This window comes from Euleptes europaea, chromosome 14 (assembly GCF_029931775.1).
Source record: "Euleptes europaea isolate rEulEur1 chromosome 14, rEulEur1.hap1, whole genome shotgun sequence".
NCBI lineage: Eukaryota > Metazoa > Chordata > Lepidosauria > Squamata > Sphaerodactylidae > Euleptes > Euleptes europaea.
The window spans coordinates 26261898-26550255 of record NC_079325.1 but is presented as its reverse complement, the minus strand read 5'-3'; the positions used below and the strand labels follow the sequence as shown (position 1 = coordinate 26550255).

The following is a 288358-nucleotide window of genomic DNA, read 5'->3' as shown; positions in this document are numbered from 1 at the left end:
GCGGGGGCCAGCGGCAGGGGCGTCGGGGGGGCGTTGGGGGCGTTGGGCCCGGCGGCGGCGGCCCCCGCCTTGTCGGCCTTCTTCTCCTTCTGCTTGAGGTGGATCTTGGCGTGCCGCTTGCGCTCGTCGGAGCGGGCGAACTTGCGGCCGCAGAACTCGCAGGCGAAGGGCTTCTCGCCGGTGTGGGTGCGGATGTGGGTGGTGAGGTGGTCGCTGCGGCTGAAGCTGCGCATGCAGATGCGGCACTGGAAGGGCTTGTGGCCCGTGTGGATGCGCAGGTGGCGGGTGAGCTCGTCGGAGCGCGAGAAGCGGCGGTCGCAGCCCTCGGCGGGGCAGGCGTGCGGCCGCTCGTGCAGCGGCGTCTTGCTGGGCCGGTTGGGGTACTTGCGCGGGCGGATGGGCTTGAGGGCGAGCGGGGGCGGGTGCTGGTGGGGGGGCGCCAGGGCGGCGAAGGCCGGGTGGCCCTGCTTGTCCTTGAAGGCCTTGATGGTCTCCAGCGGGGTGATGGGCGGCGGGTTGACGCGGATGGGGTCCAGGCCCTGGAAGGGCTTGTGCTCGGGCAGGCCGCCCAGCTCGGCCGGGTGGTGGTACAGGTTGTAGTCCGGGATCATGGGGAAGAGGCTGCCGTCCAGGGCGCCGGCCGGCTTGCCGCCCCCGCCCTGGTAGTCCTGCGGCGAGTAGGGCAGGCCGGCGTTGCCCTGCGGGTCGTGGAAGGGCTCGCCGGCGTACAGGTCGCCGCAGGCCGAGTAGGGGGGCAGCGCCGGGTACATGCCCTCCGCCTCGCCCTGCCCCTGCCCCTGCCCCAGGCCGCCCGTCGAGGCCTGCGCGCCGCCGGCCAGGCCGCCCGACGAGGAGGGCGGCGGCACCCCCAGGATGCCGGCGCTCATCAGGCTGATGATGTTGTCCTGGCACCAGTTGGACGGCGAGTCGAAGGCGAACTTGCCCAGGTAGGTGACCGTCTTGTTGCCCCCGGCGGCCGCCTGGAAGGAGCCCGAGTACGACGACAGGTCCTGGCTGGGCTTGTCGCTGGCCAAGCCGAGATCCATCACATTGTCTGCGGGAGGGCGAGAGGAGAGAGGCAGCGGGTGAGCCGGAGCACGGGCCGGGGGACCGCCGACGGGGAGCCCGGGGTGGGGGTGGGGGGGGAGGAAGGAAGGGACGCGCCTCGGAGCCCTGGATCCCCACCCCGCAGCGACCGACGGCGAGACGACGCCCGCCTGGGCACCGACGCCGGCGATGCGCTCCTGCGCATGGACGCGCACGCCAGGGCGGCGGGCAGGAGCCCTGGGAACCGGGCCGCCAGCCGGGGAAAGCCAGAGACCACCCACCCGAGGGGACGGGGCGCACGGGCCTCCCTGGACATCTCCCCTCCCTCCTTCCCTCCGCGGCCGGTGGGACCCTAACTTCCGAGGAGCGCCCTGCCCGAGCCGCCCGCCGCCCAGAAGCCCGGCCGGGCAGCCACATGCCAGGTGCGCCCAGCCCAGCCCAGCCCTCGCCTCCCGTCTCTCTCGGCGCCCGAACCCACCCCGGCCCGGCAGGCACCCGCGGGCCAAGGGGCCAAGCGGCTCCAGGGCTGCCGCAGCCCCCCCCCCCGGGTTTTCCCGCGGACCGGAGCCGCCCCGCCGAGGCCCGAGGCCAGGTCCGGCAGGGAAAGCCCGGGGGGGGGAGGGAGGGAGCGGGGACCGAGGACGCGGGTACCTGGGGGCTCAGGTGGGCCGGGGCTGCCCAGGGCGCGCGGGGCTGGCTCCTCTCTGGCTACGCGTCTTCCCACCCCACCGACGCCGCCGGGGACTTCCAGCAGAGCTTTACAAACTTGCCGAGATCGCTGCGTCGAGCCCGGGGAGGAAAAATATAAGGGGGGAGGGGGGGAGTTTGGTTTTATAGAGAGAGATTTACACAAAAAATGGGAGCGGCGGCGGAGCTGGAGCTGGAGCCGGAGCCAGCCCGGAGGGGAGGCGGCGAGGAGAGAGCGGCTGGTTGGCGGCGGCCGGGAGGGTGCGCGGGGGGTGGGACGAGGCAAAGCCGCGCCGGGTCTGGGCTTCGGCTGCCAGCCCAGGGGTCCAGCCCCATCCACCCCCCACCCCCACCCCGAGAGCCTTCCCTAAGGAACCCGGGCAACTTCAGCCATAGCCAAGTCCTGGGGAGGGGAGGGGAGGGGAGGGGGGGAGGGAGGGGGGGAAACCGGGGGGGAGCTTCCCCTGCCCCGCCGGCTTCCTCCCCACCCCCCTGCAGGGACCCCCGCTCGCCTGCCCGGCTGGCCCGGGCAGAGCCCCCACCCACCCCCCATCCGTGCGCAGCCAGGGGCTCCCGCGCCCCCCGCGCTCCGAGGCGCCTGCCTGGATCCGTCGGGAGACGCCGAAGCCGAGCGAGGGCTCGCCGGGCCGGGAGCGCAGGGACGGCCGCCAGGGCCACGCACCAGCCGCGGCACACGGAGGAGCTCGCCCAGACACGCGCGCGCGCGCACCCACACGCCGCCGGGGGGCAGGCGGGCAGGGAAGGCAGACCCCCCCCCAGCACCCCCCAGAGCCCGGCCCGGGCAGCCGCCGGGGGCCCTTCTCTCGCCCAGCCTACCTTTTGCCCCCTTCCCTGCCCGCTCTCTCTCCTCCTGAGCCCGGCAGGGAGGGAGGGAGGGAGGCGGCCGGAGGGGGGCCACCGCGCAGCAGGCTCCTGCCCGGCCGCCTGGCCTTCCCCAGGAGAGCTCCCTCGTCCCCGACCCCCGCCGCCGCCGCGCTCCCCCTCCCCGCCCGCCTGCCTCTCCCCACTCCTCCCCCCCGGCCGCCCCTCCCTCACCTGCCGCCATCTGGCTATTGTAGTGCTGCACCGCCGCCTCGCCGTTGCCGGAGAAGAGGCTGAGAGAGCCGGGGATCTCCTCGGGGTACAGATTGTCAGGCAACTGGCTCATCAAAGTGCTCATGGTCCCCGGCAGCTTCTCCAAGAGTTTGCCTGTCATAGCACTGGCGGAAGAGGAGGAGGAGGAGGAAGGCGGCGGGAGGCTGCCGTCGCCGCCGCCGCTGCTGCTGCTGCCGCCGCGGGTTCAAAGCGGCTCCGAGCTCCCTTCCCGACGAGACGGCATCCGAATGGCAAATCCGTGCGAGGGAGATCATGCGAGAGAAAGTTGCGGGGGGGGGAGGAGGGGGCAAAGGGGGAGGGGGGAGGAAGGCGGCGTGTGGACGCGAGTGGGGTGGGGGGGCTGGTCGGCGGAGGAGGGGGGGCGCGATCCTCGGCGGATCCCTGGAGGTGTTTCCTGGAGGGAGGCGGAGGGAGACCCCCCGATCCGCCTTGCAGATGTTGCCGGTGGAAGCGGGCTGGGAGTATTTAAAAACCCCTCCCCGGCCACCACCCCCCTTCCCCTCTCCCCCCCGACCGCGCTCGGCTCCTCGTCCTTCCTTTCCTCGCTGGCTCCTCTCGCCCGTTAAGCAGGTTCACTCGCTGCAGCCCAAATGCTCCGCCAGGGAAACCCGCCAGCCTATTTATGTGAGCGACGGGAAAGCTCCGTGACGTAGCTGCCCATATATGGACAGACAAAGCCGAGCCGCTGCCGAGACGTCACAATGGAAGCTCCTCACAATGGAACGTTCGGAAAGCAGGAAGCCGCCAGCAGAGCAGAGCAGCGCCGCCGCCGGCCCGGGCTGCAGCAGCCGGGGAGACCCCCGAGCAGCAGGCAGGCGGGCGGACGCCCCTTCCCCGGCACGACGGCTCTCGCTACGCCGCAGCCTCGGGGCCACCTGCGCGCTGTCCGGGCCCGGCTTTCCAAGGATGCCCAGGTGTGGGCAGCGGGTGGAGACTCCCCCCCCCCACGCACCGGTGGAGACCCCCCCCCACGCACCGGGGTTTCTCCGGCATGGTTTGCTTTGCGCCCAGCTTGTGGGGGGGGGGGGAACAGCACCTCTGCGGCAGACGGACACGCACGCGTCGCTTTGCGGGGCGCCCACACGAATTACTTACTAAGCGTGGATTCAAACGCTCGCGCACCCACCCACCCACCCCCTTTTAAAAGTACGCGTGCCAAGGGACCCGATCCGGGCAGCCCTCCTCCTATCAGAAGACTGGAGGGACATGGACGAGAGCCGGAGGCGGCGGCAGAGAGCGCGTCGGTTGCCCTCCAAGCGAAAACGCCGCTTTCCAGAGCCCTGTTGCTGCCTCGGCAAACGTGATTTAACTTGCAAGTCGAAAAGAGCCTGCTGGCGTTGCACACGAAGCCCTGTGAAATCACATATTACCATAACCAGGTAATAACCCTAGAACAGAAGAGGCTTTCCCCCGGATTTGGAGAAGGGGGAGAGGTGAATGATGCCCTTCACTTTGAGGCTCAGCATACGTGCTGAAGAAACCGAAAGCCACGATTATTGTTCACCATTCGTGACCAGAATCACACCACACCTGGTCCTCCAAGTTCACGATGGTCTAAAGTTTCCTTTTAAGTTTCACCCGCACGACGAGCCCGTGAGGTCGATCATGCTGAGCGGCACTGAACCCATCCTCTGGTCGCGCAATTAGTATCACAGCTGAGCCGGGATTCGAACCCAACGCCTGGACCCCTGCGCCAGTCTCTAGCCGGCCAGCCACAGTTAGGAAGGATTAGTACAAGACCTTCCCTCCCCCTTCCCAAATACTCCCGAGTAGGCCTCCTGCTTCCAAGGGGATCGGGGCCAAATGATGCTGATAGGTGGAGGCAAAGCCTGGAGTTAGGAACCCAAACGGTTCGGTTGCTGAGATAAGGGAGGAAGAAATAGCACCGCTGCTGTAGCCGATGCTTTTAGTGGGGCTTCGAGGCGTCAGGATGCAGATCAGCAAGGGCCGGGAGGGACAACCCCCCCCCAAGTTATCATAAGAGGAACACTTATTCCGAGCGGTGCAGTCCTCCCCGCCCCCCCTTCCCCGGTACTGAAATCTCCTCTAGAAATCAAGCGCAGCAATATTTTGCATAATGTAAAGCAGGTAACACTTGTTGGCCGTCTGTGATTCCGAACCCGTCCCCTCCCCCCCCCACTTTAAAGTTTGGCACTTCTAAGGCGTCAGTAATTAGGTGGTTTCGTGCTAAGTGTGCCAACTGATGCTATCTTGAAATAAAGCCCTCCGAGTTATGTAGCAAATGTATGGAAAAAATTATATGTTGCAATCGCTCCGCTTACCCAATTCTTGCGCGGCCAGCTTTGCAATGCGAGTGAAATGCACGCTGAAGGAAACCTGGATTGGGAAAGGGAGGGGGGAGGGAGGGAGGTGAGCCAGGCAGAGGATCCAGCTGGCGTGCTCCGCGTGGGGCTGAGTCGCACCCCGGCAGGTGTGTGGGGAGGAGGCCCGAACGGGAGCTTTAGCCACCGCCGGATCCTGGGGATATAAGAAAGCAGCCACCGAGAGAGCGTGGCTCATGGTGAAAAAGCCTGGCTGTCACTTGGGAAGGCAGGGGAGGGTGGACAGGCGCCCAACAGGTCGGCCCGCGGCATGTTTACTCGGGAGGGGCCGTGGCTCAGTGGCAGAGCATCTGCTTGGCATCCAGAAGGTCCCAGGTTCGATCCCCGGCATCTCCAGTTAAAGGGACTAGGCAAGTAGGTGATGGGAAAGACCTCTGCCTGAGACCCTGGAGAGCCGCTGCCGGTCTGAGTAGATTCAGTATAAGGCAGCTTCATGTGTTCACGTGGAAGTAAGCCCCAGGGGAGTGCGCGTGCATAGAATCCCAGGCTAAGGTCAAGACAATGGATGCTTATTTGGAAAGAGGCCGCTGAAGTCAGTAACTCTGGAAAGGTGCGGGCTGCCTCTTGGAGGGGCGTGGGTTGGATATGGCCAGATCTTCTCTTGAAGGCCAGGAAGCTGAAACGAAACAAGGTGTAGTGGCACCTTCAGGACTAAACCTACTCCAGCCTCAACTGTCCCGCTGGAATGAATTTGCCCAATCTTTCAAGAGCCCCAGGATTTCGGTTCCATTCTCCTCCAACGGGATGGCTGCCCCTCTGGAAATGGCATTGGTTATTCCGGACAGGGATGACTGTGCCCCCACCCCTGTCGCACCCCCTTTAGCAGGCCAGACTGTTCCTCATCATGGGATAGTTTGGGGGGGGGCAAGACGCCGTTGAATCCGCACTTTGTGTTTCAGGCCTCCAACCATTCCTTGAGAACACCTTGGTTATTCTCATGTATTTAAAAACAGACACGAGAAATGCTCCTAAAGGTGAAAGGACTCTCTCTCTCTCTGTGTGTGTATATAATCTTAAACATATTCATCCAAAAAGATAAACCTCTGAACCTTGCTATGAACTTTGGTCCCCACCCCTTAACTAAACCTGAAAGATCATCCCCGGAATCTCTTTTTAAGAAGGGTGATGAGAAAAGATCAAATCCAGTCTAAACCCTCCCTGGAAAGCTAAAATGACTAAGCTGAGGCTATCCTACTGTGGTCATGTTATAAGGAGACAGGAGTCACTGGAAAAGACAATAATGCTAGGAAAAGTTGGAGGCAGCAGGAAAAGAGGAAGATCCAACATGAGATGGATGGACTCTATAAAGGAAGCCACAGCGATCACTTTGCAAGACCTGAGCAAGGCTGTTAAGGAGAGGACGTTTTGGAGGTTATTAATTCATAGGGTCGCTTAACACACATACACACGAGGAGAACAGAGGCAGTGTGACATTGAGTTAGTGTAGGGCAGCAATTCTTTTCGCCTCCCCCTCCAGAAGCCGGATTAATGTGGCCCAGTCATTTCTTCCCGTTTGCTGCAGTTTTAATATTGCCTTTCCTCCAAGGAGCTGGGTTCTTCTCTTTGCATTCTCGCAACAACCCTGTAAGGTAGGTTAGACTCCGAGAGAACGACCGCTCGTCCATGAAGCTCCACGCGGCTCTCCGCGGGCCTAAACCGCCGCAGCCCACCGGCATTGCGACCGGAAAGGACCAGAAGACCCCGCCACGAACGGAAAAAAGCCTGGAGGCGGGGTGAAGAATGGGCAGCCGCCGTCCCCCCCCCTTCCAGCCCCCTCGGGACTTAGGCCTGGGGTCAACCGCTCCTCCCTTTCTAGGCGGATGTGTCTCTCCCCCCCCCCCTCTCGGTGGGATTTGGGGAGGCGCAGGCGGACGAAGGGGGCGCGGAGGTCAGCCCCGCGACCGCAGGCCGGGCGAACGGGCCGTCTCCGCGGGGGTGGGCTTGCTCCGCTCGACCTCCCCGCAGGAGGCGAAGGAGCCGGAGCAGATGCCCAGCGAGGCGGGGGGCGGGCAGAAAGGGAGCAAGAGGCGCCCCCCCCCGGCCCGGATCTTGGCTGCTGCTGCTGCTGTGTGTGTGTGTGTGTGTTTGTGTGTGTGTGTGTGTGTTAAGTGCCGTCAAGCCGCTTCCGACTCATGGCGACCCTATGAATGAAAGCCCTCCAAAATGTCCCATCTTTGACAGCCCTGCTCAGATCTTGCCAATTGCAGGCTGTGGCTTCCTTTACTGAGTCCGTCCATCTCTTGTTGGGTCTTCCTCTTTTCCTCTTGGCTGCTGCTCCGGAAAAAAAGGCTGCTGGAAAGCGGCTCTTTGCACCTTCGCAGGAGGAGGAGGAGGAAGGGTGGTGGTGGTGGTGGGGGAGACAGGTGCCTGCAAGACGGGGGAGGCTGGCGGGGGAGCCCCGCTGCAGCCCCGGCCTCTCCTGGGCCTGCAGCCGAGGGGAAGCTCCATACAAGGGCAGGATCCGGCGCCGCCCCGGACTCCTTATTTGGCGGCGGGTTCCGGCTCCCGGGTGGCCTCGGCGCGGCCGCCCCCGACTCGCTGCAAGTGGAAAGAGAGACGGAGCGGAACCAGCGGCCTTTCAAGGCGCCGCCGCCGCCGCCGCCCCGGGGAGGGGACAGCGGCCGGCCGGGAGGGGAGGGAGCGCGCAGCCCCGCAGGGCCTTGGCACCGCCAGGCCAGGCTGGGCGAAGGCGTGGGCAACACACCCCCGGGGTGGAAATGCTCCCGGATGCCGCCCTGCAGCCAGGGTTTTGTTGCAAGGCCAGGCAGGCAGCCAGTCTCGCTTGAGCGGCCTGGAAAGGCGGGGGAAGCAACGTCCGCCCCGTCCGCCCCCCCTTTCTCGTGCAACTCCCCCCCCCAAAAAAAACCCCTTCTGTTGCTCGTTGCAATCAGTCGTATACTAGGGTTGCCAACTTGCAGGTAATGCTAAGGTAAACATACAGCACTGAGGCTCTCAACTAAATAATGTATTATTACTTACTTCATTCAGAAACACCATAAATTATACTATTTCAAACATTTGTTGTGTATTCTTTTATGCTATTTACTCTAATAAATTATATTAATTCAAAACGTAAGTTTGCACAATTTGTCATGGGGGGGTGGGGGTGGGAAGCAGCATTCTTACCTGTTAGAAATATTGTCGAAGGCTTTCACGGTCAGAGTTCATTGGTTCTTGTAGGTTATCCCGGCTCTGTGACCGTGGTCTTGGTATTTTCTTTCCTGACGTTTCGCCAGCAGCTGTGGCAGGCATCTTCAGAGGAGTAACACTGTCTCTTCAGTGTTACTCCTCTGAAGATGCCTGCCACAGCTGCTGGCGAAACGTCAGGAAAGAAAATACCAAGACCACGGTCACACCGCCCAGGTAACTTTACCTATTAGGGTTGCCAACTTCCAGGTGATAGCTGGAGATCTCCTGCTCATACAAATGATCTCCAGCCGATAGAGATCAGTTCACCTGGAGAAACTGCCCGCTTTGGCAATTGGACTCTATGGCACTGAAGTCCCTCCTCTCCCCAAACCCCGCCCTCCTCAGACTCGGCCCCAAAAACCTCCCACCGGTGGGGAAGAGGGACCTGGCAACCCTAACTCATACTGATAATCGGGCCAGCCAGGCCGCTGCCAAAGAAGGCCACGTTTGGCTAGTGGGGAGGAGGAGAAACATCCCTACTGTGTCTTCCCTGTGTTTCAGACCATACTGATTATTCCTTCGCATTTGTGGCCAGTTGGCCAGGCTAGTTGATGAGTTTTTATGTAAGAATGAAATGTGCCTATCTTTGCTTCATATTAAGTATATATTACAATGAATCCAGTAATTAAGCACGAACAATAGAACTGATAACTTTGCTATTTCTGTTTAACTACAATACTGCGAGAAATGCTCTTCCTTCCTTCCACCGGAATAAAGCAAGAAGTGGAATGTTCAGCTGACCGCCTGCCCCTGAAATCTCTGCCCGAAATCTACCACCGCCAAAATCTGGAAATGCTGTCCCAGCTTTTCCAGAGAGGAGAAGGAATCCGTGCCCATGCTCGCTGAAGGCAGAATGCCAGCAACTAGCCGGCCTGCTGGAAGCGGGCACTAGGCCTTCCTGTCGCGGGCAAACCTCCGAGGGTTTGGCTGGTCGGCTCACAGCTGTCGGGTCAGTAGGAGTCTGAGATCTCGATTAAAATAAACCTCCCTGCAAAAGTGAAACAACGTGGGATTTGGGCCATTTCACACCAAATAAGGGCTATTATACTTCCCTTCCTTCTCCTTCCTTTAGGTTGGAGGCAGGGCCAGCCCAGGACATTTTGAGTCTCTGAATGCAGGACATGCAAATGACACCCCACTCACATTTTAACATGGCATATACTTCAGTGGGGTTTGTGGGTTATGGCTCCAATACATAGGGTTGCCAACCTCCAAGTACTAGCTGGAGATCTCCTGCTATTACAACTGATCTCCAGCCGATAGAGATCAGTTCACCTGGAGAAAATGCCTGCTTGGGCAATTGGACTCTATGGCATTGAAGTCCCTCCCCTCCCCAAACCCCGCCCTCCTCAGGCTCTGCCCCAAAAATCTCCTGCTGGTGGCGAACAGGGACCTGGCAACCCTACCAATACTAGTTTGACTCAGATTTAGGCTATCATGTTTTGGAAGCAAACTCCACTGAGCACCCAAATTCTATTTATTTCCAGGCTGTTTTTCCGCTTTAAAAGACTCCAAATTGGAGTACAAAATACAGCAAAGTAAGCAAACTAAAGAAGCAGAGAGTTGGCGGTGGTGGTGGGGGGACCGTAATCCATGTCAGTTAAACACAAATTCAAACAGCAAGGGGTTTGAAAATAGCAAGCATAACTCACTTGTTAGATTTGCAGAAGAAAAGGGGCTTTAGTCTGGCGCAGGGATGATTTAATCTTTTTGGTGCATCTCCAATCTAATTGGGGAGGCACCATTCCAGAATTGGGGCACCACCACTGAAAAGGCCCTTCTGGCAGGGCAGCCCCTTGCAAGTCATCCTCTCCCAGTAAACAGCCCCTGACTTAGAATACTTCATGCAGTCTTCTGACAATAGCTGCGGTCTTATGAGCAGATCGAGAGCCAGTTTTATTCCTCAACAACTGGATAACACCCCACCCAACCCCCTGTATGAGGCAATGTACAGGCAGCTGGAAGGGACTTTCCTAGGAGTGCCTGGATGGAGATGTTTCTAGTGCTGAGAAAGAACAGATGGCAGAGAAAAGGCAAGAGGCCTGATATACTACTGAGAGTCAAGGAAAGGCTCCCTCTCTTCCTGCTTGCTGGGCATGGTCCGTTCCTTTTTGTCCCTACCCTTGTTAAATAATTGCCCATAGCTTGTCCCCATTCTTGCCTTTTTGATCATGCTTTTTATTAGTATCCTTATTGAATACATGATCACATTAAGCTGCCTTCTACTGAACCAGACCATCGATCCATTAAGTTTGGTATTGTCTACTCAGACTGGCAGTGGCTTTCCAGGGTCTCAGGTGGAGGTTTTTCACATCACCTGACTACATCATCTGACCCTTTTAACTGGTGATGCCAGGAATTGAACCTGGGACCTTCTGCATGCCAAGTAGAGGCTCTACCACTGAGCTGTAGCCCCTCCCCCATGTGGGTGTGGGTTGTTGGAGCTGGTGTTGCTCAGGGTTCAACTCCCTGCTGTAGAAACTCCATTTATGAAGGCAGGGATGAATCATGTCTCTAGGACCCATGCATGTATGATGAGTTCATATGCCATGTGGTGCATTTTGCATGCTGGCAAAGCTCTTTTTGAATAGCTGATAACTGACTGTGGGACTATTGGGTCTTTACCTGCATCTCTTTAACCTGTAGAAGCAGCGCCTTCTTTGCTTTTTTAACAGTTGCCAATAAGCTCTTGCAGGGTATAGGATTGCAGTGGAAGGAATGGAGCCTTTAGCAATGTCCTTTGGGGGAAGTCAGGCAGTAATCTTGACTCTGAGAATGGGGGGCAGTGTGTGTGTAAAGCATGCCCTTATTTCCAGCTGTAAAACACTGGAGGATGCAAAAGACAACCAAAGGCAAGGGATCCCCGGTGAAAATGGGAGGGGAGGCTGTAAGTCCCATGTGTCTTGTTGTGAGGCACGGGTGTATCTCTTGGGGAGGGGGGCGGTTTGTGGAAATAGTCTTTTTGAAAAGCACAAAGGATGAGTTGAAGACACCAAAAGGTGTAGCTGGCTGATTACAGAAATTATGGTTCTATTGTTCTGGCGGCAGAGGAAAAGAGGAGGGTACTATATTTTCCTCCTTTTATATTGCAGCAAGAAAATAACGAGGGGAAACCAATAGGAAACAATCTTGTTTTCTTTACTGCCTTGCAAACACACTCTATTTCAGGGGTCTCTAACCTTTTTGAGCCTATGGGGGCACCTTTGGAATTCTGACACAGGGCGGTGGGCACAATCACAAAACGGCTGCTGCAGAACATGGGGCCAGTCCCAAGATGTCAGGGAGTGCGGTTGTATATACCTCTAGTAGTGTGAGAGATCCCCCTCTCTGAGTTTGCTTCTCCAAATCAGTTGCTCAGACGTTGATACAGAAACAATAGATTTATTGAAGCCTTCAGGAGATGAGACAGGCACAGGTAGAAAGTTGCAAGTGAGGGGCTATACGGGTTTACAGAATATATTGACTCCAGGGCACTGGGGCACTGGGGTTCACACTTATTGTTATGGGAAGTTACAAGCTTGGCATAATACAAAACATCAGACGGATCCCAGGAAGTCTGGTGCGGCTATCACACTTCCAAGGCCGCACCGGCCTGAGGGAGTACTGGCAGGAAGAACAGCGGGGGGGAAGATACATGGGCCATCAGGCCTGGCGCCTGAGACCAGAAGGTGTGAACTGCTTTTACGAGTTCACTGATAACACCGCAGGTGATGGAAAGCAGAGACACAAAGACAGAGACCCTCACATTCTGCCCCCCTTAAGGCCCCCCTCCGAGAGGACGAGGCTTATCGGGATAAGCGAGGTGGAATTCTCGGACCAAGCGAGGAGCTGCCATGTGGGGTGCGGCCACCCATTCGTCATGAGCGGAGCCAAGGTTTTTCCAGCGAACAAAGTAAAACAGTTTCCCTTTCTTCCATTTGGAATCTAAAACCTTGGATATTTCCAAATGGGTATCCCCTCCTACTACGGTAGGAATCTCATGAGCGGGAGGGGGGTGGAACTGGGGAGCTGCTACATAAGGTTTGAGGAGGCTTATATGGAAGACTGGATGAACTCCCTTGAGAGTCTTAGGGAGACTCAGTTCCACGGTAACCTCGTTGATTACTCTGGTAATGGGGAAAGGTCCCACATAACGGTCGCTCAGTTTTTTGCAGGGGCGAAGAGAGCGGAGGTTTTTGGTGGACAGATAGACTTGCTCCCCCACCTTGAGTTCCCATCCCGGAGACCGGTGTTTGTCTGCTTGTTCCTTGTACTTGCTTTTTGCCCTTTCCAGATTTTTGAGCAACCATGGCCAGGTGGATTTAACCACCTGAATCCACTCCTGAAGATCAGGGGTAGACTGGAGCTCTGGCGAGACGGGGGCAGAACCGAAAGGGCCAAAATCCGTCCCGTATATAACTTGGAAGGGACTAAAGCCGGTAGAGGAATGAGGCGCATTGTTGTACGCATATTCGGCAAATGGCAGCAGGTCGACCCAGTCGTCCTGGTGGAAATTTACATAGCAACGCAAATAACATTCTACTACCGCATTTACTCGTTCCGTTTGACCATCCGTTTGGGGGTGATAGGCGGAAGAAAGGCCCTGTTCCTCCACTCCCATTAACTTTAGGAAAGCCCGCCAGAATTTGGCAACAAACTGGACCCCCCGGTCGGAGAGGACCTTCCTCGGGATCGAGTGTAGCCTGAGGACGTGCGTGACGAACAGTTTAGCTAAGCCCTGGGCTGAAGGAAGACCTGCACATGGAACGAAATGAACCTGTTTGGAAAAGAGGTCTGTGATAACCCAGAGAACCGTTTTCCCCCGACTTGGAGGTAGGTCGGTGATAAAATCCATGGCGATGACTTCCCAGGGACGGGAGGGGTTCTCAAGCGGTTTGAGAAGCCCCGGGGGTTTTCCCATCCGTTTCTTGGCTGTGGCGCAGGTGGGGCAGCTGCGCACATACAACTCTACATCAGATCTCATACCGGGCCACCAGAATTGCCTTCGAACCAGGTGAAGCGTTTTTATGAAACCAAAATGACCCGCTAGCCTGGCCCCATGTACAAGTCCCAATACTTCTTTGCGAAGGGAAGATGGGACATATAGTTTCCCCCCTTGCACCCACCAAGTGTTGGTTCGTTCCAAGCCAGTGGGGAGGAGATGGTGCTCCTCCTCCTGTAAGGAGGCGTCCCGGAGTCGCTGTTGGAATGCTTCCGGGATACCTTTGAGCGTAGGGGGGGTCTCCGGTTGGCGGGCTTGGGATCGGGTGGTGACGGCCAAGCCAGGGACTTCCCCTCGCTGTTCGGGAGTGAACAGGGAGTCGACGGGGCGATCGAAATCGTTGCGATACTGGGGAAGTCGTGACAAAGCATCAGCTAGGGCATTTTCTTTGCCAGGGACATGTTTGAGGGTGAACCGGAATTTTGCAAAAAATTGGGCCCACCGAATTTGTTTGGCATTGAGTTTTCTAGCTCCCTTGAGAGCCTCAAGATTCTTGTGATCTGTGCACACTTCGAACGGCAGCTCGGCCCCCTCTAAGAAGTGTCTCCATATGGTAAGGGCATGTTTGACCGCTGCTGCCTCCTTCTCCCAAATGGCCCAGTTGATTTCGGACTGGGAAAACTTCTTGGAGAAGTAGGCGCATGGCCTCAACCGTCCCCCCTCATCCCTCTGCAATAGGGCCCCGCCCATGGCTACATCCGAGGCATCCACCTGCACCACGAAGGGCTTGGTGCAATCCGGGTGAGCCAAAACGGGTTCGGATGAAAAAAGTAGCTTTAAACGTTCAAAAGCTTGCTGGCACTGGGGAGACCATTGCAAACGGGCTGAGGGGAGTGCGGCGCTAGCCCCCCTGTCCTTGGTACGCAACAGGGCAGTGAGGGGAAGCGCAACTTGGGCAAAGTTGGGAATGAAATTCCGGTAAAAGTTGGCAAACCCCAAAAACTGTTGAAGTTGGCGGCGGGTAGTGGGGGTTTCCCAGTCCCGCACCGCCTGGACCTTGGCGGGGTCCATTTCCAACCCTTGGTGGGAAATCACATACCCCAGAAATGTAATAGAAGGTTGGTGGAATTCACACTTGGACACCTTAGCATACAGTTTGTGCTCCCGCAACCGCTGGAGCACTTCTCGCACTAGGCGCACATGTTCTTCCATGGTCTCAGAGTAAATAAGAATGTCATCGAGAAATACCACCACCCCCCGAAACAGTAAATCATGCAAAACTTCATTAATTAATTGCATAAAGACACTCGGAGCCCCCGAAAGTCCGAACGGCATGACCAGGTACTCAAACATCCCAAAACAACTGGAAAAGGCCGTTTTGGGTTCGTCTCCTTCTTTGATGCGAATGCGGTGGTAGGCTTCTACCAAGTCCAGTTTGGTGAAGATTCGGCCCTCCTTTAATTGTGCTAGAAGGTCAGGAATAAGAGGGAGGGGGTAAGCATTAGACTGGGTGACTGCGTTCAGTCTGCGAAAGTCAATACACAGTCTTAAATCTCCCGTCTTTTTCTTTACAAAGAAAGCTGGGGCTGAATAAGGAGCCTTGGAGGGGCGTATGAAACCCCTCGCCAGATTGACATCCAGATAGTCTCGCAATACAGTCTTTTCACTAGGGCTCATGGGGTAAACCTTTCCCTTAGACAGTTTGCCTTCCCCTACAATCTCGATGGCACAGTCCGTTTCTCTGTGGGGAGGCAGTTCGTCGCACTCTCTAACATCGAAAACATCAGTAAACTGCGAGTACTCAGAGGGTAATTGAGGAGAGACTGGGGCGGGGGACCCTACCAGTGCGGCGGCTGGAGTTCTGAGTACCCGTTCCTTGTCATGCAACCCACAGGGGTTTTCGGGGAAGGAAAGCACCCGTTTAACCCAATCAATGGAGGGATTGTGTCCCCTTAACCAGTTCATCCCTAACACCACAGGGGTTACAATAGGGGCGATGGTGAAATACAACCGTTCCCAATGTTCCCCCACGGACATAATCACGGCTGCAGTTCTGTGGGTCACAGGGCCCCGTTTAAAGTCACTCCCGTCCATTTGGGAAAAACGGAGGGGTCCCGGAAGCCGCTTGCGCCGGACACCCAACTTCTTGGCAGTTTCCTCATTTATCATGGTGCGGGCACACCCCGAGTCGACCAACGCGGGGACCTCTAACGGGGGACCCCCTTTGGGTAGGGACAGATGAACACGCACAAATACATTGTCCTCTTGGGCGCTTACCATCGGTGGAGCTCCTTGCACAACGATAGGGACGGTCTGCTGCGGAGCCCCCTCTACAGCAGACCGACGGCGTTTTTTGCCGGCTGTTCCCACTCTTCCTCCTCGCTGGAAGAGGGGGACGGGGTGGTGGCTTCCGGGGAGCCGTCCGAATCAAAGACGGTATTTGTAATCCGGGACCCCGATGGGACCGTAGAGTCGGATGCCCCATCCTGGGGGCGCGCGTGGAGAGCGGAGGGTGCGCCGGAGCGCCGGCTCAGTGGTCCACTTCTGCGGCGAGGCTGGCTGTCGGCGGCCGGTTTCGTCGGCTCGGCCTGGGTTTGGCGGGGGGGGGTCGGACGGCCTGAGCGAGAGGGGCATTGCGATGCAAAGTGACCCTTTCCCCCGCAGATCAGGCAGACGCCGGCCTCGAACCGCTTGCGGCGTTCCGCGGCCGAGAGACCCCCGCCACCCCCTTGCCGGAGTTCCCGGCCACGGTCACCTCGGGGCCTGGGGTCTCGCCCAAGCCGTTGCTTGGACAAGTTCAGGAGTTGTTTGCGATTCTCGATGTCAGCAGCATGGCGAACCCAACCTTCCACATCCGGGGGGTTCCCTTGCATGAAGGCCCAATGTTGGAGGTCTGGGTTGAGACCCTCCCTGAAACATTGTACCAAGGTAGCTTCACTCCAGTCCAGAATTCGGCTAGCCAGTGACTGGAACTCACTTGCATACTGCGCCACCGACTTAGTCCCTTGGCGCAGTTGCATCAGGGAGGCTTTAGCCCGCTCACCCAGAGTCGGGTCCTCAAAACGGTTTCGGAGTGCTACCATGAACTCGTCCAGGGTTCGCAGCACCGGCGAGCGGAGTTCATACTGCAACACCATCCAGGCAGCCGCCTCCCCTTGCAGTAAGGAAGCCACGTACTGCACCCGGGACTCCTCAGAAACGAAGGTTCGGCCTTGTTCCCGCATAAAAATGTCTACTTGGACCATAAAAAAGGTCAACTGGTCTCCCGACCCGTCATACGTGACTTTCAGGTCCCGACGGGCCGGGGGGGCAGGGGTTGCGGGCGGAACTACCGGCGCCCCGTCTGGGGGAGCACCGGCTGGAGGTTGCAACTTCAGCGCATCTAGGGTCGTAGCCATCTCACCCATTACGCGTTGCATGCTCTCCATCTGCTCCTGCATAGCCCGGCGGTCTTCCTGCCACTGCTTTCGTTCTTCCTCCATGAGGGCCTCTTTGCGGGCCGGGTCCCCTTCGAGTCCCGTGCTGGGGAAGGCCAACCGGCGATCCTTCGCCGCAGTCCGCGAGAGCGACCAGCCCTTGGGAGAGTCCAGCCAATAAGTAAGCCCCCGGGGACGTCCGTCCTGATCTTGGTCGGGTGCGCGACCCTTCGGTTTCTTTGGCTTGGCTCCCTCCTCCTTCGGGTCCGGCTTCTCCGGCTCGTCCGGTTCCTTGGGGGCATCGGGGTTAGGGGTGGTGTCCTCGTCGGCTGACATTCTGTCCAAAGCGGTACAGCTGCAGTCCGAGAGGCAAGGACTTGCAACTTAATGTGAGAGATCCCCCTCTCTGAGTTTGCTTCTCCAAATCAGTTGCTCAGACGTTGATACAGAAACAATAGATTTATTGAAGCCTTCAGGAGATGAGACAGGCACAGGTAGAAAGTTGCAAGTGAGGGGCTATACGGGTTTACAGAATATATTGACTCCAGGGCACTGGGGCACTGGGGTTCACACTTATTGTTATGGGAAGTTACAAGCTTGGCATAATACAAAACATCAGACGGATCCCAGGAAGTCTGGTGCGGCTATCACACTTCCAAGGCCGCACCGGCCTGAGGGAGTACTGGCAGGAAGAACAGCGGGGGGGAAGATACATGGGCCATCAGGCCTGGCGCCTGAGACCAGAAGGTGTGAACTGCTTTTACGAGTTCACTGATAACACCGCAGGTGATGGAAAGCAGAGACACAAAGACAGAGACCCTCACAAGTAGTAACTGTGGTGAGATGAGGGGCAGAGGGGGACATGTATGGTGATGGAAAGTGGTCTAGGCATCTTTGCGGCTAGGAAGAAGGGGAAAAGAGCAATGGAAAGGCCAGGGGTGACCATTGAGGAGTGCTGCCCTGTGTCAGCTAGGCTCCCTGTCGGCCCCGGGTAAAAACAAGATGGTTCCCCACACAGACAAAATGGAGTTTTTGTGCACTCCGTCCCCCCCCCCCCCGTTTTGCACTCGGTCTCCCACCCGACATCTGCACCTCAATGGGACCTGCCCGAGTAATCGCTGATCTGATACCAGGTCCTGCGGAACAATGTCAGGAGCTCGGGAAGATCAGCCAGTTAATGCCCACGTTAATTTCCTGTATGCGTTGTCTTAAGTCCTTACCGGCAGTTAACTTCTTAATGTTTCTTTGTCTCTAAAACCTAACCAACCCCATTGTATTTACCCTATATATGTACCGAGTTTTCCCCATGCCTGTATTCTAGCCTTAAGTTTCTATGACTTGCTGAACTCGCTGACTTTCTGAATAAAACTTCTAACTTGCTGCAACGTCTGGAGTGGAGTCCCTTTACAAGAAACGCAACGTGTTGCTGAGGTCTGACACCCTGCAACCCACTTTCAGAGGCGTCACAATGCACTTTTGGGTCCCAAAGCATAGGTTGGGAAAAACTGTTTTAGAACACTTACAGAATATGCAAGGATTGGAGCCACTGGTCATGAATCTGTCATCCTATCTCCTGCATCTTTGCAAAGCGCTGGAGATCAGTTTGGCAGTCGCCAGCTGATATACAATTGTGGACATTCTGGGCACAGGGACAGGAGTGAAAGGAATGGCTCTGATCCATTCCATTTGATTTGGCGCATCAGCAATTGATGCCCCTTGTCCCCACTTTCTTGCAAGTCACCTTGGCTGGTGGAACAAGGACATCTTTGTTAGACCCATTTCCGGCCTTACAAAGAAGCTTTTAATAGGCACATTTTGTGGGTGTGCTTGGAAAGGGTCTAGTTGCAATGTGTGGCCTGTATTGTCTTAGGCACGGATCCCATTACCATAGTTATCACTGCATCTTTTTTTCCTTTTTTAAAAATTGTATTCATCCTTGCACATCTATAAAAGGAAGGTTTAGGGTTACTAACCCACAGTTTACAGGTGGAGAACTGAGGCTGAGAATTAGCTAGCAGACAGATTATCCGTCCCTCCAAAAGATCAGAACAGGGCTGACTGTTCCAACTGTCCCAGGGATTTCCTTTGGGGGAAAAAATCCACTCTGGTGCACAGCTTCAACCCAGATCCTTCAATCCAAGCTGCAAACAAGCTTTCAATCCAACAGGCACTCCTTCTCCGAGGCATGAGCTACCTGGGAACAGGGCTGTCAAAGGAAGGTTAATCTTCCCTGCCCCACACCCCAGCCTTGGGGGACGACGATTACACGCAAGTGAGGTGAGATGTGCGGATCAGGCCTGTTCCTCGGGCTCGAAAGGCCCAGGTGCCACCCCTTTCCCCACGGGCTAACCCCAAACGGCAGAACAATAACAATAAAGAAAAAAGTTGCTCCAGACTTTATAGTGGAGGGACTGTGTGTTTGCTGTCTTCTGCTGGCAAGCCCAGGTGAGAATTTCAGTCATAATTGCCGAGCAGGAGCAAGCAGGCACTGGCCCAAGCTGTCCTCACCCTCCGAGATGGTGAAAGGCAGGTTCCAGCCCTGCATCCGTTTGAGTGCCAGGGAGCCCAGCCCCAGCCTTGGCACCCTGCCACGTGGTACCAGCCGATATGAATGCAGAGCAATCTGCCTGCGGAGATGATGAGTGTGCGGTGGGTGGAGGGGCGAAAGTGCAGGCAGTGTGTGAATACATTGCTAGTTACACCCCTTTGCCTCAGACATCTTCTGCCACCAAGTTCAGGCAAAGAAAGGGGGAGGGGGGAGAGAGCTATTTCTCACCAATAATCCAAACAGATGGTTTAAAAGACACGCATCCACATTTTAATTAGAGGCTGATCTGTTTGATTGATAAAGTCCTTGCTTCTCAGGATGGCAGTTCTGTTCAAGGTGCAAAAGGAAAAGGAGCTAACGTTTTATATTGAGAGAGAGAAAAAGAGAGCGAGAGAGGGAAAAGGAAAGCTCAAACTCCTGAGCTGTTCCCAGGCAGCACCCAGCTTATCTGACTGTCAGCTGTTCCCTTCCTCTGAGGCAATTTTGTACTGTAAGAATGTCCTGGGGCTGAGGGATGGGGAGAAATGTTGGGGGGGATGCTGGTAAAAAGTGGTTTGATAGCTTTGTTTCAACCTTTCACTTAAGTCTTTCCCATGGCTTTAAAAAAACAACCACACATGTATGGACAACTTAAGGTTCAAAATGGTGAGGCCTTCGTTTTAGAATCATAGAATCATAGTTGGAAGGGACCACCAGGGTCATCAAGTCCAACCCCCTGCACAATGAAGGAAATTCACAACTACTTCCCCCCTCCAGAAGATGGCCAAGATGCCCTCCCTCTCATCATCTGCCTAAGGTCACAGAAGGGTTTTAAAACAACCCTTCAGAATTTGAACCCTGTCCTTCGGTAATGGCAGGACTGCCCTTGTAGACTGTTCATAACTTAAACAAGAAGGCAGATGCTCCTCTCCTACAGGTGATAGAAGGCAAGCGGCTCATATTGGCATCCCAGGGGTCCTGGCCCTGGCCCCCTTCTGCTTTTCTGTTGATATTTGAAGCTGTTGCTCTTGATTTGCAAAATCCTAAATACTTTTTACTGTACACTTAACACAGAGTACAATTATTATATTGATAATCAACAGAGAACAAATGTTCTTTGGACGATACCATCTCAGGTTCATATTTGTACAGGGCCCAGGCATGGGCAGGGGGATCGAACAGACAGGTATCTTTTGCTGAGGTATAGGAGATGGGGGGATGGACTGGCCCAGGCAACAATCCTATTACCATTTCAGAAGTAAAGGAGAACTTGTTCTTTCATGACTCCGAAAACTGTACTCATAGTATAGGATCAAGGGCAGGGAATGAGGATTGTATTATAAATTTGTACTAGAGAAATTAGAATCACACAATCGTAGGGTTGGAAGGGGCCATACAGGCCATCTAGTCTAACCTCCTGCTCAATGCAGGATCAGCCCAGAGCATCCCTGACAAGTGTTTTTCCAGCCTCTGCTTGAAGACTGCCAGAGAGGGGGAGCTCACCAACGCCCTAGGCAGCCAATTCCACTGCTGAACTACTCTTACTGTAAAATGTTTTTTTCCTAATGTTCAGCTGGTACCTTTCTGCCTGTAATTTATACCCATTATTGCGAGTCTTAGCCTCTGCTGCCAACAGGAACAACTCCCTGTCCTGTATAGCCCCCATTTTATTTATTTATACCCACTTTTCTCCCCAATGGGGACCCACAGTTGCTTACAGTATTGTTCTCCCCTTCTCCATTTTATCTTCACAACGACCGTTTGAGGCGAAGAGAGAGTGGCAACCCAGTCAGTTTTCATGACAGAGCAGGGATTTGAACCTGAATCTCCCAGATCCTAGTCCAACACTCTAACCACAACACCACACTGGTTTTCTGTACAAGAGGGTGTGTATCTAGTTAGTGCCCCACTATTATAGCTGTCTTTTTCTTCTGGAGATTTGTCAAAGCATGGAGGAGGAGGAGGAGGAGGAGGAGGAAAAGAAGAAGAAGAAGAGTTGGTTTTTATATGTCAGTTTTCTCTACCTTTGAAGGAGAATCAACCCGCCTTACAATCTCCTTCCCTTCCTCTCCCCACAACCAACACCTTGTGAGGTAGGTGAGGCTGAGAGAGCTTGAAGAGAACTGTGACTAGCCCAAGGTCACCCAGCTGGCTTCATGTGTAGGAGTGGGGAAACCAACCCGGTTCTCCAGATTAGAGTCCACTGCTCTTAGCCACTACACCACGCTGAACCTAAGCATTTTTCACTGATATTGAAAATTGTTTCTATTTCCCTGTCTTGTTAAATGACAGAAATATAGCAACCAGTTGACTGGTTTAGGTAATCTTATTGGGATATGATGGGTTTATAATTTGATACTTTATGCATGTTACAAGTTTACATTTATTATTTAATTTTAAATATAATTTGCCCAGAGCCCTATGAGGAATGTGGTATTTTTTAAAAAAACGAAACAAAAAATGGAACGTAATCCCACTACTTGCCCTGGAGACAGTGATACTAAATGTTTAAAGCATAGCTCCAATGTGGTGTGGTGGTTACAGTGTCAACCTAAGATCTGGGAGAGCAAGGTTCAAATCCGTACGCCACCATGGGTGATGTTGGAACTGTCACTCTTCTCCCAGCCTAATCTACCTCACAAGGTAGTTGTGAGGGTAAAGTGGAGGAGGAGAGACCAATGTATGCTGCGATAAGCTCCCTGAAGGATGGGAGGGATAAAAATGTACAAAATAAATAAATAAATACCTGGGATTAGGAAAGTTTTGTAATAATAATAATTGTAGCAGTACTATTGCTATTTTACACAGTCAATGCACACTTTTCATAGTAGGGGGATTTTGAGATGCTTTGGTGACAGGGGCAAGACTCAGGATTCAACCTGCTTGGTTCTACCCAAACCACACATTTTGAATATTAGTAGGCCTGCTTATCACAGCTGTGTGGATTTTTGATATCACCTGACATGTAAGTTTTTCCCCTCTAGGCTGCATCTTGTGACTTCTTTGGGGCTTGGTTGCCCTATAGTTGTAGACGAAGTGAATGTGGTCAGGAAGGTGATTCAGATTCAGTCAATAGTGCTCCGGTACTGAATAAGTTGTACAGGAGAGCAAAGGTGGTTTTCGAGGAAGGAAGCTAAAGGGGAACTATTTTCAAGTGGAGGAGGAGGGAAGAAGAAGAAGAGTTGGTTTTTATATGCCGACTTTCTCTACCACTTAAGGAAGAATCAAACTGGCTTACAATCACCTTCCCTTCCCCAAAACAGACACCCTGTGAGGTAGGTGGGGCTGAGAGTGTGTGACTAGCCCAAGGTCACCCAGCTGGCTTCATGTGTAGGAGTGGGCAAATAAATTCAGTTCACCAGATTAGCCTCCGCTGCTCATGTGGAGGAGTGGGGAATCAAACCCGGTTCTCCAGACCAGAGTCCACCGTTCCAGACCACCGCTCTTAATCCCAACACCATGCTGGCATATAGACATATAGAGATGGAGGAGCATCTACCCCTCAAATGTAGAATGTGGAGAGGGGACTCTTACCAGCAGTCATTCAAAGTGCAGAGTATATTGGCATCATAAATGAAGAGGCCATTGATTTGGGTACCTGTATACCTGCAGTGCACCCTGACCTGGACAGCCCCAGGCTAGCCTGACCTCGTCAGATCTCAGAAGCTAGCAGGGTCGGCCCTAGCTAGTTTTTGGATGGGAGTACTCCAAGGAATACAAGGGTTGTGATGTGGAGGCAGGCAGTGCCAAACGACCTTTGAATGTCTCTTGCCTTGAAAACCCCATGGAGTCGCCATAAGTCAGCTGTTACTTGACGGGGAAAAAAACAACAACAAACAAACAAAAAACCCTGCACTGCAGACTTCAGTCATTCCCTTGTTGCATGAAACTATACTCAACAAGTAATTAAAATCTGGAATTCACTGCCAGTAGTCAGTGAGGGCCACTAGCACAGATTATTTTAAAAGAGGGTTAAGGCAGAGTAACAGAGGAGAGTTCCATCAATGGCCACATACCTTGATGACTAAAGGGCATCTTTATACCCAGAAGCAGTAAACCTGGCCTCTACAATCTTTTTGTTGCCCCTCCAGGACAATTGATTGGTTAGTGTGTGAAACAGGATGCTGGACCAGATGGACTACTGGTCTGATCCTGCAGGGTACATCTTATGGTTTTGTGATGGGCGGTAGGGATTACTAAAGTAAGACTTCTCAGCATCCTTGACAAACTACAGTTTCTAGGATATTAGAAGAAAAGCCATAAGAGTTAAACAAATATAAAACAGGTATAGGTTTTAGTAGACATGTTCTGAGAGGTTTAAATTCACCTTCTATCTCTACAGAAAGGTGACCCCCCCTTTCTGGAGGAACTTGCACTGGAGTAATTTTGTGGAAAATATATGTGTAATTAATAGCTTATGGGCATAGATATTCCTCTAATAGGAAGAGACAACAGTGAAAGGAAGGCGCTCATATGATCTTTATGATGCATTTGAAGGATCAGAGAGATTCAAGGCTACAGGCGACTCTACCTCAACATAATTGCTAAACTGGGGATACTGAGCACATTTTGGACTATCCAAGTCAAAACCTGACATCTGGCAAACATAAGCAAGATGTGTCAACTTGAATTCTTGAAAAAACCTCTTTGTTGGGTCTACATTTTGCTCTGATTCACTAAAGTCATGTACCTAAGTCACAGACCTCATTCACAGGATGCCAAGGCTGCTGACTGCGTGCCATAAATGTAGGTGGCTGCTATTGGTACTTAATCTCTACACAAATTCTCTTTTCCAAGCTGTCTGGAGGATGGAGCAGAATTTGATTCTTGTAAGTAGCTGGAAAACACCATCTGGGCCAAAGCTAAATGCCCAGTCAGAAGCACTTATTTGCGGACTGGCCCAACTGTTTGGAAGCAGCAGAGCTTCATCAGCAGACTAGAATTAATCCACGGAGGTGGCTAGATCATTGCCACCAGTAAAGGACTGCCTGAACAAATAATGGCAGGGTCTGTTTTCGACTATAAATAACACAAAGAGCCACACAAACCCAGCTGATAACGGCAGAGCAGCCAGAGGTTTTTGGCTGTTCTGAACAACATGTCCTATCTTAAAGTTACCAACCTCTAGGTGGGGCCTGGAGATCCCCCATGTTTACAACTGGTCTCCAGACTACAGAGATCAGTTCGCCTGGAGAAAATGGCTGCTTTGGAGGGTGGACTCTATGACATTGTACCATGTTGAGGTTCCTCCCCAAACCCCACCCTCTCCAGGCTCCACCCCCCCCCAAAATCTCCAGGTATTTCCCAACCCAGAGCTAGCAACCCTAGTCCTATCTCTTTTCTGCTCTCCAACCTTTTGCAGAAGCCCACTGCTGTTGCAGCTGCTTCCCATCCAGATGTGGGGCTGTGGTTCATTGGTGGAGCATCTGCTTGGCATGCAGAAGGTCCCAGGTTCAATCCTTGGCATTTCCATTTAAAGGGACTAGGGAAGAAGGCAATGTGAAAGACCTCTGCATGAAACCCTGGAGATCCGCTGCCGGTCTGAGTAGACAATACTGACTTTGATGGAACAAGGGTCTGATTCAGTATAAGGCAGCCTCATGTGTTCATGTGTTCCTCAAAGAGTATGCAATCAGATAGTGCTGCATTTTGGAGCTATGCTAGATTCCCTCTGTATCTTACTGCACTTTAGGGCAGGTGCATTGTGTTGGAACACTGTCTTCTTCTGAGACCTCAGGCTTTGGTCAACAGGGATGGGTTGGAGTGTCTGAACCAGCGGCGTGTGCCAGCCTAGTGTACTCCACGTTCCTCTGAGTCATTTGTTGGCATAGCTGTGTGTGGCAACTCAAAGTCAAGATGTTTGGAAGCTCAGGGAACTTGTTAATGAATAAGGGAAGTCTATCCTGCCATTTCTAGAAAATCGCAAGTGTGCCAAATTTTAATCTAACAAGCAACCATTAGGATTTCTACTACCGTGGACTGTTGAGAAGTCTTACCCATCACAACCAACTACCTTCATGTAGCAGAATATTTTGCAGGTAATGCCTGTAAGTTAGTGGCTAGGCAGGTTACCAACAGCAGAAATGATGTTGAACCGTCAGCCACACCTTTTCCAAGGTGCCTAATCCAGATGAAATTGCTTTGAGTTAAACCATCAGATATCCTTGCTTAATAGTGTTTGCTCGGACTGGCAGCTGAGGTCCAAGGACTCAGGCAGAGGTCTTTCCCAGCCGTGCTTCCCAAAATTCTTTTAGTAGGAGATGCCAAGGGGTTGAACCCACCTCCTTCCACATGCAAAACATGTGCTCTACCACAGAGCTATGGCTGCTCCATAAAATACTTGTTAGGTACAGTTTGCATAATCTTATTACTTAGGCTTTGCTGGTCAAATGTCTAAATAAACGAAACTGAACTGAAAATGGAACTATTACTTAGGCTTAGGATGCAAGAAATAATTAAAACCCCCAATTAGGTTCAATCCACAGATTCAATGATCTTATGTTATTTCCATCAGAACAGGACCTGGCCCATCATGTATTCAATTGTTAGTACATCTTTAAAGATTTCTCTCAGAACTGTATGTTTTCTTTGTCATTCATGAGCAATACTCTTCCAGATGGCACCCTCCAGTCTGTCTGTAGTGGCTGCATCCTTAAGAATGTTACAATCCTGGGAAGTGAAACTGGATTGCAAGGACCACATGAGATGGTTTATTTATTTATTGTTTATTTTTTTCCTTCATCTGAATCCTGTCTTTCTTACTGGGACTCAAGGCAGACTGCAAATAGATACGAGCACAGGCAGATGCAGTTGGATAATGTTTTATATTTTCGCGGGGCACCAGGGGAAATTAAGGAAAACAACGGTTGGGGGAAAGCCAGTTTAAAAAATGGAGGCAAAAAGGGGACAAACAAAACCTGTGATTGTAATGCAGGGAAGGAGTTTTACAGCCCACAGGGAGGAGTGTGAGACACTTTGCTGAGAACTCAAAACTGATCAGGCGGCATAGCGGATCGACAGGAGATGTCTGGGTCACGCTCTGAACCTGCTGCCCAATCAGGGCTCACTTTCAGTCCCGTGGACTCAAATTTCTGGGAGAAGGGTGGAATCACACTCAGGGTGGCAATGGCCACCTAGCATATGGTGAGAGTAAAAGAGGCCTGGGAGCGAAGCACCAGAGCTCCCATGCTCAGAGGAGCCAGCTTCATCCCCATTTTGGAGCTGGACTGGATATCCTGATGAACAAAAAGTTCCATCTGCAGCTGAGAGGGCTGGACCCTGAAGGTGGCAGCACTAGCAGCTGGCTGGCAGCAGCAAAGAGAAGCTGCTTTTTTGCTGGAGAGAAAGCACAGGGAGAGAAGAGAGAACTGGGGAGAGCTGTGCAAACCCACTACATACGTTGCTACACATGTGCACACTCACAACACATATACTTGTACACACACAATGGATGCTTCCACACATGCTGAATAATGGGCTTCCAATCCATTTTCAATCCACTTCTGTGATCATTTCTAAGTGGATTTTGCTGCTTCGCACAGTAAAATCCAGTGCATTGAGAGTGGATTGAAAGTGCAGTAGTCCACATGCGTGAAAGTGCCCATAGAGTCACAGAATCATGCACACACACACACGCACACACATCATGACAATATGTATGTAGCCACATATTATATGCTGATGGCTTCACATGCACGTGCTCTGATACAGACTGAAATCAGCTCAAATACATATACACATGTACGCATCCGGCACTTAAAACCAGGGGGGGGGGGAAACCTTCTAGTTAGTCTTACATCCTTTTATCCTTCCTACAACTTGCAGCAGCTTGATAGTTAGTACCCTGTAATACCTGGATCAGAAGCACAAATTTCATAGACACAGGAGCTCATTTTACAGAACAGAGCAGATTTCTCGCGATTTGGAACAGAATAGCACTTCAAATATTTGCCAGTACACGCAGCAGGGCCACACAAATTGTGTTCCAGCCACTAGGCGCTCGACACCCTCCTCTCTTTTGCCATCCTGGGCAGGCAGCAAAAACAGAATGTTGGTTTGCCCTACACAGCTGGCAGACAGTATTCGGCATGGTGGTCGCAAGAACAAGCCTGACAGTGCCATCCTAAGCAAAGTTACACACTTCTAAGCCCATTGACTTCAACAGTGTTAAGTCTGGTTAGGGGTCCACTGTGAATGTTCTAGTGTAGTGTAGTGGCTAGAATGTTGGCCTAGGACCTGGGAGTCCCCGTTCAGCTACAGGAAGTCCCCTCTTTAATAAATGTCTGCAAGGAAAGGATGCTGCAGAAGAGCAAATGATCCACAAAAGTTTGCTTCTCAGTGCGCCAGTCCCTTGGGCTTACATATGTATGTATACGCTTTCAAGTCGCAAGTGACTTATGGCAACTCCAGCAAGGGGATTTCAAGGTAAGTGAGAAGCAGAAGTGGTTTGCCATTGCCTTCCTCTGTAGAGTGTTCCTTGGTGGTCCCCCATCTGAGTATTGACCTTGCTTAGCTTCCAAGATCTAATAAGATCAGCTATATCGAGCTGTTTCTGTTAAGGTCCCCATGGCATCCCTTTTGTGGCACACACCAAAAATCAAGGACCACTGCCTGCGTCTCGCACACAATGCCGAAGTCTTTCTCTCTACCTGCTGTATGCTGAAGTCGCTTACTCTGCAATCGCTTGTCATATGCTGATTTAAAGGCAATGAGAGTCTTTGTTCCTTTGGTCAAAGATATTCTAGAAACATATAATTGTCCTCTAATACATTATTAGCACTTCAAACCAATCTGAGAACTATGTGACATGGCGGCCTGGGCACTGCATAGTGTCTTACAGTTCACCCGCATGCATATTTGTGCATCAGAGAAAAATGCTTCTACCCCAGATATTTCACTTTTCAAACCTGGGCGAGGGCAGAAGCCTCAATGATGGCAACTATAACAATTCGCTGTAACACAGTTCTGAAAAGGAATGACCAAAATTTCTCCCAAGGACAAAATAAGGAAGCAACAGAGACAGTGAATTATAAAAGACTGGTGTCAGAAAATCAGGATTACCCCTTATATATAAGGACAGTAGGAGCATACACAGTATGATTTCCTCCCCAAACCTATACATCTATAAAATGCAGTGAGGAAATGCAAACTAAGGCAGAGAACATTATCTGTGTTGTAACTTATGTGAATTTCAGGTGTCACAGTGGGTTGTGCATAATGCTATGCAGGTCCAAATTACAGGGCATGGAAACCCCATGCTGAACTATATGCCTATTTTAGTACAGAATAAGCATTTCAGTAGATTTTTCATCTAAAAAGTTAATGCGTGAAACAGCCCTCAATGTCTGACTCTGGCTAGGCTACCAATAACATGATTTTCTACCAGGAGAGTTCATCTGTCCTGTAATAAGCGAACAAACGTTCTGTTTAGAGTTTCAGGATATCTGAAAGGAGCTAAGTCTAGAGACTAGGATGGCACACTCTTCATATTGGGAAACACCTAGCTAATTACACCACAACAGGACTATTTGACAGGAACACCACTCTGTAGGTTACTAAGCATAATAGTTAATCCAGCCCTGGTTCCATGGAATGGAGTGTTAACCGAATCACCGCATATGATGGTGCAACACCGTGTATGCTTGAGCTTCTTGACAAACAACTGTATCCATAGCACTGCTGTTTATTATTTCATTGCAACAAGCCATGGGGAGGGCCCATAACTCAGTGGCAGGGGCCATGCTTTGCATGCAAAAGGTCCCAGGTCCAATCCCTAGCATTGTCATGCACAAGACAGTATGTATTGGGAAAGTCCTTTCTCTATCTGAGATCCTGGAGAGCTGCTGCCAGTCCAAGTAGACAATACTGAGCTAGCTAGACCAATGGCCTGACTTGGTATATAGCAACTTCCTCTGCAAGCACTACATTACCGGGCTGGGAGCTGCTGTAAATTTTACACTGTATTAACCAACAGAGAAAACAAGCAGGCAGAGGCATGCATCAGCTGAAGTCCCACACACACACAGGCAGAAAGGCAAATGCAACTTCTGTTGGTGAGCAGGAATGAATAGCATCCTCTCTGTTGCTCAGCTACAACCCTCCCCCTCTACGCTTCCACAATGGCAGGATCCACATCAAGAGCCATAGGCAAGAGGGAAGATTGTTTAATTGAAACTGGCTAAGAAGAGGAAGCAGCAATGTAGGCACAGGAGGTAAGATCTGTTTCCATTTAAGAACTGAAGGATATGTGGGATGCCCCATGAAAGGCATTTTGGTCAGGATATAGTTCTTGGTTTGTCATGCCAGGAGGTCTGAGAGGGTTTCCTCAGGCTGATGTCTCTCCAAGGAAGCTTCCTGTGGTGTCCCCCCCCCCCCCTTCAGACATGATTATAGTTTTTGGGACTTTAGAGATTGCTGTTTGTCAGATACCTGTGCAGTACAGTCTTCCTTTCCCACCAGAACTGTGTAAACCCACCAAGGCTGAAGGAGATCAAAACAGATCAAGATCACAGCAGGAAGCTGCATCCTGTAGCTGCCCTGGTTGGCACCTCAAGGATTTGACCATCTCTGCACAGGTTGCGATGAATGCAGGATGGCAAAATGGATGCAAACGAGCAAGAGGTAGTTTCTTTTTGGAGGGTTCCCCCCCTAAAAACAGAGAAGCCTGTATTTCTCCCTCTGCTCATGGAGAACATGTCCAGATGGGGGAGAAAGAAAACAGAGGGTACATCTGCATTACACACTTAATGTGGTTTTCTACCTTCCCCTGAAGAAACTTGAGAATTATTGTTTGGTGAGGGTGCTGAAAGAGGGGCATTCAGATATTAACTAATCAAAAGTGCATAGCTCTCTGTTGCAGAGTTCACGGAGGTCAGAAGAAAGGGCATGGGAGACAAGATAACCACACTAGCATGCGAGCTTTCTCTCCCCCTCCCTTACTGTTTTGGCTGAGGCTGGGGCTGGTGCCAGGGTTGGGGCTGCTACTACTGCTGGCCAGCCAAGCTGGGTGGCAGAGGGTGATGGCTGGGGCTGGCAAGCAGAGAAACTCTCCTTCCTGCCTCCTCTGGGATCCCAGACATCGAGGTGGGTTGATATATGGTACCCAGATGTGTCAGAAAGAGCATCCAAGGTGCTGCAAGACAGAGATATGTGTGTGGGGGGTGGTGGCGGTGGCAGGAATTCTTGGTTCTTGCTGCCTGCCAACAGAATCAACTGCAGCTGCAGCCTAGCCTGCAGACTCAATCAAGAGAGAAGGAAGAAGAGAGGTGGGGGAGGAAAAAACAACAACCAAAAAACCAAACTCAATAAATAACAAGGAAAACAAACAAGATCCCATCAACAAAAATTGCGTTTTTAAAAAATTAAACAGTTGTATTTCGTGCACATCTCTACCTGACAGTTCTGCTAGAGATCTCCGTCATCTCCTGCCCCACCCAAGAATAACAGTTCCCCCGAGAAGAGGCAATGAGTATTAAATGGGCTATCATGCAAATAGGTCCAGACAGCCCTTGATTAAAGTGAATGAAGGCTTCAGTGGACTAGGGAAGCTGATCTGCTCAGCAAGAGGTATAAGACAAAAGGGAAGGGTGACATAGTGCAGATCAGTAGAGAAACTGCTCCAGAAAGTGGCTTTGGGAAGACCATTAGGAACAGCTCTGAGGACGACGTTCCAGTAGGATGAGATTCCTGGAAGCAACAAACCTCCATCCATAGGGATGATGACTGGCCCAACTAGTTCTGCTGCTGCTACGTCAGCCACAGGTGGAAGCAGGCAATGCATTGCTACAGATTTTATCATTTGGGTGAATTATTTTCAGGCACATGCAAAAGACTCTTTGTTTTTGCTTGCTGCAAGGCAATAAACCCTATAAATCCTGGATGAGATCTGAGCCCCAGCTCCATAAATCTCAGTCAGAAGGTGCTGGGACTCCATTCAGCATCTACACAGGCTTGGAAGAGCCAGAGTTGCTAAAGGAGATGAAGTGACTTGCCTAGGGTCAAAAAGCAGAGCGGTGGCATACATACCAAGAGCCTTAGTCTCTGGTAGGCCTTGCACTTGCAGCCTCTGGGTGGGGCATTAGGAAACTTCCCTAGTTCCCAATGGAATTTATCAGACGAAAAACTTAAAAAACTTTTCACATTAGTAAAAACTTATTTTCTCAGGGCAGTTTTTTATATGTTTTTTTTTAATTTAAAAAATATAGTTTCTCAGTGGTCTTGACCCCAACAAACATTCTATTTGGAAAGTCCTCCCAAAGAATCAACCAGAAGAGCTGTATTATGCACAAGTAAAATAAGCTACAGATTACAGTCTCACATTATGAGGGTTTTTAAAATTAAAATAAATAATAAAAAATACTACTGCATTGCCATTCTTTTGGTAATGCTACAGGGCCTCTTAAACTTGACATGGTTTATCGCCTCCGCATGTCTTAATCTGGCCCTGTAAGGCAACCATACATATCAGATAGTTTGAGGATAACCTACAGACTTGGAACCTAAAGCTTCTTTGGTTTTGCATGTCACATTTTTAAAACACAAGTGACTGGTCTGGTCCTCATTTTTTCAGATTAAAAAAAATGAAAACATCTGCTGAAAGCCTACAACCTACAGAGTTCTCTGGGCTGCCCTATGTAGTTCTGTTTATTTCTCCCTTACATACAACTGTTCCTCGTTCCTGCGTCCCTGGCTCATGTTTCTTATACTTTGCCATTTACCGCCTCAGAATATTGCCAAAGTACTTTTTTTTTTTCTGGGAAAAGCTCAAATATTGTACTCTGACAAATAATGTACAGTTTGATATTATTTATTCTGTTCCTTGGCTCTGGATTCATTTTGGCAGAGTCTGGCTGGCTTGAGAGTTAGCTAGTGTTCTCGACAATGCCGTTTTCATGCCTTAAAGTTATAGTGGAGCTGGGTGCCCTGAAAACATGTTGGTTATTCCCCCAACAGGCACCTGTGCGGCCTGAAAAGCACAGGTAGTTTACCAGGTGCTCCTAAGACTTGTTTCACCATTTTGCAAGTCTGAGCATCCTCATCTTGCCCCCGCCCCAGTCTCTTGGGGACAGGCAGGCAAAGGAGTCCCAGACACAGGGAAATCACAGTCGCGCAGGGGAGGAGAACAAACTGCCTTTGCTCATCAAAGGAAGGCATCTGAGGCTGCCCGCCTGCTTGCCCTGAAGCCATTTGTTCAGAGTTTCATTTTGGTAATTATTTTGGTAATTGTTGAAAAAGATAATTATTACTCTGCTGTTTCAGGCATCCCTTTTTGCACAGGCCTCTCCTGAACTATTGCCTAGTTCCAGAATGAAATGACTGCATTGGTTACAGTAGGAATATAACTTTAAAAAAATCTTCCCTTTAAAGTAAAATTTCTTTAAAAAACAAAATTATAACTATATTATTACCACATTATTATTTTTTTACTTTTAAATCTTTGTTTTAAGACCACTCGGTGAAATTAGAAATATGGTCAGCATGGTAAAGGTCCCCTGTGCAAGCACCGGATCATTCCTGACCCATGGGGTGATGCCATATCCTGACGTTTTCTAGGCAGACTTTGTTTATGGAGTGGTTTGCCACTGCCTTTCCCAGTCATCCTCCCTTTACCCCCAGCAAGCTGGGTACTCATTTTACCGACCTTGGAAGGATGGAAGGCAGAGTAAACCTTGAGATGGCTACCTGAAACCTACTTCCAGCGGGATCGAACTCAGGTCATGAGCAGGGCTTGGACTGCAGTACTGCAGCTTACCACTCTGCGCCACGGGGCTCCTATGGTCAGCATAATCAGGGTGCAAACGTCAAAACTTGTTAATTAGTTTTCCAAGGATCTCAGAGCCAACACAAATGACGGGTTTACCATAGCCCTTTTCAGACATTACAACAATGTGTACCAGGAGCCCATCAATGGGAGCGTGCATTACCAAGGATGCCCCCAATAAATATGGCCGCCATTTTGTGTGAATATGGTGACATGCTGATTTTCCATGCCTCTTGTTGGTGTGTACCGAAACTGTACATGTATGAAAAATCTGTGGATATGCCTTACCCAGACTGGTGGCCATGCATTTTGGGAACATTGTGCATAGTGTATGCTCCCATTGGTGGGCTCCCAATACGTATGGTTGTAATATGTGAAAAAGACAAATTTGATTTTCTACCATACGATTGCTCGGTCATCTGTATTACTAAAAACAGGTTATAATTTCTTTTCCATGAGTTCTTCTGCATGATAATGGTTGTGTTCTTTGCTTGTGGCAAGGCTTTGCCACATTTTCCATATAGTTGAATGGTTGCCTGTACCCATATAATGTGTGCCAGGCAGGTGACACCGAGTAGGCAAGGTATTCCCTTGAAATGTAGAATTTCATGGCCAAAGTTTTCATTCAGGGTTCTGTTTGTCTTAGCTGCTTTCTCTCCAAGGCTTTCAGATTTCACAATACCAAGTGTTGTTTACGTACTTTGGAAGATTTAAATAGCAGTTTTCGTGATGTATTTTTTAAAACAATTTTTTTACTTATGCGTTTTTTTTGTTGTTTTTTTGAGAAACTGAAAAACAGTACCCTGACATCTCTGAAGTTATGTTTGTTCATATGTTGTGCGATGCGGGGGTTGGGTGATACGTGTGTGTTTGTGTAAGCTCTAAATTCTGATTTTAATGTAAAAAGTAGAAACTTTGGGAAGGGATTTTTTTTTGGCTTAATTTCCCCCCATTTTACGGAGGATGTATTCATGTGCACACATGTGCAGTGTGCATAATAGATGCACTATTTAAAAACAAAACTTACTATAAGCGACAAAGCAGGAAGTAGTAAAAAACAACAACACTGCAGCAATGCATAGAGGAACAGCTGGAATTAACATCTTTACTCCAAACCAATTGAACAAGTCAGTAACTAGGAGTGGAGCAACAGCAACCATGGAATAATACAAAACCTGCCATGGTAGTCTGCAATGCAGTTTTTAGCACATATTTAAGAGGTGAGTGGACTTTTAATTTCTTGTGGGATAAGCTGATTGTGGGTGTGGAATGGTACAGTATAGCCTGATCTCGTCAGATCTCATAAGCTAAGCAGGGTCAGTACTTGGATGGGAGACCTCCAAGGAAGACCCTGCAGAGGAAGGCAATGGCAAACCACCTCTGCCTAATTGCCCTGAAAACCCTACCAGGGATCAATATAAGTCAGCTGCGACTTGACAGCACTTTACACATACATATAAGCTGACTGTCTATATTCACCTTCAGCTTTGTTAAAAAAGGAACAGTGTGGCCTTGTCAGCAATAGCTTTTGACCACTAGCCAATTCCTCTTTAGAGGCCCGTGCAACATCATGCCTTGCCTTGTGTTGCTGTCTGCGACCAACAGCTGTCTCATATTTTTTTCCCATGGAGGAGCATTCAAACATGTCAGTGCCCTCCTTTATTGCTTGAAGCAGTAAGGATTAGAAAAAGCTTTATCTCTGGATTCCAGGGAAGGTATAAACTGAGTAGGGTTGCCAACCTCCAGGTGGCGGCTGGAGATCTCCTGCTATTACATCTGAACTCCAGCCGATAGAAATTAGTTCACCTGGAGAAAATGATCACTTTGGCAATTGGACTCTATGGCATTGAAGTTCCTCTTCTCCCCAAACCCCTCCCTCCTCAGGCTCCGCCCCAAAAACCTCCCACTGCTAGCATAGAGGGACCTGGCAACCCTAAAACTGAGGCTTAGGGTGCTTGGTACTATCTGCAAAAAACTGTAAAATTCTGCACCCATGCAATCCAAATCTGGGCTATGATGAGCTGAATAATATCAAGACCAGTACTAATTATGTAATGTTAGTAATTGTGCATTATTTCACACCCTCCAAGATTACATAGCTGAAAACATTTGTCACACCCTATGTTTATAGTAAGGTTTATTGTGTGAACTCCCCACTGTACATCATAAAAGGCCCTACTTTGCCCAATGTACTTAATTATGCTGCAATAGTTTATCTGTATTGTTTTAAACTGCCAAGAAGGCATTTCTTCTTTTGTTCAAAGATGAAAAAAAAGAATTGTCCCAGAATCTATTATGGACCATTCAAAAAGAGCCTCACCAGTATATGAAATGGCAAGTTGAGCATGCATTTAGGCACATGTGGACTAGAGACAAGATGCACCCACCTGAGATTTATTTATGTATTTGAAATGTTTCACTGTTCAGCTTTTTAAAGAGCATTAAAGGTGGCTTACAGAGCCATCCTAAGCAGAGTTACACCCTTTTAAGTCTACTGGAGTCAGTGGGTTTAGAAGGATACAACTTTGCTTAGGATCACACTGTTGTAGTTTTAAAAAATAAAATATAGTCCTGTGACAGGGGACCTCAGTTCCCCATCCCAAATCTTCACTGGTGGTGGTGGCAGGCCGGCGCAGCTCTGTGGCTTCCTGGCACCAGTGTGGATGCCACCTGTGACTGTGTAAGTGCCCCTTATCCCGGGTTAAAGGAGCACTTAGGCCACCATGGGGTCAAATCGGCTCCTATGGAGTTTTGCCCCCCCCTTAGGATTGCATCCTATATAGTGCTATAGAAATTATATTTTTTTAAAAAAAAAATCTCAAAAAGCATCCCAGTGATGCAGGAGGAAAAAAAATGTTCGGAAAATGATGCTACTGTGAGGCTGGTGGTGGGGAAATAGTGGACAGGACCCACCTTTGCAACGTAGAAGAATGTACACCATCCCTTCCTGAAAGCACAATAACATACTTGGACTGTGTTTTTCCCCTCAAAGATTGGAGTAAAGCAGATTCGGGAATGAGTGCATTGAGGATGGGGAAAATCTGGAAACAGGATGATTACTTGTACAATGTAATGTGGAAGGTTTAAAAAAAAAAACAGTTTGGAAGCCATGGTGGAGAAAAACCTTGGAGTGATATCAGCTTGTACTAAACCATTTAGTAAGATTCTAATCCCCTTACTGTGAGTTTCCTCCTATTGACTGTAATATATTGTTGGACTTGTTGGCTGTTTTATTATTTTATGACTTTTTGTTTCTGGAAGCTGCCTGGAAAGCCTTATATTCAAAGGTAGGTCAAAGCTCCTTTTAATAATAAACAAATAAAACAGGGATTGCATCTGACAAATAAAGACAACTGGAGCAATGTCTAGTTTATTCTGTATTGCTTATTATTCTCTAGTTTATTCTGTAATTGATATCTCTATTTCTCAAGTGTGGCCCCCATCTGTGGACAGCTAAATCTGCAGATCAGAGCCACGCTGAAACGAAACAGATTTTCCTGCCAACTTGGGAACCCCCACCCCTGCGATTTGCTGAAAAATTTGACATCTTTTAAAAAAATACATGGGGATGGTGTTTAAATCCCCCCCAAATAAATTTTAAAAATCTGCATGTTGAATCTGGAGAGCTGGCAGCGTCAGATGCAGACAGCCACTGTGGAATTTGCTCTGGGCTCGGGCGCCGCAGTGACAGAGGCCAGGAGGCCTGGCGGCAGCGGTGGACAATGTTGGGAGACGCTCCGGGTTCAGAGTGGCTCCTAGACACCGCCACTTCTGGAGCTGGGCTCCAAGGTGTGTGGTGGGGCCTGAAGCCACGCCAGGCTCAGAGATGGGGGTGGGATGGGATCCCCCCCCACAAGTCTCACCCCCCCCTTGTGATTACTATTTTGCATAGTTTATTTTGGGTTTGAGTCATGGGAGAAGGCAAAGAGCTAGGCAGAGAACTGAATCACCACCACCGACCATTGGAAATGTTGTCCGGCCACCAATGAAATATCAGTAGACTTTGCCCGTATGCTTCCAAGCATATCCACAGCCACGTGCTAGAAACGTGACAATTTTTTAAAAATAACAAAACCTAGGTTCTTAGGTAGCTGCATTCACTCACAGTGCTTTTCCTGCACTCTGGTGGAACTGTAGCATGTAGAGCTGGGGTCAGCGCACTTTCTAGGGTTGCCAACTGCCAGGTAGTAGCAGGAGATCTCCTACTAATTCAACTGATCTCCAGCCGATAGAGATCAGATCACCTGAAGAAAAATGGCCACTTTGGCAATTGAACTCTATGGCATTGAAGTCCCTCCCCACCCCAAACCCCACCCTCCTCAGGCTACGCCCCAAAAATCTCCTGCCGGTGGCAAAGAGGGACCTGGCAACCCTAGCACCTTCCCTATAAGGACTGTTTCAAACGATAGCCATGTTGGTCTGCAGTAGAACAGCTAGATTTTAGTTCAGCAGCACCTTAGAGACCAGCAAGATTTCTGGGGTATAAGCTTTCGAGAGTCAACGCTCCCTTCGTCAGACAGCTAGCCTTCTATATGAACATCTTCCTGCTTTTTAAAGAATCTCTTGTGGGTGGGGTAGCCCTGGGCTTTTAAAAATCCTCACGGAAAAAAGGATCCTGCTGGGTGTGGGCAACAGAGGCGGTTGGATTCCCGGCCCAGGACTTCCCTTCCTGTACTCCTGCCTTCCCTGCTACCTTGCAGTGTCTCTGCTCTGGCCTACGAGGAGGGGGGGAGGATGCTGCTGGCCTCAGCGGTGGGATTGCTCACCAGCACAGCCCTGCCTCCTCTCTGTGCTGCCTGGAGGGCGCAGCCGGCATGGGGAGCATCCCTGCCAAGCTCCCCAGGTGCTGTGGCTCTCCCACCCCTTTCCTTGCCTGCTGTTGGGTGGGACTACCATTGGGGGCTTTCCATAGTTGCTCCAGCCATCGGTGGTGCCCTGCAGTGCCCACCTGGGAGCCTCCCCCAGCCCTCCTTCCCCCCCAGGCATTCTAGTTCACTCAATTATTTATTTATTAGTCCTTTTTTCTTGTGCTTCTGGTGAGGCACGCGGTCCTCTTGCCGTGCCACAACAGCTCATATAAGACTACATGAGATGTAAAATAACCTAAAGAATAAAAGCATGCTGTGAGAATTAAAGAAACCATTCCGAGGAACTGGTGTCTGGAATTGGAAGTATGGATGGAAAGCTGTGCAGATGTGTGCAGATGTATGAAAGCTGTGCAGATGTCGCAGCTCTCGGCACAGCAGAGATTAAAGCCCACCTGTTGAAGACAGACGTGTTTGCTTGTTCATGGGGTTCTTTCCCCATCACACACTCTGAAAGCTGCCTTACACTGTGACAGACCGTTGCTGTATCTAGCTCAGGAACATCCGATTTGCTCCGCAATGACTTGCCAGGATCTCAGACAAAGGTCTGTCCCAAGACCTGTTTGCTGAGATCCTTGAAGCAGAGATTGAACCAGGGAGCTTCTGCATGCCACCCACATGCTTTATTACCACTGAGCTATGGCTCCTCCCATTCTGAAACTGCCTTATATTGAGTCAAAGCATCACCACGTCTAGCTCAATATTGTTTTCTCTAGCCGGCAGCAGCTCTTCAGTGTCTCTGTTAGGGAAAGCTCTTTCCCAAAACCTGCTGCCTGATCTACTTTTAACTGGAGATGCCCAGGACTGAACCTGGGGTATTGACCCAGAAAGCAAGTATACTATCCACTGAACCATGGTTACTTGGCAAGGATGGGTGACAGGGCAGATCTATTGTTACTGACTGGGTTTGTATTTCTGACGCAACAAACCCTGTGGAATGGGGAAAGGAAGGCACGGGCTGGTGACTTTGGGGAAATTTGAGTGGTTTTTTTTTCTGTCTCTCTCTTTTTCTTTCCATAACTCAGTTATCAGCAGCCTTGTGAGCTGTGCCCTGCGGAAAGTTCTTGAAACCATCCCCTCTGACCACTTCCTTGCCCCAACAAAGTCAGGCAAGAGGAAGCTGGTTCTTTTAAAAAAATCTTTCCAATGAGGACAATTATTATTATCATTACGAGAGACCTCAGACGGAATCAGGAAGGGGCTGCGTTGCAGTGGTGAAACAAATACGTGCGATCAAATCCAGCCCCTCCTCCCCTCCCCTCCCAAGACCATAATGTTTTTTAAATGAAGCAAATAAAGTACTTGAAAACTGAAGAAGAAAATACTTATTTAAGTGCAGAGATGGAATTCGAGTCACCAACCACTGACTTATACCATATGTTCCAACTCTAATAGCAGCAGTAGTAGTGGGTATATTGTACGTGGCCATAGGCCTTTACAATCTAAAACGTTATTTCAACAAGTTAAAAATGAGAAAACTAATAAAATCCAGAAGATTATAAGATTCTCAAATAACGCTCTCTATTTAGCCCTATTTTAGGGTATTTGTCCTGGGTACATGACTGTCTCTAATTTGTCCCAACTTTACTCTGGGGTATGGTTTTGGGGATGCTTTTTTGAACTATTTTATTAGCATGCTCATTCATGCTTCCTTTCCTTCTTTATAGGTAAGGAACTTAAATGTCCGAGCAAGACAGACTCTACTGCACATGCACATGATTGCATACACAGGAACACTAAGATGCTGTGCACAGCTTTTTTTTACACGATTCAACTGGTGAGGCTCATTTTGAAATGTTAAATATGACAACATAATAAAGGACTTGATACTGCACAATAAATTCAATCGAGGTACGGCAGGTTCAGCATGATGTAGTGGTTAAAACAGGCGGACTCTAATTTGGAGAACCAGGTTCGATTCCCGCTCTTCCACATGAAGCCTGCTGGGTAACCTTGGGCCAGTCACAGTTCTCTCAGAACTCTCTCAGCCCATGCAGAGGCAGGCAATGGCAAACCATCTCCAAATGTTCTCTTGCCCTGAAAACCCTAGGGGGTCACCATGAGTCAACTTCCTAAGCCCCTCCAGCCCAGGAACACACCCTCCAACAACAGCGTTCCTGCGCCATGTTTTTCCTACTTTATGGGCCTTGTGGGGCATTTGGTTGGACACTGGAGGAAACAGGTTGCAGGACTACATGAAACACTAGCCTGACCCAGAAGGGGGTCTCTTCTGTACTTAAGAAGAAGAAAAAAAGGGAAAAAGTGCATTCAGTAGCTCTTACTTGTGATTCTAAGATCTCGTCTTCTTCCCAAAAATTAAGGATGCAATGTATCAAGTGCAGTGATCCTTCTGAGAACAGTAAGATTCAAACATGCACTAGATTTTTCCTGGAATTCCACGGAAGAGCATTATTTTGGATATTAAAGAAAACAAATTCCAGCCATATCAGGACCAAACATGGAGGTATGGCAGCTTAGAGAACATCCACAATGACTTTAGCAGGTAACAGGGTTCTGTTTATAAATTTCCTTTGCCTTTTTTCTTTTTGCAGTCATTAGCAGTATGATAAATATCAGTGCATCTAGACAAAACAAATGCCTTTTCTCAATACAGCATTATTAAATCAGCATAGGCAACATCCTCAGGCCCTGGAGGAATCGGAAGCTCTTGTTCCAAAGAGCTGACACCATCAATGAAAACATCTCTCTGAAGCATTTGATTGGTTCCAAAGTAACAGATAACATAGGTTTACTACATGCTGTCTTCTCATTCTTCTAGCACAAAACAGAAGAAAAATATATGCAATGGAAATTCAGACGACCAAATAGTAATCAGACTTCCTCTGGGTGCTAAAAATGATAATTGAACTGAAAGATAGAAGTCAAAATTCTGGAGGGAAGTAGTTGAAAGCTATTTAGGGGCTGGGCTGTTCCATTACAGCACCTTACGGAAGGCTTGTGAGCTGCAGTTTAGCTTCTTCCTCCAGGACGTGACGTATTTCCAGGACTGACTGATTTAGAAACAAAACTTTCTACATTTAGCCACAGAGAGAGTTAAGCTTCTCTTTTTTCCCCCTGTGATGGTGAGCAAATGAAAGAGTCACAAGGGGCTGGGCTAGAAGATGAATGTATGATACTTTTTTTTTTTTTAAGGAACTGTTTATTAAGTAAACTCCACAATTAATATTTTCCATACAATTCTGATCTTGCAAATATTGAAGTGAGAAGTTGTGGTTTAGATTCAGGTCAGTGTTTCTAGTATATAATGTGTGTGTGTGTGAAAATGTATGCTCATCCAAGTGCACATTATAAGTCTCTATATGATCATTATGTGGACATTAATATCTCTTTTCCCTCAATAGTTCCAGAAGCAAGATTATACACGAATTATGCACCTTTGAGCAATATTGATACCATAGGAAAAACTTGGCCAAAACTGAGTATTAGGAACAAAAAAAAAGATGCAAGGAAATGGAAGAACTGTCCTTACGCTGATGGGAGCTAGTATAGCATAATGGTTATGCCAGGAAGTTGCTGATTCAAATCTCACCTCATCAGTTTCCCCAGGTGGTTAGCATGGTGTAGTGGTTAGGAGCGATGTTTTATGAAGAATCTTAACAGATGACTACTTATTTCACCCTCCAGTTTATTTTGAACTCTACCATCTTCATGACTCGAGCTTCCAGGACATGGGTCTGTGTCCAAGGTATGTACTCTCCACACTTCCCTGTTGCCCAGAAGAAGAGTAGAACAGACACCAACTCTGGCATATTAAGAAGCATAAGCAAAGCATTAGACTGGGAAAATTTAGGGCTTTTCCAAAGAAGCTCATATAGTCAGATTGTTCTCCGTGGCTAAAATAGTCTGTTTTTCCCCTGAAGCTTGCACACTTGAAGGAATTTTTATCTTTAATGAATTCAAAATTCATATTTTTCAACTTGTAATGTTGTCAACATTTATTTATGGTGATTGATCTACTTATCTAGTCATCTGCCTAAGCTTCAGATGATGCAGGATAAAAGTAACTAGGATTTCAGTGGACTCTCTGATGTGTAGCAGGACCAAAACTCTCAATATTCAAATGACAAACAAATGGAGGATTACAAATGAACAAACTGCATATTATGAATTACAAATCACCAAAATAGTTAGACATTCCCTTTGTCAACATGGCATGTGGCAAAAAAATAACAACCAAGATTCAAAATTGTTCTTTACAGATTCATATTTCACTAATGTGAATATTCATTTCAATAATGTGAATATTCACTTGCCCTCTGAATGAAGTTTCCCAATGAACTCATTAGTCACTCAACATCTAATAGGCTTCCAGTAACCCCTCCTCGCCAGCTGTGGCCATTCTAGGTGGCAGAACATAGCAAGCGAAAATTATTCTATGGAATTCTCTGCCACCTGACGTGGAGATGGCCACTAACAATTCAGAGGCTCTGACAGCAATTAGTCATGATGATTAAATTGAATTTCCCTGTTTAGAAGCAGTTGCTGGGGAGAAACAATAGAAGGAGGCTTTTGCCTCTGTGCTGTGCTTGTCGGCTTAGAAGGAGCATCTGCTTGGTCACTGTGTTAAGGAGGATGCTGCACTGGGTGGCATTTTGGTCTGATACAGCATAGCTACACTTGTATTTCAGTCTAATGGGTCAGTGGTGCTAACAGCATTTGAGAATGTTAGCATTTTTGTATAAAAACCTGCCATGCCACTATCATTTACATTTGCACTCCAGCCTACATGTAGAGCAACCCCTCTTAGTATATTCTCTCTCTCCCCCCACCCCAATATCTCAATTAAAAGCAAAACAAGAAAGGAAAAAAAAGAATGGTGATAATTTCCTAGAAAGGTAAACATCCGATCCTCTCTCTCCCTTTCCCCCCAGAGTAAACACTCTTGCCACAAGGAATTAAAAGCAGAGAGGAAAGGATGACTACAGTCTGACGACAGGATGTCAACAAAATGTGACCTTTCATTTCTCCTGGCTCCTCGGCCTTAATCTGAAACACCAATTACACCCTCTGTGGACGATAAATATATAAAAAAGAAAGGTTCTTTTTCAGTTGACTTCCATGACATACTGAACTGTCATTTCCTCTTGCTTCTAATTTTAACTCGCACGGTAAAGTAGGGTTGTGTGTTTTAGACTTGCTTCTCTTTTGCCTGTGGTATGTTATAATCCAAAACTTCCTCTCCCCGTTTTCTCTCATCGCAACCAAGAATGGACAGGGACCAGTCCCTACAAAGCTTGCATCACTCTGGAAATGGAACCATGACAGACACTCATGAGACTTATAAATATAATGGGTAAAAAAATACACTGAATCGGTCAACTACAGCACTGCCCACTGTACCCTTTCCTTCCATAATGCCTCTCCTTAGAACCATGGTTGCCCACTAATTTTTAAAAGGAATCATGGTTTATAGTAAGCAAGGACTGAGCCAGCAACAATGGCAGGGCCAGAATCAGGGGTCTGCATAATGGGGAGTGGGTCAAGGCCCCAGGGGCTTTGGAAGGCCTCACTGCTGGGAAGCAGCAGTGATTGCAGCTTGTGCTCTCTCTTTCTCTTTGGGTGCTGGCAGAGGTGGCCTTGGTCCCTCCTGGAAGAATAGCTCCCTTGGGACGACTGGACCTAATAACCCCTCCTAGGGTTGCCATCCCCCAGAAATTACAGCTGATTGCCATACTACAAAGATCAGTTCCCCTGGAGAAAATTGTTCCTTTGGAGGGTGGGCTCTATGGCATTATATCCCACTGAGGTCCCTCCCCTCCCCAAATCCCTCCCTCCCTAGGCTCCACTCCCAACTCTCCAGGAATTTCTCAACCCAGAGATGGCAACCCAACTCCTCATCCATATTTATACTATTGTATATCTGCTTATTGTTTGCAGTCCTGAGCCCAGTTTGCAATGGGAGGGCAGGGTATAAACAACAACAATAATTAATTATTATTTATTAATGAATGATAATGATTAATGGTTGTCAATTATTATTGATTATTAATTAATAATATTTAATGATTAATAATAATTATTATTATTTCAGACGCAAGCTACATGACAGGTCAAGACACTGGTTCATCCTTTGCCTCTGCCAGAGGGGAAATGTTTGGAAGCCCACTGGATAGGCTCTTGCTGAGGGCCTCTAAACCTCATCTTGACCCTCCAACCGACTCTGGCTCAATTCCCATTTGCTTCTAGCTCCATGGGAACAACTCCCTTGTGGCATTTCCTCATGTTGCTTTAATACAAATGACAACACAGTGGTCGCATGGGCAGGGCAGTCAAACCAGGACAATGAGCTGATGGGAAGAAACTACGAAACCAGCCTCACTTTCATCGTTCCCGTATTCAAATGCCTGAAAGCTTTTGAGGTCCCCAGAAATCTTCTTCAGGATCGATCTTAAGGGACTCTTGTAAAAGACAGAGCAGGAAGCTACAAAAGAACCTTATAGCTTGTGTTCAGATGGAGTGCAGGAAGTATTAGACAACCTTAGTTGGACATTACAGGTGATACTGGATTTCATTATCAGAACTTGACACTTGTACTTTGACCCAAAAGAGCAGTTACCCTGACTTTGCCTCTCCATGCTGTTTCTGACATTCCACCTCCACCACTCCCAGAACAAAATGTCAGGAGTAGGGGCTAAACGGGCTGCCGCAGGAGGGGGGAACTGGAAGAAATCGCCACCCCCTCGTAAGAACCTAAGTGCCCTTAAGTCTTCCGAATGGCATGTTTGGATACAGGCCACTCAGTCAGTCTTTTGGTGGTGACAGGCTGCCTTATGGAACTGTCCCTAGAGACAAATCAAGTACACTCTGCCCTATTTGAAGGAACTGGTGGAGACCTTTTTACCGGTATTCCTGCAGGCTTCGGGAAGGGCAGTCACTGACACTTTTTTCTAACCCTGAGATGCGGCCCTTTGCAGCTGATAAGATTTTATGAGATACTACTGTTTTTAAGTGCTCTCTCTTTGTTTTGTTAACTTATTTTAGGAAATGTGTATTGTTTGATAGGGCTTTCTTAATGCCGCATGCTTCCCCGACAGCTCCGCAATATCATGTTGAAAATAATTCTCCAGATAAACAATAAATAAACACATATTGATAGCTGCAGTGATGTGAGTAATCCTGCCAGGTTCAGCAACAATGAGTTTATTTTCTAACCCTGTGGTATAAAAAAATGGAGGGAACAAGAGTGAAATGCTGTTGTTGCGGTTTTTTAATGGGATTGCTGCGATATATAGCAGGTGTTTATTTAAAGGAGGAAAACAAGCATGCACAAATAGAAAGAGCTACAGTATGTTCTGCTGCGAAAGGGCACGAGGAAGGGAAGAGCCCTGGGACAGAGCAGGGATGGGCAGTTTGGTGTCAATGGAATCTCAAAAACTCTCAGTCCTTGTGAGGCTCCTGGACAGCCAGGGACACAGCCCTGATGATGTCTCCGCCTTTTCAACAGGGCCAATGTATTAGATATGGAAGAATACATATATAGGCATGCTTGAAATTTTGGCTGTGGTTGATTTGGAAGACCTTCAAGTTTCTTCTTTCCCCCCTCATACTTTACTCCCCATGTCTACTGTGATATTCCACAGGTTGCTCTGGGGTTCCCCCCACTTCCTCATTTGACTCAATCAGTTCCACCAAGTCCAATTAGCACTATTTTATTATAATGAGGGTTAAACTACACATCATGTGGGAGATCTGTGACTGGCAGTGCAATCCTATGAAGGATACTTCAGTCTAAACCTACTAGTTTCAATGGGCTCAGACTAACCCTGCATAGGATTGCACTGTAGAGCTCTCAACTTTAAAAAAGACTAAAAAGATATGGGGAAAGAGTGAAGGGAGAGTCAATTGGATCAGGGCTGTGGTGTCAGTGGAGAGGAGGAAGCTTAACTCTTCCTTCCTTCCTCCATAGATCTACCATTGATATCACACATACCCATCCATACACAGACACATGCTTTTATTGAAGAAGGAATGTGTGGAGAAGGGTTAAACCTTTCTGTCCCTAGTGCTGTGGCCCTGATCTAGGTCACCCATTCCCCTGTCTCCCAAGGCTGCTTTTTCAGATTATACTATCATGGTTCTATGTAACATGTAGCTTGGCCCTGAGAAGAATATGTACCAATAGCAATTTTGAGATACACGGTCTTTGATGTGAGCAGCTTTACCACAGGAAAGAGGAAATTTTGCACTGAATTATAATTTTAGGAGAAGTCCCATCCCTTGCAACTTTGTTTGGTATAGAGTGTGCATGTTAGTATGCATGTTGCACTTGTATGGTGGGACTGTTGTGCATGCATCTGTGTTAACAGGAAAATAATCCAAGGCACCCATTTAGGCCCATGGGGCAATTATGAGCTGTTGAACTTCTGAAGATCTGCCGACACCATCTTCTTCACGCCACAGGGCAACTTTGTGGAAAGAAGCTGGAATCCTACAAACTGTACATCTAAGTGAGCACTATGCAGCTTTCTGAACTGGCAAGTTAGTGCTGAATGAAAAGAGTTGATTAAATCTCGTGCTCTGAAGGCAAGCCAAAGGGTTATATAGCAGAGGACTTTATTGCCACTGCTAGTCTCTGTAGTTAGCAGTGAGGAACTGGGTTGAAGCCACAGGTGCTCCCAGCCTAAACTGATACACAAAGTTCTCCATGTTCCAGGAACCTGAAAAGAGAGCAAGAGAGGAAACTGAAATCCTGGTTCTTAGGATTGATGTGGCCCATGATTTTGGCTACAACCTGAACAGCCCTTTCCTGGAAGTAAGCCCTACTGAACAAGATAAAACTTACTTCTGAATAACCCACTTAGGATGGCTCCCTGAGCTCAAAATGTATATGGTATATACATATGGCCCATATGTTTAAACCCAGCTGTGTCTGGATCACATGATAAAGGGAGAAATAAAGATTCAATATTTGGAACCAGAGGGGCACACATGTGAAGAGAGCTGGACCCTCCCCATATCGGACAATAAATTCCCTGTATCTTCTGGGCACTGGCTGAGAAGAGTCTTGACGACAGACTGAAGAGAGGCAAGTGGAGGGTGGAGGAGGGCTGGTTTAGCCCACATGCTTCTTTTACTCTAAAAATTGAGGGCGGGGGGACCCCCACACACTTTATATGTGATTGAAGCATGCCTGGACTTAAGTGATGGATAGACCACCATCACAGATAGATTGACCCTTAGGTTCACAGGGATTTGAAAATTTGCCAGTTCGCTAGTGACTGAACTAATTCAGTTTTGCCTTACCTGATAAGATTCCCTAAAAGCAGTCTGTACACGAAAAAAAATGGGGAAGCCCATGTCCAGCCAATACCTTGCTGATAGACTGAAATGCATATTGGGCCTTGGCAGAGGCAGAACTGGATAAATTGCTTTGGGAGAAGTTTTGACAATGGAGGTTAACAAGAGAGATGGCTGAAGGGTGAAAGAGAACTCCAGGAAGGAAAAGATTCGGAATTTTAGACAGAAAAGCTCATAGCTCCGCCAGGATATGCATGGATCCTCTCACAAACAAGCTTTTGTGAGAGAACCCATCCCTTTAAAGCTGGTTCATAGGCTGTGGTTCTGCATCCTTTGGGGTGTACCAGACCTCTGGGCTGACACAGCTATATGTTCACACTCTGAAAGGTATCTGGGGCATGCAAGGCTGAAGAGGATACCAGAGAGCCAGTCTAACATTTTGTTAGTGACTACCGACTTAGGATGTAGTGACTACAGACTTAGGCTGCATCCACAGGGTGATGATTCCCTTTTGTGGATTCATTTCTACTGTGAATGCAAGGGCATTCATAGCAGCAACAAAGCACCCTCACAGAAGTCCCCCCTGTACTTTCCTCCATCATCCCTTCACACCTGATATCCCCCTGCCCTGCATCACTGGCGGACATTTTGCTGGATTTGTTTAATAATCAGTAGTTGCTGTAATACTATAGTAATACAGCAATGACTGATTTTTTTAAATTAAAAAAGCTCTGGCAAAAAAGCCATCTAGTGGCACAACAGGGGGAAAGGATGGGTGCAAGGGGATGAGGGCAGTAAAATGAAACCGATGGGGGCAGGAAGTCTCAAAATGCGCACCTTCCCATCCACACAACATGAAAACCCACTTGGACCTCAGTCTTTCAGGAAAGCACAACTGGGAAAGAAAAGAGCAAACCAGGTGAAACTACTGAAAGTAAATAATTGGAGGATGTCATGCAGGTGCTCCGAAAGACACTGTCCCAGTTTGAGAGCCAAGGTAGACAAAAACAACTGTGTGGATGCAACCTTGAACTGTTTCCATAGTTGTTCCTTTGACCCATCAGTCAAAGACTGTAGTTCTGTTGGTGGGGCTGAAGAGGATCTTTGATAGAATTCGCAGTATCCATGCCAAATTACAATCCTCGGGATTCTTTGGGAGAACCCATGGGCAGTCGTGCTGAATTCAAGAGGGAATGCAGCCACTAAGAGGGAACCATTCAAGAGAGGATGAAACCATTAAGGGGTGGCAGTGGGTGCTGCGAAGCTGGAACAGAGTCCTGGTGTGGTGGGACCAGATCTTCTGAGAGTTGGGGCTGTCCGGTAATGCAGCCCAAGACCGGTAGTAGCCATCTACAGCTAAATACTGACACAGGACAGATAGTCAGGAAGTACTATAAGGGGAAACTGAAAATCTGACAGCTATATTGGTATGAACTCATAGTACGGATATGCCCACAGGGATCCTTGCAGTAAACCGGTTCTTATGAAGAAGTCTTAATAACAGAAGGTTTGTATACTCTGCATTCTCTACCTTAAAGAATCTCAAAGTGGTTTACAATCACATTTCTTTCCCCTCAGCACAACAGGTAGATGGGGCTGAGAGAGTTTGGAGAGATCTGTGACGGGCCCAAGGTCACCCAGCGGGCTTCAAACCCAGTTCTCCAGATTAGAATCCACTGCTCTTAACCACTATATCACACTGGCTCTGTCCATGCTGACAGAGCTATGTTCACCCACGATCAAGCCAAAGGGAATATTTTACAAAACAAAACTGGAAAGCATCAAGGCTGACATAATTAATATAGTAGGGGATGGGCATTGGCTCATCTCAGTGCCAATAGTCTTGATGAATTCATCATTTCAGAATCAAACACATTTTGGGTTTCAGAATATATGTTGTGTTGTTGTTTTTTGTTTAAAATCTAACTTGCTCATACATGCTTCTTGCTCCTTATGGCCTTTTGAAGACAAGCTTTTCACTGTTTCTCACCAGCCCACCCCAAGGGTTCCTGGAAATCCCCAGCCACCCGCACTGGTACACACTTGTGGGGAGAGTGACAGATCTCCTTGGGTCTCCTCCCTTCAATGATTTATGAAACAAGGAAGTGTTATTAACCCCTCGATGCTCACAGCTGCGCAGCCTATCGGGGAGCTGTCTTGTCTCTCCTTTTTGTTCATCCCTAACCCTGCTAAAAAGAGGCCCAGGTAAGTTTAACGTACCACCCACCTTGTCCCAGATGAAAACAGGGATGTGCTTGAAATTCTCATACTAGGACTCACTGTCAGCCCCCTCTCCCCATCAGCACTAACACATTGCTTGAAGGGTCTGTTCTGTCTGTTGTATACTGTACTTATTTGCTCTGTAATTTCCTGTCCTCTACTGATTTAAAAGCCAAAAGAACAACAAAACAAAACACCAATTTTTCTTTGGATACTGGAAAAAAATGGGGTAAAAACTGTACTTTAATGGGTAGCCAACTTCTCGAAACACCACAGCTGTTGCAGTCTGTGAAATGGCAGGCTGGGCATCGCACGGTGCCTTAGTGTTCATGCGTGCACATTTACATGGATGTTTGCTAGAGACACATGCAATCCCTCTTTTGTGAATTTAACTTCTAGAAACCCAATGGAAGGAGCTAAGCCCCAAAGAATGACAATTGTGGTAGCTCACATTCACAAACATTCAATAAGACATTTCCAAAAGACAAGAGTGGGGACAAAATAGGGACAGTGAATTACCACAGACCAGTAAATAGGAACTGTCCCTAGTAAACAGGGACAGCTGGAACATGTGGCTTAACTACAGTTCTAAAGCACTGATCAGGCCATACAACGGTTGCTTCTGTTTTCTCTGGAACTGATATTCATTCATTCGCTCAGTTATAGCAGAGAATCCATATGTCACTGCCAAATGGTTGCATTCCAGTGTATTCCCCTTGATCCTCCGTTCTTTTTAAAGACCAGGTTGTGATTTGTTCTGACTTTTCAGGGCGGAAATGAAGCAATACATTTCTGTGCGGTCTGGTGAAATGCTTACTGATTCACCTGGGTTTCACTCCCATCGTCATATGACTATACCCACACTGCAGTTTATATATATCGAATGTGTATGTGTGTACACACATACTATCTGTTGATGTATGTACTGACCTAATATGTAATTTCAGCATCATTCTGCATCATTTAAGATATCATGGTAACACCTATGCTTTGTTTCAGCTTTGTCTCAGGTTTCTGATGGGTTTCAGATTTCTGCAATCCTAATCCTATTACCTTGTTTATTGGATATCCTATCCGATTACACTGTGTAATCCAACTCAGTGAGAAAGGCGAACTATATAAATTGTCTGTCTGTCTGTCTGTCTGTCTGTCTGTTTATCTATCTATCTATCTATCTATCTATCTATCTATCTATCTATCTATCTATCTATCTATCTATCTATCTATCATCTATCTATCTATCTATCTATCTATCTATCTATCTATCTATCTATCTATCTATCTATCTATCTTTTCTGGTGAAACACTAAAATGAAGGGAGATCAGTGCCTTGATCCTGCCACACTGGGCTGTTCAGTGACTTGCAAAGCAGTGAGATGTCTTGCTGCTTTCCAAGTCCCTGTGGCTGAGCACAAACCAGAGAGCACGCTCTGCTCAAGCTACAGCAGAAATGCAGCCATAAAAAAGAACAAAAACGTAACTGGCAAATGTTCTCTTCCCCCATTATTTTTCAACTGCTGGCAAGGTCTTTCAGACTTTCACTATGAGGATGGGTGTTGTAGAGATCTTAATGGAAATATGTTTCTATTTTATGAACGCATAAGCCATTTCTTTTGGTTCCAAAATGGCTAACAGTACAACAGATACAACTACAACCCCAAGATTTAAAAACCAGAAAACAGAGCATTAACAGAGCTCTATTATTTGCTGTGTTGAGCCATAGCTGTACTGGTGCTGCCATATGATTGTGGAACACTAATGCCTCTGCAGTGTTGAAGGGGGGTACTGTGAAAAGGGCCCTCCACATTTACCCTGCCTGCTTTATCTGCACTAGAGTTCTCTGATACACCTTCAAGTTGCTACCTCAGTCTGGCTGTGTGGGAGGAAGAGGAAAAGGAATGCTTTCTAAATGTTAAAGCCACCCCCCAATCTCACAAGCTTCTGATCCCATGATCTGAGAATCATAAGCAAGTATAAAATTAACAAGAAACAAGAAGTGAAATTGTGTCTAGCCATAGAGAAGTTTCTTGTATGCTGATGAGCCTGCAAGTGGAAGCTCCAGCCCTTACCTGCCACATAAATTCACAGCGCCCTGAATGTATTGGAACAGTATTTATTGTGCTGTGTCTTAGCGCCGCAAAGGTGTCTAGTTTTAGCTCTGAAATGCATGGACTGGGCTCTGTTTCCTGTACATGTTAGATTCAAACTACGTATGACCTTCTCAACTACTGTTCTTTCTTTCTTAGAAGGCTTTGGGCTTCAACATGTACGTTTGCCTGAAATGAGTAGCTACGCAACGAGAGGGGACATAGCCTGCTCTCATCCTAGACACTATCATCCCAGAAGCAGAAGGCAAGGCTCTTACAGTGGTTTGAACAAGGAGCAGCCTGGGGGGATGTGGCACTGGTGGTGAGAGGTCTTACGAAAAGGAATGGAATTTTACTTCTCTCTTTCAAAGTAGTCATCATCATCATCATCCAATAATTTATTATTGAATTTCTGGAATTTCCCCCCCCCCCCTCCAAAGACTTTCAAAACAACTTTCCTCAACAAGCCATAGAATCTGTTTAGCAACTCAAGAGTGTTCAAAGGGCATAATTATCTCACTTATCACTACCCTGTAAAGTCAGTTATACTATACACATATCACTGCTGGGGAATGGGATGGAGCAAACACCGGTTTGCCTAAGTGCAGTGAGTTCATAGCAGATGCAAACCTTGCACCAGCTACTTCCTGGTTCACAGCTCAGGCTGGTTCCACACTGTGGGGTGGCACAAAAATGTGCTCCTGGTGCGCCAGCAGTAGTAAGTTGTGTGGATGCAGGTGGAAACAAGTGTCCATGTGCCCTGCCCCCATGCTGTGTACTGATGATGCTGCCCCATTTCTTCTGTAGCATTGGCTCAGAAGTGTATGTGTGTGGGGGAACGTAGTGCCTCTTCATACTGGCTACGGGCAGAGCGTCCACATGGATACTCTGTCTGCAGTCACCACAGTTCCTCTGTTGAGCCAGGTTAGAGGAAGCTGATCTGTCTCAAAGGGGAAAGGGGTGGCCCAGAAGTCATGCTCAGAATAAGCACAATGTCACACAGAAGCTCTCTTTAAATGTGGGGGCATGCTGCTCTCCATCTGGAGAAAAGAAAATCTGTGTGGAAGCAGCCTCAATCTCTGAGCTATTATAAGGTCTCATATCCTATCATATTGTTATTTCCTGGACTGGGGGTAGTGAAGAAATGCACTTTTGGAGCCAGGAGCATTAGTGAGGCATGCTGTGCAAATTACTAGTTTTGTCATGGCAGAATGTTCACTCCTGTGGCTTAGAGTGACTAACTACTCCAAGATCTGACCCATATTTTCTTTCCACCATGTCCATAAACCTCAGGGTAACTGGGCTGCCCAGGGGATACACGGACATGTCTGCTACTTTCCTGGATTGTCTTTTAAAAATCAATTAGGGGAAAAAAAGTTATTGTGCATTCTCTCCCTAAACAATTTCAAATAAGTATGAAATGATTTAGGCCAAATAGATATCTGAAGGCACATGATACAATTCTACTGCTACAGCTAAGTGTGAACCTGGCTCTGCAGACCACTAAACTGAGGGACTGTGGGGGGTGACATGTGGACACTCTGAGCCCATTGGAAGAAGAGCCAGGAACGATTGTGATACAGAAATAAAATCTAAATCCATGCCCTTGTGGGGGCACAGGTGTCCCCTTGTTAATTTACTTACTACCCAGATTTCTATACCACTTCTCATTGATCAAAGCAGTTTACAATAAGCAAATTAAAACTGACCCAATGCCCGGCAAATTAAAACATTAACACAGTTCAACACCATTTGCTCAAGACCTTTGGTCAGAGGAGAGTAATAATAAAAGGAAAGGAATTCAACGCCACTATCTTGCCTAAATCTGAGAGCCAGCATGGTGTAGTGGTTAAGGTGTTGGACTAGGATCTGGGAAAACCCAGGTTCTAATCCCCACTCCGCCAGGGAAACTTGCTGGGTGATTTTGGGCCAGTCACACGCTCTCAGCCCTGACTCTGGCTAGTATTTGGATAGGCTAGGAATACCAGGTTCTGACACGGAGGTAGGCAATGGCAAACCACCTCCCAGTGTCTCTTGCCTTGAAAACCCTACGGGGTCGCCATAAGGCAGTTGTGTCTTGACGGCTACCAAGATTGCACAAAGCTGTTCAGCACAATATCAAATTTTAAATGGCGTTAGATAAACTGGTGGGGCGGGTGGGGGGGAAGTTAGGGGACAGCAATGAAGAAGGACTGCCCTTTTAGTAGTGGTTGTCTGTTTTCTAAAAACATGGAGCCGATAGGTCCGCAGGTGCAGCCGGAAAGGGCCAATCTATTGCATACTAGGAACAAAGGAATCTGATAACACCATGATGCAGGATTTTGGGACTGACTTTGGTCAGAGCCTGAAGCTTGTCATGATCCCTTTCTTCTCTCCCTGGGCCCACCCATGCTGTCTTGTAACTCGGTGATAGTCACCGGGCCAGGAAGACCGCTTGCCGTATCTCTTTTCAGATCTCAGGGGTTTAACAAACACAACAAACCCATCCTGCGGCTCTTGCAAAATAATGAGCAGAGTGAGGTTGCTTCATCGTTTGCCTCCCAGCCAGCAGATCCAGCACTGGAACAAGTGAGGATGCAGCTGAGTTCAAGTTCTTTCTGTTTGCTGCTGCACAGTAAAAAAAAAGGAACCTGACAAAGAGCAAGCTTATACTTGCCGACTGGCTCCCCGTGGCTCAGTGTTGAAGTGTACGGAAGTGGAGTGCACCGCCGTTTTGCTACTGTGCAAGAGAGAAAAGCCCCGTCTCTAAACAAGCCTTGTGTCGTGTCCCCCCCACCCCTGTGACACTGTCCACTTTGGGTTTACCCCAAGGAAGTGTCATCATGGAACTTAAGCAGCTGCCCTGAGTGGGAAAACAGTCTTTTTGCAATGCATTTACTTTCTCCAAGAGGTCCACCATTTCTTTCAGTTAAGGGGTGGACTCCTACGGAAGGGGCAACTGATTCCACATTAGAAGTTCCAGCAATGCCAACCTGTATTGGACCCAGGCAGGAAGAAAGGCAACTTGCAAACTCTGTGCAGTGTGGTGTAGTGGTTAAGAGAGGTGGTTTGGAGCGGTGGAGTCTGATCTAGTGAACTGGGTTTGATTCCCCACTCCTCCACATGAGCGGCGGAGGCTAATCTGGTGAACTGGATTGGTTTCCCCACTCCTACACAGGAAGCCAACTGGGTGACCTTGGCCTAGTTATACTCTCTCAGCCTCACCTACCTCACAGGGTGTCTGTTGTGGGGAGGGGAAGGGAAGATGATTGTAAACTGGTTTGATTCTCCCTTAAGTGGCAGAGAAAGACGGCATATAAAAACCAACTCTTCTTCTTCTTCTTCTTCTTCTTCTGTCATTGGCACAGAGGGGATTCCTATGTGGTCTGTGTTTACACCCCTCCACGTTAAGTAAAGTTGCTATGCTCAGTGCACTCCCCACCCCCATTTGAAGAATCTGACTTCTAACCTCAAAATCTACTGTGGAGAAACAGAGTATTTGGAGGCTCGATGGATGACCCAATAAATGTAAAGCACTCGGTGTGCTGAAAAGACTTATACAATGATAAATAAGTATCAGGACCTCCGAATTCACTGTCCTCTAGGGGCACAGAATTTCAGAATAGGGGTTCCCAACACTGGGCAAGTTGCTTCCATCTCATTATAAGCCAAGGTTAAGAAACCTGGAGGTTGACAAAAGAGAATTTTCAACCAAAAATTAATAGCAACTTTATGGACTATAATCAATATTGAGGGCAAAGACAATTACAATCTAAGTGTAACTATGCTACTGAATTAGAAACTGCTACTAACACAGGTGTATATTTATTTTGAATAACTTCTAATTGCTGTAAATTTCCAAACCCCCAAATTGGAGCTCCATACAACAACTGAGGAAGACCCCTGGTTCTATACATTTTCAATATTGGGGACAGAAAACATCCTCCTCTTGTTCTATAAAATCTGGGCAAGTTGATTAGTTGATTGTGAACATGCTTGATTGGCTGGGCTTTGTATAAATTTTAGGAGTGTGACCTTCTCTTGCCTACTCCTGAGTGGTATCTTCTGCATGCTCCGTCTTATCCTCCTTCCTCTAGATCAAAGAAGCAGAAAACAAAGAACTTCAGTTGGAGAACACTTATTATGAATCTGGATCCGGCTAAGGCTGTTCATGGCTATGGAAGAGTTCATTCTATAGATGGACATATTTTGTGCAGTGGGAAAAACTACAGTGGCAACTAATTTTTTGGTGGGCATATGGGGTTTAACAAGGAACTAGACTGTTTCTTAAAAACAGATTATAGAAAATAAGATGAAAAGAAATAGAAAATGAAGATGAATACCATCGTTCTCTCATTTTTCCTTCCTTCCGGCTAGAAAAAGCCCCAATATGTGTGTGAACAGATTGCGAGAGAGAATTACACTGGGTGATGGTGAAAAAAAGTCTTAGAATAAATCCTGCACAATGACTTGGCCATAAAGCCAACCTGTGCCACTCGAGAGAGAAAAAAACCCGCCCTAGGTTTAGCTATGGTTACAGCATTTCCCAGTTTATGGACACAATGCCCCCCCCCCCCCCACAATTTCACATATCTATTGGAGTTAAATAAAGGGAAAGTTGCACCAGCCACTGCTAAATCCAGGATTTGGAAGTTATATTGTTTTTCCCCCCAGTCCCCAACAAAGGCTCCCAAGAGATGATTACGAAGGAGATGACACAGAGGCTGGTTGAGAGATGCTGTAGAAAATAATTATTATTTCAGGGAGAGGTTGGCTGTTCCTTTGGTTACATATTGGGCGAGGGCTCTAAAGATTTGCATTGCATTCCTGGCCTCTCTTATCACCATCTCTATGTGTCATTTAATCTCTGCTTATCATTCCCCCATCTGGATCACATGAGGTAATGGTAGTTAGACTACAGCCTCTTTGCATGTGTGTGAAATTCTGAGAGACTAATTTCTCTAACGTTTTTCATATACGATTTCCAACTGAATTTAGAGGTTCAAACTATGTCCCATTCGCTCACCAACCTACACAATACTCAAAGGCAACAGGAAACAAGGTGGAATTTTGGGGGCTCCTTACGGAATGTCTCCCATCCATGTATTGATCATAACCAGAACTATTTAGCTTCAGTTAGGTCACTGTATCATGTGTCCTGAACCATACCCTGGGATTGTTTTTCATACTATCAAATGAAAAATGTGGAGCAGATAATCCACCTTATTATGTAACCAAGTAAGTGCTTCTGCCTTCATAACTTACAGAGGCTTGTGATGGACATTTGCTTTCCTTCTTAGGTTACTGTAGGAAGGATGCATTGTTTTCTGCTCTCCTAAGAATGATCTCTTACAGGCAAAGTGGCACTGAATGAAATCTTAAGATATTTCCATTGATTCCTAGGGAATGCCTCATCACCTTTCTTCTGATGGAGGGTCTGGAATTTGAGCAGTTATATAACAGGCTGTAATTTTACGGGTGCCACATTCCCGATCACTCCTTTCTATGTCAGGAAACACTGCATTTGTTGAATTTCTGCATGCCCTACATTTATTAGATGCAAAGAAATAAAAAGGAGCAGTGCGACTCATGCTCTGTTTTGTTACTTTCTCCTGAGCTCTCCCCCATCCCGGAACTGAGGACACATTTCACAGCTGCTTAGTCCTGAGATAATTCTTAACTTGCTTTCAGCCTTATTTATTATTTTTGGGGAGGGATATTCTTAAAACAAATCATAACAAAACAGTTTTTAAAAGGCATATGTCAACAGATAAGGTTAAAGCCCTGATCAGACAAACGATAAAACAGCATCAACTCCTTATTCAGAAAAGACCTGAAAGGCCAGATACTTCTTTAAGGAAAACTCCCTTAAAGGTGACAGAGCCTTAGATCCCATGAGTCATGCAATAAAATGAGTTCCCAGTCTGGGAGCCATCCTTAAAAATGCCCACTTGATAGTGGCCACCAGCACTAGGTAGGTGGCCTTTGAAAAGATTTTACATGCAATTCAGCCGAGTGATATTCCTTATAAATATACCTTAAAAAGAAGGTAAAATCCTTTTAGTTCTTCCCGGGCATCTATAATGGACCCACAACAGGGTGAAACCATTCATGCAAAAATGAAGACCAGGGTAGGCAGCCTGTTTTAGTTAAAACATGTCCCCAAATGCAACATCTACCTGGGAAGATATTGGTTTGTCAGCTGGAGCGTGTGTGTGTGTGTGTGATGAGAAGCTTGGATTTGGTCAGACATGCTTGGAGCAAGCCAAGTCTCAACAGCACTGCCAGTATCACAGGGATTCACCTTGGACTTGGATGGCGGCTCTGCAGGTCTGGATGAACGATGGGCAAAAGCCAGGATTTTTGCCTTCTCCTGCACCACTAACCCCAGCAGCGTTGCTCGTGCCTCAACTGCTTGGGAGGAGTGCCAGGCACAATGCCAGGGGTTGCCTATCACTTGTATAGCCCAGTGTTTTAATAGCTACTTCAGGAGGGTGTGCTAAATAGCAGGAAAAGGCCGTAGCCTTTTCCCTGTCCAGCCACCCTCTGTTTACCCAAATAAACTTCCCAGCAGATTCTCTGCACCCAGCTCTTCTCCAGGCACTTGAGAAAGGGTTCTCGGGGCTGATGCTTCCAGGTTCTGGAACACTCTTACCATCTGAAGCACATTTGGCCCCATTCCCTCCTGGCCTTCTGATGACACGTTAAGATCCTATTGATCTGGAGTGCCTTTGATGTGGGATGAGTTATTATTTTGCGCTGGTGCTGTTTTATGATTTTACAATTGCCGCCTGCCATGACTCCTTTCTGTATGTTTTATGGATTTCATTGTTTTATTATGAATGTTTTTGCTAGGTTTATCATATATATCACTGTACACTGCCTCGGGCGCTTTGTAAATGCAGAAAGGCAAGAAAATAATCTCTTAAATAAATAATTGTGCATTTGCCTTTACGTGTCATGTATAGTTTGGCCCTACAGTGATTGTGTGAACAACATCATAAAAAGTAAGGTGGAGTTCAGATTTCTGTGCACTGGAGTTTAATCTCTGAGCCACTCTGAGCCAGACCTAGTCTGAAAGAGTGGCCTAAAAATCCAATTAATTAATCCATCAGTCTAAAAGATAGTTAGGTCCTCTGGTTGTATAACCCAAAACTACAAATAATTAACAAACTCTGCAACATTCTTATAATGTTAACAGGTTCCCTAATTTGTTTCCATTTAAGAAGAAAGCTATATTTCTAGGCCTCATGCTTACTCAGTAATGTCTGAAAATATGACAGCAACAATGCTAAAAGAGGCAATAAGCAAACTGATAAACGCAAACCAAACTCAATCAACTCATTACTTCAGGGCCCATAGATCTTTTTCAGGGTCCAGTTTATCTTTTTCATATTTGAGTTAAAGAACTGAGAATGAGAACATTTATAAAAGAACTGCCACATGTTTACCATCTTTGGTTTGGCATGTGCCATGTTCATCGACATGATATGCAAATTATGCAAAACTCATGGTATATGTTCAATGGACCCCCCGGTGTTCAACAAATTCTCTACTTCAGCTGCACAGTCCACATATATATTTTTAAATATTTTTTGCTACCTCAAGCTCCTTTGAAAATAGATCACAATGAGTAGCCATGTTAGTCTGTCTGTAGCAGTAGAAAAGCACAAGAGTCCAGTGGCACCTTAAAGACTAACACAATTTCTGGCAGGGTATGAGCTTTCGTGAGTCACAGCTCACTTCTTCAGATATATTAGAAAAGCGAGCTGTGACTCAAAAAAGTTCATACCCTGCCAGAAATTTTGTTAGTCTTTAAGGTGCTACTGGACTCTTTCTCTTTTCTACTCCTTTGGAAAGAGTGTATAAATGTTTTAACTAAATTAATTTTTTTTAAATCCAATGGATTCTTGCTTGGAAGTAAGTCCCACTGATTTCAATAGAATTTACACACTAATTAAGTTAGCACAGGTTGTAGCCTTGGACCTTTTAAGACAATGCTCATTATGACATCGTCATGAGAAGAACCAGTCCTCTTTGTTTCTCTCCCGGTTTACTTCCACAATTGAACTGCTACATGCCCATGCACCTATTAAAAGCACAGAGCCTCTATCAGGAGTGAGACAAAAACCTTTCTACTTGTCAAAATGGTTAGGTTGGGGCTAAAGAAGAGTTGCTGCCATAGACAGCAATATATCATGAAAAGGTGGCAGCCATAGTGGCAAGAAAGCACAGTTAAATACAGGCAGAGAGGGAAAGCTTGAAAATCTTACCAAATGCACCCATGGCTGAACATGATTACAGTATCCATGGAGGTGCATAAGGGACTTTCCCAAGACTTCATATCATTTCTGTGAATATTCAACCCTACAAAAGACTCAGAATGAGAGCTAAACTTTCTCAGCCTTCCTGGTCAAAGCCACATTTGCTGAGTGAATGAGAATCCAATGAACTCTTGCTCTCTTTTCCCCACCCCTCCTTCTAGAGAAGAGACTGATTCCCGACTCTCTTTGTGAATATGTAAGTCGCCGCTTAGATATGAAATGGCCAACTGATTCACTAATCTTGGATGCTGGTGACTCACCAGAACAATCAAGAAATAGGAAAGGAAGAGTGAGCCATGCGGGTCAGAAGGGCTGAAATCTATCCAGTGTCTGAACAATGAGGGACTTCACACTTGGTTTGGCCCATGATTGAAGTTTATTTCCTGTAGAATTATATCGTACTGTTTGGCCCTTATCTGAGCTCTTGCTTCAGCCTAAGAAGCTGAAGACATACAGCAAACATCTGTGCATTCCATTGCTAGCATTTTCAGTACACAGATGGTGATAGTGAACCATGTTTCAGAGAACACTGCCTTGGACAAACCATAGATTGCTGCTTTGCTAAGGTGTGATCAGAAGATAGATGATGCAGCAAATCTCCTGATGCTAAACAGCTCTGGTCTGGTCAGTACCGGGACAGAAGACTTACTGGGAAACCCATGTATGTTGCCTTGAGCTCCCTGGAGGAATGGTGGGGATATTGTGCAATAAATGAAAAATCAGAAGCTGAATAGTCAAAGGGCAAGAGACTAAACGTACCTGCTCAGTTTTTAATAGCTAGAATGGTGCCAGGCATCCATACCCTTAGATAGACAGGAACTGTTCCTCTCCACTGGGCTAGCATACAGCTGCTGTTAGCCAAGCCTCTGTCTCCTCCCTTTGTAGGCCCATGCTGGTACCAAACCCATTGCTACTCTTTCTCTTATTTTTACCAAATCAGTGCTGCATTCAACCGCAGAATTAAGCCACAATCAAGTTACTAATCTGAGATATTACAAAAAAGAAGCCCTGTTATCCACTCTGGGTTGGGTTTTTTTGCCGTCAAGTCACAGCTGACTTATGGCGACCTCGTGGGGTTTTCAAGGAAAGAGATGTTGGGAGGTGGTTCATGTGTTCATGTGACACCTCAACCACTACACCACTCTGGCTCTCATCCACTCTACTGAAACCCACTTATTGTCTGTGATACACCAGCCCTTTAACATACATCATGCTTCCATTAAACCCACTGCTTCCATCACAGCTGCATTGTTGTGAAGAAAAATACATGACTTTTCAAATATGAATTTGGTTGTGCAAATCCAAGCCTGTGCAGGCAGAAAAAGAATCAAGCCAACCACCGTCTAGAACACAGCCTGGAGGCTATATATTATCCTGTATGTTGACTTTAGCCACTGATAGAGTATCTCACACTATCAGAGTTCTGCTTTGCCCTGGTATCAGCAGAGTCTGCGTTTTATAATTTATCAGCTTCATCACTGGGATTCTTTTGGATGATAGGGGTCCTGATGCTTTCCTGCAAAGATTAATGATGTCCTGGTGGCAGTAGGCGGGAATCCTTTTCACCATTAAAAACCCTCAAAGTTCTGTGTACTTTTGATTATGTTCCTAAATAGACTCATGCTGTAGTTCTACCCATTTAACTTGAAGAGGGGACCCACCAACTGTCAACCCCTATGGTGAAGCCAGATGATGGGATTGGGCAATTCTTGTCTTTAGAGGATGGTTTGGGGATTCCTTGCTTTCCTCCTCTACCCCTAGGAATATTTCCTTTAAAATCCCTCAATCCTTAAATTGGACAGTCAGGAACATAGGGCTCCAAAAGAAGAGATCATGAAGGTTCAGAGAGATCAGGATGAAACTGCAGTCAGAGGATTCAGTTGCTGTTTGTGGCTAGGCTGAATATTTGCAGAAGAAACATAACTAATTAAAATGCACAATGTAAAACAGGAGTCCAAACACACCTTAAAGACTAGCAAAATTAATTATAGCATAAACGTCCAAGATTCAGAGCTTAATTCATCAAATGCATTGAAATGTACAAATCCGTTTTGCACAAACAGTGGTGGCTCTATAGCAAAAGACTGTGTGCATTATAAATATGTTTGTACAATGCCTAGCCCTTTTATATTATTGTTACTACAAGTAGGGGACCCACATAAACTTGTGGGGTAGGGGATATTCCATTGCCCTGGCCCCTGCTTACTCCCTCATGGTCATGCCCTACCCTTCTGCCACCTCTTTCTCCTTCCTCCCCATTGCCTCTTTCTCTTTAGCTTAGTTTTAATTGTTCCAAGAATGAGTTTTTGTTTGGTTTTAGTAATTCTTAAGATGTGTTTTTATTATGTGTGATTTCAACCCGTTAGCCACCTTGGTAGTCCTGATAAGGGCTGAAAGGTGTGATACAAATTTTGTAAATAAATAATTAATAAATAAACCAGATCCAAGTACAGCTCTGTACCCACTGGAGTGAACGGATTCAAACAAGGATCATGATTCTCATCTAACGGCTTATTTTTTAATTCTACTGCTAAATTATGGGTTGGATCCAGCCATATGGCAGTGGAAAGCACTGACAGTCACGGATTTCTCTACATCTGACAGCCATTTCTGACCTTGACAAAGTTGATTATTGGGGTTGTGGTTCCCACGTGGAGTAATCACCATGTGGGTCAGGCGGCTGTGAGGGGGAGAAATAGCTCCCTCCTTCCTCTTTGATCAGCAGGTCACACAACCCCAGGAATCAACTGTCCTAAGGACTGAAAGGGCTGCTGCAGGGAAGGGACTGTGGGGGAGATCTGCAATCCTCGTGTGAGTAGATTGCTGGATTCAGCCCTGTGTCTGCATTTGTATCTTGCTAAGTTATCTGCTGTTAAGTGCTTTTAAATATTACCCGTTGCTGTTTTTAATGTTGATGCTGGTTTTACTATTCTTTTTTACTGGCAGTGATTTGTTTATTGATGGTTTTTATTTTATTCTTATACATGGTTGTGAGAACCTTGGGGATATTAGGTGATACATAAATACTCCATTAGCCACAGCAACCATGCCATCCATTGGTTACAGCGGTCAGATCCCTTCTCTCTGAAAGGAATTACTCGGCACTAAGGCCTTCTTATTTTGCAAACACAGGCAGTAACTTGGAAACAGATGGGTATGTGGGGAACCAGTAAATAAAATAGTGAACATGTGATACAGCATTATCTCAATCTACCTGAAACTGAAGAGAAGCAACTGTGAAGAACATATGGAGCAAAATGCAAAACACCAGGGGGATGATCAACCATGCCACTGAAGCTTGTTGCAGACACCCTTCCTCAATGCTTCAAGAGAAAACAGATAATCCCTTCCATAATTCAATGGTCACTTGGGGTGTTGACCTCCAATGTTGCCAAGCCCATTCATGAGATGTAAAATACAGAGTGGTCAGAGTGGCTGAATCTTTCCATCCTCTGTTATCAACTGGTGTCACATCATCTTCTCATTTCCTTTACTTTGCTTTTAGCTTCTGAGGGTGTCAGTTCACATTACCCAAGTAATGTACATCAACTTGTACAGATGCACCCCCTCCAGAAAGAACTTCACACATCTCCCTAACGCGACAAGGGCCTATCAAAGATAATCACTGCAATTCTGCTAAGATTTCTTTGTCTTTAACTTCCCTTAGTGTCACTTTCCTCCTTCTCTTTCCCCACTGACTTAATAAAGTATTCAAATTGAACGCCAACACAGGCCAGAATATAGTGCCCTCTTCTGGACACTGGGCTAATTGGGGAAACCACACCACTCCAGACTACATTTTGTAAAATGTGGCATCAGAATAATATAACTACAAACAAAATATTTTAGGAGGAATTTAATTGGTAATACACAAATGTCAATGACATCTAGAAAAAGAGCATGCTGGATTGATTCCAACTGTTCACCATCGGTAGAAACAACAAAATAGGAAAGTCATCACTGCCGTTATCAGAATGGAATGAGAACTGCTTTCATTGTATAGCCAACAAGTTATCCTACGAATATACAATTGACTTTCATGGCCAGACTGTGTTGGTAGACAGAAGAAAGACTCCATCTGTAGCCTATCCATGGCTCTGTGGGCCCCCCAGAAAAAAGCCATGACAACAATAGCGCCTAAATAATTTTAATTTATATATTTTTGCCATATGCTTGATATGGCAAAACTCCCTCTTTAATAGTGCTAACATGAGAATCGTTTTGACTACAGTTTCTTCCATGGCTGGGATGAAAGAAGTGTGGATATCAATTTGTTTCATGTTCCTGGCGAATCAGATAAGTGACTCCCTTCGTGCAGTTTTCTGTATGATCAGATGCAGCCTGCAGTGGGAGGCTCTTTGATTTGGTGTCCCACCCATCTCATAATTCTGACAGCAACGAACAGATGGAATATATTGGGGATTCATGTTTATTCAACAGAAACATGAGGGTCTATTAAATCAACAAAAATACTAGGTTAAAACGACAGGAAGGATCTAGTGTAAAGCAGTGTCAGATGGAAATATGCTAAGTTAAGGTTGCCAGCTCAACTCCCACATTGTTTTTGGGTCTCACAATCGAGTCACAGCAATGGACGATTTTATATGCCAAGTATACACACCACAGAATGAGTGAGCTACCCATTATCCTCCAACTGAATTTCCTGGACTCGACTGTATTTTGCACCTTTCTTATTGCAATGTAAAAACCAGACTAGGGATTTCATCTACCCACTGCCTTTGATGATGTAGAAATAGGAGATAGTGTCAGGTGCATTGCTTCTTTAAAGTTTGCGTGGAGTGAAACAACATACAATCCATGAGATCAGCCATACGGTGAATGATCAGGTCATGTGTTTCAACAAATGTGGTGACTTGTAGAAAACAACCAGCTCTCATAAACAGACTCTGTGGATTCAGAAGAAAATCCTGAGCACGGCTGTATGATTCAGCAGTGAAAAGGCTAAAAATAATTTCCTATCAAGTGTTTTAGTAGCACAGCCTCTCTTGTGAGAGTCAACATCCTAGAACAAATGTTTGATAACTCATAATATTCATATACTAGGTTATACTAGACACAGTCAGGATCTAGAGATGTCAAGCTTAATAGCCTACAATGTGATATAATACTTTACTTGGTAATACATACTCCAGGAGTGATATGATTAATATTATGTTTCACAGGTTTGCATTTTTTTTAAGTGTGATGCAGAACCTTGTGGTATTTGTGATTTGCAATTGACCTTGTGCACAGTGTATTGGTATTTACTGATATCTGAGGTGCTCTATAGTGCTAAAGAGAATAAGCAAGGAAGGGAGGCCTAAGAGAAAAGTGATAAATAAATAGTAATAATAAATAAATAGATAGGTAGTAATATAATTTAGGAGTCTCAAAGATATCGAGACAGTTGCAATCTTTTTAGCTTGGAAGCCGAAAGGTAGAGCCTCTTTAAAGAGCTGATACAACAGTTACAGGGGAGATAAAGGGGGATAGAAATGTTGAAGAAGAGTTGTTTTTATATGCCGACTTTCTCTACCACTTAAGGCAGAATCAAACCGGCTTACAATCACCTTCCCTTCCCCTCCCCACAACAGACACCCTGTGAGGTAGGTGGGGCTGAGAGACTAGCCCAAGGTCACCCAGCTGGCGTCATGTGTAGGAGTGGGGAAACAAATCCAAATCACCAGATTAGCGTCCGCCACTCATGTGTAGGAGTGGGGAATCAGACCCGGTTCTCCAGATCAGAGGCCACCACTCCAAACCACCGCTCTTAACCACTACACCATGCTTAAATTAAATAGAAAGCCACTAGAGCTCCTTTCCTTTCCCTGTCATCTGCTTGGTCCTTGGCCCCAAGTCAAGATCAGCCAACTTCCAAATGGAGTTGTTGGTTTTGTTTTGCTTTAGTGAGCCTTGCAAAGTCTGAAAAGCGTAGAGAGCCTTGTTGGGCAGTTTGGGTACTCTTACTCTTGAGCACTGGCTGCTTGCTCTAAGTTGCATACAACTGAATCCATACGTGCCCTGATTTTTGGGGTTGCTGAGCCCTTGCAATGACTATTGAAATAATAAGATCATTTCTCGGCATGCAGCCTTTCATCTGATCAGGAAGCTGTCTGGGATGGAAAACTCTTTGATTAAGGCATCTCAACTGTGCTCATTGCTGAGACACAGGTGCTCAGCACCTCCCTAAATAAGGACACACATGGAGGTGATACTGTGTGATGTACCATACTTTTGTGCACCTCTACAAAGCAATTTCTCTTGAATAATCCTGCCCATATTTCAACAAAGTGGAGCGTGCTTAGAGTAAACTGTCTCTATAGTATAAGTGGCCAATTATCTTAAAGACTAACAACTCAGCTAAAGTTTCCTGATCCATCTAGGAGAAAATAAGTGAGTGTCGTAAACAGCTGAATTTAGCTGCCAAGGAGTCGGGAGGAGCAAAATAACTGCAGATGGAATAATTAAAAAACAATTGTGGCATAATTACAGGACAGCATTGTCGGCCAGCACGGGTTTCAAGCTTTCCTCTTCATTAATTAGAGTGGCTCTAGGATTAGCATATTTAATGACTTCCAGAGATTCAACGTATCCTTCATGTCTAAAAGACAACAGTGATTGAGGCATGCAAAGTATCTTCTGCTCCATCTCTTCAGCATCTCAATAGCAGGTTCATAGGTACACAGTATACAAGTATATCACAGACGTTTTAAAAATACACAGATTTTGAATCTAATAAAGGCCCAATTATGCTAGCCAAAAGAGAACTCCAGATCTAATACCCAATGATTAGTTGGGGTCTAGGTGAAGGTGGAGGCCAGATTTAATTTCTATTACAAAAGAAAATTTTCAGCTACAATTTAAAATAGATGGTTAATTGTGTCCATATTAAAAAAAAAAGAGGAATAAGAATTAAGAATTACTGCAAAATATGAAGGTCAACAGTTATACAGCGGAATCTGGGATGTAACTGATGGACATATGCCTATTTATTTATCCATCTTTTTTCTTCTCTAAATGTCACTCATACACTTGTGTGTGTGTGTGTGTGTGTGTGTGTGTGTGTGTGTGTGAGAGAGAGAGAGAGAGAGAGAGAGAGAGAGAGAGAGAAGGGGAGAGAGAGAGAGAGATGACAGATGATTAGTGTTCTCTTGCTGGCACAGAAAAAAAATTATAATAAAATGTTACTCCCCAACCAAAATTGTTGACCATAAATACCAATGTACATATAAAGTTGAGGGCACAGTGGTAGGAGACTTGATAGTAGTCACTATAGTAGACACTCACTTTTGAAATCAAGGGGAATACACCAGCTTAAATCTAGTGCTTCAATTTAACCAGATTGCTGGTTCATATGCAATTAAAAAAAAGGTGGGGGGAGGGAACTCTGTTGCAATGTGAAGTCATGCTATAGAAAACATCCAGTCTCCTCTCATTAATACAGAGGGAAGCAGTCGGAACCAAGATATTTAGTTCAGTATTGCAATCCGGATGCACTTGGTTCCCAATTCCCATTATTTTACAGAAACTACAGAATTAGTCCACTGATTCATTTCAAAGTGCTGGCTTTAACCTTTAGAGAACTTCTTGCCATGGATTTTGGATACCAGAAAATGCATCTTTCCATATGCCACACACTCCTTACCCACTAAGATAAGCAGGTGAAGTCCACCCTTATATCCTACCCCTGATAAAATCTGTGGCTGCTGGTTACTGGAGCAAGGCCTTGGTAAGAGTGGTCCTAGTATTATGGAATGAATGTCCATTCATCTGTTTTGTACCTGCAGGCATTCAGAAAGGCTCATAAATCCTTCCCGTTTCAACAGGCCTTCTGTTTACGCTACTGTTGCTTACAAGGGTTGCTTATTTTGGCCTCTTCAGTTGTTTTTACAAGTAATGTTTAAATTGGTGATTACTTTTAAATGTAATTTATTTTTATGATTTGTTTAAATATAACACTGCCAGCTGCTTTGAACTAAATGATCAAACAGGATATGCTTAAAAAAAGAAACACTGGACAGGACAAGGTGCTTCTGGTTATTGTGGAGCTAATGGCTGTATTCTGAATGCTACCTTACAAGTAGCCCTGGAATTCATGCGTAGCTTCTCGCGGTCATTGGATTTAAACTGGAATTAATTCAAATGAGAACAAAAGGGAACAACAACAACAAAAAAAATACAGCCCATTACTGAGCCTCCAGGACAAAAGTCCTTAGGAGGCCAGGAAGGGGCTGCACCGGCTTTCGTGTCCCCTGAGCCGGCGCCCGTGCCACTTACGCCGTCCAGGGTGGCACAGATGCTGGCAGGGGGACCCGGATGCCATTCTCCTGGCACTGCTGCAGCAGCGTTGCCCAGGGACGCCAGCTGGGCCTTCTGCTGGCATTCCACCAGTGCAAAGCCCCATGCTGGCATCCCAGGGGGCATTCCTGGGGTGTGCTGGGGAGGCGGAGCTGCCAGTAGGCTGCTTCCCGACCCTTTTGCCCCGGTACGCCGACAGCGAGAACAGTGTTGCTGCACCAGCTTTTTTTAAAGGGTTCTTAGCATGCACATTGGCCCCTACGTATATGGTATCTGCTTCTCATCCAAGCCGAAGACCAGTGAACACAGTATGCATAGGAGCCTATTTACGAGTAAAAGGTGATGCTGGGTCACTTAAACCATGAAGCAGGAAAATGCCATTTGTGCACTTGAACTGCCACCCTAGGCAAAGTTATACCCTTTTAAGTCCATTGAATGGGCTTAGAAGGTTGTAACTCTACTTAGGATTGTACTGTTAGTATCTCAAGTAAGTTGTCTCCTACTGTGATCACACCGTTGTGAGGTTGCTGTCCCAGAACAGTGAACTGGTCTGCTCCTTATGAGTGCAGATGTTCCCTCAATGAGTGCTATCAAGGTATTTTATTTATTTATTTGTTTTTTTAAACCTGCCCTTTCCTAACCAATCTCGGACTCAGGGCGGCTTACATCAGTTAAAATACAGCGACCCATCATAAATATTCTCCCTTAATGACATCAGGGCCCTATGGGACCTTACTGGCTATCCATCCCTTTCCCCCCACTTTGTCATCTGTTGGGGTGACTCTGCTGTCTGGTCCACAGTGGTTATTACCATTCTGAATAATATGTACTTCTGCAGAACGTTTTGCTTATGTTAGAAGCCACTGATGGATATACCCCTCCCCAACAATTTACTCTATGGAGTTGTGCCCACATGGGGTTGTATTTCAAGCATCCACCCATGTTGGATGTTGCATGCATAATGTTGATGTCTGGGGGACCCATGATCAAATGCTGAAGTCGGACAAAGAACTTGAAATGATAACAACCTTCTTTTCCCATATTGATAAATGGAGGATCCTGGCCAGCTATCACTCCATCTGTTCTTCGCCCTGTCAATGTACATATATTACTAACTGCATCTTGCTTTTGTACTTCCACTATGAGCATACTGCATTCTCTGGGCACAAAAGGTATACAATTTTGTACCTAAGAAAATGTAACATTTCTCCCAGATAACTCATCCATTGTTGTAATTACCGTACTGATAGCTATGTGGAATGCTGTTGAATTAGTCTCACAACAATCTACAAGATATTTCCTGTGATGCAACCGCTAAAAAGTGACAACTCCTGTCTATATGCACATAGTGTTTTGTGAAATTCTTATTCATAGTTGTATTTAATTGTTTTGATTTTTTTTTCTGAGGCCTGGGGTCTCCTTCTTTTTGTACTCCAATGTTAACTCCTACTGGAGCACCAATCTACCTAAATATATAATATTAAGCATTTATACAACACTTTAAAGGTTCATGTATATTATAACAGTAACTCTTACAATGCTATAAAGTAGGCTATTACAATTATTTTTATTATACTATATTTACATATATACATATATACATACATACATACATACACCTTTATTGGCATAATAACTATAGTTATTTATGCTCTGATTACATTCAGGTGAGACTACTGCAATACACTATATGTGGGGCTGCCTTTGAAGACTGTTCAAAAGCTTCAATTGGTGCAAAATTCTGCAAGTAAGCTGCTCTTGGGTGTGAGTTATATGGACTCTTCAGTGGTTGCCAAAACATTTCTAGGCAAAATTTAAAGTGCTATTTATTATCTATGAAGCCCTGCATGACCTGGGACAATGGTATGTGAAGTTCATTTGAACTTGCCTGCTGGCTCTGAGGCTCTGTGTGCCCCTAGTATCAGAAACAAAGTGGATGAGCACCAGAGACAAGGCCTTTTTCACTGTGGTACTGAAGTTCAGTGATTCTCTCTCTGCAGAAACCTGTCTGGCGTTAAATTCACCTGTTCACCCAAGTTTTTTTTTAAATTATGTCACTGTGACCATTTATTGATGATTTTCCCATTCTGTGTTTGTTGTTATGGGTTTTATGATTCCCTTCCTTTAATTTTTATCTGCTGCTTTCAACGACTCTTATATCCTTTTTATCTTAAAAGTAAAGGTCCCCTGTGCAAACATTCCTGACCCATGGGGTGACATCACATCCCAACGTTTCCAAGGCAGACTTTGTTTGCGGGGTGGTTTGCCAGTGCCTTCCCCCAGCAAGCTGGGTGATCATTTCACCAACCTGAGAAGGATGGAAGGCAGAGTCAACCTTGAGCCGGCTACCTGAAACCGACTTCTGTCGGGATCGAACTCAGGTCGTGAGCAGAGCTTTTGACTGCAGTACTGCAGCTTAACACTCTGCGCCACAGGGCTCCTATCCTTTTTGTCTACCACTTTTAAAATAATCTTAATTTACTCTCCTGGTTTTAGCTTCCAGTTGCCCTGATGCTTGTTTATTTTACTGATATTTACAGTAAATATATTGTTTTTATGATGTATTGTTCTATTGTTTTATTGTTTTTAATTATTGTTTTAAATTAATTATTGTAAGTTGCCTTGATTATTTAATATGGAGAAACAGGATACAAATATTTTAAATGAATAAATGAATTCTCTAGATTTCAGGCATATGCCATGTGTGTGTGTGTATGTATGGAAAAATAATGCAATTTATTAATGCACACATAACTCTGGGAAATTTGCCTATTTTATAGGAAAACTGTAGTGCAAATAAACAAAGTGGCATGAAAACAGAATCTCAGATTCCATTTGCACATTGCACAAGCGAGAAATGAAACCGGAATGGGGATTCTTGGATTAAACAACAGAGATGCAGGATGCTTCAGTTCAACTCCGTAGCCTGGCTAAGACCAGGGTAGGTTGTAATATTTGGTTAAGAGGTAGGAAAAGAAGTGCAAAATTGTTTGGTAAATTGCTCTGCTCTGTTCTCCTACTGCTTGCAAAAGACTTTCTTTGACTACAGTTGACTAACGCTTCTTATGGCATAGTGCTTTGCACCTGCTGTTCCTCTGGATCCAAAAATGGATTTCATGTGCGGCTGGTGCTTCTCGCGTGCCGCTGCATCACCATGGGTGAGGCATCCACATTTCTTTATCTCTTCTTTCATCTCCCTCCTGAAATTCTGCTTGTGCAAAAATTCGCAATGCCAGTGTTTTGTTTTGGGAGCCTAGCTGTCCCTCTGCTCCGAGGATGTGCCTGGCTCAGCAGAGCTGTTATTTTATGAGCACTGTTTCAAGACTGTTTGTGCAACCTCCGTTGCCAAATCTCATTATTCATGATTTTATCTGAGATGTTGCTGATGAAACTCCTGCAGCTCTTGGGGTGTACAGGCAAGGACTTGCTTCAGTTTCTCAGTCTCTGTGACCCTTCCTCACTTTCACATCTCCTTCCCAAGTAACTATTCAGACGGGAAAGGGCCTTTCAAAACTGGCTGTCCACTTTCAAACCCAGGATGACTAGCCATCTGAACCAGTTTGTGATGCCTCCCAATTCTTCACTTTGTACTTTTTCTCACATAGCCCACTGTTGGGCGCAAGGCAAACCAACTCATGTGACCAATCGTTATGTGCTAATTAAAGCTGGGTTGCTAAAAAGAATGTCAACTAGGTATGAAATAAACCCCTTAAGAATCACATCAACTGGCCCTTCAGGGACCAGGGGTTGGGATAAGTCTGTCATGCTTCCTATATGCAGAACTAGACCTGGGGTGATTTAAAATGCGTAAGAGTAGGATCACAATAATCAGATTTAGCATTGGTGATTAATCCCAGGATAAACCCTGTGGCGCAGAGTGTTAAGCTGCAGTACTGCAGTCAAAAGCTCTGCTCACGACCTGAGTTCGATCCCGACGGAAGTTGGTTTCAGGTAGCTGGCTCAAGGTTGACTCAGCCTTCCATCCTTCCAAGGTCGGTAAAATGAGGACCCAGCTTGCTGGGGGTAAAGGGAAGATGACTGGGGAAGGCACTGGCAAACCACCCCGCAAACAAAGTCTGCCTTGGAAATGTCAGGATGTGACATCACCCCATGGGTCAGGAATGACCCAGTGCTTGCACAGGGGACCTTTACCTTTACCTTATAACTGCCATCACATTACAGCATGTTTATCCTCAAGTACATACCTGGTTAACATGAATAGGAGAATCTGGAAGAGGTGCAAAGTCTATATACCCCCTTTTGTAATAGAAGGCGTTTCTAACTTCTCACCATTCTTAATGAACTCTACTAAATCTCATTTAAACATGTTGCTGGTGGGACAAAATTCCTTAATTTTGGAACTGCACTCATACAGTGTTTCATTTAAATTGGATCGCTACCCATGCAAAACTACTATGCATGCCAGAGATGCATAGCCTGAGTAGGTGATACCCTGGCATGCTAATTAGGTGTGTATAGTTGTTTTTTATGGATAGCAGTGCACTGTAAATGAGTACAAAGTGTGAGTGCAAAGCCCCATGTGTAAGCAGTTTTCAGCACAATCCTAAACAGAGTTCGCCATTCTAAGTCCATTGAAGTGAACTGTGCTTAGGACTGCCCTGCTTGTCCTCCCAGAATAACATGATTGAGGTTACTGAATAACTCAGCGACAAACTATAGAATGTGCTAAAAAAACCAAAAAGTTTGCTCGGGAAAAACAAGAGAAAAAACCCTAATAAAATCAGCTATCCAGGAAAATAAGCCAAACAGCATGCTAACGTAAGTAGTTGCTGTCTAAGCTTTTGATGCTAATGGCTAACGGAACAGGATACAAGACTTGTATAGCATCAACTACTTAGTTACCTTCTTAGCTTCAGACTGCAAAATAACAAGACTGTGCTCCCTGTGATCACATCTTTCCACTCATGCTGTTTCCCCATTAGAAATCACTTACACTCTTGAGGAAGCTACTGTTAGTCACCTTCACTGCACATGCATGTACCCCATAACCTGTAGTCTGGGCTCTCATGTATCTCAGTGACTTCATCAACAGGTGGTTTTTTCTGGTATCAACCAGGCAGTCCACTTACATTTCAGCCTTTAGCAGAGACACCCAGATCTGAGTCAGGTGGACAAAGCAGAATAAGGACTCTGGAGAGCTTATGAAGTCCAAATCTGTGGGAAGGTTGTCTCAGACTGCAATGAAGGACAATAGTGGGGTAGATTCTATCCCTACCACTCCACTGAGCAAAGTTTATTTATTAATTAAAATATTTATAACCCATTTGTCCTTTTGGCTCAAGTTTGAAGCTTTCATCTAATCAAAGATGACTTCCTTCAAAATAAGTGCCTCTTTCACTGAAGGAAAAGCCACTGAAGTTGGAGGAAGGCTACTTGGAGGATGATTGGATCCACTTTAGCTGGAGAAAGGCTCCTTGAAGGATGGCTAGATCCACCCCAGTATTGGTGCAAGCATGTGTAAGCAGACTGAATAGGTCACTTATCTCTTAGCTCAAAGAAATGTCTTATACTAAAATGGAATTTCCATACACACTTTACAAATCAATGCAAACCACAATACAATACCTAACACAGCTAGCTCTCTCTCTTTCAGGCTTTAAACTTAATGAATACAATTTTAATAGATTCTTACATTTCCCAAGTTTTAGTCTTTGTGAGGACACTGCAGCATGACATCTTACAATTTAATACACTGAAACTGCTACTTATTGTGATAAATAGGATGGGGCCAGACAAAAGGCCAAGAAAAGCAAGAGGCATAGCTGAGTCTGTAAAGCTGGCAACAATTACCTGTGTGGCCAGCATGATGTTTATGTTTGGGTATTTCTAATTATTATCTGTGAGACAATTTACAATGTTAGTGCCCATTCAACAAATAATGTGGATGTAAATGTTCATAAACCAGTGTGGTGTAGTGGTTAAGAGCAGTGGACTCTAATCTGAAAAAACGGGTTTGATTCCCCACTCGGGGTTCAATTCCCCACTCCCCACATGAGCAGCGGACTCTAATCTGGTGAACCGGGTTGGTTTCCCCACTCCTACACATGAAGCCTGCTGGATGACCTTGAGCTAGTTACAGTTCTCTCCGAACTCTCTTAGCCCCACCTACCTCACAAGGTGTCTGCTGTGGGGAGAGGAAGGCAATTGTAGGCTGGTTTGAGTCTCCTTAAAAAGGTAGAGAAATTGGGGTAAAAAACCAACTCTTTTTCTTCTCAAGGAGCCCATGGCACCATGTGGTAAGCTGCAGTACTATAGTCAAAGCTCTGCTCTCAACGTGAGCTCGATCCCAACAGAAGTCAGTTTCAGGTAGCCAACTCAAGGTTGACTCAGCCTTCTATCCTTCCGAGGTTCGTAAAATGAGTACTCAGCTTGCTGGGGGTAAAGTGTTGACGAATGGGAAAGGCAATGGCAAGCCACCCCATAAACACAGTCTTCCTAGCAAACGTCATGATGTGATGTCACCCCATCGGTCAGTAATGACTCGGTGCTTGCACAGGGCACTACCTTTACGTGTTCATAAAATCATCGTTTATCATAAAATGATTGAACATCATAATATCAGTATGCATCAATTGTTGTCTTATGGGATGGGGATAAATCATGCATACAAATTGCGCCCTAAAGTCATGAAAAGGTCTAAAATGCTCAATTTTTAAAAAAATGTATTGAAAAACAGGACAAATGGGGAGGCACTGAAACAGCTCCTTGCTTAGGGCACCATTTGATTTAGGTCTGGCCCTGCAAGCACATGGTTAGCCTTATCCAATGAACACCGGTGATACCAGCTGCAACAGGAGATTCCCATGTCTTAAGTAATTATTCCTGTATATAATACAGATTTTTCTGCTGGGGCATTTTTAATTATCTCCACAAGCATTCCATACGCAAATTTCTACAGCACCAGAATCAGAGACAGAGAGATCAATATGAAGAAGATAGTATACTGATGCGGTTCCTGGAACTAAGGTAACAAAAGAGCAATGTGAATTTGGAAATTTGTTTTGATGGAACAAAAATCTTTGACTTCTAGAGCACAAACTAAATTAATCTCTTACCTGAAAATGCTTTTTCTTCTGTGCTTAAGGATATGGCTTCATATTCTGGCTGTTCATAGATCTGAAACTGGTAGCGGTGGTATCCACTACGAGATGGTGGAGTAGGTGGTATGTAGTCTGGATACAGGAAACAATAAAATTTAGAGGACTTCTGTATTTCTTCTCTTTAATACTGATACCAGCACCCTGCCTGACAATTCAAGATATGGTATCTTTGTAACTGGAATCAGCCAAAGAGACTCTGTCTCAAAACCATTAGAACAGTTTTTATGTCTTGACTAACCATTTATCTATGCCAGGAACTGTATACCAAGTCACCTCCTAACTTCAGTTTTCCTGGGAATTTTTGGTCCGTTTAATTAGGTATCATTGGCTAATGTATGGGTATATCCTCTTTTTACCCCCTCCCCACCCTCCAAGGATTTAACAGAATTTTTAAATGCTATAGTGGTCCATATAAATTTGTGTTACAGCGTATTACATCACACTATAAATTCAGATTACTTATTTTTTGTCCAGCTTAAACATAGACCAAGCTCTGATTCCTATCCATAGGTACAAGGAAACAAGAAACAAAGGGATGAACCAATCACCGCGAAAATATGGACAAAAAACCAAAAGTGAAAAAGAGAATATTCATGGGGGGCTTTTGTGCTTTCCTTATCAAACTGAACTCATATTTGCCCCATAGAGCATACCATATATATGTGTAAGCTCTGAATGCTTTCCCCACCCTACCCTTCCTTGTTGTCTGGCTCTTTGCCATCTTCTTACAAGCATGCTCTTGTTGCTTGTTCCTCAGAAAACCTTGTTTTAATTTTACCTACTTTTCCCAGCAACTTGAGCTTCAAGTCAGACTTTTTCTTTCCAGACTCCTCCTCTTTTTACCTCTCTTAACCTGCATCCCAATGGATGAAGTCCAAGCCCTACAGCTGTCCCTAAAGGGAATCATTTAGACTTGCCTCAATCTCTGTCTGCTTCTGATTAATGTTTATGCACAATCTATTATATTGTTCTACATTCAACAAGAGCCAGTGTGTTGTAGTGGCTAGATTATCAGAGTAGGATGTTGGAGATCTGGGTTCAAATCCCACTCTGCCATGGAAGCTCATGGGGTCACCTTGGGCCAGTCACTCTCTCAACCTAACCTACCTCCCAGGACTTTTGTTGTGCAGATAAAATCGAGGCTGAAGAATGATGTTGTGAGCTGCTTTGGGTATTTAAGGAGGGGTATAAATATGTAAGCCCTGACCTGGATGGCCCAGGCTAGCCTGATCTTGTCAGATCTCAGAAGCTAAGCAGGGTCAGCCCTGGTTAGTATTTGGATGGGAGACCACCAAGGAATACCAGGGTTGCTGTGCAGAGGAAGGCACTGGCAAACCACCTCTGTTCGTCTCTTGCCATGAAAACTCCAAAAAGGGGTCGCCATAAGTCGGCTGCGACTTGACGGCACATAACACACACACATAAATATGTAAATAAATATCTAAACATTCTGCCCCCCAAAACAACCTTTTTTCCTTAGATCTTTGACCACATCTGCTAGCTTCCTACCTTTTATCACAGTTTACTCCTGAGGGGTAGCCATGTTAATCTATTATATTAAAATAAACCAGAAGTCCAGTGCCACTGGACTTCTGTTTTATTTTACCATACATATTTCTTCCTCCAAGGAACTCAGAACAGTCTACATGGTCTTCTCTTCCCCCACTTTTTATCTTTATAAGTATTCTAACTAATGAGGCATGGAGAGCTGCAAGTTAGCCCTTCTCCCTTCCCTCCCCTTCCATAAAAGGGCTGCTGGATACATAACCACACACAAGAGGCATCTTGGCTTCCTGCTCCCCCAGGGCAACCAGGCTCCTTTTGTTTCCCCAATCCAGGTTTCAACTAGAGATGTGAAGGCCTGGGAGGGGGGGGGGAATTCTGGAAATAAACCACTTGGGTTTCATTATTCTTTCATATTATATTCATTATTTTATTGCTAGTCTTTTATTTTACAATATTGTTTTCTTGTTTTAGTCATGTACATAGCTGCCTGAAGAGCTGATGTAGGCTGCTTCTTCCCCATTAGGGTTGCCAGGGCCCTCTTTGCAACCGGCAGGAGATTTTGGGGGTGGAGCCTGAAGAGGGCGGGGTTTGGGGAGGGGAGGGACTTCAATGCTATAGAGTCCAATGGCCAAAGTGGCCATTTTCCTCCAGGTGATCTGATCTCTATCGGCTGGAGATCAGTTGAATTAGCAGGAGATCTCCTGCTGCTACCTGGCAGTTGGCAACCCTATTCCCCATGGAAATTTTTCCTCACATGAAGATAGGGTTGCCAATCTCCAGGTACTTCAAAACAAAACAAATCACAGCCCTCTCAATATTTAAACATGCACAGTTTATAGAAAATGAATCATACTATAGAACGTGACTAACTAACCAATATGATAACATGCAAAGATATGACTGAACACACAAGAGGTACTGAACAGCAACTATGTACAATATATACAAAAGACAACGTGGCCAAATTAGCCAAAATGGTCAAGATGGTCAAAATGGTCCCACAATGTACTGATAGTGATCATAGGTACACACAGTCCAAAGCCAAAAGCCACAAAACCGGCTTGAACAATCTCACGAATGCGAAGGTTGTATTCCGTTTTGCTAGTGGTACCAAGGTCAAAAAAATCCCTTGAAAAGGGTAACTTCTTATTCCTCGTGGGACCCACAAGCCGGATGTTCAGGACCGTGTAGAAAAGGACGCAAATCCCAGGTAATTATTTGCGTTTCACCAAAAGAGGCTTCATCAGCCTTGCATGTCTCAAGAAGATTCCCAATTGCCTTAAAAAAGGTCCAGTGCTCTCAGGAAGAAGAGAATTTTTACTTATGCCATTAAAGGTTTTTCATTCATTCAAGAAGAGAATTTTGGGGAGGGGAGGGACTTCAATGCCATAGAGTCCAATTGCCAAAGCGGCCATTTTCCTCCAGGTGACCTGATCTCTATCGGCTGGAGATCAGTTGAATTAGCACGACATCTCCTGCTGCTACCTGGCAGTTGGCAACCCTATTCCCCATGGAAAATTTTCCTCACATGAAGATAGGGTTGCCAACCTCCAGGTACTAGCTGGAGATCTCCTGCTATTACAACTGATCTCCAGCTGATAGAAATCAGTTCATGTGGGGAAAATGGCCACTTTGGCAATTGGACTCTATGGCACTGAAGTCCCTCCCCTCCCCAAACCCCACCCTCCTCAGGCTCTGCCCCCAAAACCTCCCACCAGTGGCAAAGAGGGACCACCAACAGATTTTGATCTGCAGAGCGCAACGCTCTTTAGGGGGGTGTACCAGGAGACACCCCGTGGCGCAGAGTGGTAAGCTGCAGTACTGCAGTCCAAAGCTCTGCTCACGACCTGAGTTCGATCCCGACGGAAGTTGGTTTCAGGTAGCCGGCTCAAGGTTGACTCAGCCTTCCATCCTTCCGAGGTCGGTCAAATGAGAATCCAGCTTGCTTCTGGGGGTAAAGGGAAGATGACTGGGGAAGGCACTGGCAAACCACCCCGCAAACAAAGTCTGCCTTGGAAACGTCGGGATGTGACGTCACCCCATGGGTCAGGAATGACCCAGTGCTTGCACAGAGGACCTTTACCTTACTTACCTTACTTCATAATGAGCTTATGAAATTACTTGCACCTTTCTGAGACTGCAGCTGGGACAATCCCTCATCTTTTAATACCCTCGCTGGAAACAACGTGAAAAGCATGAACTTATTCCACATGACTGTTATTTTCCTTTGTGTGATCCACCTTCAAACCTTAAAGCGCCATGATCTAAATGGAATTTCAGGTTTTTATTTGTTTTGCCAGTTTTACTTTGTTATCGAAAGACAGATAAGATAAATGTATCTGCTTTTTTTAACATTCAGGGAAGAATACTTGTACTGGAATTTGACAGACAAGCCGTACACAGTAGGTGGGAGATTCCTAGATCTCCCAACACATTATTTCATTTTATTGTTAAAAAACATTTGGGTTAGGAACATAGTGCAAGGAAAGAGGGTTTCACCATTTCTTTCTGCATCGTTGTCTTGAAGGAAAAAGACAGATACAATATGGACACCTTTCCCCCTAACAGCACACTATTTCAGGAAAACAGCGTGGGAGAGCAAGGGTTAATTTACCCTTCCATGGTAGCAATAATTTCTCCCCTCTGACAGCTGATTTTAAATTTTAAAAATATATGTAGGAACGGGAGTTGATCATTAATCCCTCATATAACATCTAGTTCAGAGGACAGGAAAATGTCTATGAGGCATTTCCGTGCTGGGTGGAGGAAGCTTTGTAAAATTTGTGGCGCTGCTTTTGTTTGTTTAAAGGGACTTGGGTTGAATGGTGTGGGGAATGCTGAGCACCTAAAAATAAATCAGAATAATTTAGTATTTCTCCCCATCTGTGATGTTACAGGGACTTCCCAAGTGATACCTATGACTTCTGTGTAAGCAGATTCCATGCAGTGTCCAGAGATGCAGTGGATATTCTCCCAGAAATAAAATATTACAGTTCCAATTTCTGGGAAAAGTGATCCTGTCTCAAAGAAAGCTGTCTGTATCCTCGTAGCAGTTGTGGTAATTTGAGGAAAACATTTGGATCTCCCCACAACAGAGTAAGAATTGCACACACATCCAAAAACCAGGCATTAGGTGAAAAGGTTTTGACTCCTTTTAATTTTCTCAAAAGACTTTTCTCTTCGGAGCAGCATATGAAATTTCAAGGAAGGATCAGCAAGGATCTCAGACATTTACCACTTTCACAGGAAAAAAAAATTAACCAATGTCCTCCATATTGACACGATTAAATCATAAACATTAATGTTTGTAAAATGTCGCTTAGCACTTCAGACCCAGAAAAAAATTAGCCTGGTGATAAAACAAGTAACAAGTGGTTGAAAACTGGTTAAGTATCAAACCAGTGATCTAGGCCCTGCTGATAGACTACAGGGAAAAGGCAGTGCAGAATGAGGGTTGTGCTGTTAGTCCTATGTTTAAAATTCTGAACAGATATCACAATTATGATTTACTTATTTATGTATAACACTTTTACCCTGCTTTTCCTCCATGGAGCTCAAGTGGCACAGCCCCAACCCCATTTTACATGTTAGAGACTGTCCCAAGGCCACCCAGCATGCTTCAAGGAAGAGTAGGGATTTGAACTTGAGTCTCCCCATCCCAGTCTGACACTCTAAGCACTATGGTACAGTATACTGACTCTCTATTCGCATCCCTCCGTCAGCCTCCTCTTGAGGATTTTCTTCATAATGAGCTTATGAAGCTACACTTCTTGAATGATGCTATTTCAGGAACTCCTTGAAGATATCAATCTCCCATCAGATTGCTGGTCCATTGAGACCAGCATTGTCCACTGGGAATGGTAGTGGCTCTCCAAGGCTATTCCAAGCCCTGTTAACTGAGATCATTTTAACTGGAGCAGTTGGGTATGACCATCTGTATGCAAGTAGAGATCACTAAGCTGGGACCCCTCTCTTAAATAATATTACTCCTGAACAACTCTAAAGATCCATGTGTCACCAGTTTCATAATTCTTGATGGTATAAACCCCACTTTCACGAGGTTTTCTATCTTTCTAGTCAAAGAGAGCTCCAGAAAAGTGTATTTTTGGGGTTACTGGTCAAGGAAATGAGCTGTTGAGTAACACTAGGGGTACCTCTTGCTGCTTTTATAAGGGTTTGGGCCTTATTTATCCCAGGAAGCAAGATAACAAAAGCATAAATAAGAATCCAGAACTCTGGCACAGCAACAGAAGCCTATGCTGTGAGCCTTTGCTGCTATGTTTTCTGGCCAGTGCCAAGAGCCATTGGTAAATTGAGGTTCCAGGTCAAGTATCACTGGGAGAGTGTGTGTGCAACTGCAGCTTACCTGATAAAACATGGCCTTGCACCCTCCCAGTTTTCAGATCAGCCCCCTGAAACGAGAGAAATAACATTGCAGCTTACTTGTGTGCACTGCAATATGAAAAGAATTCAGTCCCCATTTTTCATTATTCTGAATAGTACACAGACTCCACTTAGAAGGACATAAAGAGCCAGGCACAGAAGGCAAGCAAGGATGGGGATGCATATCTGTCAACGCCTGAAACAAATAATTGAAATGAGGATAATTTTGTGTTTGTGCAAACGGCCCAGTATTCTATCCTCCACCAATCACGGTAAGACTCCTGGATAGTATTACTGGCCACTACACCTGGAAAGCATGAAAAACAAGGCTGCAATATTACGCTTGCATGGCTGCCACATCGCCCCATTTCTTTTCTCTGCTCTCAGTGGCAGCCTGATTACTTTCCGCTGTCAGCTGCAGCAATGACAAGCAACCGGAAGTTTTCCTAGAGGAATAAATAATACTTTTCAGCCGCCCCCTTTGGAAAAAAAAATCATTATAACGTCTTGCTTGTCTTCAGTAAAAAGAAAAGTTTCCCCAGGTTTACTTAGATTCCTTTAACTTTACTTTTTTCAATGCCCTTCTTGACACACTGTTTGGTGCCTAATATGAGCAAGAGAGCACGGGGAGGGCAAATGTGCTGGTGGGAGCTGTAGTTTGTTTGCTAATTTATATTTAAAGTGTCACTGCTTTGTACTTGGCAGCCCGGCGCATTGTAGAGTGCCCCTGAATCACAGGCTGGGCTGTCACTGCTGCACAGAAGGACTGACAGACTGATCACACCGGACCTGTTATCTGGGCAACAGGTTGCTGGGAAGGTTACAAAAAGCCTGCTCTAAAAGCCCCGACACCATTGTGTGCATAGGTATTCAAGGCAGTGGCTAATTAATATCTTTGCCGTGGCAAAAAGGTCACTATGGTTTCAGAAAAGCGCATAAGCTGGCTCACGGGGATGGTAGATGAGATGTCGGAAAGATGTAGGAGCAAAGCTAGCAGGAGCGGTTTGCATATTTCCGTGAAGTGTTCGTCAACAACGTTGTAGCCAGCAGTACGATCGCAGAGTGTTTCATACGTGCTGCTAAAAAGCATATCTGACCTTCTCTTGTGCTTTTTGTGACATGCATGAATACTGCTAATGTGGGACAAAACTCAAAAGAGGGGTTGAATGTACAACGCAGCCAATGCCAGATTTATGTTTACAGATTTAAATCTCCTCAACCAATGTTTTTGTTACTATTCTTATTTTGGGGTCAAATAAGCTCCAATATAATTTTTTAAAAATGGGGGCCTTATACAGAGACAACACCTGGGGTGTATAACCAACATGTCTCACCGATCCTGATACAACAATCCCTTTAGTGTAGAATATATGGACTATGAAACAATAACAAAGACTATTTCCTTCATTTATACCCTGCCTTTTCTCCCCAAAGCAACTTGCGTTGTTCTCCTTTCCTCCATTTTATTCTCACAACAACCCTGCGAGGTAGGTTAGGCCCAAAGTGTGTGACTGGTCCAAGGTTAGCTTCCATGGCAGAGTGGGGATTCAAACCCGAGTCTCTCAGATCCTAGTCCTACACTCTAAGCACTATACCATGCTAGCTCTCTATTACAGCACCTCTGTAAGAAAAAAAGAATGAAACAAAAAGGGTTTCCCTAAAAGATTAAAGGAAAAAGCTTTACATAAAATGTTCTGAAGTCTGTTACGACTTCAAATGCACAGGGCTACTAACACACAGGGCTATTTCACAAATTGTGTAGCAGCAAACCCAGCCCTGCCACGAGGTGTATGCTCAACAAGACTGGGGGTCAATCCCAACTCCCTGATGGGGGTATCTGTAGGACACATGCATTTGCAATCAGGTCTTTGGTGATTTACACTTTTGGCTGTCAGACGTATTCCTAAAACGTTTTAAACATGCATAACGTGTGAAACAATTCAAAACTGACTTAGCCTCATACCCACACTTAAACCAACTTACTTCAGGTATGACAAGGGATGTCTGTTAATGGGAAAATAGGGTTGAGTTGCCCATTGCTATTTAAGCAGGTATTTGGGGGGAGTTCAGAGTCTGAGTGAAGAAGAAAAAAAACCCTGTGTTCCCTTTGAAGTTAGTGTGGGTGCAAAACATATCCTATTGATATCCAATGGCAGATCTCCAACTGATTTCAGCAGACTTGGGTTGTACTGTTAAGCAATAGTTTACTACATTCCTCTGCTGGGCTGGAAACAACCCAAGCACCTAAACACTTGATGCAAGCATGTAAAGACTGATGACATTTTTCCAGCCCTGCACAAGGATAATGCCTCAAAATAGGATGCTGGCCCCTCTAGCTTCCCCAAATATAGTTGAAAGCACATACAGTAAGGCCTGAATACAAAATACATAAACTAGCAAATGTTTAATTAGTAGGGTTGCCAACCTCCAGGAACTAGCTGGAGATCTCCTGCTATTACAACTGACCTCCAGCCGATAGAGATCACCTGGAGACAGGGTTTGCCAAGCTCCAGGTAGTGGCTGGAGATCTCCCGCTATTACAACTGATCTCCAGGTGGTATAGATCAGTTCACCCGGAGAAAATGGCCGCTTTGGCAATGGGACTCTATGGCATTGAAGTCTTTCCCCTCTCCAAACTCCGCCCCCTCAGGCTCCACCCCCAAAATCTCCAGGTATTTCCCAACCTGGACCTGGCAACCCTACCTGGAGAAAATGGTCGCTTTGGCAATTGGAGTCTATGGCATTGAAGTCCCTCCCCTTCCCAAACCCTCCCTTCCTCCGGCTCTGCCCCAAAAATCTCCTGCCGGTGCCAAAGAGGGACCTGGCAACCCTATTAATCTTTTTTGGATCCACATTCTTAGGACATTTGTTCAGAATTCGATATATGATGTTCTACTGATACAATGCATCCCTTCTCCACTCAGAGGTTTCACTTTAAGAGATCCCAGGGAGGAAGGTGAACTCTGATGGAAGACAACTCTATTTTCTGATTCTAATAAATGTTTTGAAAGGCATCTGCAAATGACAGCAGTTGAAGCCAAAGCAGTGACATGTGCAAGGGCCAATACCAGAAAAAAATTATTCAGCTGAACCATTAAGAAGAAAAATCAGAGCAGAAAGCATTGAAGAAGGATGATAAAGTGTTAAAGAATAAGGCACTAATAAGACAGCTAACATCAGATACAAGACATGCATATGTTACGTCAAACGCACCTGTATTATTTCCTGCAGCACCTGTTGTTACAGTATTTATTTCCACCCCACCCCCAATCAGCTCTGACAATATATATATCAGTTATGATCTGCAACATCCCCTGTTAATCCAGTACTACCCACACACTCCAGATCTACTAATATACTTCAGGTCTGACCTGCTCCAGCAGTAGTAGATTTCCAGTAGAAGCAGCAGATTGATAACTGTTACAGATAAATAAAAATTTCCAAGTTCCAAGGATTTCTAATGAAAGCACCTTGCCATTAAAAAATAGAAGACACAGGAATGACAGGTGTTGAACTAAGGGCCATCTTTACTGGCATGGCTTGTTTCCATGACAAAGAGAAGTTCAACAGGTGAAGTGCCCCATGATTGTCTCCTCCTTCAGAAAAAAGATTGTTGTGCTTAATTCCTACGCATTGTCCAATGTTTAAGGACCAAGTGAACAGAAAGAAAAGGTGGCAATCCTATAGCTATAGGACAAACCAGGTGCAGAGTAGAGCTTTAGTAGCTAAATGAAATGTTGCTTTGTCTGTGTTCCAGGTCCATGTTTGGTGAACCCCTATAACAATGCATACATAGCAGATAATTTTTTCAACAGTAACGTCTAATGCACTGCTAGGACCTTCCACCCATTAAACCATTTCCTCAACGATAAACAGGCTTTTTTCTTTTTTTAAATGACAAGTGGCTAAGTAGTTCTCCATACAATAGTTCATACTTTCCACAAACACAAAGATAACGAATACCGGTAACACAATTCTATCCTTGTGTTTGGGGATTCACACCAGCTCAACACCCAACCAAGACGGTGGGCAGCCACTAGGACACGGAAAAGTAGCTCACTATGTCCTATCTCTTTCACATTTTTGATCTGGCATCCTTTCTGTGAGTTTAGCTGTCACTTCCCAAGATGTCAGAACTTTTGAACGTTTAGTTCTCTTGTGGGGTGAAGCTGGTCAGGTTCCATTACGATCTGTCTGTTGCCTGCTGTCATGGGTGGGTGCTTACTGTAACTACAGGGCCAAATCCAAAGGCAACATAAGTGAGGAGGACGACTACCTGGAGCATGGCACTACCAGACCAGGGGCTTCCTTTATTTTTTTAGGATATTTATTTATTTATTGCATTTCTATCCCGCCCTCATTCCCAGCAAGCTGGGCTCAGAGCAGGTCACAACAGGATAAAAACATAGGTTAAAAATATATTTAAAAATACTATAAAATCATTTTTCATTATACATTAAAACAATGGAACAAGATGGCATTCTCTTTCGTTTGCGCCACTAGACCCTAAACAGGCCTGGAGAACAGTGGACCCCCAGATCTAGTTGGGGGAGGATATTTTTGTGCCTTCAGAGTCCTGCCTCACTGGTCCCACAGTAGTGATTATAAAGCTACACAAACTCTGTTTTGTTTTAGGAGTAGTACCAGGCACTACATATATGACTGTCAAATTCAATTTGGACCAACTGAGAAGGCAACAGTGTGCTACATGACATTAAATTTCACATGACTTCTATGACTCCTATAACTAACAATTTTGATTACCCAATTTTCAGATTTTCATATCTTCCTGATTTTCAGAGGGTGGGCGCAATGCACATTTCGACTATCACCTCCTTTTGAGAAGTCAATGCCCAACACCACAGTTTTTAGGGCTACTAACAACACGATGCATGTCTCCTTAGAAAGCCATAGCCTAAGGGTCAGTTCAAATTTATGGATCTCAGAAGCTAAGCAGGGTCAGCCCTAATTAGTATTTGGATGGGAGACCACCAAGGAATACCAGGGTTGCTGTGCAGAAGAAGGCACTGGCAAACCACCTCTGTTAGTCTCTTGCCATGAAAACCCCAAAAAGGGGTCGCCATAAGTCAGCTGCGACTTGACAGCACTTTACACACACAAATGGAAGATGCTGATCAATATGGCAACAGGCCTGTCATGTGGTGGCTGCTCCATAGTGGGTCCATGCTGGGAATTCAGTGATCATGTGGACTGGCCTGATTGTGTGGAGAGATTTTGTATCAATAACACACATCACTGGCAAGCACTGGTGCTGGTCTGGAGACACAGATCAAAACAACAGCCTCTGTTACTTCATCATAATGGTACAGTATGGCCAGGCCAAGCCACTTAAAAACCAGTTAAGCGGCAACCTTGGTTCTTATTGTGTCATTCTAGGCTTGTAGCTCATTTTTGTTTGGGAATAATGGAGCGGCATGAGCAATCTTCAGAGAGAAAGGCTGTTTGCCCTATTCATAACTGGGGTTCACACCAGTGACTACTGGGGGCTTTTGATTAGCCAGACAACCTTTGTCTGAATGCTGGGTCAGCTGGAGTCTAGGATGCCTTCCCTCCCCCACTTCCAGTAAGGGAGCTAAGGGGATCACCTTCATGCTCTTTTACTGAAAAAAAAGCAGGTGTTTCCCCATCCCCTCAATTTCTGGACAGACAGGGTCCCGGCAATGGCACAGGGTGTTTCCTCATTCCACTTCAATTACTAGCTGCAAACTGCCCGCCCACTGTGGAGCTTTCAAGCCCCTGGTTGCAAACTGCTCCTGACCCTTGCCAGAGCATGGGGTCAGCAGCACATTTCTGTAACAGCAGGAAGAGATGATTTAATCTTTTCATCCACTTCTTCCCATTTATCAGGAGGAATAAATCACTTTCCTTTGCCTGCTGAGCACATGGGCCAGTGAACGACCAAGTCAGGCTTTCGGTCCTTCTTTGGAATATTTCGCATTTGAAAACAGATTCCTGTTGTTCATGGCTGGTTTTGGCACGGGAGCTGTCACTTGGGAGCTGCCTGGTTTCACTAATGGGCTGAAGAATGTCCGATGTACAATATAATAGCTCTACCTAAATACAGGAGTAAATCAGTTTATTTTTTCTGCAAAGCTTAATCATGAATCTACATTAGAAAAAAACTGTCGGTCCATTAACAAAACTGTTGGTCCATTAACAAAAAAAAAATTCTGCAGGACTTCTACTGCACTATTCATTTCTACATACTTTTTATAATAATTGTTTTATTTTCATTGTAAGCCGCCTTGAGTTTTGCAAAACAGCTGATAAATGTTTAAAATAAATAAATAAAAATACTATAACAGTTGGACCTAATAAAAAGTAATCTCTTCTAGGAGTTCTATGACTCCTATAACAATTTTGATTACTTAATTTTCAGATTTTCATATCTTCCTGATTTTCAGAGGCTTTCTGCTCCAGTTCATGATTATGAGGGTTGCTATAACACCGAACCTCCAGTATGGGGACCCCAAAAGGAAATAAAAACAACAGGTCTAACTGACTGCCAGGGCCCTGTTGAACCTACAGCCCAACCGTGCAGGATTTTCTACCTGACGTCAGATCCCCAGAGAGAGAGAGGGATCTTGTGCTTCACCTTCAGCCTTTAAAATTGCAGTTCCTTTCACACAGTCTCTCAAGTCCTGCTGTTATCCCTGTACATGCCATTCAGGAAACGCCCACAACCATTCATGATTTCCAAGGCTTGTTTACCTAACGGCACTTACGCCCTTATCTCAGAGATCCTTACAAAAACCTTGAAGGCACTATTGCCAATTCTTATATTATCATCAATATTATCATCATATTGTGCGTGTGTGTTTGAATGAGGAAATAAACCAAGGGCTCAGATGCTAGTGCGTTTATATATGATTTGAACTGGGCAATTCCTAGCTCAGTTTCTTCCACTACATTAGAGCAGCTGTATTCATCACAATTGCTGAACTACACCATTGAGTTCCAAAGGCCTATTTTGTAACATGAGGCAGGGATTTTTATTTGCCTCTATCGTACACACCCAAAGCCTTCTGCCTTCTGTTTTTTAAAGTGATAGGCCCTAACATCTTTAGTTTCTCTTTGAATAAGAGGCCTGTTCATATCCCTGATATATTTTGATGTCTTTTATTCTGTGGCAATGTGATGGTCTGGAATTGGAAATACTCTTTATAATAAGGTATGGGTAATTTTTTAAAAGGTTATCTGGCAGTCCTAGTGCAAAGAGAATGCAAACAGTAAAATGTTATGTAGATAACTTGTATTCTACACCTATTTTTGCACTGGCACATCACACTGAGCCCATTTACTTAATATGTTAAGCTTCTGTGAAAAAGCAGCCAAAGATTGAAAAACTGGGCTCTTTTGGATGTGCAACTTTTTTTGGGAAATCTGGTGATACACTCGTAAAGGGTTCTCGCCTCTTCCAAAAACCTGGATGTATATAATGCAAAACAACAGAGGAACACTACATTATCTTTGGTGCATAGGTGTATATAGGAAATGCTAGGCTTTCAGCCTAAATCAGGGTTGAGACCTGTTGAAACTGGAGTTGTAAAGATGGTTATCCCACCGATTTTGTCCACCTGGGTGAGGAGTGAAATGAAGAAGCATCCCCATGCAACCAGCTCTCTCAGCAATTCCACTTATGATTCCGGAGTTCTCTCTCAGTATATTCAAGGAGCTGCCCAAACTCCCTGTATGGCTTCATTGGCCCTGGAAGTGGCATCATCCATCTCACTAATAATTTTGGTTCCATAGTTCTCCAGAAGAATCTGAAGCCTGCCTTTTGGTCATCCAGATATGCCTCAAGCAGTGGTGTTTTTGCTGTATCCCCACTCTGGGAACAGGGGCCCACTACATTTTACTTTTAGTTCATTTAAAAAGCCCCCCTCTCTCTTTTCCAACCTTCTTGAAGGGGAGAACAATGCAGGGGCAGAGGGGCTCTTTAACTCTCTCCTCTTCCTCCGGATTCACATTGAAAAAACCTTCTCAAAATGATCAGGGGGAAGAGAGGGTTAAAGAGCCCCTCCCTGCACTATTCTCCACTAAAAAGCAGACCCAGCAGCTGCTTTTGGAAAAGGCATGTTTGTCTTTCTGCTTGTGAGGCTACTGCTCATGGAAATAAGTTAACACACAACTTTTTTCAGAGTTATATATTTTTTTAAAAAGCCTACTCTTGGCCAAATGTTGTTCCATGCATGACCCTGTCTCCAAAATCAGACCATGAGTGTAATTCCCATAACTGCAGGCATGTTTCCCTACAATTCAACAGTTTTCTGTTTGCTTAAGAACTGTCTTCTGGACCAAATATTTATTTTATTTTTTTAGAATATATATACACATATAGAATCATAGCATCATCGAATCATAGAGTTGGAAGGGACCACCAGGGTCATCTAATCCAACCCCCTGCACAATGCAGGAAACTCACAGCTACCTCCCCCTCCACACACCCAGTGACGCATACTTCATGCCCAGAAGATGGCCAAGGTGCCCTCCCTCTCATGATCTGCCTAAGGTCATAGAATCAGCATTGCTGACAGATGGCCACCTCCCGAGGAAGCCTGTTCCACTGAGGAACTGCTCTAAGTGTTAGAAAATTCTTCCTAATGTCTAGATGGAAACTCTTTTGATTTAATTTTAACCCGTTGGTTCTGGTCCAACCTTCTGGAGCAACAGAAAACAACTCGGCACCCTCTTCTATATGACAGCCCTTCAAGTACTTGAAGATGGTTATCATATCCCCTCTCAGTCTTCTCCTCTTCAGGCTAAACATACCCAGCTCCTTCAATCTTTCCTCATAGGACTTGGTCTCCTGACCCCTCACTATCTTTGTTGCCCTCCTCTGGACCAATTCCAGCTTGTCTACATCTTTCTTAAATTGCAGTGCCCAAAACTAAACACATATATATTCTCGTGCATATTCTGGTGTGAATTCAAATGGTTCCATTTGTGTACTCTCTTTGAACTGGCTGCTGTAAAAGTTATTACATAATGAGACCGAAAGAATCAGACTCCCCAAAGGGAGGTGTCAACATTTTTGAAGACTTCAAAAGCTGCTTTATTTTTCCCAGCACTCTAAAAAATGGCTAAATGCACAAGAGAGTCGGTGGCAGGGAGGTGGGTTGGGCTGTGACACATCAATGTCACCTAGGATGAACAAATTTTACTTTAATAGCCCTGTCGACATGTTGTCTGCTTGGAGGCTACTCAGCTGTAACTGCCCATAGAGATTCGCGAATCACCACATGGCCACTGCGCTCCCCTAACGTGAGTTAAGCTAATGGACACTGATGTGCTGCCATGCTTATTAATGCCTGTTGATGACAGCATTAATATTTCTTAATGACAACATTTGGGTTTAATGTGTCTCTTTCCCCCCCTCCTAAGAATGCAGTATGTGTCCAGTTCTAACGGAAAAGGTATAGCCATCCCTAGGGCTGTGGGCTAGGGGTGATCAGTAAATGCCACATTCTGCATACTAGTCATTATGCAATTATAGTGGGTGAATTCACAGCTGCATGTTCATCACCCAGTGACTGCGGCATTTGATGTGCATGCACAAAGCAGCTATTGAAGGCAAAGGGGTTTTTAATATGGGGGGTGCGGGGGCAGGGAGAAGGAAAGCTAGACAGAAACATAAGAAGCTGCCGTGATTAGTTCGGTTAGCCTGGTGTTTTGTCTACTCTTGTATGGCAATGGCTGTCCAAAGTGGAGAAGAGTCTCTCATTCAAAGCTGCTGTTTTAGCTCCTTTTAATTCATGATGCTAGAGATTGAATATGGACCCAGAGCAGCAGGCATGTCCAAAGTCTGGCCCGTGGGCCAATTGCGGCCCGTGGACCGGTTGAATCCGGCCCCCGGGGAGAAGGGCAAAGCTGCCGAGAGGCCCTGGGAGCCACAGCTGACCCCTGGCCGTGGCAGCCCAGTGCAGAGCCGGCGTGCCCCGGGAGCCGGCTAGGAAGCCGCCAGCCAGCTGGGGGGCAGGAGGCCCCTCCCAGCAGCTGCCCAGTGCAGCGGGAGCCAGGTGCGGAGCCGGAGTGCCAGGGGGGCCGGCTTTAAAGCCGCCAGCCAGCTGGGGGGTGGGGGCCCTCCCCCCCAGCCGTGGGAGCCCGGAGCGGAGCCGGCAGCCAGCTGGGGGGCGGGGCCTCCCCCTCCGCCGCCCAGCACCAGCCAGCCAGCTGGGGGTGGGAGGCCCCTCCCAGCAGCCGCCCAGCGCAGCGGGAGCCGGGCGTGGAGCCGGCGTGCCAGGGGAGCTGGCTTTAAAGCCGCCAGCCAGCTGGGGGGCGGGAGACCCCTACCTGCCACCGCCCAGCTCCATGGGAGCCCAGCGCGGAGCCCACGCGCCCCGGGAGCCGGCTGGGACGCCGCCAGCCAGCTGGTGGGCCGGAGGGAAGGAGGCCCCTCCCCGCCACCGCCCACGGGCCCCCAGCGCTCCTTCACTATTTTAGGAGCTGGGCCCTCGCCTTACTTCCAGTTTCCAGTAGGAAGCCGTTCTCTCCGGCACCTCTGTGATGCACCCCCAGTCTATTCCTTGCTGTGGTTGTCGAGCACGAGGATGGTTCCCGCCTCTTTTCCACCACTGGATTTGTGGAGGTCCGTTTTCTGTTGGGAGAAAAAAGCCTGGAGTGACGAGGCGAGCGAGGTAGGAAGATGCCTCAGCGAGGAAAGATGCTCCGAGGGCAGGAAGGTGGCGAAGGGAAGAATGTGGGAGGCAGAAGCCGGGGGTGGGTCGCTGGCAGCTGGGCCACAGGCAAGGGGACGGAGGGGGGTAAGCTGGGAGTGGATCTTCCTGCCTGTGTACAGATGCACTCTTCTGGCTATGGAGGAGGCTACACCTGGTGGGGGGAGCAGGGGCACATGGGTGTGCTACTCCAATAGTTTGTGACCCTCCCCATTGCTAAGAAAATGCTGAGCTTGTTTGGCTCAACATATTTGTGTGAGAAGACATTCTTTGCTATGAACTTTAACAAGAACCGCGTGAGGACAAGACTAAGTGACTCTCACCTGCGTGACATTTTGCGAATCAAAACCACTGCCTTTGAACCAGACTTAGCCTATGTGCTGCAGTCCAGATCTCAGTTTCACCCTTCACATTAGTGCAGGCAAGTTTTTTTTTTTTCAATTGAGATGAATACATTGTAAAATCTCAGTTAATGTCAGTTGGTCTAAATCAGGTATAAATATATTTGGACACAACATGCATACCTGGTGTTATGTTCCTGGTCATATTTTTTGAACTTAAAAGTTGACAGACAACCTTTATTATCAATAATATGTAATGTACTTTACAATGTTCCTGACATATATTTCAGCTTCATGGATTTTTTTTTCATCTGGCCTTCAGATATGAAAGGCAGAGTGATTTCACACCTGTTTAGATTTGTCATCCATGTGACGAAATGAAACGTATGCCGTTTGCAATAAACTTTGCATAAAATAGTTAATTTGCATTTAATTTTAATGGTTCAAAGAATGTCAGGCAAAATGGTCGGCCCTCACGCATTTTCACTTCATCAAATCTGGCCCTCTCTGAAAAAAGTTTGGACATCCCTATCGCATCACTCAGACCCAATCCAAATATTATATGGAAGCAAAGCAAAACTCAGAGTGACTACAGCTCAGAGTTTTGATCTTTCTCCTATCTTAGAAGCTCTTCCTGGGACCTTCAGCATTGCATCAAATAACAGCCTAATTCTTGCCACAAACATGTGTGCATTCATACACACACACAGGTGATGGCACCCAATGCAGACATGAAGTAGAATAACAGCGCATTCCTGAGAGGAATGGCTGCGCTGATCATAGGAGGCACCGCAGCTGCACTGCCTCCAAAGGAGGTTTTGCCCCCCCCCTGAAACCTCCCCGCAGCATAAAAAATCCATGCGACCCTTCATAGGGTTGCACGGGTGATACGCCACCAAAATAAGAGTCTCCTACTCTATTAGGAAGGGGTGACTGAACTAAGAAATAAGTATAAAGAGGGGAGGGTGGATGCCTCGAATAGTCAGCGTTGTTGGTCCCTCTTTGCAGAAATCATGATTTAGACAGTCATGGAAAAGGTGAGTGTGCATGAACTTGCTGAAAGGAGATTGCTGCTAGTTGTAGTGGTGCTTCTACCCCACCGCCACCTAGCACAAGGGTACTAACAATCTGCACACAGCTACAGCATCTGCCAATGTTTTTCCTGGTGCCTTTGGACAGCAACACCCCTGAACCCCAGTAGCCTCCAAAGTTACAACAGTGAGCCCAAATGGTCCCTACCCATCCATCAACTAAAGGCTTAGCTCAGCTGCCTAGTGCACCAGCTCAGCTTGCAGCCCTAGTCATTGTAAACCCCCAACAATCACTCCTAGCATATCTCCTATATTAGCAGGGGCTCTTGGAAAATATGAGGGGATAGAGCAAAGAACAACCCATTGAATATTGGACAGCAAGATGTGCGTGTGTGCGTTGGGGGGGGATCTTCCTTTCATACAGTGGAGTATTAGATATGATCCATATTACGCCTAGCATTACAGAAGTGGCTTGTAGCTTAGGCTGCTTCAGCCACTGGTGCAAAAGGGAGGGGACAAATAAAATAACATCCCATTAGTAGAACAGGTCTAACATTCTAGAACATTTCAGAAGAGAGGCAGAGGGGAGAGAAGGGAACGAGGATGCTAAAGGCTAAGAAAGGGTGAAGGAAAGTGGGTGTGGGAATTGACACAACAGCTGGCAGGAGCCCAGAACAAACAGATGACTGATTGGACTGTGAGGTCTGTGAATGAAAACAGATCTCATTTGCTATGCACTACCCCCTCCCTCTCAGCCATGCGGCCAACAGCTGGAACACCCAGAAAACAAGTAGCATATACTGCAAGACAGGATGAAGCACAACCTCGCACTCCTGGCGCCTGCAGCTACTCAACTCTGTCAGCTGGGCTTCCTTCCACTATGCAGTTGCATCACTAGGGTGCCGTTTTTTTTACAGTACACTGATATGATTAAATAACAATTAGTGACCTGGCAGAGTTAACCCTCAAACAAGCTGCCACCGCCTCCATCTCTTGTGCAGAGCACGCTAGCTGGGTAGAGGGAGGCATCATCATTTGCACAGTCAGGAAACAAAATACCTTATTTTTGTGCACCTTCTTGTATGTTTACCATGAGGCCAGGAGGTATGAAATGGCACTGATAAGCACAATGGGAAGGATGACATGCCAAACCAGCTGGAATGCAATAAAATACCCCCTGCAAGGGTTCTCCCACAAAATGCATTCTAGGGCTGGATAGCATTTAATAAAAGGCAATTATGCAGATGACAATAAAAAGGATATCTATCCATCGGATACACCCAATATTTTGCTGGCTTTGTTTTGTTTTGCCTTTTCTACCAAAGCTTTAGAGATTGTTAAAAATGAAAACATGGCTCAGTTCTTGAATTCAGTTCCTGAATTTAGGCTCAGGCATCAAATGATTAATATACATGGGACTAGATGGGTCAGATTTGCTATTGACTTAGTGGAACACTGGGCATCTTTTTCTCCGTTGAATGTGCTCAAGATCACCTCTAAAGTCTTTGGAGTATCTTACCACATACAGTGAGGGGGGAAAGTATTTGATCCCCTGCTGAATTTGCCCGTTTGCCCTCTGACGAAGAAATGACCAGTCCATAATTTTAATGGTAGGTTTACTGTAGCTGTGAGAGACAGAATAACAACAGGGAAACCCCCAGAAACCCAGAAGACAAAAGTCAGAGATTGATGTGCATTATAATGAGTGAAATAAGTATTTGATCCCTTTGTAAAAGATGACTTAGTACTTGGTGGCAAAACCCTTGTTGGCAATTACAGAGGTCAGACGTTTCTTGTAGGTGGCCACCAGGTTTGCACACATCTCAGGAGGTATTTTGTCCTACTCCTCTTTGCAGATCCTCTCCAAGTCAGTAAGATTTCGAGGCTGATGTGTAGCTACTCGAACCTTCAGCTCCCTCCACAGATTTTCGATGGGATTAAGGTCTGGAGACTGGCTAGGCCACTCCAGGACTTTAATGTGCTTCTTCTTGAGCCACTCCTTTGTTGCCTTGGCATGTGTTTTGGGTCATTGTCATGCTGGAATGCCCATCCTCGACCCATTTTCAATGCCCTGGCTGAGGGAAGGAGGTGCTCACCCAAGATTTGACGATACATGGTCCCGTCCATTGTCCCTTCGATGCGGTGAAGGTGTCCTGTCCCCTTAGCAGAAAAACACCCCCAAAGCATAATATGTCCCCCTCCATGTTTGACGGTGGGGATGGTGTTGACTTGGTGCCAAAGAGCTCGATTTTGGTCTCATCTGACCACAACACTTTCACCCAGTTCTCCTCTGGGTCATTCAGATGTGCATTGGCAAACTACAGACGGGCCTGTACATGTGCTGTCTTGAGCAAGGGGACCTTGCGGGATCGGCAAGATCTCAGTCCTTCACGGCGTAGTGTGTTACCAACTGTTTTCATGGTGACTATGGTCCCAGCTGCCCTGAGATCATTGACAAGTTCCCCCCGTGTAGTTCTGGGCTGCTTCATCACCGTTCTCATGATCATTGCAACTCCACGAGATGAGATCTTGCATGGAGCCCCAGACCGAGGGAGGTTGACAGTTAGGGTTAGGGTTGTCACCTTCTCACCAAGCTGCTTGGCAATAGTCTTGTAGCTCAGTCCAGCCTTGTGCAGGTCTACAATCTTGTCCCTGACACCCTTGGACAGTTCTTTGGTCTTGGTCATGGTGGCTAGTTTGGAATCTGATGGATTGATTGCTTCTGTCGACAGCAGAACCCTAACCCTAATCTGGCTGGTTGATAGGGGATCAAATACTTATTTCACTCATTATAATGCACATCAATCTCTGACTTTTGTCTTCTGGGTTTCTGGGGTTTTTCCTGTTGTTATTCTGTCTCTCACAGCTACAATAAACCTACCATTAAAATTATGGACTGGTCATTTCTTCGTCAGAGGGAAAACGGGCAAATTTAGCAGGGGATCAAATACTTTTTTCCCTCACTGTATACTACTTCGCTTTACAGACATCTGAGGTTTGGACGCAACTTGGTTTGTCCCTTGCTCTCTGTTGCGATGGTCTCATCACAGAAGATTATTTTGTTCCACTTAGGACAGCTTGTTGGGGATATTTATTCATTTATATCCTGCCTTTCTCTCCAAATTAAGACCCAAAGTGGGTCACAAGAAAAAAAATGAAATACCATAATGCAAAAACAAACAAACAGAAGGGAGGGGTAAGATTTTTAAATGCAGAACAGATCTTCCTCTCTCTCTCTGCCGCTAGATCTTCCTGCTGGCTCTAGACTACAATGCTCAGGCTAAAAGCCAATGGCCAAGAGTCTTTCGGTTTTTGCCCAACGCTTGCAGCCCTTAGATATGCCTAGGATTTAAGTACCTGCATAGGTAGGGTTGCCAATTCTGGGTTGGGATATTTCTGGACATTTGGGGGTGGAGCCTGGGGAAGGACCTCCACAGTGTGTAATGTCATAGCAGCCATTTCCCAAAGCAGCCATTTTCCAAAGGAGCCATTTTCTCCAGGGGAACTAATCTCTGTGGTCCAGAGATCAGTTGTAATTCCAGGAAATATCCAGGCCCTGCCTTGAGGTTGGCAACCACATGCATAGGAAAGACACAAACCGCCTGGATATTACAAACTGGCAGTATATCTGGAAGGATGGATGAGATTACTTTTTTTAAAAAAAGTTTTTTTTTATTTTCCAAACAGATATTCCGAAACATACAAACATACACATAAAATTCTTACATTATAATGGAACTTACTCTACAACTTCTATTCTATTATACCTTCTTTGGATATTATAATTGCATATTCGATGATGTGTCGATGAGATTACTTTTGAAGCACCATCACTAATTAAAAATACTAAAGTATATGTTTTGAGGACAAAAGAGAGGTTTTCCTTAAGAAAATGCAATGTGCTTGAAACTGACTTACAACCCTCATATAGACTTACAGTGTAATCTTGGGCAGGGGGGAGTGCACAGGGAGCTGACTAGATGCTATACTGGCATATATCCAAGAAGCCAGCAGGGCACCCCCGTGGCACTATGATCCCCACAAACCAGCACAAAGTTGCATCATCACAATGTAGCCCATAGAGGCCTATACAGTGGAAAAGGCCAATCACACCGCCCCCCCCCAGGAGTGGCCCTGCCCGAGAGCCCAGGCAAAGCACTGGATGCCAACTACAGACACAACCAATCACCACCCTCCCCAGCAGTTGCCGAACCCCTTCATCTGTGCCCAATCACAGTCCCCTCCAATAGTACATAAACCCCAGCCAGGATGCCCCATGGTTAGGGTTGCTATGTCCCTCATTGCCACCGGTGGGAGGTTTTTTTGGGGGAGCCTGAGAAGGGCGGGGTTTGGGGGAGGGGAGGGACTTCGATGCCATACAGTCCAATTGCCAAAGCGGCCATTTTCTCCAGGTGGACTGATCTCTATTGGCTGGAGATCAGTTGTAATAGAAGGAGATCTTATGCTATTACCTGGAGATTGGCAACCCTACCCATGGTTCAGTAGGCAGGGTGGACTCTGCTGTGAACATAAGAACATAAGAAAGGCCCTGCTGGATAAGACCCAGGCCCATCAAGTCCAGCAGTCTGTTCACACAGTGGCCAACCAGGTGCCTCTAGGAAGCCACAAACAAGACGAGTGCAGCAGCACCATCCTGCCTGTGTTCCACAGCACCCAAAATAATAGGCATGCTCCTCTGATACTAGAGAGAATAGGTATGCAGCATGACCAGTATCCATTTTAACTAATAGCCATGAATACCCCTTTCCTCCATGAATATGTCCACTCCCCTCTTAAAGCCTTCCAAGTTGGCAGCCATCACCACATCCTGGGGCAGGGAGTTCCACAATTTAACTATGCGTTGTGTGAAAAAATACTTCCTTTTATCTGTTTTGAATCTGACACCTTCCACCTTCAGCAGATGACCCCACATTCTAGTATTATGGGAGAGGGAGAAAAACTTTCTCCCTGTCCACTCTCTCCAAACCATGCATAATTTTCTAGATCTCTATCATGTCTCCCCTTAGCCACCACCTTTCCAAGCTAAACAGCCCTAAGCGTTTTAACCGCTCCCCATAGCACAGTTGCTCTAGTCCCCTAATCATTTTGGTTGCTCTTTTCTGCACCTTCTCAAGCACTGTAATATCCTTTTTTAGGTGTGGTGACCAGAACTGTACACAGTGACTTGTGGGCCGGGGGGGACGATGACATGTTATTTCCCTCTATGGAACGTCCACAGGGAATGGACCTGCAGTGCTGCTTCTGCATTGGCGGCAGCCTGACACTGCCACAGTGGCCCTCAGGATTGCACTACCCGCCGCTCATTGCCATAGATTATTTTCTCCATTTCCTCTGGTTAAGTTCTGTGACTGAGCCACCATGCAAACTAGAAGCACAAACAGCACCTGTAGAATTGATCTTCTGCTAAGTTCAGACCTCCCAAATATCTCAGATCTGTCCAAGCAACAAAAACCCTGAAGGGCCAATAACATTTCTGGCTCTTGCATGGCTCTAGCTACTGAAAGGAAATTACAAAGGGCTGTACAAACACCCGTTTGTTAAACTTCCCAACCCTTTTTATTTTACAGATGGAGAAACTGGAGCAGGGGCTTAACAAATGCTGAAATGCAACTGGGAAGATGGCTCCCAGCCTTTTCTGATGCTCTGCCAGCCCTCTCTGAAAAAAAGAAGAAGCCCTTACTGTAGGTACATCAAGAAATATTCTATCTATTTAGAGACAATAGCCTCTAAATATGGACCACAGATTTGCAGTGCCAGATCTTTGTCTCCTTACATCTACTATAAGGTAAAGGTAGCCCCCTGTGGAAGCCCCGGGTCATTCCTGACCCATGGGGTGATGTCACATCCTGACGTTTACTAGGCATACTATGTTTACGGGGTGGTTTGCCAGTGCCTTCCCCTTTCATCTACACTTTACCCCCAGCAATCTGGGTACTCATTTTACAGACCTCAGAAGGATGAAAGGCTGAGTCAACCTTGAGCCGGCTACCTGAACCTGACTTCCTTCGGGATCAAACTCACGTCGTGAGCAGAGCGTCGACTGCAGTACTGCAGCTTACCACTCTTCGCCACAGGGCTACTTTACAGGGATGTAAAATGCACATGAGGTTTTCAGGCAAGCAACTGTACTACTATCACAGTTAGTTTGGACTGGCTGGAGAAGGTTCCACTCAGCCCTGTTGCTTGTCTCCCCTCCCCTTTTTCTTGCTCAGTTCTCTCTTTCTCTCTCCCCCACTCTCTCCTCTGTTGCTTTGCTCTTCTTCACCCTCTGTCCTAAACCTCAGTAGAAAACAGGCAGTCAGACTGCTACTACAGCAGGACAGGGAAATCTGGTCAAACATCTCCCTGCAATAGTGTATTATGTAACAAAACCCCTCTGGAGTTTCTTAGCGGAAGAGATGGATAAAAATGGAATACATAGAAATAGATCGTTGATTGGGAGCCGGCAGCCATGCACTTGATCTATAAAGTACTGACTCACAACCGTCTTCCGATTTGCAATCCCTTTTAAAAATCTTGTATCAGTCATCTCTGAACTATGTGCCAATGAACACTGCTTATCAGAGGTCCCTCAATGAGTTGATAAGAAATAGAAGACACACTTCTGCAAGTAAGTGTGCCCATCGCTACTGGGATGGATCCTACTTCTAGCCTTCCACTCCACTGAGCAAAATTTGAAGCCTTCTTCCAACTTAAGTGGTTGTTCCTTCAATGGAAGAGCCACTTAAGATGCAGACTGGCTCCTTAGCCTGGAGGAAGGTTCCTCAGAGGATGGGTGTGCCACAGGGGAATATGGGGTGCATCCTGAGGAGCGCTCTCAGTTCACGTAAGGTGATGGTGTATCCCATCTGAACCAACAGTGTGGTCTAGAACACATCCGGAACCCTGTTATGTGCATGAGATTTGTGGCAGATGTGTATGTGGATTCCTTGACAAACAAGTCAGTGTGGAAAAGATTCTCTGAAGGCAAACAGTTTTGAAAACTGCTGCCCTAACCGATTATAGCACTAAACGTCAACCCACCCAGAACTGAATTTCTGAAGCACAGCAACAGCTCAACTTGACCATTTACTGCCTGGCTATATCAACACAGAACCAAGTATGCCCTTGTGTGAGATCCAAAGCCTGAGACCGCTTTACTGCCTGCTTCCCTCACACAATCTGTGGGGTCTGGACACATTTGATTACACTCAGAGAACAGATGCCAGATGGGAGGGACCAGGGGTTAGTTTCTCTCTCACACATGCAAACTGACTTGGCTTTGCAGTGTTCCTTTGGTAGCTCGACCTTTTTTAAAAATTAGTATTACTGTGAATTGCTAATTCTCCTATCTCTGACTGATGAAGACTGCTAGGATCACACACCCTGCCCATCTGAAGATCCCATTAAACGGGCCTGTCTGGAAAACATTGAGTTGTGGAATCTCACACAGATGGTCCCTGTCCTCAGGATGACTCAGATCTAGCTGGACTCTGAAATAGGGCAGGGAAATCACATGGAAAAGATGGGGGAGAGAAATAGAGAAGAAAATTTGTGGAGGTTGAGGCTACCCTAGAGACCCCCCCTTCAAGGGCTGAGGTAATCAAGCAACACCGATCATCTTCCTCTATTCCAAGGGAAGTCACAGTAGTTAAGAGTTTCCTGATGTTTACAATTTATCTCACCTGATATCCTCTGGGAACATACTAAGCAAATTTTTATCAGGCCACACTTCACTGCCAAACAAACAATGGTTACACACATAGATGCTGCATCAACTCACTCTCTCAAGGGATCAACTGATAGCTCTGAAGAACACAGAAAACTACCTTCCAAGTTACTGAATCCTATTTCCTGCTCTGATGTTTATCTTTAGTTACTTCATTTGTACAGCAATCTCTGGTTACTCTGCTGGACATTTGTAGCAAATCCTGGTTTATGCATAAACCACAGTTTTTCTACTTCCTGCCTCATTTACACCTTGCAGCAGGAATGACATAATGACAGACTGTTTATTCTGTGGCCAGCTGGTCGTGGTGGGGGCACAATTCAACAAACAGTGATGGCCACTCTCTTAGCAAATTAGGCAGATTCCTGAAGGATGGGTCCATCAATGGCTATCAGCAATGATTAATGGGACATTTATGTTCAGAGGTAGCAAACCTCTGAATGCCAGTGCTGGTAGAGACAACACAGGGGGACTTAGCCTCTATGCCCTGCTTGGGACCATCTGTCTGGCCACTGTGTGAAACAGGATTCTAGACTAGATGGACCATTGATCTTATCCAGTACAACTGGTCTTATGTTCTCATGGATTCTGGTCTTGCCTTTATAATAAAGTTTACTTATTGGAGTCAAAAAGGGCAAGAGTCCAGTAGCACCTTAAAGACTAACAAAAATATTTTCTGGTAGGGTATGAGCTTTCGTGAGCCACAGCTCACTTCTTCAGATACAGCTGGTTGAGGAGTCCTGGGTGCCATGGCATACTGGATGATCCCTTTGGCTTTAGCTGTGCTCTACTGCCTGCTCTCTCCTTGGCACCCCAGCTAGTCAATGTTCCTTCTGGCTCAGTCTTTGATATAGGGTTGGTAGCTTTCTCAACCCTGGTTATTATTTTGAGGTGGGTTCCTGTGTACAGCTGTCCTCTACCCTTTCACAACTGATTTCCCCCCTAGGACTACATCGTGTTGTCCAGGAAATTCTAGCTCATAGCTCTCTATTGTAGTAAATAAAACCCTAATCTTTCCTAAAGTGGAACACAGTCTAAGAATTTTCCTACATCCTATGGACACTAACTCAGAGAATAATAATATGTAATATATTTCCTCATCTAGAATATTTTTTAAAGGGAAAAGATATATGTTGATGCATCAGCAATGGGAAAAACCAGGATTAAAGAGTGGAAGATTCTTGGTGTTGGCATCCAATAATTCTCTTGTCAGTCCTGGGGTTGTATGATGCAAGATGTATTGATAGTAATCAGTGACTTCTCCCCATTAATATCTGAGTTACTATAACAAACAAAGGATTTTGCCTTGGCTCAGGAACAACTCTCACCCATTTGTGGCTTCTTTATGTTGGCTTTACTGATTAGAATGATGGGATAGTGTTGACTGTGGCTTACCTACATACAACACAAGGACTGTGTTGTAATAGGTCTTCATGTGTATGTATACACTTTCAGCAGCAGGAGGAAGGAAAAAACTGCCTCCTTTGTTAAACATCTAACATCTTTCAGAGCAGCTACAGGTCTTACTGTTTTATGCTGCTGTATATATTTTATAGCATTTTTATTGTTGACCTTTTTAGTATTTATTGCTGCTCTCCTTTTATCCTTTTAATATTAATAGTATTTTTAGTATGTCTATTGCTTGATGCTAGTTGTTTTAACTGTTTTACCGACTCTTATATGTTTTATCATTTTACAGTGAATACTGGAAGCCACCTCAGAAGCTGATTTGTCTGAGGGCAAGGGCTACATATGCCTTCATTAATTAATTACATTAACAAAATGGGACATAATCTACTCTTACAGGGTGTGTAGAAGAGGGCATCGCAGCAAGCCTGATTATTCTCAACCTGGTACAGATAGACATCTTGGACTGAAGGAGGGATGATCAGAACTAGTTTTGTCTTTGAGATGCCAGGAAATTTGAGATTGACTTTTTTGCCTGCAGCTAATTGCCCAGACACTTTGATCCATCTCAAGTGAATTGGCTTTAATGAACGTAAAATGACAGGAGATTAATCAGCTGCTTGAGAGCTGCTGCTCCTCTCTGCTGGGTATCGCTACACTTCATTCAGTGCAGCCAGACTGTTAACCCATTAACATCACAGTACATATACACTTAACGTTGGGAGTGGCTTGGATTTCTCAGCTGCCCTGCTGATACGGAATGTGGCTCTTTAGGTGGCGTTGCCATCTTTGCCCCTACTTGTTCGTAGGATCTTGCACAGCTCCTCAAAAACCAGTTGGCCTGGAACTACAGGTGCCTGCGAAGAGCTGCCAGCGAGCAGCAAGATCATCTGCTGATAACCATCAGGCAAATTAAACCATCCTTTTTTAAATGTGCGTAATAATAAAATGTTGTCGCTGGCCATGCGAGCTTGGTTTTATTTATTTAGTAAAAACTGTATACCCTGCAATTACTCTTGATCTAAAGGCTTTGAGGAAGCTTATGCACAGCATCGACAGTAAAACTGTAATAAAAACCAACAATATTACAACAGCTCACATTAGCACACAGTAGTTTATGATAGCAAGCAGGAAGAATTGGTGCCCATGACTTATAAATCAGGAGCCTACCAAGTAAATAGCAGAATGATTAAAAAAAAAAAAAAACTTCAATAGAAATCAACCCAAAAGTTATTTGCACTGGAGTTTTAAATGTGACATATGAGAACTCAGCTATCCTTAAAAGTGGGAGCTGTAAATGGTTATATAATCTTCATTTTAGGAGGGGAATAGATACTTTTCAGTAGTTCTACTTGTTTTCCTTTACTGCTTCAAAAATTGCGGTGCACGCAAACATTTTCCTTGGCAGCCCCATTACTTGTGGTAGCTGTGAGTGCGCTCAGGCAAGGCTGCTTTCTTTAATTGTAGAACAGTCACAGTACTCTTATTAATTTATCTACCACTTTTGATACTATTCACAGTTTTCTCCTTTATGTTTTGGTTCATGGCCTTCTTTCATCTTCTTTTCCCTCAGCATACCGGGGTTCCTTAGGGATCTGTACTGGATTCTCTGTTTTTTGTTCTTATCTACAATCCCTTTTTCCCCCTGTCAAGTCGCAGCCAACTTATGGCAACCCCCATATGGTTTTCAAGGCAAGAAATGTTCAGAGGTGGTTTGCCAGTGCCTTCCTCTGCACAGCAACCCTGGACTTCCTTGGTGGTCTCCCATCCAAATACTGACCAGGGCTGACCCTGCTTAGCTTCCAAGGTCTGACAAGATCTGGCTAGTTTGGGATATCCAGGTCAGGGCACCTATAACCTTTATGCTCTTTTATTCAATCTTTTGGTATTATCATATCTATGCTGATGCTTAGTTCTTTTTTACTACTTCTGATTTTTCTTCTTCACTTGTTGAATTCTCCTCTTGCCTTCTTGTTGCTTTCTCATAGAAACACTGCAGCTTTCAATGAAAGAATTTCTTATATTTCCTCTTGGTTCTTCAAATAGTCCTTTTGTCTCTTTGTCTATTACCATTTCCCCTCCCTTCTCAGATACTGGTATTAATTTTAATACCTCACTCTTTTTTGATTTTCTCAAATCCAGTGATTTCCTTCCTTCCTTCCTTCCTTCCTTCCTTCCTTCCTTCCTTCCTTCCTCCTTCCTTCCTTCCTTCCTTCCTTCCTTCCTTCCTTCCTTCCTTCCTTCCGTCGATTCTACCAATGCGTTGTTTCATTCTCTTATTTTATCTTATTTGGGTTACTGCAATACTCTTTTAGCCAGTATTTCCACCTAATCACTTTATTTTTGTTTTGCTTACTGCAACATCTTATTTTACCTGAATGCGAATATACTCATGTTTGCTGAAGGAGTCTTTGTTGAAGGAAAACTTGGTGGAAGGGAATCATATGATTTAATTCATATTGTGTATTTTAAAATTCTGCATCTCCTACTTATCTTTTATTTCTGAATTTTGCATACTTGCATTTTCATTCATTACATTTTGTTGGCTCTCTGTACTCATTAAACCTTATATTTTTAATGCTTTACATATTTATTCTTCCCCCCTTCCGCTCCTTATTTATGGAATTTAATGCTGTTCTTCACAGTCAATATTCAATTAACTAGTTCTCTTCTTATGATTAAAAAAAATTAAATGACACATCTATTTAAGTAAGTCTATGTCTAAATTGCTATGGTTTTAATTTGGGTATTCTCCTGTTTCTTCCTTCAGCTTTTAATTATTTGTATTTTTCATTTGTATTAAATTTTATGTGGGCAGATCCCATTTTCCTATGTGTTCAGCATGGCACCTAGGTTTTTATTATTTCTTGACTATATTTATAGACCACCTTTCAGTCATATAAAATCCCAAAGTAGTTTATAATAAAAACAAAGCAATTCACAATTCCAGTCCAGGAGGCAGTCCAGGATGGGTGGGTGTCACTCTCCTCAGCTAGCCATTTCTTTTTTCACTGGCCAAAAATACTGTACCCCCACCCCACCCCAGGATAGCAGAGCCTTGTACCACTGGGTGTTGATTTCTACAAATGAGAGGAGCCTCCCACCATTCTGCCATTAATGTGTGTGTATGTGCATTTAGTCCTTTCCCCCAGCCCCTTAGATATACTGGCTGCTGTTCTTTTCTTCCAAAGGGTGGGGCAGTTTTTGTTTTTAGGCATTTGATAAATAATTAGTATTATGGCACAGAAATGTAAGCATGAGTAATTTTAGGAGATGTTTAGTGATTATGGTTAGAGCTCTACTTTATTCTACATTAACTTCTATTTTCCGTGTCACACCACAACCTCTAAGACCACCCAGGAACGTCCATTGAATTATACAATAAATGTGCTTACTTCAAACAGCAAAGGAATGTAAAAGGTATTTTTCTGTGGTTGCTCCTAAGCTCTAAACTCCCTTTTCCTTGAGGTTTGCCAAACCCCAAATGTCTTCCAGACTTGATTGGGCAATTGTTTACAGCTTGGGGATAAGTAAAGATTTATTTTAGCAGTATATTTTAATAATATTTTGATTTGTATTTTATTGTTACAGTGTTAACATAATTAATGGCTAAAAAGCAAGGCTTTCCAATAGTATTTCTCTACAGCAAGACTTCTTGGCATGGGACCTCCAGAAACCTCACTACAACAAGACAAACAAAGCTAATTCTAAGTGAAGGCAATGCCAACTTGGGATATACTGGCCTCACCCATTTTGTTTGCCCTTAGTTACACCATCACGTAGCCAAATCTGATTGGCTATGTGATGTCATTACAGATACTAGGAAGGCAGCCATGAAGCCTCAGCTGATCATGGAGAAGCTCTCTATGGAATCTTGCTGCTGCTGACTATAGGCAAGGAGGGAGAACAGGATGCCTGGATATATATTGGGGGGAGTGTCTTCTCTCTGAAGCCACCTAACTCACCAAAAGTTGTTGCTCCTAGAATTGCCATAAAAGGGGTGTTTTTTGCAGGAGGGAATATATTTCACGAGAGGCACCTGCTTCTTTCCCTGCCCAACCCACCATTTCAGCTGCCTTTATATGGAACACCTTAGAATTCATGTCTGGATGCTTCTATCATACCTAGATCCAACACCAGCTAAGAGCTCCCTTTCTCCCTGCTACCAACTGGCAACACTGAGGCCAGAGAGAGAATGGGCAAAAGTCAAGTATGCTTCCATAATGCCTGATCAAAATAGCATGAAAACGCTATTTTACTTTATATTGGTAGTAGTTTTTATTGGCTACAGCCTTTTTTGTGGGTTTTTTTGTGGTTGAAGAGTACGGTAAAAATGGAACAAATAAACAAATATATATATGGAACTGTTTTCCAATATCTAGATTCTCATATACTTTTGGCAGCAACCAATACATTAAGAAACTGAAGCCCTTTTGATACAATAAAAAGGACTTTTAACCAAACTGGTAAAATATCCAGAGATATCCTGTATCTAAAGATCAAATACACAGAGTTTGATACAAATCATACCATTAGATTCAAAGGAGATCTTCCAATCAGGGAAAGAATCTTTCCAGGGATGGAAGGGTATCTTTGGATCCAGCCATGTATATCTGAAAAGCCTTGCCCATGTCATCGGGTTTTCACAACCCCACCAAGGTCAGAAACCAAATCTGCTATATTCCATTTGCACATTTCCAGCCATTAGGCGTAACAGGGCCACTGTTTAGTGGCTGGGCATAAGAGAGGGTAAATTTGAATAAAAAGTTAATAATAACTTAATGTCTTTTTAAACAGGTGTATTTTACCATTTGCATTTATTTCAAGAATCACATTAGAGTGATAATCAAATGGTGATGCCTTCCTTATGTTGAAATATTTTGTATTGTTATGTACTTTGAAAAGTGCAAAATAAATTGAAAAAACCCCAACGATAATTAGGGCAGAGAAATCTATACAAGGTCTTCAGGTAGGTTAGTTTGCGAGAGATTGACCAACTTAAGTCACACACACACACAGTGAGCTTCATGGCTGAGTGGAGAGTTGAACCCAGATGTCCATTGTCCTAGTTACTATAGCCATTAAGTCTAGCCACTTGTCATTCTAGCCACTAAAAGTTATTAGGATGGGGAAATAGCTGGGCTTTGGATTTGAAAAAAGGTTAAGACCACTGCTTTGCACTCATTTCACTTCTTACCTGGCACTGTTTAGATGTTTAAAAATAATAAAAGTTAAAAACATGTATTTGGCATGGAGGAACAGCCATAAGGGTAAGCCTCAGGCTGAAACACTGAGACATCCCTAAGGACTATTCAGACTTCGTCCTCTGGTACCTGCTTGAGGCTCATCTCAAATAAATATTTGGCTGTCTCTGGTCTCTACCTTTCCTCCCCTCCCCCTTTCACAAATTACAGTTGGGATTTATGCATGAAGCCAAGTCCAACAGTTTTGACTACAGTACTATCCAGTTTCCTATATTTAGTGAGAGGCCCCCACCACGGCAGCCTAAAGTAGAAACAGCCAAAAAAGAAGGCAGTAAAGATGATATTTGGGAAAACCTCACTTGAGTTTTGTCCTCTAAAGTAGGGATATTTCAATAACACAGAAACTCTGCATAAAAAAAAAAGACCCTTCTGGTTGCTAAATGAAGTACATTTACAATATAGGTGAGACAGTATACGGTTTACAAACAGCAATTTGCTATTCCAACAAACAGGGCTCTGATCTTGGGTTTCCTAGTATAGGAGCATATGCAAATTATTTAGAATTTTTCTACTGCAGGGAACTTGCCCGATGTGGCTTACAAATAAAAAATTATAAATGCAAAACATTAAAAGTTATTAATTAAAATCCAGCACTAAAAATCCAGCCATACAGAGCACTGAGCAGCTTAAAATAACAGTTTTCAGACAATACTATACTAAAATACTATACTAAAAGAACAGCCCCCTAATTAAAAGGTTGGGTGAACTGAAATGATTTGCCATCTTAGGCACTAAAGAGTGTCTTAGGTGCCAGGCGGGCCTCAATGGGAAGGGCACTCCATAAGCAAGGTGCCACTACTGAAAAAGCCCTGTGTCTAGTTACCATTTGACACACCTCTGAAGGTGGAGCACCAAGAGCTGGGCTTGTGAGGCAGATCTTTACTGGCAGGCTGGACTATATGGGAAGACGTGGTCCTTCAAGCACCCCAGCTCCAGTCTATTTAGGGCTTTAAAGGTAAGAAGCAGCATTTTGAGTACTGCCCTGAAACAAATGGGCAGGTGGTACAGATCTTTTAGCCCTGGGGTGACATGACCACTGTATCCCACTCCTGACAATAGCCTGGCTGTCGCATTTTGGACGAGATGAAGTGTCTGGACTGTTTTCAAAAGGAGCCCCACATAGAGCACATTGCAGTGATCTAACCTGGATGTAATCAGAGAATGGATCACCATGGCCAGATCACACTTTTAAAAGGAGAATCATAGCTGGCATATGAGCCAAAGTTGTCAAAAGGCACTATGTGCCACAGAGGAGACCTGGGCCTCCAACTGTAGGTCAGGATCCAGCAGCACCCCCAAGCTACAAACCTGTTCCTTCTGGGGGAGGGCAACTCACTCCAGGACAGTGTGCCTCTTCAATTTTTGAGCAGCTGTGTCACTGACCAATAGCATCCCAGTCTTGTCTGGAGTGAGCTTCAATTTACTGACCCTCATCTGATAATTCTGTCCAACTCTGCTGAACAGCATTTTAGTTTAGAAAAACAGTTGCCTTTAGGCTAAAGCCAGCGTGGAGAGCCAGCGTGGTGTAGTGGTTAAGAGCAAAGGACTCTAATCTGGAGAACTGGGTTTGTTTTCTCACACCCCCACATTCAGCCTGCTGGGTGACCTTGAGCTAGTCACAGTTCTCTCAGAACACTCTCGGCCTCGCCTACCTCACCAGGGCCCTATTGGGGGGGGGGAGGGAAGAGAAGCCGCTTTGAGATGCCTTTCAGTAGAGAAAAGTGGGGTATAAAAGCTTCCTTCTCCTCCTTCCAGGTGCCACTGGGCTTCTGCCTTATTAAGCTGTTGATGGTTGCATGCATTTTATCAGCCACATCTAACAGAATTTAAACATGAATAAAATGACCTGGAAATGATGCGTTTCCTCCAGAAGTGATGTAACAGCATTTAAAAAACTTTTTATCTCCCACTGGCTGCCAGAGAGGTGGGTGGAAACAGGAACCGGGGGAAGTGGATCCTCCACCTCAAGCAGGAACCTGTTCTTTACATATCTGGTTCTTAATATATTTCTGATTGTATTCCAATACACAACAAGCACTGCTAAGCTCCCAGCATCTCCAAACCTGAGACTTAAGGAGAGGGGCCCGATGTCACAGAGTGGGATTTAGATATTAATAGTGAGTAGCAGCACTAATAGCAGCGCTTTCACACACCACTAGGAATTGTACCACATCGTATATTATGTGTAGTCACAATTATGTAGCTTTGAAGAGATGGGCTATTTATCACACTAAAAACTGGAAAAAACATGGAAATTGACAATGTGCTAAATATAAAATGTATTTGGGATGTTAGTGACAGATTGTTGCCCCCATCTGTAATTTTCACATGCAATAGTTACTGCAAGCAGATGTATACCCAGAGGTTTCAGAAGAAGCCGTCAAATACAACATTCCTGAGATTTCAACAGGTCATCCTGAGAATTAGCCTGAAAACCTGAGATTTAAACCTGCCACCCTGAGGACCTAAGTATAAGCCCCAAAGCCTGAGTCTCAGGGCCAAAGCCTGGGACCTGGCAACCCTATGACTGTCCCTAATCTGCTCTCCTCTGCAAATCCACATTGCAATAGTTTCATGCACTACTCACACCAAATCGAGGTTTGTTGCTCAAAACATGTATTTGCAGACAGGTTTGCAAACAGTTGATGGGACAATTGACTTCCATCTCCATTGCAGAGCTGCTTTCTGCATGGCTCACCTCTCTGCTTGTATCATGGACCCTACTCCTGCAGGCAAGGACTAGCAAGGCAGGGGGGATCTCTCCTGAACCACCACAGCATTTTTTAGCAGTATACTTCCAAAAATCTAAGCTGTGTATCTGAAAAATAAAATGTATGAAGGAGACCCCATAAATTGCTTTTATTTGGTTGCAGCATCTCTCTATCCACAAACAAATGTGTACAAATACGGTATTTTATGTGGAACAGCAAATGTTGATGCTCCTATAATATCATGCCAGGTTCACAAACCACAAAGGCAGAACACAAGCATGTGCCCAACCAAAGAATATGCTATTTTTGTCCCAACCTTAACATTATTATAGACAGGTAACATTACAGATCATCTAGTACGATCATAAATAAGGTAGGGTCTGTGGCTCAGTGACAGAGCATGCAGCAGGTCCCAGAGTCAACGCTTAGCTTCAGTTAATGGATCTCAACTAGTAAGTGCTTGGAAAGACCCTTCTTTGCCTGAGACCTTGCATAGTTACTGCTGCTCAAAGTAGACAATGCTGAGTTTGATGGGCCAATGGTCTGGTTTTACACCAAGTCAGTGTCACCATGTGTTTGTGTAATTTTTCAAGTTACTGATCAGCAGTTTTGAATTTGATGAGTAATGCCATTTTTATGGTACGTTTATGGTACGTTAAGCAACCACCATAGGTAATTTCCTAACACTACTGAGCTTTGGGTGATTTTTTGTTTATTATGTGAATTATCCTAGATCCTAGCAACTCCTGGTCTTGTAGTGTCATCTGCTTAATTACAGAAGCAATTAATTCATACTATTTAGAACGATTGAATCTTAAAGCACTTTACATAGGCATGCAAACCTGTGGATGGCCCTTTGAAGTAAGGAAGGGCTCCCTCCCTTCATAGAGGGGAGTTAGAGACTTTCTGACCATAGACTAATGTGATGGGATGAAGACCGTAGACTAATGTGATGGGATGTAAGAATTTCATTTGTAACTAAGCTCTGCAAACTAACCAGAATTCTACAGGCTTGGCCAAAATGGTCCCTTAGTTTCAACTAGATGAAACTGTGGAAATCTTTGACTGGCTATACTGACATCTTTAAAATCAGCCCTCATGGGGAAGAGCGACTGGATTGGGGACATAGCATTGGGATAGAGTTTGTTTAGCCCTTACCTCTTGGAGGAAAAAAAAAGTCAACTTGCCGGTGCTTTCCCCCTACCAGAGCCAACAGCCATGTGGGAAAGGGAGGTATTGTTTTTATTTGGGAAATAGCACAGGAACCCTCCCTACCTTGGCATCATGGCCTTGATCCAAACCCCTTTCCCCACAGCTGCTTTTAAAGAAAGCAGAAGATGCCAGGAGATTTGATCACTGATTACTTCTGGCAAAGCCAGAAAAAAACTTCCAGCTCATCTACTCTTCAAGAGTATGCATGAATTCTCAAAATGCACACTAGGGTTGCCAACCTCCAGGTACTAGCTGGAGATCTCCTGCTATTAAAACTGATCTCCAGCTGATAGAGATCAGTTCACCTGGATAAAATGGCCGCTTTGGGAATTGGACTCTATGGTATTGAAGTCCCTCCCCTCCCCAAACCCCGCCCTTCTCAGGCTCCTACGCAGAATCCTCCCGTTGGTGGCGAAGAGGGACCTGGCAACCCTAATGCACACTGAATGTGCATTATGTGGGGGGATGTGTAGTGTAATTCTGTTAATGCCTATTCATGTATATTTTTGCTTTCTCTTGATAAGATATATTGCAACTCTGTATTCATTGCGACTTGCACATAACCGTTGAGCTCTCAGCTGGTACTACAAAGGATAAGCTAACCAGCCCCAAAAAGCTTCCCCTGATCAGCTGAATGACAGTTCGCCATCTCATCCCAGACAATCTCTCACTGTGTAGCTTCTTTAAAGATGCTGCCACCCAATGTAGGAAGGTCAAGGCTCACAGTACAAAACCACACAGCATACATTTGTCTACAAAGCAAAGGCACTTTGTATATACTCAGGGGACATTTACTGTAATATGCCAGAATATTTTTTGGGGGGAGGGGGAATCAGACACAATGGCCGCCTTCAGACAAAGTGCTATGGTTTATAATGTCCTTCTCTCATGTGCAGCTCATAGATTGAAGACATCTTGGTTTGTAACAAACCCCAATTTATTGTAATATCTGAACTGGTTTTGTTTTGTTTTTTGCCTACAGGCCAGGATTAAAGCATGGTTTAGGAACCCCATTTTATAAGGCTGACTGTTTAATGGCAGATTTGTGCCATAAAATTTTAATAATCACTATCTTCATTTTTACAGTGCTTTTTATGCTGCAGGATGCCAGGGTGATATATCATCAACCAAACACAATCACAACAATAAAGATAATTAGCACTGCTAGGGCTTGTCGTTTGTAAACAGTCTTGCATAAATATTAATCCATCATTTTCTGCAGCATCCCTGAACAACGAGGATCACCTGAGGAGCATTCACCAGATCTCAGAGTTTATTCTGGATTAATTATTCCAGAATGAAATAATCATCCACTGGTTCCATGCTTACAGGCAACAACATAAATTTGGAATCACTTCTCTTTAACATAAAAGGTGACTGAAAGAGCATTAAAGAAAGCCACTCTTCCATCATTCTCTAATAATCTGGATCGTGTTGATAAAGCAGTGCTTAAAGAGCACTGAGGGATAAATAATATTAATTAAAGGATCTTGCGAACACTACTAAGGTACAGCTACCTCCGACCGCTAATTAGCACCCTCCCACAACAGTTGCTCAGGGGGTTGGATAATAAGGAATGCTGCATCATTAGTGTGTGTATATGTGTGGTATCTGATGTCATTACTGTGTTGGAATTTGTCCCTAGACTGTGTATGAAAAGCAGAATGGGAAGTCTCTAAGTATGGCTGAGAAAGAACAGCAAAGGTAAAATCCCACAGTGCAGAGGAAAGCAATGGCAAACCACCTCTGTTAGTCTCTTGCCTTGAAAACCCTACATACATATGCTGTGACGTGATGGCTCTTTAGGCACACATTTTAGCCACACATTTTAGTTCTCTGAATAACTTGATGATGTCTCATTATTGGACATTACCTGGAATAAATTGTAGAAGTAGAATATGAATATGTCAAATTCAGAAATACAATTTTATGCAGTGAAGTCAACAGAAGTTATGGTTGTCAACACCCAGGTGGGGCCTGGAGATCTTCTGGAATTACAACTGATCTTCAGACTACAGAGCTCTTGGAGAAAATGATTGCTTTGGAAGATGGACTCTATGGCGTTATATCCTGCAAAGGTCCCTCTGCTCCCCAAACCCCACTCTCCCCAGGATCCAACCCCAAATCTTTAGGAACCCTAACAGAGGATGAGCATTCCAGTATATTTTAGGTCTTGTGCATAGTACTGGTTTGGGGTATTATGCTGTGGGATCAGCCGACTGAGTCTGGGAACTAGAAACAATATATTTACAAGCACAAAACTTAGATCGGTGCAATCAAACAACAAAACACTTATTGTATTGCATCATTTGGGCCTAATTCTTCCTGAGTCCTTCAGATAATTATATAGCAACAGCTGTCTGCCCGAAAGCAGTATGTATAAACTGAATCACAGTATTGCAGCTGGAACTCAAGGATGCTGTCATGATATCTTGCCTTAAAGCACTGCTGCTGCTTGAAACACACTAAAATTCAACAAAAAGAATGAGTCCTGAACTAGAAAGTCTCTAGCTCTTGACCTCCAAGTGTCTCTAATTACCAGGAACAGTCCCATTTCTCTTCATTCTGCCCTGGGTATTTCACTATTGGAAAATAAACATCCTGAAAGGTAGCGTGTGGAAGAGGGGGGTGGCAGCCTGGCAGATTTTTCTACTTTGACCATCAGCCAGTGTAGCAGCAGAAGGTGGTCTGTTTGGTAGGTTAAGCTGCACTCTCCACTCCTTCCTCTTCAACCTACCCTGGTTGCAGAATGTGGAGCTTCAGGGAGACAGCCAGGACTGGCTGGAAGGAGGTAGCGGTGCTTGGGCTCTGGGCTTAGCCAAGCTGATGGAAGAGGTCATTGCCTTTCCATTATTATGGACTGGTTTCCCTACTGCTGTGCCTCCACCTTGTGCCAGCCAGGAGCAACTGAATAGGTAGAACTTGGTGAGTCAAGGGAAGTAGGGGTGTATGGGCTGGCTCTGAGGATGAAAATGTGCAGTAAGGTGTAGAGCTATCTCTGCATGGATCTGCGTGTGCTACACCAAGGAGCTGGTTGTGTGCTTGTGTGACCCAGTTCTTGAATGTGAATGATGGTTGGTTCAGAGAACTTGCTACATCTATAGTTATAAAACAGTATATTTATATCATGATCTTCTACAGTTTTTTTTAATGGTAAAGTCTTGATGGCCCAGGGAAGGGTTTTTTTTGGTCACTTTGGGGGGATCGGGCCAGGTACAGTAAAGTGCAGGGAAATCTGCCCATATAGAAACCCCATTGTTCTTGCATTTTTATCTGCAACCACACCAGCAATGGTGAAACCACAGAGTCCCATCCTTGTGTAGGAGCCACCATGGTCTGTGTGTACACATGAACACATGAAGCTGCCTTATACTGAACCAGACCGCTGGTCCATCAAAGTCAGTATTGTCTACTCAGACCGGCAGCGGGTCTCCAGTGTCTCAGGTAGAGGACATTCACATCACCTACTTGCGTGGTCCCTTTAACTGGAGATGCCGGGGATTGAACCTGGGACCTTCTGCATGCCAAGCAGAGGCTCTACCACTGAGCCACAGCCCTTCCCCAGAGCCTAAGAACTTACACAGCCAAATAGTTCTCTTCATACAGTTTATTATTTATTTATTTAAAACAGTTCTAGGCCACCTTTCCACCCAAATAGAGTCACCAAGGCAGTGAATTGTTGGGAATTCCAGGTCCCTTGTCATTTGGAGAGGGTGTATACATGTAAGAACACAAATTCTAAGAATGCACATCTGCATTCGTTTTTATAACCGGAATGTAGCCTACGTTCAAGCACAGTGTTTAACTTAATCCCAGCCAAGCAGAAATCATAACACAGAGTTGCTGGGCTATTGGCCAGAAGTGAACACAGAGTTTTAAGGCATTCACCTCTGCCTTTCCAGGGTCAGCACACCAGACAATATGCTTTGATTGCTGTGAAATTGTACCTTCTTAATACTGCTCTCTCTTTCCTCTGGATTGTTATAAATAGCAGAAAACACAATAACATGTATTAAAAATACTGCACAAATCGTAGCTCAAATTAATGTTTTCTTCTGACGCACCTTGGTACCCCACAGATGGACATGAAGTAGGTTATTAACTAAACCAAAGAAGTCTTAATCAAGCTTCAGTCTGGGATGAGTGACCACATTTTACAGCCTAGGGCACAGTGCAGATCAAATTCCATACTAAATAAGAAGCTGTAACTATAGCTTATAAAAGCCACCTTTTAAAAGGATGTGCCTATGTTCTATGTCACTGGACAAATCTTTGTAAAAACAGTTCAGATACTGAATATCTTAGAAGAATTTACTAGAGATGGGCCATCTAGTAGATCAAGTATTATTAATAATGGCCAGTATCTAATCATACAGTTGTGAAGACTTAAAGGCACTTAAGTCTTTGGAAGAGATGGTTTCTGATGATTCTCTCTTTCACTGCAGACACCCCATTTTGCCTCTTATTTTAAATAATGCGAATAAATAAAAATGAATAAACTGTTATTTTTGGAACAATATTTCAGGGTGCTCAGGGAAGTGAAACAGGAAAGCCCCACTCTGCAAAATTCATGGAAAGATGGATATGAGCCAATAGTATCTAGCATTTAATCAGCACTTTAGAGGTCTCAAAGCATCTCACACTCATTATCTTAGTGATACTTATAAGGTGGCTCAATGTTATTATCTCCACATCGCAAAGAGATACAGAGACAAGCCTAAGGCTACCTATTGAGTTTATGGAAGAGGCAAAATTCAGACTTGGGGTCTTCTTGGTTTTCATCTCACTTTATGAGCCATAATGCTGTAATAGATCTACAGTCTAAAATGTGCTGTGGGGTGGTGGTACATGTTCTTGAACAGGTGAGTATGCAGGTGGCCTGGGCCAAGCCAGAATCTTAGGAAATCTCAATTTAAAGTTCAGGCATGAACATAAATTGGTGACTGTGCCAACCAGCCAGAAAGTGGCATGATTCCCTCTTGTTCCTTTTCAGTACATCCCAACACAGAGTAAGTCAATTCAAGCTGCTTTTTTAGCATACTGGTTGCACATGAGTGCCAAGCCCACAATGAAACGTTTGCCCAATTGCTCACCATATAGACAAATCGCTGAATACTCACTCCCTTTCACAGCAAGTAGCCCAAGTACTGGAACAACTGACACGGTTGTGTGAACAAGTCTGCTGTGACCAGAAGAGGTATCCTACACTCTATTTTTAAAAGCAACTTTAGTGGTAGCTTTAATTCAAAGCAATTTAAGGGAAACACTCGTTCTGAAAGAGACAACTGCATCATATCATCAATTTGCCATCATCCGGGAACAACTTATTTGGCTGGCTCTGTTTAAAAGCCTTCATGATACTGTTATTGTGATCTAAAGTAAAGCACCATACATGGCTTTAAAGTGCTTTTAAAAAACCTAGTGAGCATGAATGGACCTAAGATGCAAGAAGCAATTTCATGAATGTATGAACGCATCCAAGTTAACAGCAAATGTTTAATATGTGAAACTTGGCTGGGCATATTTAGAAAGCTGCTTTAGCTCACTTAGTTCAGCATTTCCACCTTGGGGCTGTTTCCCATATTATATTTTTAAGCCATGGGAGTGTTCTTGCAACACAATGTGAAAAGCTGGTTTATATAAATGGCAGTGCCAAGGCAGTAAAGGGTACTGCCAAGAGCCTCTGAATTCTTGGCATATTCATAAGTTTCCTAGAGACAGACTCATCTTTCTACAAGATGCTTTTAGACATAGTTACAGCTTGTGGGAGCACTCCTGAAATTTTATACCGTAACAAGTTAACTCCTTTTCTCAGTGCCATTCACACATTAACCAAATTTGGGATTGCTGTTGAGGGTATACTCGGCTTTTAACAAGATGAACTACCAGGAGATCCATGAACAGAACTGCTTCAAGTAAACAACAGCTTCTGGGGCTCTTCAATTTGGACTGGAACTGTGGAACGGGGTGAGGCCAATGTCCTTTCCCTGACCTCGGGTGGCCTACTGAAGCAGCCATTTGCCCTGCAGATGAAACATACAGGGTGCCATATGTGGCTTCTATTTATCATTCAAAACACCCACGGGAAATCCATTGATGGATTCCTGTTGTCTGATCTAGTTTGACGTTCAACATAGAGGTATAGATGACTGTAGATCCCTGATAATGGTACTTTTTTGTGTGAGAACACTTATTTGTATATTACATTTTTGGCTGTGCACTTAAAGCACACTTAAGTGCACCCTTAAGAAACGTAACGTGTGATGTGACCCTTGATGACTGTTGGTGCTTCGGACACTTTGCCTAAGCGTCAAGTGTACCACTTCCTCTCAGAACGCAACCCTCTGGGCTTGCCCATCTTTTCTGCAAAGTGGGGATAATAATTTAATAATCAAGCTCCGTTTACACACAGAGGTCCTTGGCTGACTGCAGCAACGTAATGGCGTATGGTGCAATTTTAGAAAAGACGATTACTAAAGCTTTGCTCAGCATGAGTCATCATGACCCATTGGCCTCCTGTTCCCCCTCTGAGCAGTGAAATCCTTATGGAAAGGATTTGCTGTGTGGGATTCATCCAAGAAGCCTTGCCTTTGAACCCTTCCAGCTAAGTAGGATTCATGCCAAGGGTAAAGAGCTCGTAAAGTGTATTTGAGCCGGGTCCCATTCCCACCCCCCACCCCATGCAAAGGGTGTGGCAACGTAGGCAAAATTAATTATTGTTATTGCACTTATGTGTGTTTATAGGAAGATAAATGGCTGGGAATTGGGAGGACTCTGAGGCAGGAAGCAGCAGGAGGAAGGCCTTGGCATCCCCAGTGATCTAGAAGGAAGTTTAATGAATTTTCCCTGAAGATAAATCAACAAGACTGCATGAAGGAGAAAGGATTCAGAGAGGATTCAGAATAAGCCAGATTGGGGCAGAGAGAACTATATCATGCTGTTCTGGCACCAAGCCTCAACTATGTTGAATATGGGCAGGCGGTAACATGGGGAACATGTAGATGGAGAAAACTGGCACTTGGGAATGTCTGACATGAGTCTGCAGGAATACTCATTTGTGTGGGCAGACAAGTGGCTCCCAGAAGTGGGACAGTCAGCTCCTCCCAACTGGTATTTTTTTAAGTTGCTAAAAGTGGTGTGGACAGGAGGGGCCACTGAAGCCTCTTCTCTCGCCATGCTGGGCTGCAAAGCAGAATGGGGGCAGAAAGTACTTCTAATGGTAGTCCTTGGTCACACTTCCGACGCAAATCAGGTTGGGGGTTCTCCCAACCTGACTGGTGTCAGACATCTCATGCAAAGAGACACTCAGTCTTGGGTTTGCCAGCTCTCCTATGACTCTCTGCATTTCCTTCTGTTTGTTGTCCCTTCAGCTGAAGACCTCTCAAGCTTCCCCCCCCCCTTGAAAAACAATGTGTTAGTTTTTGTAATAGGGTTGCCAACCTCCAGGTAATAGCGGAAGATCTCCTGCTATTACAACTGACCTCCAGCCGATAGAGATCAGTTCTCCTGGAGAAAATGGCCACTTTGGCAATTGGACTCCATGGCATTGAAGTCCCCCCCTCCCCAAACCCCACCCTCCTTAGGCTCTGCCCCAAAGGATTTGATGGCGAAGAGGGACCTGGCAACCCTATTTTGTAATGAACAGCGCTCTGGAAAGCATTTGCATACAACAATCACATGGGAGGGTCCCATTGCCTGGTTGCCTATAATTTCCCTCTTTTCTGGCTGGTTCATTGGACTATGTTATTCTGGTGACTAGTCAACTTATTTATTTAGGTATTCATTTATATTTATTCATTTATAGCCCACCTTTTTCACTGAGACACAAGGCAGATTACACAGTGTAAAATAGTGCAATCCAACAGCATGAGCCATTTGATAAATAGTATTATTTATCATGCTTTAGCCTATAAGCATGTGCAGAGTGCCCTTCCCTCACCACAAAATCTTGACTGCCAGCGTTCAGACCTCTGGGATTCACCAGCAGGCTTGATTATTGCTCTCTTCAGAACTCAAAACAAGAACCAGCCCGGTGACCAAGTTGCAATTAGTTATATAATTAAAATCTCATATATGCAAGTAATGTACAAAATTACAAAAATCCACAAGGCGGATAATTTGCAAAATCTATAAGAAAGTAGTGTAGCAAACTGTGAATCCACAAATTGCATGGAGTGTTATATAGCCAAACAAGTCTAACATACAATATACATTATAACATGCTCCATGGTAGAAAATCCTACTTAGCACACATTGGACGAAAACGCACAGTCGCTTTAGCCTCCTTTATTCCCTGTTTCGGCCAGGATTCAGCCAGGATTGAACGCATGGATTTCGCCGAATGTGCATTCGATCCTGGCTGAAACAGGGAATAAAGGAGGCTAAAGCAACCGTGCATTTTAGACCTAAGTGTTTTGAACATTGACATTCTAGTGGCCTTGTGCAAGTTCCTTCCTGATTAGGAGAAACTTGGGGGGGGCAGTGTAGAGGAAGAAACCAGAACTGCCACTGGGACATGACCACCAAACAGGAAACGTCTGTAATTTGAGCAACATGATCCCATTCCCACCCATTCTGGATTTTTTTTTAATCGATGGGAACTTTTATATAAAAGTGAAAACTTTGCTTTGCTTAAAATGGTGTGAACTTAAACCTCCCAGCCCCTCCCTGGCTCTTTTTGCTTTCTTTGAGCTCAGTTTCAAGCTAACCGCTTCATTCTTCCAAGCTACTCCCACAATATCCTCATTCCTTTGCAGCCCAGCTTCAATTTCTGCCCACAGACAATGTAATGATCTCTAGAGGCATCGGAAAGGAAGATTAATCCACGAGCTGCTTAACCCTTGCTCTGATGATTCAGCTACACAATGAGGTCTGATCACAGGCGTAAATTAATGGAACCAAACCTCGACAGAGGAGGAAGACAAGTACTCTCACATTCACGGAAAGAGCCCAGATTACTGTGCAGCTTGCCAGTATGACCTCTCTTGCTGTGAAGTCACAGAGACTTGAGTCTTTTACTGCAGTGGAGAGGTTAATACTAAAAACTGTTATTACTGCCACACAGTTACAATCCTGGCAGAAAATGAGCCGCAGCTCCTGCCAAGGTTGCTCAGACAATGCCCCATACTTCCTCTTTTTCCTTAAAAGCCAATCGGAACATGATTCCTATGGGGCTCAGAGCTTTCTCAGTAGACAGAACATTTGGCTCACAGAACCAAAAAGATTTCCTCTGATCTTGGAGGGAGCGCAGAGAAATGCAATTGAGATTCCCTAGATAGGTTGAACATAGATTGCAGGACACATGCATTGTTAACAATTTTTTTTTTGAAGAAATTCAAATTTTACTGAATCCAGCCAAATGGTTAGGACTTGTCTCATGTTATTATTAACAGCAACAAAAACAATAATAACAATAAATGTATTAGCTTTCTTCTCCAACAAGGATCATATTAAACAATATATAAAACAGGATTTTAAAAAAGGTACAATAAAACACTAATGAAAATCTTGGCATGAAAAACATACTAAAACAACAAGAGTATTCACAAAGTTGGAATATCAGTGTATCAAAAAAGGGGGAAAGCCCCTGAGAATAAAAATAAAAGTCTTTACCTTCTGATGGAAGGAGAGGATGGAGACAGACCTGGTAATAGGAGTTCCAAACAGTTCTCCTCCCTGACAGAGAAACAATCCACAGACTCTCTCGGGACATAGGATTCCTGGCTTTTTTAAAAGCATTTGTATACTTACTGCATGGCTGCAGTGAACTCCTTTCCCTATTTTCCACAATGTAAAATAGGTGTGAAACCTGTGTATGTTTATACACAGGCTGTGAAACCATAATACAGAAAGGAGGATCATGATATTTATTTATTGATAGCTATATAAAATTATTAATGGTACTGAAATTTTTTAATAAGAATGGGGTTGCCAACCTCCAGGTGGGGCCTGGAGATATCTCAGAATTACAACTGATCTCCGGACGACAAAGATCAGGTCCTCTGAAGGAAATGTCTGCTTTGAAGGGTGGACTCTATGGTTAGGGTTGCCAGCTCTGGGTTGGGAAATTACTGGATATGTTGGGGGCTGGGTTTGGGGAGGGACTTTGGAGAGGTATAATACTATTGAGTCCACCTTCCAAAGCAGCCATTTTCTCTAGGGGAACTGATCTCTGTTGCCTTGAGATCAGTTGTAATCCCAGGAGATCTCCAGCCATCACTTGGATGCTGGCAACACCACCTATGGTATTTTACCCTGCTGAGGTCGGTAAAATGAGTACCCAGCTTGCTGGGGGTACAGGGAAGATGACTGGGGAAGGCACTGGCAAAACACCCCGTAAACAAAGTCTGCCTAGTAAACGTTGGGATGTGACGTCACCCCATGACCCGGTGCTTGCACAGGGGACCTTTACCTTTACCTTAATGGTCATTTCTGAGCTGCTGCAATTGTGCTAATTGCAATGGTTGCGTACACAACTCCTATGTACAGGTTCACAATACTGGCACCTCTGTCTGAGCTCCTCCTGGCTGTGTGCCCAGTGGCAGCTTCTCGTGCTCTCTCCAGGGGTCTTGCATGCGGACCTCCAGTCAGTGTTAAACAATGTTAAACAGTCCTCCATCCTATCAAGTACTGATAAGAGGAACAGGATGGATAGGTCACAGTGGGACAGCCTGATGTTCTCTCTCGTGTGCTCAGCTGTTGCAATGTAATTGCCACTTCACTGGTTCATTTTTGTTCTTTTTTTAAAAAAAAGAATGACGAAGGGAAAGGGGAGCTGACTGTAAAACGTTACACCAACTGTACTGTAACTGGGAAGCAAACAAGATGCCCACGCTCTAAAAGACAAGGTTTGCACTGAATGTATCTCAGAATGAAGAAAGCCACATTTTTACATTACCTTGAGCATGCGCGCACACTCAGTCACACAATGCCTCCGTAATTAACTTAATAGGTTTCTTACAGTATTCTGTGTGAGTGATGTTCAACATATTCAAGTGTTGACAAGACAGCACTGAACTTAACGCCCACATAATGGGCAAAATCAGGTGCTGAGCTCAGACACACCTTCATTGTCTGAAACTTGTAGTAAAACTACAGAGCTGCATTGTGAAATTCTACGGAATGAATAGGGCTATAGCTCAGAGGTTGCAGGCAGCTAGATTGTTAACCCTTCTGCTGTCAGTGTGTGGAGCCTACATGCTCTCCCGAGGAAGAATCAACACGCTATGAAGAAAGAAATACCTGTGTGATCACAACCTGAATCTTAGGACAGTTTCCAAGCAAGAGCTACAAAGGAATCAAAATCCCAAAGATGGGCAAGATTTTGAAGGGAAATCTTTTGTTATTTTGCCTACCTTTCCAGAACAAATTTCCTTTTCTTGTACTTTAAATAAATGACAGAGTTCCCACTAATCTCTTCAAGAACAGGATTGGAACACAAAACATTACACTTGTATATTCCAAAGTGTTAGTATGTTAGGCTGGGTTTGCATATGCCAGCCCTTAGCTACAACAACGAAGAATCTTATGGCACCTTAAAGATAGCTGTTTATTGTTTCGGAGTCATTATATTTTTGGCTCACACTTGCTACTAATTCTACATCATTAAAAATGTTAATAAAAGATCAGGAAATGGCTAACAGAACAATCCTAAGAAGGTCTACTCAGAATCCTACTCAGGTATATGCAGTGGTGCTTACTTCCAGGAAAGCATTCTTAGAATTGCAATATCAATGAAGAAAAACTCTGTATCTATTCTATGTCTCCAGGTCAGCTGTTATATTAAGATACATAAATTCTGCATTTCCAGTCCTTTATAATATACAATACATGAAATACATGAAACACATCTAAATGATAAATCCTCATTATCCAGATTACTGTGAGACATAATAATGAGGACAGTGCACCCTGACAGGTACATAGTGAGACTAATAGAGCTTTTTTCCCTTTTAATCCATACAACCCAAGCAAGTCGCAATGGTAAATGTGTTATTAATGTTTTCATTATAATATCTAGCACCTATAGTAATCTGAAACTCTTTTGCCTGATGTACTCACAACCCATGTGTAATACGCAGTTTCTGTCTGTAGCATGCATATTGTCTGCATTATTTGTTTAACAAGTTCCTAATGAGTTGTGCAATGTAATCGTCACAGAAGGGATGAATCATGACCTCAGAAATGTCAAATTACAGAAGTGCTCAAAAGTTTAGATGGACCCCCCCCCCCGGTTCTCATTTATGCACCCAAATGAGAGCCAGATCCCCCTACCAGCAGCTCATGTGGTGAAAAGTCCAAGCAAAACCCTTCTTGAAAATTCACCTTCCCCTCTTGATGTATTAAATGTTTAAACACACTCACTATATGATTCACATTGGACAAAGCCGCCTCAGGGGAAAATCAAAAGTAATCATATGTGATTTCATACCTGTGGAAAATCGTTGCTTCAGAGTCTTGACATATTATAATGTCATTATTTTAATGATCACGCATATTTGCGCTACTATGTTAAAACTCAAATACTACACTATACTACACTGACTCCTCCAGACAAACAGTAGGGCTAGCTTTGATGATATCCCAGAATATCGTGGCCACAGAATACATGTTGGGCTGGTTTGGATTGCTGGGACTGGGGATGTGAGATGGTAGTCTGTGCTACAGAAGAATTGTTCCATCCATCAGCCAGCATCTTGTTAGGAAGAATTTTAGCATCAGACTAAATATAACAATGAGAGGGAAGGCGGCATGGTGTAGCATGATCTCGTCAGATCTCAGAACTAGGGTTGCCAACTGCCAGGTAGTAGCAGGAGATCTCCTGCTAATTCAACTGATCTCCAGCCGATAGAGATCAGTTCGCCAGGAGAAAAATGGCCGCTTTGGCCATTGGACTCTATGGCATTGAACTCCCTCCCCTCCCCAAACCCCGCACTCCTCAGGCTCCGCCCCAAAAATCTCCAGCTGGTGGCGAAGAGGGACCTGGAAACCTTACTCAGAACCTAAGAAGGGTCAATACTTAGGAGACCACCAAGGAAGACTTTGCAGAGGAAAGAAATGGCAAACCACCTCTGTTTTTCACTTGCCTCGAAAGCCCTTTGCTGGGGTTGCTGTAGATTGGCTGTGACTTGATTGCATTTTACACACACAAATGTGACAATGAAGCCCCTCCCGCCCCATAAACCCCAAGGACTGGATCTAACACTAAGCTCTTGCAAACGGAGGAAGTTCTTGAAGGTAGGCCTTTTCTGCCTTTCCCTTCTCCAAGCAGCCGCCTGTAAAACTCCTACTGAGAGCTGGAAGATCCACACGGACAATAGTCCAGGCAAGGAGAGGGAATCAGAAGTCCCTCCCCCTCATCTTCCTGAGCAAGCAGAACAAGATCTGTGGCGAAAGCTCATGCAAGAGTGGTGGTGGGTGCAATTTTATCTAATTCCCTCCAATTGCTGTAGCCTAGGGTTGCCAGGGTCCCTCTTCGCCACCGGTGGGAGATTTTTGGGGTGGAGCCTGAGGAGGGCGGGGTTTGGGGAGGGGAGGGACTTCAATGCCATAGAGTTCAATTGCCAAAGCGGCCAATTTTCTCCAGGTGATCTGATCTCTATTGGTGTAATGCCCAGATGTAAGGGCTGGTTTAGAACACTATGTATTCATACGCACACACATGGAAGCTTTGGGAAGTTGGCATCCGGGAGCCATGAACCAACAAATCATGCTCTCTGTGCCTGGTACGGCCTCTCACCAGTAGAGAGCTCTGAATTACGTTCATCTTCAAGAATGTGGTTTCTGGTTACCGAGCTCACAAGATCAGGCACTCACTAAGTGACGCCTTCGGCCAATATCTATAGGTTATGCTAATTAGAGTGAAGTAGACACTTAATGCGCATTGGTGCTTTTGTGTATCAATCTGCTTGTCAGCAGCCATGGGCCTGCCCCATGCGAATGCATAAATGATACTGACTTTCCTTTGTTTCTCGGGTGAGTAACTCTGCACATCTTATTTGTGGGTTATTTCACCCCCAGGTCTGTGTTTAGCTAAATAAAGAACTGTTGCTCTTTTTAACCTCCTCCTAGTTGTCTTCATTGGACTCTATAAAACAACCAGGGCACTTCATAGCCTGGAGATCAGTTGTATTAGCGGGAGATCTCCTGCCACTACCTGGCACAGGTATTATTACTGGCACAGGTTTTCCATTTATTGTATCTTACTACCTGGCAGTTGGCAACCCTACTCTCCCATGATTCGGATTGCCACCTCCAGGTTGGGGAAATTCCTGGAGATTCTGAGGATGGAGCCTGGGATGGGTGGGGTTTGAGGAGGGGAGAGGCCTCAACAGGAAACAGCGCCATACAGTTCACTCTCATAAGCAGCTGTTTTATCCAGTGGAACTGATCTCTATGAGCTGGAGATCAGTTTTAATTCCAGGAGATCTTCAGCCCCCACCTGGAGGTTGGCAAATCTACCCATGATGCGCACTTCGTTATCCTGGAGGGTTTCCTGACCCTCAGCAATAACTTTGGAGGGAGGTACGTGGAGAAGAAGCAGAAGATCTGCTTCTGCAAACTTTCTCTATTTAGATCCAACCCTAAATGGATGAAATAGCTGACTTTACTGTTACCTTTTCTGTTATAATGTGATGGCCCTTGGTTATAAACAATAAAATTAAATTGTATAGGACTAGATTCAGAACAAATTCGTCTTTCATCACCAGCTTGGTGACAATGCACCAACAGTGAATGGGAATACTGAAAATACTTCAGAATAACTTCCATTTACAGTGGTAATCAAACATGACCTTTTGACTAAGTTAGACTTTAAGGTTTTCTAAGTTATTTGTCTCTTGGATTTAGTTCTCTGCACATGTGGAGTGTGGAGAAACAGTGGGGTGACATGAATTCCTCACAAATCTCTCACAGAAGATGACAAACTTGAGACCACGTAAAAGACAGATCAATGCCATACCTATAAGAGGAAGGCCGTTGCTTAGTGGCTGGTTGACAGCTTTTGTGTGTGTGAGAGAGAGAAAGAGAGAGCGCAGAATTGTAATCCTGCCTTTGCGGAAAGTGTGGAAAGATATGTCATCTTAGGAAAGTTGTTTTAAAATTGTTGTCTCCTATACAGGTTTCGCATTGAGAAAGCACCTCCAGTCATTTGGGGCCCACGTTATACAATCCATGAAGCAACCCAAGGTGAAGTAATCCTTATGCCAATGAACTCCGAAACCCGTCAGTTCACTGTGTCTGCCGCCCGCCTTACTCGTGCTCCCTTCTGAGGCTGCCACCACCCTGACTTGCTAGGACTGATGTCCTAACAGACACCAGTCCACTATGGCTGCCGGTTCCCTACGCAGCCGTATCCTTTTGCTAGTGCTCACAAATCATCTCCAATAAGGCTTCAAGGGAAAGGGGGTGGGGGAGAGACTCCTTCGGCGGAAGCTGCTGGCAAGCGCTTCGCTCATCTTGCAGTAATTCCAAAGCAGGCAGGCCGCCCATTCCAAACATGTCACATCAATTGGAAATCTCGAAAACCTTTGCGTTGTGTCTATCAGCCAAGGGAAGAAAAGAGGGCTCATCAGGCACTCTGGCCCTGGCAGGTTGAAGCATTTCTTTGCTTTGCTCCCAGGCAGATTTCCTCCTCCGTGTACACAACGGAGGAGCCGTGGTTAATTCCTTGAGACAACCCCCCTCGCAACAAACGCTTCACACTTCTCCTTAAAGTGCCATTCATCTAAGGAAGGCAGCAAAAGTATTTTTTGAAGCCGCAGTTAAATCTGGCGACACCCTCGAGAAGCCAGTCGGCCTTTGTTCCCTGACTTTACCAATGAGGAAAACGGAGCACAGAAAAGTGTGTGACAGCCAGGGGCAAGTTTTCTAGCCTAGCAGAACACAGACAGTTTGAGGTACAATGGTGGGGGGGGGGGGCTGTATCCCAATGCATTTCTGAATGTTTGGACACAGGGTAGAAGTGTTTGCAAACCAGGGACAGTAAGTTGTACCACAGGACTGGGCAAACATAAACTCTCTCTCCTTCTCTGAAAACAGTGCAGGCCTCACCTCAACGGAGGACTGTTTTGTGGGCAGGGGGGCCTAAGCCAGCATAGGGGGGGGGGCACGAGCGGGCAGCCAACGGCTCTCTGAGTAGCACCTTTGCCTCCTTGCCCCAGCCGGAGCTCCCGCCCCTATGCTACTCCAATGCCTAGAGCTGTAACCAATAAAGTTGTGGCCAGTTTCACCCAACAAAGACTCCGGGCGTCGTTTGAACTCGGGGATATGGGGGTCTATAGGTGTGCAGCGGGGGTGATTTCGTGCTTGGGTGAGTGGTTAATGCCCAGGCAAAAGGACCCCAGCCCTATGTTCACAAGCACTTCACCCTTTCTTATTAGCAGAGGGGTTATATTATGTTGATGACCACACCAACATTGCCTGTCCAAAATGTAGGTAACCATAGCAGTCCTCAGCGGAATCCAAAAACAAAAGGCATGTATTAACTTTTATCAAGATCAACCACAATAACTCAAGATGGTGGCGCAAGTTTCCATGTTCTCCAGAAGTCTTCATCAGGTTTTCAAAGAGGTGTGTGTGTATGGAGGGAGAGGTCTCTAAAGCCTTTGTCAGCATCTTGTGTATTGATGACTTCAGTTGGCACAGGGTGTGCAGCTACACAAGGTTTTGCCTTTGTTCTTGGCCTACTAAGGGACCTGTGTGAACTATCTGACACGGAGAGAATCTCTGTTGTTATGTTTTCAATTTGATGGCTTACATTTCCCCCTCGTTTTGTTTCCAGCATGCCAAGGGTACAACCTGATACTACCCACACCCAGGGCCCACTGACACCAGCAAAGTACGCTAGGATGCTGAAGAAGGCCTTAAGATCATGGCCTGAGAGATTTTCTTTCATCCCCACCCTGCCTTTTAAAAAAATCCATTCTGATTAAGAGTTTTGGAGAAAGTGAATGCTTGTACAACGTGTTACCTATCAAACTGCATCTATTCTTTGGAATTCTTTCCCTTGCGCTAGTTCTTCCACCGCTTAGCCTTTATACTTTTAGGTGTCGGATAAAAATGTTTGTTCAGGCTTTTTGTTGTTTTGAAATATCTTTTTGTGTGAACCAGCCCCTGCCCTTTCTTCTTCTTCTTTTATTTTTCTGCTACCAGTCAAACCTCCTCTGACTTCAGGCTCACTCTCCATTTAACAAACACTGCCTTCCACTCTTCAGCTTTCTTTGTTGCGTTGACGTTATTACCTGTAAATATTCTCACTTAGGGACCGTGTTGCTATTACACTCTCTAAATAAAATGTTACCACTAATAATAATTTTGTTAAAGTCACTTGCAAGCCTGCCAATAGGCTTGCAAGTCCATGCCCCAAAGAACTTACAGCCGAAGCCGGACTTGGCCTCTCAAAGAAAAAGCTGTTTATTTGTCAAGGAGGCTTACAAAGTGCCGAACGCACAGGGCTGTGGTGCACTGGAATTGTGGATTTAGCTGGGACTTAGCTCCGCATTGTTAGGGAATTAAAGGTTTACCTGAGCGTCGGCGCTCTAGGCTTGGAGGAGTCCTATATGCACGTTAGGTCAGAAGCTTGGAGATATTTCAACACAGCCGGATGTTCCTAGCCAAATGGGATTTCATCCCAGTCTCTTCTTGTTACTTCACCTGATGTGTGCGCAATTATAAATGACTCCAAACTGCTCCATCCCTCTGCCCATAATAGGGCCAGAGGCTTTTTAAAAAAATTCTTTTGATTTTTAATCTACCATTCAACTCAGGGAGACCTCAAGAAGGATCACAACATAAAACCACAAGCAAGAGATTCCACCAGGAAGGCTGCAGCTGTGCTGAAATACAAGGGTGATTTTTTGCAGTTCTGATGATAAATATATTTATTCGTTCATTTCTAGCAAAAGGTAATGCTGCCTTAGTCAGGATGATTCTATGAGATGGCAAAAAGCAACATTATATTGTGAAAAAACTGATTTATTTATTCATTCATTCAATTTTTACCTAACCTTCCTGCAAGAAGCTCAGAGCAGTGCACATAAATTAAATTGTCCCTGAAGAAGGTTTTAACCCCAAACATGATGCATTTTACCACTGCTTTATAATAAACTGTTTCCTCCTGGATACAGCCACTGCCATATTGAACTGTCTTATGCTGCTCCAGACCATTGGTGTTTATTTTGTTACTGGCAATGGCTCTCTAGGATCTTGGACAGAGAAAGATCTAACCCAGTACCTGCTGAAATCCTTTAACTGAAAGAGAAAGACTAAACCTGCGATATTCTACATGCAGAGCATGTGCCCGCTTGGCCACAGGCTATTATGTGAAATGTACATATGAACGTGCCTTATATCAAGCCTGACCATTGGTCCACTTAGCTCAAATAATGTCTTCTCTGACTGACAGCAGCTCTTCAAAGTTTCAGGCAAGGGCCTTTCCCAGATTGGCTCCCTGAAGACCTTTTTAACTGGAGGTTTTGCTGATTTTGCACAGAAAGTACGTTCTCTAGCACTAAGACACGGCTCCTCACCATACACACATTAGCATCTACACGAGGGTCAAAATGTTTAAATCAGAATTCAGTGCACTAAGCAGTGAGCCATAAAAGTTCTTCATCTTTCCCCGGCCATCACTACTTCCCTTTTGCATTAGCTGTCCTTTACACATTGGTGTCTTTGTAAGACACCCCGGTATAGCAAGGGAGCCACATGGATGAGCTTCTTCTGCATCATGAGTCGAAATAAAAGTCAGAAGGAAAAAAGAAGGGAATTATAAAACCTGAAGTTAGATAGCAAATGCTCTCAACGGCTAACTGTGCATAAGGTTATAAGACAGTAATATTTACAAAATCACTGACACAAGTAAGTACAATTCAACGTAATAACCCAGACAGGATAAGATTCAACATGCTCTGGAACATTAACTCCCCTTTTGTGTCGTACCAAAGGGTGTAAAAAGCTCCTGGTTGCAGTGGACTAAGCTACAGCATTCCAGAATGCTTCTCCGTTGAGATAGATGAAGAAAACTGTTGAAACAGACAGCTCAGACAAGTCTAAAAGCAACTTTTTCAGAGCCAACCAGCTTGCCCTCTACTGGCCATATTTAGCAAATACTTTCAGTCCTTACTGGAAAACTAATTTCCCAATTCCATGTATTTTGGGATTTCAAATAGTACGTCGTCGGGGGTCTTTGGATCGGATTACGTGGGCACCTTAGAACAACTGGATTCTGAGATTATGTTTCTCTCTCTTTCTCAGCTTCTTGGGTTTGGAACGATAATGGTCCGCCTCTGGTTTTTATAACTACTACTACCACCCTAGAACGAAAATATTTTAAGGCGTGATAAAAAGCCCCAAAGAAGATTTGCCTCCTGCTTACCACTTTGCCCTTTGTTTACTTGCTTCAAGTACTGAAATCAGCCTTAGGAGCTGATTCTATATCAGTTAAGTGCCACGAGTGTTAAATGTCTTCATAGGAAAGAAGGAAATGTAGGTGTGCTGGCACTGAAACATTCCTATGAATGGATGACTTATGCTTTACAGTCAGTGTGTTTGACTGCTGTTGAGTGGATTGACTCCACTGTCCAATTCCCTGGAGCTCATTTGCATTTGATGGTTACAGCCAGGTACTGACCTTGCTTCTGTTACTGCTAAACTGCCCCCAGTTCCTAGGGAAAAGTTGCACAGAGCCAGAGCTATTCTGCTTGATGCGCTTAATCCTTCTAATAGGGGAAGTATGGTTGAGCTATTTAATGGAAGCCAACATGATATTGACACTGAGTGTACATGGTTCAACAGAAGTATAGTGTTCAGATCACGCGAAGTGATGGTATTGCTTTACTCTGCTCTGGTTAGACCTCACCTAGAGTACTGTGTTCAGTTTTGGGTACCGCAATTTAAGAAAGATGTAGACAAGCTGGAACATGTCCAGAAGAGGGCAACAAAGATGGTGAGGGGTCTGGAGTCCAAGTCCTATGAGGAAGGGTTGAAGGAGCTGGGTAAGTTTAGCCTGAAGAAGAGAAGCCTGAGAGAGGATATGATAATCATCTTCAAGTACTTGAAGGGCTGTCATATAGAGGATGGTGCCAAGTTGTTTCTGTTGCCCCAGAGGGTTGGACCAGAACCAACGGGTTGAAATTAAAAGAGTTTCCATCTGGACATTAGGAAGAATTTTCTAACAGTTAGAGCAGTTCCTCAGTGGAACAGGCTTTCCCAGAAGGTGGTGAGCTCTCCTTCCCTGGAGGTTTCAAAGAGAAGGTTAGATGGCCATCTGTCAGCAATGCTGATTCTGTGACCTTAGGCAGATGATGAAAGGGAAGGCATCTTGGCCATCTTCTGATCACTGGGTGTATGGGAGGGGAGGTAGTTGTGAATTTCCTGCATTGTGCAGGGGGTTGGACTAGATGACCCTGATGGTCCCAACTCTATGATTCTACGGTAGGACAGCCAATCCTGGTTCCCCAAGCAATGTACCTGTATGATACTTATTTGCAAATGTGTTTTGTTCTGTTCACACTTTACATTGGCAGGTGACTACCGTGATAGGATATAACCCTCGAGTCAATGCTAAGGAGTTTTAAGACACTGTTACATGGAAGTTGGGATTTAATTGATGCAATGTGCCATCCAACATAGAAAATTCAACCAGGCTAGACAGAACATGACTGGAAGTGTTGCATTAAAATTCTTCTTCCACAAACAGCAAGGGTTGTTTGTAAATTTAGAAGAATCTTTAGGATTTAGAAGAATCTTTAGTTGATTAATCATATGTGCCCTATAACTCACTAATCAATTACATTTAAAGAAATTTGCTTATTATCAAAACCCGAGAATAGGTGTCTAAGGTACTGAATGAAGAGTATGACATATTACAATTAAATCAATTAATAATCTTTTAAAAAAGTGTTCCAATACAATGAAAATTGGTCCTACCAATTAATCAACTAAAACAGGGGTCCCAAACCTTTTTGAGCCAGTGGGCACCTTTGGACACAGGGTGGTGGGTGCAACCACAAAAATGGCTGCCACAGGAGGTGGGGCCCCCTCCCCCCAAACACTCACTGAGAAAATGGACAGGGTGAGAGAATAAAACCAACTTTGTGGTGGCAGCTGCCACTGAAATAACATTATTATAGCCTGCACATTTCATCAAATCTACAATGGCCAATCAGAAGCCCTGCTTGGCAGGAGCCCACCAGGCCCCACCCACTTTCTAAAAACACTTGGCAGGTGCCAGGAAATGTATTGGTGGGCACCATGGTGCCCACAGGTGCCACGTTCGGGGCCTCTGAATTAAAACTTTCATTGATTAATCTACTAGTTAAAGCTTGCAGTTTAACAACCATTTCAGTTTAATTCTGGTTGCAGAATGTTTATGTAACATCACCCATGCTAACATGTGAGCATGCACGTGGGTGCAAGCACAAGTACATGTTTTATAGCATGCACCTCCTTACACCACCATCTAGTATCTCTTACAGAATTGCGCTTAACTGGTTCTCAAGTTAGTTAAGACTACCGGCAATGGCTTATTCATCTAAGAACTTCCTTGTAGTTAAAAGACTACAAGACTCAATCAATCTCCTACCACAGAATGAATGAATGGCTCGGGAAGCTTTGCAGCTTGTGTGACCAGCTGTCCCGTCTTCTCCATTCAGATTCTCAGGCAGGGCTCCCCACTGTCCTTCCTCTCACAGACACACTGTGGCTCAGAAAAGATGAATGAAATGGGGGCTTGGAAAGATTACAGTAGCAGCACAAGTCCATATACTAACATAAAGTTGCTCAGAGGACACTGCAGGGCAGCTGGGGTCATTCTTGAGCCATGGGAGCTGGGCTGAAAGAGTGCCTGAAAGGACCTGTGGGAAAAGTGGCCCAAAGATGGCACTTGCCTTGGTTTTCTGCATCACAGCTTTCACAGAATGGGGATAATCAGACTTAACAGAAGTCACACTCTTAATAAGTTCAGAGTAAATACCGGAGGAAGGAAGGAAGGTGACTCCATCTGGTGCATTAGCTTAAGTCTTTGGTGTGAGGATGGATGACCCTCACATTCCTATCGGATTCTCAAGGTAGCATAATGTCGTGCTTATCTTAGTAGCCACCTACCTGCCAATCATCTGGACAAAAACCTCTCAAAGGAGTTTTTTTTTCTTCCTGGTTCATGTTGGTAGATGCAGAACAACCAAAATTGGGTTTTAATTGGGGCTCTCTGGGGAACAAATTCTAATCCTGATGGTTAGGATATCAAAGACACAGTTTCAATTTCTCATACCAATAGCAGCAATTCAGGCTCCTGTTGCCTCTTGAAATTCTGGCAGAGAGTTGGGAAGTTAATACGGGAATTGGTTCATACAGGATACTATGACTTGCTTGAGAACACTGTGAAATTGCTACATTGGTCTGATATCTGTAACATTATGGGTGGAACTACCTGCCATTTTTCCTAATTATTAAAAAAAGAAAGAGAACAGAATGCAGCTGAAATTTTAAAGTAGAGACCAGCACAGGAGGAGGGAGGAGATATTATTCAGCACTTTCACAAAACATACGAAGAACCTTGCTGGATCAGATCCACGGTTCATCTAGTCAAGCATCCAATTTCCCACAGCGGCCAACCAGATTTTTTTAAAAAATTATTTAGATATTTATACCCTGCTTTTCTCCCCAATGGGTACCCAAAGTGGTTTACAATATTACCCTCCCCTCTTTCATTTTATCATCACAACAGCAACACTATGAGGTAGGTTAGGCTGAGAGAGAGTGGGTTACCGTGGCAGAGTGGGAATTCAAACCTGGCTCTCCCTAGTCCAACATGCTGTCTCTTGGAAACCTCACAAAAGGGAAACAGAGGACAATGCTGCCTTGCTGTGGTTGCTCCCAGCACCTTGCAATCAGAAATATATTGCCCCTTAACGTCAAAGTACCATCTAGCCAACATGCATAACATAAATATGCTATACCATGAAAATTGTGTGACCCATGAAGTTATTTCATTTATTTTCAAAATCTCCTTGAATTCTCCTTATCTGGTGGCCAGTACAACGTCCTGTTTTTTTATTTATGTACATTTCTATAGTGTGAGCTAAAAAAAAAAAAAGATGCCCATAGTGGTTTCCAAATACATTAAAAGGTTAAAACAGTAAAACAACAATGCATTTTAATTAACACAGTAACACAGTAACACAGAGGAGACACTGTCCTTCAGTGTTACTCCTCTGAAGATGCCTGCCACAGCTGCTGGCGAAACGTCAGGAAAGAAAATACCAAGACCACGGTTACACAGCCCGGATAACCCACAAGAACCAAAGATAGGATTAATCACTGTTATACTGCTCCTTCTTATGTATGTAGTATATATTGGTACATACAAACATGGTAATAAGTGTACATACAAACATGGTAATAAGGGCAAAGACCTCATCAGCTTTTGACCTCTCCCCAGCAAAGGGTCTTCAGTGGCACACTGCTTCTGAACATAGTTGAAATTAGGATCTGAAAGGCCCATCTTCAAGTGCCCACTTTGCTATGGAAGCTTGCTAGGAGACCTTTGACCCATCTCTCGCTGCCTCAGCATAACCTATATCACAGGACAGTTGTAAGGATAAAATGGAAGGGAGAATGATTTTGTAAGCTGCTTTGGTCCCTTCTGGGGAAATAAGTGGAGTATAAATATCCAAATAAATAATGAAAGCTACTGTGGTAACAGCTGTTGGTAGATCTAAAGGTAAAAGGTAAAGGTCCCCTGTGGAAGCACCGGGTCATTCCTGACCCATGGGGTGACGTCACATCCCGACGTTTCCAAGGCAGACTTTGTTTGCGGGGTGGTTTGCCAGTGCCTTCCCCAGTCATCTTCCCTTTACCCCCAGCAAGCTGGGGACTCATTTGACCAACCTCGGAAGGATGGAAGTCTGGGTCAACCTTGAGCCGGCTACCTGAAACCGACTTCAGTCGGGATCAAACTCAGGTCGTGAGCAGAGCTTTTGACTGCAGTACTGAAGGTTAACACTCTGCTCCACGGGGCTCTTGTTGGCAGATCTACCCTCCATAAATCTCCTTTTAAACCCATCTGAGGCAGTGGGCCATAGCTACTAATTGATTAATCTTTTCAGGATTGTGTATTTAATTTTAACAATGTTTTTCCTGAGATACACAAGTAGGGATACAGTGATCCCCCCCCTAAATGTTCAGAAGACAATTCAGTAATCCTACTGAACAGATTTTTGGATGGGAGAACAGGATTGTCACAATCATCCTACTGCGGGTGAATAGGGAAAAGAAGATCCTGGATTTGACCCAAGACTTATGCTTTCCCTATCAGAGGAAGCCTTTGGTCCAACCCTGTAAGCTGAAACAGTCCATGCCTTTGTAGCTAGTTGCATCAAAATTTCTCACACTCTGTCCTAACACTAGAGTGTGAACCCGTGCTGTCTCCTCTCCCCAAATGAGAACAACAGTTTCTTTCTTCTATAATGAAAAGAATTTAGAGTCCTAGTCTTACTCCATCCCTTACGACTGCCATGCTTTCTAATCACTATTATTTGCATGCAGGTCTATTTAAAATTAACAGTATTAGGAGATGGTAAAAACTTTTAACCAGCTCAGACTCTAGTTAGGAATGGCTCTACTAGCCTTTTCAAAATGACAGCTCTTATAACCTGATTTACAATCTAACTATTACATTTATATACAGCCTATTAAAAATAGAGCTCAGCAACCCAATAACGATATTTAGGACAAAAAGTCCTTGCTCAAGAACAAAGTTTTACGAATCAAAATAGGATGCTGTCCTCTCTGACTATCATTGTCAGTGACGTTATTGTCTATTTTGCTTCCCAGCATGCCCTTAACCTCTCCTTTTCTTCTCAAATTTCTCCCACTTTATTTTTAACTTATTTTATTTATTTATTCAAATTTATAACCCGCCCTCATCCCCAGTGAGCCAGACTCAGGGTGGATAACAATAATTTAAAACAGATTACATCCAGAATACATCTAAAACATCCTTAAAACCATTAAAAACCCTACTCAGGTGGCCATAACTACCCTAGGTGCCACAGTGACAAATATTAGCTTCACCAGAACTTAATCTTTTCTTTCTGTTGACATATCTAAAGCTCTGATCCACCTCCAATTTTGACTACTATACTATTCTGTTTGCTCACCTTCCCCTCTCTCTCCTTGTAGCGTGTATTAATAATGATTTGTTAAGTATACCTTCAAACTCCTTTTTTCCCCTCTTCCCTGCTTTATGTTGGGATGCTGTAAATACTTGTATTTATTTTGATACAACAAAAAGAAATGTTACAATCCCCCTTTAACTTCTGCTTTGAATGCTCCTTCCTGTATTATCTTTCTTACTCATCATTTCATTCACATTTTCCCTCCTGTGAAGAGAAAGGGTCATGCAAAAGGGATCAGAACAAACTTTTGGCACCTTATTAACAGAAATATGTGGAACACTGGATGGGCATGCATCAGTTAGTATAAGGTTAATGAAATTTAAAGGTTGTAGCATTTCTGTGCAAAGTTAATCTTCCCCCAAATCTTACAGATGTGTGCGCGAGCACAAACAGAAGATACACTTCATGGATTTAATGAGATGTCTCTACACAATAAAAGCACATGCCACGATAAATCTGTTCGTCTTCAAGGGGGCCATGAGACCCCTTTTTGTTTTAGTTTCTACGAGTTACTTCAGTGCCAGGTTCACTTGTGGGACTTGAACACTATGTAACATGCTTGACCTAGGATCACTTACATGTACACCTACAACTGTAACATGTGAATATAACAAACACACTAATCAGGGTACAAGGTTTGGCCGCTGCTCCCTGCTGAGAGGACCTGGTGGCAAGTACTTGGGGATGAGGCCCACTGGCAGCCCAATAGCCATCTGGCATAATGGATCCACCATTAATCGGGTTTGCGGGCAGGAACTGAGCGTACGCAGATCTGAAGGCGCCTCTGTCAATCACATTTCTCATGCTAGGAAAGCAGCATCAGAACGAGGAAGGAAGAAATAAAACACCATTTTAAAATGTTCTACTAATGATAAGAAAGGAACCAGGAAGATCTACACACACAAACACATTTACACATACCCATGCACAATCCATGTGCCTGCAGCCTCCCCTATTCTATTGGGTGATAAAGCAATGAACATGCATAGAAATGCATTGCCCTGCGTGTCTTTGGCCCACTGGAGCCCCTTCTGCTCACCGCTCTGTTTATACATGATAGACAACTAATTAACATCCAAGCCTCTTGAAAGGTCTTTTCAGAGGTAATGTACTGACAGATTATGTCAGTAAGGAGCACTGATTTGTCTAAGCAGTGATCACATTGTTTCAGACTGAATGAGGTGAATATTAAACTGCTTTAAATGCACTCTTCATAAAGCACTAATTACATACTCCCAGGGGAGAACAGGCAAGGAATACTAAACAGCAGAAAAGTCAACAGAGTTCTTTTTATAGTATGTTGCTGGGTTCTGTGTTTTTCTTTCTCTTGCACTCTCTCTCTCTCCCTCTCTCTCTCTTACAGTAAAATCACAGCACGCTGAAGAATACACATTTATAGCACAATGGTTCACATCTAATTATATGGCAATCATTAGTTTTAAACTGGCTGTATTATATTTTCTTTGATATTCTGTGCCCCCCAGCATCACTCCGCATCAAACATTTCTAATAGCAGATTTTCTCCTCTTCTAACAAATGATTTTTTTTCACTAGAATTTGCTTATTGTCCTTGTGTGTTTTTTTTGTGTTTTTTTAAAAAAATCTGATTTAAATTGGCAGGAATAAAAAGGGCAAATGAGGCGGGGGGGAAACGTCTGTTTAAGCAAAATACAAATCTGCATGCTCCCTCCTGGAATAGTACATTTTATTAACAACCAGATACTGTATTCGTTTTTTAAAATTAAAAAGAAGCAGTAATCATCCTGCAGTACTTTCCCATGGAACTCGATGAACCCCTGGGTTCAACAGTAGAGCTATTCCAAAAGCATAAAAGACTCTGCTTTTTTTAGTTAAGTACAGCTAGGGAATTAAAGTAACCAAGAGCCAGATGCTAGCTGCAAATAAAATTCTGTAATTCTATTATTCTAAAGATATCAAAAGAAACAAGCAGAGGCAGTGCTACCCAGCTATACTTGTTCCAGCTTCTTTCAGAAATTTGACTAATGGGCTTATGGAATGCTGTAGTCAAAGCACAATGAATATGGTCACATAATCTACTTTCTCAAGCAAAAAAACAATGGACTGGTGACTTGCTGGCATCTCCAGTCACTAATACCATTTCATGTCAGTATATGACCATGCCTTATACTGACTCAGATCACAGGGCCACCTAATCCAGTAGTGTCTACTGTGACTGGCAGTGGCTCTCTAGGATTTTGGGGGATCCTCCCTTCCCCATAAATATTTCGGACTGGATCCAGACTAAATTTTCCATCAGTGCAATGGAACTTTCTCATTCTATTACTGGAGCCCACTGATCTCCACAAAATGCTACTCCTGGGGGACAGAGAACCCTGAGAAATGCCATGGGGGTGGGTCTGTGGTGAGAAGAAGAAAGGGCATACCTGGTAGGCAATGGAAAATGATTAAACAACTCCCACCACCATATATTTGATTGCATTTGTCAGTCTTTTCTGAAACGTGTCACCTAACCCCCCCCCCCAACAAAGCTTCTGGATAAGAGCCATGGGATGCTTGACATCCCTCTTCTGCTTACTCTGTAGCCAGGCTGAATGAAAATTCATTAAAAATTCTAAAGCGGCAATCCCTCTGATTTTCCGCATCCCAAATCAGGTGAGCCTTGGCAACTCTCTGGTTTCATGTTTGCTGCAGTTGTGGTGGGTGAACTGAAGAAACACTGTATCTATGGTTTGTGTAATGATCCGGTTCATAAAGTCTCAAGATCATCTTCAGTTTAGATCACCCATTACTGGAATAGGACCATTGGTCAAGTCAACAAAAATTGAGCTCTCCCTTGCCAACCATCACTGAAATGCTATAAAAATGGTTGCTACAGCATCCAAAATATGTAGACACAAATGCTGCTGATGGGTTTTCTGATTGTTAATTTTTGGTGGGTTTTGACAGTTTTATTTCATAATATCATTTATCCTACTTTTAACCATTTGTTATGATCTGAATTCCTTGCCCCAATTACTGAATCATGGGAAACAAAAATGTTGGCAGCAAAGCTCAAATGCTGCTGGTTCAATATTTTGGCCATTGCCTAGGGACCGAAGCTAATGAAGTATTGACCCTCATAGACCTAAACTCCTGGTGGGCCAGCAGTGACAAACCCCAGGTCCCCTCTAACCCTTAACGGCTCCAGTCTTTTAGGCATCAACAGATAACCAGTTTTCTCACCCATCATCAGCTCTTAATATTCATGAACATGGCTCGGGAAATACCTTTTGTGGTAATAAGGTCTAAAAGTAACCCTTGGAGATGTGATTTTGTGATATTAAGACAACACAGAACCAAGCTCCCATAATAATTATGAGACAGAAAAGTGTACTTATCCATGACAACAGAGAGGAGCAGAGGTTGTACAACAGACGGATGTGCTGCTGTCCCATTGAGTCGGCTGACTCGGGGTCTCATACTTGCCATCAACGCAACTCTTGGTGGGGAAAATAAAATTGTCTCATTGGAATGATGTCTAATGTTTTTTGCACTAGGGTTCTGTGGACAGGCTTTCCCAAGTTAAAAAGAAATAAAGGGGTAACAAGATGCCCATTACTTACTGACAGTCAACGAAAATTCAGTGTCTTAATGATACGTTTGCATTTTGAAAAGTGGAAGCCGTATTCTTCCTAAATTCACTAGCAGTAGCATGATAGCTGCTAGCCTTTGACTATGTAGATACGCTGCCTGCCCAGAGTTCTGAAGGGGAAGGATTTTTCACACAGGAATATGCTACTTGTCAAGGTCTTCTAAATCCCCGCTGAGTAATACGCAGCCACCTTATTAACAGAAACCATCACCTTAAGGCTCTCTAATTCTTTTTTTCAGCCAAGTTACAAAACCTGTCCTATGGGGATAGGGAAAGAGGAGGGCAGGAAAAAATACTGCCTAGAACATGGGTGGTCAAACATGGAGTGACAGGCAGCATAAATAACGGAAGACTGTGGCATGCCTAGGCAGGCGATGGGGGCTAATGAGCCTGGGTTTGGCATATAGTGCAGTTTACATTTCTGCATGGTCTTCCAACGCCACACTGCTGCCTTCTCCCAATTCGGCAGGAAAAAGGTAAAAAACAACAATGCCCCCATCCAGCCACGTGATGAATATACACTACAGTGTGCGCAAGGATGGACCTGTACTTTAGACCCGATTTGTGCAGCAGTCCTGCCAAAAAGATGGCTGGCATAAAGGAAAAGGTGACCTCTTTGGTTCTTCTACTTGTACTAGCAGCAGTTCAAAGCATTCCCGTGTCATGCTTCAAAAGCATACACTTTGGTTCCTGCTTCTGAAAGAAATATACCGGTAAGTAGGAACAATTAATGGAGCCTGCTCTGCTGCTGCTGGTGTCTTAGCCTCATTTAGGCTTCCTTTTCCCTTGTGAGAGAGCGGCCTTTATTATAGTGTATTTAAACAAGAGGGTGGCCAGTACAGGTCAAATGTTAGGACAGAGTTCTAGCATTTGAGGAAGATGCAGCAAAAAGGAAAGAGTAAGAATTTGAAAAGTTCAGCTGCCTAGGCTGGTTGTGAAATCATCTTGTTCATGTAAAGGCCAGTTAGGTATCTTTCTGAGATGCTTTAAAATGGGGTATATTGCCTTGAGACCACATAGCCTATCAGGGGTCTCTCCACCATATTATTCTGTGAAAGAACGGCTTCCACAGAGAAAGACACAGTAAGGGTTTCATACAGTAGGACAGAAAAATCCAAACAAAGAGATGTAAAGTGAACCAAATGTTATGCATAATGTGTGATGCTGCTATCATTCACTTTTAGTCATTCACCTCATTTTAATTGATTTATATGCTGTAAAAGTACCATTAAAACAATATTTCTACACTGATGCCATGTTTCTTATGAGTACAGTAAGAATAAAAATCTTATTTTGATATTCAACAAGACAATCTAAAAATAACCTTAACTAAAAGCTTCACTCATTATTACTAAAAGCTTAGCTAACATCAGTCCATCATCAAATTAAAACTCAGAAGACACATTTCAAGCCTTTCCAAACAGGATGTTTGACAATGTTAGGGATCTGTGGGTTTCACTGAGGAGCGAATTGCACAGAATTGGGGAAAGCTAAGAAATCCTCACTTTAATAGGTGACCTCTCAGTAGAGGGATCTTGAGCAGGGTAACTCTGCTCAACCTCATTGTATGGGAGGAATCGCCTGGAGAGGGGGTGCTTCCTAAGGTAGTTTTTAGATGCTTAAATAAACACTGTGAATTGTGTCTATTAGTTAATTGGTAGTTCATATAAAATTGGCGTTATATGATCCTGGCATCCTGACCTGCTCAGGAAATGAGATGCTAGATTTTGCACCAGCTGAAGTTTTTGGACACTTTTGTCAGACCCTGGTGTTGGGCTGGAGTCCAGGGTTGTCTCCTCCTCCAGGCGGGCAGAACCTCAGAAGAGAGCAGTCAGTGGGTTGGGTGTTACAGCATCCTCTTCCACTTCTGCCGGTAACCTCTCCCCGATTGCCCTAGGTGAGGTTTGACCCTTCCTCCCTGGTTCTCCCATGGTGCACCTTTTAAAGGGCTGCCTGGGGGTGGGACAAATCCAGTCTCACTGACTCCCTCTATCCTGTGGGATGGGCCTACAGGAGTGGCAGATCCTATGCCCAATGGACAGCTGCCTGCCAGAGGTCCCATTTCCTCTACCCCTCCCCCCTGGGAAGTGTTATAGGGCTTCTCCTCCAGCCCCTGCTAGCCTAAAGAGGTCATGGCAGCCTGTACCCTATCCTGCTCTTCCAAAGCAGCAGAGGAACAGACCATTGCCAGTGGTGAGTTTCGCTGCTCCTCTGCCACCCTCATGCCTCTGCTGCTGGCCCTTGGGGGTTGGCTGCTGGCCAGCCCCTAGCCTGCCTGGCCTCTCTGGGTGTTGTGGTGAGCTAGGAAGCTGCTCCTGAAGCCTAAGGTCAGACCTCTGCAGTCCTCCCAGGATGGCTCCTCCACATGAAGCCATCTGGGTGACCTTGGGCTAATCACAGCTCTTAGAGCTCTCTCAGCCCCACCTACCTCACAGGGTGTCTGTTGTGGGGAGGGGAAGGGAAGGTGATTGTAAGCCGGTTTGATTCTTCCTTAAGTGGTGGAGAAAGTCAGCATATAAAAACCAACTCTTCTTCTTCTTCTTCTTCTTCAAGGTGGACTAATACCATCAATTATCTGGAGTCTCACATCTAGACAACTGGGATTCTCGACCAACATCACTTGTGCTTTGTCAGGGTTATGTTTCAGTTTGTTTGAATAACCATAGAGGGGGTAAAACTGAGAATTCCAAAATATTTCTATTGGCACACCACACTCCTCATGAACACATAGCCAAGTAAATTATACATTTTAAAATCTGAATTAAAATCTGAATTAATCACTGCTATTAGGGTTCTACATACTGAGCACCCAAGGAGGGCCCTGCTGGATCAGGCCAATGGTCCATGTAATCCCATTCTTGTTTGCAACGGGAGCCAGCTAGATGCCTCTGGGGAAGCTCACAAGTTGGCATGGAGGCAAGCGCTCTCCCATGTAGCTTGTCTACAGCATCTGTGGTCAAAAAATGTAGGCCACTTCTGAACACAGAAATTCCATTCAGCTACCCTGGCTAATAGCCACCAATAGACTTTATGGGGTAGTGATGTCATTTCCCTTAATGAATGATCTAACCATCAACAGGAACTTGCAGCAAGCATAGGAGGTAGAGCCAAGCAAAAAAATGGGGCTGCTACCAGATCAGCAGGCACCATAGGGGCAGAGTCAGAGGACCACACAATGGGCTTCACCAGGACAATGCAATGGATTACAACTGGAGTTCAGCCTCAGAGGGAACAGCCCCAAGGGGGTGGGACAAAAAGAGTAGGATGCCAGTACTAGCCTATTTAAATGAGATCTTGCAGAAGGGCTGGATAGGGTCTGCCTGGAGGTGGAAGCTGGTTGTAGAGTCTGCCCCAGGTTAGGAGTAGCAGGGCTAAGGCTACAAATTAAACCTAACCTCCACTTTTTACCTGAAGCTCAAGCAGGATGTGGAAGGTCCTCAGATCTTCTGTGTTGGATCCTCTCTCCCCCAAGACACTCACACAGAGCTATTCATCGTGATAGTTACTGAATGTGGCTTCAGTATATAGCGAGGAGAACAGTGGTGTTCCAAACGCTTACTACTTTCTTCCTGTGTAATTTGTTCTTACTCTGTAAACAAAGGGAGCTCAACATGAATTAACTGACAGGGCAATCCTAAGGAGTGTTATGCCCTTCAAAGCTCATGGACTTCAATGGAGTTAGAAGGGTGTTAAGTCTGCTTAGAACTGTATGGGGGGGGGGGAAGCTCACATACTTTAGTAAGAACTTGACAGTTTTATCTCTTAAGCTTCCCCCAGATTCACTGGATAGTCTCTCAGGCTTCTCAAAGAATCCTGGATATCAGTTTTAAAACCATTGGCAGTGGTTAGTGTGCTGCAAACACTGTGCCATTGCCAGTGGGAATTTGTGAGTCACCTTGTGGGCCGGGTGCAGGCTGAAACACGGGATATTAATTAATTAATTGAATTAAAATAAGACACAATCCCAGTGGTTGATATGGCTGCGCACAGCTTTCCTCTGAGGTGCAGTGATTCCTTGGAAAGGAAGAGTCATCCAGTCTTTAAATTCTCTCTCTCTTCTCTCTCTCTCTCTCTCTCTCTCTCTCTCTCTCTCTCTCTCTCTCAAAAGAACATGAAAGAATCTGATAATTACTTCTATCTACCACTCAACTGTACTAATTACCAACCTATTTCTTCACAGTATGACAGATACAGGCTCTCCAAAACACATAGAGATAAATTAGCACTAATTGGTTTTCCTCTGGCTGTTTGAATTAGTATTTAAAGCTCCAATTACAAAGCAGAATAATTACTATTAATGTCCTGTCGCAGTACAAAAGGCAGATATCTCGAGAACAAAACCAGGTGTGTTATTACACTGATTACAGAATATTTAACCTGGCTCGTTAAGACAAAGGCAAAAGGAAATTTTTTTGGGTTTTGTTTAAGGGAAGATGGATTGAAGGCTCCTGCTGGGCCAGGAGCTCTTCAGGACCTGGGACAGTTGCAATTCGCTGGCACCATAGATGGCACAGGAGCGCAAAAAGAGGAGGAAAGCCACTAGCGAGTGCCTTTTTGGCAGAAGACAAACAGCATAGTTGGGGTGGGGGGGAGCTGAGTGAGCTCTACGACAGGAAGGTGTGTGAAACATCTTGGCACAATTCAGCTGGGAACAATGGGAGAAAACTTGCCTGTTCCTCAGGTGTGCTTTCCAGCTTCCACTTTCTTGACATTTCAATCACATTAAATTGAGAGACGTTGGGGAATACAAATAGCTGCCAACTCTGATAGAGCTCAGAAGCACAAAAGACAATGAGCCTTGGAACTTGAAAAATCTGTGGAGTTTTTTCCCCTCACCCCACCCCCAGCTCTCTCATTCGCCACTACTCTTGCTCTTTCTACTCCAAAAGTCTGTCTTTTTCTCTTCCCATATAGTCCTTTGCTGTGATGTTGGATGAGGAGTGGGTGGAAAAGCAGTCTGCCAGGATCTGCTCTCCTTAAGTTTCAGTGACCGTTCATATATTTGAATTATTTAAGTAAGGTAGTTCCCCCATATCCCTGACCTGGATAGTCCAGATTAGCCTGATCCCATCAGATCTCAGAAGCTAAGCAGGGTTGGCCCTGGCAAGCATTTGGATGGGAGACCTCTAAGGAATACCTATGTACATCTCTTGCCTTGAAAACCCCACCAGGGATTGCCATAGAATCATAGAATTGGAAGGGACCATCAGGGTCATCTAGTCCAACCCCCTGCACAAAGCAGGAAATTAACAACTACCTCCCCCCACATCCCCAGTGACCCCAACCCTCCCCCCACCATGCAGGATCCCACAATCAAAGCACTCCTGACAGATGGCCATCTAGCCTCTGCTTAAAGACCTCCAAAGACGGGGACTCCACCACCCTCCGAGGCAGCGCATTCCACCGTCGAACAGCCCTCACCATCAGAAAGTTCTTCCTAATGTTTAAGTGGAATCGCTTTTCTATTAGTTTAAATCTATTACTCCGTGTCCTAGTCTCTGGAGCAACACAGAACAAGCTAGTTCCCTCATCAACATGACATCCCTTAAAATATTTAAACATGGCTATCATGTCTCCCCTCAACCTTCTCTTCTCCAAACTAAACAAACCCAACTCCTTAAGTCTCTCCTCATAAGGCATGGATTCCAGACCTCTGATCATTCTGGTCTCCCTCTTCTGGACACGCTCCAACTTGTCAACATCCTTCTTAAATTGTGGAGCCCAAAACTGGACACAGTATTCCAAGTGAGGTCTGACCAATGCAGAATACAGTGGTAGCATTACTTCCATTGATCTAGACACAATACTCCTATTGATGCAGCCCAGAATTGCATTGGCCTTCTTGGCCGCCATATCTGTTGGCTCATGTTCAGTTTGTGGTCCACTAAGACTCCCAGATCTCTTTCACATGTACTGTTGTCAAGCCAACTCTCTCCCATCCTGTACCTGTGCCTTATGTTGTTTCTGCCTAGGTGAAGTACTTTACACTTCTCCCTATTGAAATCCATTTTATTGCTTATGGCCCAGCTCTCCAGTCTATCGAGGTCATTCTGAACAGATATGACTTGATGGCAAAAAAAAGAAAGTCCCTCCATATTTTACATACACTAGGTAATGGCCTATCATGTTTGACAAGCAGGGAGGCAGGATAGGAGCGATAGTTCATCCTTTTCCCAAGCCTACTCATCTCTAACCAATATCTCCCACCGATCCATTCACTACAACACAGGAGGAGAAACTAGCTGAACTATCTTGCTCCAGCCTGCCGCAGATCCCCATGAATTAGATGGTGATGAAGTCGGGATAGAGTCATTGACTGGGGCTCAATATGATCCCTGCCCGTTTGCAACTGCTATCAATAAGAATCATCAGCTCCTACCATTCCTTGGTCACACTAAAACTTTGCAGATTTTTGCAAACTAGCTCAGACAGACATCAACATTTACTAAAAGTTCAAATAATGAGGTCCACAAAATAAAAATGGGCATCTCATGTTTCCATTTAGCTCCTGATTCTCTAACTATTTGTGGGCTAACACTGCAGATATCATATTAACTTATTTATTTATATATTTATGCCCCACCTCTCCTCGTGGTGCAAGGCCATGTACACACAATCATTTCTCACATGAGTGTGTGCACACATCTGATTGTCCATCCACAGACCAACATCAGCATCAGTCACAGGGACATGATCCTAATGTGGGACACATCCATTCCATCTTCTTCAAATCAAAGATGCTTCAGAAACAGAATGGCTCTGCAATGTGTTTGGATCCTCTGTGGCAACATAATTCAGATGAACAACATGAACATGAAGTACAAACTACCCAGTACGGTATAGTGGTTAAGAGTGGTGGTTTGGAGCGGTGGACTCTAATCTGGAGAAGCGGGTTTGATTCCCCACTCCTCCACATGAGCGGCGGATGCTAATCTGGTGAACTGGGTTCGTTTCCCCACTCCTATACATGAAGCCAGCTGGGTGACCTTGGGCTAGTCACAGTTCTCTTAGAGTTCTCTCAATCCCATCTACCTCACAGGGTATCTGTTGTGGGGAAGGGAAGGTGATTGTAAGCCGGTTTGATTCTTCCTTAAGTGGTAGAGAAAGTCAGCATATAAAAGCCAACTCTTCTTCTTTTTTGTCCCTATTCTAGACAGAACACATGTCCTCATTCAAAATATTCAGGGATATTCATCTGGTGGTTTAAAACTGATACTAAAACATATTCCTGGGGAGGTAGATTTGGAAGGGGGAAATGCGACCATTTGATCAGGATCTTCCATTCTGCAAAAGGACACTAATTTAAATGATAAATTTCATTTGGCAGAACCTCATTAAGAACAAGATGATCAGAGAGAACTTCAGAAGAGATAGAACAACTGCAGATGTGGTAAGAAAGTGTCAGGCCTCAGCAAGTCGATGCGTTCCAGGCAATAACTTTCCTCCAGCAGGAGCAGCGAGTTAAAAGTTTATTTCAGAATAACAGCGATTTCAGCAGGTCAAAGACTTAAGGCTAGCATACAGGTATGGGGAATGCAGAGACATATATAGGGTGGATACAATGGGGTTGATTGGATTATTGGAAACAAAGGCACAATACCGAAGCAAACTACCGGTAACGACTTGAGCAAAAAGTATTCAGAGTAAAATGCGTGCGTTAAGTGGCTGATCTTCCCGGGCTCCCAGTATTGTTTTGCGGAACCTGGTATCAGATCAGCCATTACCCGGGCGGGTCTCCATTGAGCTGCAGATCTTGGGCAGGAGACCAGGTGCAAATGGAGAGGGACGGAGTGCAAAAGGACCTCATTTTGTCCGTGGGGGAAACCATCTTTTTCTCTCCGGGGCCGGCGGAGAGCCTATCTGACAGAAAGAATGGAATGATCTGGGGACCAAGTAGAGGGGGTATAGCTTGCTTAAATTGCCATTTCTGTTTGTTTATTGGAGGATAGTAGGCTGAAAGCCCAGATGCCCAGCGGCAATACTTGGAAGTGGTGTGCAACAAAATCTCATAGAAAATGTATGAGAAGTCACTAGACAAAGGACGATGGAAAATTAAACCAATCACTGCTGAAACTGGAACAGACAAACTTGAGTCCTGTTTTCTTAGCAAGGCTTCACTGAGACGTAAAGGAATTACTGATGCTGAACAAATCAGTCACCACCTGCGGCTTTTCAATGTACCTGCAGCATCGTCTGCTCCGTCCATTTTGCCAATGCACAATAATGGGCACAAAGTTGCCCCTACCGTGTGCAAGCCCACCAGAGGCCATACAGAGAGCCAGTGTCTACATTCAGCCCCCCAGGAGCAAAGGCAAATACGAGACACGTGAATTGCGGAGAATGTTCTGGTCTTTTCTAAAGTCATTCTTGTCATTTTCCACACCTTAAAACACCCCCCACTGCTATTTACCCTACTGTGGGAAACATAAAGGCAACACAAGAGGAATGAATAGATTTCCCCAAGGTCAAATCGCAGGTCTGGCAGATATTTGAGGGTGGGAAATGGGGCAGGTGTAATGGGATAAGTCCTGTTTCCCCTTTGCTTGGTAGGTAAAAAAGGTAAAGGTAAAGGTCACTTGTGCAAGCACCGGGTCTTTCCTGACCCAGGGGGTGACATCACATCCCAACGTTTTCTAGGCAGACTTTGTTTACGGGGTGGTTTGCCAGCGCCTTCCCCAGTCATCTTCCCTTTACCCCCAAGCAAGCTGGGTACTCATTTTACTGACCTCGGAAGGATGGAAGGCTGAGTCAACCTTGAGCCGGCTACCTGAAACCAACTTCCATTGGGATCGAACTCAGGTTGTGAGTAGAGCTTGGACTGCAGTACTGCAGCTTACCACTCCGCGCCACGGGGCTCTTAGACCCAACCTTAATCCCCCTGCATGGCTGCTGTTTACCAATATTTTTTTAAAAAAAAACCCTCTCAGGAGATCCATTCATGAATCTCTCAGCATCTCGGCTAACTTGGCCCCCTTAGCTCCAACATTAAAAGACACACATTTTCTATAATTTTCTGGCCACTTCCTTACATACATATTCAAAATTCAAGGAGAGAAACGTAGCATCAGTATGTTTAACAGCAACAGTTTGTTTAAACTGGCATCTGCTTCTGGGGCTAAGCAGGTAGGGGGCTATTTTTACTCATTATATTTGTTTTTAAAACATGCTGCTGCCTGCCCAGATCCTTTGGGATAACGTGGGATGCAAATTGAAACAAACAAATTGTACATACTTTTAATGGATCCGTGATGGATGCCAAGCTCGTAGTTGGACTTGTTACAACAATTTTTTTGTGAGATGCCACTGTGCAGTTTCAGCTTTCCCACACTAGAAAAGAAACCGGCCCCACCATATTCTAAACTCTGTGCAATTTCTGCTTGTCTCCCTTTACTTCTGAGAAGCAGGTATTATGTAATTTGTTTCTCCAAGCATCTTTAATGCAGCACTAGATTAATTGTAGGCTATGTCTAGGATCATTTCTATCAGTTTAAAAGTAATCTGTTTTCTACTATTATACAGTGGAATATTAATACTGGCATTGTAGGCACTGGAAGTGCACAAAGAGGAAGTAAGGAAACTCCAAAATAAACAAAACAAATGAGCCTCTTTGGGGAGATAGCGTCCCTTCCTTCAACTTATTTAGGGTGAGAGGTGTGAATAGCTGAGACGGCGGGGCTTCTTTTAGTGCAGAGTTTCTCATCCAGCTTGTGAAGGAGGGAGAGGGTGAACTGACTGCCTAGTCAAAGGTCTGCTATGAGGTGGGGGGAGCTCAATGAACTATTCCTGGGGCATGGCAAGTTGTCAAGCAAAGAATATAAATTAAGGGGGGGGCAGAGACACTCAAGAGATAAGAGTGTTCCAGCACTCAAGAAACACGGAGTTATGCTCATTTGTGTAGTCTGAGCAACTCAGGTTTTCTTGCTAGAAGACACATTTATAACAAGCACTCTAATGTGAAGATCATAAAACTGTGAATCAATTCTTCTCCTGCCATGATTTACTGTAAGATTGTGGATAGCTCTGCCTTATGACAAGACAATTTGTTTGCATTAATAATCTGAATAAACTCTTCCCTTTCACCTACTTGTAGCTCCTTGTGTTAGCTGCTATTCATTTACTTATTTAAAACATTTACATCTCACCTTATCTCCTCAGACTCAAGGGGGCTAACAATGCTACACCAGGTGGCAAAAACACAAAACGTAACAGTCCAATTAGCACGATTTTTAAAATTCTGGTTTTAAAACACACAGAATTCAAAAGCCAAGATTACATATATAAAAATGCACAGAATTAAAAATAACACACAATTAAAACAACAACAACAATAAACTCTGCCCAATATGCCAAAACACATTACCCATTGCCAAATGTCCTTGGGAATCAAACTGTCTTATATGCCTTTCTAAAATGCAGCATGCGGGGATGCCTTCTGCACCCACTCTGAAGAACTAGACCCACTATGGAAAAAGCCTGTCACCTGGCTACTGCTATATACACAGTCATAAGAGAGTGCACCATAAGAAGAACGCTAAGTGTATGCAACATCACAATCAGTTCTTGATTATTTTACCTAGAGATGAATAGTCACCCCATAAACAGATGGGGGGAAAAGAAGGTCTTTCAAATGCCAAGGTAACTGAGAGTAATTTTGTCTTTCCATGGCAAATGTATCTGTACAGATCCTTCCCAAAGCTGCACATCTTCATTATTTTTCTTTTAAAGTCTCTTGTCTCTTTAGCTTTAGACATTTTTATCACACTTACATTAAGTCTTCAAATGCCAATAGCACTTCATCATTAGCAAGCAAGTTGACAGCATATGCTGTCTAAACCTCAGGCTGGATGCTTAGAAACAGGCTAGCGTGGCTAACACATGTAAAGAAAAGACAAGTTGCTTAACTGTAAGTGATGTTCTTTGAATGGTCATCTGGGCAGCTGTGTAACTGGATCCTTGGCAGTTGTAAGCACAGGTTTAGTTACTCTTTAGACCATTTGTTTAGCTGCCAATCTGGACGTTTGATTAGATTTCACTGGAAGCTGATTTGTCACCATGACGGGATGAAGCAGTCGCTGGATGACAGAGAAGACATTGGAAAGCAGAAACCAGGGAAAGGCCCGCCACAGACTGATCACTGCTCTTCCCTGCTGAAGCCATGCCCCAGAAAGGATTCCCAATTGCATGAATTTCTGACAGTGGAAACAACAGTCCATGCTGTTTTCCTCCTTTAGGCAAACAAGACAAAGGTCATGGCTGTCCAATGCAGGGCTTACCTTCACGACTGCTGCACTTTTAAAACATGATCCATTGTGGCAAAAGGACCAGGAAAGGAAAGAGGGGGGGGGGAAACAAACAAACAGTCTTTCTATAATAACCAACTGGTGGGGCAGCAAATGGTGGTCTAGTGGTCTCTTCGATATTATGTTTGGTTTTCAAGGGCTGGAAACCCTTGGTTTTCAAAGGCTCCTTCAGTGGTGGAGAAAGTCAGCATATAAAAACCAACTCCTCCTCCTCCTCCTCCTCTTCTTCCTCTTCCTCCTCCTCCTCCAAAGTTAAAATAAAAATGCCCTAAGTAAAAGACAGTCTAAAATAAATGCCCCACCTATGCAAAGCTCACAGAATTAATCTCAGATACAGTTCTCAGCAATGCTGCTTCCCTGGTTGCCAGGAAATAACTGAATGGGATGGCACTTCTCCTACCCTTGGAGTATGTGCAGGAAAAAATCAGTCTTTCTGCCCAGGGGGCGTACCAGTTATGCCAACCCACTACAGTCCTAGACAGTTCCAGAGGTGCTTTGCACAGATCCAGTGCTCACTGCACAGAGACTAGGAAGAACGGTACTTTGTATTTCAGAGTGTTTTCAAAATCCAGTTATTGGACAGCCAGCTTTGCTACTGGCAAATGCTAAATCAGGGAACTTTAAGGTACAGAGAGTTCTTTGAGCGTACATGCACAAACGCACACATGCACAATTGGTCGCACAGCATCATCACTATGCTGCTCTGGAAAACCTGACAGAGGTCTCCTTCTGTTGTGACTTGTAGAGAAGACCTGGATCGGCACGGAGAGCAACCCTCCTGCCTGAGTTTATAGAACCTCTTCAAACTCAGAGTTGCATCGAGATGAATGTGCACAGACTTGTGGGTGTAGAGTGAGTGGGGGGAGGGAGGGAATTCTTTTTAAGAGACAAGGTGGGAGGAATGCGGGGATGCCAGCTGGCAATGGTCTATATTTCTACTGACAAGGCTCTACCCTGTAGGTGTGAGGAATTCCAATTAAATATGCAGCCTATTTGTCTGTGTGTGGGAGAAGGTTTGCTACGAAGGAGGGAAGCCTCACATTCAGCTACATAGCTAAACGCTAAAACAAAAATTAGCTCTGTACAACAAGGGAAGCCAGTGGAGGGCTTTCCTCAGTCTCATCTCTTGTTCCTTGTATCCACCTACTTTCCGGTTGTGCTTGGTCATGCATTCTGGCTTCCTAACCAGTCTGGTTCCTGCATCTGCGAAACATGACAAATGGATGCACAGCTTGAAGCAGCTGCAGAGGAGACTGTGACCAGTGCTGTTCTTCTAAGCAGCCCTGCAAGCAAGCAGCAGTCTTACACAGATAAGTTTAGATAGTGCCGAAGGCTAGATGTGAATAAAACCCCCTAGAATAAAAACGGGCCTTTTCTTAACAGCTTCTACACTAATGGCCATCCTTGAAGGGGGGGGGGACCGGCTCAAGAGCTGGCGTGACCCCTGTGCCAGCATAAGTGCCACTTGTGCCAGCTAAACTGGCACGGATGCCAGCGCAGGGCCGCTTATGCCGGCGCTGGGGAGTGATGCAGCAGTGCATGCCCTTGCACCAGGGAATTGCTGTGGTGGTGGTAGTGCCAGTTTAGCTGGCACAAGTGGCACTTATTCTAGGGGTTTTTATTTACATCTAGCCTTTGGGCATTCCCGGGGGCAATATACCAGCTTTCAGCCCATCCCAAAGACCTTTCGCCCTGGGGATGTCCCCTCTATGAGGAGTTTCACATTGGTTTTTACAAATAAAAATTTTAACTTTTATTCTGGGGCAGGCAAGCCACTTAGGAGGCGGTTCGGCTGCACCGGCCCTGGCCCAACTACCCCCCTCCCCACTCAGGATTGTGCTGGTCTACTGCATACCAAACAAGAGAAAGCCAGTAGTCAGACCTTAGGAATAACCATAAAGTATGGCCCCATAATCATGCACCACCAGTGTTGGATCCTATAATGTGGTATAGTATGGTGGGGCTATGGTTGCCAACTTCCAGGTGGAGCCTGGTGTTCTCCTGGAATTTACAAATCTTCACACTAAATAGATCAGTTCCCCTGGACAAAATGGCAGCTTCAGAGAATGGAGTCTATGGCAGGAGTCTCCAACGTCCACTGACACCTTTCTTGGCACCTGCCATGTGTTTTTAGAAAGCGGATTGGGCCAGGTGGGGCTAGTGCCCATCAGGGCTTGATTGGCCAGTGGAGATTGCCTGAACAGATTTTTTTAAAAGCTGCTTTGGCAGCAGCTGCTATTATGTGTGTGTGTGAGTGTGTGAAGTGCCGTCAAGTCGCAGCCGACTTATGGCGACGCCTTTTGGGGTGGTTTTCATGGCAAGAGACTAACAGAGGCGGTTTTGCCAGCGCCTTCCTCTGCACAGTCAACCCTGGCCTTCCTTGGTGGTCTCCCATCCAAATACTAACCAGGGCTGACCCTGCTTAGCTTCTGAGATCTGATGAGATCAGGCTAGCCTGGGCTATTATAGCACAAAGATTTTCACTGTATGACTGGAGTTAAGCTGTGTGTATACAAGAAAATACTCTTAAATAATATGTTCATTTTAAAAGGCTTCCTTTTAAACAGAGCTTCTTCAACTTTTCAGGTAGAATTATGTTCTTATGTTCTCAGTTACTATTCTAGCACTTCCTGACATGGTGTGGTTGGCTCCGCCTCCTGCAGCAGCCATTTTGTAGTTGTGCTTGTCACCTTGTGTCACAATTCCAAAAGCTGACAGAGCCAGGTCAAAACCTAGGTGCCAACTGAACATGCTCCTGTCGTCAGAATACTGAAGTGTGGACTGTCTTACATCCTGATTCCACAACTGGCCAATGAATGATGTACTATTGTCCACTAAGGATATCAAATGAAAAATAGCCTCTGATGATATATCAGCAATGCCAGAGAGAGAAGAGACCCAGACCTTGTTGAGACCTTGCTGAGATCCAGACCTTGTTGAGAATCCTCACCCTCTTTCATTATATTTTAATCAATCATTTAAATTTTAAAATGTTTGTATGACCCTTTAGAAGCTGATTTTAGGCTAAAAAGCAGGGTAAAAATACAAAACCAACCACTCAGACAACATACCTGCTTTCAGCCCCTCCATACTTGCTTTCAACAAGGCCTAGTATTACATCAGTGAAGCTACATCTTCTTGCTCAGCATAATAATAGCAGTTTCTTGCTGGCATATCCCTGGGCATCCAAGCCTTGAGGGAGAAGGGGTGGAACAGGGGCACTGCCCTAAGCATGCCAGCAGCACAGCAACGGGGCAGAAGGAGGTGCCCTGTGGGCCTGCAAGTGCATGGGAGGAGTAGGTAGGAGGAAAGACACCCAGTGCTAGAGAGGGCAAAAGTTGAGGGCAAACGTTTCTTTGGGAGAAAAGGCCTACTCAGGAGTAGGCACGGGGAAGTAAGAAATGGGTGTGTCCAGGAAAGGGAGGATAAAAAGGGCTCCAGATATTAGGGGCAAATCGCATCAATATGCTGATGACCGTCAGCTCTTATCAACATCTGTTGTTTGGGTTGCAGTGGAAGTGCGTTAGTAGTGCTTGGAATCAGTGATTGAGAGTGTGTGGGTAAACAAGCAGAAGCTTAATTCAGAGAAGATGAAGTTTCTGTTGTAGCTGACCCTGAAATAGGTATATAACCTGTGTCGGACAAGTTGAACATCCAGGTGCATAGTTTTGCTCATGAACCCATTCTGCTGCTGAATAGCTATTGTCAGAAGAACTTTTTCTCCCCAGCTAAAGCTGGTCTACAGACTGTGCCTGTGCTTGGAGAAGAAAGATCTGTCCACGGTCATTTATGCTCTGGTGACATCCAAATTAGACTACTGTACCATACTCAATGTTGGACTACTCTGAAAGGTGGTTGGAAGCTACAGTTGTCTAGAATGTGATTGTCAGAGTGGCCATGACCATATCATCCTGTATCATCCTGTTGAATAGGCTGTCATGACCATATCATCCTGTTTTTGAAACATCTACACTAGTTGGTTTCCCAATCTAATTCAAAGTGCTAGTTTTGACCTGTAATAGCCCTAAATGGTCTGGGACCAGGGTGCCTCAAAGGTAATCATCAGAGAGAAGCCTATTTCTGTATCTCTCTCTGCCATCAATTGGCAACATGGGATAAGGTTTTCTCAATGGTGGCATCAAAATAAAATAATTTACTCCAGATACTGGGAACTGGAGGATAAAAATATAATCACCAAGGGGATAGCAAATAAATGCAGCCTGATTCTCAAAGGTATGACATTCATCAAGAGAGAATGTTCCAATGAAAGGTATCTAATGTGAACTCTCTCTTTATCATTGACATCACCCTACAGCAAATCCCCAAGGCCATGATCAATGTAGAATGGTGGTCATACGCTAATAGACTGCACAGAATTAATTGCTCTTGTATATCCTGTCACTCTCATTAGCAAAATATTAATTAATCATGTTAAAATGATCTTTGTAATCCTATCAGCAGTACCCTCCAGCAGCAAAAACGATATTGATTTAAATTCTTTCCTTCAGTAATTCTGGCATTCACAAATCAGATCAATGGCAAATAATGATCTTTCTTTATATTTGTGTAGGGGGAAATCTCAAAAGAATGAATGTTGAAGTCTGTAGTAACTTGGAGCAGGAGCAAAGGTTTCAGTAGCATTAATTGTTATACACACTGAGACAAAATGCCAGCCAACCAGCCACTCCTGACTAGACAAATTCATGGCCTATTAATGGCTGTTAGGCACATGATAGTTAAACGCCCTTGCACAGGAGTCTAGTGGCAGCTCTCTAGGAAATGTGGCTGTTCTCAAGATACTTGAGTATGTCTCAATCTTCTGAAGCCCTCATAGTTGAGGGCAGCTGCAGGTATTATATCTGCTGGCCTCCTTATCCCCCCCCCTTCCTTTTTAGACTGCTATCAAGGGGTGAAACAGTTGCCATAATACACTGTAAATGAGAAATTATCTACTTGGAAATCAGGTGCTCTTTCATAGATCTGCCTCAACAGAACAAACATAATAACAATACTGTAACAAGAATCCTATCATGTTGTACAAATAACAGCTTTCACATAACTAATTGCTATAGATGTTTTACCGGCTGGTGGTTACTATCTGCTAGCATCCCCTCCGGCTATGCCATTTAACATTGCTATGTGATTGCCTTCAGAGCAATACTGCCATTTGAATGGAGAGGCCTGACCTCTGATTTGCAGGGCAAGGTACATGCCCAGTAATTTCATCCCCCCACCCCAGACTTGATAAAATTGAGCTTCTCTGTATGGTATTTCTGTATGCTACTGGGGAGGGAGCCCGATTCAAATATGGGGGAAAGGAGACTCTTGTGTTGGAAGCACTTTGGGAGGAAATGTGCGGCAGACGTGCAGGCTGTTGAAGCAGGGTAAGCTTACTGACAAGTGACAAATAAGACAAACTAAAAGCAGCTTACTGAAAGTTGCTCAGCAACCTACATTTGTGCAGCACAAGAATCTAAACTTTAGATTTGCATAAAGGTTGTGAGTGTGTTGGGGAAGGGGGGGTTAAGCAGAGACAGTGCCCTGGCAGCCAGTTGCTGGATGACTCAATGCATATTCTCCTCTCCCATATGCCAGTTTCCCCATCTGTAAGACATGAACGCTAAAGTTCATGAGCTGTAAGGTAGCCAGAAACACTGGTATTTAAAAATTATTAATATGCAGAACTGCAATAGTTAATTCCACAAACAGACATTAAAGCTTCCCGCAAACTCTACACTGAAAATCCCAGTGTTCCTGAAAGGCACTAGCATCCTCATATATAGGATCTGTGCATGGACTAGATGCTGATGGAACGGGGACAGATACACCAGCAGCCTTTGGCAGAACTGGAAGAGAACCTCAAGTTCCCCACCTGTTAGTCACCGGCTGTAACCTTTATATCTTGTTGCCTGCACACATGTTACAGAGAGACAGCCACCCAGCCAGGGTCCATTGCAAGGACAATGCCAGATTCCTATACGGCTGACAACCATCGGGTATCGGAGTCTGAAGAGAACCGTATCCTTTTTCTGTTTTCATGCGTACGCTACAACCCTCCGTGGTGCTTTCTTTCTTCGCATTTTTAAAAAAATATTCCGAAGCCAGAAGCTCCATAGCAACCTGCAGCTTCCAGGTTCCAGCTCTGGTGCTTTGATCACCCTGTCATTTCATTTAAGACTATACATCTTGAGGTGTGAGGAACTCCAATTAAGTATTCAGACTGTTTGCCTGTGTGGGGGGACAGGCTTTGCTATGGAGGAAAGAAGCCCCAGCTTTATTGTAGTGACTAATCGTTCAGACACCGATTGTCTGCTGCATTAGGGAGTGGGAGCACAGGAGAGGGCTTTCCTCCGAGGTACGGCTGCCTCTGCATCTCCTTTTCTGGAAATGGGCTATTCACTCTGCTTCCGGGACTCCTTACATTAAGTCAGGAGGACACACTCACCCTCCTGGTTGGGTTCTAACATCCCTTGCAAAACTACAAGCTCCTTATTAACTGGGACGAACCGTTCATCACCATCATATGCTACTGAACCAACCGATTCTCCTCTCCACGAAGTGTACAGCAGTTTCAAGAGGGATACATGGCTCTTGGCAGCTGTTATGGCAAGTGGCTCCCTACAGCCCGTGAAATCATAGCTCTACATGTGCATTACAAATGAGCGAACCCGGTGCTCCAACAGCAACCGAAAAATTCGAGTATAGTTTGCTCTGCAACCTTCACTTCTGCATGCTGTTTAGTGCAGCTAAACATATATCCTGGTTACATAAAAAGAGCTGGTGTTATCTCTACTTGCCTGGTCACAGTCATCACTCTTTATATCACATACAAATAACTTCCCATTCAGGAGGAGGGGGGGGGGAAAGGATAGAATGGGTGTGTTAGCTAATTCACATGCATGCAAATGTGACATTGCTCATTGCCTGGCAGCACATTGGATCTTATAGCAGTGCCAGAAGCTGAACCCATTCTTCAGAATGGCAAGTCAACCAAACCACATAATAGTCTTTGGCAGACATGCTAATCTATATGGTTCCAGGAAGATCCACTGTATTAAATACACCCTTGGTTCTTCCAAACAGACTCCAAGAAGGATTATAGGACCAGATAAGCCATTTCACTTGGATGAAACTCAAGAACCTCACTTTTTGTTTTTGATTTTTTTTTTAATTTCAGCTGAGGATACTGACCAGATCTTAAACTTCAGCGCAATCCTGTGAATGTATACTCAGAAGTAAATCCCACTGAGTTCAACGGAATTTACTCCCGGTTAGGTGTACATAAGACTACAGCCTTAGTTGTGTAGATCCCTGAAACGGAAGGGATTCAGTGGTGCTTTGGTATCCTGGTCTCATGCAAAATACTTTGGTATCCTGGTCTCAGTGCCTTTACCAGTGGCTTTATCAAATGACCGCTGACTCAATTTCTAACCAAGCAGAACCAAAGACATCACCAGCGGAATCTGTGCAACATCATGAGTCAAGATGACATTTCATACGTATACAATTTATATGTGCAGACTTTTCCATTTATGGCTTATGTGACAAAGGCAAGCCTATATGTACTCATAAGTCAGACAGGTAAACCTGAGAATTGCAGCAGCACTGTGAGAGGTGTGCTTTGTACCATACAGAGAGTTTTTTTGTTTTTGGTTTTTTTCACAAGTGGCCAAAATATCCTGACAATCATTCTGGAACCAACCTCTTTTGTTCCAAAGATCTCGGTGCCCATGTGCCATTTGAAATCTGAATGGTATGGCTCCATCCTTTCCTTAATTCATTGCTCAAGCCTTAAATGGCACTTAAAAGTAAGAGTGAGCATGCCAACGCTGAGCGCAAGCATGCGTTGCCATGGGGATGGATGTAGTGTCACACAAATTTCTTGCTAACACTTCCCTGAAAGCATCACAGAGGCAGAGTCGAGACCACAAATGTGTATAACAGTCTGCAAATCTGCTCAAAAAGTTAATGGTGGTTCTTTGCACTCCATTGTCCAAGAAAGCTATGGAGCAATTGTCTCCTGTAGTGAGAGATCATCCAGAAGGGATGGGATGGCAACAGAAGTGTCAATCTTGGACCTTGGTAATTCCCACTGCTTTCTTTATACTAGTATAACACACAGTATCGTTATTTGTTCCTGGGAGTCCAATTTAAACCTGATGCTGGGTGGACAAAAGGAATTAACCCAGCCCTCACTTCCTAGAACCTTGTTTATACCATGCCTTCAGCCCCTACATATGCAAAATCAGGGATTCAGATTCCTGAAGTACCAACAAGGCACATGTAGGGATGGTAACCAAGTTTAAACAAGGTAGCTGTTACATACCCCACAATGGGGGTAAATACTTGTCTGCCAAGCATCACTTTTGGTTCAAAAAAAGCATCAATAGGGAAAACAGCATGTGGAGAAGGCTTAAACTTCCTGTTTCCTCACATCATGGTCCACTCCAGATCCTAATATGAATAGATAATTTAATTTTTAAGTGCTGGGTGCTCACAGCATCTCATCTGGTTTGTCCTCAGAGATACCACCCCGTGTCTTGTCTCATATCTTTGGACCACTTTGGAAATGGATGGGTGTGTGGCCCATGGCAAATATCTGCCAGCACAAGAGTGTTTAGAGGGTAGTTCTCTCTCTCTCATTCACACACACACACATACACATTTTGTTGACCCACCCTTTTTCCAAGCACTTCAGAATCATGTATATGGTCTCCACTCCCACATTTTATCCTAACAACAACTTAGTACGGTAGAGTATGCTGAGAGAGTACGCTGATCTTCAGAGAAATAAAACACCACCACAATATGCCAACATTTTCCTGGCTAACCTGGAGCAGTGCTTCCTCAGCTCCCATCTGTTAACACCTCTCTTGTACCTGAGATTTATCGACGACATTTTCATTATATGGACACATGGAAAAGAAGCACTGGAGAAATTTCACCAGGCCTTCAGCAACTTCCAACCCACCATCAACCTGACCATGAACCAATCTACGCAAAAAATGCCCTTTGCAGACACCACTGTACAAATACATAAGGGAAGTATAAAAACCACCTTCTACTGGAAGCCTACTGGTCACCAAGCATATGTACATGCCTGCAGTTACTGGTCACCAATGCCTCCAGTTACCATACTAAACACACCAAACGATCCATTATCTACAGCCAAGTGCTACACTACAGCTGCACCTGCTCCAGTCTCTCAGACAGAGAGTCTCACCTGCAGAATCTACAACAAACATTCTTGGAATTGCTATACCCAAACCCACCTGATGTAGTAAGGAAACAGATCAACAAAGCCAGAATGATACCAAGGGACAACCTGCTACAAGATAGGCCCAAACGTAACAACAACAGACCACAGGTGGTCACATACAACTCTCAGCTCAAAACCATACAACACACCACTAATGACCTATGCTGGACAATGATACTCCCCCCTCACAGGCATTGGGAGGCAAACCTTTTCTTACCCATAGACAGCCTCCTAACCTTAAACAACATCTCACCCACAGCAATACCCTTCCTAACATGGACACGGACTCTGGGACCAGCCATACCATCTCAGGTTCATTCACTAATTCATCTTCCAACGTTAAATATGCCACCAAATATCAGCAATGCCCTTCTACTCGCTACATCAGACAAACACATCAGTCCCTATGCAAAAGAATGAATAGATACAAATCTGACATTAAAAACCGCAACACTCAAAAAACCAGTAGAAGAACATTTTAATCTTCCAGGTCATTCCATTGTTGACTGAAGAGTGACAGTCCTCAAACAAAGACACTTCAAGGAGAAATTACAACAGGAGATTGCTGAATCTGAGTTCATTCTCAAGTTCAATACATCGGAACCCCCACCCTGGGCTAAATTAGGGACATAGGATTTTTATCTCACCACAGATGCTAATTTTCTGCCCCAAGCATTTCCCCTCTGCTCTAATCAAGCTTACAATATGCAATGTACCTTCGTATCCTTTACAAACATTCTTTACAACACCCCTCCCACCTTGTGATTCGGATAAAAAGACTCAGATCTCCATTCCTATTTATGTCTGATGAAGGGAGCTTTCAACTCTTGAAAGCTTACACCTCGAAAATCTTGTTGGTCTCTAAGGGGCTGCTGAGCTTCTTGGAGTAAAGGTAGGATTTAAAAATGAAAGAGATGGAAAGAAGGTATGAAATCTAAAGCAGGCGGCAGCAGTCGGAATCACCAGCTGCCAAATGTGTCAGGCAGTCCAGCCTGCCTCTAAGTATGCAGATACTTTGACAAACAATCACAAAAATGCAGCCTAAGAAACTGAGATATGATCCAGGAGGTTAGAGATTTAAATCCATCACAAACTCACCCAGTGGTTTTAGGTGAGCTATTTTCTTCAAACTTCACCCCCCCACACACACACACACAAAACCTTGCAGAAAATAATATTTTAGGGGAAGGACTATAGGTAGCAGAGCATCAGCTTTGCCTGTAGGTCCAGTCTCTGGCAGCTCTAGTAAAGGATCTCAGGAACAGATGCTGGGAAAGATCATTCACTGTCAGTTATAGCAGATGACACTGAGATAGAATTGGGTAACGCACAGACACATGTGCACATGCATGTTTACAGTACTATAAAATCGGTATAACATTTTCAACGGTGATAGGTTTTGTCAGCAAGTTCAGGCATGGTATACAAACAATTCCTTTGCATCCAGCAGTTTTGACTTCTAAAGGAGAGGGGAAAAGACACTTCACTTAATTATTTCCCCCCTTGATATGTAGGAGGCAGCTTACAACACACTAAAAAAAAAAGAACAGTAAAAATGCTAAACACCAAAATGAATAGAAACAGTAGCAAAACAAAATTAAAAAGGTGTGAATAAAACCACTAAAACAACAGCAGAGTGAAAATCAGGGCAAGATGTCAAAAAGATCATTGTACCGTAGAAGAAATGGTATAAAAACAGAGTGAGTCCTTAAACCAACAATGACTAATAAAACTCCACACAAAAAAATATTTCAAACATGGTGATATAACAACAGGGTGGCCAGTAGAATACCATCAGGGAGGGGATAATTTCTGAAAGTCCTAGCTGAATAAGTATGTTTTACGCTGGTACCTAAAAGCACCGGGGGGAGAGGCAGCATGGTATAGCCCAATTTCATCCGTACTCAGAAGCTAAGCAGGGTCGGTACTTGGAAGGGAAGATGTCCAAGGAAGAATCTGCAGAGGAAGGCAATGGCAATCCACTTCTGCTTCTCACTTGCCTTGAAAGCCCCTTGCTGGGGTCGCCATAAGTCAACTGTGACTTGACGGCACTTTACACACATGCAAAAGCACCAGGTGAGCTTCCACGGGGTTAAGAGTTCCACAAAATAGATACCATTCATGAGTAGGGCCTTTCTCTGCCTCTCACCCCTGATGCCCCTGATAGTGAGGGTACACTATCAGATGAAGATATGAGTAGGCAGGTAGTCTCATTTGGAAGGAGGTGGTCCTTTAGGTAGCCCAATCCCAGACCATGCAGAGCCTTATTGGTAATAACCAGCTCTTTAAATTGTGCCCAGAAGCAAACCAGCAGCTTGCCGAGAGCTTTTAAAACTGGCTTGGCTCCTATCTGGTTGCTTCTTTCTGGTTGCTGCAAAGGCTTTTCTTCCACTGTGGAGATCCCTTTCTTTGCTGCTAGCACCTCTTTGTGTGAGAGGGCTTTACGAAACACACTGATCTGGCACACATGGAAGTTCCTATTTACTCAAATGAAAGACAACCCTGAATGTAAGATGACCCCCCACGTTATACATAATAAGATTTTTTTTTGTATTGAACATAACTGTGAATTGTATGAGAATCAAAGTGCTAATGGCAAAGGAAACTACCACAGGGAAAGCCTCCACAGTGGCCACAGAGAAACATGAAGGGAACAATGTCACATAGGGTTGCCAGCCCAGGACCCTCTTCCCACTGGCGGGCGGTTTTGGGGGTGGAGCCTGAGGAGGGCAGGGTTTGGGGAGGGGAGGGACTTCAGTGCCATAGAGTCCAATTGGCAAAGTGGCCATTTTCTCCAGGTGAACTGATCTCTATCGGCTGGAGATCGGTTGTAATAGCAGGAGATCTTCAGCTAGTACCTGGAGGATTATTAAGCAAGTGCGTGTTGCATATAATAGCTAGCTAAATCTCCTGTTATCAAACAGTATTCCAGCACGCAGCCACAAAATTTCTTTTATTATTTTTATAAATGTTTTTCTTATGCTCACATAGACAAGTAATCCCAGTTCACAAAATCATCGTTGTCAACAAAGTAAACTTGCAATATTACAACAAACAAAAGCTTGTGAACTGGGATTACTTGTCTATGTGAGCATAAGAAAAACATTTATAAAAATAACAAAAGAAATTTTGTGGCTGCATGTTGGAATACTGTTTGATAACAGGAGACTTAGCTAGTACCTGGAGGATGGCAACCCTAGTGTTACAGGATCCAAGCCTTAGTCTCTGTAACCAGTGCCTGTTAGCAGCCTAGCCACCAGATATGAAGCTTCCAGATAGTCTTCAGAGGCAGCACAATGTAAAGACAAGCGCAACAGTCCAACCTGGCTGTGATCAAAGCATGGATAAGGGTGTACAAAATTAGTTGATAATGATACTTAGCATGTGACTGTGATGGAAATGTTTGAAGTGCCTTGCTCTAACACACACTGCCTTGCTCTAATTCTTGCTGGTCAGCATTATTACCCTCATTCTGTACATGTGTGCGCGTGAGGAGGTATGTGCATCCAAGGCTAAAAGAGCATGGCTTACCAAAGTTTCAGGTGGGTAGCCATGTTGGTCTGCAGTAGAATAGCAAGGCTTTAGTCCAGTAGCACCTTAAAGGCCAACACGATTTCCAGGGTGTCAGCTCGCGGCCTGCCAAAAAGAGCTTTGACTCTCGGACATTTATACCCCATAAATCTTGCTGATATTTAAGGTACCACTGGACTCCAATCGTGGCTTACCAGAGGCTACCTAGTGAGACAATGGCAGAGTTTAGATTCAAACCAGAGCCCTCCTGATTGGAATAGCTCATTCGCTACACTGCGTCAGCACATTTGGAGAACTTCCTGGCAGTTTATAAAATATGCTCCACTACAGAAGCATCTGACATGAACAACTGTACAACTGTAAGAGGCTTACAATAGCCCCCCCCCAAAAAAAAACTGAGCAGTGCACACTGTACTGACTATCCTAGAAGGGGTAGCTGTATTAGTCTGATGCAACAAAACAAGGAAGAATCTTGTGTAACCCAAAGACTAACAAATTTATTATTGCTTTTGTGAGTCAGAGACAATCTGTCAGTTGCATGAAATCTTATACTGAGTTGACAGACAGATACACACAGAGAAGAAGGGTGGGTGGGGAAAATGTTATTATGAAGTGAGGCCAGATAGCCCAGGAAGTCAATTGATAGATGGCTCTCCTACAATCTAATCACGAACACTGCCACAACTCCAAGTGAGGGGGATCCCCTTCCCTATCCTCACTTGCATGTCTTAATTTATGTGTACAAATTTAAAACAACTCATTGTCTGGCAACAGGGCGAGCTAAGGAAACCATTACACCGCTTAGCAAAATGGTTGCACGGGTTTCAAAAGTCACCCATTACAGAGTTCACAGGCTGGGTCCAGGGACCCCAATCTGCTTCTACAGTCACCCCTGGACTGTGCGTTCTCCTCAATTACCACGTTCGCATTCCCAATTTAGACTGTGACCATGGTGCTTGTGAGGGAATAGCACCATTTTACCAACCCATACCAATCCTAGGGATACACAATTTGGCCCGCTAGGGAAACCTATGTGCACACTTTACTGGTTTCCCCAATAAAATAAATAATGCCTCATCAGGTCCATTTCAGATCAGGAAAAGGGTACAGGAAGGAAGGCTGAAGCCCCCTTTCCATGCATGCTACAGTTGCAGTCCTAGTTGGTCACCATATGTTCACGAACTGAGCACAACCCACATGGGACTCTTACCTAGGTCACAGGTTGAGGAACCCAGAATTGAAATGATATCACAGACAAAACAACAACAACAAACCAGCACAGCTATGCACACCACACTTCTCTTTGGCTTCAGACCTCTGTGGGTTACAGCTGGCCACTCTCCAAGAAATCCCCCCTTCTTTTCAGCCCCATTCCTCCCCCTATTGTGAATCATGACTCTTTCCCCCAGTGGCACACTCAAAAGGCCTACTCCCTCCAAGTAAGGAAGCTGAAGCAGCTGTCTGTCACCCTGTAGGTGGAAGGCCCCCATGTGCTCCCCCGGGTTGGATTTTGCAGGCCCTCCCCTGCACTTTACATAACTTCTGTTGCTTAGTCACCACTTTGACTCCTTTTAAAAAATGTGGAGCGATTTTCTCAGCAGCATCAGAGCCACGAGTCACTCCAGCGAGGGAAGTCCCTTCCTTTCTCATGTTCCCTTGGTAACAGAGTGAATTTGCCTTTCAAATGATTCATGGCCGGGGTGCTGTAGGAGTTCCCTCCTCCAACACAGAGCTCTCCCACACAGACACATATGCCTGATTAATCACTGATTAGAGTCTCTTCCTCAAGGTAAACCTGGGAATAAAAAAACTGCTCAGAGCCCTCCTCTGCCACCTCCCTCATTCGGATGGGAGTTGGCGTTGCACCAAATTGGAGCCTGGGATATTGGCATTGGGTGGCAGCATCGCTCAAGTGAGCCGAAGCACCCGCTGAGAGAGGCGTTTCTGGCCCAGGAAATGGCCTGGGGTCATATGACCCCACTGAAGCAAAGCAGGTGAGGTTTGGCAAACTGCCCAGACATGAGATCCTAAGTGAACCGTTTGTAAGTGTCATGTGAAAGAACATAATGCGGCAATGTCACTGAAACTAGGCAGGTCTGGGTCTGGTCAGTGCCTGGATGGGCCATCATTTGGGAACTTTATGACTTTAAGTTCCACTGTGGAGGAAAAAACAGGATAATACACCTCTCTGAGTGCCTTGGAAGAAGGGTGAAGTATAAATGAAAGTAATGAGCAAGTATTGCTTTTACTACATACTATTCTATGGATCTTTGATTCAGGGGATCTGTTAGAACACCCAACTGTGCAATCAGGCACTACAGAACCAGCTGACCATGAGCTCTAGTTTGACTGACCTACCTTAGATGGCTTAGATGGCAGCCTGTCACAGGCTGAGTTGCAAAACTGCCCAACAGAGAGAACACTGTCATGGTCCTGGGCACACTAAGAGGTCAAGGGAAAGCTATGCACCAGCAGGGGAATGGCAAGCAGCGGCTGTGAGAAGAGTGTGTGCAAAGTGGTCATAGCGGTTCCCAATATAAAGTCAAAAATTTAGTACACGGAAGTGAAAGGGGAAGGGCTGTGAGCTAGGACCCAATGAAGAGTGGGAATAAAGAGATGCTGAAGCTCAGCGGAAGAGCACATGCTTTGAATACTGATGGTCCTAGGTTCAGTTCCCAGCATCTCCGATTAAAAGGACCCCAATTAGCAGGGCTGAGAAAGGCCGTTGCCCGAGTCCTCGAAGAACTACTGCCAGTTAGAGTAACACTGAACTAGATGGACCAATGGTCTGGCTCAAGGTAAAACAATTTCATGTATGTATGAGCTAGCTGGGAAAACATACCTGCAATCTGTCTAAAGTAGGACATCAAAACTCCCAAGAACAATAGTTGCAGTATTTTCCATGTATGTATCTAGAACCTTCAGTAGCTGTACCTCACAGAACTTATACCAGGTTGTTCACAGAGAAGGCACATCTATACTACAGATCTACACTGATTGTCATCATTCTCTTTTATCAGGGAACTGTAGGTCTGTGAGGGGTGGGCTATTGTCAGCAACCTGACCAAATCAGAATTCCTAGGAACTATGATGGTTAACTATGTTTTGGCTTCAGGAGGTGATTTAAGACAAATTTCCCAAGTAGATAAAATCATAAAACCTGGCTAATGCGAAGCTGGACTATTCATATTCGAATTATATTAAGGAAGGTGTCACACACACACCTGGTTAGTCATATACAAGAGCACTTCGTAGATACTCTACACTCAACTGTATTTGCAGTCATGAATATATGTATAAGCCCTCCCATTTGCATATATTTTTGAAAACTGTGCAATGTAGTTTTATTTCTTTAAAATTCTGACGGTATATTCTGTTCTCTCAACAACATATTTTCCTTTAAAATAATAAAATATAAAAAAGCAAATCGCATACAACACAGAATCACCAATAAAAACATTAAAATGAGCAACAAAACGGATATGCAAAATCATCAACCATATTAGCAACAACACTCACTTTAAAATGATGAACACCAATACCATAAAAAGTAGTGATAAAACAATGTGTGTGGGGGTGGGTGGGAAGAAACACAATTAGTCTTGGGAATTTTTTTTTAATGTTGCCTGATGCTTAAAAGATAGCAGACCAGGCACCAGGCAAACCACTGTGGGATTTCCAGAGCCCTGGTGCCACAACACAGAAGCTCCTGCCGCTGCATCTAAAAACTGGCATCTAAAAGTATAGGCACAAAGATGTATAGTGTGTAGTTTTAATTCATTATGGTAGGGGAGGAATCTATAACAATCTGAATATACTGTTTGCAGGTGCTTTGGCCTGACAGAGACCAAGTAGGATCCCTTTGTCATGGATCAGTCAGGAATTCTGGCTCTAGGATGTGCCAATGTCAGCTGAAGGGATCTACAAACACAAAAGAAGTTTAAAGAGCTTTCATTCCAGCTCTGATCAGTTCCTGGTCTAATCTCAAGAGTATCCACCTCTCTGCGGCTCTCTCATGTATTGAGGTTCAAGTGAACTTGATTTCAAACTGGCCTGGAGCCAAGGCACCTGTGCTCATGTTGCACTTTTGACAAGATAAACTGGTTGAGGCTTGCCTGTTCCAAACAGCTCAGAGATCGGCAAACCTGCCCTGATCTTACAACTTTGCAATGTGGCAATCTTCCCTCAAGATTTCTTTATGACCCATATTTTTTTTGTTAAACAACTGCCAGGATGAATTCTAAGGAGAGTGCTTATCAATTAGGCAGTCTTTCAGCACCCACAATGAATGAGCTACTAAAAATCTAGTCTCCCCTTAATTTCTAAGAGATTTAGCAATGAAAGCTTCCATCCAGATCTACTGTGCCCAACCAACTCACCACCAAAGGCACATGAAGAAAAGCCACAGACAATCTTGAGTACTTTGACCTCTTTGCCCCGATACATGTAAACTCTGGCATTCTGCATGGGCTGCTGTACATAATTCAAGGCCCTACTACATGATTGGTAAAGTGGAATGCATTAGATCACTGCAGATTACATGTATAGGGTACATCAGCAAGTCTCTTGACTGGGGAGGGGGAAATCACTGTGGAATCACAGTAGAGACTATGTGGTATGTATGGCTATGTTTCCATTTATGGAATAGGGGATGGTTACAGAACGAAGTGCTTGCCTTTTCCAAAGGCACATTCCATGCTGCTGACTGAACACTACAGCACCCAACTGGGAGTGTGGGCAGCTATTGTACAAACGTGCCCCAAAGTGAAAGAACTGGTGGTATCATGTAGGGGCCAGATTACAGGTGTGAGTAGCAAAAGCAACTCTGAAAGGGAAAAAAGGAAGCAGCAATGAGCCACGTACAATTTGTTAGAACAGGAAGAAAATGTCTTTGCATGTTCCCCACTTCCCCAAATGGCAGCAGATCCCTGAGGCCACATCATATTCCGGAGAGACCCTGTTCCCTCCCCAAGATGGTTCTGCTTCAGTCAACTCTCAGCCTGTCCTTTGAAACTGCTTTTTCTCTACGTTTGTCTGACACACCTCTTCTATAAGAGGAAAGGAGAACATGCTCTCTCAGGGAGAGCGAGAGCTATCAGGGGGGGAAAAACTCCTAACAATTAGTTCCCATTCAGAAAGTTAATATCCATTAACATTATTTTGAGGAGCAAAAAGCTCTGATGCCCCCTCCCTCGCAATGCCAAGTGCCACTTGAGGCAAAACCATAGAGACAGGTCACAGTAATCAAACAGCAAACCCACAACTTAGAGCCTTGGGTATCCTAACATCCATATAGATGACCAAGGATGAGGATTTCACATACACACATACCCATACATAATAAGGTGGCCTATTTATTTGCAAAAAAAACAAAAAACCAACAAAAGTTGTTTCCAAAGTGACTCACATCGTCCCTTCTACCTATTACATTTTAGATAGATAGATCATTTAATTACAATGAATTACAATAAAATATAGCAAATAAATGAAAGCTTAATGGAGCCAGCAGGACAAAAGGAGAAACAGAAACTAATCAAATGCCACAAAAAAGACTGAGTAAATAAGAATGTTTGCAATACGACTGGAAATGTTAATAAAGTAGAGGCTAAATGGTCAGAGTTGGAAAGGGAGCTCCACAATCTTGGTGTTATTACAGATCTACCATACCCAACCAACTCACCTCCAAAGGCACATAAAGAAGAGCCACAGTGAATAATCTTAAAATCCTGTCAAGGGCCAGAAAGGACCTTGCAGTACAGTATGTAGTAAACTTTCATAGAAAGTGGACACTGTTTAGTGTGGTGGTGGTAGGTTCCCATTGTTCAGATTCAAGAGAACTGGGGAAGGTTCAAACAGCATCTCAGCCTGATCTCAGACTTTCTGATGCTTGCTCCTACACCTTCAGCATTAGCCAATATGAACATGTATGGTGCCAAGAGTCATGCCAGAGAAATTCAGAACGTGTTTAACTCAGAAGTAAAGCCCTATTAAGTTCAGTGGTGTCTACTCCAAGGATATGTGTGCAGCTTTAATCTATTGCAGCCCAAAATGACATAGCTGTCTTGTGGCATCTTAAAGACTCAAAGAAAGAAATGTAGCAGTCTTTTAAAAATGCAGGAATTTGCCTGGGACAGCACTTTGAAAACTGTGCAACAGTTGAAGGGTAAGTTCACTTGTGAGTCTACCACAGATTTGAGGGCATTCCAGAGATGTCACAGCAGATCCAGTGCAGCCAATGAACGTTCCCAGTGTTACACTAGGATACAGTGCTTGTGCTCCAGAGAGCACGGTGTAGTAATTGAGAGCGGTGGACTCCAATCTGGAGAACCGGGTTTGATTCTCCACTCCTCCACATGAGCGGCGGACTCTAATCTCGTGAACCGGGTTGTTTTCCCCATTCTTACTCATGAAGCCTGATGGGTGACCTTGGGCTACTTACAGTTCTCTCCAAACTCTCCCAGGCCCACCTACCTCACAAGGTGCCTCTTGTGGAGAGAGGAAGGGAAGGCAATTGTAAACCAGGTTGCGTCTCCTTAAAAAGGTAGAGAAAATCAGGGTATAAAAAACAACTCTTCTTCAATGTCCATATCATACTGCAGGGTTGATGATGGGCATTCATTAAATAATGCTTGGTCATTTGGGGATGGCCAATGTGGCAGGGCACATGATTGGCTTGTAGAAGGTCACAGGTATAAATTGCACAAATCTTCAGTTCAAATATCTAAAAGTAGCAGGTTAAAGACCCACCTGACCTTAGAGAGCCACTGCCAGCTACCCAGTTCATTGATTCAACACAACAACACAACTTGGAAACCTTTGATGTTCATAAACTGAAGCTTTAGGAGAAAATACAGGGCAAGTTTGTTCCTAACCAAGACAAGATCTGGCCTAGTCAATCCCTTGGCCTGCATTTGCAATAGTTCTGAAGTATTAGAGTTAGGTGTTTTAGAAGAGAATACATTACAGAAAGCCTTGTCGCAAGGGAAACATTATTGGGCAAAGATGTGCCATCTTCAAAGAACAGAATTTAAATGGTTTTTTTAAATAAAATAAATAGTGCGGAAAACAACAGAGTTCTTCTGAAGGAGGAGGAGGAGGAGGAGAGCACTCACTATGTTGTGTTAGTTAAGATTTCAAGGACTGCACTGTTGTAGTGACTGGCCCAGCATTTTCAAGACAGCCTCCAGGTTTGAAAAGCCCTACCTAGGCAAGATGCCCTCTATTGGTTCATTCACTAAGGATACTGAACAGCATGTGCACACATGAGCACCCATGCAGAGCCTCCTGAAAGAGGGAATGGAGAGCCACTTTTTCATGATTAGTGTTGGTCCTAAGCACTCTGATTTGGAAACAAGTCAGCTGAAATCTGCAAAAGGGCTGGAGGGATGGGATCCGGCATAAAGAAGAACTGAAGCGCAACAGGAAAAATCCCAACCATTCATTCTGGTCTAAACTGCCCATAAGACTTCAGGATGTACAAGTAAAAAAAAAGTACAGCCAGAATAACACAAACCCTGCAAAATGCTGTGCTGCCATTTTGGTACTTTTTAATCTGATTTATTCACTCCTTGTTGAAAGAAGCTAATTAACAAGCCATCATTTAAATAAACGGTAGAAAGAGTGTTTGTAACCTTCGCTTTATTGAATTGAGACAAATTATTAGCCTTTGCATGTTAAATGAAATAGAAGCATCCAGGAAAAAAAAACCCCTAAATTCAATCTGCATAAAGTAGGTACCTGCTGTGAAAATGAAGGCAGTGAGGACTGATTCACTATCATCCTCAGAGCCACCTACAGAGCTGCCTTCTAAGGAGGGCGGATAACCTCTGTCACAGCACCGAACAACAAATGTTAACAAGCCAATGGCTGCATATCTCTAGTTTCTCCCCGCACCCCAAGACATTAATGGGTACAAAGTTAAATGCATTGGGAGCCCGGTCAGCTGAGGAGGGATCCAAAGTCACTTTCAGATGTTGATGATTTGGAATTTGGTATGAAAGGGTAGGAGCTAGCTGTTATTTGTGGGTAACTTCCATCTGCAGCAAAACATACGTTTTAAAAGCCTGAATAGGCTACGTAATTCTCACAATGAGGTCAAAGCTGTATGTGTTCTTTGAGGCTAAAAACAAATCAAATAAAATCCTATATCAAGGTAAGCCAAACTCTAAACACCACAAAAACAGATCTCATGGCCTGCATAAATTATGCAGATTAAGAACCTTTTGCATAATTTATTCTATAATTTACCTACTTTGCATAACTATTTATGACTTTGTTGTGGGTAGGGGCAAAGAGTTATGCATGGGACTGACTGAAAGGCTGATTCTGACCAGTCCCACTGTCATCCAAAATCTCAGGACCAAAACAAACAAGATGATAGGCGATCCATTATTATTTTTAATGTCTTGAAATGATTATTGCCATATTTTTGACATTGTGTTGAGCTAGTTCATTACATTTTGGAAGCCGTCTGCTTATCTGGCCAGTGTGTTATACAAACTGGAAAGTTCACAAAGCATAGAGACAGCTAAATTTCAGTCTCCAAGGACAATCTGCTGCTGACCAGGAAGCCACCACTCATCAACAGAAGAGTTTCAACAGGATATTCCAGAGCGAAATTACTGATGTACAATTTATCAGCAAACTGGTACTATTTGTTTAGGGCTTAACTGACGCCAGGGTCTTCTACAGTTGCTAACTTAGCATGGCAAACCTAAGATGTGCAATAACCAGTTACTGCAGCTTTAACTATAACTGAGCCTATCTTGGATAAATCTGAGCTTTGCTTGTAAGTGTTACAAACAACACATTTCACGGCCTTTTGGCCCACTGTTTACAACTCCCCCCCCCTCAATTCCCATGTATGTGTGACAGAGTGTGTCTATATCTATCAGCTCTGGAAAACACTGTGCATCTGATAAAGTGGGCTCCGATCCACAAAAGCTTATGCCACCAGAAAACAGAGGTAAAAACTAAAGGTGCCACAAGGCTTTTTTTAAAAAACAAACAAACAAACAAAAAAACAAATCTGCAATCTAAATGACACAAAGTGTATTTTCCAGTTTGCCAGAGCTGAGATTTATGAGCTGCATGGCTTAGCGGCTGACCTCAGCAGAACTTGGTTGCTAGGTGGGGTTGGCCACGGTTAGTATTTGGGTGGAAAACCACCAAGAAAGACTGGAGTTGCTATGCAGAGGAAGCCAATGGCAAACCACCTCTGTTTGTCTCTTGCCTGGAATGCCCTGTGGATGGGGTTGCCATGAGTGAGTTGAAAGCACATTCTTTTTTCTTGTTCATGTGTTACACTGTTCACACAGTCAACTTTCATATTTCAAGAAAATAACCAAAAATGACCTGTGAACACCCTTGACTGTGTGTACAAAAGAGTCTTTAAAATGTAATCCACCTACATTGTATGGTAAGAGTATGTGCCCTCAGTCATAAAGAAAAGTGGGAGGTGATGCAATGTAAATGCTGATCCCTTCCCCCCCACCCCCATTCCCATACCTGAAAAAAATATGAGTCCGTCATGGTCATGATAAGCTGGAGCAATGCACTGGCACCATATGAATTAAAATCTCTTCCAGGTGAAAAGGTGCATCTAGGAAATCAACATGGCTAAGAGTGGATTTAAGAGACTGTGGATGAATGGTGCAGTAATGGCAATGAGCCACCATAAACAACTGCTTGCATTTAGTTAGACAAACATATATTTTAAATCCATATGGGCACAGGCACACTCATACTGGCTGTTCTCTCAAGCACATATTGCCTGCCCCACTGACTCCCCCTGTATACTCTCTAACTTTCTACATGAACTAAAGGAAAGCCATACCCCTCCCAGTGTACCAAGCATGTGACTTAAACTCTCCATCCCTTTGAAAACCTAGGCATGGTACTTTGCCCTCCCCAAAACTATATAAAAGCAGCACTTTGCCTTAATGGTGCCCATGAAATTACAAAGATTAGTGGTTCTATTCTTCTAGTGTGCTGGCCAATCACATTTTTGTGTTGGTTTTTTTCCCCATCAGTAATAAGTTACTGCTGTCATATTGTTCCAACATCTTAGGCCGTAGGGCGGCATTGTATCTCTCAGCCATTCACTGATCCTAATGCTGTTGGCTAAAGACTATACTTAAAGGCAATATAAACAGTTTGATCTCTAAAATACGCTTGATCTATAATTTCTATACATAGTTTCTCAACTTTTATTTTAAAACAATTAGCCAAAGAGCTCTTTCCCCCCCTTGTGATATTTGCAGCTAGGCTGACAGTAACAGCAATTAAACCCCATCTGTTTTCAGGGCATGAATAATAACAGTTGACACTCAACTTCTAATACCATTCATGGGAAACCTGTTAAACACAGAAACTTGTTGCGGCAAATATGTGCCCTTGGGGCTGGTCTGTGCCACCCGCACACATGGAGCTTAGATGCATTAGTACCAACACTAAGATTTCTTGTTTCCTTACTTTGAAGAATTCCCCCCCTTCTTCTACATGTCATTAAACAGCAACATTTATAGGAGCAAAACAATTTCCTTCTGATATCAGCAGGCAAGTTTAAAGTCAGATAGCAAAGACACTGTCTCAAAGACTGTATAGTGGCAGAAGCCAAGGAGGGAGCAATCCAGCAAGCATTATCACCCTTGCCCATGTAGACTTTATTTTTAAGAATCTGAAATTGAATATTGTTATATCAATGTATTATTACAACAATATGTGTAACACATTCTTCAAAGTCCCAGCTTTCAGAGCCAACGTGGTGTAGTGGTTAAGAGCAGTGGTTTGGAGTGGTGGACTCTGATCTGGAGAACTGGGTTTGATTCCCCACTCCTCCACATGAGCGGCGGAGGCTAATCTGGTGAACTGGATTTGTTTCCCCACTCATACACATGAAGCCAGCTGGGTGACCTTGGCTAGTCACAGCTCTCTTTGAGCTCTCTCAGCCTCACCTACCTCACAGGGTGTCTGTTGTGGGAAGGGGAACGGAAGGTGATTGCAAGCCGGTTTGAGTCTCCCTTAAGTGGTAGAGAAAGTCGGCATATAAAAACCAACTCTTCTTCTTCATTTCAAAAAGTCTCTAGCACCTTTCTTTGCAGAGATATAAAGGGAAAGACACATCTCCACAATGAAAGAGGCTAAAGACTTACTTTTTAAAAAACTGGAAAGCTGGGAACTCAGACACATACTGTTATAATGTTATACGGACATGGTGGTGGAAAGTGCTGTCAAGTCACTGCTGACTTATGGTGACCACATAGGGTTTTCAAGGCAAGAGACGTTCAGAGGTAGTTTGCCATTGCCTGCCTCCCTGTGGGCTGAGAGAGATCGGAGAGAACTGTGACTGGCCCAAGGTTACCCAGCAGGCTTCATGTGGAGGAGTGGGGAATCGAATCTGGTTCTCCAGACTAGAGTCCACTGCTCTTAACCACTATACCGCACTGGCTCTCTATATGGACATGTGTGTGTGTGTAAAGTGCCTTCAAGTCGCAACCAACTTATGGCGACCCCTTTTTGGGGTTTTCATGGCAAGAGACGAACAGAGGTGGTTTGCCAGTGCCTTCCTCTGCACAGCAACCCTGGTATTCCTTGGTGGTCTCCCATCCAAATACTAACCAGGGCTGGCCCTGCTTAGCATCTGAGATCTGAAGAGATCAGGCTAGCCTGGGCCATCCAGGTCAGGGCCTGTGTGGACATAGCGATGTCCAATTGCTAAAAGCCCTACACATGAACACATAAAGCTGCCTTATACTGAATCAGACCCGTGGTCCATCAAAGTCAGTATTGTCTACTCAGACCAGCAGCGGCTCTCCAGGTTCTCAGGCAGAGGTCTCTCACATCACCTCCTTGCCTAGTCCCTTTAACTGGAGATGCTGGGGATTGAATCTGGGACCTTCTGGGACCCTAGTAGTGTGTGTGGGGAAATGGTTGCTGCTGAATGTCTGGGGCAGGAAAAGTATGGGGAAAGTTGCCATGTAGAAGCCCTACTGTAACGGAAAAACTACATTGCCTTTTCCTATGTGGAAAACACTGAGAACTTCATTCATCACTCATATTACCACTTGCTTCAGTTCCTTTCTTTTCATGACATGTGTTAACAACCAGAAAGTCAACGATACAAGACCCCAGCAAGACAGAACAATGTATCGTCATTATCGATGACATTTGTAGCATTATCACAAAGCACCAGCATATCCCACTGACACAGCAGAGCACACCAATTAAAAATCGCATATGGCAAAGATGGATTCAGCACTTACAGGGTTCTTAGACATGTTTAGAATAACTTTGTAACACAATTTAGTACTAGCAGGAGTGGTAATTGTCAATAAGCCAACTACAGTAGAAGAAATGCTTTGGAAATTTCACCCCTGTACACATGTCCTCACACACATGGATTGTTTTCAGCCCATTCCTGAATTTTCTCACGGCTGCCGAAAGAAAAAGAAAAAGAAAGCCTTTTAGAGGCTTTTTGGGGGGTAAAAATGGGGCTTTTCGCCCTATAGAGAACGCGATGCTGCCCCTACTAAAAAGCAGGCACAGCAACGGCTTCCTCACCGCCGGCGTTCCAGGCTGAACGGGGACAGGAAACTGCCTACAGGCAGCTCCGCCCCCGGTATGCCCCGGGACGCCCCTGGGATGCCAGCACAGGCCTTTACGCCGGTGGGATGCTAGCAGAAGGCTCAGCTGGTGTCCTGGGGTGGCGCTGCCGTGGCAGAGCTGGGAGACCGGCCTCCCTGCCGGCGTTGAGGCCCCTCATGACGGCATAAGTAGCCCAGGCGCTGGCGCAGGGGGCACCAACACCAGCACAGCCCCTTCCTGGCCTCCTGAGGACGTTTGTCCTCAGCAGTCAGGAATGGGCTGTTAATCTTTCAGGAGTCTGAACCAGTCAGTTTTCTCAACTCCATCTTAATTGTTCTCAGCATGCTGCGCCTTTTGAGGCATGCCCAGTCCACATTGGGACATTTTTTTTATTTTGATTAATTTACAAAGTTTAATTGTTCTGCATACCTGGAGAATATCTTGAGTATGCAGAAACCTCTGCCTTTTTTTGTGGGTGGCCTCATTTAGTTGCTTTCCTGACTGGCACAAGGCATTCAGTTTACTATCAGATATAGTGATAATAACAGAACATTTCTAAGCTGTGTTAAGTTGGTACCGCAGAATGTGGCTTAGAATCATAGAATCATAGAGTTTGAAGGGACCACCAGGCTTTCAATTAGGGTTGCCAGTACAAAGCTGGCAACCGGGGGTGGGGGGGATCAACAGTGATATAATGACATAGCTGGCAATGCTCTAGCATTTAATTATAGAAGTTTGACTGAATGCTAGAGTATTGTCAGTGACAAGCGGACATCATTTCCAGTCACAGCAGAATTGATGTCAGTGTGTCAGGGTGCTGGCAATCACATCCCCAATTTTCTCCTGCCGCCCAGCTGAGTCGAGGGGGAAGGACCTACTGGGCTCCCCAGAGCCCCATCCCCAGTAGGAAAATGGCAACACTCCTTTCAACCAATCCATAATAGAAAAGTAACCCTATAACTTCTCTTCTGCCTTCCATTCTTCACATACAGCATTCATTCACACATGGCACAAATAGCACAAGAGAGGCTTAAATAGGCCTTTGAGCCTCATGTGTGAAAATACCCTTGGAGTGTGATAGGCTGAGTACTGAGCAATTGAAGATCTAAAGATATTCCCTGCATGAGACACCTGATAATTGAAATAACCTTGCTTTCTTTCCTGGGATCTGCTTTGCTTTCCCTGCTGAGCTGGCAGAAAGGACAGAGCTCCGGCAGGGAGAATGTGCAAATGACATCCACTTTCTGAGTATCAACACACGCAGAGGGAGAGAGGAGGTTAACCGGTGAGTCATGTTGACAATCCCAATAGCTGTGGAAAGGAAAAAGCCCCACATCACATCATTGATCCCTGTTGCTCCCTCTTGCCTACCAAGGATATGGCAAAAAGCAAAAAAGGGCTACGTAAACCACAGACAGAAATGCCCACTCACCACGTGACTAGAAAGATTAATCCAAGAACCCAGCATTGCACTTCACAAAATAACTCAGCACATGCACATAAACAGCAAAACCCTTTCCTCCTTTTCTCTTATCCTCTCCCCCCCCCCGCCCCCCACTTTCCAGGGAACGCTGAGGTTAGCCAAACCTACCCCTAGCAAACCTCTGGCCCCATTTCTGAAAAATTCTGCCACTATTAATGTTAATCTTGTTTGCTTAAGATAGCACCTGTTTCTATGGTGACACTTGCAACCCAGAACCTATTCATCAGCCAATAAGAGGAAATTCACTGACAAAGTCAACCAGCAGGGGAAAAAAAGAAACTGATTGCAAAATCCTCGAGAGACGGGTGCCGCCCACCCCCCCCAGTTGCAAAGAGCTGTTCCTCCCTCCCTTTCAATGGAGGCCTGGGCCCTTTCACGGAAAGGTGCAGCAATTTGTCCCTCCCCCTGTGCAACTCTACACACACCCAGCACAGAGATGCACGCACAGAGAGAAGATTAAGAGATCATCGCTGATGAACACAGCCCTGCTCTCAGTGTCACAGAAGCAGCTTGCTAGCCTAACATCCTACTGGGGCATGCTTTTCACACTGCTACCGTACTGCACAGAAGGAACAGCTGTCTCCATACCATGTTCCCTCACTGAACAGATTGTTTCCTTTACCGTCCCTGCTGCTTCACCTTCAGGCATCAAAGCGTCCTTAATGAGAACACCTGGAGCGCTAAGAGACAAGGCTGCCTGCCTGTACCCTACACGGGCACAGTTGGGACACCATTCTCCCCATGCACGTTTGAAATAAACCTCCTGTCATGTGAGCGATTGCTTACAACCAGCAAGCTCAAAAGTTAAACAGACTCTTGTGCAATATTGATGGCTCTCGCTATGGAGAATAGCTATCAGGGAGAAAAGAAGAAGAGTTGGTTTTTATATGCCGACTTTCTCTACCCCTTAAGGGAGACTCAAGCCGGCTTACAATCACCTCCCCCTCCCCAAAACAGACACCCTGTAAGGTAGGTGGGGCTGAGAGAATGTGACTTGCCCAAGGTCGCCCAGCTGGCGTGTAGGAGCGGGGAAACAAAACCAGTTCACCAGATTAGCCTCCACAGCTCATGTGGAGGAGCAGGGAATCGAACCCGGTTCTCCAGATCAGACTCCACAGCTCCAAACCACCACTCTTAACCACTACACCACACTAGCCATTTATGTAGAAAAAGATGGGAACCAAGCCTCATGAGAGTTCTTCCTAGCTATTGAGGTAAGTGTGAAAGGAAAGAGGGAGCAAGACTTAGCAGGGAGGAAAGAAGCTCCAGAGTTACTTTATGGAATTCACTGCTACAGGATGCTGTAATGGCTGCTTGCACAGGCCTGGTTTACACACATGTTGCCCTATGTTGCTGGGGTGTAGTGTTGACGGGGTAGAATGGACTGTACCTCTTCAGGTATTATCAGATTCCAGTTTTCCTTCACGTAAAAACTCCATGCAAATAGAAAACTAGCATAGCAGGAGGGAAGCTTCTGTCTCCTCTCTTTGCTTGCTATGCTTGTTTTCTATCTGCAGGTAACGCTCAACACAGAGGAGCATGCCCAAAGGTGAAACTCTGTGCTCCTCCACCTGCAATCCGAAAACGGTTACCTCAGCATTCTTCCATCTTATTCCCACCTAATTCTCCCAAATGTGTAAATCAGTCCTCAGATGGCTGAATTTTTTTAAAAAAAATTGCTTTAAAGGGGATAAGATAAACTGAGGGAGGACAGGTTTTTCAATGGCATTGGCCATCATGTTCTTTTATTTTTATTCAATTCTTAAAAGGTACAAAATTCACAGTACTGCAACATATTATAATTTCTTCAAATAAAAAACCACTCTAAATCAAAATCAGAATGGGAGGATTTCAAAAATAATCAACTATTTGTAAACATTCTTAAAACACATACAAACAAAATAAGATAACACAACAAAAGGGATTTATACAGCCTCTTGTCTGGATTATAATGATTAGCCACAAATTCAACAAAGGGGTTTTGAGGAATTTGAAGTTTCTTTATAAAATTTTGAAAAAAAATTACCATTTTCATCCGCCTAGCAATTTCCCAAAGGTTTACAAGTCAATTACACAAAGAGGGTAGGGTCTGAACGATGTCAACATATTGCTATTAGTATTCTGGCATCCATAAATAATTATTAACCATGATGTTCTTAGGTTCTTACCTGCCCTCACCCTCGGGTGGGGCCTGGAGTTATCCTGGAATTACAACAGATCTCAAGACTACAGAGATCAGTTCCCCTGGAGAAAATGGCAGCTTTTTTAATGGTATAACATTCCTGCTGAGTCCTCTCTCCTAAGCCCAATATTCCCAGGCTCTGCCCCAAATCTCCAGGAATTTCCGAACCCAGAATTGGTAGCCCTACAGTAACGCCCAGCAATTTTGCAGTTTAGCAGAATAGAGGGGGAGAAAGACTGAGGCTTTTCCATTGGCCTATGGGCCATCCTTCCAACTCTCCCTCTCTCAGACTTTCTGCAAGATCACTTGCACTGACCTTGAAAAAAGAGAGGTGGTGTGTGAGTGTGTGTGTGTGCATCAGCTAAATATAATATCCAAGTAAATCTCTAAATCCTACTTGCTGAGGGGTTATGGTAGAGAAGAACTATTGCCTTCATACCTTGCTTATGGCTTCCTGAATAGGAATCCCAACTTCATGGTGGTGGATGGAATTCTTCAGAGTATGGAGGGCAGTTTTCCTGGAGGAAACGGGAGATGTCGGGATGGATTCTGTGTCTTTGCATTCCCTCCCCTCCCCAGGCATTGCTCCCAACCTGCTAGGAATTTCCCCAACCCGGAATTGCAACCATATTCTTGAAAACATCTGGCTGGCCAGTGTTGGATTAGACTAGATGTACCCTTGATATGATCCAGAGAGCTCTTATATTCAGTTTCCCAGTTCTCAAGCTTCTGTCTAATACACTGTACAAGCCTTTCAATTGCTTACATGGATATACCAGACAATTGTCTATAGATATTTTCATCCAGGCTTCAAATCCTGTTGTTTGTGCAAGCAGAGTGTTCTCTAGGGTTGCCAGGTCCCTCTTTGCCACTGGCAGGAGGTTTTTGGGGCAGAGCCTAAGGAGGGCAGGGTTTGGGGAGGGGAGGGAAATGTGCCATAGAGTCCAATTGACAAAGTGGCCATTTTCTCCAGGTGAACTGATTTCTATCGGCTGGAGATCAGTTGTAATAGCAGGAGATCTAGTACCTGGAGGTTGGCAACCCTAGTGTTCTCTGCAGCCAAATTATTTTCAGGGTAGATTTTTCTTCCCCCTTTCCTATGTCTCAAGAAGGAATATTCATGGAGGAACTCTCTGGCAGTCATTTCCTGTAACAACGTTCTTTTACAAATAAATCAATTAATAAAAATAAAAGTTAAATTAGCAGATTTCTGAACAGTATGGATTTGCTTCACTTCTCTCTTTTTACTGTCAATGATTTTGAAAGAAGGCAAAATACACTCCCCCCCATGTTATTCTTCCCACTAAATTAACAAAGTAAACATTGTTTACTAGTTCTCTATGTAAACCAGTTCAGTCTCTGCCTAGTTACCTGATACTCCTCAGTACATGTAGGATAATGTGATAAATTTATTTCTAATTTGCTGTATTATCTTTGGAATATTTTAATGACTCACTGAATGAAGTAAAAAAAAGCTATTTCAAATGAACAATTATGCTGCATTAGAGTAAAGGCTGATTATATTTAAACACTGCTTGCATGGATAACGGGACATATCGACCTCCCGCCTTTCAGAGCTAATTTGGCTCTTATCTCTAAATAATTCTACACTGCAAATTACCATGAAAACCTAAAGGGCTTTAAAAACAGTCATCAAAAGATATTACTCCACTTTGTAGCAACATTTTTTAACAAATATACATTATTTTGAATTGGAGTTAAAGCACCCTCTCACCGACAATTTGAGAAACTGTGTCGTCAATGGTGATAAGCAATGAATGGTGAATTGTGTAACAGAAGGTATTCAATAGATTAGGCTGTTGAAAGTTACAACAGGATGGGGCAAAGTTCTGGCTGAAACCCTACAAGACTGAATTCAGCTTGAAGAGTTTTGGGGTGGTGCCAAAGTAATGCGGCACAATGGCACTGAATATTTTGATGCTAGCGAACCAAGTCTTATCTGTAGGGATGGCCTCACCTCCATTTTGTGGAGAGGTAAGTGGGGGGGGAAAGAATCTGTCAAGGTCATGCAGCAGATCTGGAACAAAAGAGTTCAAGAATAGCGTATCTGGGATCAAAAAGATTTTGGCCTTTATTTCCCTCCTCCTTATCCAAATAAATTCTCGTTGACGCCTCTTGAATGATCAAAACCTGCTTGCTTTCTCACACACAGGACTTGGGGCAGCCTTTGGAGACTTTCTCCAAGATCCACTTGGTACAAAATGTTGACTGGCAAGATTGTTGGCTGGCATAAATTATATGGAGCACATCTTACCAGTCCTAAAAAAAATGACACTGGCTTCTGATTCACTTCCAGGCCTAATTCAAAGTGTTCAATGCTGTAAAGAGTATAGGACCAGGGCACCTAAAGGACTGCTTGCTCCTATATGAAGTCCTGCACCACTTTTCTATGAAAGCCCTGCTCCACGTTTGAGAATCAGTAAAAACCCTGGGTGGTAAAAAAAAACAAAAAAAAAAACTTTCCCTGGCATCAAAGGCTTAACTGTAGGGTTGCCAACCTCCAGGTAGTAGCTGGAGATCTCCTGCTATTATAGAGAGCCGATAGAGATCCGTTCACCTGGAGACAATGGCTGCTTTGGCAACTGGACTCTATGCCATTGAAGTCCCTCCCCTCCCCAATCCCCACCCTCCTCAGGCTCCAAAAACCTCCCATCGGTGGCGAAGAGGGACCTGGCAACCCTACGTAACTGGCTCAGTGCCAGGCTAATGGCTTCAGGGAGGGAATCCAGTTACTGTGCCTCTTGTATTGGTCTTCAAACATTAATCTTTTCTGCAATTGGCCTTTTAAATTCTTGTTTAGATCTTTTAACACTTATTTTGTTGCTATTGGCCTTTTAAATATCGTTTATGTTGCTACATCTAGTTCACTGTGATCGATAAACATTTTATTGCCACTGGCCATTTTTAACTGTTGTTGACTGATATCTTGTTTTTGCATAAATTGGAAGCTTTGGATGTAAATAAAATGAATAAAGAAACAGGTCTCTTCTTAAGTACAAGAGCCAAGAGCAATGGATCTTTCTGATAATCACAGTGCCACTGCAGTGCAAATAACTAAAAACAAAGATTGGTAGATAAAGACATTTGGCAGTATTAGATTAACAGAGAAAGAGGGGATTTGTATAGGGAAAAGCCTCTCAGTAGACAGGCCACTTAGCGGATCCGCCCAGAGATTGCTCACATGATTTATATTTGGAAAAGCATGATAGTCACTGATAGAAATGTAATTTAAAGCCCATAAAATCTTTATTATATCACAGACAGTGATATAGGTTAACCCTCATTAGCGTCTTGTCCAGGTTTCCTAAAAATGTTATTAAGATATAAATGGGAGTCACATACACACATACATACCCATATTTTCTGTTTCTAGTTTGAATTTGTTACTCAGCCTTTGAGCTATTCTGAAAAATCAGGTAAGCACATTTCTTCCCCTCTCAATTATAGCCTTGTAGCTGTGAAGAAAAACTGAACTACCACCGTGCCATGAGAAGCTACACCGTGCTATTTTAACAGAGTTGCTTTTCAGAGGGGGAGCTGTATTGAATTTCAGACTTTTCTTGCCTGCCTCAAAAGTTATTTTTAATTACAATAATTATCAAGAGCTAACACACTAGAAAGATCTGCATACAGAAGGAGGAACGTTCACTCCAGCTTTTTTTGTGATTTAAAAATTAATAAATATTGAAATTAAGGAGAGACTTTCAAGTCCCCATTGTTAAGGAATGCATAAGGATTCCTGTGAAAGAATTTGTTCAGGAGTAAAATTGTACACAAGCTGCTACAATTATTCTGAATGCTTTATTTCTTCAGCCAATTATGAAAATCATGGAAAGTATTAATATCCAATTTTAATTTGCTCAATATTCCCATTAACAATAAAAAGTCTAATTAAGGTATCTGTACGAAAAGCCCCTGGCAGTAATTTCAGACAATAATAGAGGAGAACAACTAGATATTTCTTTTTAAATGCAGGTTGCAAATTAATTGATATCTTAATTAGACTTTAGTACCTAGATTATTAGATCAAATGAGAGTTGCAAACACCTAAACTTTTAAACATATTATAAAATACAAGAAGGCATAAAGAGAAGTAAGCAGCTTTTCTAAACGGTGCTTCTCTGAAGCTGGTAACACATGGAGAGAAAGGTCAGAGACAACACAACAGAATTAGTGGACATAAATAGTAGTCATAGCTGTGTTTCGCTTGTCTTTTATATTGCAGAATTTCCTGCCATTTTTTAAAACAAACTTCTGAATTGAATTTCATACTACTCTAGTCAGAGAACTGTGATTACTCAGAAGCACAAAGTAAAATCACCTACCCAAGCTTGAATGATAACTTACTGACAAGCTCTTTTCAGATGATCTCTAGGGGTAGAATGAATGTATATAAGGGGAGGTAGAGTAAGATCATAGAAGAAACCCCCCCACCTCTAGATCTAGTCACGTTCAGTTGAATAACTGTATATAGGGCTATATCCAAGAACCCTGGCTCTCAATCATGTAAGGCAGGGGTGGGGAACCTTTTTCCTGCCAAGGGCCATTTGCACATTTATAACATCTTTCAGGGCCATAACAGGTGTAGATCTCCCGGTGGGGGGGGGGAGAGGCTAGGGTTGCCAGGTCTCCAGCCACCACCTGGAGGTTGGCAACCCCAGGGGAGGCCACACAGAGAAGGCCTGCAGGGTGCCCCTGCTCCCCCCTCCCAGGTGGGAGGGCAGCCAGCGGTGGGCCCCAGAAAACAAGGCGCATGGGGGGCGCAGCCCACAGTCGATTGGCAAGGGAGGAAGGAAAACAGAGAAAGAGGAAAAGGGAGGGAGGGAGAAAGAGAGAGAAAGGGAGAAAGAAATGGAGAGAGGGGGAGAAAGAAAGAAAAGGATGGAGGGAAAGAAAAAAAGGACGGAGGGAGACAAAGAAAGAGACAGAAAAAGAGGGAGAAAGAGAGGGAGAGAAAGGAGAAAGAGTGACAGAAAAAGAGGAAGAAAAAAGAGAAAAGCCTCCCCCACACACACACACACCCGCGCATGCCGGCCTGCGCGACCGGGCCCCAGCCTCCCCACCTTCCCCGCCCACACACACACCCGGCGGCGCACGGAGCCCCAAGCAACCGGGCCCCAGTCTCCATGCCCTCCCCCCCAGAGTCCATAAAAGCCCCCTCCAAGCCCAATCGGCTCCCGCATGCATACTCTGCCACCGGGAGCCGCCGGCCTCTCCCCACCCCCCGCTGCTCAACAGTCGACAGGCAGCGAGAGGGGCTTACAATGTGCCACAGCGTTCCTGCACGCCGCAGCTGTAGGGGACAGCCTTGGGGGAAACGTCCCTCCCCTCTCGCTGACCAACAACCGACAGTCGGTGAGAGGAGGTCCAAAGGGCGCTACAAGGGCGCTGTAAGCTGTGGCCCCAGGAACACCATCGGGGAGGGACACCCTGCGCCCTGCTTCCACGGCAGGGTTCCCGGAGCTCCCGAGGGCCACAAAAAATGTCCTCGGGGGCCGCATACGGCCCCCGGGCCTGAGGTTCCCCATCCCTGATTTAAGGAAAAGCTATATTTGTACATGCATATGATTGGCTCTATACAATAGCTCAAATGGATGTACATAGACCAGGGATGGAGCTTGCTTTGTTCCTCCTCCCTCCCAACTAGCACAGGCATTCTATCTCCATTTGAAGAGGGCTACCCAAAAGATTTAAGAGCTGAAAGTGTTAGGGTCATTGTTGCTTATAGAAGAAGAAGAGTTGGTTTTTATATGCCGACTTTCTCTACCACTTAAGGCAGAATCAAACCGGCTTACAGTCACCTTCCCTTCTCCTCCCCATAACAGACACCCTGTGAGGTAGGTGAGGCTGAGAGAGTGTGACTAGCCCAAGGTCACCCAGCTGGCTTCGTGTGTAGGAGCGGGGAAACAAATCCAGTTCACCAGATTAGCCTCCGCAGCTCATGTGGAGGAGTGGGGAATCAAACCCAGTTCTCCAGATCAGACTCCACCACTCCAAACCACTGTTCTTAACCACTACACCACGCTGGCTCTCAAATACAATTATTTTGCTCTTGCCTCTGGTCAAACAGCTTTTGTGGGCTTTTTAAAAACTTGAGAAACCTCCTGTTTGATCAGAGACAGGAGAGGATAAAAGAGAGGATAAAAGAAAGACCTCTATGCATCATGAACGGAGATGGCTGCATCATACTGTTTTTCAATACCCAAAAAAACACTAATGTCTATCGTTAGACTAAGTACAGAGAACATTGGGCCTACTCTCCAGTCACAAGACAGCCCATAATAATTGCGTCTTTTTTGCTTTCCCACTATCTGCAGTTTACATTTCTAATCTGGTTATGAGGACATCGATTCAGACACTGTTGTTTCTTGCAGCCTGTTCTGAGTGGACACCGGGACACTGTCTTGTTATAATCCACATAACAACAGTCAAACCACTGAACTGCAAACTCATTAAAATGCACCATTTAGCTTCAGTGTGTGGATGCACAAGCATGCCACAAACATAAACTTTACCTAGAGCCGAGCAAAATTATCGTTTTCATGTCAAAATTACCACTTTGAACAAAACAAGAACTTTTTTGTCAAACAGGTATACAAATTACACCCACATTCAAATGTGTTTTCATCCAAGTCCTGGACTTGCACAGCCCATTCCTGAGCCTAAAGGGTGAAAGTCCTTAGGAGGCCAGGAAAGGGCTGCGTCGGCGTTCGGGGCCCTGCGCCGGCGCCTGTGCCACTTAAACAGCCCAGGGTGGCACGGATGCCAGCAGGGGGGCCTGGATGCCGTCCTCCCAGGGCTGCTGCCGCCCAGGGACACCGGCACAGCCTTGTGCTGGGGTCCAGTCCTCCTGGGGGCGTTCCCGGGGCGTTTCCACTCTGGGCCAGGGGAGGAGCCGCGTTTAGGCGGACTCCTAAGCCCTTTCAGCCTGGGAATGCCCCCTTTTCCTTTCCTGGAGATACGCCACCTTTTGTGGTGGTGTATCCCTGTGCAAACCACCGCTCTTAACCACAACACCATGTTGGCTCCCTACACCACGCTGGTTGCACACGTTTTCCAGGGAAGGGGAAGGTTTGGGGCTCAGTTTGTATGTGTGTGTGGGGAACCTCCTTTGGAGGTAGCATGGCTGCACTGCCTCCAGTCACCGGCACAGCTTTCCCTCTCAGGAATGGGCTGTAAAGCTTTGGGAGCCAAGGACCTGTGCAATCCCCAAGGACTAAGTCCGGGGATGCTCTGACCTGCGTGTGGGCCAAACAGAATTTTCCTTGGAGCTGACATGCTACCATATATTCCCCATTCTGGTACTCACTCCGATGTTGATGACAATCCAGTGTCTCCAGTAACGATATTTTGGATTAGCTCGGCTAGGGGCATCTGGATCCACCATGATCAGAACATACTGTTTATTCTGAAAAGGGAAATGAAAAGTGGTCTGAGCCGGCAAGCAAGTTAAGAAAGGAAACTTTCCCAGAAAAACAGCTATAATTCATCCACTTTCATATGCCGACACCGTCTCCGGGCCTGCATTATACTTTTTTTTTTCTCTTTTACCAGAACAGTCGCTACATACAGAGAGGCAATTCTAATAGAAGCAACGGGATACGGTCAAGGAGAAAAGAGAATAAATAATTTATGTCGATTTTTGCAAAGAACTTCTCTCATTTGAAAAGGCCATATATGATGCTGTGGGGGGGGGAAAGGAGGTGGGCAAACAAAATGTAATGCGGTACAAGAAAACTGAAAGTTCAGTACATGATGTATGAAAAGGCTTTTTTTTTTCCATTTAAGACATGGTTTCAACAGTGCCACTGAACAGATATATAAATAAATGTTTCTCACTGGTGATACATTATGGTATACCTAACTGGGGCATCCTTTCTCTACTGCTCTGACCTATCCCTTTGATATGTAGATTGCTACTCTTAGGGAAACTTCCTTCCTTCCTGTTTCTTCCCCACCTCCTCACACACACTGGCACTCTTCTCCATCTTGCCACCATGAGGGAAGGACGCATGTCCTGGATCTCCCTCCATCCTAGTTAGTTAGAATAGATAGGCAACTATACTTTATCCTATCCAGAAATGGACTTTCCACAATAAATGAAGTATATTAGTTAAATAGACAAAAGGCTCCTAGCAATTTTGTTCCTGGCACATACAGAGGTTTGGATGGGCTTCTCTGCGCACAACAGCCTTTGTGCACTCTGCTAATTTAACAGGGATTTGGGCATAACAAAGCCCTCACAATCCAACAACCACAAGCATGTTGTTGCCTATCCTAGAGCCCTTCTGACTGAGAGGGGAGTATCTATAAGGAATTTTTTTTGGGGGGGGGGGAATCAGTGACGCTGCTGGAAAATAATTTTCTTTCCAGAGAGGGAAGGACATGCCACACAAAGGATTTAGGGCCATGAGGGGTTCAGGAAGGATTGCTTTAGTAGAGGGTGAAGAAATGGTTCAGCAAAAGAATGAGAAATGGTTCAGTAGAGGAAGGCATGACCTCACACAGGGCCTATGGATAGGTAGGGTTGGGAGGAAGGCTGGTTTGGTGAAGAGACTGAATGATCCCACATAAGAACTATGAACAGAAAGGGGTTTGTGGGGAGGACAGTCGACAGGGTTGCCAGCTCTGGGTTGGGAATTACCTGGAGATTTTGGGGATGGAGCCTGAGGAGGGTGGGGTTTGGAGAGGGGAGGGACTTCAATGCCATAGAGTCTAATGGCCAAAGCGGCCATTTTCTCCAGGGGGAACTGATCTCTGTCACCTGGAGATCAGTTGTAATAGCGGGAGATCTCCAGCTACAGCTTGGAGGTTGGCAACCCTAACAATTGAGGACCAGGACAATCAACAACACAGGGGAAGAGTGATGGAGGAAATCTTCCACAGAGCCTAGATGGAGGGAAACAGTGTGGAAATGTTAGGAATGCCGAATTTTACATACTGAGGGCTTTTCCACATGGGTTTTTGCTGTCACTTCTGGCCCCATACTCCTTTGGTTTATCCTGTTTTTTTGCATGCATTTTTGTGCCTTTAGTTTTCACTTTTGTCCCCTCCCCAATTGTTTTGCCATTTCTTTTGAGACCACTTTCACCCCGAACTTTTTCTGGAAGCCGATTCTGAGTCACCTTCCTCATGTGTAATGTTTTTGTTGCTTTTCAATCTCCTGCCCACTCCAACCTGCCTCCAGCACACTTTTTGATGATTGGACTGCTGTCATCATCAAACCACTCCCTCTCCTCCCTGCCCTAAAGACCCATGTTTTCAAAAATATACAACAAAACGTCTGATCAGCAGACAACTCCTGGTATTTTAATGGACTTCTGGGTGGAGAAAAGTGTCATCAAGTAACAGCTGACCTATGGTGACCCCATGGGGATTTCAAGGCAAGAGACATTCAGAGGTGGTTTCCCATTGCCTGCCTCAGCATAGCAACCGTGGACTTCCTTGGTGGTCTCCCATCCCCTGACCATGCTTAGCTTCTGAGATGTGATGAGATCCGGCCAGCCTGGGCCACCCAGGTCAGGGCAATGGACTCCTTGGAAAATATAAATAGTCCCTAGGCTAGTGGCTTAACTGCACCTGATGACTTAAGATCCCCTAAAATATCTCCAGCCTTTTTAAAACCACAGATTGCAGGTGGAGTGGCCATGGCACTGGAAGAAAGGATATTTAATCCATACTGTTTCCAGTATTTAAATCAGGAGCCTCCTGTGGGTGCCATGGCGCACACCAGCACCTTTCCTGGAGCTCGCCAAGTCTTTTTAGAACGTGGGCAGGGCCAGGTGGGCCTTTTTGTGTTTGTGATGTTTATGGTATGATGAGGACAGTGGTTTTATATCAAGTACTTTGCCTGTGCAAAAAGCTGAATGATATTCTAGAAACAAAGTGGAACTTGATTCTATCTAAACACGATTGGGCTGCAGGGCTAAAATGCTTAATATATCTAACTGGACCTTCTATTGAAGTCATCAGATCTTCCCAGTTTTAATGCATTTTTATAATTCAGGAGGAATTTGATAATAACACCACTACATCAAGTCTTGTTCACTTTTCAAAAAGCATTTATGTTCCTATGAAAACCTGCCCCAAATCTCTCTATTAATATACACGTGCAAGGAGCTCTCACAAGCTCTTCAACACCAACTCTCATTGTTACAAGGAACAGTGCAGGTTAAAAAAGCTTTGGGCTCATGAGAGAGCTTGTGTACAGTGGACAGCCAGGAAAAGAAGCATTTCCCCCCTTTTCCTTTTTGCATGTGCTTCAGATGCCTGATATATAGTGCCAGATGAGGGTTTCTTAGCTCAGTATGTATACTTATTCTAAGTTTATGCACGAAAATATTTTAAATATGTTAATTTTAAAAGGCATTCCATTAAACAAAGATTCTGCCTGAAACGTTGAAAAGCTACTATCAGAGTTATGATTAACCTTACTCCCTGACATTTCGTGGTTGGCTCTGACTCTCATGGTAGCCATTTTGTGGTTGGCTCTGTCTCCCATGCCAGTAGGGTTGCCAATTGTGGGTTGGGAAATTCCTGGAGATTTGGAGGTGGAGCCTGGGGAAGGTCAGGTATAATGCCATAGAGGCCACCCTCCAAAGTAGCCATTTTCCCTAGGGAACTGATCTCTATAGTCTGGAGATCAGTTGAAATTCCAGATCTCCAGGACCTACCTGGAGGCTGGCAACCTGATGTGGCAGCCATTTTGTGATTGTACCCAACACCTTGTTTCAGACTTCCAAAGGTGCTTGAATGCTAAAAAGGTTGAAGACTCCTGATGTAAATCAGCCACTATGATACTGCTATTTGCCCCAACGGGAAAATATACAGGTACCTGTAGCTCTCCCTCTTGCCACGGGGCACAGAGCAGCTTGGAGGGGAGGGCCTAGACTACAAAGACAGTGGGGAAATAGCTATCTTCTCCTCACATGAAGATCCCACTCCAAAATGGGGACTGCTATTTTAGCTATAAAGTAGCAAGAGGTCCATTCACTGATCTCTCATTAGTGTATCTAATTAAGCCTTGTCTTTGCTTTCTGGATCATGAATATCCCAAGGGAGTGAGTACTATCGAAACCAAGGGACCCATTTGAATATCACATATTTATGACCGTGATGCTAGATGTTTAATTTCTATTAACCCAGTAATATGTTTGGAAGGGAAAAAATAACCCCTCCTTCATTAGAAAATCCCTAAATAACCCCCCACACATGTAGCTTTCTAAGAATTCTACGTTTAACAAAGACTGTTTTAAAACAAAACATTTTATCAGAGTTGACTGTGAAGAAAACAGCTTTTTTTAAAAAAAGTTAGTATTAACAGGTTTACAAGTGGTTGCTGTACTGTACACAGATACCACTGTCAAAATGTTAATTGCAACTTACCATCGACATGCAAACATACAAAAGAGAGGGGGGGAGTGATAACTATTGTAACAATGAGCTTTTGTTTAGTGAAGCATCTCGCTGTGCAATAAATAACCAACAGGTTCCTCTTCCTGCAGAAGTCCTTACCGTGTAACAGCTCTACTCACTACCCATGATGTTAAGTAATTAAAAATAATCTGCGGCTGGCCTTTGTGAGCCAGTACTATTGTATTTCTTAAGGAATTTCTTAAGGGCAACAAAGATGGTGAGGGGTCTGGAGACCAAGTCCTATGAGGAAAGGTTGAAGGAGCTCGGTATGTTTAGCCTGAAGAGGAGAAGACTGAGAGGGGATATGATAACCATGTTCAAGTACTTGAAGGGCTGTCATATAGAGGAGGGTGCCGAGTTGTTTTCCGTTGCCCCAGAAGGTCGGACCAGAACCAACAGGTTGAAATTAAATCAAAAGAGTTTCCATCTAGACATCAGAAAGAATTTTCTATCAGTTAGAGTGGTTCCTCAGTGGAACAGGCTTCCTCGGGAGGTGATAAGCTCTCCTTCCCTAGAGGTTTTTAAGAGGAGGTTAGATGGCCGTCTGTCAGCAATGCTGATTCTATGACCTTCAGCAGATGATGAGAGAAAAGATGGCCATCTTCTTGGCATGGAGTAGGGGTCACTGGAGGCGTGGGGGGGGGAGGTAGTTGTGAATTTCCTCCATTGTGCAGGGGTTTGGACTAGATGACCCTGGTGGTCCCTTCCAACTCTATGAGTCTATGAATTTCTATCCCATCCTTCCATGCCAGAGGATCCTCACAGGGCATCTCATAACCGTCTTTACATTTATATCAAAACCAAATGTTATTTTGAAAAATAAGGAATCTTAAATATAAAATTATCCAAAAAGAACTCTGCTATGACATCCAAAAAGCCATACACAGCAGTAATAGAAAATCCAGTTGAGGTGTTCCATTCTGACCTAAGGACACAATCTACCAGGAAGTTCTCTAGCAGAGCCAGAATGGCCACTAAGACCACTAGGAAGAGTCCTGGGAGGCCAATGGCTGAGGGGCTGCCCACCCATTGGGGCCACATACACCCTGGGGCAACCCCAGCCCCCAAAGAGGGGCGGGCACAGGGAAGGAGGGCTTGCTGCATCAAGGGATGCAGCTACCCTGCTCGGGTTCACCCTGCCTGGCCACCCAGCTTGGTCAACCACCTCCTGCTTGAAGCTGGCCAGGCAGATGCCCCCTCCCTCCTTTGGGATAGGTGGGGCTGAGGCTGGCTGGGGCCAGGGCCTGTTTCCAGGGTTGTTAGTCTCCCCCAATCTGCCCCTGTCCTCTAGCAGGTAAAAGGACTGTGCCCCATTGTACTGTTGCATTTTTATTCTGCTTTTCAAAAAAAAAGAAAAGAATAAATCCGGCTTACAACAGTTAAAAAAAATGTTTTTATTCAAATATAATTTTAATTAGGTTTCAAACCAAGCATGAGGGAAGGAGACCTGTCTGCTACCTCTTGTCTTTCTAGGAATAGTATCTAGAGGAAGGTAATTAGCAAGGGGGCCATTTTTGTATGAGGCCTCAAAATGATTTGGGGTCAGCCTTGTACCTTGCCTTTAACCCAAGATGCTTTGCTTACATAAACTATGAAAATTTATGCCCCGCACTTCTGAGTACTTCTCACTAAGTCACATGTTGCCCTCCGGTGACATTTTGTCTCTCAAGACCTGAAGTAAGAACAGCCTTTGTAATCTTTCCAAATACAAGAGAACTGTCTCCCGCTGTTTGCTAACCACATCCTAAAGAACAGCCTTTCGAAGATCTCTGTGACATGACGGGGTTTTTCCAAGGAAAGGCTGAAATCCTTCTGGGGGCAAGGGGACAGGATGTAGCCCTGTCAAGTAAAATCAACTGGCTTCCCTTCTGGGACAGCTGTGGGAACTGCCTGAAAACGAGGGGGTGGGGTAGGGAGCAGCCCTTCAGGCTGAAATCTCTCCGAGACAATAGAAATATTTCCATAACGGGACGGATAATTTGTCTCTGTTCATGGACAGGGACTGATGACGCTGAAGAAAAACAGAATATACCCTATCACATCCCTTAGTAGACAGTGAAATTCCATTTGTCTCTGAAACCATAGTGAACTGTGTGTGTGTTAAGTGCCGTCAAGTCGCTTCCGACTCGTGGCGACCCTATGAATGAAAGTCCTCCAAAATGTCCTATCTTTGACAGCCTTGTTCAGATCTTGCAAATTGAAGGCTGTGGCTTCCTTTATTGAGTCCATCCATCTCTTGTTGGGTCTTCCTCTTTTCCTGCTGCCCTCAACTTTTCCTAGCATGACTGTCTTTTCCAGTGACTCTTGTCTTCTCATAAAGTGACCAAAATACAACATAGTAAACTAGTCTGGTGTTAAGGCATTTAGAACACGGGAGGCTTAAAACGGTTTTTGGCTAAGTCAGTTAAAGGTAAAAAAAAAAAATCTACAAGGGTGCGAAATTAATTTGTATTATGAATTCCTCTGGTTTGTGCATGTTCACGTGAATAAAAAGTATCCTATGCTATATGTGCTGTAGGGGTAAAAACACTCATCCTTCTTTGCTTCAACTGACCACTGGTGCCCCGCCCAGTTTAAGTCTCACTGACTTAAACTCTTCCCATCTCTCAAACCTTACTGCACTCTTCCCACCTGAATAGGGTTGCCAGGTCCCTCTTCGCCACCAGCAGGTGGTTTTTGGGTCTCCCTGCAGTTTTGAAGGTTACACCCAGTAAGGCAATTTCATCCGAGTTCTACTGCAGGGAGCCCAGTCCTCCCTCCACGCCATTTTGCATATGCTTTGGGTTGCCATGTCCCTCTTCACCACCAGCGGGAGGTTTCTGGGGCGGAGCCTGAGGAGGGCGGGGTTTGGGGAGGGGAGGGACTTCAATGCCATAGAGTCCAATTGCCAAAGCAGCCATTTTCTCCAGGGGAACTGATCTCTTTCGGCTGGAGGTCAGTTGCAATAGCAGGAGATCTCCAGCTAGTACCTGGGGGTTGGCAACCCTACACCTGAGGGAAAGTGATATCCGTGGCCAGACAGCAAGTCTCTGGCAGAAAAACCTTAGACACAACCAGTTCTTGATTTCGTGTAGATTCCTTGACACAGATTGGAAACTAAAAAGCAAAGAGAAATTGATTTCTTCAAGGAGACCTATGCCTAGGAAAGTGTTCTGAGGACGGCAGCCTTGGGTCTCCCAGGAATTTCAGTTGGAGATTCATTTGGAAAGTTTGTTGCTATGGGATAAATTCTTGTTCATGCTTTGTTCTCTCAACTAGCATATTATTTTTTTTAGGTTATGGGGAATGACTGCCTGATCACTTGGCCCTGGAGATGGCTTTTAAAACAGCCTATTGACTCTTAAGAGCCAGCGTGGCCTAGTGGTTAAGAGTGGCGGATTCTAATCTGGAGAGCCAGGTTCGACTCCCCACTCCTCCACGTGAAGCCCACTGGGTGACCCTGGCCAGTTTTCTCAGAATGCTTTCAGCTAGGGTTGCCAGCCTCCAGGTAGCAGCTAGAGCTCTCTCCCGCTATTACAACTGATCTCCAGGTGACACACATCAGTTCACCTGAAGAAAATGGCCGCTTTGAAAGGTAGACTCTATGGCATTATACTCCATTGAAGTCCCTTCCCTCCCCAAACCCTGCCCTCCTCAGGCTCCACCCCCAAAATCTCCAGGTGTTTCCCAGTCTGGAGCTGACAACCCTACTCTCAGTCCACAGAGGCAGGAAATGGCAAACCACCTCTGAATGTCTCTTGCCTTGAAAACAGGGTCATCATAAGTCAACTGTGACTTGATGGTACACACACATTAACTCTTAAAACTCTTAACTGACCTTTTAACGTGAGAGAATCTTTTTGGCAGGATCTTTGCTTCTTTGTGTTTTGAATTCAAAGTGATAATAGACCTATTCTTTCTGCATTGATCTTCTTTTGGATAGGTCCATGTTCTTTTACACTACCGGAAAAAAACAAATGAACCAAAAACCGAGATAGTGAAGCATCCCCAAATGTTGTGAGGTTTTTAGTTTTGTTCTGGGATTTTGAGAGGAGGTGTATACAAGGATAGAAAAATCACTATTTTAAAAAAATCACCCTGGTTGTCCCTTATATTTCCCACACCAATGTCTTTCTGTGGGACTGAAGACAAGAAAATCTGCTGGGAGTACTAGTGAATCATCAACCATTATAGACACTGACTGCATACATGATTCTTGGCATATGGGTCAACCTTCTATTAGTCAGTCATAGCACTGGGCAATTCTCTTCTTGGGACTAGTTTCTCTGGAGAACTTATTTACAGCATGATAGAGCCTTTCTGCAGACACACAAAACAAGGAGGAGAGATGGCCTGAGAGCTTTTCTTCTTCTGTAATAGAGGCTTTGTATGTGGGAGTGGGATGCTGAACATCACCTGGTAAATAATATCCCTTGAAATTTCTGTTAAAAAGACGTGACATTTTTTCCTCCGGGCAGTGAGCAACCCCCTTCTTATCTGGTTCACTGAATACACTGAACTGTTATAGGAGACTCCAGACGGTGTGCTCCAATAGCCCTAGTAAGATACAAAAAATAATGTTTTGCAAGTATCTCCATTATGAAGGCATCTGATACATATGCTTCAGTGCCCTGCACTGATGGCCAGTTTGGTATTGTGCTTAAAGCATCAGACTCAGATCTGGAAGACCCAGGTTCAAATTCCCCACTTGGCCAGGAAGCTTCCTGGGTGACATGGGAGCCAGTCTCTCAGCCTTATCTATTTCACAGGGTTGTTTTGAAGGTGAAATGGGAAATAAATGTACACCATCCTGAGCTCCTCAGACGAAAGGCAAAATAAAAATGTCGAAAGCCCAGACTAGCCCAATCTCGTCAGATCTTGGAAGCTAAGCAGAGTTGGTCCTGGTTAGTATTTGGATGTGAAACCACCAAGTTTCCAGTTTCACGCTTAGACTCAACGAAAAGCAGCAGAGTTCAGTACTGGTGGATCAGGGGACATGGGGATTCTTCGTTACCATTTCTGTCCTCCCATCAATAGCCCCATACTTTCCCTCATGCACATTCATGCCTGATTTCTGTCCAGAGAATCACACTGAAAATTTATAAAACCACACTCTAAACATGAAAATATTTTGAAACGAGGTAGGAGTGTACAGAGAAGGAAAAAAGAAAAGAAAAGCTACAGTGAAAAGAGTGAAGGAATTTGATTTCTAACTTTAGGTGGGTTCTTGGTTTTGCTATGTTTGTGAAACTCTCGCTTCTGCGTTGGTGCCCAGCTGGTGGGAACAGAACGTGTAGTCATGGGACTGTCATCGTGCGCTGTCCAGGTTAACATGTAGCATTTCTATTACTATTAACAGACTTTCTGCTCCTCACTCCATCTGTTCTTCTAAATAATTGCAGTTGTACAGACCATGCCTTCACTGCAGGCAGGCTCTAGGGAGAGGATAGTGCTTTTATGCACAAAAAAAGTGTTAAAAAATAACAGCAAACACGAGAATAGAGCGCAAGTGAAGTTAACAGCAGGGCTGAATTTCTGTACAGATTGCGGTCTACAAAGGCAGCAACACACGCGGCTCTGAGATGGTCAGATGAGACCCTTACATGGGATGGGAAAAGGGGGTTAGCAACCTTGCAATGCTAGGCAATTTCTGTATCAAAAGTTATCGCTTATATGACTGCAAGGTGACATACTGCATGGAACAAAAACATGCAATACCTGCATGGAATTCCCCTTTCTGATAGATTGTGCCCTTGTTCCAACGAAGAGGTTGAAACTATCCAACATGTTTTCTTCCAGTGCCCCTTCTATCAAACGTTATGTTTTCAATTTTTAAATCCTATCTTGACTCAGATTGAGGCATTTCCTAATTATTTAATGGTTCTCTCTCTTCTTAACAATCAGGACCCTAATATTATTGAAACCGTGGCTAACTTTCTTGTTGGTATGATTGCAATCCGTTCTGCCTTATAACAGCCTTATAACAGCTTTTCTATGTGTTTTACTGTATCTAGTGAAATGTTTGTTATGCCAATAAAGGTACTTGAACTAGCCTGCATGGAATATTCCATGCAAAGCCTGCATGGAATAAAACATGCAATGGGGAAGAGAATGTGGCATTCATTACGTACTTTCCTTCCAGTGGCAGAATGTTGTGGCAACAGGACAGAACACATGGTTTGTATAGAAACAGAACTCCAGTTCAAACAAAGGTACCAGGGAAAGACCTTTCTCTCTGAAACGTTGGCGAGCCCCTGCTATCAAGAGTGGACTATGCTGGGCTAGATGGACTAATAATCTGACTTGTTATAAAATAGCTTTCGTATGTTCAATCACTCTATAGCAAAGACCCAGCCAAATTGAGTCCCTGATTATCCTTGCCCGTAGAATAGGGGACAAAGGGGTTGTTATGGTGTGAAGCCACCTTCATTTTTATTGCAATTCTGTGACCACACAGAACGTACAAGCACAAGCAAATCCTGGCTTACCATCTGTTGGTGAGTGATGAAAGCTACTAGACTGAGCTCTGACAGCAATTTACATATGGCATTTGGGATCCAAACTGTTTAGGAATATTTTAAACAACTAAGGAATACTTGATGATCTCATGACTGACCCACAACACAATAGCTGGAAATCGCCACCAAAATATAGAACAGTACTTCTTGCATTATAACAAGTGATGGAATAATCCTAGTCTATTTTGGAGTCAAGTGAAGATTGTTTATTTCATCTGTAGCCAGGCCTTTCTTCAAGCTAGTGTGGCACTTTAACATTACAATGATCCTATGAAATAAGTTGCCCTGACCTGGATAGCCCCGGCTAGCCTGATCTTGTCAGATCTCAGAAGCTTAACAGGGTTTAGTATTTGGATGGGAAACCACCAAGGAAGTCCAGTGTCACGACACCAGAGGCAGGAAATGGCAAACCACACTCTTGCCTTGAAAACCCAACAAGGTTGCCATAAGTCAGCTGTGACTTGATGACCAAAGAAAGAGGTAAGTTAGGCTAAGTGAGAATCACCCAGAGAGCTTCATAGCTGAGCAAAATCCAAAAAGAGAAGTCATGCCATACCTTTCTGTTGAGACCAATCAAAATGACACAAAACTGTGTGCACGCTACTGAGTGTCACCAACCAGTAGGTGATACTACTGTACCCAGTTTGCTTTCCATCGGCTCTTTATCTTATACATAATCCAAAATTAATTTCCAGTTTTGTTGATTTAACGACGTTTCCCATCATCTTTCAGCCTGTGTGTTCCATTTCATGTTAGAGAGACGTTTGATCAACTACTAGGTTTTATATTTTTAACTGGAAGCAGAGAGTTTTCTTTCTTCTTTCCAGAGGCCATACCAGCTCGTATCAGCTCCATCCAGCGCCACTATCTACTCAAACTTGACTAGCATTCTACACGGGATACAGACAAAGACCTTAATAGCAGGGCCTGAAGCTCTCTCCCACTTAAAAAAAAAAAATTCAACCTGTTGAAGAGTTCTGAAGAACTTCAAAAGCTTGCACACTATTTTGTGTAATTTTAATTGCTCCTAATAAAAGACATTAAACATTTTTGTTTTTGTGATATTACTCTGGACCAACACAGCTACTGTTAACCATTAACTGAAGATTCCAAGCAGGGTTTTCTGCAGACAAACCCAACACCTGGCACATTTATTTCTAATAATCTGTATTCTAAATATGTACTGAGAGCCAGTGTGGTGTAGTGGTTAAATTGTTGGACTAGGATCTGGGAAACCCAGGTTCAAATCCCCACTCTGCGATGACAACTTGCTGGGTGAACTTGGGCCAGTCGCATACTCTCAGCCTGGCAAATATTTGGACGGGAGACCGCCAAGCAATACCAGGTCGTGGCGTGGAGGAAGGCAATGGCAAACCACCTCTGGACATCTCTTGCCTTGAAAAACCCACTAGGGGTCACCATAAGTCAACAATGACTTGATGACTGTGAATAAAGGTAATTCAAATTTCTTCCTGTTGCCTGTCCATTATTGGAAAAAATCAAGTTAAATCTAGCAGAAAAGAGAAATGAAGACCTCTACTCCAGGTTTGGGATTCTTTATTTCTTAGCTCTTTACTGGCTGATTCCACATGGGGATGATTCCCAGCTGCAATGCACTACCGTTGTGGATGCAGAGGCATCTGCAGTAGTCACCGAGCATCCACATGGGGGTATTCTCTATGGTATTCCCTCGCACCCATCACATTCCTCCCCCCAACCATTGGAGTGCTTGTGTTAGATGATCAGGTGGAAAATTTGTTGCATAGCTAAAAATCAGTAATCCCCACCCCCCAAAAAAAACCAGGAACGTTTATCTATATAATATAATAACTTGGAAAATTCAATAGCTAAGAACCTGGGTGCCAAGCACTCTTTATGGAACTGAGGTCTGGAAGTATGGCCTGCAATCCTGACCTGAATCATATCTCTCTCTTGCAAGTTTTTACCCCACTTTGCAAAACCAGGCACAGCAAACTACTGTCCAGCCCAGATCCTCTGCATGTCTTAATTCTCCCATCTGCAAGGCAGAAATAGCCACCTTACTGTGCCTCATTGTGATATTTGAAAGATTAATTAGTTAACGTCTGCAGAGTGCTTTGATGATGGAAGTGTTAAGCATCACATTTGAGCTACTAATTGCTTCTGGATGGGAGAAGCCGCGTATATAATTTGAGTTATTATTGTTAAAGGCACGAGCTGTTCAGATTACCCACAGGTTTGGAAACTTGCTTTGAGCAGGCATGGACTTTTTTTTTTTTAGAATCACAGTCAGAGAGGCAGGCAGGGCAGAAGGAGAGGGATTAGTGTATGAAGACAGGCAGCTTGAATAGATCCAGAGGAGATGGGGCAATGCAGAAATTAAAGACTTATCCAAATGAAAGCAAATAGGGTGTTAAGTGACACACATGTAGAGCTCATGGTTTCCTAGGTAACAAGTGCACTAGGGAATTGCCATACATGCGCTACCTAAGCAGCCAAGCACATACCCACAGCAACTGAACAATGCCAAGGAATGTGTTAGGGTCCAGGTTAGCTCTACATTGGTTCACAGAGAATTCATAGCCTGCCCAAATGTAATACACCCTGCCTAAGGAAAAAACGAATCAGGGAAGAACTGAATATACTAACGTTTCTACATCATGACATAAGCCTTGCCATAACACAAGAAGAGATTTTATACACACACACACACATATATATATATATATATATATATATATATATATATATATATATATATACACATATAAAGGTAAAGGTCCCCTGTGCAAGCACTGGGTCATTCCTGACCCATGGGGCGACGTCACATCCCGACGTTTACTAGGCAGACTTTGTTTGCGGGGTGGTTTGCCAGTGCCTTCCCCAGTCATCTTCCCTTTACCCCCATCAAGCTGGGTCCTCATCTGACCGACCTCGGAAGGATGGAAGGCTGAGTCAACCTTGAGTCGGCTACCTGAAACCGACTTCTGCCGGGATTGAACTCTGGTCGTGAGCAGAGCTTGGACTGCAGTACTGCAGCTTACCTCTCTGTGCCATGGGGCTCACACACACACACACACACACACAAACAAATATATATATAAATGATTTCTTCTTAAATATATAAATAACACATACACATATATACACACACTTCTGAAAGCAGCGGAGGTTGTAAGTACACAGTTGCATTGTTCAGCTGTGTTGTGTTTGTGAACGAGGCTGAATTTCTCTGAGCTTTTTGATATCCACTGTCACCCTTGTGGCTTGTATTCCAATGCCCCATCCCTTACTGTTCAGTCTGCAATAGGCTATAATTATAAACCAAATGGTGATACCATTGAGTCTGGACATATAGTGGTTAGACAGTGAGACTGGGAATGCGTTAATTTTGACGAAACAAAAAACAAACACCGCTGAAATCCCCTTTCTTCCAAACCAATGCAAAACAGTTTCCAAAAAAGGAAATGGTATATATGATGAAAACAAATATCAATAAAATCAGTATAATAAACAAGTAACCCGCAGATTAAAAATCAAAATAGGAGGGTGGGGAAAACTTCCACCAGAGCAGCAATAAGTAGTTCTGCAGGGGGTTGGGATTAACCCCCAAAGCACAGGAGAAGGTTGTCTTCTGCTGATTTTGAAAACATACAAGAGAATACATCAGGTGAACTTCCTGAAGGAGCTGCAGCAGTGCACCAATCATTTTAAACATAGCCAATTCTCTTAAAAAGTGAAACAACACATTACAGCATTTTCCATGCTATCCCATTTCTCGTCTGATCAAGAACATGTGCAAGATGGGACATATGAACGTTGATGCAGGTACATGGTCCGCACTTAGGGTTGCCAGGTGCCCGGTGGTGGCGAGCAAACCCCGCAATTTGCCCCTTTGCCCGCCGACCAGCTGACGGTCAGCTGGCACTCAAACTAAGAGTTTAAATGGCATAAGGCCTCTTGCGAGGCGCAACTTCCGGTTGTAAACCGGAAGAGACACGCATGCGCGTCGGCGCATCCACACGATGCCACGAGATCCCGAGATGTGCTTTAAAAGTCTCCCGCCGGAGGAGAGGTAGGACCTGGCAACCCTATCTGCACTGATCAATACATCCTAATGTTGCTGGCAGGTTGGCTTAGAATGCAGGCCAGTTCTGCAGTAACCATGTGTTTCTCAGATGGGGGCATGCATCTAAACCTTCCTCTGTCACATTTTCAGATGAAAAAGTGACTTGTGGGAATAGGTCTGCTGCAGTTTTAAAGTGTACTGGGGGCTGAACTTCAACAATGAGCCACGCAACCCAAACACAGTTCAAGACTGGCTTGCTTATCATCAGTGGACGTGTGTGCACCCCCACTGCATTGTAGTCTTTGTTTTAGTCTCTGAGGGACATTCCTGCAAGCCCTTGCCTGATGACAATAAAATAGATAGAGCAGTGATAGTCTTGCGGTGGAGAATTGCCATGCTATTGCCACCCGACTTTATAACACTGAATACTACTAAACAAAGAGTTTAAATGACTGAGCATTGCTTGAGTGTGTGTGCGGAGGGGAGTGAAGAATGGAGGACTTTATTTGGTCTTTCAAAAACAAGAACCCTCATACCAAAGGCACAATCATGGGGGGGAAGAGGAAGTGCTACATCACCCTTTACCAGTTACATCACGGAAAATAGTCGATAGGTACCAGTGACATTGGTACAATAGCAATGAATGGGATGTCTGGACTCGGATCTTATTTTCCCACATACGCTCACAAAAAAGTCTTCATTTTCAGTGTCCCAAAAATGCAATATCCCCACACAAAAGGCCAATCTTGAGAGAAGATTTCAGGATTATACACAATAAGTAAGAAAGAGCATTTATTATGCAAGAAACCAAATGTGCCTTCCCTTCAGTCACTGCTCATCACAAAGGAAGAAAAATTGGACTGGACTGTGAAGTTTCATTCTTGTTAGTGATGGGAGACCAGGTGATTTTGATGAAAAGCTTCCCCTATTGTTTCAGGCAGGACTGGAATTTTTTTTCCTGAACCAGAAAAGGAAGTGGAACAGCAATCCACATTTCTTCCCAGAATAACCTTGCTAAAAGACAGAACATCTGACAACATTCAGGAGAAGATGGGGACTTTAAAATGGCCCAGGAGCAACCCAAATTGAGTGGTCACTGTGGTACTATACGCCTGCACTGAAGGGGCCATTGAGGTCAGACTTTGCCAGTGGTGCCAACTATGGCTGCTAGCTCATCTATTGCCTCCTCGAGTGGCAGCAGTGTAGGAGGAGGCAACTGGTGATCTAAGACATATCACTGTTACTGCTGATGGGTCCTTGTGGAGCTGGCAGGGGGAAGGAGGAGGAGAGGGAAGGAGGAGGAAGGGGGAAGGAGGAGAAGAAGAGGTAGGTGGGGTTGAGAGAGTTTGGACAGAACTGTGACTAGCCCAAGGTCACCCAGCAGGCTTCTTGTGGAAGAGTGGGGAAATAAACCTGGCTCACCAGATCAGAGTCCGCTGCTCAAGTGGAGGAGTGGGGAATCAAACCTGGTTCTCCAGATTAGAGTCCACCGCTCTTAACCACTACATCATGCTGGCTCTGCTTGCTGCTAGCCACTAGTGACTTTACAGGGCTGCAGCCCACCAGGAACATTCGCTGTAAGTTAAATGACAGTATGACACTGATAACATTTAGTACAGTAACAGTTACGTCAGTCCCCAATAAGAAGACTAAAGAAGACAAAGAAGGCAATCCCCCAGGTGCTGCAAACCTGGGTGATACCCATTTTAAACATCCAGATTACTGGCCTTTTTACTGCTTATTTCTGACTAAAGTTCCAAACTACATCTGCTGTTTTGGTGGGCAGATTCCAACAAGTACACTACTTGGAGAGATTTTGTGCATGTGGGTCTTGGGTGATTGAAAATGTATCCCATTTTCTTCGATTGTGTGTTGACTGGCCTTTTGAGAGATCTGTGGATATAGCCAGTGATTGTTTCCAAGGTCTCCCTTGTTTCTATGCCTTCCCTGCTAGCTGATCCTGATCCTGGTATTACTTTGGCTGTGGCTACACTTCTGGCAGCAGTGGCTTCTATGTAAGGATGAAAACAGAGGATGGTTCTTGTAAGACTGGTTCTGTCCAAGACTACTGGGATTGTTAAATAAAGAAAAGGAAACAGTTTCCAGGATCCATTTGTCTGTGACTGAGTGTCAATTCCTGCTGATCCACTAGAGCTGGGGTAGGCAACCTTTCTGGCCCAAGTGCAAAAAAAAGAAAAGAAAAAAAATGTAAGTTCCACCTGTGAAGATGTTGGTGGGGGAAACCAATCTTTTAAAAGGGTGGGGGAGAGACTAGGGTTGTACTCAGACAAACATGAGTGGGGAAAACCAATCCCCAGCAATGCTGCCGGCATCTCAGGGATTCACCTTGGACTCAGCTGGTGGCTCTGCAGGTTTGGGTGGCAGGGACGTGCCTAATCCATGCCAGTTGTCTCCTCTTACACAGCTGGCCCCAGAAAAGTTGCCAGTGCCTGGTTGCTTGGGTGGGGAACTGGTTGCTTGAGGTTGTCTTCCTGGCATCAGACTGAGGGTGTTTTTTTAGAACCTCTTCAACCATTCTGTTTCCTGACTTGGTCTCTCTTATGGTCAAGTTCAAATAGGACTGTGGGAGGCAAAATGAAGGGGCAACAACGGAGTTGACATGGCACAATTAAGGGCTTTCTTCTTGGGATAAAAGGGCGGTGCCTGATCCAACATGTATTGAAGGTGTTCTTGGAACAATTCTTCATTTTTGAAACATATGATGGCATTGATCTTTCATTTGGAGGTCCACATTCCACTGGGGTAGATGTTGATTATAGTGATGGAGCAAGGTGTAGCACTGGAACATAACTATGGCTTAGTTAAGGAGGTATCCATGATGACAGTGGCTATGAGAGGCAATTTATGAAGGCCATCTTTGAGAGCCTTGTTACCCAGGGAAACCATAGCTGCTGCTACTTTTGTCCTTAAGAGATCTAGGTTACTTATTTATTTAGGATTCCCCCCATGTCACCTGTTTGGAGTCCTACTCAAGGCAGAGTACAATTAAAATTACAACATTAAAAATAAACAATTGGACAGAAATATGAAAATGATCCATAAAACAAAAGCAGACCATTAAAAGGCTAATAAGAAAAAAAAACCTTAATTAAAAGCCTGGGTAAAAAGATGTGTTTTGTCCTGATGCCTAAAGGAAATTAGAAGGCACCAGGTAAACCTGTGGATATAACCAGTGATTGTTTCCAAGGTCTCCCTTGTTTCTATGCCTTCCCTGCTAGCTGATCCTGATCCTGGTATTACTTTGGCTGTGGCTTCTATGTAAGGATGAAAACAGAGGATGGTTCTTGTAAGACTGGTTCTGTCCAAGACCACTGGGATTGTTAAATAAATTCACCCCAAAGTAAACCTCTTTCTCTCACTGAGAACAGGAAATCTGAGCTAGTTTTGGTCTGCAATGACAAGAAAATATGTTGGACTTAGTAATGGTAGATTATACTGAATGAAAAAGCTGGCTGTATCAAGCACAGCTTTAATATAAAATTTCACAATTTTCCCCTTTTGAATCAAAACAGATGGCTTTCCCAAAGGGATGCATCAGAGAACTGAAGCATAGGGCCACCGAGAGGTTCTTTTCTCACAGTCTCCCCTGTTCTAACTATTAGACTTTGGTCCCCTGCTTAGTGTATTGTAGGATGCTCAAGGGAACTTCCAATAACTTACGAACAGTTTGGGATTCCAGTGTTATCTTGGTTGCAGCAGAGTAATTTGTTAAATATTTGAATATTTTGTACCCATTCTCTCTCTTCTCCCCAGGGGCCGAGTAGTGCTAAAGCAGCCAAATATTCGTGCAGTCTAATAATTAGTGATGAACGCAGAAACTTGTCGCCAAGCTGTACAAATTAAAACCCTAAACACAATTTTTATAGACTATAGGGAAAGTATGCATTTTGTATTTAAGAACTTTTTTAAAAATCCTAAAATGAGACAGAGTTGCCAAGTCCAGGTTAGTAAATTCCTGGAGATTTGAGGGTGGAGCCTGGGGAAGGCAGAATTTAGGGAGGGGAGGGAGCTGAGCAGGGCATAAGACCATACAGTCCATCCTCCAAAGCAGCCATTTTTTCCCAGGGGAACTGGTATTTGTAGTCTAAAGATGAGCTGTAATTCTGGGATATCTCCAGGTCCCCACCTGGAGGTTGGCAACTCTAACATGAGATAATATTACATTACTAATGAACCTGTTCGACCCCAAGTGCACACATTGCACTGTCTTAATCAATGTATGTCTCCCATAGGAAAGGTATTCTTACCATTTATTAAAGGAGTCAGTGATAGGATGGAGAAACTTTTGAAAAAACATAACCTACCAACAGTGTTTAAACCCACCAAGGAAATACAACAGATGCTACGATCAGCAAAAGACAAAAGAGACCCCCTCACCTCTGCAGGAGTATATCGTATACCTTGCAGTTGTGGACAAGTTTACATCGGGACCACACAACGCAGCATACAAACAAGGATAAAAGAACATGAAAGATACTGCAGACTTGGCCAACCTGAGAAATCAGCAGTGGCTGAACATGGACTGACACAAACAGGACACAGGGTCTTATTCCAAGACACTGAAAGACTGGACAATTCTACCAACTATTTTGTCAGATTGCACAGAGAAGCCATTGAAATTCATAAACATCAGCACAACAGAAAAGAAGAGAGTTTAAGAATGAATAAGGCTTGGCTTCCTGTCCTGAAAACCTCCAGACTAACAAAGACTACAGTCCACAATAGCCATGCGGATTAGCTTTGGATTTCACACATTAACAGATCACTTCAGGATACAATGGTTCCACATTAACATACCACACCCTCATTAGCACATTATCTTGATACTTACAGGACAATGATTTGCACATTACCTTTAATACTTTGCAGGACAATGACTCAGCTCAAACCCAACCCCCTTCTGACTATATATTACTCTTCCTACACACTTGACACTGAGAGACACTGTCCTTCAATGTTACTCCTCTGAAGATGCCTGCCACAGCTGCGGGAGAAACGTCAGGAAAGAAAATACCAAGACCACGGTTACACAGCCCGGATAACCTACAAGAACTAATAATAAAAAGACATTTAACATTACAATATGGATACATCTGTTTCACGCACAGAAAGCTTGTGTGATATAGCAATTAGAATTTCAGACAAGTATTGGGGAAGCCCGGGTTTAACTCACCACTTACAGTGCTATCCTAAAGCAGAGTTATACCATTGATATCCATGGACTTAGAGGAGTATGGCTGTTCTTAGGATTGCAGTGTTAATCACAATACATCCTCGGTGACCTTAATTCAACTGTTCTCAGCCTAACCGCCCCCACAGGGTTGTTACAAGTGTAAAATGTGTGGGGAATGACCTTCTTGGACAAAGAGTGGGATAAAACGTAAAAGATAGAACTTGAAGATATTTTGTTTTTCTTTACACATGAAAATGTGGGTACGCTTTTTAACCTTGGAGAAAGTTTAGTAGAGCTGCCGAGGGCCACATAAAATTGGCTCAGGTGGTGGATCCAGTTCCGCCCTGCCATCCGTAAAGTAATCATTGCTGATTTATTAATTTATATATTCTGCATCTTCCATTCATTCAGATCCAAAACATGGTATAAAGCTTCCCATGCTCTGTTCTTTCCTCAAAGGTTTGATGAGCACGCTCATAGCTATTTCTATGCCCATGTGCATCAGGAAGATCTGAAAGCATGTCTGGAAAGCTGGCTCCTTACTTGCTGCGCACTCCGATGCACATTTCTAGCATGTAACGGGATGGTTCGGAAAGAGTGCCATTTCTAAAAAGGATGCAAAAATTTCAGGACAGAAATCTGTTGGTAGATAGCTAGGGCAAATTTATGTTTCCATAGTGAAACCGCAGCACTAGCCTGATGTAAGCAAGATCAGAATCCGCCTCCTAAGTCTTTTTCTGCCGAGAGCTATAAATGGTGAAGTGGAACTATGGAGCATCATTCTTAAAACTGAAATAAGCAGAGGTGGAAAATAAGATTGGAAGTGAGGATGCCTTCCCTCAAAAGCTGCCTTAAATTGGTTCCAATCGAAGGAGACGAGGGCAAATTCATACTTTTCATTTTTCTACAGATAAAAAGCAATTACAAATGTAGGTTACAGATATAAAAAAAAATCTGGAAAGGGACGATCCTATCCTTAGCCATCCACTCTTCTCCCCAATACACTCAATCATCTCTAAACCATACAAGGTGCAATCGGACAGTATACTTAAAGTCCCACTAAAATAAAACTGCTGGGAAAAGGCTAAATCTAGCATGTTGCAGCAAAAAGAAAAGAAAAGAAAAGGAACAAAAAAAGATAACTTAAATGAAACAATAACTACTCTGTCTCTTTGGGGAGATGGCTGGTTTCTTCACCTTGATAAAAATTACTCTAGCTAGGTGGGCAGAATTTATTTTCCTTTTAACAGAGCTCATGTTTAATTATCAAAATTTTTGTTTAAAGCCATGCCACTTCCGCTGCACATTTCAGAGCCTGGGTGGAGATGCAAATGCACCTGTTCAGAGGAAAGGAATCCAACCACATTAATGAAGGGAGCTCGATGCATTTTAAAATCTCACCGAAGAGGCAGAAGGCATGCGGTGCCTTGCGACAGAGCACAGACTTCCAACCCAATTACTATCACGCAGGAGGACATGCAGATTGGTGACATTTGACATTTTCTGAAAAATGTTTTCATGCAAAATGGCACCTCCATCAAAAATTATTTTCATAATTCTCAGATTTTGTAAAGATCTCACTGAGTGACTTCTTTAAAAAAATAGAAAGCTAAAACTCTCCATTCCCTGCCCAAAAGCCAAGAGCTAGCTCTGCACAGCTATTTTCCTTATCAACCCTACAAGTCCTGTTGTCCTGGTGTGACCAGTGCCACTTGTGAGAAGTTCGGGTACAATTAACAAGGGGGGGTGCATGCATCATGACCTTGTTTTGTTTAATCGCCACAGGTTGTATTTGCATTCACTCATTTATTTATTTTTATCCTACTCTTTTCCCTATTTGGGACTCCAAACAGCTTATGACATCATTCTCCCCTCCTCTTGTTTTCTCACCACAACAACCCTGTGAGGTAGACCAGGCCGAGAGCTTCATGGGCCCAAGGTCACCCAGAAAGCTTCCTTGGTAGAAGTGGGGATTCAAACCTGAGTCTCCAGGATCCTAGCACTCTGTTCACTACACCATGCCAGCTTTCATGTTGAGTGTATAAGAAACTTAATTTTGTCAAGACAACTCACCATGTACTCAGTACCCCGTGCAACATGGATTGCTCAACTTGTGTCACCATAGAGCAATGATCCTTAACGTGGGTCCATGGGCATCGGAGCCTGCCACTGTTTCTCCTGGTGCCCACTTTTTTCTTCCCCAAACCATCTCGTTCTCAAAGCAAAGAGTCAATCCTGGCTTTCTTCCACTTCACTGGAGCAATAGGTGCTTCAGAACAGCCCAGCAGACAACACCTTGGTGTCTTTAGAGAGTACCCATTCAGAAAGAGCAGCCTTCCTCATATAACAGAGCTTGACTTAAAACCTCTGAACATCCAGTGATTGGCCCTAGCTTCTAGAGAAGCTGTTTTGTTAGCTGTAAACACTCGCACTAAACACTAGAGCCCCATGGCGCAGAGTGGTAAGCTGAAGTACTGCAGTCCAAGCTCTGCTCACGACCTGAGTTCGATCCCAACAGAAGTCGGTTTCAGGTAGCCCGCTCAAGGTTGACTCGGCCTTCCATCCTTCCGAGGTCGGTAAAATGAGTACCCAGTTTGCTGGGGGTAAAGGGAAGATGACTGGGGAAGGCACTGGCAAACCACCCCGTAAACAAAGTCTGCCTAGTAAACATCGGGATGTGACGTCACCCCATGGGTCAGGAATGACCCGGTGCTTGCACAGGGGACCATTACCTTTAAACACTCACAGCAGCCATTATGTGGTAATGCACACTAACTGAACTCAAAATTCCAAAAGTGCTCACTGTCCCAACAACATTGGAGACCCCTGTCCATAGAAATGAAAGCATGGGGGACCCCTTCATATCATATCAAGTTCCACATGGATCTTATCATTGCAAGTAGGGTTGCCAACTGCCAGGTAGTAGCAGGAGATCTTCTGCTCATTCAACTGATCTCCAGCCGATAGAGATCAGATCACCTGGAGAAAAATGGCCGCTTTGGCGATTGAACTCTATGGCCTTGAAGTCCCTCCCCTCCCCAAACCCCGCCCTCCTCAGGCTCTGCCCCAAAAATCTCCCTTCCTCCCCTGGCAAAGAGTGACCTGGTAACCCTAATTGCAAGGGCCACATAATGACTGCAAAACAACAACAACAATTACCAGTGAATGGTGAGAACGATCATCTCAGGAATGAACTCTTATTTACTAGCAATGTCTAACAGTGCATTCCTAAGGAGAGTTACTAATGGGCTTAGACAGGAGTAACGCTCCTTAGGAATGCACTGTAAATCAGAACTGTGTCCAAATGAAGGCAGCTACAGCCCTAGTAAACCAGCTGCCACCCCTCCTCTTAGATTGTGATCTTGCCTCCCTTTTTCATGCACCAATAACCACATGTTCAGATTACTATGGTGTATTTTGCTTCTTATGAACCTCAACACAGCTTGGAAACACCAGTAAACACAACCACTCATTGGCTGGAATGTGTAAAATGAACTATATGACTCCATATTGGTTACAAGGTTTGCAGTTGGGTTGCCAGGTCCCTCTTGACCACCAGAGGGGGATGGGGAGGTAAGGTGGTCAGATCCAGGTTGGGAAAGTCCTGGAGATTTGGGGATGGATCCTGGGGAGGACAGGGACCTCCGTGGGGTACCATGCCATGGAGTCCACCCTCCAAAGCATCCATTTTCCCCCCCAACGGAACTGATCTCTGTAGTCTGGAGATCAACTGTAAGTCCAGGAGATCAACTATGTTTTTCAACTATGTTTGGCCAGTCTTCCCCTAGAATTCTTTTAAATAAATCACTCTAACCTTGGGCCAGTCACAGTTCTCTCGGAACTCTCTCAGCCCATGCAGAGGCAGGCAATGGCAAACCACCTCTGAACGTCTCTTGCCTTGAAAACCCTACCGGGTCACCATAAGTCAGCTGTGACTTGACAGCAAAATCACAGACACAGAAAGCAAGGAAGAAAAATGCAGTGGTGAAGGACTCTAAGAAGATAGGTTAATCAAGATAAATCAGTGCCTACTGCAGATAATTTTTAGTTCTCACTTGTGTACTCACAGTGAGAGTCACACATTCATACACTGCGACTGAATAGCCCAGTTTTGCTACATTAATATTCTGAAACCTGGCAAGTGGCTCCATGCAAGGTCAGCCTGATTTCCTGGAACTGAGATCGATTTTTAAACTTTTCACAAAATTCAATCTGCTACCCAGGCTGTTAGCAAAACCACTCTCTGGGTTTGACTTCTATATATCAGAGAACCGAGAAGCAAAGCTTCCTCAGGGTTGAATGGAAACTGGATAAGACTGGGCCAAAACGAACAGCACATGCAGAGACCTGGTCACTCTCATGCTTTAGTGATCTTTCAGGTAAAATTACTTCAATGCTCTCTTCATGGCGATGCCCTTGAAGACAATCTGGGAATTTTCATAATTTTCATAGTATCTAAGATTTACCAATGAAGCCCTGAATGTTCCACTGTACACGAAGGCAAGATCCAACAGCCCAGGAATTGACCTTTTTTGTCACTGTGTTATGGCCCTGAAATTGGGAAAATATTTTAGATCTGCCACTGTTATCCCTTTAAAGGCTGTTAAAAATCTTTTGAAATCTGCTTCTGGTCACAGTTTTTTTGTCCAGCTTTTTTGCGCTGGTTGGGTTTTGTTATTTGTTGACATTCTTGTTCGTTTTGTTGTGGTTTTAAGTTTTACAAGGCACTTTGCTCATTCTTTTACGGAAAAGCAGCCTCTGCATCAGCGGTTCCCAAACCTTTTGAGTCATGGAGCACTTTACAGGAGAGAAATTAATCACACCTAACACCTCTATACTAAACTGATTGACAGCAGTATTTTTCTTTCCACTCTCTTCACGGAGCACTAGGAGATGTTTCATGGAGCACCAAGTGCTCCGTGGAGCACAGTTTGGGAACCACTGCTACATATTAATCAATTAATTGCAACCTGAAGGGTGGGGGGAATGGAGCCATGTTGGCAACGTGAAAAGACCTAATGGAGAGAAGAAAGACCAGGACCAGACAAACACAGAGAATGTTTGGGGCAAGTAAACAAACGGGGGAAAGAGAAAATATTACAAGGTTAAAAGGCTAGCTCCATTCTTTTAGGTTGCTGCACCTGCCTGCTCAGTGGCGAATGTGATACACTCCCTGAACCAATGGTGCAGACACGCAGATTCCCGAGTTTTCTTTCACTCTCTGCTGTTACCTTCTTTCAAAATCTTGCCACTCCTCCTGACCACACATTATTCTTAGCACATCCCAGGTACTTCTTCTGCCTGTGATCCTGGACCAACCCTTGTTCCTTACAGCTGAAGGGATGCTTCTCCCGGGTCCCCAAATTCACTGTGACTTACCCACACACTGCTTTCAGATTCACTAGATATTGTCCTCCCAAGCATCAGCACTCCAAAAAATCTCAGAAAGCCTTGGGTGCACAAACAACTATGTCAGAAAAGGGGGCTCTCTTTTTCTGGTGGAGAACTGTATACTTTAAGCAGCTGCGGCAACGAGGAGCCATTATTTTGCTTCAAAAAAAAGAGAAGTAATCTTAAAGATGGGTATTAGCGCCGTGAACTCCTTCACTATGATGGGAGCTGCACAGCGGCTGTAATTGCTGAACCCTGTGCTACCAGACACCTCTAAAAAGCTAAAATGACTTTAAATGCCTAAACATTTTAAAACAAACCTTGGAACAATTCAGCTTCTACCTCCTTGCCTGATCTCTCTCCTCTCCATCTCTCCCTCTCTCTTTTTTTTTTTACAATTTCCGAGAGCTGTTTTATGCCTCATTACCTGCACACTGTGAGTGATGTCTGTCGGTCCTGGAGCTGTAAATACCTTAAATCATGCTTCATTAAGAATATCTATGGTGCTATTAAAGAGCTATAATAGACAACGAGTTAACAGATGATTAAATATGAACTCCATTTGTGTCAGTCACCAGCTTGCGGGGAAAAAGGCTTTAAGTTTTTTTAAACTCACACTCATTAGCAGCTGAAAATGTGGCTCCGTCAGGTGCTGTCGGCGGAGCTGGGAGAGGCAGCACTCAGCAGAGTGGCAATTGAGATTTCTTTACATTAGAACCCCATTTTCCTTACTGCGCCAAGGGAAAGGAGACAGAGAGCCATCCTGCCTTACTGCTTGGGCTGAATGTCCAAGAGGAAACCCCCCTGCCCCCTGCTCAGCCAAACAGGATCGGCGCTGTGTTCTTCGTTGCTGCTGGGATTTGCTTTTCCAAGCGGACATTCCTGACAGCGCCTTACCTGGCTGTTTCCATGCACACAGTCAAATACCATTTGGACACACGTGCAAAGGATCAATCTTTAATGTTTGCTAGCCAGAGACAAATAAGCAGGAGGAAAAGGGGGAAAGATACATCAGGGTGATGGTTCTCTTTTGCCCACGGGACAGGACAGCCACATCTGCATCCGTGCGTGAACACAAACCCGGTATATTTGTAGTTCTGGAAGACAAGACTTCTTGAGCTTCTTTCTATGCTTCATTTAGAAAATGTTCCAAAGTTTGAAAACTCATGCCACAGCTGTGTCCAGAAGTTTAACATTTATTTCTTCCTCCCCCCCCATCATACTTTTGCCACTGATTTTTAAAAAGTACTACAGGTTTTCATATAGGCCATTTTTGCATGGTAATTAGCAGAGCGTTCCAGGCTGAATTGCCCCACAGATTTTTTTTAATTTTGCATGCTGAACCGTCATTCCGGAAGTGACTGCGAAGCCGGTGCAGACCTGCTTCGCATTACAAAAGAGCCCACTTAACATGACCTTTTGTATTTGCTCCGCCGCTGCTGCGAAGAATAACCAGAGGGAACCATGCAAAACAACAGCGCGCGTTAGCTATGCACATGCTAATGGCTATGCACCCTTTGCCGGGTGGAGGTTTGCAGTGGCTGGAAGTGAGCAGCATTGGTGCCAGAAGGAGCCACCGCCCCTGCTTCGCTTCTGACATTGGGGCTCCGGGCAGCAGGCTGCAGGCTGCTTTAAGGTGGGCTGAAAGCCTGGCTGGAGCTGGGGGAGAGAGAGGAGGGCACGGGGGGCAGTGGAGGGAGCAGAGGGGGAGAGGGAGTGCGGGGGAGAGGGGGAGAGAGAGGCGCGGGTCTGGGGAGCCAAAAAGGAGCCGCCGCTGTCCTTTCATCATTTGTTTGTCCCTGCCCCATGTGTTCAGTTTTTTGAACGCGGGATCATAAAGCATGAGACAGGACAGGGACAAATGCGAAAACAGCCATGCGTTAATGGCCTTTGTAACAGAGTTTAAGAAATAAATTGTGAACTAGTTCTCAATCTTAAAGGAATCCATTTATTTTTGTGGATGACAGAAGAGTGACAGAAAGAAATTTCCCCTTAGGTTATACTGGTCACTGACATGCTGCTTTTTTCATCTTTGTCTATAGCATCTGGCATGGCTCAGTTGTCTGAGCCACCTTCATAATGGCTTAAACCTCTGCTCTGTCATGTGGCTCAATGATCTTGGGCCAGTCACTCTCTCTCAGCCTAGCCTATCACCCAGGGTTGTTGTGATGCTAACACAGGGAGACAATGTACGTCATCCTGAGCTTTTGGGACAAGGGGCAGTATCAAAATATAAATTTTTAAAAGTATAGATTTAAATGTATTACTTGCCAGGCAGTTATGTCTGATAGGATGCACCTTGGTCCTTTTTGCTTTGTTTGTGACACGGCACGCCATTAGTCTAGAACGGCCTGCCTTGGTGCACACACATATCCGTTTAACTTGGGCAATATATTCCAGGAACAGAATTTTTGGACTGAGTCGGCGTTAATTTGTTTTTTTGCAGTGCAAAACACATTTGTGCTTAAATGGTGTACCGTTTCCAACAAATATTATTCTAGCCTTCTATTATAATTGGACAATCAGCTTAACTGCAGAATTTGGTAAGTTACATCTTTAAAGAGGGGCATTTCTATCTGGAAAACAATTATCATGCAAGTTCAAGGGTGCATCTACCGCCAGAGTTGGATGCATATCCATAACACAGGGAGCAGCTTCCACACTATGTTCTATTTGACTGGAATAGCATGTTTGAGACACTTATCTGCAAAAGCAGTAGATAATAATATCTCCACAATGAAGATCCAACTCACATCATGATCATATTATTACTGATAGTTGGCTTACTTGTGCATCATGTCTTCTATTCCAAAAGCACAAGCATCTCTTGACAATACATTTTGGATCTGGATGTGCACCTAAGCGAGCAATCCTAAACCAATCTACTCAGAAGTCGTTTCCATTTTATTCAATGGGGCCTACTCCCAGGAAAGTGCTCTTAGGATTGCAGACTTAGGCCGTTTCCGCACCCTCTGTTTGTAACGTTTCATGAAACATTTTATGCATTAACGTCCACACTGTTTCCCCTCCGTTTGGGATTGAACATGTTTTGCGATCGTTTAATCTGCGTATTATCTGCAACCACTTATAACAAGATGTTTCCGTTTTCTCCATTTCAAGGACGACTGCCCCTGAGGTGTGGACATGTATGAGACACTATTCATTTCTCCGCCCCTCCACTGCCCACACCCACTGTGCAGCCCATCCCCCCTCCCTTCTCCTCATGGCAGCCATTTTCTGTGCTTTTAATTTTTTTTTAATTAAATGAACTTGGGCTACCGAAGGAACGTTGGATGCCAGCCTCGAGGCTCGACTGACCAGTCCCTTCTGCCGCTTGCAATATTGCAATGCAGAGAGAGCACTGCAGGGCAGTATGGGGGATGCAAAAAGTGGGGTGGAGCTGGAGCAGAAAGAGCCGAGGGTGGGGGCAGGGGCGAGAACACATTCTGCAGCAAGCAGGACTGGGAAGCAAAGGTCCCCTTTGTGGGTCCCCTCCTTGGAGCTCTGCCTTGGGAAAAACAGACCCTCGCGACTTGCAGCACCAAGGGTTCCTTGGGAGGGAGCCCAGCCATGAAAATGTGCTTCGGTCTGCTTCGGTGGTTCAGTTGGGACAGCACAGTCGGCCTGCTGCAGCCCCAGCAACTGACTCTCTTCCGCAGTTCCTCTTCCACGTAAGCCACTCCAGGACGCAGCTGCACCAGTCCCCCTTCCCCGGTAGCCCCACCCCAGATATAATGAAGGCGAACCATAACGGGGAATGCAGAGTAAAATAAAACAACATCCTCGTCCCTGGGTGTGCATCAGTAGTGCGCATACGCAAAAGCAAAAAAAAAAGGGGAAGACGGGGAAGCGTCCAGCGACCTCACAAATGATGCGACACTCCCCAGGGTATTTTTGGAAAGTGCGGAAAGGATGAAATGGAAGGAATACAACAGTGAAAGAGGCTACACGTGGACAAAAACTTTGAATTCACTGCCAAACCTATAACATCGAACACGAGGATATTATGTTGTAAGTTAATGGTACGGAAATGGCCTTAGTTGTACAATGCTTATTCATCCAGTTACCACCCCTTCCTCGCCCCCCCCAATCCAAAGATGAAATTCCCAACTAATTTCTTTTCAAAAACCTCACAACAATGAATATCCAGTTTCTGCAACAAAAGCAAAATCATGGATATTTGTAGCAACTGAGGTGAAAATGTCTTGCCCCGGGTTGATTCTCTGTACTTTCATTCCAGTGAGAGATCTGTGAAGAGTCAAAGAGTGTACGAATGTTCACCTTGACAAACTTGTTAACTTCAAGAGAGGCAAAAGGCCTAAGCTGAGCACAGAGAAAAAAGATACTTCTGTAAAGTCATGTCAGAGGGTCTACTCTTTGCCCAATCATCCACCCTGAGATTCACAGCTACATACCTGCCTATTAACAGGCCGCTCCGCATTTTGTGTATGAACTGCATGGGAAGATAGAAACACTTATCCCTAGGGGCAGAGTGAACAGGGACAGTAATTGAATCCCTGTTGCTTCTCTTCAGCCAGATACCCTCCTATGATTAAGTTAACTGGAAATGCCATTTCTGTCTTGTTCAAACTCTTAAGTGGCAAGAGCCCTTTATCATTTACTCCCAAGTCTCTTCTCCTCTTTCTGCCTGACCCATCTTGTCCAGCAGGGCCACAGGTCAGGCCAGATCAGCCTCCTGGGTCAGAGAAAGAAATTAACTCTGGCCCCCAATGGGACAGAGGCTTCCAGTTTCGACCAGAGGAAAATTACACATGTTGGGAGAGAATTGTGTGCACTGCCCTTGTTGGATTAGCTATTAGGATTCTTCAAAACCATTCCAGAGACCTCTCCGCCAACCCCATCACTGAAACGTAATGCCCGTTTCTTGGCAGCCCACCCATCACTATTTGTTTAGTTAAGATGTACAGTCTCCCTACCATGACCTGTTGATCCAGATGAAGAAGCCTCTTTAAGATATTTAAGGTACGAAGCAATCCATCCGATTACAGGAATGGACCTGAAAGGTGTAAGAAAACTGCACAATTCAGGAAATCACCAAATCCTTATTGGTAAAAAATGGGAAAGGGGGGAAGGAGTCAAATGAGCAGCATCGGCTCTGGGTGCAGTTTAGTAAGCGGTATATTGATGCTAATATTTACCTCCCAGTGAAATATTTGCTGGGATGAGTTTCTTTTCTGCCAGCATCAGGGGGGAAAAAGGAATTTTTATACAAAAATTCTGCCTTGGCTGAGCCTTCCCTAAAAGTGTTTGCACACTTAAATACATGAATGATTAAGCCTCCCCAAATGATTTGGTTCTAAGTGATTTTTAAAAAAAAATACTTCCTCCAATCTTCAATAATATTTTTTAAAATCTGCAAAGTGATAAAATGTCGGTGTTAATGTGTTAATTTCTACTATGCCTTGTTTCTCTCAAATCTGTGAAAAATGGGAAGCTTAAATAAGTCCTGTGAAAAGGGAACAGTGCATCATTAACACAGCTAGATCTATATCACAGACTGAAGCAATTACCATTCAGTGAAACACTGCAAGCTGTGAAGAGCTTTCATTACCAGAGGTTTTACAGGTCATTCACCTCCGTCCAATCTTATGCTAAAACAAGCATTTTCTGCTCTATAGATTTCAGCTTCACTTAAATCAGTAATTGCTTTGATTCTGGTACATATGGAACATGGAGGCTTCATGACTAAGAATTCTATTAGTCAATAAGTTTGCTGCTTTTATGAACCATTAGTCATCTTGTCTCACTTCTTTCCCACACTGGGTTATGGTTGGGGATCTTCATTTTCCTGTCCAGTGAAACCTGCCTTATACACCACCTTTCTGGTTCAATTATGCTTACCGGGTCAATCAGCAGGTTAAACTGTAGAGGCTTCCCCCCCTCTTTGCCCCAGATACATGCTTCTTTGTCATTTACAAATTAGGGTGGAAAAGAAAAGTTTTATATTTCAAGTCAAAACCTGACTGTATCTCTTCAGATGTGGATATAGGATATGCACTTGCTCTGCATTTCAACAACGGGCCTCATCTTTTGACATCAGAAACTCAAGTTACCTCTTTTCCTTCTCATTACAATTAAATCCAAAATATTTTATTGCTCTGGTTTTAAGAATCACCGTAAGGATTCAGCCTCCAATCCTGCTGCATATAGTAAAACACATTTTGTTATAAATTCACCTGTTCACAAAAAGTAAGCTGACTCTTTCATTTTAAATAGAATAATTCATGCTGTTACGTGAAAAAAAATGTCATTGAACTGCCAGAAATCAATTATTGTGTGTGATAAAAATCACTTATTTTCAGTGCAAGGCCAAACCACCACTTAAGTACCATTTAACCATCTATTTTGAGGGAGTAAGTGGTATTTAAGGGGGCAGAAGTCTCATTCTGGCCTTCCATACATAGTAGAAATGAAGTGATCTTAGACAGAATGTAGCCTCTGCTGAACAACCTTCTTCAAAAGCTGCTAATTTTTTTAATGCATAGCATAAATGCAATTTTGTACTTCACAGATGCAGGAGAGTTCAGGACATGTTACTTTTTCATTCAGTGTTCTACTATCGTATCACTTGTAAATTCTATTAATCATAAAACCTCAACTATATATCTGAAATTTGGTACACGAAAGGTAGTGTAGAGAGTGAGGGCTTAACAGGCAAATTTCAGAAAAAACTTGATGCAAAATGGCTAAGTTATTTCAGTTTTTAAAAATTACCCAGATCTTCAAAGTTCACATTTTCAACCAATTTTCCTATACCCTGAATTACTTTCTCTTCTCATTTACACTTACCTGTTTGGTGAAAATCTGTTGTTTAATAATAATCTGTTGTATATTAATAAAATTCGGAAGCTTCAAAGTTCCCATTTAAAACAGCAAATGATGAAAGGCCAAGTAATGGATGCATGAAGGGCTGGTAAAGTAAGCCTTCTCCACTGAATGTCTACCCCAGAGAAAAGCGCTCAACTGAAAACATGGTTGCGCTTACTGACACGTAACTGATGTTCATCGGGTGTTCTTCTATGCAGGCCTACTGCAGACATTCCAAAACTCCTGACAGCATCAGATGTTTCCCCACCTTTTGGAGCCGTTCCTACTCACAGCACCAATAAAAGGGAGGGGACCTCCCTCAGTTTTCTTGCATCACAGCTGGAGAGAGGACCCCAAGCAGAAATGCATGGAGCATATTGCAGGGTTAGACGGAGGAATGTGTGCCTGCAAGAACACTCCATGAACATGCAGTTGCAGGTAATGTTTCCAACATCACGTCTTCTGCGCAGTCCCACGAGGGAGAGCGGCTGAGCTAGCTTACCACAGGAGGTGGGTGTGAAGCTCTTAACGAAACAGGCTGTGGAGGACCACTTTGCCTTTGGCAAAGTCACTCTGGGAGTCCACATCAATGGCATAGTGTCTGATAAATGTAGACAGAACAGACCAGGTGGCTGCTCTGCAAATATCTGACAGAGAGGCAGAGGACAAGGCTTGGGCTCTCATGGAATGGGCTGCAATCCCCAAGGGATAGATGATGTTCGCTTCCTCCTAACAGTTACATATGAAGAACACATTTCAATGAGATATTGTCTGGACAGAAATTTTACCGGCAATCCAGGCAATTGTCCAGTTAAAGTAATATGTTCTAACCCTGTTCTCTGAGGTGGGCAACTACTACTGACATTTGTGAAAACCCTTGGAGCACAAAAGAGGCCAAAAGGCAGTATAGCATATTGTGCACAGGTGTCATGAGTCAGCCTGCAGAGAGTCAGCCTGCAGAGACCTCCTCTGATGAAGAGGAAGTAGAGGCCAGAATAGAGGATCAGCCAAAGTCAGGAGATGACTCATCATGCCTGCAGTCTGCCAGCTCAAAGACTCCAGTTGGATCTGACACCTTGCAACATGCAGTGTCTCCAGAAGCCTCGCCAAGGCCACTGGAGCAGAAAAGAAAACAGGTTCGTCTGGCAATGCAGCAGAGACGGCAGAGTGCTAGACTGAAGGCTTTACACAGGAACCTCCCCAGTAGCAGTGATGAGGAAGAGCAGGGCTGAAGCACCACCTGTGAACTCAGCCGCATCAGCATCAGCTGGCTCTGCTACAGCAGCAGGGGAAGGGATTTAAGGCTTGGCTGTGTCGCGAGAATACCTATAAAAGAGCCTCCCAAAATCCTGGTATTTTGTCATTCTAGGGAAAGAGATCAGGCTTCCCAGTTGTTGCCATCTCTCTCTCTCTGGAATTGACCCAGAGGCCTCTGTAATTGTTTGTCTGTAATTGTTTGTCTGTAATTGTTTGTCTTGCATGTGAGTAAGTTTTGTTATACTCTGTCATAGATATATATTCAGTTAAGTACTGTTTTTTCTCTTTGCTTTATATTTCCTCTTAAGTATAATAAAGCTGCATGATTTACTTTATCTGTTCTGTGTGCTGTGTAAGAGTGTTTCCCCAGACCTCTCTGGGTTGCTTTTTGGTAAGTGAAGCAGGCAGAGAACCATGCACAACGAACTAAGGTTTTTGCTAAGCTTTGGTGAGTGGGCTAGCAGAGATTTTCCATTTACATCAAGGACCGAGGGAGAGGGCAAAGGGAAAATTCTTCCAACAGGCTGTTGTGCAAGCAACTTGTCATCAACCTCCTGGTGTACCGGCCTTGTTTCCCTGCTATCCTTTGGATTCTTGGTATCCTGACTTCTTGGACTGGCTCTGACTAACACCTTGGACTTCCCTTGCCTGTATTGATATCTCTGACTCTGCCTTCACTGTGAATGACCTTGGACTGTTCCCCAGACTACGCTTACAGCTTACAGCCCTCGCTCCTCGCCTGCACCAGACAACACTAGAACTGCAGATATTTTTTGGAATCAGTTTTTATTGATACATGGAAATATGCATCCTACAAATCTGTAGTTACAAACATCCTTTCTGCTTATAAGAGTTAAGCTATTCTAATGTAATCCCCAAAGATTTAGCCGATAATTTATCTTTTTATTGTTTCTAGAGCTGCATCAGTAGTGGTGATAAAGAGCTCGCTGCCCTTCTTCTACCTTTGCCCTATGATGAGGAGACAGTACCGTGGACTTTAGCCACACATGCCTCCTGAGGATGACTGCTGAGGCCAGAGATCTAGCAGAACAATCTGCCACATGACAAGCTTTATTGATTTGTTGTCTAGAGAGCTTCCCCTTGCAACACTTTAGCCAATTGTCAGTTCTCTTCAAAGATAAGCTGAAGGTAAGGGCCATAGGAAAAGCTGGTATATGAGGCCATTATGGCCTCATAATTAGCTATCCTGAATAACAAGGTGGAAGTGGTATATACCTTGCAGCTTAAAATATCCACCTTTCTGCCCTATCTATTGAGGTAGCATGAGCTGATCCCTTTTGCGTACATTTTCCAAATCTCTGTTATCATAGAGTTTGCACAGTGGTCAGTGAAAACAAAGGCTGCATTCTCCTGTCTTGTTTTATACATATTCTCCAGTTCTTTTAGAGATTGCTGAAGTGGAGGCCGGTTTGGCCGAATATCCTATCTGCAGCAACATGTGCATAAGACACAACAATGGGCACAAAGGAGTCCATCTCATAAATAGGAATAGCAGAAACAGTTATCTGGAGAGGATCTCAGGAAAAGAGAGTTTGAAAAAGTAGTACATACATAACAAAACCAAACTGCTGGTTGGTCACAAACATCCCCTCATCTGGGCAAAATGCATTAGAGGGTATGCAATTTCAGACCGCTGAAATGGACTTTGTCAGGAAAGAGACAGGGGGACCACCATTTTGTTGATTTTCTTGGACCTGTAAGTGGCTTTTGACACCCGGGCAGCCCAATCTTAATGGGGGGGGGGGACTTACGACAGGCTTGGGGATGGTGTAGCTGCGCTGCTTCCTGAGTGGCTTGCAGAGGCACAGAAATGGAAATAAAATGAAATCCCCCCAAGCACTGTGAAACTCCTCCATAGAGTTTCATAGGGCTACACCTGCCTTTTTGTAGTATAACTCGGCAGCTGCAAAAAGGGGCGTTCCCAAGTTGAAAGGATTTGGGAGCTGACTAAAGCCAGCTCTACCCCCAGGAATGCCCTACCAAAATTATTTAAATGGATAAATAAATCAATTTCAGTTAGCTCCTTCCCTCTTTATCTTTTTTAGCGATCGGTCAATTGCATATTTTTTAGCGATCGGTCAATTGCAGAAATGTATTCTGATGGTCACCCTTAGCAAAACGAACCAGAAATTGTGGCTAAATATAACAAAGAGGGTTTCATAAAACACCCAGGCTTTTTTCTGAGGCTCTGAGCTGGGAATCAGGGAACTTGAGTTAACTTCTTAAAGTGCTATGGGATCACAGTGAGACTTGGAAAACATTTTCAAATCTCTACGCTTCTTCCGGCTGTAAAAAAATAATACTAGTGATGACTCCCAATGTGCTCAGGGCAAAACCTGAGCATTGTTTGGAGCCTCCAGATCTATGCTAGAGAACTGCTAGACATTGACTCTCTTGGAAGGAGAATCTTTCAAGGAAACATGAAAAAGGCTTGGACTGAACATGGAAAAATAAATCCTTCTAAATTAAGTAGTAACTGTGAGAAAATAAATTATTGTGTTTTATTTTTAAGATACTCTAATTGGGCAAATATTGAACCTTGAACAGACGGAGCCCTGGGATGATAAAGTAGTTTAGTTAATTGTTCTGAAATATCTTTAATTACCAATTTCATTAGTGCAGCTGGAACCTGGTCCCCAGGGGCATTGCAGTTCAAACAAAAGAATCCGAAGGAAGCACAGAGGAGACCTGCCTTGTCTCATGCTGTTCTCTGATACACAAGTAACAAGCAGCTCACCCTCCTCATCAATATGACATTTGGGAGGCAAATCAATTCTTCCCTCAGGAAGAAATCAAAGAAGGCGTAGCTACAGGCAACGTGTACAAGAAGCTAAGCTGAAAAGGCAGACAGAGATGGATGATAGACGACTTTTTCCAGGAGAGTTAGCTGAGAGGTGCCCAGTTCAAGATGCTGATCATTACTTTCAAAGCCCCAAATAGGTGGGGCTCCGTGTACCTTAAAGGAATGCTTTCTTCCATATGTACCTTCCTACCCAACATGCTCTGGGGATTACAAGCTGCTCCACACCCCTTATTTTACAGAAGTTAAGATTTGCTGGAGCACATGCAGGACATTTTTGGTTGTAGTGCCTACTCCAAGTAAGGGTAAGGAGAGATGTACATTATAGCTCCAATGGTCAGGCCACTGTGGATTTGCCCCAGCTCCTTTTTGGACAGATGTACAAGCTTCAATGCTGAAACTAACCAGGGAGCAGCTGGTTCATCCTGTTCCCCAGAGAAACTGGCTGCAAGGAGCGATGAATGGCTGGCTCTCGTACTCGTTTTGAAACCACTCCCTCCATTTTGCCCATAGTAATTTTCTTTGTTCAAAAGGAAGACAGCACCAGTCTTGTACTTGCGGTCCCAGTGCTAAAGGGTGGGGGGGCAAAGAGACAGCAAAGCAGCCCCCCACCCCACAAAAGATTTTTTTTTACCCCGCCCTCAATCCCCAGACATGGCACATACAGCCATCTAGGCTCTGGTATAACCGCTCCAAGTAACAAAAGAGTGAGTTAGCTTTCGGGTTTCACAAAACTGTTGCTCAGGCTCTGTGCTGGTTGGAGGGACAGAAAAGGGTTGCATTTTTTAATTGTCTTAAGGTGGTTAACTTCTAGGATTCCTGAATGAAGCAGATTGTTTGAATCCTTTCCAATCTGAGTTCAGGCCCGGTTATGGGACTGAAACAGCCTTGGTCATCCTGGTGGATGACATGAACCAGGAGAAGGATATGGGGAGCACAACCCTGTTAATTTTCTTGACCTCTTGGCAGCTTTCAATACTATCAATCATAGTATCCTTCTGGGTCGCCTTTTGGGGCTGGGAGGCACAGTTCTGCCGTGGTTCCAGTCTTATCTTGAGGGTAGGTTTCAAATTATGGTGCTGGAGGACTTCTGCTGTGCCCCTTGGCCTCTGGCCATAGGGTTCCCCAAGATTCCAGGTTGTCCCCCATGCTTTTCAACATCTATGTAAAGCCACTGGGCAGGTCATTGGGAGATTTGGCTGAATTGCCACCAATAATCACCCCACTCTTGATCCATCTACACTGACTTCCAATTTGCTTCCGGGCTCAGACCCTGCTTCAGTGGCCCCCATTATCTGAAGCTAGATTGGTGGTGACCTGAGAAAGAGCTTTCTCAGTCATGGCACCAAAACATGGGACTCCCTCCCCAGGGAGATTAATCTGTTTCCCCCTACTGGCGTCTTCTGCCAGTGGGTAAAAACTTTTTTGTTTTGTTTGGCATACCTCTAATAAATGTTATTGGACCTTGCCTGGTGGTCTTTACCTCCCACTACCTTCAGAAGTCTACCTTAAAACTAAGATACTGTTTTTCTCTAAAAAATACTATGGCTGGGTATACAGTTGTTGATATGGAAGTTAAACCGCTGAAAGAAATATCAAGCACAAAGTGATAAGATAGACCCTAACGGCCAATGTCCAGAAACTGCAGCCTCCTTTGCTTCCTTTTCCCCTCTCTGAAAAGCAGGGATGAAGGAGCCCAAATTTGCCTGGAAAAATCATCCTCATTTCCAAAGCATTCCCAACTAAGAGGATGTTCCTTTCGATATAGGGTTGTCTTTTTAAAACAGTGCCTTTTCCCCAACCACAGTGTGTCCTACAAATAATAACAGAGCAGGGGCAAAAGCTGGAAAAAAATAATACAAACCAAACAGCAAGAAATGATGCACTACTTTTTTTAAAAAGGTACTACTTAAAAGTGAAAGAGGTAAAATTTTATCAAGCAGGTTATATGCTCCAAGGATTGATTCAAGAGTTAAGGATTCTTGTTACCATCTGCCTCCTACCGGCTGAACAAGGGACAGTGCTAAGTGCTTGGCTTTCAATAGCAAGAACAGTTGTGAGAGTGTGCTCTAAGAGTCTCTCCGGAAGAGATCTTCTGAAGCATGACAATTGCCTGCATCGAAAAACTCAGGCTAATCCATTAAAAATACACACATGGACAAGGACAAGCATCATAACGCCTTTCTTAAGAGCAACTTTGAAAACAACCAAACAGTGAATTTGCTTCTGGGTTTCACAGAATTCTTCTGCTGTCAGAATGTTAAAGGTGTGTGCGCGTGAAAGAACATTGATGACAGAGGGTGTGAAAAAAAACCAATTGTATACCACAGCCCTAAGAAGGAGATTCAAGATGCCCTCTGCACAATGTGCCCAATTGTTTCTTCATTTCAATCCGGTCTGGTGGCAAGCTGTGATCTTTTGCATAGACCTCTAGCTGCAAAGTCTGTAATTAGTCTGCAAATACTTTTTTTAAAAAAAAATCACCACCTTAAGACAATTAAAAAATGCAACCCTTTTCTGTCCCTCCAACCAGCACAGAGCCTGAGCAACAGTTTTGTGAAACCCGAAAGCTAACTCACTCTTTTGTTACTTGGAGCGGTTATACCAGAGCCTAGATGGCTGTATGTGCCATCCACCATCCATGAGCCTCATGGATGGTTGCTATATTAGCAGGAATATGGGCACTGAGGAATATAGGACAAAACACACCATGCCCTGGAGTCATTGCCTTCTGTTAATCTTAGAGAGTCCTAACATTGCACGGTCAGATATCTATGATTATGAAATCCTACAACACCCCCCCCCCAGTGATTTAAAGCAGGAAGGGAGGAATGTACAACCTGACACTGCACCTTTAGCGTGTCAGGCTTCGTAGCTGTCAAAATGAAGCCGTTAAAGTGATGGCACCCTCATTCCCTTGTTAAAAAATCTGACTGCTCCCTTAGGCTACAATGGAATACATCGCCAAATTAATGAGGATGTGACAAATTTTATGGGTCACATTACACTCGTCTCCCATGGTTTCTGCTTGCACAAAACCCGGGAAAAATGACGGAAAACAAGGGAAGCCAAGGGTGAAGGACCACTGGATTTTGGGGGGAGGGGAGCATGTGCATCCACCAAAAGAACAATCCTGAACATGTCATAATTAATCATCTACATGTTAGACAAGCAGAGAGCATTCTGCCCCTCTGGTAAGGGAGTCAGATTAAAGCCTTGTCTATTTGCTGTCTCTCTCTCTGCAGCTGTCTTCCCTCACCCCCCACCTCCGATATGCTGTGCTGAAAGTGGGGTTGCATGTTATAAGAACTCTCCCATCTCTCATACACACACATCTCCAAAATATTGCCCACAATTGTTCTGTGACATCCCCCCATAACTGACAATAGAAACTAGGCTGCTTGAAAATATGCATTTTTTAAAACTATGTTGGATTCTTATAGAGGTCCAGACACCCATATTAAAGAGACAGATAATTAACTAGGTATCTTTTCTATCTAATACATTTTTATTCTGCCATATCCTCTGAGGAATCAAGGTGTTATATGTAATTTGCCATTCACTAATCCTTTCAAGGGATCAATTTATATAAGCATGTGGCATGTGAAGTCTTTCAAATAACACAGAGCTCTATAACAAGCAGAATCGAAAGTTCATAGTAATGGTAATGTTTTAAAACACTTCACCCTATACTTATTTGCTAAAAACAAGTCATCGCAAAAAGGAAAAACTTCACAGAATAATAAAAATCTAAGGGAGATTAAGCACATCAAAATACAAATTAAACTGCACATCAAAAACATTAGCACTAGATTGATCATACTTGTCTCTACTTTTCTCACCAGGAGCCACATACAAAGTTGTCATTTTTACAACCAGCTGAGTAAATAATGACTTACATACACAATTAGCTTCTCTAGCAGTTAAAGTAACCTTCAATGCGTTAGCTGTAAGATTATTGTACATGTCATGCCTGCATATTTCTTGTGTCAAAAACCTGCATAAAAAGATTCTAGTAGCACTTTCTAGACTAACAAAGTTTTATTCCAGCATTATTTTTCTAGACTAGATTTGAATTTTACTTCATTACATTTCACCCTGTACTTACTGCATTTCCCGGTCCTGTGACACCCCCGCCCCCGGCTTAAAAACAACAACTTCCTCCTATATAAAAGGGTCTGCCTAGTGTAGATCCACTGCACTGTATCTGAAGAAGTGGACTCTAGTCCAGAAAAACATGTGCTGGAGGTACCACAATACTCCTGTTTATTTTTGCTGCAAAAGACTAACCAGGCACCGCACAATGAATGCTCCTAGAAAACCTGCACCTGAGATTTGAAGGTTAACTCTGCTTGTTAATTAATGGGCTATTTCTTTACTCTCAACAGGACTTTTCACATATTCAGCTGGGGATAGCAAAGGGAAGGGAAGGGAACTGTAGTAGAAGCCCCCTCCCCGCATCTACACATCTTCTTTCTATTGGCCGGCTTGTCCAGGACCTTTTCAAAGATTCCTGACAGTGCATACAGAATTCACAACTGTACACTTCATACGCTTGTATGGTCTGTCCCCTATGAATGTGTGTCAAGTGGGGCAGAGTTTACCATGTAATCCTAAATACCAACTCTAACAAACATATTTGCTATCCCCTGAAAAGAGGAGGAAGAGGAGGAGGAAGAGCAAGAGGAAGAAGAAGAAGAGTTGGCTTTATATGCCGACTTTCTCTACCACTTAATTTTATTTATTTATTTATTTTTGGGATTTATAGCGCACCCTCCCCGGCCAAGGCCACGCTCAGGAAGAATCAAACCGGCATACAATCACCTTCCCTTCTCCTCCCCACAACAGACACCCCTGTGATGTAGGTGGGGCTGAGAGAGTGCAACTAGCCCAAGGTCACCCAGCTGGCTTCATGTGTAGGAGTGGGGAAACAAATCCATTTACCAGATTAGCCCCAGCCGCTCATGTGGAGGAGTGGGGAATCAAACCCGGTTCTCCAGATCAGACTCCACTGCTCCAAACCACCGCTCTTAACCACTACACCACGCTGGCTCTCCAACTGCCAAATCTTTCCATCAGATCTGCACAATGAACGCCATAGCTAAGAGATGTGCATTGAACACACATATCAATGAAGTGGAGGAGGATAATGTATTAATTGACTTTTTGATTCCCAGAGGAAATAATAATTGGCCACAACTAATTTACACAATAGTTGGGTTAGGCTTGCCAGGCCCCGTAGCTCCACCGGCGGGAGCTTTGCGGGGCTGCGGCTGCAGTGGTTTCCATAGAGTTTTAGCCAAGGTTGCCAGAGCGTCTGCATAACTTCCAAGTAAACCCAAAAGTGAAGCGTGTACAGCGCGCATGTGCGCGTGCATGCATTGCCCGTTGGCCCTCAGCTGGTTGGCGGGCAGTCCGGTGGATTGGCGGGATTTTACCCGCCACCAACGGGCACTTGGCAACCCTAAATTGGGTACATACAGGTGGATTAGTCTGTGACAAAATGCTGGGACTGGCTCTACGATATCTATCATCTCCGGTGTCATTCCATAAACAGCTGCACACTGTGTGTTCAGTTCTTTTACAGAAATTCGACCTCAGTTCTAATGAGCCTGACCCCTGACTGACTTAATCTACTGATATCTTGGAAGACTATGTCAGCCTTCCGTCTCCCAAAGATAGTCAACATCCTAGCTTAATGCCTCTTAGGAAAAAACAAGCAAAGGAGCTAGTCAATTTGTGATGGGATCCACGTAGCATTTTAACATACTAATATCAGGTTCATGGGAAGTAAATTTTAGACTGCCAGGGCTAGGTGCTGCTGCTGTTCTAAGACAGTAGGGTTGGGACCCGCCTGGAGGTTGACAACCTGACGCAAGTCTAAATTCAGGTCAGCAAAAGCCTGCAGCGGCCACCAACCTGAAGCAGGATTCCAAGGCCCTGATAGAACCACCCCACCTTTGCCCTATGGATGCTACTTCATTGCAAACACCTTGTCCCCAGCATAACTATTGCCAGTCATACCCAAAGGCACACCCATTCCTTTCAGCAATAGTAGGAAAAAAAAGGCTTTTAATGCTATATTGCGTTCCTTCTTATCACAGCCAAGAAGCAGCTAAGCAGCAAACCACCCAGGACTATCTCCCAGGAAACAAGGATGAGATTAGTATTACTCCAAGATATCCTATTCATCAGCAAGCAGGGTTGCTACACAGTTATCCCACCCAAGAAGCTAACATTGGGGTGGTGTGGGGGGTGTCTGTTCCATGTAGTGCCAGAGGAAACTGCAGCACCCAAGAGAAACTGTCCCTCAGGTGCCTTGTTCTGGGTAGGGCTCTGAAACAGCTCTAAGGCATAAGAACATAAGAAAAGTCCTGCTGGATCAGACCAAGGCCCATCAAGTCCAGCAGTCCGTTCACACAGTGGCCAACCAGGTGCCTCTAGGAAGCCCCCAAACAAGATAACTGCAGCAGCACCATCCTGCCTGTGTTCCACAGCACCTAAGATAATAGGCATGCCCCTCTGATCCTGGAGAGAATAGGTATGCATTATGACTAGCATCCATTTTAACTAGTAGCCATGAATACCCCTCTCCTCCATGAACATGCCCACTCCCCTCTTAAAGCCTTCCAAGTTGGCAGCCATCACCACATTTTGGGGCAGCACCGTTCCAGTAAGAAACACTACTTCTTTTTTTGGCCACTCCCACAAATAGGATGTCCTGATCTCCCAGGACCATATCCTAGTAAAGATACATATTGCATGGTCCTAAGCAGAGTTACATCCATCCTTCTAAATCCGTTGAAGTTAACGGGCTTAGAATGCTGGAAAATATGTCCTTCTTTACGGTGTCACTTGCCTCCACATTCAGAGGGTGGGGGGAACTTATCAGAAAGTCAGATAGATAGACAGGACAGAGAGGGTCGTCTCTACTTACACCTCACCCTCATTTCCTGTCCCTTTGATTTTTAGAGTTATATTGTCAGGGAAACTTCCCTTCTCGCTCTCTTCCCTTTTGCCCCTCATCCAAGCAAGACGGTAGAAGCCGTGCGCTTCGCGCACTGACCTCCCTCCCCAATGGGAGGAAGGAAGATGGAACCTTTCTATCTAGAGAATTAGCAAGATAGATTAGGATAGCGGACTTGTGTTGTCTCTTTCCTATCCAAAGTGTATTTCACCATAAATGAGTTCAGTTTGATTAGAAACAAAAGCTGCTTCCTTTTGCTTTCTCACTTGCATGCACAGTTGCACACGTGGGCTTTCGCTGCTTGCTAAGCTTAAAACAGCACTCTGCTAACGGAACAGAAAAATATCAGAACCAATAAATATTTTTCAACACAGGAAACTATAACTCTGATTAGGATTGTACAGATATACATCTACGTGTCAAAACAGGACTACCTCAAGTATTTTGTCACCCGTCGTGAAGGAAAGCTTTGCTCTTTCCCCTCGAACTCCACAGTGTATATTCCCTCCCTCCCCCAGCACCTTTCATACACAAAAAGTCACACCCTTTTAGCCATGATTAATTAATCCAAAATTGAGAACAGGTGCTATACTTGCATCGCTTACACAAGGCTGCACATTTTTGTCATCACTCGTCATTAAATCAGGAATAACTACAATCGCTAGGTTCAGTACTGGCAGAAACTAACCCCTGAAGTGACTGTACAGTGCCAAAGGTTCAGGCCAGGACTCTATGCTAAAGTCTATGAGGCAGTTACTAAAATTATTACATTGCAGATCATTATGACATTCAGCCACATTGGCTTATGTATGACCCCCCCCCCCAAATCCTTACACGCCTGCCTCTGTCGTTTAACAAGCATGCAGGTAAAGCGCTCACAGTACAAAGAGTGTGAATGGCCACTTCACACCCAAGCTACCTAAGCAGGCCAGCTGTGGGACGGAAAGGCCAGTCACAGGTGGGTCAGGTGGTCTAGCAAACAGGTTGTCTGATTGATTGGTAGGCAAGCATAGGGCAGCCAACAGCAGCACTGGCCACTGCTCTGCCAACTGGATGAGCAACATCTGAAAACAGTGTCCCCCCCAAAAAAAAGCTTCTCTTAGGCCATTAATGCAGGGTCGATTCTGCTCCTCGCTCAATGCTGATTTTTTTAATCCGACCTTTAAAATGATTATTCACGATCCCGATGCAAAAGGAGAAAGTCAAACAAATCCCCCCACTTGCCTGCTCCTTTGTTCCTTCGTTTGCATAGCCATTAGCAATAGTCGTTTGCATAGCTAAGCCACGGCTGGGATTCTGCATGCTTCCTTCAGTGAACGCTTCGATGTGGGGGCGGAGCAAATACAAAAGGTCACATTAAAGGGGCTCTTAAGAAATTGGAAGCAGGTATGCGCCGGCTTTGCAGTGACTTCTGGACCGACGGTTCAACATGAAGAAATTTTAAAAAATATGCGGGGCACTTCATCCTGGAATGTGCTGCTAATTACCACGCATAAACGGCCTTACAGTCACCATGCTGGGGCAAATAAATAGAAGGAAATTGATGAGTTGTAGTGCTTGTCCTACAGCAGATGGTCAGGTACTATGAGTCAGGACTCTTCTAGGGCAGCAGCAGCGAAGGAAAGGTCAGCCATTTGGCTAGTGTGAAACCCTTACTCTCAGTACCCCTACCGGACAAGAGTGCAGCCCTGCAGAATTACTGCATTGTACATTCAGCAGAAATCCACCTCCCATTGCAGTCAATGGTAGCAGAGACAGACAAAAATCTTAATAGATCCACATTACTTCCTTCAGCTTGATTCATATGCTATTGTCATGGCACTGAAGATGTTTTCCACCTAATCTAGTCTTACACTCCACTAGTTTGATTGACCGATGAGGTTCCTGTTTATAGATAGAGTTGCCAACCTCCAGGTACTAGCTGGGTTTCTCCTGCTATTACAACTGATCTCCAGACGATAGAGATCAGTTCACCTAGAGAAAATGGCCACTTTGGCAACTGGACTTGATGGCATTGAAGTCCCTCCCCTCCCCAGACCCCGCCCTCCTCAGGCCCCGCCCCCAAAACCTGCCGGTGGTGAAGAGGGACCTGGTAACCCTATTTATAGACAAAAACTGATGCAATGTGGAGCCAGATGGTTTTGGAGTTGGTTTCCTTGGTTCAACAGTGCTACTCAAATCAAGATTTGGTCACCACCATCATCGACAACAAAAAGGCTGATGGTAAAATGCCTTTTTAAAAAATCCAGACAGAACCCATATCATGTACATAATTATTGTACATTTTTACTGTACGCTCAAAGATAATTTTATCATCACCGCAATGCAACTACTTCTGGGGCAGAAAGCAGCCCATAGTCCACAACAGCGTTTACAGTCAATTAAGCATGTACTATTCTCAGCCTACACCATGTGGGACACACAAAAGAGAGGAAGAAAATGTATCACAATTATATTTAGTTAAGAGTTCCAGTCTAATACACCAGTGTGGGAACTGTGAAAAGGCAAAACAACGCATGTTCGGGATTCAGGTCTCATCCAAAGTAGATCTCTGCACCCAAAATACTGCTCCACCCATGGCTAAGGAGGAAGAAAAGATCCCCTTACTAAACCGCAACTGCATTTTCCTGCAATCTGTTGTTTTCCCTATGGTTCTCCTTTCAGTTATTGGACCCAGCCTACCCCACTCAGCATGAAAAGGCCTGGACTTGCCCAGTATCTTCAAGCTTTCACAACATGAAAATAAACAAACCCTGTGTGAAGCCTGTTGTATTTTGTATTTGGTGTGGTTTATCGAATTTGACTCCTACTGGCTCATTACATGGTACAGGGGTCCCCAGCATGGTGCCTATATGGGCACCATGGCAGCCCCCAACACCTTTCTTGACACCCACTAAGCATTTTTAGAAATTGGGTGGGGCCGGGCTCCTGCTCAGCAGGACTTCAGATTGATAATTGGAAATCAGATTACATGTACACATTAAAATTACGGTTCAGCAGCAGCTGTCACCAAAGTACTGGTTTTATTCTTTCTCATTCCTCTTTATCAGAGCATTTTTAAATTTACCCCTCTTTCCCCCTGCATTTGGGTTTCAGCCGTTTTGTGGCTGTGCCCACTACCCTGTGTCAGAATTACAAAGGTGCCAACAGGCTCAAAAAGGTTGAGGACCCCTGACCTAGTATGTCATCTAAAACAAACCAGCTCTAATTTTGTTAATATCATCAGTACCATGTTTCCCCTCTGCTATCAACCTTTTAAGAAACCATTTGGTGCTGGAGAGATATATGATCCATTGCTGGTATTTATATTTTCTGTTACAAGCTGCCAGTTTCCCTTCTTCCCAGAAGGCTAAAGTTATAACTCAATACCATCTCAACGCAGCATCACATAATCTTTTCAAGTCTGTTGGCATTCTACACAGGATGTGGACAAGGGGTCTTAAGACCAGCTCTTGAAATATGAACATTTGTCCCATGTTTTGTGTTAACTGGTTGGTCCTAATAAAAAGGCTTTTTTAAAATTAAATTTTATAGGATACAGAAAAAGAACAAAGGGGAAGGAGAAAGGCAAAGTACTGAAACATAACTGGGTCTGTGTCTGAACCTCCCAAAAAAGTATTTCGATTCATTGACAACTTAATATTTATTTTTACTGACCTCACTATGTCAAAGCTATAAAGATTAAGGATCTTATAAAGTTAATCATCACTATTCGGAATGTATAATCTTTCTCTTACTATCACAATAATTATACAATAAAACTTAGTTACCTGAAATAATATGATCTAAGTCTGCAATTGTTTCTTTAATCACTTATATGTAAACAATTCTACTAAAATTAAGCATATCTATCATAGAAAAGTTGCCACCTCTGCCTGTGATCATCTATCATCTTTTTTTGAAGCAAATTGGTTAGTTTTGCCATAGACACATAAAAGGCTTTTTGTCAAAAGGTTTTCTCTCGCCAAGGGCTTCCCCCACTACCACCCTAATGAAGCCCTGACCTGAATGGCCCAGGTTATCCCAATCTCATCAGATCTCGGAAGCTAAGCAGGTTCAGCCTTGGTTAGTATTTGGATGGGAGACCACCAAGGAAGTCCAGGGTCACTATGCAGAGGCAGCCAATGGCAAACCACCTCTGAACGTCTCTTGCCTTGAAAACTCTATGGGGTCACCATAAGTTGGCTGCGACCTGATAGCACTTTTCACCAACAACAACTCTGAAGCTTCCATGACACTGATGGTGATGGAGGAAATCATACTGCTTTGTCAACACCTGTGAGACTGTTTGACCACTACTGTGATCAATTTGAGCCATCAGTTTTCAAAAAAAGATGTTCACAAATTGGAACTTGTTAGAAAAGAGCTAAAGGGAATGTCAATCATGGTTATCAAAGGCGCTTTCACACATGCTGAATAATGCACTTTCAATCCACTTTCAATGCACTTTAATGATTTGCAAGTGGATTCTGCCCTTTCATACAGTAAAGTCCAGCTTCAATGTGCATTGAAAGTGGATCGAAAGTGCATTATTTGGCATGTGTGAAAGTGCCCAAAGTGTAAGGTAGGTCAGCCAAGAAGTCCAAGACTGCTTCCATCCAGCAACATTGCTCCACTGTACTTTTGTCACTGCAGTGGAAACACAGCATCCGCACACGTCTTTCTGCCACACTTTACTCAGCCGTTTCCTCACTACCAACATTACTCCCCCTCCCCACCACCACCACTATGGCAACTACCAATTTCCACTGGGAGGGGGAAAGGCAACACAAGGGAATAATGGCTGTAAAAGAGCACTTATATTGGTGGGAGGTTTGAAAATCTGCACCATCCCATCCACATGTAGTACAAACCCACTTTACCTGTGATCTTTCCAGAAAGATCAGAATGAAGTGGATTTGAGAAAGCTCACAGGAAACAAGGGGGAAAGCTGGAAAGTGCCCAAATAGGCCATGTCATTGTGTGGATGCTTAAAAAAAGATCACCCCTGTTTGGAAGCCAAGGATCCAGCCATACCAAAGCAGCCCATTGGATTCGATAGTTGTTTGTGTTCCTTTTAGACTTCTAAGACAATGAGAGAATATGAACTGTGCCCCTATTTCAGTCTGATTAAGAGGGCTGTGGAAATAGTAGTCTCTAAAGATTTTTTAAAAAGGCAGCTCTGTAGAACAATCCACCAGCAGACTCTCATGATACCGGTCAGTTTACTTCTATGTGCTTATTTAACAACATCAAGACACCCCCCTTTTAATATCTAGTGCTTTAATAACCTGAACTCAATATTAGGCTCCAGGTTCTAAAGAGACCATTGAGAGAGGAGTGTAACTGCAGAAATTGGTTTTTATTTGCAGAATCCCATTTCCTGCTCTGGAATTGTTTGGAGGGTGTAAAACTGAGTTATGGAAAACAAGGTTGCATTAATGAAAGTAACATCGAACAATCAGACCAAGGCAAGTTCTGCACAGATGAGATGTAGCCCTTTGACCTAAATTACTCAGAAGCATCCTGGAGCTATGGACTCATATTCCACCAAAGAAAAATATCAGTAAGTGTGTGTTAATAGTAGATTCAGCAGTGTACTGACAAATCCACTCCGAGTTGAGAAGCAGTTTCTGATCATCCTCCCTTTTTTTAAACACTCAAGTGGGGCTTGAAAATCAATGTAGGTACTATTGAGATTGAGCACCCACTCTCCCTAATAACAGCCCCTAATGGCCCAGGCTAGCCTGATCTCGTCAGATCTCAAAAGCAAAGCAGGGTCAGCCCTGGTTAGTATTTGAATGGGGGACCACCAAGGAATACCAGGGTTGCTGTGCAGAGGAAGGCACTGGCAAACCACCTCTGGTAGTCTCTTGCCATAAAAACCCCAAAAAGGGGTCGCCATAAGTCGGCTGCTACTTTACACACACACAATACTGAAATACAGGACCGTGTATATTTGGAACAGCAGGGGAGAAGCTAAAGCATAAAGTTGCAACTTCCTATTCCAGAGAACAAAACAAAAACAGGAGTTACTCAAGAGCTTAAAACCAGTTTATTTTCAACTCAGAAATGCATGATGCGGGTGTAGCAGGTATATCACAGCATGTAAACACACTGCAATACGTGTGTGTGCGTGTATTTCCCCCTCCCCCCTTCGCTATTATACTAGGAAGCAAAACCTCATATGATTTAATCACTCTGTGATGATGGCTGGCTAAGATGCAACGCAGCTCTGGGCGAGACCAAGAGAAATATTGAATCCAAAAAGGCAACGTCACTTCAGTGACACTGAAGGACACTGATTGACAGTAAATTAAATGAAATGGCCTGATGCCGTTGACATGGCTTGAAACCCAGAGACAGAATGGGTGTGTGATAGATCATTTCCTCAGGTTTTGCCGGATCTACTTTACACACTCCATGTCTTTTTCAGTTTATTGCTTTTTAAAAATGCCAGGCAGGGGGAAATGGCACGTTCTTATAACAGAGGAACCCGCCTTTCCACCTAGTGTTCAGGTCTGATTAAACCTGGCCAGATCGAGAGGAAAGGAACAGCCAAGGGGAACAAACATGTACTGTCCATGCTGAGACCAAAGGTTTTCATAAATTTAGTAGCACCTGTTTGTAAACAATCGATGGAAGAGACTAGAGTTTGACACAGCTTTTACTCATCTCCTGTCTCCCTCAGTGGGAAGTCCGATTGCCACACCTTCCAACAATTAGCCAGCAAAAAGGAGGTCTCCATTCTCCAAACTTTGATCACAAGGAACTGGCTCACACAGGATGAGATCCTTCATTAAAACAACAGCTTAATTCCTCTAGCAGCTTTTGCTTGGATTAACACCTTTGGCAAGTATGACTGACCTCTTCACAGATCTTCCGGCACAAGATGGTTCTGGACAGTTCCAGGACTACAAAGATTTAACTATATGAGAAAAGAGTGCCACTGGGCATCTCCATTACTAATATATGGCATTTAATCTTCAAAAGAAAATACAAACACAGAAAAGATGTGACCTTTTATTATCACGTCTCTCGATAGAGCAAGGGTTGAGTGGAAGAGCTATATTTATTGCAAAACCAAAATTAGGTAAGGAAATGCCATTTTGAGGAGGGGATACAAGGGCATGTCCTGACCTGGATGGCCAAGACTAGCCGGATCTTATCGGATCTTGGAAGTTTTAGCAGGGTCAGCCCTAATTAGTACTTGGATGGGAGACCACCAAGGAAGTCTAGGGTTGCTACAAAGGCAGGCAGCAGCAAACCACCTGCGTTCATCTCTTACCTTGAAACCCCGACATGGTCGCTGTAAGACGGCTGTAACTTGACAACGTAGTGGTTAAGAGTGGTGGTTTGGAGCGGTGGAGTCTGATCTGGAGAACCGGGTTTGATTCCCCACTCCTCCACATGAGCGGCGGAGGCTAATCTGGTGAACTGGATTTGTTTCCCCACTCCTACACACGAAGCCAGCTGGGTGGCCTTGGGCTAGTCACAGCTCTGTTAGAGCTCTCTCAGCCCCACCTACCTCACAGGGTGTCTGTTGTGGGGAGGGGAAGAGAAGGAGATCGTAAACCGGTTTGATCCTTCCTTAAGTGGTAGAGAAAGTAGGCATATAAAAGCCAACTCTTCTTCTTCCTCTTTCCACCACCACAAGGCCTCAGGGCCGCTGGGTAGTTACAATATCTTTGTCCCAGCAAGGGTAGGTCAATGAGGCCCCAGCTAGAGATGTGGTGTCGTCAAGTCACAGCTAACTTATGGCGACCCCATAGGGTTTTCAAGGCAAAAGATGTTTGGAGGTGGTTTGCCATTTCCTGCCTCCGTGTGGGCTGAGAGAGTTCTGAAAGAACCATGACTGGCCCAAGGTCACCCAGCAGGCTTCATGTGGGCGAGTGGGGAATCGAACCTGGTTCTCCAGATTAGAGTCTGCTGCTCTTAATCACTACACCACGCTGGCCCTCCAGCTAGAGATAGATGATTGCTAACAGCTCACCACTTTGTTTTGGTATTGTCGAACTGATTTCCCTCCTCTGCATAAGAACATAAGAAAGGCCCTGCTGGATCAGACACAGGCCCATCAAGTCCAGCAGTCTGTTCACACGGTGGCCAACCTTCTACCTTCTATTTCCCTTCCTTTGTGTGCCTGGCCAGGGGGTTGGGCATGCATCTTATTTTCATCGATGCACATCACCTTCCACCAACATAGTGAATTGTGACTGAAGTGGGCTGCTTTAGCAGGGAAGTTTTTTTCGGGAACTATAGCATATATAGATGTAAGCATGATAAAAGTATTTTTAAAATAAACAATAGGTTACCCCCCCAAAAAAAAGGAAGAAAAGAGCTTTATTCATTTATACATTTACACCCTGCTTTTCTCCCCAACAGGGCACCCAAAGCAGCTTACAGCATTTTTTCTCCTTATCTCTATTGTATCTTCAAAACAACAACAACCCTGGGAGGTAGGTTAGGCTAATAAAGAGTGACTGGCCCCAGGTCACCCACCAAGCTCCCACAGCAGAATGGGGATTCAAAACAGGGTCTCTCAGATCCTAGTCCAACAATCTAACCTATATACCACGCTGGCTCTCTTCACCTCCTGTTGTTCCTTCCATTCTAGTTAATGAAAGGGAATGGAAGTCTCCACTTTCTCTCCCACTTTTAAAATAAAGAGTCCCTAGACTAGGCTTGTCTTTACAGCGGAATTTCAGTCAAGGATCAATGGGTAATAAGGACTCCGTGTGACTCCAGAGGGGCAAATGAAAGAAGATGCTGGCATTTTAAGCACTTTCCCCCTTTTAAATAGCTGGTCCCATGGCCCTGGGTTTGACTGGGATCATGATGCTGGGGGGGGGGGGTGCAGGTACATACATACACAGTTTTAAAATGACCCCATGGGGCAGTTACTTGTTGTCTACCTAACAGGCAAGCTGCCACCCGAAGCGTCGTTTCACGTAGGGAAACCTGTGCAGGGAAGAAGGCTTAAATCTCTACCCCCTACCCCAAGTCCTGAGTCAGCACATCATCTGTTCAAAAGGCAGGGGGACATGCTGTGAGCCCCATACACAGAACGCCCAATACTCATCTGGTCTGGCCTTGAGTGAGATCTACCATGGCCCAGCCAAGTATCAACCAGCAGATCACAATGTCCATTTTCTACACACACATACAAGTCCCGTTTTAATGCATGCCACCAGCTAACAACGGACGCAGGCCAAGCCCCATTGTTGTTTCATTTGAACAGAGGGAAGAAGTAAGTACGTTTCCCTGCTCAGCTCCATATCACTGGCTGCTGCTGCTGCTGTTCCCGGCAGGATAACTCACAGCAGGGTTACGATGCTTTTGCCATCAGCCCTAAGTTTATTGTAACATTCGGTTCTGCCCTGAAAGTGCAGCTCAGAACATGCCCAGCCCTCCTGTGGCTGCGTACTGCAGGAGGAGAACAGGAGTGGTGGGCAAGCTGTGATGGCACAGAAGACTGTCTGATGTTGCTGATCTTCTCATGGGGGAGGCCCTGCTAAGCTTCCAAGGAACACCAGGGTTCCCTGAAACACAGCTAAAAACAAACATTTGTGGAAGTAGAATTTAGACAAAATACATGGTGAGTTTAAATGGGCAGAGCGGTAAAGGAGGGTGGTTTGCTTTCACTCCCTTCGCTGGCAGTACAGCTAGAACAATTAATTAGCTCCACATCAGAGGAACAGCACCTCCCATTGAATCACCAACGCCAAAGGGAAGAGATCACCTGCAAAGTAATTGATATTAAGCTGAACCTGGTGGGTCAGCTTTAGCCTTTATCAGGGCTGGTTCAAGGTATTTTGTCACCCCGAGGCATTTTGTCGCTGCCTCCTCCAACACCGCTACCAGCCAAGTCCAAGCCGAACCCCTGGACTGTTTCTTCAGGGGCTCTGCGCAGAACCAGCCAGCTGTAGCAGAGGTCCAGGGGGCGATGCCCATTGCCTCCCATGCTGCTGATGACCTGAGCAAGCTGAGCCTCTGCCAACGTATCGGTGCCCTCCTTCCTGTGCCAGTCCAAGTGCTGCTTGGGTGCCTTGGCCGCGGCCTATGTGCGTATCACCTAAAGTGAAGACTCATCAACAAAATACAGATCCTCCAGCAGGGATAATTTCTGCTGTATTTGTCTGAGAACTTTATGCTCCCAATTATAGAATCTTTGCTGGGGAGAACCCAACAATCTTACAGCCTGTCAAGCTGCAGTAATTACAGTGGACAGACAATCTTCATTAAATGACATCTGCTGAGCGCATGTTTTAAAATGTGAGATTCATATGTCATGGTGGTTTCCTGTCATGATAATGAAGAGCTAAGAATGGCGCCTACCTTCAAAGGGTGCTAACGTAAGAGGGTGGGGGGACCAGGTTCAGAAGGGGAAAAAAATGTTAAGTTATTAATGTCTTTAAAATGCAAACGGTGATGGGCTTGCCATTACAGGACCCTGAGTCTTTCCCCCAGGCCACACACAATAGGATGGAAATAAAGAAACAAACCTGTGCTGCTTGCCAGGAGTGGAGACATTTTGAAATTTAGAAAGTATCAAGGACACATTTTATGGCTTTGAGACAAAGCTGGCTGAGCTACAGGCTGATACAGTGTGCATTTCCCTTTGAAGTACCATTTATGAGGGATAAATTGTGCCAACAAGGCTCTTTTCCTATTACCTATATCCCTCTGCATATTGCTTAGCCTAATATTAACTAGGGAAAAAAATCCCCTTTTCTATATCCCTCTGCATATTGCTTAGCCTAATATTAACTAGGGAAAAAATCCCCTTTTCTCATAAAATGGAGGGATCTGGACTGAGCGCTGAGGAAGGAAGGGCTCGATTCTTTCTCTCCACGCTGCTCCCTCTGCTCAAAATATTCCCCTTCCCTGGGCTGTCTTCGGCCCCATTAGGGGAAAAAAAAACAAGACAGACACAGTTCTTATGTATCTTTTAATATTTTAGCATTCTATGACGTTGTAAATTTTGTTCTTGCCTTATGTATGTTGCGCTCAAGATCTCTGGTCGGATGAGCTTGAAATAAAAGGAAAGGACAGGTCAGACACAATCAAGGCACCTGTCTTTTTCCTCTCTCTCTTTTTAAAAGCAGCTCAGAAGGCATTTCTAAACAACACTGGGAAGAAAGGCTAACTTCCCTTTCCCCATTAAACACAGCCCCAAATCAGATCAGCCTTCCCCCCCCCCTGCCCCAGACTGCTTTTTACAGCTTAAAATACACATCTGGAGTTTTAATGACAGAATCCCAGCTTCCGTTTGTACATGATCACCAAGAACCGTTCCGAAAACAGCCTCAGTGCAGATGTTCTATCAGTGGAATGGAGTGGTTTTCTCCATACCACGGAGCAGCCAAGGACCAGCTGTTTCATGCGGAGCCGCAAAAAGCTTTGCGGAGTCTCTTACATAGCATTATAAATGCCTGTCTCTCTGGCTGCTGCTTCCCTGAGTGGGCATATTTAGAAGTGTGTATGGGGCGGGGAGCAGTGGGCTCGCTGGCTCACGGTTGCCAGAACACCTCCTTGCTCTGCAGCATCTCCTCTTCTCCTCCCACTTGCCAAATATTTGTTTAATGAGGGAATTCCAGCCTTACGTGGGCTCAGCAGATAGTTCTCTAACTGCAGGAATCTATTAAACAAGGGAAAAGACTAACTGCAGCAGTTGGCAAAGCATCAAGAGAGAAGGTTGTCATGAGAGCGCTGCTCCAGCTTCGGCAGAACGCAAAAAGAGGGGTGGCGAAAGGAGGGGAATCTCCTTTCATCTCATACCGAGCCAAGCCTCTCCCCTCCTCTTTGTGTCCGTCCCATAATCTTCCCACTTGAGCTAGCAGCATCCCTCATACTGCGAGGCTATACTTATGCAATCCAGACAGAACTCGACTTCTTATGTAATGAAGAGCTGATGGCCGCAAGGTTGCTGTTGGCTTGGATACCTGCACACAAGCAAGCCTCAAGCGAGGGACTGTCATTCAGATTTCCTTAACCCACTGGTTCCCTGTCCTTGTCCTCTCCATGTGCAAACTGGCTAAACTAAGAAGGCATCACCCACCCATAGTTTAAGTCCTGTCTTTGTGGATATCACTGAGCTCTATTTTTTGCAACCAAAAAAAAAAAACCTCCAACAAAACAAGGGGAAACTTCATTATGCCTATGAAAGCTCAAAGCCACATACTTAGAGAGAAACCCAGTCCACTTTCAGGCTATTTTCATGCCCTGTTGACAAGCTAGTTAAGGGTACTTACAGCTGACAGCTAAAAAGTGGTCTTTCTGACCTGGATTCAGGTAGCTAGAGTAAGAGGTGCACTTAGTGATTCTGGAGGCCTGGGCAGAAGTCAAGGGTGGTGCTTCCACACCCCTTCATTCCCACCATCACGTACCTCAGTCATCTGTGAGTTGTTGGCTGTGGCAAGCAGCGCTCAGTGCGAGAATGGCTGCTGCACAGGCGTGAAAGAGCACACGACGTATCCATGCACACGTGCTGCCTTCTTCCTGCACAACTGCAGTCTGGCACCCCACCCCACTCGACAGCCAGGGCAACTGGCTACGCAGGCCTTCTCTACTGGCAATGAGGCAGGACTGAGCCATAGAGGTAGAGAAAGGGGTGCTGCCACGGCATCTGCTCACCTGCCTGGCCAGGGCTGGCTAGTTTGACAGGCAGGCACTGCCCATTGCCTTCTTCAATATGACTGAACTTACCAGATGGGCATAGTGCCGATAGTGTACAGCAGTGCCCTTGACTGCTAAGGGTGCTGCATGCGCCATCAACCCTTGCCAGCCACTCATTGCAGGCAGATCAAGCAGAGATCAATGGATTTCCCACATCAAACTAGAAACTAAGGGTGTTGCTCTATTATTTCAGTCTCTATGCAGCAGCCAAACCCCATCCTAAACCTCACAGCTGTGTCGCATTGGTGAGTAGCCTGGTCAGCAGGCATGGCCACCAACACTTCCTCCTTGGGAACTTCACACTCTATTTGGGGGGGGGGGGTATTAGAACCAACCACAAACCTAAGCAGTCACCTCACACTTATCCATGAACTACTACATGTTTATGGCATGCCCTCAGATCGTCACAGGAAAAGAGTTACCGAAACCGTTGGCAGCATGATTACAAATTAGACAGGATCCCAGCCAATCAGAGCTATCTTACCTATGTTGTATGTAACAACAAACAAGGAAAAGGAGAGCTAGAACAGCTGTTTCTGCCTTACGTTATCCGTAACCAACCCAAATTAAGCTCCTTGATCAAGGATAACATATACAGCACTTGGCATGATGGGGAAAATTACTGCAGCAAGGCTTTGGTTGCTACTGTCATGCAAGTAATGGTCTCCATTGCCCTGTTCACATTAGATGCCCCTGGCTACCGTTCCTTCCCATAGGGACATTATTTGCAATGGTACATCTTTGCCCGACTAGCAATACCCTTGCGAGTGCAGCGTCACTAAGCCAGCAGAAATATCACACTCAGCCTCGACAGAGCAAAAGCATTAGATAGACACAGAAGGAGAAACAAACAAAATATTTAGAACTACAAATGTTCGCTCTCCCAGGGACTTGGGAGAAGAGCTCCTGCTGCTTCTCATTGGCCAAAGAAACTTGAAATTTTTAGTTTTAAATAAAATAATTAAAAGTTAAAATGCAAGGTAAATAAGGAATAGGGGATTTGAAGATTCCAAGTTTTAAAAGGTGTGTGGGGGGGAGACAAGGAGGAGAGGAAACAATTATTTATTATGTGAAAACCAGGATACAGCTTTGATACTCTAAACTGTGCGAAGCAATCTCCAGGAGCATAAGACCCAACGTCTCTTTGAGGCCAAATGAGTTATTGAACTGGAAAATGAATGGCTTTTCACAGCGAGGCCAAACACCTTAATTAAAAAGAAATAGCCATTCATTTACTGTATGTCCCAATTTAGTTCTGCCTTGAACTGCATTTCTACAACTTGTGAAAATTCAAGAGGGGAGTTTTCATCCTAATGAAACACTTAAAAAAAAAAGCAGAAATCCCCTCCTCCTTGCTGCCACCCCACACCTAAAGAAACAGAAGGAATAAAAATAACCTGGTTGCATACGATTCAATTGTTGAAAAATAGCAAAGATATAAATGAAGGTGCATTCTTATGTATGAGTGTTTCCATCATCTCCCCATGGCAGGGCGAGAAACTCAGCCTCTCTGTTCTGCATGAATAAGTATGTATAAAAAAATTTATGCTGCAAAAGACTAAAACCCGAGAACCGCGATAGTGTTGCTCAGAGGTTGGGAAGAAAACAAGCCGCTAGCTTTTCTGATTCTTCAGTATTTATGTAAAGAGCCATTGAAATGATAATGTAGAATTTCTCTCCCCCCCCCTTCATGTGCAAGAATTCTGTTTTTCTTTATAGTGACTAGAAAAATTCAGACTCTAAAGCTATTCTGCTACAAACCTGTTAACAGCAGCAGAAGCACAGGCAGGTTCCATCTTTCACAGCCCTACCGTTTAATTATTTCTAAGGTAATGTCAATTACGCAGGGGAAGGGGGTCTTTCCTTTTCAAAATTAGTTTATACTAGATTCTCAAGGTGGCAGCTGCAATACACCTCCCGTCTACCAGGCCTGAACTGCAACGTATGCCCGACACTATTTGCACTGACATCAGTTGTGAATAGGTGTAGGCATACAGGTGTTATCCTACTGTGAATTGTACTATGTTGCAGCTGTCCCTAATTCCGCTCAGTGGGAGGGGCCATGGCTCAGTGGTAGAGCATCTGCTTGGCATGCAGAAGGTCTCAGGTTCCATCCCTGGCATCTCCAGTTGAAGGGACTAGGCAAGTAGGTGATGGCAAAGACCTCTGCCTGAGACCCTGGAGAGCCGCTGCCGGTCAGAGTAGACAATACTGACTTTGATGGACCAAGGGTCTGAGTCAGTATAAGGCAGCTTCATGTGTCATGTTTCACTTCATGTGCTATACAAAAAGGTATAGGAATGGAAATCCTACATATCAGGGCTTCTCTTTTAGTTTATTCATTTACACAAAAAAGGGAGGTTTGCAGTTTTCTCTTTGGGGTGTGTGAGATACTTTTGCGTACTAGTGCAAATTCAACCCAAGTTGGTGAGAAAATATAAAAAAATAATCATAGATTCAGTTCTCATCACGTAAATATATTCTTGAATGGTTTGAAGAAAATATAATGGGCCACAACTTGGAATTGGCAACAGCTGCGACCCCAGTGGTACGATGTGTCAGGTACCAGGGCCGACCCCAGTGCAGCCCTGTGGAACCACCAGCCCGCAGCGGGCCCTCCAAGACACCAGGACGAACGCCACTGGTGTTTAGCCCATCGCTTGGGAAGAGGCAGACAACCTACCCTTCCTTTAGGGCACTGGTTGAAATTAAATCAAAAGAGTTTCCGTCTAGACATTAGGAAAAAATTTCTAACAGTTAGAGCGTTTCCTCAGTGAAACAGGCTTCCTTGGGAGGTGGTAAGTGCTCCTTCCCTGGAGGTTTTTAAGCAGAGGCTAGATGGCCATCTGTCAGCAATGCTGATTCTATGACCTTAGGCAGTTCATGAGAGGGAGGGCATCTTGGCCATCTTCTGCACATGGAGTAGGGGGTCACTGGGGGTGTGTGGGGGAGGTAGTTGTGAATTTCCTGCATTGTGCAAGGGGTTGGACTAGGTGACCATGGTGGTCCCTTCCAACTCTATGATTTTATGATTCAAGCTCTCATTTATTGCAGAGTACTTTTTTTTAAACGTCACTGCATCTGCAAAAGCTTCGCAAGTCAAAGGTCCTCTCTCCTTTAGAAGCGCAAAGCGGGCTTCTTTTGTACCAAATTTTGTGATCCATAGTTGGAATAAAACTGGATCCTGTTACTGCCTTTAAAAACTGTGTGATGACAGGGCTTGTTCTGTACAGTATAGGAGCCGATCCAATGACAGACGCCGGGCATTTGTGGTGCCGTAACTGCAAAGGTTTGCTGGGCTTGGTTCAAAACTGCGAAACTTGTTGAGACGGCCCCTCCGCACGCATTTCTTTCTGTGAGGCTCGAATGCCCTCGGGAGAGGGACAATGACCCCCACGTGCACAGGGCTGTTGGGAAGATGAATGAAATAAAGGGGCTGCCAAAGTTTGCATGCCTCAAGTGCTCAGACAAAGCCTGGTAAGCAGGCTGCTCTTCTCCCTCTGGCAGCTGAGCACGCAGCTCCCCTCCAATGCACACTGCTGTAGAGAGGGCGGAAGTGTGCATTCATGCCACCAGCAGGAGCTCTAACCACAGCCAAGGCCAACCTGCTCCAGAGTAAGTGCGCAGCTCGCGTGCCCCTCCCTACCCTTGTTACACAACCCTGCCTGGGAGTCCCTATGTGGGCAGACGTGGGCTTTCCCCAGAACTGACAACAGCTTCTCGCTGTGGCTCAGCAGAACCTGAGCAGCTTATATAAAATGACGTTCCAGAGATACCCTGAGTGTGGGCTGCACAAAATCAAACAGAGGGTGGTGGTAGGGGGGAGAGAGATGGGGGAGAGTCAGCCATCTCACCTCTGATGGCGGTGGTGGGGAGCGAGAGAGATGACTCAAGCGTTTTATAACTTGTCACATTCTAAACTGCAATTTGTAGGCAGGGAAATACGTCTCCAAAATAATTTCTCCCTTCCCCGCCCTGTCTCCTCCACTCTCACCCCACACTGTCTAATTGAGATCCACCTCTTCGCTCCACCCCCGGTTGGAGCAGAAAATCCATCACGGTGGCAGCTGGAGAGAAGGGAGAAAACCCCAGGACTTTCGCAGGCTGCTTGGCAACCGAGGAGGATCCCCCTAATTTAGAAGAGTTACTCATTTCTGACAAAGGCTGGTAAGTAGGCAAACAGGAAGCAGGGGAGTTTAAGGAGGGCAGAGGAGCCTGCAGGAAGGTGCTTGCAGAGGAGGAAGGCGCCACGCAGCAGCCTCAGTGTGCAATCCCGGCGCTTCCCTCTCTACCCCAGTGGCACGCAGGGACGGGCACTTGCTTCGAGTCCTGGGGAGGTTGCCCCCAAATGGAGACTATCCCCCCACCCCGTGGTTTTAAAAGCAAATGGCCCAGATCTACCCATGCACGGTAATCGCACACTGTCACTTGGTTATTAATGGGCCTGTCCACTGGACGTCTACTACCACAGCAAGGGTGGCATTTCTTCCCCCAAGAGCTACAGGTCTTTGATTATAGACTCTTGATGATAAATAAGTGCCAAGCGGTAATAGCAGTAATTTGGTGTTAAATCCAGTTTAGTCTCTGCTGGAAGATAACAGTGTTAAACTCTGAGAATCTTGGAACAGCCAGGGCTTCAGGGGCCATCTGTGTACTTCCTGCATTCAGATGAAATAACTCTGCTTGTGCCATCCCAAACTGAAGATGGTGGATACCGCAGCCTCGAAACACACAATCCTCTCCATACACTGTAACCCACTGCAACAAAAAGCGGGTGTGGGGGGGAGGAACAACCACAGATTCCATTTTTATCAGTGGGGGATTCACGCTGGGAACAAAACAAGAGAAACCAAAGCAGCTGGCTCACAATTCAGGACAGCGTCTTTCCTAGGTCCAATCCAGGCATAACAATGAAGCCAGAATTTGATGGGAATGAGCCTGGTTAATTGCCAGGCTTGGACTTCCTCCCCTAACATGGCACGTCCAACTGAAAAGGGAAGTCTTCAGCTAATTCTAATTCACTGGGCCATCTGAATGCAGGTGCTTTACCAAACTGGAGTTCGTTTCATTCCCAGTAAGCAAGATTATTAACCAGAATTAATACGTGGTTACAGGTCTAAGTCACCAGGAAGGAAACCAGCCTTCATTAGTCTAGGTTCCTGCATTTAGACATTAATGTCTGTCTGCCCCTACTTGAGAGTGTCTTCTGTCCCAAGGACAAGGGAAATGGAACAAAGTAGATGCAAATTGCCCAGCAGTTCCCATTTCTCCTTGGAGGGCAGGCTTAGGATCCACTCAGAGCCTCCCTTGGGGATAGGGCCACATCTCAGGGGTAGAACATCTGCTAGTTGAACTGAAACCCTGGAGAGTTGCTGCCAGGCTCAGTAGACAAGGTTGGCTGTGACGTAAATCTCCTGAAGAGATCAATAGTCTGGCTCAGTATGAAGCAGCTCCACATGTTCACAAACAACAACTAGTGTGAACGACAGCAACCCCATTTTGAGTGGTTCTCTCACTCCTGCCAGTAGTTACTGCACACAGCCCTGTGGGAAGGAGAGTTCGAGCCATCTACATTAGTATGTATTTGTAGTCCAGGATTCATGGAATGAAGTGTGTGTGTGTGTGTGTGTGTGCGCATATTATACCTATTGCACATTCACTTTGTACATGGATGGTAATTCAGCTGAGACAGCTCCTTCCTATCAATTCAACCTAACAATCTTGTCCTCTGCTCCGCTAAATGGAATCCAGGGTGGTGAAGTAGTTAAGAGTATTGTAGTAGGTTCTGGGAGACCCAAGTTCAGTATTTGAATGTACTATAAATGGCCTGGCTGCCATTTAAGAGACCGTTTAGGCAACCCCATTGCATATGGATAGCCCAGGGTAGCCCGATCTCATCAGATCTCAGAAGTTATTTAGGATCAGCCCGGGTTAGTACTTAGATGGGAGACCACCAAGGAAGTATAGGGCTGCTATGCAGAGGCAGCAATGGCGCTCACCATGAAAACCTTACTGGGTCACCAGAAGTCGGCTGCAACTTGATGGCAAAAATAAAAAAATTAAAATCATGTAACTGCTCTTCACAGAAACAGCTCATGAACTCTTTGTTGCTCTGCAAAGTGACCTGATAGACAAGGTTCAAAAGAGTTTGGCAGCCTGCCTCTCTTACAAATGTCCCTTTCCTCTGCTTTACCTCACTGGAGGCAGGCGCACGCCAGTTTTCTTTAATTGCCATAGACAGAGCTACAGGGCACCCATCAACAGCATTTAGGGACTAGGGCCTCTCCAACACCCATGGGGGATGCCAATTAGGGTTTCGTGCACATATCAGTCTTAATTTCATTCCGTTCCCGACTCTGTTGTCTCATTAATCTATCTAGTCCTTTACAGTAACAGTATCTGATGTTGCCTGGGCTTCTCCACATCAAGTTCTAGGAGCTTTTGCGCTGCAAAGGGGGGGTTGGCAAATTCCTACTCCAGCACCAGGGTGTTAAAGAGAGTGACTGTTGCTAAGATGCATTTGATGTAACTCACTCTCTCTTTCCATTCAATGCTTTCGTGCAATATGCAGATACTCAGGAGGCAGTTTTGCATTTAACAGTTTAAATGGAATAGCCACACATAACACACACACAAAATTCAGTGTCAGGGATTTCCTCCCATAAAGTTCACAGCCAACCCGCTAATGAGTCTTTTTGACCCGTATGCCATGTTACCTCTAATTTTACAGCCTGTTGGAATTTGAGTTTTGTGGACAACCTCACATTCGGTTTAGAATTATAGGCTGAGGAGCTGTACTCTCCCATTATTGCGCTGTCAATCTTGTATTAGCACATTATAATATGGTACACTGAATGCATCTGTTCTGTATATCACAAGTCCTAATTGTCATTTGTTGAATCATTTTGTTTTTGTGAGATTGTTAAGCAATTATTTCATCCATGGCGGTTTAAAGCTTTGATTACTATATAATGTTTGCAGGGATCAAAGTAGAGCCCGTCAACACGCCGCAGCTTCAAGAAGAGGCTAAAATCTCTCTCCCCTAAATGCACGTTTTTAAGGACTGAGGGAATGGGCGGTGCATGACCTAATAGGAGGTCTTTCACATCTCCCCTTCTCCCTGTCCTGCCTGCAGGGGTGGAATGCAGTTTGTCTGGGATGGTTAGGCATCTGGTCGGAGTGTAGGTAATAACAGTCATGAAGTGACATTTCTGCCAAGATTGCTCATGAAAGGAGGTTCTTATCATAAAAGGCACCAGCAGCTCTACTCGACACAAAGAAATGAGCACATGGCGAAGTTGCCCCTTGTGCTTTTTACTTGGGAACCCCAAAGTACTTCAATACTAACTCTCAATATCCTCTCTAGGCCAGATGATTCCCTTCTTTATTAAAAAAAAGGGGGGGGGTAGAGAAGAAACAGGAAAAGACAAAGACCCAACAAGAGATGGATTGACTCTATAAAGGAAGCCACGGCCCTCAATTTGCAAGATCTGAGCAAGGCTGTTAAGGATAGGACACTTTGGAGGACATTGATTCATAGGGTCGCCATGAGTCGGAAATGACTTGATGGCACTTAACACACACACACAGAGAGAGAGAGAGAAGAAACCACACAAAGGTAAAGATTACTTATTTCAAGCAGATTCGAGTCCAGTAGCGCCTTTGAGACCAACAAGATTTTCAGAGTATGAACATCTGAGTGTCAAAGCTCCCTTCGTCAGACACGTTTGTGAATGCTCATACCCTGAAAATCTTGCCAGTCTCTGAAGTGCTATGGGACTCGAATCTAGCTGTTCCACTGTAAACCAACATGGCTACTCTCTGAAAGTTATTTCAAGCAGGCCATTCAAAAATCCTTCAACAGGAAAACGTTTAACAAACCTGAAAAGTCCTCCAGTCCAAATTGGAGCAATAAGTTACCATCTGTTATGCTCAGAGAAGCCCATATCAGCCAGGTTGTGGCAGGATACAGAGGAGGAAGAACTAAGAGCAGTAAGAGATATGGCACTGGAGATCTGTGACTGGATTTCCCCTAACTTTTAATTTTATAAAACCTGCACATTGGGACCTGAACCACGACAATAGGATTTTCCTGATCCAAACCTCCTCCCTGAAGCTGTCAATCGTCCTGCAGTAGGGGGATCTATATTGACTATATATTTATTGAGCTTGGGGACAATAGCAACTATGGGGAAAGGGAACTGGTGATTTATATTTGGAAAGGGTTTGTGCACCTTCTTGCCCAGCACCAGTGCCTCCATCAACACTGGATCACCTGGAAAATAAAGTTACTACAACTAACAGCAGCATTGTAAGCACTTGGAGATTCCCAGGGCCGGATTTAGGTTTGATGAGGCCCTAAGCTATTGAAGGTAATGGGGCCCTTTATATGTCCAGCTGTCCTTTGTCAACAACAAATTGTCGCTGTTTTTTGTGTTGAATATATGCTATATGGTAATTTATGGACCTAATAGGTATCTAAAGCCATTTGCACATAACAAAATATGTATTTTATCAAAGTAATTGTCGAACTGAAATACAATTAAGAAGAAGTATATTAACAGTGAAATAATTATTATATTTTGGAAATGTACATCCAGGTTTTTTTTCCTTTAAATTTTTTTGGGAGCCCCAAGAAAGTGGGGCCCTAAGCTATAGCTTGTTTAGCTTATACATAAATCCGTCTCAGACTCCCGTTAGTAATGAATGCCGCCGCTTGGTTATCAGGAGCTAGGCGGAGAATGCATATTACACCCAATTGTATGCATATTACACTGAATGGCTACCAACCATTTACTGGGTTCACTACAAGGTACTGACTGTCACTTGCAAAGCCCTGCATGGCCTCAGACCCTCATATCTGCAGAACTGTCTTTCCTCCTGTGCTCTACAACAGCTTCACTCATCCAGGCAGGGTGCCACTTGAGCAAATTCACAATACCAACAAGTGCCTATACACACGATTTCTCTGTTGTGGCCCTTACCTTATGGAAGAGCCTGCCTGAGGAGGTCAGGAAGGTTGCAAAACATCTGTGATTCCGGAAACTATGGGAATCAATTGTCCAGGAAGGCATTTTCATAAAGGTAACAAGGTTATATTATAACAAAATGATTCAGGAAAGTGCTTTTATAAAAGTTCTATATGGCTAACGATAGTATTGCCTGTTTGATGTATGTATTATCCTGCTTCCACTACATCGTTTTCTCTTTATATCATACCATTTTATGCATTAACATATGTTTAATAAACTATGCTTTGGTTTCAAATTTCTGTAATCCAGCTTATTAGATACCTTATCCTAGAATCATCGAGTTGGAAGGGACCACCAGGGTCATCTAGTCCAACCCCATGCACAATGCAGGAAATTAACAACTACCTCCCCCCACATCCCCAGTGACCCCAACCCTCCCCCCACCATGCAGGATCCCACAATCAAAGCATTCCCAACAGATGGCCATCTAGCCTCTGCTTAAAGACCTCCAAAGATGGGGACTCCACCACCCTCCGAGGCAGCACATTCCACCGTCGAACAGCCCTCACCGTCAGAAAGTTCTTCCTAATGTTTAGGTAGAATCGCTGTTCTATTAGTTTAAATCCATTACTCCATGTCCTAGTCTCTGGAGCAACAGAGAACAAGCTAGTTCCCTCATCAACATGACATCCTTTCAAATATTTAAACATGGCTTTCATGTCTCCCCTCAACCTTCTCTTCTCCAAACTAAACAAACCCAACTCCCTAAGACTCTCCTCATAGGGCATGGATTCCAGACCTTTGCCCATTCTGGTCGCACCTTCCTGTTGATTGCATTGATTTACACTGTGTAACCTGCCTCAATAGAGCCCCGTGGCGCAGAGTGGTAAGCTGCAGTACTGCAGTCCAAGTTCTGCTCACGACCTGAGTTCGATCCCAACAGAGGTTCGTTTCAGGTAGCCGGCTCAAGGTTGACTCAGCCTTCCATCCATCCGAGGCCGGTAAAATAAGTACCCAGCTTGCTGGGAGTAAAGGGAAGATGACTGGGGAAGGCCCTGGCAAACCACCCCATAAACAAAGTCTGCCTAGAAAACGTCGGGATGTGACATCGCCCCGTGGGCCAGGAATGACCCGGTGCTTGCACAGGGGACCTTTACCTTTTTAACCTGCCTCAAATCTCAGTGAGAAAGGGGCCATAGAATGTAGCAATGGCCACAAGCTTGGATGCTTTTAAAAATGGACCAGAGAAATCCTGGGGGACAGGGCCATCAATGGTTATTAGTAATGGCAGCTAAATGGAACCTCCTTTTCTGGAGGCACTGTACCTCTGAATGGTAGTTGCTGAGGACTGACAACAGGAGACAGCTTTGCCCTCTGTAGGCCTTCTGAAGCATCTGGCTGGCCACTGCCAGAAACAGGATTCTGGACCGTTGGTCTGGTCCACCAGGGCTCTTATGTTGTTACGGTCTTTTGACTATAAGCCAAGTTGTTTTTCCCTTTGCTCAATGCAGACATCACAAGAAACTGCAGCTTTTCAGGAAGCAGGAGTTCAGTGCCACATATATCAGGGTGGTGGTGGTGGGGGGGCACACACAAGCTTATTTCTTAGTGAAAACAAAGGTAAGCACGTTCTCCAGGCCAGGTTCTGACGGCTTCTACGTCTGCCACCTGGGAATAATGTTGCTGCTATCTTTTCCAAGCAGTATCTGCACCACCTTAAAAAAAAAAACAGCACACATTCCATTCGCTTTCAACGCATGCACCTATTTACAGATTGAAGAAATGAAAAAAAGTAAATGATTGTATACAGAGGGAGAAAATGAAATGGTTTTAAAATACTCTGAAGAAACAGAAGCATAACAATTATGTAGCCTGCCTAATGTACCTTGTAGCTTTGTAATACTGAGCATTCTATTACAGAAGCATAGTTGAGAGAAAAGGATCGCCTTTTTAAAAAGGGAATAGAGGATCTATTGGAACACCTCTCTTGGGCTCAAAAGGAAGATCAAGCGCTAAATTCACATTGTAATATTGCGGGGGGGGGTGTCTCTATATTGAAAATACAAATTCCAGGATAAGCATGGTTAGCAGTGAAATAACCCTATTTGAGTTGTTTATGACCCAAAAGATAGCACTAAGGAAAACCTGGACGAACAATAGGAAGATTAAAAGGGTTTGTTTCATCTGGGAAAAACTGTTGCCTTCTCCTGAAATTCACAAATCATAAACAAACCACCAGGAAATCTCAGCCTCACATACTCCCTCCCCTCCTCCCCTCCTACGCTGCACCAGAGCTGAAGAGTTCCTGGTTTAGAATTAGCTGAAGTATGTCATGGCACCCAGATCATGTGCTCTAGATAAACTACGGTTTGTTTCTTGCCTGCAAAGCCAAATTCAAACCAAGATTAGATTGCAGTTATTAAACAAAAATGATTTATTAAACAATTTGCCAGATTTGGATGTCACAACAAATTGTCCTTAGCTCTAAACTAGGAGGGCTTCAATCTTGGCACAATATGCAAGGGGAAGAGGGAGAAGAAGGGCACAAACCCAAGGCCTCCCCCTTGCTTGTTTTCAAACACGTTATGGCTGAATGCAGCCCTTAGAGGCCAAAGTGTATGTTACAGCATAAGATGTGTACGTCCAAATCAGGGAGCAGTCAAATCCATACAAAACTGGGCAAGTGGGATGATTTAAAGCTACTAAACCTCATGCCTCATTCTTTGTCTCTTTTCTACCCTTGACAGTTCACTGTTAACTCCTCAAATGGTTCATGCTTGGTGAAGTTTACTCTTGCTGGAAAAGGGCTCTGGTGTACCCAACCAAGAATTCCTTTGGTGTTTGGAATTTCTCGTGGTCCCTGTGCAGCAAACTGGAAGCAATTCCAATAACCGTTTATTGATTTAAAAGTATTTCTTGAGACAGACATGGGAATAAAAAAGCAGTATCAACAATATAAGACAAATGGGAAAAAAGACAGATCAAGACAAATCACCGGCAAAAATCAAGAAACCAAAGAGTTCAGATAAGATGCAATGCTGGAACAGATCTTCCTAGCGTTTTAAAAATGGAAACAACAGGTACACAGAGCCCCATGTTTGGATTATGGGGCAAAGGGAGAAGGGATCTAATCCTTCCCCCCCATGCAATTTCGCTGATGGAACCTGACCCTACTCAGGCTGTAGTTAGCACTGGTGAGTGGTAGGGAAGGGGATAGTCAAAGAGTGGGGGCCTGTCTTTACCTGCTTCCAGAGCTAATGTGTTTGTGTGGAAAGAGTTTTAATGTTCAAAACTGCACAAAAAAGGAAGAAGAAAAAGAGTTGGTTTTTATATGCCGACCTTCTCTCCCACTTAAGGAAGAATCAAACTGGCTTACAATAACCTTTCCTTCCCCTCCCCACAACAGATACCCTGTGAGGTAGGTGGGGCTGAGAGAGCTCCAAGACAGCCGTGACTAGCCCAAGGTCACACAGCTGACTTCATGTGTAGGAGTGGGGAAACCAACCCAGTTCACCAGATTAGCGTTCGCCACTCATGTGTAGGAGTAGGGAATCAAACCCAGTTCTCCAGATTAGAGTCCACTGCTCCAAACCACCACTCTTAACCCCTCTCCACCTGCACCCCAGACCTAATTTGGGGCTCCTCACAGCTTCTATTCTCTTTTTAAAAAGTTGGGAAGTTCAGGTCACAAAGTGGCCTGTGTCACAGCACTGGCCTATCACGACCAACATTCGGTGCTCTGAATGGCAGCTACTCTCCATGGTCACAGAAGAGGTTTTTCACATCATCTACGACCTGATCCTTTTAGCTGGAGATGCCAGGGATCGAATCTAGGACCTTCTGCATGCAAAGCAGATGATCTACCACTGAGCCACAGCCCCTTCCAGGGCCTTAGCCAGTTACACGCCAACATCTTAAGCAGGGGGCAAAGCCAGACTTTGGTTCCATTAAAAGCTTGGGCAAGCAAAAAGAAAAGATTTCACCCAGAACTTGGAGCTCAGCAATATGGACATCAGGTAAATTACTTCAGGGAGGGAGCAGCACAGGTGAGACACCCCAATACCCTGTCTCTGGTAGCAATCCACCATACCTTCAGAGGTGGGTGTGAGTAAAGCAGAGCTTCAAAGGAAGACTTCAACAACCAGGCAGGTTTGCATGGGAGCAGGTGGTCCATGCAGAAAGCCTCTAAACATATGCCCTCATCAGCTCAATTACCACGGTGAGGCAGAAGTAAAACCAATGCATCCCAACCACAAGACTTTTTTCCTTAAGTGAATATGGCTGGAGTCCACAGAATGCCTCTGAGGAAGTCATCAAATGCAATGATAAAAAGAGAATCGTGCAAGAGTAGGTAAAAGGTAATGCCATAAATTGCAGCTTAAAAACATCGCTGCGGGTAAATTGCTTTTTAACAAGCAGACAAGCTCTATCAATAGCATCTACCGTATGTTTTTATAAAGTGCAGAAATATGTTTTTAAAAGGCCAGTAAATAAAGTTCCTATCGATTTGATCTCAAGTGTAATCTGTTTTTCTGTCTGCCACCAACACTGGTAATAAAGCAGAATCATGTAATACGGCATTTCGGCTAATGCGACTATACATCACCACCGGGACTCCACATTTGCTGGCGATCTATCATTTTCTATTGGGATTGCTTAGCTGTAGAATTTATAAACTTGCCCCAAATTGATGCAATGTCCAATTTTCTTTTCCAATTTATTTTTGGTTGAGCAAAGCAATATTGAGGTGTCTGCAAGACAAGGGAGGGAGTATTTCCAGATGTTCCCTGCTTGACTTGAACTTCCTGCTGGAGCAAATATGTATCCAACACAAAAGGAAATATAGTGGACAGCAGGAGAACCCTTCCGTCAAGCTAATGTTCTCCACTCTCAGAAACCACAGCGATGGCTAGAGCTTCTAAAGGCTCTAAGCATCCCAACTGCTGCTCCAACACTTCCATGACATTATACATTTATATCTATGCTCAAAATGTGCAACAAGCGATGGTAATATCAGCCCACCTCTTATACAAGTTAGTTTGACCAAGTAAGAGATTTTTTAAAATAGAAGGAATAATATACAGCCTCAAGAACTGGTATATGCTAAAGGAACATTATTGCACACACACCCCGGCATGTGAACTTTAAAATCTGTGATTCAGTTACTTCTTTGGTTTAGATTGATAAATATACCACTAACCAGGTCACCTAAGCCTGGTGTAGAACCAATGCTGCAGTTCAAGAATGTGCATTTTTACAGACATTCCAATATAAAAAATGTGTACCTAATGTCTCATGTAGCTGGCTCCCCTGTACAGAATATATGCAGTGTTATATTCATTACCTACCCAGCTATTCATGACAATAAAGACCTGTTTTCTTCAATACTTCTGTTTAAAAGGTTTTGGGCCCAGTTTTGAACTAAAGCACCAAGAACAAACAGGAGAGCAAACTGATGAAAACCTTTTAGGTTCGGTAACTACCCTTCAGCTACTACACTTCCGAGCACGCCCATTCTTTCCCTATTCTAACTTCATATGGGGTAACATGTGTATGCTTGCAGATCATTCACACAGCTCCTAGAAACTCAGAGATTGAGAAACTAGATCCCTTGATCTAGTTCCCTTCTTCTGTCATAAGAAGGCTCCTTCCACTGGAGTAAGATTCTTCACTGTGCAGAAGAGAACCATCGGATCCAACTCCAATAAACTCCAAGGAGGCAAAACTGGGTGGTAATGCAAATGAATAGCCCTCTGGTTCAGCACAGACAACGGAAAGCTGCTATTTCTTTTTTGTAGCATATGAATATAATAAAATATAATAACCACATCTACATGTAAGTAGAAGTTCCCATGCCAAGTAACCCAACTGTATTATTTTCTGTTTTCTATTTAACCTCAGGTGTGTCGTTTGTAGGGCCAAACTACTTTACATGGAAGACCCATGGCTGGATCTATCAGCTTTTAATTTTTTTTTAACTGAGGGCTAAACCAGAGAAGACACTATATGTGCAAAGCTCCCAAGGAGGTTTCGCTTAAATTTTTTTTAAAAAGGAGCAGCAGAGCTTAATTTCTGCTTCCAGTAGATTAGTGGTGAGAGCAGCTTTATAAAGATATAAGTACAAGACTATATGAGTTTAGAGAACACACAGTGATGGACTTTCTGCAAGGCTTCAATCGTACCAGCTCGCTGATGGATTAAAATATTTTAACTAATTTCACCAATTCTGCTCTTCTTACCTCCAGATTACAGTTAACTCGTTTCTTATCAGCACGTATCTGTGAACTAAGCAGGGACAGCTCTCTTTAACTGTAGCACTCTCGTAATTGAGCTATCACATTTTCTGAGCAAACTGCTATAATTTTGAACCTGAAAAATGGCAACGCATTTCCCAGTCTTCATAATTTCTGTGTAGATTATTGGGCTGCACGTGTGTAATTCTGAAGCACTGTATCCCTGCTTGGGGGTGCTGTTGACAGAACAACAATTCTTTTCTTTACCTCCATTAACTGTGTCAAACCATTTTGTATATTTGCTCCCCACAAAGTTATCTGAAGGACTCTGTGTGAAGTGCTGTCAAGTCGCTTCCGACTCGTGGCGGCCCTATGAATTAAAGTCCTTCAAAATGTCCTGTCTTTGACAGCCTTGCTCAGATCTTGCAAATTGAGGGCTGTGGCTTCCTTTATTGAGTCAATCCATCTCTTGTTGGGTCTTCCTCTTTTTCTGCTGCCCTCAATTTTTCCTAGCATGACTTTTCCAGTGACTCTTCTCATAATGTGACCAAAATACAATAGCCTCAGTTTAGTCATTTTAGCTTCTAGGGTCAGTTCAGGCTTGATTTGATCTATAACCCACTGATTTGTTTTTTTGGCAGTCCACGGCATCCGTAACCCTCTCCTCCAACACCACATTTCAAAGAAATCTACTTTCTTCCTATCAGCTTTCTTCACTGTCCAGCTTTCACACCCATATATAGTAATAGGGAATACGATGGCATGAAGGAATCTAGTTAGCCCTTTTTCACTGAAAGGGGTGGTATAAGGTAGTGGGGCCAGCCCTTCCCACAGTAAGCCACCAACCAAATATTGAGCTCAGAGCCCACTGCTCTCTCCACACACACACACACACACACTCAGGCTTCTACTGCAACAACTAGGGCTGAGATGATGCTCCTTACGGGGATGGATTTGGACTAAAGGACAAAAGCTGCCAACCTCTATTCCAGGATCACCTTCAGCAACAGGCCTGAAGGGGAAATGCCTTTTATTAAAATAAAAGAGTGCTTTAGGGTTGTTGTTGTTTTTTAATGTGAATGGGACTGTGAATCAAGCAGGTCTTAATCCTAGAAGCAGCTCCCTTCTGCTATGTCTTCAGTTGATACCTCAAGTGCAGAGGTAATGCCTAAAATCTGTTTATAAGCAGCTAGAGGAGAAAAAAATGTGTTTGGAAGTTCAGCTCCCCAAAGGTCACTCTCTCAATGAAAAGGTTGCACAGGGTTAGAACTTCTTGCTCTAATACTGGCAGCAAGCTACACTAGCAGATCTAGAATCCATGCATTTCAGAGGACAGTGTTACCTTTTAATTACTATGACTCTGAACTCTTGATTTTTTAAAATCGAATTGCAATTAAAATTGCAGTCCTCCCCCTCTAGAACAGCTTCCCTCAAAGATTGTTACAAGGACTTTCCAATTAAGTCTAACATTACCATCTCTAGCAGAACTTTTTTGCCGCATTCCAAACAACGCATGCACGCATACACAAACACAATTCCATATCACAGTCTTAGAACTGGGCTCATCTCCACACGCTCCTGGATTCTGGAAAGAGCCCTAATCTCTGCTAGGTTCAGATTCCGGCTATTGTCTCACCTGCAAGGTCATCCTTGTTGGTGAAGGGGGAATTACGAGGGCTCCGCCAACTTCAGAACCATCCCGAGACATTCAAAGGTTAAAATATATACATAGTGAAAAAACAAGCAAACAGGGAGTTTGGATCTCAGATACAGCTTTCTGCTTCTGATTTGAGTGCACTTCTTTCATTTGTCTAAAATTAAAAAAAATATTGCCACATGCTACAAAGATTAGTACATTGTGTACTATTCAGCTTCACTCAAAAGGGACTTGCTTGGAAGTCTACCAACCTTTTTGGGAAAAGACTAGAGAGCCTCATGTAGGTTTCAGAGAGGAAATGTCAGGCATATACTATCGGCAGAGCTCTCCCTGCCGGCTGACTTAAATTCCTCAATAAAAGAGAGATTTCTATTGAACAGTCAAAATTATATATTTCTATATAAAGCTGAGCCCACTAATGGAAATACAGATCAGCATTAAGATCTTTTACACCATGAACAACTTCTCTTTTAGAAGTGGTTAGAAGCCTCACTGGTTCCAAATTCTTAGCCAAAAACTGTTATTTTAGAACCCTTGTAAAAGAAGTTTCTCTAACAAAAAAGTCTTCAGGTGTATATGAAGTTACTAGCAGGACTCGGAGGTCATGTTGAACAATGGTTTGTGTAACAAAATCTTGTTTGTCTACAGATATAAGTAACAAATCCTTATCCGTGCAGAAACCTCCATTTGTCTGTTTCTTGTCTTTCTCCCATCTCAACCCTACAGTAGGGAGGCAGAATTACCAACCTCAAGGAGGGCTTAGAGCTCTCCTGATCTCCATCCTACAGAGATCAATTTTCCAGGGGGGACTTTTGACTGTAAAGTATTCCATAGTTTTGCTTCTTCTAAAGTCCTAAAATGATATTACATCCCTGTTGAGGTCCCTCCCCAGGAATGACCTCTAAAGCTCCAGGAATTTTCCAAGCTAGAGATGGTACCCTATGGTAGGATATCCTTCCAGTACTATGGCCTCTGTGGCCAAGTAGCCACAAGGGTCAGCATTAATCAACAAACAGTGGTTTGTGAATTCAAACATCCCAAGCAAACCACAGCTCGTACAAACTGTAGTTTATAAACCAGCTACAGGGTCAGTTTGGAAATCTGTCTTTCATGCTGAGCAACAAACCTCAGTGTTTCCAACTGTCTGCCTTGAGATGCTAACCGAGATTTAATCAAACAGCATTTTACGTCTGAATGCAGTCACTCCCTCCCACTGTTTTTCACACCATATGTGGTTATTCTTCAGCAGCACACGTTATGTTGTCTGGTTTGTCACAAAACAGCCACAGCAAATGCTAAGATACGCATACTTTCTTTGCATTTCAAACTGGAATACATTCAGGACCAGGTCTTCTGAGCCGTGCTGTGAATCTTGCATCAGCCCCCTCTCCCAATCTCATTCACGCCTTCATCATGACCCACCTTCCTGTCAGTGGAGGTTTCCAAAGCAAATCCTGCCCAGTCCCCCTTTTTTAAAAACACATTTAACGTGTGGACTAGTATAGATCATAATAGGGGCAGATATTCACTGAAAGGGGAAGGTCTGTTCATTAACCCAGCTGTGGAACACCTCACATTTACTTATTTTAAAACAATGACAGTTCAGCAAGGTCCTTGAGGTGGCTCACAAAAATATCAAATACTGTACAAATTACTACCTTGCTGAAAATGCTAGCTATATTAAGTATTAATTGTTTTATATATGTAAACCATTTATATGCAGTTGCTCTCAGCCTAAAAAGGATCCCATGCGCCCTTCCAACAAAACAAATCCCATGCAGTCTTACTGCCAAATTGCATGGGATGCTTAGGGTTCTGTTGTTGGAACTCCCCTGCAGTTTTTCTTTCTAAATAACAGCTATGCAACGTCGCCAATTAGGATCAGAACCGGGTACAGAGTAGTAAAAGGGAGGGGCAAACTCTCCCCCCAGGGTATTTTCTACAAGAGTTGTTCTCAGCCTAAAAAGGCTCCCCTGAGCCCTTCCAATAAAACAAATCCAGGTGACATTTTCACATAAGAACATAAGAAAAGCCTTGCTGGATCAGACCAAGGCCCATCAAGTCCAGCAGTCTGTTCACACAGTGGCCAACCAGCTGCCTCTAGGAAGCCCCCAAACAAGACGACTGCAGCAGCACCATCCTGCCTGTGCTCCACAGCAACTAAGATAATAGGCATGCTCCTCTGATCCTGGAGAGAATAGGTATGCATCATGACTAGTATCCATTTTAACTAGTAGCCATGAATACCCCTTTCCTCCATGAACATGTCCACTCCCCTCCAAGTTGGCAGCCATCACCACATTTTGGGGCAGGGAGTTCCACAATTTAACTATGCGTTGTGTGAAAAAAATACTTCTTTTTATCTGTTTTGAATCTCTCACCCTCCAGCTTCAGCAGATGACCCTGCGTTCTAGTATTATGGGAGAAAAACCTTCTCCCTGTCCACTCTCTCCAAACCATGCATAATTTTAGAGACCTCTATCACGTCTCCCCTCAGCCGCCTTCTTTCCAAGCTAAACAGCTCTAGGCATTTTAACCGCTCCTCATAGGGCAGTTGCTCTATGGTGCCTAAAAACGAGCAAGTTAGAAGCCGGGCAAAGACCTGCAGGAAGGGCCTCCCAAAGACAAGACAGCCACTCATCCCATTCTAAAAGGCACCGGGAGAAGGGCCCTTAATCGACAGGCAGGGATATGGAGGAGCCGACCGTTCTTCAAAGCACCCAGGTTCCCTAAAGGTTAGCAACCAGACCACAAAGGAGGAGCTAATAGGCTTCAACAGCAAATGACAGCCACAGAATGAGACACCACTCCTGATGGCCTACGACAGGGCAAAATTAAAATATCTTCAATTTAGCACCAAAAGCTCAAAAGAGAACCAGACATCAACCAAACGGATGCATGGGGGGCGGGGGGGGGGACTTAGAGACGAGGCACCACCACAGAGAAAGCCCTGTCATCACTGGATGCTGGTGGAAAGAAGAAAGGGTAAAGAGGCCTCCGATGACTAGTCTCAAGGGTCAGAAAGGCCAATACTGTATAAGTGCTAGTCTTGTGTTTGCAAGCCTTGCGCCTTGCCTGGCACTTCTTCCTACAAACTTCTGCTAGGCTTTAGTACTCTGGCCTCTTCTTGTGAAATAATGAGGATCCATTCCTACTCTGCTTCCTCCCCCCCCCCTTCTGAGATTTACTAACAGAGTGGCCTGGAAATCAAAGGAACGTGAAGATAAGACTTACCAAAGCATAAAGGCCTGCATCCTCCGGGTCACTGCTGTGTCAAGAGTTCAAATAAACTAAGAAACAAAGGGAACGGTACATTTAAATGGGAACCTCGGGAGCTGGTTTGCTTCAGAAGCAGAGTGAAGCTGCAGGCTGCTTTCATAATACTTAAGACAACTGCAGCATGATGGAGCCTTTCGGAGGAGGCAGAAAGAGTCAGAGATGCTGCCCACTTGCAAGTGGGAAAGAGCCCATGGCAGAGTTAACTCTGGCATCCTTTGGGAAATTTAATCTCGGAGGCTAATTCTGCTGATGAAACTTTAAGGATAATGCTGCCATCTAGTGGCCTTTCTTCTTAAGCATTTCATACTGGTACCAGAAGACTTACGGTACTGCCAAATTGCATGGGATGCTTGGAGTTCTACGGCTGGAACTCCCATGCAGTTTTTCTTTCTCAATAACCGCTATGCAATGTCCCCAGTTAGGATCAGAACTGGGGTACAGAGTAAAAGGGAGGGGCAAACTCTCCCCCCCCCAGTGTCTTTTTCCTGACTTGGGATGCAACAGGCTGTTAAATCAACCCAGGACCAAGCAAGGCCACCCTCAGAGGGCCGCTCACAGAACAGCAGCTGCAGGCTCACATGTGGACCCCTCCTGCACTACCACAAGCCAGGTCCAAGCTCAGCCTCCTTTGCATGTTTGGCTTGGATCTGGCTGGCTGCGGCATGACAGGAGATGAGGAGCGGCCCACCGAAAGCTTCCCCAGCAAGTTAAAGGGCCACTCCGTCTCTGCGGGAAACAGCCCTGCAGAGCTGATAATGTGCTCTCTCAAGGCAAATATGCAGGTACCCCTTTTATTACCTGTACCTTTGCCCTAGAGGAGCAGGAGAAGAAATAGCAGAGATCCTGCTGGATTGCTAGCTGAAGCTGCATACCACCTGGGCTGTGGGAGGGGCTGAGGCTCAGTGGCAGAGCATCTGCTTGGCATGCAGAAGGTCCCAGGTTCAATCCCTGGCACCTCCAGTTAAAGGGATTAGGCAAGTAGGTGATGCGAAAGACCTCTGCCTGAGACCCTGGAGAGCCGCTGCCAGCCTGAGCAGACAATACTCAATTTGATGGACCAAGAGTCTGATTCAGTATAAGGCAGCTTCAAGGGCTGAGGTTGTTTCTCTCACGCTTGCAGGTATTTAAGCCTGGGTATGGCCAGAGATATTTTTTGGCAGGGAGAGAAATACGGAAGATCCTGCTAGCTGAGGCAGAATACCATCCAGGCTAAGGTGGTTTCTCCTATGCTTGCAGGTATTTAAGCCTGGGTATGGCCAGAGATATTTTTGGCAGGGAGAGAAATAAGGAAGATCCAGCTAGCTGAGGCAGAATACCATCCAGGCTAAGGCAGTTTCCTCCTCCACTTGCAAGCGCTTAGCTTGGGCACGGCTGGATTCATGAGCTCTGGGCACTGAGCTCTGGGCACTGAAGGGCAAGAGCCAAAGGGGCCTTCACCTATGCCCACCACAAACGAGTCCAATGAATCAGGACCTACCCAGGATTTTTTTGTTTGTTTTCTTTGTTTGCTAGGTTTATTTAAGTTGTACAGTTTACACTGGTTACTCTGTATTGTGTAGAATTGCTGAGTTGCTTTGAGGGGGGAAAGCAGTGCTGAAATGCCCTAAATAAAGAGCATCTCCTTGGGGAGGGGGGATTTCAGGTTGGGATTCATACAAGGCTGCAGCACAGTTGCTGCTTACCAAGAAAAAATAAATCCTGGAAGCCCCCAACCACAGAGCATCTCCTTGGGGAGGAGGGATTTCAGGTTGGGATTCATACAAGGCTGCAGCACAGTTGCTGCTTACCAAGAAAAAATAAATCCTGGAAGCCCCCAACCACAGAACCCAAGCTGCCTATGTTGCCCATAATTGAACACTGAGGCAAAGTCAGCCTTCAGATGTGACAGAAAACATGCTTGTGGTGGACTCTAATCTGCAAAACCGGGTTTGATTCCCCGCTCCTACACATGAAGCCAGCTGGGTGACCTTGGGCTAGTCACAGCTCTCTTTGAGCTCTCTCAGCCCCACCTACCTCACAGGTTGTCTGTTGTGGGGAGGGGAAGGGAAGGTGATTGTAAGCCAGTTTGATTCTTCCTTAAGTGGTAGCGAAAGGCGGCAAATAAAAGTCAACTCTTCCTCTTGTCCTACCCCCACCCATGGAAGATTTTCCTGGTTTGGGAAGCCTTAATTTCAAACTAACTGTGACACCCAATACAGGCCTCTGGACATGCCGGAGTTTCTTTCTTTCTGCCGAACCGCGATTCTAAGCCATGGTTTACAGCACAGTTTGTGAGGAGGAAGCAAATACCAAAGTTTGCCAAGACTCCCACTTTCATTCAGACATTTTCCACAATGGACCACCAGAGGGCTTTACAAATTCAGGTATTGTTAGTACTGTGTTAATATGCTATAGCACTATAGCAGTTGCCAATGTTTTTTAACAAAGGCCTTGAAAAACCTCCTCCACCCCACCAGCAGTACAACATGGAAAAATACAGCAAAAATGGTGGCTGCAAGAGGCTGGTGGAGGAAAAAGTGCAGAAAACTCTACTGTGGAAACTCCACTATCAACGACCATGCCTTTGCATTTGCAGCAGCAACGTGGAAAATGCTCATCATGTGGAAGGGGCCAATGTCTGCATCTGCTCTATGTCCAAAAGAACCTTTTGGAGAGGGAGGAGGATCCAGTTTAATTCATTTAAAAACAAATTAAGTATGGATTCTACAGCTTCAAATACAAAGTTCTGAATGTCCTGATTACCAACTTCCTTTTCTTCAGACCAGTTGAATTAAATATTTTATTTAATATAGTATTTTTATACCGCTACTGCAGAATGCTTGAGGAAGGATCGTTCCGAGGTCAGACGGCAGACTTCGTATTTATGTTCTTTTTTGGTGGCCTGTTAATGACTATATTTGGCTTGTTTGTCAACCTGGTTTTCTTAGGGCAGGCATTCACAATAATGCTGGTGTACATCTGGAGCCGCCGGAACCCTTTTGTCCGCATGAACTTCTTTGGGCTTCTCATCTTCCAGGCCCCATTTCTCCCTTGGATTCTCATGGGGTTTTCACTGTTACTGGGTAACTCTATTATCGTGGATCTTCTAGGTTAAGTTGTCAGACAAAGCATCCATTCCCCCCAAATTAATTCAAAGTGGAAATCAAGATGCAAAACAAATGCCAGCAAAGATTATACCGGTAACCATTATACTGTGGCTTCTCTCAGGTATAATTTCTCAAGCAAGCCCCATGCCATCCTGTGTATCCATAGATCCTGCCTTTCTTTCATCATGGAACTCAAGGTGGTTTACATAGAAGAAGAGTTGGTTTTTATATGCTGACTTTCTCTACCACTTCAGGGAGAATCAAATCACCTTCCCTTCCCCTCCCCACAACAGACACCCTGTGAGGTAGGTGGGGCTGAGAGAGCTCTAAGAGAGCTGTGACTTGCTCAAGGTCACCCAGCTGGCTTCATGTGTAGGAGCGGGGAAACACATCCGGTTCACCAGATTAGCCTCCGCCGCTCATGTGGAGGAGTGGGGAATCAAACCTGGTTCTCCAGATCAGAGTCCACAGCTCCCATCCACCTCTCGTAACCACTACACCATGCTGGCTCTCAACACTACACCATGCTGACATAGGGATCGCCATACCTGCTCAGAGGCACGTTGCTGCATCAGATGCCCTTCAGGCACACCCTGGGCTCAAAGGGTATAGCTTGCAACTCTTGTATTTCGGTTCTACCTCACTCTCATTCAAAGAGGCCTGAAATCCAGAGTCTGCAACCAAGCTTTCAAACTCTGATTTAACAGCTCTGCACAACAACATCTGGGCAGTGAAGAGCCTTTTGCTACAGACTTTTCACATGCCCTGTAGTTACATCTGCTGAATCACAATTAGTGTTGCTGACAATGTCTTGGGAAATTGCTGGAGGACAGAGTTTGGAGAGCGAAGGGAACTCAGCAAGGATGTGATGCTGTAGAGTCTGCTCTCCAGAGCTCCCATTTCCTACAGGGAAACTGATCTCTGTAGCCTGGAGATCTGCTGGATTCAGGGAAAACTCCAGGCCCCAACAAGAGGTTAGTAACCATGTTAGTTTGGCCTTAACTTTCTCTTTTCCAAGCTGCTGCTGGTGTTTACATACAATGTGTAGTTAGCATCCTAGGGAACGTCACTGAGCAGCCCCATCTCAAAGCATGTCTTACTGGTGCTGCAGAGAAATGGGGAGAGAAATGCTCTGGAGGCAAAAGGGCTACGAAGTGCCCAGGGCACACTGGTGAGTTTAGCTCATACAAAAAAATGGAGGGAATCTTTTCCTGCTACATTACATCAAACATAACCCAAACTGGCAAGCACTCCCAAAGTTGAAGGGATGTTTTCTGGCTGTACTTGGCATCTTGTCTTGGCACTGAGCAATCAGCAAGTATCTTTCAGAGACTTAACAGCCACAGGAAAACATGGTATGACTTGAACCCTCATCCCCTGTTCCCCATCTATCCTTCCAAGGCATTTATCAGGAAGGTCATCAAGGTCATTTTGAAGTTTAACAGCCACAGAAGCTATTGGCACGGTAGACACATCCCCTGCAACTGAATTGTAGCCTCTGCTTCCCTAGATTGTTTCCAAGTTTATTTGCTACTCAACTGACCCTTTACAATCAGTGCTGCAAACAGGTCAACTATGACCCATAAAATGGAGCACCGAGCAAATCAGTTTAAGGGCTGCTCTTGCATTTTTACTAAGAGGGCTACACTGCTACACTAACCACAGAATAACATCATGCTGCCTGTGGGCCAGATGTCATTCAGGTCTGACTGGGCCTAACACTGTGCAGTGTTTCTCACTACTTCTGTGGAAGCACTTGATCAGGCTTTAGAAAATAATGCACAATGTCGAGAATGCAAAGGAAGAGAGCTTTTTCCTCCCTCTCCCAAAATGCTACAACTTGGGGGTAGCCAATAACATTTATAGGCAACAGATTCAGGACCAGACAAAGGAAGCATCTGTCAATCACATTTTCATACCTCCCTTCCACTTAGGAGCTCAAGGCAGCTTCACGCTTATCCTCACAACAGTCCTGTGAGGCTGAGAACAATTGATTGGCCCAAGGTTACTCAGTGAGCTTTTAGGATTGTGCTGGACTTGAACCCAGGTATCCCTGATCCTAGTACTACACTGTAACCCCTAAACCATAATGGCTCAACGTACATCTTCAAACAATGCACAATGAATTTGTGGAACTCACTGCTGCAGGATATTGCAACAGCCACTATATAAATCCATCTATTAAATAAGAAGAAAGTTTGGCACAGTAAGGATAGCCATGTAAAACAAGATCATTAAGTATTAATATTGTTAGTAAAAAAGAGACTGGTAATAGACAGTATACATAAAAAAAACAACCTTACAATACCAAGACTGACAGCTTAAAACATACACAATGCTACATATGTTAATATAGTGTAATGTTAATATTGTTAGAAATAAGATGATAACTGCACCCAAGAGAAAAATTACATTTGAAAATAAAAGGTAAGGCTGTATTTAGAGGAAACAAAGCAGACTGCCTATAAAAATGTTTTCAATTCCAATGATCAGCTTAGATGGTATTGCAAAGAGATTAGATAGTGTAATGGGAGATCAGTCCATTAGTGACTGTTAGCCATGTGTAACTCAACAGACCCCTCGTTCAGAGGCACTGTACCTTTGAATACCATCTGCTGAGCGGCAACAGCAGGGAGAGGCTTTGTCCTCTGTGCCATCTGTGGGCCCTCTAAGGCACTTGGCTGGCCACTGAGGGGAAAAGTAGGCTGGACCAGATCCAGCAAGCTCTGTATTTTGTTTTCTTTCGGGGTTTTGTTTGTTTGCTTTTTTGCAGAGCTCCATTTGCTCAGAGCCCAGGCCCGCTACTGAAGCAGAACAATGTCAATACAGTTCTTGGGCAAAATCCAACTGGAAGCTCTTCTGTATGAACACACTGAAGTGAAGGATAATTGTCTAAGATTAATGTGGCTTAAGCAGAAGAACTTGCAGACTGACTGTGCCCTTCAGAGGCACAGCTAGGATTTTGGGATCTTGGGACAAAGTGCCAAATGACCCATAAGCTACAAAAAAATGAACCTACAAACTGCAAAATATTATTTGCTACATTCCAATCCTATGCAGACTTACTCCAGTCTAAGGTAAAGGTAAAGGTCCCCTGTGCAAGCACCTGGTCATTCCTGACCCATGGAGTGATGTTACATCCCGACGTTTCCAAGGCATACTTTGTTTGCGGGGTGGTTTGCCAGTGCCTTCCCCCAGTTATCTTCCCTTTATCCTCAGCAAGCTGGGTACTCATTTCACCGACCTCGGAAGGATGGAAGGCTGAGTCAACCTTGAGCCGGCTACCTGAAACCGACTTCCATCGGGACTGAACTCAGGTCGTGAGCAGAGCTTTTGACTGCAGTACTGCAGCTTACCACTCTGCGCCACGGGGCTGAAATCTGAGGGCGTAGACTGGAGCAACTCTGTGTAATATGGCACAGTTTACTACATTAAACAATCTGAAGAGCAAATTGCACTACTAGCTTTTGTGAAGTTCAATTAAATATTTTCCCAATGCATTTAATACCATACAGAAAAATGAGAAAATAAGCTTTCCCCTATGCCCATGTTAAACCAGCCTGACCCAGGTTTAGGCTTCTGGACGGCCCACAGGCTTGTCTTGCCAGGAGCTGCCCCAATCAGTCCACCAGACTAAGCTATTGCTGCTTTAACAAGTGCAATCCCAAGCTAAATTACACCCTTCTAAGCCTGCTGCCATCAATGGACTTAAGAAGGGTATAAGTCTGTTCAAGTCTGATATCAGAAAAACAGAGATACAATAAGATTGGATGCGGTATGGTCACATTCAAGTAAAATAGAGAATTTCATAAATAAGGGTGGGAAAGAGGAATGCATTGTGCTCAGTCAGGACGTAATGATGAATATGAAGACACAGAAATAAGCTGTAGCATGGGAGACTATATATATATATATATTGTATTTTAAATTATGAAAACTGTCAGTAATTCTGCTTTTTTTAGTTGTTGTTATTGTCATTGGTTTTTCCCCCAATATTTTTTTTTTTTAAAGTCTGTTCAGGTCTGCACTCTAGCGTATCCAGGGCTGCAACTGCAGTGGTGGTTTCTCACTGGTAGGGGTACATCCCTGCAGGATGGTAGGAAGGCACACTCTCAGGCTGCTGCAGCCACATTCGGGAAGGAAGTTACAGTAATAAACCTACTGTAGTCCAGGATCTGCTCACAACCTGAGTTCGATCCCAGCAGAAGTCGGTTTCAGGTAGCCGGCTCAAGGTTGACTCAGCTTTCCATCCTTCCGAGGTCGGTAAAATGAGGACCCAGCTTGCTGGGGGTAAAGTGTAGATGACTGGGGAAGGCACTGACAAACCACCCCGTAAACACAGCCTGCCTAGTAAACATCGGGATGTGACATCACCCCATGGGTCAGCAATGGGTCAGGGACTACCTTTACAGCAGAAGACAGTGAGGAGAAAAAACTTGTGGCAGTGGTCCTGCTCAGGCCAAGCCCTGCATTTCTGTGGGCAACTTCTCCAACTTTGCCCTGAGGATGCAGTGCAGTCGGGTGCTCTCTGTATTGTTCCCAGAGTAATGAAGACGTCACTATAACATATGCCTTTAAATACAATACATGACATTGCCACTAGATGCTGCTGCACACCACATAGCTCTCCAGGCACAGAAAATATTTTTGTAAATAAAAGGGGAGAGGCTGGACCATTAAGAAATATGAGATCTTTTTAGGGTGGTAGTATTTCCCCCTCCAAGCCCCTGTAGAGCATTTCTAACCATATTCCACTTTCCTCCTACCTTAAATAAGGCCACTAATATAGAGTCACATTTTCAAACATTCTGAAAGACTGGTGGCTTGATTCCGGCGAGCAAATGTTTCTAACACAGTCATTTGCCACTTATGCATGGGAGGTTTCGCCTTGGGTTTGCTGCTCTCTAGATGCACATTTCCCCCATCCAAATTCTCAAAACTCTGCATGGGGGCTTATTGTTTAGTTTTGAGAATTCGGATAGGAAAAATGTCCATCTAGAGGGCAGCAAATCCAAGGCAAAACCTCCCCTGCATAAATGGCCATTCTCTCCCTATCCTCTGGACCCTCATCCCCCCCCCCAAAAAAAAGGTTCCAAGAAAAATTTATATGAACGCACTTAAACGGTGCTTGGGAAAGCATCAAAGCAGGGACAATGTTGAGGTATCTTGAACAGTGCTTTTCCTAATGCAGTTGCCAGGGGAACTATGTTGTTGCAACATGGTCAGTAAAGGAGGTGTATAACTTAAACACCAGCAATTATCTTTTTAAGTTTGGGGTGATACACAATTCTGGCTCTTAAGCTTGAACAGTAATTATTACAGCATTCTTCTATTGCCAGTCCTCCGTAGGCTCTAAGTGGCATTCATGCTTCTCTCCCCTGCCCATACACACTTACCTGCACATGTGAGGTGGGCTTAGGGTTATTAACAGGCCTGGAGAAAAATATCTTCCCTTTAATTTCTTTGCTTCGTTTATGCCTTTCCTTTCTCCCCAATGGGGACCCCAAGTGACTTACGTCATTCTCCCCTCCTCCACTTTATCTGCACAATAAGCCTGTGAGGTAGGTTAGGCCGAGAATGTGGGACTGGCCCAAGGTCGCCCAGCAAGCTTTCACGGCATGAGTGGAGATTCAAACTTGGGTTTCCCAGATCTCAATCCAACCGCTACACCACACTCCCTGACCTGGATGGCCCAGGCTAGCCTGATCTCGTCAGATCTCAGAAGCTAAGCAGGGTCAGCCCCGGTTAGTATTTGGATGGGAGACCACCAAGGAATACCAGGGTTGCTGTGCAGAGGAAGGCACTGGCAAACCACCTGTTAGTCTCTTGCCATGAAAACCCCAAAAAGGGGTCGCCATAAGTCGGCTACGACTTGAAGGCACTTTACACACACACACACCACTGGCTTAATGTGCTGAAATGGGCGGCTGATGGCTTTCAGTGGTGGTGGTGGAAAGCGCTGTCAAGACACAATCGACTTATGGTGACCCTGTAGGGTTTTCAAGGCAAGAGATGAAAAGAGGTGGTTTTCCATTGCCTGTCTCTGTGTAGCAACCCTGCGCATCCTCGGTGGTCTCCCATCCAAGTACTAACCAGGGCCAACCCTGCTTAGCTTCTGAGATCAGGCTAGCCTGGACCATCAGAGGCATGGCAAGTTTTCACTGCATGAAGGTAAATGATGTTATTTACCTCCATGCTGTGAAAACCATCAGCTGCCCATTTCAACACATTAAGATTTTACTAAAGGGACAGGACATTTTTCTCCAGGCAACCCTGTTGGCAACCTTAGGTGGATTAGACCATATAACTGCCTCTGGGACAAGGTTTCTTCACACAGTATAATCCTATGCTGAGTTAGACTGTAGTAACTCTGCAAAGACTTGTACTGTTAAGAGAGATCTGTGACTGAGTGGGAGCTGGATTTAAGTCTGCCAAAGGCCATTCTATTCACTGCACTGCTTGTTTTTAAAATTCTTGCATTGCTTATTGTATGTATTGTACTGTTTTCATTGCTTTGTTTTCTAATCTTGTGATCCAGCTTTTTGTTTGTATGGTGTATTACCGTTCCATTGCACAGTTTCTGTATTATACTGCTTTTATTGCACTTCTAATAGGTTATCTGCCTTGAGCCCCAGAAAGAAAGGTGGACTATAAGTGAAGCAAATAAAACAAAAATAAACCTGGTTCAAATGTGCACTATGTTAAACAGTGACTATGTTAACACTATGTTAACACTATGTTAAACAGCTGTGCGGGTTCTAGGGTTCCAATGCATTAAGGCTTATATTTATGTTGATACTAGACACCACTAACAAAAAAAATTGTGTAAGACAACCTATGATTCACCATCATCATAACAGATCTACATTCAAAACACCTCCGCCACCATCACAAACATCGGCCTATGAAGATATAATTTATGTGACGTCTTACCCTGTCTGCCTTCTGGTATCTGACATATGGGCTGTTCCATTCCTTGGTGATCCGCTTTCGGTACTGGCTGCATTTCGGGATATATGTACAGCCAACATCTCCCAGTTCTGGATACAAAACTTCTAACCCTCCTCTGCAAGGAACAGAATGCTACGGTGAGGGCCATGCAGAACACAACAGGCAGGAAAACCTGGGAATAAACTGAGGATCATTGGGAAGTCAGTGAAGACCATTTTATCGATGTATCATTTGCCCCCAAGGGCTGTTTATGTCAGACCAATTAAGCCAAAATAAAGATAACATTCTCTTGTTCCCTTGTCCCGGCCCCCAAACATTAAAGTCACCGCTCCACATTTTGATCTTGAGAACACACCAGCTCTATGTGCAGAAGGGCTTAAGGTAATTAACACGATTAATAGATTCTTTCTGGACTTTAGCTCATGTGCCTAGAAGCATCATCCTAAAAATACAACGAAGTGTGTTAATAGTATTCATTATGCCAGATTACCGGTAATAGATCTGGAAAATAATGAGAATCACTACTTCAACAACTATGAGCAAACAAAGCTGCCCTGAATCTGATCAGAAAGCTAGCCCACCTACTTAGCATTCCAATTTGTGAAGGCTCTTGGACAAGAGTAGCCTTTACCTAGCAGATATGGGAGACAGCTGGCGCGTGCCTATCAATGGGCGCTCAATGGGCACATCCTGGACTGTGCTAATGGGGAAATGTCTTGCAAGGACCTTATTTGCATCAATTCAGACGAGAACTGCATCCGGGCAGGGTCCATCTGTCCAGCATCCTGTTTTCAGGTCTAAGATTATGTGAAGACAACAGCTCTCTCCCATTATTTGTCCCCAAGCCAGTAATATTCAATGGTACACTGCCTTAGAACATGGAAGCTCCATTTAGCTGTCAGGGCTAACAGCTGTCAATAGATCTCTTCTGCACGAATTTGTACAGTGCCCTTCTAAAGGCATTTAAGGATTGTATTATTACAAGACTTTCCTAGGAGTAAGCCACACTGAGCAGATTTGCTTCGGATTGCTATCTAAATCACCACCTCTGAAGACTCCCATGAGTTAGCTATATGTTAAGCATTTTCTTTCAATTGTCCTCCATTTCACTGTGTACTCCTGAGGTCTAGTACTATAAGGGGAAAGAGATTCCCTCCCCCTTCCTTTTATGCTATACTGTTCAATGGGCTTAGAAGGGTATAGCTCTGTTTAGGATGGCACTGTTAAATCATATCCCCGCCCCCAAACTGAAAATCCCTCTGTGGTTTTGGGTGCCCCTTTTCTGCACCTTTTCAAACACTCTGCCGCCCATTTTATATCATGAATATTTTGTCAAATCTCTTTTTAAAGCAGTCTAGGATATTTTATTTATTCAAACACTTCTACCCCATCTTTCCTCCTGGTTCAAGGTGGCTTACAATAACAGTTTAAAACCAAAATAGAACAACAAACCCCAAATCTCTGGCTGTGAACTACATAAGTTAATTATGTTTTGTGTAAAGGAGTACTTCCTTCCGTCTGCTCTGAATCTACTGTCCATTGGCTTCATTTGGTAGGGCCAGGGCCCTCTTGGCAACCGGAGGGAGGTTTTAGGGGCAGAGCCTGAGGAGGGCAGGGTTTGGGGAGGGGAGGGACTTCAATGCCATAGAGTCCAATTGCCAAAGCAGCCATTTTCTCCAGGTGATCTGATCTCTATCGGCTGGAGATCAGTTGTAATAGCACGAGATCTCCTGCTACTACCTGGAGGTTGGTAACCCTATTCATTGGGTGCTCCCACATTCTAACAGAAAGAGGCAGGGAAATATTTCTGTCTGCTTTCATCACGGCATTATGAAATCAGTGTAGGCATAATGAACAGATCAAGGAACACCAATTCAAGGAGTACTGTGAACCCCACCATGCACATCAGGATCAGTTGGGGAACTTTTTTTTATCCTCCCCTTCCTCCAAGGAGCTCCAGGGGGCTATGACATGCCTTTGCCCCTCCTCCATTTTATCCTCACAACCATCTTGCGAGGTATTGTTCAACTAACAAAGTGTGACCAGCACAAGGTCACCCAGTAATCATCACAGATGAGCAGGATTTTGAACCTGCTTCTCCTCCATTCTAGCCCATCACGCTAACCATTATAGTACAACTGGGCTGTACAGAGCATCTCAACAAGCCAATGGTGAGAGCTGGTATTTACCACCCTAGAGCGCACCGTCATTTTCAAACATTTTCTCCAGCATACTAAACCCAGCTATCAGCATTTGAGGGCACCCTGAATGTTCAATATGTAACTGACCTGACAAAAAAAATAATGTCATGAGGACATCATAAAAAGGAGTGCATGAATTAGGCCTACAAAAAAAATGTTATTTTTAATGTGAACTCATTCGAAGTGAACTCATTCAAAGTGAAAGGTTTAAAGGGCAACTGGAACTATCACCTAAAGCCTCTGGGCAGAGTAAAATCTTTTCGGTTACTTTCCTTAATCAAAGTCTGATCTAATTAGCCTTGTCCATGCACCCTCCGGTGAGAGAGCAGTCCTTTACCATCCACAGAACAACAGACGTGAGACCAGGTAGTGAGAATACAGTAGGGCCAGGGACACCGTATTGTAACAGGTGTTCCACTGGCTTATGTACCAAACGATAATGAGTACCACAAAAATGGCATCAATAAACAAATTACAAAAATGAAAGGGTGCTTCTACACTTTTTTTAAATTTTATTTTTACAACTGTCAGGCTGTTACTTAACTACCTGGTAGTGTATTTAATGACTGCTCAGAATTGAGATTAAAAGACTCTTTGCCATATTTGGCTGAAGCAAATACAGCTACCCCTCTTGAGTACTGATGAAAGCATACGGACCACCTAAACTCCCGGACTGGACCTGGCAACCCGATATGCAGGCACACGACTACTGTTCCAGCCGTGCACGCGCCCCAAACGCTACTGGACGGCCGCTGCGCACTCCATTGAAACTGACATGGCTGCTCCTGCGAGCTCCGTGAAGCCAGCAGCTAGGAAACAGAAGCAAGGGCAACCTCCAGCGAACCTGAGAGACTCCATGTTCCTGTGCAAACTCTGTTCCAGCTGCAGCCATGTCGTGGAAAGCAGACAGTCACGTAGTCAGTGCCAACACCCCCCTTTCCCATTGCAACATCAGCAGCTTAATGGGCAATCAGCAGAGATCCTGATATCAGCAATGAGTCGTTCCTCCAGCTATGCAGCAGCGATCCCCAGACGTTTGCAGAGATCCTGCCTATTGTTCCAGAACGTTCCTGGGTTGCAAAAGCCATTGGAATCAGAATAGATTTCCAAATTCTCACTAGCCCACCCCGGCAGCCACAGATTAATCCTTTTGTCACCTTTTGTCACCTGGGAACCTAGGAGGGATAAATCCCCTCTCCCCGCCCCCAGAAAAACAGTATATCTGGGGTGCCCCCATCCCATAATGTTACCTTAGGTCTTTCCTGGCATCTTTACCGTTATTCTGTTGGTTTGGTTTTGCGCAGCCTGACCATGCTCCCTCCCGCCTTGCTGGCCAAGTCTACGGGAACCCCTTGCCCCGCCTTTGCTGTTAATTTTTTCTGTCTTAGTCTACGTGAACTTGGACAACACCACTTCAAGAACGGTAACTATCACCCCATCAACGATCCCTGCCAAGTTGGCATCTGTGCTTGTACTACTCTCTTTGCATTTCTTAGATTTCTCTGTATGTGTGTATGCAACACTGATTTGAAAGGAAACAACATAAACTCTCTTAATTCGGAATCCTTTGCTTCTGTCTTTATTTAAAGGTCACAGTCACCAGCTCTGGTATACAAAGGTTGCTCTCACTATATAAATATTGTAGTTTGCCATCTTGCTTGCTAATTCCCCAAGTTAAAGAGCAATTTGGCTAACACTGAAGAAGAAGAAGAGTTGGTTTTTATATGCCAACTTTCTCTACCACTTAAGGAAGAATCAGACCGGCTTACAATCACCTTCCCTTCCCCTCAGCAGAGACCCTGTGAGGTAGGTGGGGCTGAGAGAGCTCTAACAGAGCTGTAACTTTCCCAAGGTCACCCAGCTGGCTTCATGTGTAGGAGTGGGGAAACAAATCCAGCTCACCAGATTAGCCTCCGCCGCTAGTGTGGAGGAGTGGGGAATCAAACCTGGTTCTCCAGATCTGAGTCCACCGCTCCAAACCACGGCTCTTAACCACTACACCACACTGGCTCTCTTAAGGTTGTTTTTTTAAAAAAACCTTAAGGTTTTTTAAAAGACAAAATTGAATAAGCTTTGTCCTTCGAATGGATGACATAAAATTCAGATAATTATACTTTGTCCTTCGAATGGATGACATAAAATTCAGATAATTATACTCTGCCACAATAGTCCAAGGAGCTGTAGCCATCAAGATTATGTTTTCAATACCGTTCTTGGTTCTAAGTAAGTTACCCCACCTTTTGACTAAAACATTTGACTTTCCACACCAGTGGGTGACATGGGCCATGATGCACTAGAAGCGCAATACACGCGAGGATCCTCTGATAGCATTTTTCCAAGCCCCAAACCACCTGTCAAATATTAACTAACCAGCTCACCTGCAAATGTCGGCATCCCTACCATACAGCTTCCGGAAGATGCATTCCTCTGCACGGGCATACGCTTGCACAGCAATGACACTCAAGCCCAACAAAAAGAAGTAAATGGCCAGAAGCTTCATTCTAACCAGGCAAAAAGGAAGAATGTGAAATTAGGCCACAATCTTAAATCTCCCTGCAATTTTGCAGGTTACAGGCAATTTCATCCGAGTTCTACTGCAGGGAGCCCAATCCTCTCTCCACACCACTTTGCATATGCTTAGGGTTGCCACGTCCCTCTTCTCCACCAGCGGGAGATTTTTGGGGGCAGAGCCTGAGGAGGGCGGGGTTGGGGAGGGGGGGCTTCAATGCCACAGAGTCCAATTGCCAAAGCGACCATTTTCTCCAGGAGAACTGATCTCTATCAGCTGGAGGTCAGTTGTAATAGCAGGAGATCTCCAGCCACCACCTGGAGGTTAGGAAAGAGGCTCAGATAAGGGCAAATAGCTGTATTCAGCTCAAAATGAATCTCTAAATGGTAACCTACATTTCAACAATATGATATTAAACAATATTCCAGGTAAGTATACATAGCTACAGAGTTCCAAAAGGAGTAACTAGTCCCAGCGTTTCTTCACAAATAGATGAGACCGATGAGAAACGTTGCAGGTCCCAATCCAAGGTAAATAAGTAGCGGGTAAGACCAAGCGACTTTCACGTCCCGGCTGAGCGGTGGTGAAAAGGGACCTGCAACGTTTCTCATTGGTCTCATCTATTTGTGAAGAAACACTGGGACTAGTTACTCCTTTTGGAACTCTGTATACTTACCTGGAATATTGTTTAATATCATATTGTTAAAATGTAGGTTACTATTTAGAGATCCATTTTGAGCTGAATACAGCTATTTGCCCTTATTTGAGCCTCGTGCTGTTCTTCTTTCCTTACTTCCTAGTTGCAGCATAGGTGTTTTTGGTTTATTTGGATTTGACCACCTGGAGGTTGGCAACCCTACATATGCTGCTATTGCACCGTCTGCATGATAACAGCCATTCTGCATCTCCCACTTCCCCCCGCTCATTAAATCACACAGCTCTTATGTAAGACTCTTGCTTTCTCCAATCTTTCTTTTAATCCTACTTTTGGTCAGGCATCAATTACATCTTCTCACTACACACAATTTAAACAAAACAAAAATATAGCCTCCTGGTGGGTTCCGTCAACTGTCAGCTCTTAATAGGATTGCGCTGCTAAATAGTGCAAGGGCATCCCAATGGCAGCTGGTTGCCTTGCAGACAGAGGAAGGAGATGCCAAAATATGCTGCTCACCATGTGTTTAACTGCTAGCTAGCAAAATGAACTCAGCACCTCCCAGTCCTCCAAAGATGACACACACATTCCCCTGCCTGCAAGTCAGCAAAGCTGACTAATCAAATCAAGCTTTACTTATTCCAGCTTATATCCTCTTCCCTTTGGACCCTATGTCGGCCAGCTGTTTAGAAGACTTCCTGGGTTCTTAGCGCAGCTCTGCAGATTAGCTACATGTCCAGAGCAAGCATCAGTTCATTTCAGCCTAGGCCAAATCTTCAAGCCACCACAGACATATGCTGGTGAGCTGATACAATTTCTTGAACTTGTTTGCAAAATTGTCCTAGAAAAGCTAATTATCTTTGTTTATTTTTTTATTTATTTACTCCATACAAAAGGATCAAGGTAGCTCACATATATCTGGGCCAAAGTACCTATTTATGTTTTTAAAGAGTCTCATTTAAACAATCATATTCTTGAAAATATGTTGTATATATTTACAGTATACATAGGAATTATAATTATAAAATGCTATTAGACTGCCTTACATTAAAACCTTAATACTGCACATTTTGAATGAGTAAAACCTTGGTTTAAGGCAGGTTCGTACAAAATAATGCATACAATAAGCATACAAATTCATGTATTAATTAATTATATCCTATTGGGAAAATACCCATTGAGGGAGTCAAGTCATTTTTGAGTTCATGGTACTGTAATAATCGTGCGGCTGAAGTTGTGCAAGTTATCAAGTTTGTCTGCAGGGTTTTAATCAAGCTGTAAGAGAACACACTAGGCCATGCCCACTTATCCAGCAAAGATATTACAGCGCTTTGCAGAAAACGGTTATTGACCGCAGCATCCTCAGAGGCTATTATGTCTCTGGTAATTTTGCCCACTTGGCAGCACAGCAGAAACAAGAGTTGCTGACTATGATTCTTCCTTAGCCTTTGTAATCAAGCAAGGTACGTTATCGCTCTGCCGTTTCATTTCTGCTTGAGCAAAGTATTTTACGAACAGTTCTTATAATGCTGCCGTGATGAAATCTATGAGTGTCAGAAGTGGAGAAAGTGCTTGAATTAATAGGGGAGGGGCGAAAGGCAGGGATCCCTTGAAAAAAAGAAATCAACAAGCCCCGCCACCACACCTTGATTCTCCTCAATTTATCCCTTCCACTTGACCCTCATACGCTACACACCCAACTCTGTTCCTACTAGGGTGCCACACAAATTACTTGTATAGAATTCATTTATTATGGAAAAACAGTGAAAACATTCAGACTCTGGTAGGAGGGAGCATCTGACCAAACTAAGTGTATGGGAGGAGAGGGATAGGCAGGCAGGCAGGCGGCTGGCTGGCTAAAGAGATGTCCTACCTAGGGTCATAAAACTGGTGGATCTGGATAAACAAAGCAGTACAGTGGCAGGAGACTAAACTTCTCTACTCTACAATCGTATAAAAAGGTAAAGGTCCCCTGTGCAAGCACCAGGTCATTCCTGACCCATGAGGTGCCGTCACATCCTGACGTTTCCAAGGCAGACTTTGTTTGCAGGGTGGTTTGCCAGTGCCTTCCTCAGTCATCTTCCCTTTATCCCCAGCAAGCTGGGTACTCTTTTTACCCACCTCAGAAGGATGGAAGGCTGAGTCAACCTTGAGCCGGCTACCTGAAACCGACTTCCGTCGGGATCGAACTCAGACTTAATGGGATGTTATTTATTAGGTGATATTATTTACCTCCATGCCAGGAAAAGCTTCAACAGCCCACTTCCACATATTAAGCCTCTATTAAAAAGGCAAGACTCCCCCAGGTTGTTGGCAACCTCAGTCACTGCATGTGAACTGCACACAGCAGGAAAACAAAGAACAGTGATAAGCCACCTTGGTTCTACTCTGTGGTATGTTGTCTTCGCATACTAACAAGGCAACTCAGCATTTGGGAGCAGACCACACCACACTGCAGAATGAAGGCAGCATGGAGGAAAGCAGATCCCTGTCCTAAAGCTAGCCTTGAAAACTTTAACCACTAATTAAACTGGCATACAAATGGAAGGACAATATTTTCCCACTGTTTACCTTGTTTATGCAAGGTAATAGCAACCCAATTTGACTTTAATTCGATATACTTTGTGAACCATCATAAATTTATCTCAGCCATTGTGAAAATAAAGACTACCAAGTGATTGCATCTGCTCCCAGCCTGCAAAGAAAACAGCAATTCTCAAAGGTTTTGGGTGACATTTTGGTAGACTCCCCCTCCCACTGAGATTACCCTCCATTGTTTGTTTCATCTTCCCAAAATGCACATGTTGTAATTTAACACCTACAGCTATCAAACAGTAAACCTGCCAGCATTCACCATCAAAAGCTGGCACGACAGAGTCTTAAGGTCTGGACACGGGAAATTTTGCTTTATTCTTCCTTCATTTTTTTAAAAAAAATTGTAACATTTGACCGATGAAGGGTTCTGTAGAACTCAGAAGTTTACACAGTATTGTGCCATTTGTGGTAACCGCAATAGATGGCGTTGTTGAAGGCTTTCATGGTCAGAGTTCATTGGTTCTTGCAGGTTATCCGGGCTGTGTGACCGTGGCCTTGGTATTTTCTTTCCTGACGTTTCGCCAGCAGCTGTGGCGGGCACCTTCAGAGGAGTAACACTGAAGGACAGTGAGTAAGGACTGTCCTTCAGTGTTACTCCTCTGAAGATGCCTGCCACCGCTGCTGGCGAAACGTCAGGAAAGAAAATACCAAGACCACGGTCACACAGCCCGGATAACCTACAAGAACCAATTAAGTTTAAACTTAGATTCAGGACAGAGAGTAAAGACAACAAACCAGCTGGGAACTCACTGAATCCCGCTGGGGCCACAGAATCTGTCTTTTATCTTTCTCTGGAGATCTGACACTGGCGTAGCTGATCCGCTGCCTCACAAGGGTACCTCCTTGCTTCCACCTGTGCTCTATTTGTAAATGAAGTTGTTTCTGTAACATTGCAGACTCCAGTGCTCTCTCATCCGAAAGAAACCAATCAGGCAGGGCTGTCCCTGGAGCTTACTGCCACGCAAGGAAGTGGGAAGCACACACCACGTGCCTATTTCTCATTTTGTATGGAGAGCACAAGAACATGGGAGTTTTTCAAGGTTTATTAATTAGGAGCAAAAGGCTTGGGTCTTGTGCATGATGTACAAAACAGAATACAGAAAATAACCTCTGTTCTCCATAAATTTATCCAAATCTGGCACTGTCTTGAAGATCTTTTAATTACGTAAGGGAAGCCATGCTGCATCAGAATCTGAGATACGTAAGGCCACTGATCAAACCCACACTTGCTTTGCTTCTGCAAGGCAGCTGTATCATATGCTTCAGACTGAGCAGTAATTTTCTCTACCATTTCAATCAAGGCCTGAAAAAAATAATAATTGGGGTCTCCAGGGTCCTTTAAATTAAATGCAGGCACCGATTTTGCACAGCTAATATCTAAGAATCTTATGCTCACTGCCCCCAAACCTATTCCTTGGAACCAGACTCAATCTATTCTACCCAGCCTTCAAACCCATGCTTACAGATAGACGGGGATGTTTAAATCAGTGTTACTGATTATGAACATGGAACAATGTATTTCAGACCACAAGGTCACAAGGTATGATCATGTGAATCTGAGAAGGGAAAATAGAAAGAAATAGGGAAAATAGAAAGGAATAAATAGGTATTTGACACGTCTGCTCCCTTATAGACCTGCCTTTCTGTAAGGATCCACCAGCAGAGGAAATGTACACCCCCCACTTCTAAGGTGAAGTGTGTGCGTGTGCAGTGCCGTCAAGTCGCTTCCAACTCATAGCGACCCTATGAATCAATGTCCTTCAAAATGTCCTATCTTTGACAGCCTTACTCAGATCTTGCAAACTGAGGGCTATGGCTTCCTTTATTGAGTCAATCCACCTCTTGTTGGGTCTTCCTCTTTTCCTGCTGCCCTCAACTTTTCCTAGCATGACTGTCTTTTCCTGTGACTCTTGTCTTCTCATAAAGTGCCCAAAATATGGTAGCCTCAGTTTAGTCATTTTAGCTTCTAGGGTCAGCTCAGGCTTGATTTGATCTATAACCCACTGGTTTGTTTTTTGGCAGTCCACGGTATCTGTAACACTCTCCTCCAACACCACATTTCAAAGGAATCTACTTTCTTTTTATCAGCTCTTTTCAATGTCCAGCTAGTAAAGTTCATTAGTAAAGAAAGGGTCTTCTTAGTTCCTCATCTGTGGAACTTCCTGCCTGCGTCTTTTTACTGGACCCAACTCTTGAGTTTTAGGTGCCAAGTGAACACTTCCTTTTTTCTTCATCAGAACTAGGATCTGGAAGATCCTGGTTCAAATTCCCATTCTGCCATGGAAGCTTGCTGTGTGAGTTTGGGCTTATCACTCTCTCAGCCTAACCAACCTCACAGGTTTGTGGTAGCTGTAAGGATAAAATGGAGGGTGCACGGTGTTGTAAGCTGCTTTGGGTTTCTACTGGGGAAAAATAGGGTATAAATATCTAAATAAATAATACATACTTTCTCCTCATTCTTTTTTCTGGTTTTAATATTTGCTGGACTTCTTGTGCAGTAGTTACTGGTTTAAACGACATTATCTAAAATCAATCAGTGCCTCAAATTTGTTCAGAGAGGCAAGGAACCACAAGGAAATGAGTCATTAAGAACCTACGCACTTTTAATGGTGTAATGCTGAGTGAGAAATCTAAAACGAGTAGATCAAAATATGGCCCACCTCCAGAATTTCATCAGTCTTCCTCAAAATCCTCACAATTATTTTTATATAATTTAAATAATTGAACACTTGCTGCGCTATAACAATGCCTAAAATTTGCTGCCTACAGTAACTTCATCCTACCTAATGATCCTACCAATCCTACAGACCTGATGAAGTTTCCAAGGAACAAGGGAAGACCTTGCTACACAAACAGAACCAGCAAGATCCAAATCACCGTTAGCATTTGTACTTCCAAAGCAAAATAGGCACTTTGCTGTTCTGTCCCTGTAGCATCTAAAGCAGGGGTCCTCAACATGGTGCCCGTGGGCTCCATGGCATCTGTTGATACCTTTCCTGTGCCCACAAAGTGTTTTGTTTTTTTAAGAAAGTAGGCAGGGCCAGGTGGGGCTTTTACCCAGCATGGCAGCTGAAGGTCTCAATGGCCATGCAGAATTTTTAAAAGTTATTTTAGTAACAGCTGCCACCACAGCTCAAATGTATTACTGTATGTGTATGCAAGAAAATATTTTTTACAAATATATTCATTTTAAAAGGCGTCCTGTTAAATAGAGCTTTTGCCTGAAATGTGGAAGAGGTACTATTAGAGTTATGCATAATCTCACTCCCTGACATTTTGTAGCTGGGCCCACCACCCTATGCCAGAATTCCAAAGGTGCCCATAGGCTTGAGAAAGCTGGGGACCTCAGATCAAGAGCAACCTTAGATCCTTTTTCACCTAGCGCAGTCTAACTTAATGCTGCATCACACATTGTCCATTCCATTCAAGACTAACACAACCTGCAGTATTGGGGCTTTTTCATGTCCAGAAGTATCCTCTTCTCTCCACTGACCCTAACTTTTGGAGATTTTTTTTTTTAAACTGCTTAACATTTACCCCAATTATGAACTCCAGGGAACTCAACATTTTTCTCATTACTTTGTGATGGTTTTAGATGATCCCAATACTGAACTACTGTTGCTTCAAGGCATATTTTCCCCTAATGGGAAAAAAAAAACACTTTCTGCCTGCTTTAAGAGCAGTAATCTCAAAACTTCCTAGTTGCTATTTTGGTGCTGAGGATTTAAGGAAATGTGACATATCCCTCAAGTTCAGAGGGTCTCTCTTTACTGTTGGAATAAGACATACATGGGCACTAGGATTTGAAGGGAGAAAGGTGTTCCCATGCTATCATCATATCATACAAATGATTCCCAAGATTGCAATCCTAATACATACACACTTGGAGTTAATTGCATTAAACTCAATAGTTGTGCCTGGGTATGACTGGGTTGTAAAGCTAGGAGTACATTCCGCTAAGAGATTTATTTCTGAAAATTACATAAAAGCAGGATGCTGATTTTGCTTCTCTCCCTCCCTTATTGTACCTTCCCAGACCCCATGACAAGGGAAAACAATAATCAGACTTACAAATCAGAACTTGCTACTTTGTGCAACCTGATCTTACGAATGGTCTTTTATGCATGGCTTTTGAGGGACCTGTTTTATCTTGAATTTGAAAACGGGCAAAACACAGAGAAATGCAGGGGGAGAGAGAGGCGACCTCTGAAGGTCGGAAACGGCATGCTTAAGGGGTGACGGCGAGTGAAACAGCCATGCATAAAAGACGAACGTGTACTCAAAAGCAAGATTCACTAAATTCAGCAAAGTTTACACCCCCGTACCTGCATGTAGGAATACAGCATTAAACTTCCTCTCTTGCAGTCTGATAACTCTGGTTCCTACAGAGATTACAGGGCTGCAGTCAAATTTAGGAGAAGAAGCATGTCTTTAAAATCTGCCATCATAAATGCACCAACTTGGAACCAACCCCATTGAACTCAGGAGAATTTGCTTCACGGTAAACAAACATAAGATCGCATTTCACATGCTGGTAAGAAGACTTCAGCTTCTGGTCTTTGTTACCTGGGACAGGTGACTCAAAGCCAAGCCAGGAGTTCAAGATAGGTTTCCACTGTGAGTCAGTAAATAATCCCAGCAGCTGTAGAGGTTGCCAAACTCTCAGTCATTACGTAAATTGGGCCAGAAGACCCGGCAGCTGACAGGTGCAAGGGAGGGACCGCCAAACAGAAAGGAAAGCTGCTGCTGCCACCGCTGGATCAAGAAATTGCCCTTCATGTCTCAACTGGCAGTTGGGAAGTGATTCTAATGCTTACTCCACCCACTGGTGGGGCTCCAAAGCTGTTAACAACTGGCCAGAGGAGGATGGGTGGGGCTGAGCACAGATCTAGAAGCCTTTTGGCTTGTTTTACAGGCCCCAGCTGGGAAGAGAGAGGAACTATGAATGAAAGAAAATCATGTGAGAATTAAAATTAAGATGCATGGAAGTTTGTCCCCCCCCCCTGAGCTCAATAAGGCTTACTCCTGAGCAATTATGTATGCACCCAGGACCACAGACATCTTTGCTTGCTAGAAGTGGCTACTATTTTTTTTTCCAGGTTGAACTTCCAGAAGAGGAACGCGAGAGCAGGAATTTTCTCATATCTAACAGATGCTGCTACAACTGGGGATGCCAGCCTCCAGGTGGGACCTGGGGATCCCCTGGAATTACAACTCATATCCAGGCTACAAAGATCAATTTCCCTGGAGAAAATGGATGCTTTGGAGGGTGGATTCTATGGCATTATCCCCCACTGAGGTCCCTGTCCACCCAAGGCTCTGTCTCCAAATTGACTGGAGTTTCCCAATCTGGATCTGGCAACCCTATCCCCCCCTTACCCTACCAGTGACCAAGGGGGGACCTGGTAAACGAGCTACAACGCCTGGCCCAACCTGTGATTTTACGGCCTATGAGCTGTTCACATTAGAAATCTATGGCATAATGTTTATAGGGCAAGGTTCAGCTCCTTGTTCCATGTTCTATATGCAGTTAAATATGTATATAACTCTGAAATGAAATAAGTGCAGGGAGCCCCAACAACATGCTGTGCCATGGCCCCCAAATCATAGACATTAAAAGAGAAAGTTATGTTAAAGTCTAGAATCTATCTACTTATAATGGAAACCCTTCTTGAATTAGAATTTTTTAAATGGCATCCTTTACCCCCATCTATGCAACCTTCTATGCTCAGAGTCATAGGAGATAAAAGAAGGGCTCCAGAATCACTTAAGAATAGAAGTGATTTGTGAAAAGTTCATTGTGCACCAGGGAGAATTGAAGCTGGACAAAAATGTACAGGCTGGATTGGTGAAGTTTAGAGCACTCATTGTCACTGGTTTTTTTTAAAAACAACAACAGAATTACTGGTGTTCTAAAAAGAAGCTATCCTTTTTAAATGGCACTGTCACAAATTTAAAGGTAAAAAGTGAAAGGTCCTCTGTGCAAGCATCGGGTCATTCCTGACCTATGGGGTGACGTCACATCCCGACATTTTCTAGGCAGACTTTGTTTACGGGGTGGTTTGCCAGTGCCTTCCCCAGTCATCTTCCCTTTACTCCCAGCAAGCTAGGTACACATTTTACCGACCTCGGAAGGATGGAAGGCTGAGTCAACCTTGAGCCGGCTACCTGAAACCAACCTCTGTCGGGATCGAACTCAGACTTAATGGGATGTTATTTATTAGGTGATATTATTTACCTCCATGCCAGGAAAAGCTTCAACAGCCCACTTCCACATATTAAGCCTCTATTAAAAAGGCAAGACTCTTCCCCCTGATTTGTTGTTTTATTGTTACTATATGCACCTCACTATTGGAAGTTAAAAGTGAACTGGAAATATCCTAAATGAATAAATAAAGTAAGACTGAGAAACGGGTCTATATAATAAAATATAATAAAATAAATATAATAAAATAAAAATACATAATAAAATATAGAAGCTAAAATGACTAATCGGAGGGTATTGTATTTTGGTCACATAATGAGAAGGCAAGAGTCACTAGAAAAGTCAGTCATG

The 288358-nt window shown here is 44.6% G+C and overlaps 2 protein-coding genes across 2 annotated transcripts in view; both read right to left on the bottom strand.

The window, feature by feature from the left end:
- EGR3 (early growth response 3) overlaps positions 1 to 2953 on the bottom strand; it is a 2972-nt gene extending 19 nt beyond the window's left edge. The window contains exons 1-2 of the mRNA XM_056860711.1: positions 2791 to 2953; positions 1 to 1054 (exon numbers count right to left, since the gene is read on the bottom strand). The exon at positions 1 to 1054 is cut by the window's left edge and continues 19 nt beyond it. Of these exons, the coding sequence (XP_056716689.1) occupies positions 1 to 1054; positions 2791 to 2950 (1214 nt within the window). The 5' untranslated portion in view covers positions 2951 to 2953. The remainder of the gene's footprint in view (positions 1055 to 2790) is intronic.
- A 43502-nt stretch (positions 2954 to 46455) lies between these two features.
- On the bottom strand, positions 46456 to 278543 carry PEBP4 (phosphatidylethanolamine binding protein 4). The gene is made up of 6 exons (XM_056860911.1): positions 278422 to 278543; positions 273825 to 273957; positions 187899 to 187997; positions 81029 to 81074; positions 75112 to 75228; positions 46456 to 46547 (listed from the first exon to the last, which is right to left on the bottom strand). Exons 1-6 carry the CDS (start codon positions 278541 to 278543, stop codon positions 46456 to 46458), a joined length of 609 nt encoding a protein of 202 aa, XP_056716889.1.
- Positions 278544 to 288358: the final 9815 nt, after the last annotated feature.

Excerpts from the sequence above, each read along its gene's own strand:
- PEBP4 (XM_056860911.1), bottom strand. The coding sequence starts at position 278,543 with ATGAAGCTTCTGGCCATTTACTTCTTTTTGTTGGGCTTGAGTGTCATT. Across the intron at positions 187,998-273,824 it reads GATACCAGAAGGCAGACAGG|AATAAACAGTATGTTCTGAT; the intron begins GTAAGACGTCAC and ends TTCCCTTTTCAG. Across the intron at positions 46,548-75,111 it reads AGAAGAAAAAGCATTTTCAG|GTTCCTGGAACATGGAGAAC; the intron begins GTAAGAGATTAA and ends CTCTCTTTTCAG.